Source organism: Artemia franciscana, chromosome 1, assembly GCF_032884065.1.
Source record: "Artemia franciscana chromosome 1, ASM3288406v1, whole genome shotgun sequence".
NCBI classification, from domain to species: domain Eukaryota; kingdom Metazoa; phylum Arthropoda; class Branchiopoda; order Anostraca; family Artemiidae; genus Artemia; species Artemia franciscana.
In genome coordinates, this window is record NC_088863.1 from 57,757,835 (window position 1) to 58,046,192 (window position 288,358).

Consider the following 288,358-nt stretch of genomic DNA (forward strand, 5'->3'; position numbering starts at 1 on the left):
AACTGTGTTTTCCGTAATACTCTATGCCTGTAATGAAAAGAAATAAGAGAGACATCAGCAGACGTATTTAAGTATTTTAAAGCTCCTAAGCACCAAGCAAAGCAATTTTCATTGTATCAACTCTTGTCACTGCTTTTCAAACGAAAATAGTTCGGATATTAGCAAGTGAAGATTTAAAATCTAATCTCCCGCTTTCTCTTTTCTCTTAAGCGAGCAGCACAATTCCAATATAAGCTGCCTTATTAAATATCTAAGTAAGAAAAACGGTTTTTTTAAAACTGAAAGTAAGGAGTGACAATTAAAACTTAAAACGAACAGAAATTATTCCGTATATAAAAGGGGCAGTCCCCTCCTTAGCGCTTCGCTCTTTACTTTACTCGCTCTTACTCGGTTTTTTACTGTTTTAAAAAGTAGACTTGTGAGAAATAGTCAAAATTTAGCGTAAAGAGCGAGGCGCTGGGGAGGGGAAAGCCCCTTTCATATAAAGAATAATTTCTGTTCGTTTTAAGTTTTAATTGTCACTCCTTACTTTCAGTCTAAAAAAAACTGTTTTTTATATTTAATTTCTGAACGTTTTTGAATTAATGCAGGTTTTGAATTTGGCTCATCGTTCACGAATGTTTAAAACGAAATTCACATTTGATTTTACTTTTTTTTGGCTAAATCTCTATCTCAAAATTTTGATCAGACAGTTTTTGAGAAAAGGGGGTGAGGAGGGTGCCAAGTTGCCCTCTTATTTTTAATCACCTAAAAAGGGCTCTGGAACTTTGAATTTTATTTATGAACGTTTTTATTAGTAATTGATGTACGTAACTTACAAATTAACTTACGTAACGAACTTATATATTCGTATATTCTCATTAGGTATATGAGGGGTTTACCCCCCTAGTCAATACCTCGTTCTTAACGCTAAAGTTCAGCTTTTGTTCCAGTTCTTTAAGAATAACACCTGAATCACAATAGGTTTAATTAGAATAAATAGCTCTTATGAAGGTACTAAAAAAAACAACTTTAGCGCAAAGAGTGAGGCATTCACGAGTGGGCAAACCCCTCACCCCGTATATGTAATAATTTCTGTTCCTTTTCAGTTTTAACGTTGCTCCTTACTTTCGGTTGAGAAAACTTGTTTTGCTATTTAATTTCTGATCGTTTTTAAATAATGGTGGGAAATCCGGCGCCTCCTTCATGGAAAATTCCCCATGAAAAATTCCTTCATGGAGAGATCCTCCCACGTAGCCTTCCCCTAACCCCCACCAGAAAAAATCTCCCCTGAAAACTTATCTGTCCTTCCCAATAACCAATACTATAATGTAAACAATGGAAAAAGGTCACACCTTACAGCCCTTTCCCCTGGGACTGTAGGGAAAAAAGTCATCCTCAAAGACATAATAGATTTTTCGACTACGCTCAACAAAATGGCTATCTCAAAATTTTGATCGGGCGACTTATGGAAAGTATCAGTGTAGGAGGGGGTTTAGTTGCCCTCCAATTTTTTAGTCACTTAAAAAAGAGCACTAGAACTTTTAATTTCCATTCAAATGAGCCCTGTCATAATATTTTAGGACCACTGGGTCGATACAATCACCCCTGGGAAGAAAAAAAAAGACAAATAAATACACATCTGTGATCTTTCTTCGGGCAAAAGATACAAAATTCCAAATTTTTGCAGATAGGAGCTTGCAACCTCTGCAGTAGAATCCTCTGATACGCTGAATCTGATGGTGTGATTTTCATTAAGATTCTTTAATTTTAGGGGGGGTTTCCCCTTTTTTTGAAAATAAGGCGAATATTATAAGGCTTGTAACCTTTGATGGATACGACTAAACTCGATTGTAAACTTATATATTTGAAATCAGCATAAAAAATCGATTCTATTGATATATCTATTGGTATATCTATTTGAGGTATTTAAATTCTATTTTATAGAGTTTCGGTTGCTATTGAGCCGGGTAGCTCCTTACTTACAGTTCGTCACCACAAATAGTTTAAAAGAAGTGTAAAAGGTATTTGCCCTGCCGCCAAAAAGAAAAAAAGTGTGTCTTTGAATCGTAATGTTGCTTATTCTAGCTTCATATATTACTGTGAGTGGCATATGGTCCTTTTTATGGTTAGAAATTACGCTAGTTCCTATTGTATGCGCAATATCTAATTTTGTTTAGGCATATTAAGATAATTCTTCTAGAATAATCTGAAATTAGAAAATATAAGCTGCCATTTTTCAAAATCAAAACAAATGAATATTTTATTCCTAATACTAAGGAAATAGATGCTCTTTATATTGTGCCTTGCATCGAATTGTATGTGAAAAGGCAACCAGGAAATGTTTCCAGCTTAAGATACACAGAGGCACTTTTGTGACCCAAAAACTTATGTTTTTGTGATGAGAAAATTGCATATTTTGTCATTGTTTTAGGGTGTTCACATTTAATAGTCTAAAATACACAAGTTATGTCACCCGTTTTAAGTCGAAAACAAAAGAAAATTTGGGCCTACTAAGTTTATTTTACAACAGATAAAATGTTTTGCTTGGAGCACCTCTCGAAGCTGAAAGGAATAAAAAAGATCTGAATCTGTCCATTATATTTTAAACACTTAAGAATAACAATACAAACGAATATTACTGCCTATAAAGGGACTTACTTGTAACCGCTTGGATAACTAAGAATTACCACTCGATGACTTTTCGGCCTACTTTGGGCCAAAATTGCAATTTTATGCCACTAATACCCCTTGGAAAACAACTAAACAAAGCAAATAAATAAATACGCATCCGTGATCTTTCTTCTTCGAAAAAAAAAACACACACAGAAAAAAACTAATGCAAAATTCCAAATGTTTCTAGATATGTGCCTGAAATCTCCGCAATACAGGTTCTCTGATAGGTTACATTTAATGGTACGTTTTTCATCAAAATTACTTATCTTTTTGGGGTGTCTTGCGTCTTTTACTAAAATAGCTGTAAAAGCCCCGAGAGCTGTAGGGGGGGGATGTCATCCTCACAAGCATAAATTCCGAAACCTTAAATTATGATGAATAAAAATGGCATCTCAAAAATTTTGATTGGAGGTGTTAAGGGAAATGATGAACATGGAGGGGGGGATGCTCTCAAATCACTTACGACTCTTAAAGCCGGATTTATAACATCCAGTTTCAAATCAAGTAAACCCCATTTGAATTTTATACGACCGCCCATCCCACCGAAAACCTTATATGCACTCACGGTATATCTTACAACCCTATCCCCACAGTGCTGGGGGGTTTTGTCACCCCTAGAGACGTTATTGCATGTTCTTCGGACTATTTTGAACAAAATCACTATCTGATAATTTCAATCAGATGTGTTTGATGAAAAGAGGGGTTGTCAGAGAGGGGAGAGGTCTAAATGCCCTCTATCGCTTTTGACACTTAAGAAGGAGCCACAACTTCCAATTTTCAATCAAATGAGCCTCTTCTAAAGTTAAAAAAACATACCTTCCATAAAAACTTTCAATACCCCGCGGCATAGCTTACAGCCTTCGTCCCTAGGCTCTAGGGGTTTATTTTAGCCCCAAAAGCATTTTTATATGATCTTTGAAATATTTTAAATAAAATAACTCTCAAAATTTTTTATTCAATGTATTTCGGGAAAACACGAGATGTTGAGGGACGAGGGTAACTGCCTTCTGATCGCTTTGACTCTTAAAACTTGAAATTCAGATTACCAATACAATGAGTCCCCTCCAAGGTATGTACAATCACCCTTATGTAAAAACTTTATATGCCCCCGGGGCATAACTTGCAACCCTTGCCCTGAGAGTTGTGGGAGCGGGGGTGTCTTCCTCAAAGACATAATATCCGAACTCTTCAACTACACTGAACAATACTCCTATCTCCAAATTTTTACTGGATGTCTTTGGGGGAATGATGAGCGGGGGGGGGGGGGGAAAGCCTGGTTGCTCTCAAATCACTTTTGACTCTTATAGAGGGTGCTATAACTTTCAATTTCAAATCAAATGAGCACCATATGAAGTTTATGCGACCACCCATTCCATAAAACCTTATACGACCCAAGACCATGACTTACAACCCTATCCAAAGGGCACTCGAGGATTGTGTCAACCCTAGAGTCACTGTTTTAGTTTTTTGGACTATTTTGAGAAAAAGCACTATTTCACAATTTTAATCAGATTCGTTTGACGAAGAGGGGTTGTCGGGGGGGGGAGGAGAAGGGGGGGTCTATCTACGCTCTATCACTTTAGACCATTAAAAGGGAACTAGAACTTCCAATTTGTAACCAAATTAGCCTCCTCTAAAGTTTATACAACCATCCCTTCCATAAAAACCTTAAAATACGCCCTGGGTATAACTTACAACCCTTGCCCTAGGATCTGGGGTTTGTTTCAGTCACAAAAGCCTTACTATATGATATTTAGACTATTTTGAATACAATGACTATCTCAAAATTTCTATTAGATGCATTTTGGTACATTTTGACATGTGTGCGTCTATATGTGTGTGTGGGGGCAGTGTTTGGAGAAATGAAGATCGTGGGATGGGCATTCGCCCTCCGATCACTTTCGACTATTAATAAGGGCACTAACCCTCTCAATTCCCGATCAAATGAACCCTTTTTAAAAGTTTTTACGACAACGATTTCTGCCAAAAACCTTATAGGCCCGCAGGAGGTAACTTACAACCTTTGCCCTGAGGGCTGTGGTTTTTTTTCATCATCAAAGACATAATTTCCGGACCTTTCAAATACATTGAAAAAAATGGGTATCTCAAAATTTTAATTGGAAGTATTTGGGGAAACGGTGAGCGTGGGAGGGGAGTTAGTTGCCGTCCAATCGCTTCCGACTATTAAAAGGGCACTAGTACTGTCAAATTCCAATCGAATGAGCCCTTTTTGAAGTTTCTACGATAACACTTTCTATAAAAAACCTTATATGTCTCCAGGGCACAACTTGTAATCCTTGCCCTGAGGGCTGTAGGGGGGTTGTCATCCTCAAATGCATAATTTCCGAACCTTTCAACTACGTTGAAAAAAATGGCTATCTCAAAATTTTGATTGAATGTTTTTGGGAAATGGTGGGCGTGGGAAAGGGGTTAGTTGCCCTCCAGTCACTTTTTGACTATTAAAAAGGGCACTAGCCCTATCGATTTCCAATCGAATGAGCCCTTTTTATAGTTTCTACGACAGCTCTTTCGATATGAAGTACCCTAGTCTGAAAAAAACCTTGGCCCACCATCGTTCTTTACTTAGCCCAACATCGTTAGTTACTTGCGCTGCCTATGACAGACTAGATATTCTAAGGTTGGCAAATTTTGCAGAATAGCTTTAGAATTGCTGATTTGATCATGCTAAAACTAACTATATTAAACCAATTCTCTTGGTATATATTTGATATTAAAATTATGTATATTTAGATTTTCTATTGGTATTAGCCGGTGGCTCTCTTTACTTACAGCTTGTTATCAAGAAATGTGTGATATAATTTTGACAGAGTACTGAAACTGTGGATCGACTCTGCACATTGTCGTTAAAAAAAGAAAAAGAAAAAAAGACACGAGCCCAGTAGAGCACTTTACTCTAATGAAGCCGATACTTGGAGGGTGACCTCGAAGCCTGGTTTCCAAAATCTGATTATTTATACAGTTTTCCATTTTTCAAAAGAATTTTAGTGTAATAAAAAAATTTTGTGTGACCTGACATTCTGAAAAAAAATGCCAAGATTTGAAAAGATCTTAAATAAATTTATTTAAATAAGCATAACAAAAATAGGCAAACCTCATGATATGAAAGGTGGAAAATTGCACAAAAATGAGGCACTAAATTACAAGACTACTAAATATTTACAGAATATTAAACAGGCAAGAAATTTAGAAAAATTCTGTACACTGACTAGATCTCATTCCATGGATTATTCATACTAATAAAATCACCAATTTATATTTAGCTCTTAAACAATGAAAAAAAATGTTCTGCCATCCAGGGATCAGCCACCGAAGCGCATAATGGGAATATTCTTAAATAGCCCAATATTTTTTAATAGCAAAACGCTTTCCCCACAGATGAGCGATGATTTTAAAAATATAGAAGAAAAAAATTTAGAAATTTAGCTAATTGTAAAAGTTTCCATCCTTTTAACTGGACTTAACTGCTTTCTTTTACGCTCTGTTTCTTGGTTAGCTTTTTTTTATTTTCGTTGCCTTTGTTCTTCTTTCTCTCAATTTTGTTTCTTCTATCCATTTTAGGTTGCTGATAAAAAAAATTTATTACATATTCGACACAACTGATTGCTTATTTTGTGAGCAGCCAAAGGGAAAGGGAGACAAATAAACAGAATATGAAAAAAAGAAGGGCAATGGCAGTTCTGTTCTCTCTTGCGCCCGGGACAAAATCTTAATTACCCCCCCTCCCATTAATGTCTGCCACAAAATTTCCAGGTCAAATTTTAACAAAATTGTCATTTAATAATTATATAATTTTCAATTAAATAATTAATAATTTATTTTTATTTTTTGTCTAAATTATCGAACTGTTATCAATCGTTTTAATTTAGTTGCTTTAATTTTTATCGTTTACTAATTTATTTTCATTTTAGTAGCTGTACCCTCTACTTTATTAATACATTTCAAAAATTACGAAATAATTGTAACCGTTAGGTAATTTGTTTGCAATTTTGCAAGCCTAAAGTTTCTGCGCTCGGGGCAAGTGCCTCCTCTGTCCCTCCCCTAAAACCATTTCAGAAGAAGAGACCTTGGAATATTTTACCTATAATCCAAAATATAGGTGAAGTACATGGTTTAGAATATTCTATAGTACTTGCATTTATCTTTGTTTTTCGTATTTTTGGGAGACTGAGGTATTACATCAGAGTAAGATATAGTTTAAAGAAAATGATTTGTTTGCTTATATCAAATGAAGAGTTCTGTCCATTTCAAAGTTGCTTGGTGCTAACCTAGAGTTTGCTTCCACGTTACTCAAATTATAAAAAAAGGTCCTTTAAAGGTGCTTCAGAAGAATGTATCTGAGTATATCTCAAGAGTGTGAATAGATGAGGGTATTTTTATTATATTTCTTATAGCTTAAAACAGTATATCTATAGTTTAGAAACAGTGTACACACGGAGAAGTCTTTTTTCACAATAATCTGGCCAAACTTTCGTAAAACAAATAGTTCTACGGATATAAACATAGCAAACCGATTGGGCAGGACTATCCATTTACACTTATATCAAAGCGTGGTAAATCCTTTGTGCAAAATTATCAAGGCTCTGTAAAACTTTGAAAAGCACTGACAGAAGGTTCAGGATTCTGACACGGTTCTGACAGCCATATTGTATACGTATCCAAAGGTATTTCAAAGAAAATTTTATCTTAGAATCTCCAAACCTGTAAAAATAAACATATCCTTTGGTATACTACCTAATTACCAATAATTTATTTGTACCTCAGGTCAGTCATGAAAAAACCAACCATTGTAAACTAACTAGGCATGTGTATGATAGATGGGGAAAGTGCTATAGTTGACTGATATTTCACGTAGTCGTTTATCAGATTAGTTTTAAATAACCTATGGATTATACGTTAAAATACAAAAGAGCGTCGTATTCTTTCAAAAATGATCTCAACTTCTATGTGTACTAACTGTTTTTGAAGAAAAAAAAAAAACTTCTCTGGGCATAAAACACTTAATAAAGAAAATTTGAAACATACTGATAAGTGGCGTAAGTTCACAAAAATATAAAGAGTAGGGAGGGGGGCAACCAATATTTTTCAAATCTAGAGGGTTCAAATTGCAAATTTTTTCAGTTTTTTTTTTTTCAATAAAATACCAAACAGGGATTTTTCAATAAAAAAAACTTCCCCAAAGGTATTTTTTAAAGTCAGGGGAGAAGGGTACTTAACTGGCCCCAACGCTGTCGATAGAACAAAGGGTATACGATATTTAATCCGTCTACCTTGGATGTAAGAATAAAAAACATGTGGCGTCCATAATGTTTTACCCGTCCATTTAAGAATAAGAATCAGTACTTCAGTTTAAATCCCAGCATGTTAACTTCTACTATATGATAATTCCATATCAAATAATGAAGGTTCATTTTAATTAATAACCCAGAAAACTAATTAATTTTGCAAGGTACACACTTGCACGTGAGTAAGGTTGAATATACTTTGAAATGCAAAACTATGTGTTGCAGGTATTTCTAATTATACAGCTAGGTCTAAATATCCTATGATTGAACGATTGAATAAGAAAAAAAAATGGGACGTTTTAGATAGGTGGGTAAAGACATAGCTATGGAGAAATAACAATAAATCCTACCACCACAGATTTTTATGCTGGCTTACATTTTTGTAGTTGCTAATTTTTTAGTTTTGCAACTGATTTTTTTTTCTTTTTTTTTTAAGGAGAGCGTACTGAGACAAAGTACATTGCCTGAGAAAAAAGATTCGCTTGTAGTGACTCATAAGCTGTTAAATAAACTAGAATAAATTTACATAGGCAGGGAGAAAGACTCATAAAAGTGTGAAATTTTTTTCTTTTACCAGGGACCAATTGACAGGGGCGGCGATGGGGCGAGAGGAAAAGGGCTGCTCCCTCCAAATCCAAGTTTGCCCCCCCCCCCTAGCTGAAAATTAGTTTCTGAAAAAAACTTGCCAAAACTAAGACAAGCCTGCATAATTCAAGTATCTAGAAAAACAGGTCGGTTTTCTTTAGTTTATCTTGGCCTTTATGATAATGCATGGATCATTTTCAGTGTCCACTGTCATTTCCACTTGATTTGAGAAAATTGGCTTCAACTTTATTTAATTTCCATATCAAAAATTCAAATAATTTCTGTGAGTGAAAAATGAAAAGACTAAGGAAATGAAATGAAAAATTTAATCAGGAAAAAAATGAAACCACCAATTATCTCAGAAACCGTTTTAGATACGAACACCGATCGTGCTTTCTGATTAGGGGGTGGATATAAATACAAGTTCTACATAAAAAAAATCGTACACAGCAGCTTTTGAATCACCAAGGTCAAATTATTTAACTACTGTTTAAAATACAAGGGGTTGCAAAAATGAGACACATTTTCTTAAAAAAAAGACGAACAAAATTACAGGCAAAAATATGATTTTGATGACACAATTTTTGTGGATCCTGTCTTTCCAAAAGAAAAACTGAACTATGGGGAATAGAAAAAAAAGCTGCATAATTTCTTGTGTTTAATGTAATCGACTTGGATATTGCTAAGTCAGCGAAAGAGGTACTTGACCAGTATTCAAGCTAATTCCAGAAAACACAAAAATAAACTACTAAAGAGACTACAACTGTTCTGATCCATTTAAATCAGAAACACTGTCTTTCCTTTGCACTGAATTTCAAGTTCGTGAGCTTGCAATAATCATGCTAATTGTACTCCACTTTGGCAGATTCACGACCCAAAAGTATTAGTATTTTCGTATCCTGAAATCTTTCTCCGTAAACTTGAAATCCCTTCCTCTGTTATTAGGATGATTACAAGAAAAGGGGAACAAAACGGTATTTCCAGGAGTATTAATTTCACCAGATTTAAACGGAAGTGTCGGAACTCAATCTCAGCACGAACTTATTGGTCTTTGGATCAATAACTTCTTCTGTAATGTTGTAGTGGGGAAGCCGAGAGACGCAGCATAAGAGGGATACTTCATTCTGTCTTAGTTGAAAAACGGTCCCGTCTTCAATTCCTCGGGAAAGAAGAACGTTACAAATTAATGACCAAGTGTGGACAGGAACATATTCCCGATCATTCTAAAAAAAAGAAAAACTTCGGGAAAAATTCTAATTTTATAATATAATTACTGTGTTATATCAACTCAAAATAGATCATATGATATTTGAACTCGAGGCTTCAAGGTATGTATATAGGAACTCATGTTCTATGGAGGAGGCTCAATTTTCGAAAAAAAAAAACAGCACAAAAGGCATTAGAAATTTTTCTATTGAATAGGTGATGGAAGAACTTGCTGTGGTATTTTCTTCTAATTATTTTTCATTAAGAAGTATTCTGCAAACTTAAGAGCCTAGAATTTATTTGTCTGTTTAGTGATAAGTTACCGTATTTTCCAGAATCGACACCTGCGAACATTAAAGTAGATGCTGCACAAATTCCATTTGAAAAGTAGTACAACGGAGGGACGATCGGGAGTTTGATGATTGATAATAAAATGTGCCATGTGACATTTTTCACGCGGGGAAATCGTGATAATCTCAAATTAGGGGAAGGAAGAACAGGCCCAAATGCTTTGGGAGGGTTTCAGTCCCATGACCAGAAATGATGCCCACTTAGAAGGTTATTTCAGGATCTTGATAAGTAGACCTAGGCTTGTTCAGGAAGTTCTTTGTCGAAAAAAATGGGTCTTCGAAATTTTAAGCGTTCTAACTTTTTTCCTTCTTTGCCAGATTTTTTTTTTGGTTTCTGATATGAATCACTATGCTAGCTGGTGGGGAGGAGAGGGGAGAAGGTACACGGAGACTAATCCCTAGTAAAATCAAGAATTTTTAATCATGTATAATTTGAAATACAAACAGTCACAGAAAAAACTAGGAGAATAGCCCCAAATAATACTAAATGTAATATATTTCTTTTGATCTTTTCTTAATCATTAAAATAAGGAACATCTTCTATAAGATTCTAAGCCCCAAAATATACCCCTCCCCCCGACGCACACACAAAAAAAAACCATATGACCAAAGATGCTTACTTAGGTTACTTAATTTCTTCCGTACTGTGAATGCTTCACTAGATCAAATTGGATAATGTTTTGAATCAGAACTGTGGTTTCAAGCTCTTTGATTACTCAAGAAGAGCCGGATGAATTAATTATACGTTTCGGTGCATGAATTATAAAGGACTCTTATAACATACATGAAAGCAATAATCTCTGGGACTATTATTTAAACCCATTTAAAGTAAGGCCTAGGAAGTTTTTTTATTTTTTATTTATTTTTTTTTTATATAGAAAAGGCCCCCGTTTACCATAAGACTCACAGGGCCCTCCCCTTTCTGAAAGCTCTTGCTGAAAGTTATTAGCTTCATTGAAACCAATCACAAGATATGACCCTGCTAGTTTTTTTTTACAGAACAATTTGATTTAGCTCCTGATGAAAGAGAAAAGAAATTAATAAGCTGTTCGTCACAGCAGCTATTATTAACTGCTCATTGATTTCGATTATTATTTGAGCACTTAAAAGCATGAAGAAAAAAAACTTAAAAACATTATCAATAATCTTCAGCAAGTGAAGTCATTTCTGTTAAAAAACAAAATACACTCCTTCGACCTACACGTTTTATCAATAACGTAACTAATGCCAATTCACATACCTATTACAACCTCTTCGTTAAACGTCTTTGCTGTTTTAAAATGTAAGCTGTACATTTTTTAGTCCTGCAATATAAAAACTGAACATGCCTCTTTAATTTCATGTGACGAAAGCCCGTTAAAGTACCAAGGCTGATGGCAATAAAACCAAATATACTTTAAAAATTAGGAAAAGTCGGGAATTCAGAAAAAAAGAGAAAAACAACCTCCAAGTGCAGTAATGCACTTTTTGGTGGTAGCAGGCACTAACTTAAAAAAAAAAGCAAATATGCATGTATAATGATGAAAAACAACCTAAAACCTATGACACCCAAGGTCTTCACAACGTGTAGATTTCCTTTCAAGGCGAAGTCATACTTGGGAATCAACATATTGTAAACGTTTGAATTTTTACGGAAGAAAAACGTCAATTTTCACTAATTAGTTTACTTATTTATCTTAAAGGTTCAAAATGACAGAACTGACGAAAATTTGCTGTTGCTCAAAATACTTCGTAGTTTCGAAAGAAAGAAAGAACATAGAAAGAACAAGAAAGAAAGAACGCGGTTCTAATGCATGAATATACTTAAGACCGGTCAAGCGGACAAAACCGCTTTTTCATTTTGATATCCTTGGTACTTGTCCGGGTTGTCCGGGACAAAAAGCCCCAAAAGCTTTGAATTAGTTAAAAAGATTTGAATAGCAGAAGAACCAACAATTCAATTAGTTATTTGGACCGTCTATATCCGTGATTTCCAACGTGGGGCGCACCGCCTCACCAGAGGGGCATGGCAATATTTTGGTGGTCCGTGGGCAGGACAGGCACCCTTTGGGTGACAATACTTTAGAGCCTTAATCTTGACTAAAAATTCATGTGAATTACGTGACATTCAAGCATTTAAAGAGTAAAAAAAAAATCCATGATATTATTGCAATGATGTCATATATGGCATAAAAGGTGCTGTATTCAGACAATATTTTTCATTCATAAAAATATGCCTACCCCCCCCCCCCCCCAAAAAATATAGCTTCCTGAATTTTGAATGACAAAATTTAAATATTACATCAGGATATTAAAAATCCATAGTTGGGGCATGGTCCAAAATTGGTTGGGAACCACAGGTCTATGCTATTATCTACAAATTCAACTTTCCATTCGCTCATTTGTTTTTATGCTCTTCGAAGTTCACATGAGATATCAGATAGCCAATAGGTAGCGCCAGGACCCATGTACAAGAAATTAGCGGAGGTCTTAAGCCCTCCTCCCTCCTCAGGCAGGGGATTTTCATATTAACTAAAATTCCATTTTGCAAAATAAATCCTCAAAGATCGCAAATTCGATACACAAATACATATTTTCCATTTTTCATGAGTTTAAGAAATAGCCAAGGAACCTACCAAGAAAAATAAAATGCATATACCAACTGGCGAGTACCGATGGGGTAAAAATAATTAAGTCATTAAAAGCCGATTAAAAGTAATGAACACCATATCAGTCAAATGTAGCATGAATGAGTCCGCCTATGTTAAAGTAACGGCAATACATATTGGACTCGGTCGATGTAATTAATCGCAAGATATTCACCCAAAAAAGTTCCAAAAAATAAATTTCTATTTTCAATACAGTAAATAACTACGAAAATTACTCAACTTTTCCGTCATACAGAGAAATTAATATAAAAAAGGACAATGAGAAATGCTAAATCTTATTTCAGAATAACTGTTGGAATTGAAATTTCACTCCCCCAAATAATATTCTGATCCTCCTGCTTCAGAAAAAAACCCCCAGCCCGATCCCAGGTCAGGAATAAAGAAGCTAGATGTCGATCATCCCTGCATATACAGCGGAACAAAAAATAAGCGAAAAGCCGGAGTTATGATGGTGCCATAGCAATCTAAAAGTTGTTCGAGAAATACACACCTGTATACGCAAGAATATTAAATGCAAGGTCTATAAGAACAAAGCTAAGCTGTCAGTTGCTGTTTGTTGCGCCCCTACAAATGAAGCCACTGACCACGAAAAAGACTAGTCATATAGATCACTTCAAGCCGTTGCCAAAAATATACCAAGTCATGACGTTGAGTACTTCCTCTGAGACTTTAACACCAAAGTAGAGAATAATCGATCCTTCTTTTCACATGCTCTTGGCCAGCATGACCTGGGTAAGAAAAAGCCAAAATGGCGAGCTTCTGATTAATTTTGCCCTTACGAACGACCTGGTAATAGCTGTTTCTGTTTCCTCAAAAAAAGATAGCAATCGAGCCAGCAAGATGTTTGAGTCTACACAAGAGCAGACAGACAAATTCATAATGTTATTGCAACATTTTACATAAAGCTGAAAAAGATATGCAACAAAAGGCAGTTCCTAACCCTGTTTGCTACTCTGATAAACTTCAAGATGGTGTGACAAAACCAGTTTTTACAATGGAGCTATACAACAGATTCGAAGCCTTATCCGTACCAGGAAAAGCTGAAAGCGAAACAGTATAGAATATCATTAAGATGCAAAAAACACTTTAGTCAACTATGGGCTTCCCTAGGAGCCCAAAAGACAAGTGGCTGTCAGAACAAATGTGTCATCTAATAGAGAAAATAAGAAAGATGAAAGCGTTTATCCTCCCACAATAGGTTGCTGGTCGTCTTGTTTTCGAAAATCAGCAGTACTGAGCCCTTCATAAAGCTGTCAAGAAAAACGTTCGCGCTGATACACGAAGGTTTTTAGAGTGTAAAGCCCTTCAGGTAGAAGCAGCCACAAAAAAGTCTCTTCGGCAGTGTACACAATCGCAAATAACATCGCAGGAATACAACCGAAAAATAAAGACGGACTGCTTACAAATCAACAGGAGATGATGATAATCGAGAAGATTGATGTCAATGAAGTATGTATAAAACATTTCGAATATTTTTTGAACTGACCACCTCCAAAAGACCAACCTGACATTTCAGACACCCCATCTTCACCGTAAGTATCAGCAGGGATCTACATTCTGCGAGTCACATCCTGGAAGCAGCGAATTGTGCCACAACTTCAAATGGTTCCCAGACCTTAACTAGCTTATTACCTAGCCCCATATTCGTTAAGCTTATCACAATTGAACTATACTGCATATCTACAGAGATTATTAAAGTATAAATATCCTTCTGAATCTCTCTTTTGTAGTTGCTCTTCACTTGGAGCCAGACAACGGCCATAGTACTTTTGGACTGAAAGCACTGCACAGTCACCAGAATGTTCAAGAATGGTGACGCTGCCACCATGCAATGGCAGAGTACAACTCGACTATCAACACCAGGCAAGAAAATCTCTCAATTTTATCCTACTGAGCCTCTTTGGGATCTGAGGGCAGGGGATGTAGAAAGGATCCGAACCCAACTCGACCAATTCCCGTGGGTTGAACAGTAAAACTTCCGACCAAGCCGCTCATGCACAGCCCTTTTTTCAACTTAAAATTCGAACAGAAGAAAGCAGAGAGTGACACTGAAAGATAGGCAACATAGAATCTTTGTCGACGTCAAGAAGGCCTTTGACCCCTTATATCATGAAATTCTGCGACAGATTGATGAAAGATCCTGATCCACTATGGTACTCCTGGGAAAATAGCTACAATTATTATCGCCATGTATGAGGGTTGCGATTGTTACGTCAAGACACCAGAGTGCTAAACTTGTTCCTTCCAGTTCCTCAAGACCCCAAAACTACTGCACCGGAACTACCAGAGCCATTTACACAACATGCACACCTTCATTAATGCAGAATTGGAGGTCATCGTTGCAAAAAAAAATAATTATCTAGGGCTCCTCCTCGATATCCTGGGTGTCTCTGGGGGAATATGTGGTTCTAAGTTCTTATTAAGACTTTTGTCTATGTGTTTTAAAGCTGTAGTTTTTCTTATCGTTTTTCCTTGAAAATGATTTGAGAAAAAAAAGCACATTGGTTACGAACTTTCGCAATGGCTAAGCTTCAGCATATTCAGTCTCGCAGTCTTTTACCCTTTTGGGTTGCATTATTATTGAACTTCCAAAGCAACCACAAATTTATCGAAGCCACAAATGAAATTTACATTGCAAATAAAATGTGTTTGATATATATTTATTGAACTTGAATAAAGATTAAGATTAAATAAATCATTATATTCAGTGTCAGAGTTTTAACTGAAAAGCGTGCACCTGCCAAACTAAACTTTTCTTACCGCTATTTGAAGTCTGACTAAGAGGTTCAGATGATGACATATTATAAGAAAATTCATCTTTTTAATGATGTCCCAAATTACCAGTTTGATTTTTAGTGCATTTTTAATATAAAAACAACTTATAGATAAAATTGCTGCTTACAAACTAAATTACTAGACATGGTTTTAAGAATTCGGAATTTTGAACAAACTCTTACATTCTCCGTCGTTACACTGAGTAGAACTCAAATTATGACCTATCTAATCTTTCATTTTATCGGTTACGAGTTAGATTTCCGTTAAGACTTAATGTAGGTCTATTTTACTTAAAGATACGATGAAACGAATTATTATATTTAACGCTGGATTTTATACAGGAAAGCGTCAACTCCCAAGCTGGATTCGTCTTTTCAGTATTTGAAGTCAAACTGAGAGGTTCAGATGATGACATATCATCTGAAATTTTACCTTGGAAATTATCATCAAAAATTTCCTAGTCGCTTTTAGAACTTGAATTCTGATTAGAATGTCAATTTTTAAAAGTATAGAGGGCGTTTTTTTGGTAGTTTTTTTTTTAAATATTTTTAATGAAGAACCTAAAAAACATTGTTTTCAAAATACAGGGAGGAGGGAAATTTTGTCGTAAAAAATTCATGAAAATACCAAAAACGATATTTTTTAAAATCTAACTAGGGGGAGGAAAAGTCCACCCTAACTCATCACCACCCTGATTATGATCTGTCTAAGTGCTCATTTTATCAGCCCTTCACAATGGAAAATATTAAAATATTCAGCTGTAACCTTTAAATGATATGCATATCACATAAATATCTTGGGTAAGATTTTTATAGCCAGTTACAGCTAGACAATCTTTCACATAATTAACAAACAGAAGCTTCTGATAATAAATCAGCTGAATTATATACGAACAGAATGCGTCACTTTTTATGCTATCCCACCTTCCCAGACAAGTCGGCGACCTTATTTCTTTTATTAAACAAAAAGAATCCCATAAGAGACGTAACATTGTTGTACGTCATCCTAGATGTTGGCATACTTCGATTTCTTTTAAATGACAATATGTCTGATTTTTCAAAGATAGAATCTCAATGAGTAGTATTTTTGCGGAGGAGAAAAAAACTATGCAAAGAGAACAGCTGCTCAGTGATTTGAAATGCAACACAAGATTATTCAAGCTATCATAATTAATATAATAACTTAGCACTATTCCAAGACTGCTCTGTATATAGCAGTAATACATGGTAAATTATAAGCTTATATCTACGGCTGTTTTAAGGAGCTGGATTCTACATTGGATATGCGCTCCCGGCAAAAGCAGATTATTTACACTTTTTATAAAACTTTGTTCTTATTTATTTATTTTTTTGTTAGAAGTTCGTAGAGGAGACAAATATTAGGTACCAAAGGGGGCATTTTTGGGTACTTGCGTATTATACCTAACACAGTCAGGAATATCGCTGAATGTAAGATCTCAGAAAACCGGTTTCATAGCAACAAAGAGAAATGACGGGTGGCAGAATGCAATGAACTTGGGGTAAGGTTAAGTTACTTCACCTCTCCCCCCCTGATGTGCAAATATATAGCCCAAATTATATTATTTTATGAACTAAAGTATTATATTTTCATCATGTTTTGGTACATTTCATTATGGTTAACCTAACTTCAATTCTTGAGTGTGTTTGGTATCAAACAGTTCGTGGTAACGAACTGTAGTAAGGAGCGACCCGGCTCAATAGTAACCAAAACTCTAAAAAATGGAATTTTGATACCAATACCTACATCAAAACAATCGCATTTTAATGCTGATTTTAAATATATAAGTTTCATCAAGTTTAGTCTTACCCATCAAAAGTTACGAGCCTGAGAAAATTTGCGTTATTTTAGAAAATAGGGGGAAACGCCCCCTAGAAGTCATAGAATCCTAACGAAAATCACACCATCAGATTCAGCGTATCAGAGAACCCTACTGTAGAAGTTTCAAGCTCCTATCTACAAATACGTGGAATTTTGTTTTTTTTGCCAGAAGGCAGATCACGGATGCGTGTTTATTTGTTTTTTTTTTTGTTTTTTTTCCCAGGGGTGATCGTATCGACCCAGTTGCCCTAGAATGTTGCAAGAGGGCTCATTATAACGGAAATGAAAAGTTCTAGTGCCCTTTTTAAGTGACCAAAAAAATTGGAGGGCACCTAGGCCCCCTCCCACGCTAATTATTTTACCAAAGTCAACGGATCAAAATTCTGAGATAGCCATTTTATTCAGCGTAGTCGAAAAACCTTATAACTATGTCTTTGGGGACGACTTACTCCCCCACAGTCCCCATGGGAGGGGCAACAAGTTACAAACTTTGACCAATGCTTACATATAGTAATAGTTATTGGGAAGTGTACAGGCGTTTTCAGGGGGATTTTTTTGGTTGGGGGAGGGGTTGAGAAGAGGGGGATAAGCTGGGGGAACGTTTCAGCGATAATTTGTCATGGGGGAAGAAAATCTCCATGAAGGGAGCGCAGGATTTACTAGCATTATTTAAAAACACAATGAAAAAATAAATATGAAAAAGTTCTTTCAGCTGGAAGTAAGGAACAGCATTAAAACTTAAAACAAACAGAGATTATTACCCATTTGAGGGGCTCACCTTCTCCTAATACCTCGCTCTTTACGTTAAAGTATTTTTAGTAATTTCAACTATTTATTCTACGGCTTTTGTGATTCTGGGGTCATTCTTAATGAATTGGGACAAAATTTAAGCTTTAGTGTAAAGAGCGAGGATCTGACAAGGGGGCGAACCCCCTCATATATGTAATAAAAATATGAGAATACAAAAGTTCTTTACGTAAGCTAATTTATAAGTTACGTAAATCTTTTACTAAAAAAAAGATTCGTAAAAAATTAAAAGTTCTAGTTGCCTTTTTAATTAACCAAAAAATCGGAGGGCAACTAGGCTTCCTCCCCCACTCTTTTTTCTCAAAATCATTCAAACAAAATTATAAGAAAGCCATTTAGCCAAAAAAAAAAAAATATGCAAATTTCGTTCTAATTATTCCTCTGCGGAGAGCCAAAATCAAAACATGCATTGATTCAAAACGTTCAGAAATTAAATAAAAAAAACAAGTTTTTTTAACTGAAAGTAAGGAGCGACATTAAAACTTAAAACGAACAGAAATTACTTCGTATATGAAAGAGGCTGCTTCCTCATCAACGCCCCGCTCTTTACGCTAAAGTTTTTTACTGTTTTAAAAAGAAGAATTGAGAGACAGAGTCAAACTTTAGCGTAAAGAGCGGGGCGTTGATGAGGAAGCAGCCTCTTTCATATACGAAGTAATTTCTGTTCGTTTTAAGTTTTAATGTCGCTCCTTACTTTCAGTTAAAAAAACTTGTTTTTTTTATTTAATAATACAAAAGTACCCATTTTTGTTGATTTGTAAATCAAGTGACGAGTTATTAGTAATATTATTATATTAGTAATATTAGTAAATACTTTTTTTTAGGTATCAGCCAGTGGCGGTAAATCACAGCATTTACGGGGGGGGGGGCGGAGGAGAGAAACATTTTTTTGGGTTTTTTCAAAAAATATACAAAATTATGCTTTCTTCAAAATTTGGATGGAGGAGAAGCCTTTTCAATGTATTTTCATAAAGACGCAAAAATTCACGACCCCCCATCTCCGTTGATGTCACTAGTCTCAAGAGTTTTTCAATATAAAGGGAACTTAATCGAGTAGTGATGACCTACTCCTTATTTTTTTTAACTTCACTGTCACCAAAGAAATAATCACCACTGGTAATTTTGCAACTCAATAAAGTAAATAAAGTAATCCCAATTCCATGGTATCCCCTAATTCTGCCAAGTTTTGTGATGCATTATCTATCTCTTAATTTTTCGATCTTACTTTATTTAATGTTTGTATTATGTTATCTTAATGATTTTGCCTTCAGTTAATTAGATTCTTAATTGTTATTATTTCTCTTACCTGAAACCCCTAAAAATGCCATTGGATCGAAATAAAATTCTACCATTATGATCACCTCTGTCAAAAGCCCTCTGCAGAAACTTAAGAGTCCCCGGGCTTGAACAACAAGGAAAATATCTCTTTTGCATGGGTAGCACTAATGTCTCGTCTTTTTTTCTTTTCTTTTTTTTTGCTAACATAGAACAAAGTCTATCACCTAAGTGCGAAAAAAAAAAAAAATGACCTGATTGTTCCCACCGATACGGTGAACTTCTGTAGATTTATCTGTGTGGTTGAGTGTGGTTATCCTGAATAGTCTAAATGAATGATGTCTGTGTGTATCTAAGGTGTTTATTATCTTTGCTAAAATAACTGAAGAAAAAAATCTCGTCTGGTGTTTCTATAAAAAGTTTTTGCACTGTTTCTATAATATCATACCTTCTTTATGTTTTACAACATTTGGTTTCTCCGCTTTTTACAATATCTTTTTTTATTGTTTCCTTTGAAAAATTCAAGAAGGTCCTTAGACAGTTTCGATGGTCCATTAAGTCTCCAGTCACTCCTGCATACAGAGTTAATGGGCCCCAACATAGTCGCGGATTCCCCTCTAAATTTTCACCCTAACACCAAAACTTTCTGCGCAAGCATAGCCATTAACTGGTTTATTCATTAAAAATAGTATGAAATTACTAACATAATCACTAGTTATACCGGCTTATGACCAGAAAAAAATTATAGCTAGATTAGCTAGGTACCTATTATAGTTTGGTAGCCTGACAGTTATTTCCTGAGGATCTTTCACAGACTTTTTGGTTTTGAGAATTGCATACAGGAAAAATGAATATTTTTGACATTTATTTTCATACTAATTTCATAATAAATTATATCTATAATGCTATTTTAACTCCATGAATATTCTTATTTTCTGCTGTGTTTCATTACTTTAAAATAACAAAAAAGCTGGTTTCCCTTACGGTTTTAAAGCATCGAAGAAAATGCAACATTTGCCAAATACCTACTCCTAAGTGAGTAATTTTTGTTGGTTAAGGAGTTGAATGCAACAAAATATTAAAAATTAGTTTCCGATTTACTGGAACTATGTTTTCCTAGGAGGTATCAGGAAACACTCAAATGTGTGATAAAATTAAAAAAAAACAGTATTGTTTCTGAATTCTAGGGAAAATTTATTGATCTTTTTCTTCTTTTTCAGGACTTAATAGCCTGCAAATATAATCTGACCGTTTAGGAGCCACTTTGCTTATAGCAGCCATAAGTATAAATGTGACGGTTCAACTCAAGGGTCATTGCACTAGAAGTCAATTTTTCACCTTTATAAGGAAATGAAGAAATTTCAATTAAAAATTTATTTATTTGTTTATGTCAAACGCGGTGAGCTTCACAAAGCTTGTCACACAAAACATAATACCAATTCGAAACAAAGCTGAAATACACGTTATGACGTACAAGTCATAAGAACAACCAATATAATAAAAAAAAATTCAAAATGGACCTTGATAAGACCTATGGAACGAAAATCTGTAGTAATTTAACATGAGAAGACAGGGATTAAAAACTACAAGGACCTATTACAGAGTTTTGTCTGTTGATTTCATTAAAAAAAAGTAGTAGATTAACTAATAAAATAAAAATAACTAAAAATTATTAAATAATAATAAATATAAAATTAGACAAAATTTAATAGTTAAATAATTTAGATAACAAATCAAAAAATAATTGAAAAATAAATTATTAATTAACTGATAAATTGAAAACAATTCTGTTAATGAATAAAAATTTTGTTAAAATTTGGCCTGCAAATTCTGTGGGGGACGGGGGAGGGCACTAAAAAGATATTGAACCTGGCGCAAAACAGGCAAGAACTGCACGAAGTAGGCATAGGTTAGCTTTGGAAAATATTGGCAGGTTACGTAGGCTAGTTGACTTCAAGCTGATAGTCCTACAGAGGAGAAAAATTAACTTTCTTTACTCTCCGCTGCATTTTAAAAAGCCTGATTACATAAGTATGAGTGTGGCTTTTCTTTTCGATACTAGTGCCAGTATCCACTCCCATAGTCTTTTGTGTAGAACTTCACAGGGGCTAATCTACATTTGGCAGACTGAACCATAATAATCACAACTGTTTCCAACAGAATTCTGGTACAAGTCTGCCACACCCAGCCAGATGAAGAGTTCTGTCCTATTCCGTTTTATTGACATTGTTGGTAAATTCTTGGTCAGTCTTGACGCATACTATTGTGTTTTAAGAAAATGAATGAGTGACATGGAATGGTATTATCAATTTTCTGAACGATATACAATGTCTATATTAAATAAGTTCTATTACATTGGAAGTGAAGACAAGACAAACGTAGTCTTGGTATTATGGGGTGGTACACTAGATGTTTCAGGTTCGGTATGGGTTTGGTGAACAACCGTTGCATTTTCTCGTTTCTTGCTCTATCTGTCTTACCAAGAGGAAATTATGCTAATGAGAAATACTCATGTAGCCTGCTGGCCGAAGAGTAGACACATAAGGTGACATCAGTGGATAAAGTTATGCAGACTTCTTTTAGATAGTTAACATCTACCTGAGCATCACAGTATTTTATTCAAGGATTAATTGACAACATTTTTTTTTCGACAATTCATGCAGACTATGAGAATCAGGATAGATACAGATACAACAAAAAGCATTGAAAATGACTATGAGATGGTTTTTTCCCTTTCATAGCATAAACTAGAATGAAATTGGGATTCAGTCACAGCAGAAAATATAAGAAAAACCTGGAAAAGAAGGGAAAACGGGAATATTTACAGCCAGTGAAAAGAAAAAAGCAATGTAAATTTCTCGACTACCCTTAGTGCAAAAATAAATCCCAGTTTAAAATAAAAAGTTTTTGTTTTAATTTTTTTTTAAACACAAATGTAAAAAACAAAAATAACATAAAAGTAAGACCCCTTCGAAGCAGCGGTGAAAGGGTAAATCAAACTAACTTGGAATACCCTTGAACCGTTGCATAGAAAGGGTCTAACTTTTTTTTGTGGTGTTTTTTTACAGTTCGGTTTTTATTTATTTTAATGGTTGTTTTTTAGATTTTTATTTTTGCACGGAGGAAAGTCGAGTGGAAGTCTTTACCAAAATATTTACGTTGCTTTTCATTTTTGCTGGCTGTAAAAATTTGCTTTTTCTGTTCTTTTCGAGGTTTCTCTTATATTGCCATGCTTAGCCAGTGTGGCCTCAGAAATGAATTACAGTCATAGCAGATACAGAAGGTAGCCGCTGTTTTTTTTTGTGATGGGGGAGGGAGGGATCTGACACAAATCGGTGCTAGTAACTACCTGACATTTAAAAAAAACACTTTACTAGAACTATAAGTCTTTTTAAATAAGGATGCTTCCTAATTCTTTTATTCAAACCGAAAACCGGGACGACGGTCATTGCTGTCACACTTAAAAATCGTCTCTTCTATTCCTGCACTTCTGAAATAATTATCAGGAATCGTTTTCTAAGCTGTCCTCGGGACACGGGACAATTAGCAAAAATCTAACCTTCACTTTCATAAAAACTTAGAAATAGTTTGTGGTAATTATCTCAGGAGTGTTGAATGTTAGATACAGTCTTTGGGCGTCACTGTGATGAAATGTGTTTTCCTGTTGAATCTTTGCCTCAATTGATTTAATTGAAAAGTGAGGTTAGTAGATCAAAGTTGTTTATAAACTTAGTGTCGTTAACTTTAGTGAAATATTAGTTTCTCTTAGTTTAGAATCGTGGTTTTAACAGGTTTTCTATTTAACTAGTAGATAAAAAATCATTTCAAAACTTGAAAACGTAAAAGATAAAGGAAATCAATTTTACTTTACTCATCATCTGTGTGAACCTATCATCAACCATCAATAGGTTATTTGTAAGTAGTTATTTGTTCATATTTTCGTCTTAGGACAAGGACAAACAAAAAATAATAATCAAATTGCTTTACTACTGGGCAGAAAGGACAACACTGCTGGCCCCCATTAAGTATTGTAAGCATTTTAGGGGCATTATTATCGCTCAGTCTAGACCGATTGGTAATTTCAAATAATCAATCACTTTAATAATAATTGGGTTGTGGAACACACTCATTGAAGACTATTGTTTGTCCTATTAGAGTTTTTAGTTCCGAGAATACAACCGTGCTTTAACAAAGATTATTAATAACTAAAGAGGGCAAGACACATCGTTGGTCAGGTGAATATAAATAATTAAAATTGTTCTCAATTAATTTTACCTTTTACTAGGAAGAATATGGTTCCTACCCATTATAGCGTTCAGTTTCGACAACATAAGACATTTTGCTATTTGTCTTGTTACGGTTATTGGAACTGAATACAGATTTTTTTTTTTTTTTTTTTTTTTTTTTTTTTTTTTTTTTTTTTTTTTTTTTACGGTTTTGATTAAGTATAAGGATAATTGATCCACAGTAACTGCTTATGTTACCAGATCTTTTTCAGTTGATTAAATAAAAAAAAAACAAGTTTTTTTAACTGAAAGTAAGGAGCGACATTAAAACTTAAAACGAACAGAAATTGTTTCGTATATGAAAGAGGCTGCTTCCTCATCAACGCCCCGCTCTTTACGCTAAAGTTTGACTCTGTCTCTCAATTCTTCTTTTTAAAACAGTAAAAAAACTTTAGCGTAAAGAGCGGGGCGTTGATGAGGAAGCAGCCTCTTTCATATACGAAGTAATTTCTGTTCGTTTTAAGTTTTAATGTCGCTCCTTACTTTCAGTTAAAAAAACTTGTTATTTTTATTTAATTTTTGAACGTTTTTGAATCAATGCATGTTTTGATTTTGGCTCTCCGCAGAGGAATAATTAAAACGAAATTTGCATTTTTTTTTTGGCTAAATGGCTTTCTCATAATTTTGATCGAATGATTTTGAGAAAAAAAGAACGGGGGAGGAAGCCTAGTTGCCCTCCGATTTTTTGGTTAATTAAAAAGGCAACTAGAACTTTTAATTTTTTACGAATATTTTTATTAGTAAAAGATTTACGTAACTTATAAATTAGCTAACGTAAAGAACTTTTGTATTCTCATATTTTTATTACATATATGAAGGGGGTTCGCCCCCTTGTCAGATCCTCGCTCTTTACACTAAAGCTTAAATTTTGTCCCAATTCATTAAGAATGACCCCAGAATCACAAAAGCCGTAGAATAAATAGTTGAAATTACTAAAAATACTTTAGCGTAAAGAGCGAGGTATTAGGAGGAGGTGAGCCCCTCAAATGGGTAATAATTTCTGTTTGTTTTAAGTTTTAATGCTGTTCCTTACTTCCAGCTGAAAGAACTTTTTCATATTTATTTTTTCATTGTTTTTTTTTAAATAATGCTAGTAAATCCTGCGCTCCCTTCATGGATATTTTCTTCCCCCATGACAAATTATCGATGGAAAGTTCCCCCAGCATATCGCCCTCTTCTCAACCCCTCCCCCAACCAAAAAAATCCTCCTGAAAACGTCTGTACACTTCCCAATAACCATTACTATATGTAAGCATTGGTCAAAGTTTGTAACTTGTTGCCCCTCCCATGGGGACTGTGGGGGAGTAAGTCGTCCCCAAAGACATAGTTATAAGGTTTTTCGACTACGCTGAATAAAATGGCTATCTCAGAATTTTGATCCGTTGACTTTGGTAAAATAATTAGCGTGGGAGGGGGCCTAGGTGCCCTCCAATTTTTTTGGTCACTTAAAAAGAGCACTAGAACTTTTCATTTCCGTTAGAATGAGCCCTCTTGCAACATTCTAGGACAACTGGGTCGATACGATCACCCCTGGGAAAAAAAAACCAAAAAAACAAAAAAAACAAATAAACACGCATCCGTGATCTGCCTTCTGGCAAAAAATACAAAATTCTTGTATTTTCTTGCTTGCTCCAAGACAAAATTCTTGTCTTGCTCCTATGTAGATAGGAGCTTAAAACTTCTACAGTAGGGTTCTCTGATATGCTGAATCTGATGGTGTGATTTTCGTTAAGATTCTATGACTTCTAGGGGGCGTTTCCCCCTATTTTCTAAAATAACGCAAATTTTCTCAGGCTCGTAACTTTTGATGGGTAAGACTAAACTTGATGAAACTTATATATTTAAAATCAGCAATAAAATGCGATTCTTTTGATGTAGGTATTGGTATCAAAACTCCATTTTTTTGAGTTTTGGTTACTATTGAGCCGGGTCGCTCCTTACTACAGTTCGTTACCACGAACTGTTTGAAAACACGAATAAAAAAAAAAGAATTGTGAGAGCAAAACCAAAATTTACCTGTAGAACCGGAGAAGTTTCCACAAATTTTTCTATAAACGCTCGAGCACTTAGGTCATGAGTTAAACAGGTAGCTAAGTGGTGTATAATAGACTCAACTGTATTTCGGGGTTGCTGTCTGGTGATGCGCAAATATTTTTGCAAGGGTCTTGCCAACGACGGAAAAATAGCTTGTGCAGCTTCTAAAGGGTCCATTGTTACTCCCTGGCCTAAAAATGAAATTGACAGAAAAAAATATAAGCCCTGTTAACTAAAAACTTTAGAACTAGTATAAAAACATGTTACGATAAAACCACATAAACTTCGACACTCTCTCCGCATCTACCCATGCACCAAGGTGGAAGGGCATTTCGAAAATTGGAGCGGTGTTCCACTCCTTGATTTGCCACGCCATTCTATTTTTTTCTGGTAACAGACATCACTCATAAAGTGCTTCTAAATTTTGAACCATGACTCTGATAAACTGGCGAAAGAGGGATCTCTGAAGCTTTATACTGAGCTTGACTGGAGCTAAAATAACTAGAGCTACTGATAGTGTAGCAAAATCCTGTAAATCTAGGAAGTTCATAAAATGTTTCCAATTTTGAACTTCATGCATTATGAGCTGGTAAAAGAGGAATCTTTGGAGCTCTACCCTGGTTTTGACTAGAAACGGGTTCAAGGTCTAGTTTTATCTAGTTTCATCCCGCGCTGGCGTGTGAATTCTGTGTCCAAGGTGCACGGGTTCAATCCCAGTTGTGACCAGTTATTTAGTTTTGGACGGGGTCAGTGGCGTGACTCTGTAAGCTCAACCAGAGTTGACCCAGCTCTATATGGGTACCCGGAGAAATCCGGGGAAGGTAAGCAGGAAAGGTGTGTGAAAGAACAGGATGCTTGGCCCCCAGCCCCCCCTTTGCACTTCCTGGCTGAAGGGCCATGAAACGCAGATCAGCACCGCCGGTTTGGACCTTAAGGGTCTAGTGCCGTCTTACTTACTTTTTTTACTTACTAGTTTCATCCGTAAATTTTCTGAAAGTAGTCAAATTCTTCGTGTTGAGTTATTTGGAATGACTATCCGTTAGCTGAGGCTAGGTTAGTACACAGAGTGTAAGAAAATCTAAAAAAGCACAAGAATATACCTATCCTCTAATTGTTTTTTATCCTTTTTTCAAAAAAAGCCAAAAAAAAAAAAATGGATACAAGTAGTTCAAGTGACGCCAACTAGGGGGGGGGGTATTTTTCTTCTCTCAAATGATCCTCCTCTCTCTATATTTTCAATTGTTTTGTATTTTCATTGAAAAACTGAAAAAATTACCTCTCCCTAAGTTTAAAATAATACGATTTATACCCCTCCCATGTTTCCATGAATTGTTACCGCTGAACATCTCGGTGGCTTCCTCCTTAATAATCAGAACGCCAAGCGTATTAACGACAAGTCCTATATAACAAATTTATGCTGTTTGTAAACAAGATTGTAATTAAGAAGTACCCATATTTAACTAGATTAAACAAATATTTCGAAGTTTCAAAAGTAACTCTAAAAACTGAAATCTGATTCTAAAAACTGAAGAACGAAAAATATTGCAAGGAACTGTCTAAAATCTAAAATAAGATTATACCGGGCAGGTTACGTTTCAGCATACAATTTCTTTTCATTAGCAAAAACAAGAAGAGCTGTTTTCTACACCAAAATAAACTGGAGGAGTTTCAAAAGAATATATATATATATATATATATATATATATATATATATATATATATATATATATATATATATATATATATATATATATATATATATATATATACATCATTTTTCAGTGCATCTTTCCTAAAAGAAAATGCTGTCTTTTTCTAGCCTTATTTGTTTTTACCTAGCTTACTACTTCAGACATATATATATATATATATATATATATATATATATATATATATATATATATATATATATATATATATATATATATATATATATATATATATATATATATATATATATATATATACATCATTCTTCAGTGATTTTTCAGCCAATAGGTACAAAGCAGAAAGCAGCGGGTTGTTGGTTTTATTGTTAATTATAGTCCAACGATTAGGTTTTCTATTTATCTTTTTTTTTTTTAGTTGAAAAACAAAAACAAAACATTTTATTGATCCCATTCAGACAACTTCCATTCAGAAAAAAAGAGTTGTCATCCTCACTAAACTCTCAAACCACCTGGATGATGAAAAAGCACCTTTCCTACCGGAAGCAGGGGAATAGGGATTCTCAACGCATCATTAAGCGAAGTACATATTGGGAGTATTGACCAAAAGGGGATTAGGTTAGGCATAAATTACTAGGGAAAATTATAAATCAGGCAATTACGGAGAAACCAGGCTTCCCTGGTTTAAATTTCGCCTTATTAGTTTGGATTTGGAGGTGAATGGAGTTCGTCCAGAATGAGGCAGACTCTGTCTGCTGACCACGTGCCTCTGGATATGGGGTTTCTCCCCTAACTAAACACTCCGATCAGGACGGCCGAAACCTCATGTGGCGGGTGGAGCCCACCCCGGGAATCTCAGTACCTAGGTTTAACCTAGCTCTAATCAGATTCCAGGCCTAGGGTCGGTTGGGCTAGCGACCCTCCACCCGAAAATTAAGTGCTACGAAAAGTGATAATATAGCCTCGGACCCGGATTCCCTTTTAAGATCTCGACCATCGCGCGTCAATGGACATGCTGACGACGTCAGAAAGACTGACAGACTAAACCTTATGGACCGAAGGGGGCTACGAATAGCCACCTGGAATGTCTTGACTTTGAATGAACCTGCGTCAAAATACCTATTCTCTGAAGAACTTCGCAAGAATAAAGTGTCAATTGCAGGTCTTACAGAAACACGTCTTACCGGAAGCGGAGAAGAGCGAATAGGTAACAGTGACTCATTGCTCTGGTCTGGAGGAAGCTCGAGAAGGAATGGTGTTGGCCTTGCACTAAATAGCCTTACAAGAAAGGCCTTATTTTTACACGAAGCTGTATCGGACAGATTAATGAAGGCCCGCTTTGGTGCTATGCCCCGACCAACGATTCTGATGATGCAACTAAGGAGGATTTCTACTCTGCTTTGTCCAGATGCCTTGCAACAGTTCCCCCCATGATATAACTGTTCTCCTTGGCGACTTTAATGCGACAGTGCGCGATGATATGGGTTTATGGCGTGGCACAGTTGGTCCTGTATCCCCCGACCCACTTAACGACAATGGGCTTCGCTTACTTGAACTGTGCCGATCTCACGACCTCTACATTGCAAACACCTACTTCCAACGCAAAACTATTCATCAGTACACGTGGTATAGTAATGACGGTCTTACAAAGAAGATGATTGACTACGTCATTATTTCCAAACGCTGGAGATCATTGGTGAAGAACTGCAGAACTTACAGATCAGCAGAGCTTGGAAACGCAGACCATAGGCTTGTGTGCGCCGATCTTCGGCTTCGCCTCCATGCACAACGATCAAAAAGAAAACCCGTCGCTGCAGATATTGGGAAACTAAAGGAACCAGATACTCGCCAGAAGTACAGTATCGAGATATCGAATCGCTTCGAGGCCCTTAGCTCACTTAATAGCAGCGAAGATCTCTGGAAGCATTTTAAATTGCAGACCAGTGAAGCAGCACAACTAGTGCTTGACAAGAGGAGTTATCCAAAGAAATCGTGGCTAACTAATGAAACACTGCAAGTCATAGAGCAAGGACGGAAGGCAAGACTTCTTGGGGATATGACCACATATCGGAGGCTCAATGGAGTGCGGAACAGACTCATTCACCGGGATAAAACCCAGTTTGTTGCAAGGAAAGCCGATGAAATTGAGCTAGCTGCAAAAAAGAAAGACATGGGCAGCCTATTCAAGCATCTCCGAGACCTCACTGAAAATAAAACTCCCACCTTGGGTCCCGTCTTATCAAGCGATGGTGCACTTCTCTCTGACGAAGGTTCTTGTCTTGAGCGGTGGAAGGACCACTTCTGTTCGCTCCTCAACAATACTGGTCCGTCTGCGCCTCCTAATGATAGTCCCAGCCAACCTTGCAGTCAAAAACCTGGAACAGATGTTCCTCCAGATGAGCCTTTCAGCCCCTCAGAAATTGGACATGCAGTAAAAAGACTCAAGAATAATAAAGCTGCGGGTATCTGTGGCTTAAACTCAGAGCTGCTAAAATATGGAGGTTCTGCAATGCTCCTGTTTCTACACACCCTGTTCTCTACAATCTGGCAAACAGAGATAATTCCTGAGGATTGGCGGAAGGGTGTCATCATCCCCTTATGGAAGAGAAAAGGCTCGAGAAGCGACTGCTCCAACTACCGGGGAATAACCCTTCTGTCAGTCCCTGGCAAACTGTTTTCAATGGTCCTGCTGGATCGATGTCGGAGCGACCGGCTACCGGTCGGCGACCGGAGCAAGTTGGTTTTATGTCGGATCGTTCAACCATCGAGCAGATTTTCACGATTCGACAAATAGTAGAGAAGACCACAGAGTTCCGACAGAAAGCATTTATTGCCTTCGTTGACTTCCGTGCTACATTTGACTCAGTCGATCGAAAAGCTCTTTGGCGGATCCTAGAGTTGACTGGCCTACCCGAGAAATATTGCAGACTTCTCAAAGCGCTGAACCATGGGACGGAGAGCTGTGTACAAGTAAATGGTCGGCGCAGCCCGTTCTTTCAAATCACGACAGGGGTGCGCCAAGGATGTGCAGTGGCCCCAGAGCTCTTCAATGTCATCATAGATTACGTTATGACAAAAACCACTTCACGTCTCAGCTTTGGGCTCAAATTCGGAGATCATACCATCACAGATGTCGATTTTGCCGATGACTTGGCCATTCTGGCGGACTCCATGGAGCAGCTGCTGGAAGCGCTCCAAATTCTGCGAGAAGAGGCTGCCAAAGTAGGACTGCATATAAACTGGAACAAAACTAAAATTATGGCCATAGACCCGTCTTCTCCTGCTGTTAACTCTCCAGTTAGCCTGGACAGCACCACTAGCATCGAGGTTGTCAAAGACTTCACCTACCTGGGCTCCGTAATTTCTTCAAATGGCTCACTTCTCCCCGAGCTGCAGGCAAGATTGTCTAAAGCGTCTTCTGTCATGGGTAGAATGAACCGTCACCTCTGGCGAAAACCAAATATCAGTCGCACAGCGAAACTGCGGATCTTCAACGCTCTAGTCGGTTCCGTGATGCTTTAAGGAGTTGAGACATGGCAAGCATCAGCTGCAACCCTCAAGAAAATAGACGTATTTCATGCAAAGAGCCTGAGGAGGATTGAGGGCCTACGATGGTCTGACTTCGTCAGCAATGAAAAGCTTCTGCAGCTCACAAAGCAGTCTTGGTTTTCGTCTCAAGCAGCCGAGCGAACCTTACGATGGTTCGGGCATCTGCTTCGAATGCCACCACATCTACCCGCAAAGATGATCTATGACTTCGACCCAATCAAAGTTGGTTGGAAGCGACCTCGAGGCCGACCGAAGAAACGTTGGTCCGACAGCCTGTCCGAGTTCTTAGCGATGGCAAACATCAGACAGGGCGAAGAGCAAATACTCGCCATGGACCGAAGTGGGTGGAGGAGGCAGACGTCACTCTCTACGCCGAGCAGTGCCGGGCAGGAGACTTAAGTCAAGCCAAGTTATTAGTTTAGCTGTACAAGCACTGAATTTACTCAGAAAAGGTGAATAATAATACTTTTAACATGATTACAATAAAAATAAAGGAGACAAATTAAGAAAATCATACTGAGAACGACACAATCGTTTCTATGTAGGAGAAGGACAGATCATAATCAAGAGGACAACAGCGAAAGAAGAGAAACCAAGTAAAGAAAAATTAATAAATGAACCTTAATATTAATAGTATTAGAAATCTTGTTTCAAGCACTGGGACAGGGAAAATTTCCGCATTCCCCACATAAAAATCTTTAAATCAAGAGCCTATGGGTTTTAAAGATAAAAAGAAAAACGTTTAAACTTTTTCTCATTGCCATTTACTTCATCAAATCTTTATTATTATCGAAAAAGATTCCTATTTCGAAATTATTATTATTGAAGAACAAGAGGAAAACTATCTAATTTCAATTATCACGATTTTTCCCTTTTTTGATAGTTTCTAATATTTAAAGCAGACAACCAAGCAGCTTAAAAAGGTATCTTTCTAAACAGAATCTGCTTTCTTACTATACTGATCGTAAATGCTGCACAATAACAGGAATGAAAACTTTGATTTTTTCGGAAAATAAAATACATTTTTAATCAACGCGTGTTCTGGTCAGGGAAAATTTCGAGACTAACCTCAAGCTACACGTGTTCAGGTTACTCTCAATCAACATATTTGCAAAACTAAATTCTTCAGCTTGAAAAGAATTGTAGCATCATGTTGGGTATAACTGTTCTGTATTAAGCATAATCATTGTCTAAAACTTTGACTTTGAAGTGCAACATGGCAGTTTTGCTGGATTTATTTTTCTAACATTAGCAGTCATACTAAAAAAAAAAAAAAAAAACAAAACAAAAACAAATATTTGCCTAGAAATATACAAAGCCAAGAACTAACGGCAGTTTTTTTTTACAGTAATTCAGGCTTTGAATATAAAGTACTGTTGTGTTGCTCCAAATTTCAATCGGACCCACATCATACCTACGGGCTCAACTTACTTTAAAGTTTTTTTTCAATCAAAGGAAGGGAAATTTACACCATTTTCTCAGTTTTGAAATATTAACACATAAAAACATATATCCAATAGAACAAACAAGTAAAAGCTTTCTTTTTGTTGGATTAGCTGTAAGGACCATCAAATAGCCACTTGCTGAAGAACGAGGACACTTGAAACATTGAATAAAATTATGGACCAGGCCTTACACATAAACTTTCGCTAGTGTATAAAACCTTGAACCACCGTCCCTTCCATCTATGCTTCCTAGTATCTCTATAGTTTTACGTCCAAGTCGATGATTCAATGTCAGTTAGTTTCGACGACAAAACAAGGTTAAACCTACTCCCTTGGTTCTAGTCTAAGAAAATTTTCATTTCGGTTAAATCACTGAAAGAAACTGAGCAATATTTCGGTATCTTAAAGGTATTCTCCCTTTAGAGGAGGTAGAAACCGCAAATACCCAGATAATGGCTTCTAATTAGAATCATATCTCCCCTAAGGAATTCATACCACGGTATATTCGGTAGGAGGAGTTAAACTTCAGAATTCTGGTAAGTGTTAAAACTTGAAAGTAAATCTTTATTGTTAGTTAATAAAACAGAAATGTCTATTTAAAAAAAATATATGAAATTAAAAATGTGGAAGCATGAATTATCGTCAAATGAGGGAGATTGCTAACGCCTAGGCATTTCGCTGATTTTGCTAAAACCCAACTTATAATATCTTAAAAGATTTGAACGGGTTTGATTTATCACACGCTTTTGAACGGCACCAAAACTGGGGATTAGAGTGGGCAAGATCTGCTAACCCTTGTGACGGCAATGGCCTGGAAACTCTGGCGATTGTGATTCCATTCTGCACGCAACCAAATCTTCTATCTTTGAATACACTCAGGGGGCATTCTCACTCCAAATGTAAAATTTTCCGGAGTTACTTGGCACTTTTTGTTCACCTTATCAATTGAAAAGGGTTTTTCTTAATTGAAAAAAAAACCTGATGGAAGTAAAGAGCGAAGCTGAAACTTAAAACGAACAGAAATTACTGGTTCGCAGTTTATGCAAGAAGAATCTGTGGAGCTGATTCAAATGATCTGACTTGTTACATTTCTCTGTATTTTCATAATTCTGAAGCTAGTACTTTATTGAAAACACAAAAGTAACACACAAAAAACGTAACAAAATATGGTTAGAGCTGAAAAGCCTAGATATTTCCTGCAAAAAAAAAACACGAAAAAAATAAAAAATAGAATACTAATTTATATGCATGCAAAATTTAGCATACAACTTTAATTGTCTAAAATGCGTAAGATCGCTCAATTTTGAGTAAAACACTAGATTGGCCAAGTTCCAAAAATATAGGGAAATATCACGAGCCAATTTATTTGAACCAGTTTTGTACATATATGTTGCATTAACTGTGAAGCAATAATGTTTGTTTGCTTGAAGTTTCAACTTCGCTCTTTACCTCCATCAGAAAAACTTTACCTTATTAAACCATTTGTTTTTATAAATTTTAATCATTCGAAATTAATATTTGCTGGATTTATGTTTAATTTTCAAAGACATGCACAATAAATATCACGAAAAGATTTTTGTCCAACTTAGGGGAAGAAACTAAAGAAGTTAGGATGATTTTTTTTTTTTTTTTAAAATAGAGTATTAGATATAGGTTTTGCTTTGCGAATCTCTTGTACTTTCCCATAAAAATGTGCAATTTTGTCACAAGAAGTGTCCAAGGGGTATACTATCTACGGTATAGAGGAGTTGCAGAAACAATTCAATTACTTATGAGATATTTTCCCTATTAAATAAATAGAAACCTTAAAATTTTGTATAGCATTAAAACTACTTTTGATACAAAATTTATACTAGCTACAGAAATTAGTGTTGTTGTTAGCGCATTTTTTGGTAAAATTCTAGTTGAGTGACTTCTTGCAATCTCAGAAAGGGGTTAGGTTGGGAAAATGAAACTTTCAGGAATGGATCCACAGGCTAAAGTATATCCCGGGAAGGTATTTTAAAGTACCCTCATCTACTCCTTCTCCCTCTAGAGAGCTCCGAAATTCGCCTACACGACAGGTATTGAAATGGAAACCAATGAACCTATTGAAATTTTGACAAAACAACATTTTACCTTAATTTTCAGTTACCAGTTGCTTTTTCTCTGCCTTTAGTTCTGAAAATGCAATTCCTGTTATTTGAGTAGAATTCTGACCCATATCTGAAAATTTAAGTTTTTTTTCAAAATTTTTCAAATTTTTTTTCAAAATTTAGGAAATACATTTGCATATCTTTAAAACCTAAAAATTGGGATTGAGCAAAGTTGTGAAGCTGAAAATAATTTTTTTGTACTTCATTCAAGCAGAAGATCTATGTTGCAACTTTTATAACACACATATTTTTGAAGGTCATCAAAGATCAGGGCCCTCTGGAGGGAGAAGGAGTGGAGGTAGGTACTTGCAAAATACCTTCCCAGGACATACTTTAGCCTGTAGACCCATCCCTGAAAGTTTCCTTTTCCTAACCTAACCCCTTCCTGAGATAACAAGAAGTCAATCAACTAGAATTTTACCCATTTTTTCTGCTGCAATGCTGCAATTAATTTCTTGGACTTCAACATTTTGGGAAAACTAATTGTTAACACCATTTTATTGTGAAGGATACAAGGTTAAAACAAAAACTCTCTAAATTCAGGGGGAGAGGACAGGGGTCAGTCCCAAATTACGGGCCTTTGTGTGACCACAAAACCAAAAATTAAGCAAACAAAGCAACACTTTAATCAAAAAAAAAAAAAAAAAAACACGAATATTTCTGCCCCACGTCCGGAAGCCTATCTTAACGGAAAAAAAACCAAAAGAACGAAAAAAAAGAATAATTTTTAAAACATATTACACACCGTTTTTTTTTTAACCGGAATGTTTCAGCCCCACGTCCGGGTGCCTTTCGCAACGGGAAAAAACAAAAGAACGAAAAAAAAGGTGTATTTTAAACATGATACACACAAAAAACAACAGCTAAACACATGAAAAAAATAAATAAGAACAACTCACATTATAAACAAACTTCCAGCACTGATGTTACAACACAAGAATAAAACCAAAAGCATGGAATTGGAGTATGGAAAAAGTTAATGGAACTTTTAATATTAGAAGAAGATGGTTCAACTCAACAAACAAATTACATAACTTTGCCTTATATCCCTATGTTGTTACTGAAATGAAGAAGAGAACTTAAAAAAAACATAATACAAAAACAGCATTTAAATCAAAACAAACTATAAGGTCTATGGTAAATAATGGAAAAAACAAGGTTCCAAGAAACATACAAAGGGGAGCATACAAAATTCCATGCTCTTGTGGTAAATTTTATGTAGGAGGAACGCAACAGAGTTTAGAAAATAGGGTACAGTACCACAAAAATGTCATAGATTGCTTGCTAAAACATAATGAAAAACCAGAACGTTTGAATCAGCTGTTGCTGAACACATTTTTAACTTTCCTCACACAATATTTATCACAATATTTAATTTGACCAGACAAAAAGTGCAGATACGCCTGTAGGACTTTTGCAAAGTTTCGGAAAAATTACAGAAATAAAAAAAATATCTATGAGGGTATTAGTATTAATAGAGATGAAGGGGGTTTTAGGATAAACTCAATTTGTAATATTTTAATTAAGAAGCAGGTAAAATTCCCAAGCAGTAGTGATTTATATAACTGTCCTGGAACAAGTGATAACTTCGCAAACTAAAGTCAGATTGAGGTCAAAGCTGAACAAAGTCAACGGACTGCAGCTAAACTAGTAATAAAAAAAAATCCTTTTGATTTATAATGGATGAATTTGTTTATTAACCTGTGAAATTTAGTTAGGGGTGATTGACCTGGGTTTTGGTGACCTTTTTTTTTGTTCAAGTAAATATAATCTTCACTTATAATAGATTTTCGTTTATACACTGAATGTTGAGAGGAGAGTAACCCATGGTTTCACTATAGACATTCGCTTTGGTTTTATTCTTATGTTGTAACATGAATGCTGGAAGCTTATTTATAATGTGAGCTGTTCTTATTTATTTTTTTTTCGTGTGTTTAGCGTTTTTAGTGTATTATGTTTTAAAAAACAAATTTTTTTTTTTCGTTCTTTTCATTTTTTTTCAGGCTCCCGGGCGTGGGGCCGAAATATTCGGAATATTTTTTTTTAACCAAAAGTGTTTATTTTTTATTTTTTCACTGCTTTATTGAAATTAAAACCTGTTGTTTTTTTTGCTTAATTTTTGGCATTGTGATCACACAAAGGCCTGTAATTTGGGGACTGACCCCTGTCCTCTTCCCCTGAGTTTAGACAATTTTTGTTTTAATCTTGTATCCTTCATTTTAAAATGGTGTTAACAATCAGTTTTCCCAAAATGTTGAAGTCCAAGAAATTAATTGTAACATTGCAGCAGAAAAAAATTTCACTAAGAACAACACTAAATTCTGTAGCTAGTATTAGTTGCGCATCAAAAGTAATTTTAATGCTTTTATATTTTTAAACTTCCTATTTATTTAATATGGGAAAACATCTCACAAGTAATTGAATTGTTTCTGCAACTCCTCTATATCGATGATACTATACCCCTTGGACACTTCTTGTGACAAAATTGCACTTTATTATAGGAAGTCTAAGAGATTTGCAAAGTAAAACCTATATTTAATGCTCTATTTTCAAAAATAATCATCTTAACCTCTTTAGTTTTTTCCCCTAAGTTAAACTAGATCTTTTCGTAAGATTTGCTTAGGGGAGCTTGGAAGGTAAAACTTTAGTGATTAATGAAACTAGGAGAACGGTAGTGGTGTAAATTGGGGGGAGGGAGAAATTTGTAAATCCGAAGACTTTTTGCCTCATGAAAATTTGAAAAATATCATTTTTAGAATATTTTCACTGAAAAAGGCTGTTTAGCTATGTTCACGAAAAAATACAAGCTACTCCCCCCTGGTTTCTTAATTACATACCCCCCTACATTTTGTGAGTTAAAGCCACTGGGGTTGAGAGAGGGGGGAGGGGTATACAAGTGGGTAGATTTTAAACTACCAGCTAAGGTTTATAGACCATGGATATTAACATTGGTAGCCTTTTTCTACGAAAGAAATGGCATCAGAAGTGCAATCCCCCCGCGTCATAAGATACTCTTAAATGAAATTATTGAGTTTAGTTTGTAAAAAGGACATAAACATGATTAGTTTATTTTAAGTTATCCATTAAACATCTCTCTACAATGTTGCAGTAACCTGATAGCCTTCGTAGAAAAAAGAAAAAAGGAGACACAATTATACTAGCCATAGAGGCTAGTATAATTTTCCTTTTTTTTCTTTTTTTTTATGGCGGGAAACTACAATTCTCCTTTATGGACCTCTTTAAATTAGCAGCTCTTTTTTATTAGGAGCTCTTTATGGAGCCTTTTTCGATGGATTGGAAGTTCTTTTTGGGAATTTGCATTAATTTGTCTTTGTCAGAGACTTTTTGATACTAAGTTTAACCAAAATAGTAGTTACCATTCCCTAATCAGCTTTAAAAGGCAATTTTTTTCACAAAAGATTTTTTTTTTACAAAATGTGATTTTGATCTTTCAGCTATAACGGGACTGTGGTTAAATCTTTGCTAGGATAAAGCAGCCGTTGCAACCATGATTTCTCTCCTTGCACCTGTTCGCTTTGTAGTGGTGCATGTCCTCTTGTGCAGTTATGCGTTCTTAGTAGTAGTAGTAATGTATCCTAGACAGGGCGATGCTCTTCATCTCGTACGCTTTTGGCTATTCAGCAGCCATTGGCACTCTACAATTATATCCAGATTCTAGGATCATCTTGTTGCGAACAAACATAATTAATTAAAACGAAGAATGTAAGAAGGAGGTAGCCCCATGCAATTTCATCATTTTACAATTCTACCACAATTGCCAATAATTCTCAAACTGATTTTCTGTTTCTTGATGTTTTGACAAATCCCCATGCTAGCGAATTCTCGCTTACGTGTACAACCCTTTGTCCATAACACTAGAAAGGTCAGCTAACATTAAGAGGAAACCCATGACAAGTTGCAACAACTTTTTACGTCACTCAAATTAAAAATTGGCTTAATGTTTGCTCGTTTTACCGGACAAATACTTAGAAAAAGAAGAATAAAAAGAAAAAGAACACATGACTTAATGATTTCCATCAAGCGTTACGACATGTTCTCATCATATAATAGGATCTGTCTGTCAAAATCACTGCAGCGTTTCAAAACAGAAAACAAAGACATCAAGAAAGACATGATGATCGGCCAAATTAGAGATCGATCCATCAAAGACGAGTCAACAAAAGGGCGCGTGAAAATTAAAACCTTACAATTTTTAACACGAGAGATAACAATTTAGGAAGTTGTAACAAAGGCTCTTAAATTCAGGAAATAAGGACCCGAAAGTTTATACAAATTTTATCGACATTTCGATTGCCATCAAAACTATGGGACCATAGCCACAGTCTTGCGAATAGGGTAAAACATGGCGAACATCGATTTAAAGGGTTGCACTCTCTCTGTTGTATGTGCGCACGTATTTTTGTCTCCGATTCTGAATTCGGTCCTCCATCCAACCGAGTCCTCAATGCAAAACGTATCGAGAATATTCCTTCGGGGGAAGGAGACAATACTTAGAAAAACACACACAAAATAAGGCGGACGTATAGGAAAACTTAAGAAATTACCGGAAAATCTGGCTTAGAGCATCAGCTCTAAGGGTCACGAAAATTTTTAGAAATTACCGGAAAGATATAGAAAAAAATGGATACTTCAGGGTTAAGAACCTAGAAGCCCTCACTCCGAAGGTGCCTTCTCCTGCGCAATATGCAATTTGTCGTACCACCATTATAACTGAATGAACCAGTGTGAAGAGCCCCTTCATAATCTAAAACATAATCTAAGACATAAGACATAAGGTCATAATCTAAGATAAGGATGTAGATGAATTCTCAGCAGTTTAAAGTGTCTCACAAAAACTTGCTTTATTTTGCCATTTCAAGTCAACCACAAGCAAACTTGAGATCTGTCAATCTGAGAGTTTTTTTTTTAGTTTTTAATTTTTGAGAAAATAAAATTTGAGAGTTTTTCATTTTGACATACAAATCATGCTGCAAGCTTCTAAAGATTAACATAAATAATTTTGGAGAAACATAATTAGCATTTATAATAATGGTACCGTTAATTATATACAGATTCAAATTAACTTTCAAAATTCCCATAAAATAATGACAGCTAAATTTTTAAAGCGTGATAATTAGCAGAAGGCTTGAGAGGACCCTGTTAACAATACGAATAGACAGAAAATCCATTAAAAGAAAAATCCCTTTCTCGCAATGAAATAATGACAATATTTAAAACTGACTTATTGTGAAGGATTAGGATATGGGTTTACGGATCTAATGTCTCAAACATGATAAACGGTACATGCAAAGGAAAAACGGGGAAAACCCAACCCAGAAGAACACCAAACGAAATTTAAACCACACTAAATTCATCATAGCCAAATTCAACTGACGCAATATTCAACCACACAAAACACAGCCCCATCAAAATTCTAGCCCACGACAAATTCAACCCAGCGAAATCAAACTAATGAAAATTTTGCCCGGCGGGAATCGAGCCCTCGTAAAATTATATTTCTGAGTACTGCGTAGGGAGGACTACCTATAGGCGTGAGAGGGAATGCTACGCCCAAAATTCACCAATGCTAAGCTTAACATAACTAAATTGTCCAAGTTTTTAACTTAGAAATTTTGTATAACCCATTTGTGCATGTTATTTAGAGCATAATGGATTCGATGATCTTTTTGTGGAAAAAGACACTTAGTTGGATTGAATATTGAACCCTCAAATATCTAAATTCCATTTCATGAGAGGGAAAAGACTAGCTATTCATTAAATAGTAGTTCCGATCCAAGAACTTGAATTATACCTCACATCTGGACACATATTCTGTGCAAATGTTTGTAAACATCACTAGCCTACAGACTAATCTTCCTCCGAGAAGCATTCCGAGAAAACAAACATACCATGCCGCATTCGGAACGGATAGGACCTTTTTTTAGAGCTCGGAAACGTCAAACGCATCAGAGCCGTTTGAAAACATAAAAAAAAATGAAAGTTCGTGACTCACAGAAGCTAGTTTTCTAAATAGGTATTCAAAGAGGGAGAGTTGAAAATCGGACAAGAAAAATTGGATAATGATTTAAAGGTTTATGCTGGGAAAATTCAGTCCTATCACACTAGAAAAATACTTACTAGTATAATATTGTTTCTAATGCAGCCAACGGTAATCGTAGCAATAGTTAAGTTTGATTCCGCTCGTGAGCTAATGACAAAAAAAAACTCCATAGGCAGTTATAAAGCTTTTGGTAGTAGGGGGCGCTAAATTTAAAAAATAAGGAACATTGATGAAAAATCAGCAAAAAATAAGCTAAAAACAATTTTGGAAGAAAGGAAAAAGGACAAATCCCTTTTTTGAAAAGACCTTTTTTTGCTATTAAAAACAACCGCAAAAGTAACTCAAAGTACAATTTTTGGGTGCCAAATGGCATTTTATGATGTTATCAAGCCGACTCTGAAAAAACAACAACAAAAAGATTGGATATAAAAATCAACTTCTACATGAGTCCTTAAAAACCTTTCTATCATGTCGCCGTAGTCTCCTAGTTCTATTAGTCAGTAGACAATTTAATGAATAATGTTAAGGGGGTTGAAAGGGGGAAATAGAAGAAAGATCAAACAAACACAAAGTAGAAATAATAGGAATTTTTATATATAATAACTTACATTAAATTGTGAGAATTAAAATTAATAATGTTTTTTAAAACTTTTTAAAACAAGCCTAGCATCCTTACTTCAACGAAGTTAAATGCAAGTTTTCACAGCTAATCTTGCTTTTTTGGCAGCTTGCCTCAAGGGTCTTTTTGTAACTGGTTCAATACATATTATAAATTGGTTTAGTAAAATATTTTGTTAGATCATTTTTAGTTAAATTTGAGTATAAAGAATTTAGTGAGTACTCCCCCAAGTACCTGTTCAAAGAAATATTATTTATTTTGAGACTAATTTCGATTGATTCCCGAACCACCTGTTTATACCCAAATCATTACTAATGAGTGAATATTTTTTTAAAAATATAGCGTGGGTGTGATTATTAAATATACGCCAACCTAAAGCAGAATCAAAGGAGTTATTAGAACTATTTGAAATTAATGCCTTGTCTATGTCTTCTTTACGCTGGTGTAGCCATTTTTCTAGATTCTGATGGGTCCTGCCATCACAGTAATTTCCACAGTCGTAAGGTATTTGATAAGCTCCTCTTTGGCCAGTAAATGGGGTTTTATCCTCTCCAGAGTTTAAGAAATTAATGATTTTAAAATTATTAGTGAAAACTACATATAGATTATTTTTTGCACAAACATTTTTTCATTTTGTTGGGATTTTTGGGATATACGGAAGATAGATAATATTTGAGGACTTATCAGTAGCCTCACATTGTGACATATCTTCGATTTTATGGGAATGTCTTTTTAGTCTACGGTTAATTATCTTATTGACAAAAGGAATGGGGTATCCATTACCAAAAAGAATATCTCTGATAAAATTTATTTCTGCATTTATATACGAATCTGAGCAAATGTTCAGGGCACGATCAATGAGAGAAGGTAAAAACTGCTCTTTTAACTTGTGGGGGTGGTTTGAATTAAAGTGAAGTTTATCAGTATTACGAATAATTAACACATCTAAAACCGGTAGTTTATTTTCAATTTCAACTTCTAGGGTAAACTGCAAATTTCTGTCAAGTTTTAAGATGATCTAAGAAATCCCGAAGTTCAGCTTCCCCATAATTCCTAAGTGAAAGTAAGTCATCTATATAGCGACTCAATTAGACGTGTTTTAAAAAGAAGGGGAATTACAAACCTCAGGATTAGGGTTTTTAGCCATCGAGATTATGATAGTACCCTTTTCATTCTTCCCAAGATTTTCCATTCCAGATATGGTGCCCGAAGAACACTTTTTGGGTAAGAAATGATACTTGATGACGATATTATAAAGTCAAATTTGCAAAAAGCAATTTGAAATAAAAATTAGCCTTTAAATGAGCCCTTAGACAGCTCTCCATGATGTTCAACTGCTCCACCCCGCCTTTCCATTCAAGAAATAGCATCTACAACTTTCAAGTTGACTTAAGCTTAAACACCTGATTTCGGACGATAATGTCAGACATTCTGGTTTTCATAAGGTGCAAGTTACGTCAGCTCTACTGTTTTTTGTGGTAGTTCCTCCTCATTTTATGTTTGACTCGATTATTTATTTTAATTTTTGTTATTTGGGTTTCATTCATTTATTAAGTCTTTTATGGTCGTTTTAAGCTTGAAAAGTTATTTGACTTTATTTTTACTCATCCTGGATTTAATATAGTTCTTTACTATTCTGTGAAAACATTTTTTATTGGAAAAAACTTTTCAAAGTTGGTTTCTGTTCTTTTTTAATCGATATCGTCTTTTTCACTAGCTAAGAAAAGACACTTTTAAATCTTGTCGGTTTTTTTCTATGAAAATCCAGATTCCAGCTATGTGTAGGAAAAATTTTGCAAAAAATTCGATAAAAGTCGTGGCGTAATATTTTGGATGGATGAACACGGGGAAAAATGTTCAAATATATGGGTTGAAAATCTGCTTAAGCTTTGGGGTTCTACAAGGCTGGCTGAATCCTAACATCCAAACCGTTATACCTGATTCACTCTTTTGATAACCTGCATGCATATTGCGCCTTATGACTTAGTTTAGCATGTACCCAACATCCTTTGAAAGATTCACCTTAACACACATACTAATTCCAGAAATACTGTAGATACGCCGTTTTAACAACCATATTTAGTTAAACAGCCCCTTAACACGTCATGAAAATTTAAACATAATACCATTTCAACTAACCTGACCTGAACCTGAGACCTGAACCTGACTGAAACCTAACCTGAGATATCGAAAATACACCCTTATGACAAATTTGATTACATACAGCGTATAGCGTCCTTTGATTTAGTTTCACATCCCAGGAAAATACTCCGAAAGTTCTGAAGTAACACTCCTGGCTTATCCTGAGACATTGCACATACATTTTTTTTTTACAATCGGGTACATATAGTACCATTGATTTAGCTTTAACCCTCCCCTTAAACTCTCATTGAAAAACAAAAATTAATACCCTATTTTGTTCCTGAGACATTGTATCCATGACACTTTGAACGAACATAATGCCCCCAAGCCAATCTGATTTAGTTTAATAGTGGTAGAAGCAGAAGTAAGAGTATTAGCATGGGGAATTTCAACTCAATACCCTTAGCCTTTCTTAACACATTGTCAAACATTGCTGATACGTTCTTTAAACAGCCTGCATACAAACAATTGTGTTCTAATTTAGTTAAAAACCCCACTCTACATTTCCTGAAAATTCAGCCTTAATACCCTTAGCCCTAGTAGCAGTAGTAGCAGAATTATGCACAATATGTCGTCTGATTAGTTCAACATTCCCCTCAACATACTTTGAAAGTTTCAAATTATACTCTAAGCTGTTTTTTTTAGAAATTAGTGATACGTTATTTCGACAAACTGCATGCCCATGGTGTTTTTTGCTTTATCCCACTAATATCTCCTGAAGACTTAACCTGAACACCCTTAGCCTCAGTAACAGTAGTCGTAGTCGTAGTAGAAGCAGTAATTGCAGTAGTTGTAGCAGGCCAGTAATGCCTTTTGGTTAGTTTAACATCCCCTGAAAGTTTCAACTTTAAACCACTAAACTGAGTAGTAGCAGAAATAGTCATAGCTATAGTGGTATTCGCAGTAGTAGCGTGCACAACGTAGTATGCTCACACCCCTCAAAATACCCTAAAAGTATTTACTCAATACCCTTAGCTATCCTTAAAAAGTTGCTGATATGTCCTTTCGATAACCTGCATGCAAATAATGTCGCACTTATCTTTTAGCCCGTACACAATCGAGAATTTGGATCTATAGGTACAGGGTTGAAACAACTGAGACGCAATGGAGACAGATAGAAATATATATTATTTGGGCCGTATATTTGCAGATTAGAGAGGGGGGTTAATCATAGCGGGGCTGTATACAAAATGTAACCTAACGTAGCCTACCCAAAATATCATCTAAATATTCGTTAAAATATAGCTATATTGTAGTTTTTCACTGAGTCAAAGCTAATTGTCTTCGTATACAAACAGCAATATACCGGTTAATGTCTGATTTAATAGATCCAAATTCTTGAGCGTGTACTGGCTAACAGATAAGTATCATAATGCCTTTTAACTTGGTTCAACGTCCCCTAGACATTCCTTAATGTCCTTAGCTTCGGTAGTAGTAGTAGTGGTTGCAGTAACAGTAGTGTATACACAGTGCCTTTTGGTTAGTTTAACATTTCCCTCAACATGTCCTGAAATTTTCAACTTAATACTCTAATTCGTTCCTGAGGTATTGCTGATACGGCTTTTTGACAACCTGTATGCATATATTGTGTTTTGACTGGGCATAACATCTTCTAAGCATTTCCTGAAGCTTTCACCTAAATACCTTTAACGTCAGTAGTAGCAGTAGCCATAGATGTAGTAGTAGCAGTAGTAAATAAATATTGCCTTTTGGTCAGTTGAACTTCCTCCTAATCATGCCTTGAAAGTTTCAACTTAATGCCCTAAGCCGTTCCTGAGATATTGCCGATACGGCCTTTCGACAACATGCATTTAGATAATATGTTCGATTCTAGTTCGATTAAATAAAAAAAACAAGTTTTTTTAACTGAAAGTAAGGAGCGACATTAAAACTTAAAACGACCAGAAATTACTTCGTATATGAAAGAGGCTGCTTCCTCATCAACGCCCCGCTCTTTACGCTAAAGTTTGACTCTTTCTCTCAATTCTTCTTTTTAAAACAGTAAAAAACTTTAGCGTAAAGAGCGGGGCGTTGATGAGGAAGCAGCCTCTTTCATATACGAAGTAATTTCTGGTCGTTTTAAGTTTTAATGTCGCTCCTTACTTTCAGTTAAAAAAACTTGTTTTTTTTTATTTAATTTCTGGACGTTTTTGAATCAATGCATGTTTTGATTTTGGCTCTCCGCAGAGGAATAATTAAAACAAAATTTGCATTTTTTTTTTGGCTAAATGGCATTTATCATAATTTTGATTGAATGATTTTGAGAAAAAAAGAGCGGGAGAGGAAGCCTAGTTGCCCTCCGATTTTTTGGTTAATTAAAAAGGCAACTAGAATTTTTAATTTTTTACGAATATTTTTATTAGTAAAAGGTTTACGTAACTTATAAATTAGCTTACGTAAAGAACTTTTGTATTCTCATATTTTTATTACATATATGAGGGGGTTCGCCCCCTTGTCAGATCCTCGCTCTTTACACTAAAGCTAAAATTTTGTCCCAATTCATTAAGAATGACCCCAGAATCACAAAAGCCGTAGAATAAATAGTTGAAATTACTAAAAATACTTTAGCGTAAAGAGCGAGGTATTAGGAGGAGGTGAGCCCCTCAAATGGGTAATAATTTCTGTTTGTTTTAAGTTTTAATGCTGCTCCTTACTTCCAGCTGAAAGAACTTTTTCATATTTATTTTTTCATTTTTTTTTTAAATAATGCTAGTAAATCCTGCGCTCCCTTCATGGAGATTTTCTTCCCCCATGACAAACTATCGATGGAAAGTTCCCCCAGCATATCCCCCTCTTCTCAACCCCTCCCCCAACCAAAAAAATCCTCCTGAAAATGCCTGTACACTTCCCAATAACCATTACTACGTGTAAGCACTGGTCAAAGTTTGTAACTTGTTGCCCCTCCCACGGGGACTGTGGGGGAGTAAGTCGTCCCCAAAGACATAGTTATAAGTTTTTTCGACTACTCTGAATAAAATGGCTATCTCATAATTTTGATCTGTTGACTTTGGTAAAATAATTAGCGTGGGAGGGGGCCTAGGTGCCCTCCAATTTTTTTGGTCACTTAAAAAGGGCACTAAAACTTTTCATTTCCGTTAGAATGAGCCCTCTTGCAACATTCTAGGACAACTGGGTCTATACGATCACCCCTGGGAAAAAGAAAAAAAACAAAAAAACAAAAAAACAAATAAACACGCATCCGTGATCTGCCTTCTGGCAAAAAATACAAAATTCCACATTTTTGTAGATAGGAGCTTGAAACTTCTACAGTAGGGTTCTCTGCTACGCTGAATCTGATGGTGTGATTTTCGTCAAGATTCTATGACTTCTAGGGGGCGTTTCCCCCTATTTTCTAAAATAACGCAAATTTTCTCAGGCTCGTAACTTTTGATGGGTAAGACTAAACTTGATGAAACTTATATATTTAAAATCAGCATTAAAATGCGATTCTTTTGATGTATGTATTGGTATCAAAATTCCATTTTTTAGAGTTTTGGTTACTATTGAGCCGGGTCGCTCCTTACTACAGTTCGTTACCACGAACTGTTTGACATCTCAACACTGGATGAAATTTTCAACTTAGTACCCTTAGTCTTAGTGGCAGTTCTATTAGTAGCATTAGTAATAGTAATGGTAGTAGTAGCATCAGTAGTAGTCGTAGAAGAAGCAATAATAGTAGCAATAAGCACTTTGTGCCTTTTAGTTAGTTGAACATACCCCTTGCCTTTTGGTCGTACCGAAAAAGAGAGTAGGAGAAGGCTGCTTGCCCCTCAGCCAATTTTAACTCTTAAAAAGGGGACTAAAACTTTCACTTTCTAATCGAATCAGCTCCTTCCTAAGTTTCTACGACAACTGCTTCCGCACGAATTGCCTTGGTGAAAAGAAGAAAGGAATAAATAAGATTTAGTGCCCCTTCCCTCTTTACTTAGGCAGCGTGATAGCACTGTCAATGAGGGAGGAGAAACCCTGACAGGTAGTTTTTTTTTTATTATTAAACAAAATCTAGTAGACGTGGATGTATGTTTCATACACACAACATACTAAATCAAAACCAATCTACTGGCAAGTAGAATACCAAGAAAAAGAACAGAAAACATAGAGCTTGGTTTCAAAACTTAGACATTTGGAAAAACCATGCTTGCAAGACGAGGGACCTTCAAATCTTTACCCCCCTCAACCCACTAAAAACTGGATATTTTTAAAACGTTTCCAACATTTTTCTATATAAAAAAAAAAAAAATGCGGTACTTATCTGTTGTAGCGCCAAACACTCAAGTAGAGAAGTTAGGTTAATCCTTTTCAAATACACCAAAGTATGGTAAAAATATAATATTTTAAAGCAATTTTGGGCTATATATTTGCATACTCAGGGGGGGGGGGTAAAGTATAGCTGGTCTGCATGCAAAATTTGTTAGGCGCAATAATTCTGCATATTATGAAGTAAGAACTGTTTTCTAACTCCACACAGTCCAAATACTTTAAACTTCCTCCTCCCCCTGCCCTAATGTGCGAATATATAACCCAAATAATATATTTCCCATCTATTCTGTCACTTGTTTCTGTCTTGTCTCACGCTAAGATGACAGAAACTACCGAAAGAAACCGATTTTACAATGCGTGAATGGATGAATGACTTGAGTGGTCGGCGCTATAACAAACAAGTAACAAAAAACCTTTTATTATTATTATGAACAAAATATACATGTAAGGGGATTCTACAGAAAACTAGTATGCATAAAGAAGTAATGGGACATGACTTTTGCTCAGATCTATAACGTTTCCCACAGAATCTCGGTGTTTTTGAAATGCTTCCAAAATTTTTTTTGTGTTCACCATACACGCCAGCTTAGTTGTTTAATGGATTAACCAGTGAAACCCAATCGATGAAATCCGAATCTATCTATCTTCCTTAAATCAACAATATTCAAAGGGAACAATCTCGAACTTGCTTACGCACCACATAATCTATTTTGACATCTTGGTTTGTTTCAAGGACTATTTTTCGGTACATTTTACCTATATCATTATGACCTCAAGGAAAAGAGTAAAAATCAATTTGACCCCCCTATGATATTGATTATACCCTCAAGAGTAATTTCCTCGATACCGTTCATTTACTAGTCTGTGTAATCTAAATTGTTATACATCTCGCTTATTGCACACATGGAATGGAGCGCATAAAATACCGAGACATACCATGAGCGCAACCAGGAAAGCCTCGGATGGAAAAAATCGTTTTTCCCGACTAAAAGCCCCTATAATAACTCATCAAATAGAGCCATAAATGAAGCATGTTATTATTACAACATCTAGTTTGATAGGGAAATTCAAATATATTTTGAAACAAAGACTTACTGATATTTTTTGTCACTCCCCCCTCTTTCTCTCCACGCAAAAGGCTAAATTGACTAAAAGCAGCTGTTTGAAACGCTTCACCAATGAGTGCATTGACTCTTCCAGGATATTTTTCTAAGCCTTTATCATGAATTGCATTGGCTTCATTTAAAAATTTGTCAGATGCAAATTCCAAGGCGTGGAACATCGTTAGCCATCGGATTGACAAAAATTGGAGTAAGATCCCAAGAAAAGGGCTAATCTTTAACGATAGAATCTTGGCAAAAAAAATTGACACGGAAAAGCACGATGGAATGTCTAAAAGACAAACTACCGAAATTACTTCAATATGAGCATACTTAATCAGAAATTATGACCATAACATAGCCAATTGAAAGCTTCTGGACAACATCACATATTAGTTTAAGTTGTAATAAGTCGATAGATTAAAAAACGACATAGCTTGCCAGCTTTATATAATCAAGCTCGGATGAGGCTACTCATCCGAGCAAATCTGTCAATATTCTAATAACATCAAGTCAAAATCAGTAATTGAAATCAAATCATATCAAATAATAAATCAAGAGAATAGAGTTAAGAGAAACATAATCTCTATCATCTGTTGTACCCAATGGCTGGGAAACATTTATGTATCTAAGAAAACATTTTTTTTTTTGCTTTCATTACATAATAAGCAATTGGAGTGAAAACAGTAAATTCTCCTCTTAATCAACCAAGTTACCTCAAGTTATATAATCAGTGCCAACACTTTCAAATCTTTATGAAAGGTTATTGCTGAAGTGAAAGAGCAGATCTTACAATTATTGTGCAAAATTAACTCCATATATTTTCTTTCTCTTTTCGAGGTATAACAAGGTAGTTCCACTAATATTGTAAGGTGGTTTTCTATTTGATTATTTGTTACCTTAAATAAAAAAGAGCTAAGAGCTCATATGACACTTGTGACGAGGCCGAAAGAGCCAAGAGCCAAGAGTTCATATGGTATGAGCTCTAGCAAAACTCTAAGAATCAATAGACTGATTTAAAACGAAAATCAGAGGCTTAATGCCGGTCGGGATTTAAAATATGAGCTCTGAGTCACGAGGTTCTTCTAAATATAAAAAAGCATTAAGATCCGATCACCCACTCGTAAGTTATAAATACCTCGTTTTTTCTAATTTTTCCTCTCCCTTCAGCCCCCCAGATGGTCAAATAGGGGAAAACGACTTTATCAAGTCAATTTATTCAGCTCCCTGACACGCCTACCAATTTTCATCGTCCTATTACGTCCAGAAGCACCAAACTGGCCAAAGCACTGAACCCCACGCCCTAACTCCCACAAAGAGAGCGGATCCAGTAAAGTTACGTCAATCACGTATCTACAATATTTGCTTATTCTACCCACCAAGTTTCATCCCGATTTCTCCACTCTAAGCATTTCCAAAGATTTCCGGTTTCCTCCTCCAAATCCCCCCAATGTCAACAGACCTGGCCAGAATTTGAAATAAGAGCTCCGAGACACGAATTCTTTCTAAATATCAAATTTCATTAAGACCCGGTCACCCGTTCTTAAGTTAAAAATACCCCAACTTTTCTAATTTTTCAAAATTAACATCCCCCCCCAGAGAACAGATCCGTTCCAATTGTGTCAATCACATATCTATAACTTATGCTTATTCTTCCATCAAGTTTCATCCCGATCTCTCCACTCTAAGAGTTTTCCAAGATTTCCCGTCTCCAAGATTTCTGTTTCCCCCTCCAGCCCCCTGTGTCCCCAGATCCGATTCGAATTGAAAATGAAGCATCTGAGACATAAGATCCTCATATATATCAAGTTTCATTATGATCCAATCACCTATTCGTAAGATAAAGATACCCCAATTTTCACGTTTTCCAAGAATTCCGGTTTCCCCCTCCAACTCCACCCAATGTCACCGGATCTGGTCAGGATTTAAAATAAGAGCTCTAAAGCATAAGATCTCTCTAAATATGAAATTTCATTAAGATCTGATCACCCGTTCGCAAGTTACAAATACCTCATTTTTCCAAATTTTTCTGAATTACCCCCCCCCAACTCCACCAAAGACAGCAGATCCGGTCTAGTTATGTCAGGCATGTATCTCGGACTTGTGCTTATTCTTCCCACCAAGTTTCAATCTGATCTCTCCGCTTTAAGCGTTTTCCAAGATTTCTGGTCCCCCCAACTCCCCCCTCCAATGATGCTGGATCCGGTCGGGATTTAAAATAAGAGATCTGAGTTACGAGGTCCTTCTAAATGTGAAATTTCACTAAGATCCGATCACTCCTTCATAAGTTGAAAATACCAAAATGTTTCTAATTTTTCAGAATCACCCCCCCCCCAAAAAAAAAAAACTCCCCCAAATAGAGCGGATCCGTTCCGGTTATTTCAATCACGTATCTAGGACTTCTGCTTATCTTTCCCACCAAGTTTCATCCCAATCCCTCCACTCTAAGCGTTTTCCAAGATTTTAAGTCCCCCCCCAACTGCCCCATTGTCACCACATCCGGTTGGGATTTGAAATAAGAGCTCTAAGACACGACATCTTTCTAAATATCAAATTTCATTAAGATCCGATCACCCGTTCGTAAGTTAAAAATACCTCTTTTTTCTAATTTTTCCGATTTAACCGTCCCCCAACTCCTCCCAGATGGTTGAATCGGGGAAACAACAATTTCTAATTTAATCTGGTCTGGGTCCTGATACGCCTGCCAAATCTCATCGTCCTAGCTACCCTGGAAGTGCCTAAACTAGCAAAACCGGGACAGACAGACAGACCAACTGACCGACCGACAGAATTTGTGATCGCTATATGCATTTGGTAGATACCAAGTGCCCTAAAAACTATCAGACAAACAATCAAGATGAAATGAGAGTAGCACAAAATAGTAATACAAAACGAATGGGCTGAAACAACAGTAAAAAAGGACTTGAAAGAAAGGAATAAAGCACATTTCCTCTCTTTGTCTCAAGATTAACTGTCTACTGTAGGAATGATAAAAGAGGATACCCATATTGAAATTAGATCAGCCCTAAGTCCAGCAAGCACAGGGAATGTGAATGATTTGAATCTTATCCACAATATGAATATGATAGGCCAGAGCAGGAATATCATATTGAAATTTCATGCAGTATCATCTATGAAACATTTTTAGCTACGCTTGTTCCATGTCAACATTCTGCAAATAAGAAAATCAGATAAAAATCTATCTATTAAACTTTTCCCTCAAGAGTTCATTTACTTTAATGCTTAAGATTAATTTATGAGCAAACTTTCACAAGAAACCCATTTAGGCTAGGCCTAATCTCAGTCCTGGTAATGGTGAACTAAACAGGTATTTGAATGTGTCATAGTCAAGTAGGTTTGACTAAAGCCTAAAGAACCTGAATCAATTATGACAATTTCTCTGTTTAGTGTGTTTAAGACGTCAAAAACAAAATATATGTTATGGTAAAAGCCTAGTATCTTTTGTTCCCTTTCCTTGAGACTGATCAGTTCCTTGAAAAAAAAAAAAAACTAGCCTAGGCTGCTGAATCCGTCCGTGTGGGACAATGCTTACTTTACCTGGGATTTTTTTTTTTGTTTTGTTTCTGAGGCTCAATCCGTTGCTAGCACACATGGGACATGTATTTCAAATTTGTAAATAGAGGGAATGCGATTGCCTTAAGGACAAAGAGAAGCTCAAAATAATACCATTCTTTAGTAATAATGAATAAAAAGAGAAATAAAATATGAAAGTCACTGATGATTTTACCTCAATAACAAGAGCTAAGAGCTCATATGGCACTTGTGACAAGGCGAGAAGAGCTAAGAGCCAAGAGATCATATGGTATGAACTCTAACAAAATTCTATGAATCAATAGATTGATTTAAAAAGGAAATTAAATAAAAAAAAAAGTTTTTTTAACTGACAGTAAGGAGCAAAATTAAAACTTAAAACGAACAGAAATTACTTCGTATATGAAAGGGGCTGCTTCCTCATCAACGGCCCGCTCTTGACGCTAAAGTTTGACTCTTTCTCTCAACTCTTCTTTTTAAAACAGTAAAAAACTTTAGCGCAAAGAGCGGGGCGTTGGTGAGGAAGCAGCCCCTTTCATATACGAAGTAATTTCTGTTCGTTTTAAGTTTTAATTTTACTCCTTACTTTCAGTTAAAACAGACTTGTTTTTTTTTATTTAATTTCTGAACGTTTTTCAATCAATGCATGTTTTGATTTTGGCTCTCCGCAGAGGAATAATTAAAACGAAATTTGCATATTTTTTATTTTTTTGCTAAATGGCTTTCTCATAATTTTGATCGAATGGTTTTGAGAAAAAAGAGCGGGAGAGGAAGCCTAGTTGCCCTCCGATTTTTTGGTTAATTAAGATAAAGGCAACTAGAATTTTTAATTTTTTACGAATCTTTTTTTTAGTAAAAGATATACGTAACTTATAAATTAGCTTACGTGAATAAGTTTTGTATTCTCATGTTTTTATTACATATATGAGGGGGTTCGCCCCCTCGTCAGTACCTCGTCCTTTACACTAAAGCTTAAATTTTGTCCCAATTCATTAAGAATGACCCCTGAATCACCAAAGCCGTAAAATAAATAGTTGAAATTACTAAAAACACTTTAGCGTAAAGAGCGGGGTATTAGGAGGAGGTGAGCCCCTCATATGGGTAATAATTTCTGTTCGTTTTAAGTTTTAATGCTGCTCTTCACTTCCAGCTGAAAAAAACTTTTTCATATTTCTTTTTTTATTTTTTTTTTTAAATAATGCTAGTAAATCCTGCGCTCCCTTCATGGAAATTTTCTTCCACCATGACAAATTCCTCGATGGAAAGCTCCCCCAGCCTATCCCCCTATTCTCAACCCCTCCCCCCAACCAAAAAATCCTACTGAAAACTCCTGCACACTTCCCAATAACCATTACTATATGTAAGCACTGGTCAAAGTTTGTAACTTGTAGCCCCTCCCACGGGGACTGTGGGGGAGTAAGTCGTCCCCAAAGACACAGTTATAAGGTTTTTCGACTACGCTGAATAAAATGACTATCTTAGAATTTTGATCCGTTGACTTTGGGAAAATATTTAGCGTGGGAGGGGGCCTAGAAGCCCTCCAATTTTTTTGGTCACTTAAAGAGGGCACTAGAAATTTTCATTTCCGTTAGAATGAGCGCTCTCGCAACATTCTAGGACAACTAGGTCGATACGATCACCCCTGGGAAAAAAAAAACAAAAAACAAACAAACAAACAAATAAACACGCATCCGTGATCTGCCTTCTGGCAAAAAATACAAAATTCCACATTTTTGTAGATAGGAGCTTGAAACTTCTACAGTAAGGTTCTCTGATACGCTGAATCTGATGGTGTGATTTTCGTTAAGATTCTATGACTTTAAGGGGGTGTTTCCCCCTATTTTCTAAAATAACGCAAATTTTATCAGGCTCGTAACTTTTGATGGTTAAGACTAAACTTGATGAAACTTATATATTTAAAATCAGCATTAAAATGCAATTCTTTTGATGTAGCTATTGGTATGAAAATTCCATTTTTTAGAATTTTGATTACTATTGAGCCGGGTCGCTCCTTACTACAGTTCGTTACCACGAATTGTTTGATAAGAGGCTTAATGCCGGTCAGGATTTAAAATAAGAGCTCTGAGTCACGATGTCCTTCTAAATATCAAAATTCATTAAGATGCGATCACCCACTCGTAAGTTATAAATACTTAATTTTTTCTATTTTTTTTTTCTCCCTTTAGCCCCCAGACGGTCGAATCTGGGAAAACGACTTTATCAAGTCAAATTGTGCAGCTCCCTGACACGCCTACCAATTTTCATCGTCCTTGCACGTCCAGAAGCACCAAACTCGCCAAATCACTGAACCCCTCTCCCCAACTCCCCCAAAGAGAGCGAATCCAGTACGATTCTGTCAGTCACGTATCAAGAACACTTGTTTATTCTATCCACCAAGCTTCATCCCGATTCCACCACTCCAAGTGTTTTTTCCAAAATTTCCCCCTCCAACTCCCCCAAATGTCAAAAGATCAGGTCGGGATTTGCAATAAGAGCTCTGAGACATGAATTCCTTCTAAAAATCAAATTTCATTAAGATCCGATCATCTATTCGTAAGATAAAAATACTCCAATTTTCACATTTTCCAATAATTCCGGTTTCCCCCTCCAACCCCCCTCAATGTCACAGGATCTGGTCGGAATTTAAAATTAGAACTTTAAAGCACAAGATCCTTCTAAATATCAAATTTCATTAAGATCTGGTCACCATTTCGTAAGTTACAAATACCTCAATTTTCAAAATTACCCCCCCCCTCCAATTCCACCAACGAGAGCAGATCCAGTCCGGTTATGTCAGCCACGTATCTTGACAGGTTTCTATTCTTCCCATCCAGTTTCATCCTGATCTCACCGCTTTAAGTATTTTCTAAAATTTCCGGTCCCCCCAACTGCCCCCCCAATTACACTTTATCCGGTTGAGATTTAAAATAAGAGATCTGAGTTACGAGGTCCTTCTAAATATGAAGTTTCATGAGGATCCGATCATTCCTTCGTAAGTTAAAAATACGTCATTTTTTCTTATTTTTCAAAATTAACCCCCCCCCCAATAGAGCGAATCCGTTCCAATTATGTAAATCACGTATGTAAGACTTCTGCTTATTTTTCCCACCAAGTTTCATCCCGATCCCTCCAATCTAAGCGTTTTCCATTATTTTAGGTTCCCCCACCCCAAAGTTCCCCCAATGTCACCAGATCTGGTCAGGATTTAAAATAAGAGCTTTGAGACACGATATCCTTCTAAAGATCAAATTTCATTGAGATCCGATTACCCATTCGTAAGTTAAAAATACCTCATTTTTTCTAATTTTTCAGAATTAACCCCTCCCCCAACTACCCCAAAGAGAGCGGATCCGTTCCGGTTATGCCAATCATGTATCGAGGACTCGTGATTATTTTTCCCACCAAGTTTCATCCCGATCCCTCCACTCTAAGTGTTTTCCAAGTTTTAGGTTTCCCCCTCCCAACTTCCCCTCCCAATGTCACCAGATCCGGTCAGGATTTAAAATAAGAGCTTTGAGACACGATATCCTTCTAAATATAAAATTTCATTGAGATCCGATCACCCGTTCGTAAGTTAAAAATACCTCATTTTTTCTAATTTTTCCGAAATAACCCCCCCCCCCCCCAACTACCCCAAAGAGAGCGGATTTGTTCCGTTTATGTCAATCATCTATCTAGTACTTGTGTTTATTTTTCCCACCAAGTTTCATCCCGATCCCTCCACTCTAAGTGTTTTCCAAGTTTTAGGTTTCCCCTCCCAACTCCCCCCCCCCAATGTCACCAGATACGGTCGGGATTTAAAATAAGAGCTCTAAGACACGATATCCTTCTAAACATCAAATTTCATTTAGATCCGATCACCCGTTCGTAAGTTAAAAATACCTCATTTTTCCTAATTTTTCAGAATTACCCCCCCCCAACTACCCCAAAGAAAGCGGATCCGTTCCAATTATGTCAATCATGTATCTGGGACTTGTGCTTATTTTCCCCATCAAGTTTCATCCCGATCCCTCCACTCTAAGTGTTTTCCAGGATTTTAGGTTTCCCCCCTCCAACTCCCCCCAATGTCATCAGATCCGGTCAGGATTTAAAATAAAAACTCTGAGACACAATATCATTCCAAACATCAAATTTCATTAAGATCCCATCACCCACTCATAAGTTAAAAATACCTCATTTTTTCTATTTTTCCGAATTAACCGGCCCCCCACTCCCCTCCAGATGGTAAAATCGGGAAAACGACTATTTCTAATTTAATCTTATCCGGTCCCTGATAAGCTTGCCAAATTTCATCGTCCTAGCTTACCTGGAAGTGCCTAAAGTAGCAAAACGACAGACAGACAGACAGACAGACCGACAGACAGACCGACAGGATTTGCGATTGCTATATGTCACTTGGTTAATACCAAGTGCCATAAAAAAGCGAAAACAAATCACGCATGGAATGTCAACCGCATTTGAAGAAAATCACCAAAAATCACCCAATTAAAGAAGAAAATCACCAAAAATCAGCAAATTACAGAAAATCGCAAGAAAAATCACCAAGGGAATGAAAAAAATCACCAGATCTAGTGATAAATCACCAGCAGTGGCAAAACTTGGTGTGAATATATTGTCTCTGACCCACAAAATTTTTTGTGGGTCTGCTCCTTTTGTTTTTGTTGCTCCACTATTTTTCTTAGTCCTTTTGTGTTATAAGTTCATTTTTTATTCCTAAACCTGCGGCGCCAGGTTTATTTAATATTTGATTTTCCGCTACTCTTTTACGTTACTCCATCATGAAGTTTTCGATGACTGCTGAATCTTCTTTTGAAGGAGTCAAACTTTTAGGGATACCGTCCCCAGGAAGATCATTCCAGATCAAACAGATCATTCTGTCGGTTGGACAATGGGGGCACAATAACAGAAAGCTTTAGGGAATGAGGTGTATTCCTCATTGAATTAATGTACTAGCAGAAAACAGCCATCGACACTACATCAAACCTTTCACTACCAGACTGGAGAGAGTCAAGGAGAGCTACTAAACCTTCCCTATTCTGGATCTTTTGAAGAGGTGCCAAAAATATTTTCGTAGCATCAGCATACAGCAAGCATCTACGCTCGGGGATGGCTTTGATGCAAGACTTGCAAAGTGGGATGATCGGGCAGGGCGAAGAAGGTTCTCGCCGAATCGAGAGGGTTTTTCCGAAAGATATCTGTAGAGAAGGAAGTCAGCTCCTTTGTTATCATTGCATTGAAATTGACCACCCATTCATTAGGTCACTTTTCAGTTTCTGAAAATAAGTCTGTAGGGCAGGAAGACTTGGGTTGGACATTCGTGTTTTGGAATGGCTATGTGTGCCGTAGAGTCGTTGGCAAAGTGAGTCAGAAGGCTTGCATGGTAGTCTCCAATGTCATTTACGTAGAGAATGAAAAGTGTAGGTCGCAAGATTCTACTCTGGGATACACCTGCTTTGATTGGATAAACGCAGGAAGTGAGCCCATAAAGAACCACCAATAGTAAACGATCAGAAAGAAAGAATCTCGATCACTTTTAACAGACGTCAGCACACAATATGTGCAGAAAGGGTCCAGAGCAAAAATACACACGTAAAAGCCACGGCTAAGATCAAGCTAATTTGGCATTGAAGATTTCATATGGCACTTGTGACGAGGTCGGAAGAGCCAAGAGCTTCTTCCCACCAAGTTTCATCTCGATCTCTCCTCTCTAAGCGTTTTCCAAGATTTCCGGTTTCCAAGTCAGCTGATCCGGTCGGGATTTAAATTAAGAACTCTGTGACACGAGGTCTCCTTCTAAATATCAAATTTCATTAAGATCCGATAACCTGTTCGTAAGTTAAAAATACCTCATTTTTTCTAATTTTTACGAATCACCGAATTAGGCCCACCCCAGCTCCCCAAAAGAGAGCGGATCTGGTCCAATTATGTCAATCACGTATCTAGGACATGTGCTTATTCTGTCCACCAAGTTCAATCCCTGTCTCTCCACTCTAAGTGTTTTCCAAGATTTCCAGTTTACCCCCCCAATCTCCCCAATGACACTGGATTCGTTAGGGATTTGAAATAAGAGGTCTAAGTTACGAAGTCCTTCTAAATATCAAATTTTGTTAAGATCCAATTACTCGTTCGTAAGTTACCTCAGTTTCTCTAATTTTTCCAAATTAACCCCCCCCCCCACCTCCATCAACTCCCCAAAAGAGAGAAGATCCTTTCCGGTTATGTCAATCACGTATCTAGGGCTTGTGCTTATTTTCCCACCAAGTTTCATCCCGATCTCTCCATTCTAAGCATTTTCACGAATTTCGGGTTTCCCCCTCCAACTCCCCCCAATGTCACCGGATCCGGTCGAGATTTAAAATAAGAGCTCAGAGACACGATATTCTTCTCGTGTTTTAGAGCTCTGAGGGAAATGATACAACTGAGTATTTTGAAATGTATTCTTTAGAATTGGGGTAGCATAAAGCCTATGCATAAAGCCGAAATTCATAAGCCATATATATTTTAAGTGATGATATGACAGGCCTATGAGGGGAAAAATGAGGTATTAATGAAATCAAATTTCATTAAGATCTGATCACCCGTTCGTAAGTTAAAAATACTTCATTTTTTCCAATTTTTCATAACTAACTGTCCCCTCACTCCCCTCCTGGATGGTCGAATCTGGGAAACAACTATTTCTAATTTAATCTGGTCTGGTCCCTGATACGCCTGCCAAATTTCATCCTTAGGGCCAGTTTGGTAGTGCCCAAACTAGCAAAATCGAGACCAACAGACCGACAGAAATTGCGATCGCTATATGTCACTTGGTAAATAACAAGTGCCATAGAAAAATAGGTATGCTGTCACGACCCTTGAATTTGGTCACATCAAGGCGCTGCAGAATGCAAAGGACTTTAAGAGTAGAATTAAATAAAGAAAAACTAATTTTTTTAGCTGAAAGTAAGGAGCGACATTAAAACTTAAAACGAACAGAAATTACTCCGTATATAAAATGGGTTGTCCCCTCCGCAATCCCTCGCTCTTTACGCTAAAGCTTTTAATTGTTTTAAAAAGTAGAATTGTGGCAAAGAGTCAAACTTTAGCGTAAAGAGCGAGGGATTGCGGAGGGGACAACCCATTTTATATACGGAGTAATTTCTGTTCGTTTTAAGTTTTAATGTCAATCCTTACTTTCAGCTAAAAAAATAAGTTTTTTTTTTATTTAATTTCTGAACGTTTTTGAATTAATGCATGTTTGGTTTTGGCTCTCCGCACATAAATTATTAAAATGAAATTTGTATATTAATTCTTTTTTTGGCTAAATAGCGTTCTCTTAGTTTTAATCAGACGATTTTGAGAAATAAGGGGTGGAGAAGGAGGCCTAGTTGCCCTCCAATTTTTCGGTTGCTTAAAAAGGCAACTAGAACTTTTAATTTTTAATGGACGTTTTTATTAGTAAAAAATATACGTAACTTATAAATTAGCAACTTACGTAACAAACTTTCATAATCTTATATTTTTATTATGTATACAAGGGGGTTTGTATCCTCGTTAATACCTCGCTCTTTACACTAAATCTTAAGCTTTGTCCTAATTCCTTAAGAATGACCCCTGAATCAGAAAGGCCGTAGAATAAATAGTTGAAATTACTAAAAATACTTTAGCATAAAGAGCGAGGTATTTATCTCCTCCTAAATACCTCGCTCTTTATGCTAAAGTATTTTTAGAACCCGTCATATGCGTAATAATCTCTGTTCGTTTTAAGTTTCAATGCTACTCCTTCCTTTCATTTGAAAAAACGTTTTCATGTTTATTTTTCATTGTTTTCTTATAATAATGCTAGAAAATCATGCGCCCTTTTCCTTGAATTTTTCTTCCCCCATGACAGATTCCTCCAAGGAAAGATCCTCAAACATAGTCCTCTCCCCTCAGCCCCACCCCCCCCCCCCAAACAAAATAAAATCCCCCTGAAAACGTCTGTACACTTCCCAATAACCATTACTATATGTAAACACTGGTCAAAGTTTGTAACTTGCAGCCCCTCCCCCAGGGATTGTTGGGGAGTAAATCATCCCCAAATACATAGTTATTATGGTTTTCGACTATGCTGAACAAAATGGCTATCTCAAAATTTTGATCCGTTGACTTTGGGAAAAAAATGAGCGTGGGAGGGGGCCTAGATGCCCTCCAATTTTTTTGGTCACTTAAAAAGGGCACTAGAACTTTTCATTTCCGTTAGAATGAGCCCTCTTGCGACATTCTAGGACCACTTGGTCGATACGATGACCCCTGGGGAAAAAAAACAAAAAAACAAACAAATAAACACGCACCCGTGATTTGTCTTCTGGCAAAAAATACAAAATTCCACATTTTTGTAGATAGAAGCTTGAAACTTCTACAGTAGGGTTCTCTGATACGCTGAATCTGACAGTGTGATTTTCGTTAAGATTCTATGGTTTTTAGGGGGTGTTTCCCCCTATTTTCATAAATAAGGCAAATTTTCTCAGGCTCGTAACTTTTGATGGGTAAGACTAAACTTGATGAAACTTATATATTTAAACTCAGCATTAAAATGCGATTCTTTTGATGTAGCTATTGATATCAAAATTCAATTATTTAGAGTTTTGGTTACTATTGAGCCGGGTCGCTCCTTACTACAGTTCGTTACCACGAACTGTTTGATAATTCACAACATCAATTGCAGAATCGGTTTGATCAGAGAAATCAGCAACTTCTTTTCCGTCGCAGTCCTGGTTTAAGAATCCGGCAAACACCTTAGCAAGAAAAATCTATTCTTCCAGCTCTATGAGAATTGGCAGTGCTTATGTGAATTTTGTTCTGGTTGGTCAGCCTTTTCATAGTGAGTGTTAAAGCAAGGTTTGCCCAAGCTGAACGCCAGGATCCACTTCGATGGGATATAGCTTGAAATAGAGGTAACAATGGCCTACTGGTGGTATTAATAAATAAATAAACTCTGAATTCTGAAAAAAACACGCTAGAATATACGTACCAAAGCTTGAATTTTTTTGTCTTTGTCTATTTATGCTTTGAATTTGACTTTTACCTTGATCTTGATCCTGGAATCTCTTAACATGAGTGAATGCCTCGTCTGCAGCAGTGAACAAACGAGCACGTCTTTTCTTCAGCCTTCTTTCATATTCATATTCTTCGTAAAAACGCTCATTATGACTTGACTCTTTGCGACGACTTGTGGTAGACATGGTCCGTTGTCCTGACTGAAAAAAGAAAGAAAAAGAACATTAGATACATCAGAATACCTTCATATATGTTGTCCAAAATAAAAAAAGCATTAAACAAAAAAATAGATTAACTAGACAGTACTATCCCCCTTTGGATCCCAATACATACATAGCGTGATGTACTATTGGAATTGCCAGCCCCTCCTATAGGCCCTTTGGATCCAAATACACACACATCCTATTAGTCCGAGCACACACATATACCATTACATTAAGCACCATATACTCCCACCATTCCTATGACTATTTGGGGTTGCTAGTCCCTCTTATCCAGCTAAAACTTTCTAGAAGAGATTTAACATTTTCTGGGAACAATATATGCATATTTTCTTGACTAAATTCTTCAAAGGTTACAAGGGCACACGTTATCGCAATTTCCGGTTGACACCTAATATGTACTTTAAGCACACATATTCCATTACTTTAAGCACACACATATCCCATTACTTCAAGCACACAAATATCGTGTTACTTTAAGGACGCACATATCCCATCATTCCGAGCACACATATGGAATTATTACAGCTTCCGGTTGATAAGAAAATTTCTGAAAACATTATAATCTGAGCTTTTTTTTACCAAATATGTTGTTCAATAGTTGAAGTGACATGATGTCTAATAAACGTAGTTTTGATATGGATTGTAATATTATCGGGTTTGCATATGAGTTTGGGTCCCCACCTTCCCATCCAGGGCCCAATGTTCCAAACCAGGGCCACAATGTTCCCAACCTATAGAGGTTAGTCATAATTTTCACAATTAGAAAAATAATGGCTGTAGTAACCTTTTTTTATTTTTTGACTTAAAATTTTTGAGACTTAGTATTAAGGATTATTGCTTAGTATTTGGGTATGCATAAAGTCGAAATTAATAAAGTCATATTTATTTTAACCGATTATACGACACCACTATGAGAAAAATGATACAATAAGCCTTCTGAAAAGGATTGTTTAGTATTGGGGTATGCATAAAGTCGAACTTAATGAAGTTAAATATATTTTAAGCGATGATACAACAGGCCTATACTGGAAATATACTGGAATTTTGATAAGTATTGTTTAGTACTTTGCTATGCATAAAGTCGAAACCAATAAAGTCATATACATTTTATGCGATGCTACGACAGCCTCATGGGAGAAATAATACGATAAAGCCTTGTGAAAAGTATTGCTTAATATTGGGGTATGCATAAACTTGTATATATTTTAAGCAATGATACAACAGCCCTATGAGGGAAATGATGCAATTAAGCATTTTGAAATGTACTGTTTAGTATTAGGGTATGCACAAAGTCGAAATTCATAGTGATATATATTTTAAGCGCCGATATGACAGGCCTATGAGAGAAATGATACAATAAAGCCTTTTTAAAAGTATTGCTTAGTATTGGGTTATGCATAAATTCGAAAATAACAGTCGTATAAACTTAAAGCCATGTTACAACAACCCTATAAGGGAAATAATACAATAAATCCTTAATTGGTGACTGAGCATCAACAAATTAATAAAAAGAACTTTTGCATACAAAAAACTCAACTAGTAAGTAAATTAAGAGTGGCTTAGTTACTCACTGAGTATCGAAAATTTAATAAAACACCTTTGGCTACAGTACGCCTAGGTAGTTGATAAATTCCGAGTGTTTTACTTGATGACTGAGTACAAAAAAAAGCACTTTTGACTACAACAAAATCAGCTACTTGGTAAATTCCAAGTCCTTTTTTTGGTGACTGAGTATAAAAAATTAATGAAAAAGCATTTTTGCATAGAACAAACTCAGCTACTTGGTAAATTACAAGTCTTTCAATTGGTGACAGAGTATAAAGAATTAATAAAATCACTTTTGCATAGAACAAACTCAGCTACTTGGTAATTTCCAAGTCTTTTTATTGGTGACTAAGTATCAAAAATTTATAGAAAAAGCACTTTTGCGTTGAAATCCTTTAAAACAATGTAGCATAGGTAGACCTAGGGTTGCGGTATTTGTGGTGGTTTCTTCAATGCAAAAATTGCTTTTTTTAATAATTCTTGATGCTCAATCACCAATTATAATACTTGGAATTTACCAAATAGCTGAGTTTGTTTTATGAAAAAGTACTTTTTTTATTAATTCTTAATACTCAGTCACCGATTAAAAGACTTGGAATTTATTAAGTAGCTGAGTTTGTTCTATTCAAAAAGAGATTTTCTTTTATTTTTTTTAACACTAAGTCACCAATTAAAAGACTTGGAAATTACCAAGTATCTGAGTTTGTTCTATGCAAAAGTTTTTGATGCTTAGTCATCAATTTAAATACTTTGAATTTACCAAATAGCTGAGTTTGGTCTATGCACAGGCACTTTTTTATTATTTTTATTTTATACTCAATCACCAATTAAAAGACTTGGAATTTTCCAAATAGCTGAGTTTGTCCTATGCAAAAGTGCCTTTTTATTAATTTCTGTTGCTCAGTCACCTATTAAAAGACTTTGAATTTACCAAGAAACTGAGTTTTTTCTACAAAAAAAAGTGCTTTTTATTAATTTTTGATACTCACTCATTAATTGAAAGCCTTGGAATTATTCAAGTAACTGATTTTGTTCTAAGCAACAGAGCTTTCTTATTAATTTCTGATACCCGGTCACCAATTAAAAGACTTGGACTTTGCCAAGAAACCAAGTTCTTTGTAGTTGAAAACTCTTTTTATTAAAAGATTATTAAAAGACTATTAAAAGAAACCAATTAAAAGACTTGGAATTTGCCAAGAAACTGAGTTTGTTGTACTCGAAAGCTCTTTTTATTAATTTTTTTTGGTACTCAGTCAGCAACAAAACACTCGAAATTCATCAACAACCTGAGTTTATTGTAGTCAAAAGTGTTTCTTATTAAACTTTCGATAATCAGCCAGCAATTAAGACACTCTAAATTTACTTACTAGCTGAGTTTGCTGTATACAAAAGTGCTTTTTAATAATCTTTTGATATTCAGTCACCAATTCAGGTTTTATTGTGTCATTTCCCTCATAGGGTTGCCGTATTATCGCTTAAAATATATACGACTATTATTTTCGACTGTGTACATACCCCAATACTAAACAATACATTTCAAAATGCTTTATTGTATCTTTTCCCTCAGAGGGCTACTGTATTATCACTTAAATATATACGACTTTATGCATACCTCAATACTAAGCACTATTTTTCAGAAAGTTTATTGTATCATTTCCCTCACTGGGCTTTCATATAATCGCTCAAAATATATATGACTTTATTAATTTCGACTTTATGCATAGCCCAATACTAAACAATGCTTTTCAGAAGGCTTTATTGTATCATTTCCCGCATAAGGCTGTCGTATCATCACTTAGAATATATATGACTTTATTAATTTCGACTTTATGCATACCCCAATACTAAACAATACTTTCTAGAGGGCTTTATTGTATCATCTCCTTCCGAAGGATGTCGTGTCATCACTTATATATACAAATTTATTAATTTCGATTTTATGCATACTGAAATACTAAGCAATAATTTTGAACATTCTAAGTCAAACAAAGGGAAAAATGTCGCTACAAACATTATTTTTCATGGGGAAAATCACGACTAACATATGTAGATCATCTTCATTTCGTATTTGAAAATATCACAAGAGAATTTCTTTTGTTTTAAGTATTTTTATGTCATTTTAAGGTATGTGAAAAAAAGTTGAAAAAATTTCTTAAGTAGAAAAAATTAAAACATCTAAAGTTAAAAAAATAGGGCAGAGCAAAAACTCGGGGCGGGGGCATTGAGGCCCTGGAGGGGAACATGGGGCTCCTGTATGGGGGACTCGGGGCCCTGTTAGGGACATTGGGTCCTGGATGAGAAAGTTGGGACCCAAACTAATATGAAACCCGGTAATATTAAGAGTCTATATCAAAAACTTCGTTTATTAGACATCATATTCCTTCAAACTCACTTCAATTATTGAACAACATATCTGGCAAACGAAACTAGGATAACAATGCTGCCAGAAATGTCATTATTAACCAGAAGTTGTCATAGCGCAACATTTGTGCTCGGAGTGATGGGATATGTGGGTGCTTTGAGTAATAGGATATGCGTGGGCTTAAAGTAATGGGATATGTGTGTGCTTAAAATAATGGAATATGTGTGTGATTAAAGTGCATAATGGGTATCGACCGGAATATGTGCGCTTGTAACCATTGAAGGGTTTTGTCGAGAAAATATGCATATATTGTTCCCCGAAAATGTTAAATCTTTCCTGGAAGTTTTTAAGCTGGATACGAGGGACTAGCAACTCCAAATAGTCGTAGGAATGGTTGGAGTAAATGGTGCTTAAAGTAATCGGATATGTGTGTGCTCGGACTAATAGAATATATGTGTTTAGGGATCCAAAGGGCCTATAGCAGGGGTTAGCGAATCCAACAGTACATCGGGTATGTGCGTATTGGGATCCAAAGCGGGTATACTACTCTAGACCTCAATTAGATTAGGCCTTCATATCAACTGATTACATATATAACGAGATATCCTCCTCGGCAGGATATATATAAGATTTGTTAATAATTGATTTTAAATATACAATGAATAAATGGAACTAATCCTACACAGACCCATAGACCTTTAAAGGAGCTGTAAATAAAGGAGGGAGGATACTGCCCCTGTCCCCAAACAGTGGCATCAAATGAACAAATTTTCGGGAGCTGGGACAGTGGTTTTCTTTGAATATCTAAAAGGGGGGCAGCACTTTTTTTCAGTTGTTCGATGAAAACTCAGAAAAAGTTATTTTTTCAAAGAAAATGCTCCGACAAACGCTTTTTTCAAAATCTAAGAGGGGAAAATCATGGGGACAGAGACACCTCCCATAAATTGACCTATCTTCCCAAAATACACAATTAGAACATTATTATCTCTTTCCGTCCCCATTTTTCGTTAAGTTCGAACAACCACTTATCATAAATATCCTGATAACAAGAGCTTAGGGAACCTCTAACTTCAAAAGTTGAATTAGGTACAAAATCAACAAAAGAGCAAAGTATGATATAAAACTGAACGTTTCATTGGGAAAAAAAATTGGAGTTTCGAAAATCAAAAATGACTTTTGCAAAATTATTTACTAGACATCTAAGAGAGATACATGATTTTGGTCTCAGGTTTATAATATATAACGCCATTTTCTGTGCAGATCACACTTTATGTGGCCCCTAAGAGGCTTACTTTCAGAGCCAAGGCCGAATCGATTTTCTCTCCCCCCCCCCCCCACCTATACTATTTAGTCGGTTAAAAAAAATTTCTACCCGTCTCTGGGAAATCACTGCAAACTTACGTTTACTTTTTGGTCTCCTTTTGAGGATCCCCATAATGAGATGTTGTGAGATTTTTCACCTTATTGACCTTATCCCGCAAATTGGTTTAAATTTTAGTCTACTCGAAAGCTATTTTATTTGAATGTCCTAGTTAGCAGCCTCGGATCTCTTTTGTGTTGGCTAAATATATATCCCACTGCACTTAAATTTTAACATTACAGACTCTAAGCAAACCTGTGCCCCAAAGGATCCACAAGCTATCCATAATAGATTATAGTATTTCTCCCCGGCTGGGAATTTTTTGAATAGGTAAACAGTAACGGTGATCTAATGCTCGGCGGAACTTTCTACGTGGAGCATTAGGTATCCATAATGGGATCCTTGATCTCTTAGGATTGTACAAGGAGAAATGATATATATATATATATATATATATATATATATATATATATATATATATATATATATATATATATATATATATATATATATGTATATATATATATATAAAATATAATATAAAAAAAGAAAACGATTAAAAATGGGGTTTTTAAGGCCAAACGAGAATACTGAAAAAACACAAAAAGCGAATATTTCGAGAGGACAACCGCCTCTCTTCTTCAGTGTGAACAAAATAATATAATCAATGAAAATGCCGAAGAAAAAACCAAAAAAACAACCACGGAAAGTCAATGTGAAAAAACAAAACCATTAAAAATATTAAAAGATAAATAATAAAGACCAAAAAATCATAAGAATTGAAACCAAACACAAAACAACCATAAAGCGAATCATTCAGCAATATCCGCAATTTGCACAAAATCCAGAAAATTAGAAAACTAGTATACTTGAATATCTGGATACTAGTACCATATTCATTTCAATCCACCCTTGGCTTTTACACCAAAGTTTAGCTTTCGCATTTACAATGCAAACACAATGAGAGTTTCCAGAACCCCTTTCCCAAAGAAAGGAGATCCAGTGACTGTCCCATCTTTCCTAATCATTGCGTGCAATAATGCAATAACCAATAACCGTCCCTCCATTTTGTGTGGACTACGTAATTTAACGTTACGAGGCCAATGTTGCACAATATGACCTCTAGAACTAGGACGATAATCAAGGTATTCATATAGATTCAGAAGTCCCGAACCAATTAGCTATCTCCTAATTTTCTGCCAAGGTCGGGTCAAAATTGATATTTATCTTTTTGGAATTGCCGAATCTAGGATTTTTTTTCATATAATTCCAGTATTAATTAGCAACGGCTTACTCAGCAGAAAAACTTGGAAAAATTAAAGTTAGCCTGATCGAGTTAATTCTTACAAAATGTTCGATTGATAAATTAATCGGAGCTATTGGGCCATGGACGTAGGTTTAATAATTATGTTCTGTAGAGAGTAATATATTTGGAGTCTCGCGGTGGTGTTTGCTTGTTTGTTTTTTTTTCTTATTTTCACCGTTGTAGTTTTTTATTACTTCTAATGTGTATATAATACTTGTGTTAACTGTTAAGCTTGAAGGTCTTAATGCAGATTTTATACATTTTTGTGTTTGCTGTAGAGCACACAGTTTATTGTTATATGGAATTCTTTAAGAGGTTACATCCTGGCTTTTACCTTGGGTAATTTCTCTGCGTTTTTGTTTTGACATTTTTTATTTACTTCATTGAACAAGAGCCATGAGCTCATATGGCACTTGTGACTAGGTGGGAAGAGCCAAGAGTCAAGAGCTTCTTCCCACCAAGTTTCATTAAGATCTGTCCACTTTAGGCGTTGTCCAAGATTTCCGGTTTTCCCCTCCAACTCCCTCCAATGCCACCGGATCCGGTCGGGATTTAAAATAAGAGCTCTGAGACACAAGGTCCTTCTTAATATCAAATTTCATTTAAGATCAGAAAACCCGTTGGTAAGTTAAAAATACCTCATTTTTTCTAATTTATCCGAATTAACCGTCCTTCCACTTCCCCCAAGATAGTCAAATCTAGGAAACGTCAATTTCTAATCAATCTGGTCGAGTCGAGTGGTGAGTCTCTCGCACCCTAAGGGAGAATCATACCCCTAGACCACAAACCATACTTAAGAAAACAACCATTTGTTTTATCGGCAAATAAAATTCTTCTCAACTATCTTGTTGGCTCGCTCCTCCTCAGATGGTCGAATCGGGGAAGAGAATATTTCTAATTTGATCTAGTCTGGTCCTGATACGCCTGCCAGCTTTCGTCGTCCTAGCTTACCTGGAAGTGCCCAGACTAGCAAATCCCCCCAACTCCCCAAAAGAGATCCAGTCAGGTTATTTCAGTAACATATCTAAAACATGTGCTTATTCTTCCCACTAAGTTTCATCCTGATCTCTACGCTCTAAGCGTTTTCCAAGATTTCCGGTTTCCCCCTCCAAATCCCCCCAATGTCATCAGATCCGGTCAGGATTTGAAATAAGAGCTCTAAAACACGAGGTCTTTCTAAATATTAAATTTCATTAAGATCTGGTCATCCGTTCGTAAGTTAAAAATGCATCATTTTTTCTATTTTTTCTAAATTATCCCTCCCCGCAACTCCCCAAAGAGAGTCAATCTGGTCTGGTTATTTCAGCTACGTATCTAGGACTTGTGCTTATTCTTCCCACCAAGTATCATAACGATCTGTCCCCTCTAAGCGTTTTCCAAGATTTCTGGTTTCATCCTACACCCCCCCCCCCAATGTCACCAGATCCGGTCAGAATTTAAAACAAGAACTCTGAGACACGAGGTCCTTCTAAATATCAAATTTTATTAAGATCCAATCACCCGTTCATAAGTTAGAAATACCTTATGTTTTCTAATTTTTTCGAATTACCGAATTAGGTCCCCCCACCAACTCTCCCAAAGAGAGCGGATCCAGTGCGTTTGTGTCAATCACGTATCTAGGACTTTTGCTTAATCTTCCAATCAAGTTTCAAGCGTTTTCCAATATTTCCGGCTCCCCCCCCAACTCCTCCCAATGACTCTGGATGTGGTCGGGATTTAAAATAACAGGGTTGAGATACGAGGTCCTTGTAAATATCAAATTTCATTAAGATACGACCACTCGTTCTTAAGTTAAGAACACCTTGTTTTTTCTATTTTTTTCGAATAAGCCCCCCCCCCCGGAACTCCTCCAAATGATACTGTATCTGGTCAGGTTTTTAAATTACAGGTCTGAGATACGAGGCCCTTGTAAATATCAAATTTCATTAAGATACGATCACTCGTTCGTAAGTTAAAAACGCTTTTTTTTATTTTTCCGAGTTACCCCCCCCCCAACTCCCCCAATAGAGCGGATCCGTTCCGGTTAGGTCAATCACGTATATAGGACTTGTGCTTATTTTTCCCACCAAGTTTCATCTTGATCTCTCCACTCTAAGCGTTTTCCAATATTTCAGGCTTCCCCCTCCAACTTCCCTCAATGGCACCGGATCCGGTCGAGATTTAAAATAAGAGCTCTGAGACACAATATCCTGCTAAGTGTCATATTTCATTAAGATGTGATCACCCGTTCATAAGTTAAAAATGCCTCATTTCTTCTAATTTCTTCCGAATTAACCGTACCCCCACTCCCTCTAGAGATGGTCGAATCGGGAAAACAACTATTTCTAAATTATTCTGGTCTGGTCCTTGATACGCCTGCCAAATTGCATCGTCCTAGCTTATCTGGAAGTGCCCAAACTAGCAAAATGGGACCCACAGACAGAGAGACCAACAGAAATTACGATCGCTATATATCACTTGGTAAATACCAAGTGCCATAAAAACTTGCTTTTTTATAATCTTTTATAAGGTCTGGTTATAAAATGTGACTGCTAATTTTCGTTGTTGGAAGAAATATAAACTGTACTTGTCTTGAGCTGTTTTTTGAGAGTTCGAGTGTCAACGGACATGCTGACGACGTCAGAAAGACTAACAGACTAAACCTCATGGACCAAAGGGAACTACGAACAGCCACCTCAAATATCTTGACTCTGAATGCACCTACGTCAAAGAATCTACTCTTCGAAGAACTTTGCAAGAATAAAGTGTCGACTGTGGGTCTTACACAAATCCGTCTTACCAGAAGGGGAGAACAGCGAATAGGCAACAGTGGCTTGTTGCTCTGGTCTGGAGGAAGCACGAGAAGGAATGGCGGTGGCCTTGCGCTAAACAGCCTTGCAAAAAGGCCTAACTTTAACACGAAGCAATATCTCACAGATTAATGAAGGCCCACTTTGGACACAAGCATGGGAAGATGACTGTCATTGCATGCTTTGCCCCGACCAACGATTCCGATGATGCAACTAAGGAGGATTTCTACTCTGTTTTGTCCAGATGCCTTGCGACAGCGCCTCACCATGATATGACTGTTCTCCTCGGTGACTTCAATGCGACAGTGCGCGATAATATGGGTGTATGGCGCGGCACAATTGGTCCTAATCTCCCGACCCACTTAATGGCAATGGGCTTCACTTACTTGAACTGTGCCGATCTCACGATCTTTGCATCGCAAACACCTACTTCCAACATAAAACTATCCACCAGTACACGTGGTACAGTAACGGAAACACAGACCACAGGCTTGTGTGCGCCGATTTCCAGCTTCACCTCCATGCGTAACGATGAGAAAGAAAACCCGTCGCTGCAGATATTGGTACTAAAGGAGCCAGATACTCGCCAGAAGTACAGTGTTGAAATATCGAATCGCTTCGAGCTCCTTGGCTCACTTAATAGCAGCGAAGATTTCCGGAAGCATTTTAAATCGCAGAGCAGGGAAGCAGCACAACTAGTGCTTGGCAAGGGGATTTACCCAAAGAAATTGTGGATAACTAATGAAACACAGCAAGTCATAGAGCAAAGACGGAAGGCAAGACTTCTTGGGGACATGAACACATATAGAAGGCTCAATGGAGTGTGGAACAGAGTCATTCACCGGGACAGAACCTAGTTTGTTGCAAGGAAAGCCGATGAAATCGAACCAGCAGCAATAAGAAAGACATGAGTAGCCTATTCAAGCATCTCCGAGACCTCACGGAAAATAAAATTCACACCTTGGGTCCCATCCTGTCCAGGGATGGGAAACTTCTTTCTGAAGAAGGTTCTTGTCTTGAGCGGTGGAGGGACAACTTCTGTTCAATTTTCAACAATACTAGCCCATCTGTGCCTCCTAATGATGGTCCCAGCCAACCTAGCAGTAAAAGACCTGAAACAGATGCTCCTCCAGACGAGCCTTTCAGCCCCTACGAAATCAAATATACAGTAAAAGGCTCAAGAATAATAAAGCTACTGGTATCTGCGGCTTAAACTCAGAAATGCTAAAATATAGAGCTCCTGTAAAGCTCTTGTTTTTCCCCACCCTGTTCTCTACAATCTGGCAAACAGAGATAATTCCTGAGGATTGGCGGAAGGGTGTCATTATCCCCTTATGGAAGAGGAAAGGCTCAAGAAGCGACTGCTCCAACTACCAGGGAATAACCCTACTGTCAGTCCTTGGCAAACTGTTTTCAATGGTCCTGCTGGATCGATGTCAGAATATCATTCGAAAAATCCGGCGACCAGAACAAGCGGGTTTTATGTCGGACTATTCAACTATGGAGCAGATTTTCACGATTCGACAAATAGTAGAGAAGACCACAGAGTTTCTACAGAAAGCATTTATTGCCTTCGTCGAATCCCGTTCTGCATTTGACTCAGTCGATCTAGAAGCTCTTTGTCGAATAAGAAGATTCGCAAGAATCTTCTTATCCATGGGATACCCAACAAGGAAAATGAAAACATTGAAGAAACTGTTAATGATTTTTTTATCAGAAATGTCGATACGGAACTACAGGGATATTAAGTTTACGGCCATCTATAGACTTAGAAGTAAGGCTAAACGTCCCATCAGACAAAACTCGCGCCCGGCATCGGACCCTATTCTTGTATCTGTTTTAAATCTTCGACATAAGGATAATATTATGGCTAGTGTTGGTAATCTAAGAAATACGGGGAAAAGCGTCAGTATTAACCTTCCATTCGAATTGGCTAAACGTCGGAAAGAGCTTCTGAGTACGGCTTATAATTTAAGAAATTGTAAAGTTCCCTCCGATAAAGTGTTTCACACCAAGGTGGTTCAAAAAGGGACTAGATTATGGCTAGAATCCAAAAAGACTCCTAGTTCCAACTGGATCAAGGTTGATGACGCATGCTACGACCCGTTTACCCTAGTTTTCCCCTCGGCCAATACTGATTTTGATTCTGACGCATGATCATTAGCGAGTGCTCGCTTCCACTCTATATATTATATATAAAAAAAATGTGCTGTTCTTTATTGTTGTTTGTCTTATTGTATTTTTCCCTTTTATTTTTCATTCTTTTCCCTCAGTGTTTACACCTTCCTGTGTTATTTTACTTGTCATTTTTTTTTGTTTCAGATCAAAATAATCAAGTTCGTTTCTTAGCCTTTTTACTTGGGAATTTTAAGCAGCTGACGTCACTGGTGTTCACGCGACTACAGCATGACTCTCGATCACCTGTATCGGTAAGTAATTATGGTTAACTTTGATTCTCCGTTGGGGATTAACGCCAGCATAACATTAGGGAGATTAAATGATAAAGAAATTAAGAGAGTCAATTTTAATGAAATTATAAATAATCCGGTTGGTAAAGCCCCCAATACGAGTTTTGATGAAAATTTTGAGAATATTATTGATAGCGTGTTTGTGGAGGAGCTGAGATTTTGGGGCTCCGGAGCTCGGTGGGGTGATGTTTTTCCGGTTGTTCATCTTAACATTCAGGGCCTAAATTCTTCATTCGACGATATTCAATTATTATGTAGGGATTCGTGCCCAGTAATTATCGGTCTCTGTGAAACATTTTTGAATGAGAATAATCAGGTACTTTTGGATATCCCCGGTTATATGTCGATTTTTCTTAACCGTAAGATGGGCAAAAAAGGTGGACTCGGATTTTACATCCAAAATAATTTTCAGGCTGTACTAAGACATGATTTATGCATAAATAATGAAAAAATATTTGAGTCACTTTTTATTGAAATCCCAATTAACGCTAAGGAAAGGGTAATAATTGGCGAAGTATATCGTTCTCCAAGCGTATCTGTGACTGAATTTCTTGAAACATTAGATGACGTTCTTAGGAAAGTTCTTGCTGAAAAATATGAAGTTATATTGATGGGTGACTTTAACCTTGACCTTACGAAATCGTCATCTAGGCAGGCTTCTAGCCTCTTGTCTTTACTAATTTCGTACGGAATGGCTCCTTGTATAAACATACCGACAAGGATTTCAAACCAGTCAGCAACATTAATTGACAATATTTTTTCATCGCTACACTCCATTAGGAATGAAGTACTGCTTTCTGACGTTTCCAACCATTTGCCAGTTTCAGCCCTGCTTCAAGTCCTCCAAAATCCACAAAGAGTAGTCCCCCAGGATAAACCGAGATTTTGCTGCTCACCAGTGGAGCTGGAAAGATTGAAAGAAGATCTTGGTACATATAAATGGCACTTTTCTCTACCAGAAAATATTAGTTTAGGCAATTATAATGACATATTTGGCCGGTTTTATGACACTGTTAAGGAAAAATTCACGTCTTATTGTCTAAAAGCTCCTTTAAAAAATCCTCGATCAAAAAGATCAACACCTGTAGCTCCCTGGTTAACATCTGGAGTCCTAAAATCCATAAAAGGGAAGCAGAACCTTTGGAAGGAGTACAAAAAAAAAGACCAAATAAGGCCAAGTTAGAAGCATTTAAGTTGTACCGTAATTTTCTGAAATCAATTATTCGCAGAGCTAAAACAGTATATTTTACAAAAAGATTTGTTGATTGCGGTAAAAATATAAAAAAAGACGTGGGACGTGATTAAGGAAGTTAGTCGGCCATCCATGAAACCAGAAGGTCTCCCTAAGTCTCTCATTGTAGACGATCAACTTGTAACAGAAAAAGGCCAAATTCGACATCATATGAATAAATTCTTCGCGGAGATAGGGAAAAAACTGCTAATAGCGTTTCTTATTCCTCTGTGTCACAGTCTTGGAAGCAGTTCTTAGGTCCCTCGTGCTTGAAATCAATGGTTCTTGGGGAGGTTACGGTGCAGGAAATTAGAAATATTGTTTTGTCTTCAAAGAATTCTTCAGCAGGTTTCGACCAAATTTCTGCTAAAGCAATTAAACATATTCTTCCATCGATTATCATCCCAATTTACCATTTGATTAATAGGTCATTTGAACTAGGAGTATTTCCCCAACGTCTTAAACTTGCACGTGTTATAGCTTTCTTTAAAGGAGGTGACAGAAAGTATCCTGGGAACTACAGGCCGATCTCTCTTCTGTCAGTGTTCTCTAAGATATTTGAAAGAGCAATGCTCAAACGTCTGGTGAGATTTCTTGAAGCTAAATTTTTTTTCCATCAGCATCAGTTTGGGTTTCGCGCAAAGTATTCTACAGAACATTCTTGTAATAGACTTCTTCAGTTTATACGACGATCGTTAGATTCTAATCTTATTCCTGCAGCCATTTTTCTTGATGTAAAGAAAGCTTTTGACAGCCTAACACATAAGATTCTCATTGGTAAACTTTGTCATTTTGGTGTCCGTGGGGAAGCATCGTCTTGGTTCTCGTCATACCTAACTGACAGATCTATCGCCACAGAAGTTACAGACGAAAAAGTTCCAATTGAATACGGAGTACCCCAAGGTTCTATTCTTTGGCCAACCTCTTCCTCGTATATGTGAACGATCTCTACCGACTTTTTAACACCCCAATTAACAATGTTTCCTGTGGATTGTATCACAAATCTTACTCTCAGAGTACGTTGGTGTTCACACCTGATAGTCAAGAAGAATTAATAGCATTTGCAGATGACACTACTTTAGGTGCTGCAGCTCCGGATGAATCATCCCTTATTCTAAAGCTCCAAGCAATGACTGAGAAAATACTCTTTTGGTTTGACATAAATCAACTAACTTTAAATGTAAAAAAGTCCTACCTTCTTATTTTTTCTCGTAAAGGTTTGAGCTGCCCCACAATTACTGAGCTTCATACACCAAGAGGCTCCATAAGTCGCCCCCCGGATCGATATGTGCGATTCCTGGGATTTCTTTTGGATGAAAATTTATCATTTAAGTAGCATGTTCAAATAATAAGAGTGAAAATTTCCCGTGGACTTGGGATCATCCGAAAATTAAAGCGTTTATTCCCTTTCCCTATCCTCCGTCTTTTATACTTTTCTCTGATTTACCCTTATATATGTTACTGTTCGTCTGTGTGGATGTCCACATTTCCCTCGGTACTTGCTCCTATTCACAATCTCTATGAGAAAGCGGCAAGAATTCTCCAGTCGGCTAAACACACTCCTCTTGACCTCCTCAAAATTGAAGATATTTATGTTTTATCTCTATCTTCGTTGGCATATCAATACTTCCAGGGAGATCTCCCATGTTGTTTTTCGGGACTGCTTAAACTAGTAGGGGAAGTAAATTTGCATATCGTTCGTAACTGGGAGGATGTGATGATTCCAGCTACTCCCTCGGTACGTTCAGACTTCGGCCTGGCTGTGACTGTGGGACGTGCTTGGAACTTGGTTCCCGCTGAGATCCGGCAGTCACGAGCACTTGGCTCCTTTAAGAGACAGATGAAAAGTTTCTTATTAAAGGCTTCTTATTAAATGTTTCTTATGGTTTATTTATTATTTTTTTTCTGTTTTGGGTTGTTGTTTTGTTGGTGTTGTATCCTCGATGACGCGAGAATTTTAATTTGTATTTTATTATCGGGTGATGTGAGGGTCGCTGTTTCGTGGGGACTGCCGGTGAGTTGATTTCTTTTCCTTACATATTTATATTTAGATGTTGGTTAGTATGTTTATGACAAGTTTTATAATTCTTTATTTATTGTATGCCGTTTCCCAAATAACGGGCCATTGAGCCCTTTGGGATATTGTTTTTGTTATTGTTATTTTATGAAAATAAATAGAACTTGAACTTTGAACTTGGATTCTAGAGTTGCCTGGCACATCCGAGAAATATTGCAGACTTCTCAAGGCGCTGCACTATGGGACGGACAGCTGTGTACAAGTAAACAGCTGGCGCAGCTCGTTCTTTCAAATCACGACAGGAGTGCGCCAAGGAAGTGTAGTGGCCCCAAAGCTCTTCAATGTCATCGTAGATTACATTATGACAAAGGCCACTTCAAGTCTCAGCTTTGAGCTCAAATTCGGAGATCGTGCCATCACTGATGCTAATGACTTGGCCATTCTGGCGGAATCCATGGAGCAATTTGCTGGAAGCACTCCAAATCCTACGAGAGGAGGTTGCAAAAGTAGGACTACATATAAACTGGAACAAAACTAAAACTATGGCCATAGACCCGTCTTCTCCTACTGCTAACTCTCCAGTTAGCCTGGACAGCACCATTGGCATCGAAGTTGTTCAAGAGTTCACATACCTGGGCTCCATGATTTCTCCAGATGGCTCGCTTCTCCCCGAGTTGCACACGAGATTATCCAAGGCGTCTTCTACCATAGGCAGACTGAACCGTCACCTCTGGCGAAAACCGAACATTAGTTGTAAAACGAAGCTGCGGATCTTCAACGCCATAGTCGGCTCTGCGAGGCTTTATAGAGCTGACACATAGCAAGCATCAGCTGCAACCCTCAAGGAAATCAATGTATTTCAGTCGAAGAGCCTAAGGAGGATCGAGGGCCTACGATGGTCCAACTTCGTCAGCAATGAGGAGCTTCTGCAGTTCACAAAGCAGTCTCGGCTTTTGACTCAAGCAGTCAAGCAAACCAACCTTACGATGGTTCGGGCACCTGCTTCGAATGCCACCACATCTACCCACAAAGACGATCTTCGACTTCGACCCTATCAAAGCCGGTTGGAAGCGACTTCACGGCCGACCAAAGAAACGTTGGTCCGACAGCCTGTCCAAGTTCCCGACGAAAGCAATCATCAGACCAGGCGAAGCGTAAATAATCGCGATGGACCGAAGCGGATGGAGGAGATAGACGTCACTCTCTACGCCGAACAGCACCCGGCAGGAGACATAAGTCGAAAATTCAAGTCTCAAATTGAGATATTGGTAATTCTTACTTCTTTTAATTAGAGTTCTGAAATTCAAAAAGTTGGTTTAGTGCAATTTCGAGCCATCCCAGCATAGTAGGTTAGCACGCTAGATTTGAGATCCTTTGTCCGTGAGGACAGGGGTCTGAATCCAGTTGTCGCTGGTTATTTGGTTTGGAAAAAGGGTCAGCGGCCTGATTCTGTATGGTTAGCCAGAGTTGACCCAGCTCCAAATGGGTACCTGGAGAAGCCATGGGAATTTAAACAGGAAAGGTGTCTGAGAGCAAAGGATGGCTGGCCCCAACGTGCCATTGCACTTCCTGGCTGAAGGGCCATGAAACGGAGATCAGCACCATCACTAGGAAATGTAAAGCCCGATGCCTTATTTTTGATTGCGATGTCATAGAAGTAAAAACAATGATAAAGTGGACATAAACATGGCTTTTTCTAAGTATTGTGATGAAGGGAAGAGACATCAGGGAATTTCAAAATAGGTATAGGGTAGTCAAAGAAATGGAATACAGGATGCAACACCAAGAAATCAAGACATGGAGTAAGAAGTGCACATCAGATTCCCTTGAGGTTTCTTGCACCAGATATGGTGCTAGCTAATTTATTTTAATTTGAGTTTTGGAGTTTAGTCTGAATCAAACTTTAAATTCCTTATTTTGCCGGATTACTTCAATTTTTTTGGCAGTTTCAGGTCTCACTGTCGATCATTTGGATTTAAAGAATGTGTGGGAAAAGTTAAGATTGTTGTATCGACCGTATTTTGTCCAAAGTTCTGTCATGGTAATGAAGCTGAAAAGGAATCGTAGACTCCATCAACTCTTGTTTAGAAAGAATTCCAAAAACATCCGATGCCAATGTAGTTTTTGGAACTTTAAAAAATAAATACAAAAATTCTAAAAATAGAAGAAACGCCGATCAATTAACGACGCAGCGCCACCAAACATAATTGCGTCCGCCACCATCGAATTTCATTTTGGCACGGCTTCGTGGACTACGCAAAATCCCACTTTAGTTGCATTTCTGTCCAATGTATGGGTGTTGGAGATCGTTCACGCAGGGCTTTATTGTGGTAGGCACCGATTTCATACATGCAGGATTCTGCTCTGAGGAGTTCAATTTTTCCGGAAGAGGTTTATAACTTGAAAATAAATAAGCCATCCCCAGCCCCACTCCCCTTTCGTCCTTGGTTATAGATCTTTTTGAAGATTATCATTAACTTTGAAAAGGATAAACATGTGGTCCATTTGCCGTTTCTCACCCAGCGCTGCCAAATGGAGGAAGGGGGCATTTCCTCCAGTAGATCTAATTTTTTCCAGAATCAGTGAAAAATCTTTTATGTATTGTCATCGAAGAAATCTAACAAAACAAAATTAAACCCTCCTCCCGACTATATTTTTAAAACAATTCCCCCCGCCCCCACCCCCAAAAAAAATGTGAACTAGGGCCACTGTTCTCGCCTTCTGAAGTGACATTTTTACGAAAACTAAGTAATTGGTTAATTGTCAAAACTTATCCATATCAATTAGTCGATAATGCCATAAATACAACTTTAAATAAATACACACAAAAATGGATAAGTAAATTTCTTTCTTTCGTTAGTTGAGTATAGAAGCCCAAAAGGACAACTGAATTAAACACATCTTCATTCGACCTCTTCGTCATTATGTTTTATTATAGAACCTAAAAAGTTATTCAAGATCATGAGTCATCAAAACCCTCTTTGGGGATCAAAGATCCCCAAGATACAAATAGTCACATCATTCAAACACTAATAATAAGAATAAAAACAAGACACTTTCAGATACCTTTATTTGAACCTTGTTCACTCCTATAAATTAACTGAGACCCCCTTCCCACCAAAATATTGTATATGAGCAACCTGTGTCTCTATTATATGCATACCATAGGACCTAATACCAGCGCGACAGGGTAGTGAACGTGGTCCACAAATATCACGGTCATTTTAACAAGAGCTAAGAGCTCATATGGCACTTGTGACGAGGTCGGAAGAGCCGAGAGCTCATATGGTACGAGGTCGGAAGAGCCAAGAGCTCATTTGGACGAGGTCGGAAGAGCCAAGAGCCAAGAGCTCATTTGGCACTTGTGAGAAGGTCAGAACCTAAAGTTAAACTTTATAGCACAAGATCCTTCTAAATATCAAATTTCATTAAGATCTGGTCACCCTTTCGTAAGTTACAAATACCTCAATTTTCAAATTACCTCCCCCCTCCCAATTCCACCAAAGAGAGCAGATCCGGTCCAGTTATGTCAGTCACGTATCTTAGACAGGTTTCTATTCTTCCCATCCAGTTTCATCCTGATCTCACCGCTTTAAGTATTTTCTAAGATTTCCGGTCCCCCCAACTGCCCCACCCCCCAATTACGTTTGATCCGGTTGAGATTTAAAATAAGATATCAGAGTTACGAGGTCCTTCTAAATATGAAGTTTCATGAAGATCCGATCACTCCTTCGTAAGTTAAAAATACGTTATTTTTCTTATTTTTCAGAATTACCCCCCCCCCCCCCCGCAATTGAGCGGATCCGTTCCAATTATGTAAATTACGTATGCAAGACTTTTGCTTATTTTTCCAACCAAGTTTCATCCCAATCCTTCCAATCTAAGGGTTTCCCATCATTTTAGGTCTCCCCATCCCAAACTTCCCCCAATGTCACCAGATCCGGTCAGGATTTAAAATAAGAGCTTTGAGCCACGATATCCTTCTAAAAATCAAATTTCATGGAGATCCAATCACCCATTCGTAAGTTAAAAATACCTCATTTTTTCTAATTTTTCAGAATTAACCCCCCCCCCCCCCCCAACTACCCAAAAGAGAGCGGATCCGTTCCGTTTATGTCAATCATCTATCTAGGACTTGTGTTTATTTTTCCCACCATGTTTCATCCCGATCCCTCCACTCTAAGTGTTTTCCAAGTTTTAGGTTTCCCCCTCCCAACTCCCCGCCCCCATCACCAGATCCGGTCGGGATTTAAAATAAGAGCTCTAAAACACGATATCCTTCTAAACATCAAATTTCATTGAGATCCGATCACCCGTTCGTAAGTTGAAAATACCTCATTTTTCTAATTTTTAAGACTTACTCCCCCCTCCCAACTACCCCAAAGAGAGCAAATAAGTTCCGATTATGTCAATCATGTATCTGGGACTTGCGCTTATTTTTCCCATCAAGTTTCATCCCGATCCCTCTACTCTAAGTGTTTTCCAAGATTTTAGGTTTCCCCCCTCCAACTCCCCCCAATGTCATCAGACCCAGTCGGGATTTAAAATAAGAGCTCTGAGACACAATATCATTCCAAACATCAAATTTCATTAAGATCCAATCACCCGCTCATAAGTTAAAAATACTTCATTTTTTCTATTTTTCCGAATTAACCGGCCCCTTCTCCCCCCCCCCCCCCAGATGGTCAAATCGGGAAAACGACTATTTCTAATTTAATCTGGTCCGGTCCCTGATACGCTTGCCAAATTTCATCGTCCTAGCTTACCTGGAAGTGCCTAAAGTAGCAAAACCGGGACTTTAGGTTTTCCCCGTCCAACTCCCCCCAATGTCATCAGATCCGGTCGGGATTAAAAATAAGAGCTCTAAGACACAATATCATTCCAAACATCAAATTTCATTAAGATCCAAATACCCGCTGATAAGTTAAAAATACTTCATTTTTTCTATTTTTTGCGAATGAACCGGGCCCCCACTCCCCCCCAGATGGTCAAATCGGGAAAACGACTATTTCTAATTTAATCTGGTCCGGTCCCTGATACGCTTGCCAAATTTCATCGTCCTAGCTTACCTGGAAGTGCCTAAAGTAGCAAAACCGGGACCGACAGACCGACAGACAGACCGACAGACAGACCGACAGACCGACAGACAGACCGACAGAATTGGCGACTGCTATATGTCACTTGGTTAATACCAAGTGCCATAAAAATGGAACGAAAGCAATTATTTACTGTGTGCTATCACAATGTCAATACGCATGTGTATCTATGCCTGGTGCGAAGAACTTACCAGAACAAAAGCGCCAAATTTGAACCAAAAGAATCGTGATATTCTGATTTTGTTTTCTAAATACATACTTTTTCTTACTTTTCTCTTCCGGTTCTCTATAATTTCCAAAGTTCCAGGCGTCAGATAGAATTAAAGTGTGGCCTTTTATAAATACACTAACTTTGACTATAGGTTTAGCCCCTAGAGTCTAATTAAGCTTTGAATAAGCAAGCACTTTTCTCTTCGAGTTCTTTATATTTGTTAATACTACCGAGGTTTCAGGCCAAAATCCAGGAGTAGCTTTTCATAGAATTACTAACTTTGACTATAGGTTTGACAATTTGCTTCTTATCAAGCTGGGAATGAACAAGCATGTGCACATATAAGTAGAAGATGGAATATCTAGAAGGAAGTGCTTTATTTGATAGGCTGAATTATCCCAAAGTAGTTATTTATGTCTGTAAAGGTGAGCTCATACGAGAAATAAGTTTGAAAAAATAATAAAAACCTAAGAAACCATCACAGTTTCGTACATAATGCAGAGAAGAGGGATATAAGGAAAGTTGAAGTAACTCTGAAAATCAATCAGATAGAAATTTTCTGTATGTAACAAAGTGGAGATTTTATTTCTATTTCTATAGAACAGTCGACTTTTGATAATTTGAAAATCAAGGGACGAGAGGAAAAGTTCAAAAGCACACTTGTGTGCCTAAATACATATAAAAGTCTCATATTTGACTTCTTAATCAAATATGCACATGGAGCTTGTTAAATACCATGTGAGCGGTGAACGATGACGTTGATGGGTAATCTTGCCTGGCTTAATGTGACTGCAGTATGTGGCTCTTCTTCTTTATTTTCCTCGTCCTCGTCTTGAAAAGTCAACAATTGGGCGTCGGTTAAAGGACCATGGACAACGACATCTTCGTCCATGTGAACATAATCCTCGAAGGTATATTCACAATAGTTTGGTAGAAGTCCCCACTCTGTATCTAGAGGGATGAATTGCGGTAAACCTCGCAACAAATCCCGTTTCCAGATCTGTTAACAATTACCACTGTAGTTGTCGCTCAGGTACAACACCCTAATTGAGCCACATATAGCCTTAGGCTATATGTAAGATATTGCAGTTTTTACGATATTCTTTTTATTTTGTAAGCCTTTTTATTTTGGGTTTTGAAACAACTTTTTGATGACAAATAAGTACAAAAAATAATATATACCCACAAAATAACCAAAGGTTTGTGCACAGATTAAAGTTATACTTGACACTGTTAAAGATATGGTGCTGATACACAGTTGCAATGGTAGCGATTAATATATTTGTAATGAGCATGAAATGAGGAAGTAATTGGCATTAACGGGGAAGCAAATGGTATGCTGTATAAGCGAAATTTACCAGTGATTACTTACCTTACCATACACCCCTATGTAGCCACCTGCAGTTCTGCCCATCCAATATAGCAATTACTTCTGGGAAGTAGCTGGCTAATTGCATATGTGAGTATTAATTGTAGTACTATATATTAGTTAGTTTTTTTAGTTTTATCTTTATATTTTTATCTATATTCTTTTACGTTGTGATTGTAGCTGTTTTTCGTTTAGTCTCTCTCATTTTTTTCTTTATATATATATATATATATATATATATATATATATATATATATATATATATATATATATATATATATATATATATATTGCCTTACCAAAGATTACTTACTTTACCAGTGATTACTTATCTTACCATACACCCCTATGTAGCTACCTGCAGTTCTGCCGATCCAATATAGAAATTACTTCTAGATATTCTCTCTTCTGTCATTATGTTCATATACTGAACAAATACTTACCTATCCGTGCATGCACTTGCCTATTCAGGGCTTAACCAGACATAAATAGCTAAATCTTCAGCCAGATATAATACACCAAAGAAAAACCACACTTTCATTCAATCCAAAACCTGGCCAGTATTGGAAACTATCATAACTTGAAGAGAAAATTATGAAAAATTATATTTTTTACCCCCCCCCCCCCCTCCCAAAAAAAATTGACCCTTCTGGTTCGAATTTGACACTTATTGATACAGTTTCTAATACCCTTCATATATGTACACGTGCATTGACAGTGCGCAAGCGCACAATTCCAAAATAACGATACATATGTGCTACGCAAATGGGAATTGTGGACCGAGTTCACGGCCCTGACATATCCGAAACATTATAATGTTAATCATGTATTTCGTTTCTACCAGATCAAAGCTTCTGTTACATTTTCTAAATGGCTACAAATAGCAAAGATCACGGTTCTACAAATCTCGGCTATGACAACTAGGATAAAATTAATTTCAGCTGGTAAATAATTTGCTTACATGAACTTGTCCATTTCCTGTTGGTGTGTCAACGTCATAAAATTTAAAGGAGGTAGTATTTGACTTGGTCCCTTTGTTTTTCGTTGGTAACCTTGCCAAATAAGGATTATAAATTGGAAAATCAGCGTAGTAGCGATCTAATAGCCATGCGGCTGCACGCTGGATTGACAGTTGTCCTATAAAGAGAGAAATAAAATTAGTAATGAGCAAGTTCGAGTAATTAAAAAGAGCAATACTTAGGACAAGACTTCGAAGCCTGTATAGAAACCCAAGTAGAAATAGAGGGGTGTCATTTAGAAAATAATGGAAATACAGAAGGAAAAAGATTCGAATGAAATGTGACAACCTCTATGTGGGTTTTGAGTACCTGAGGATCCATGATTACTTCCAAAAGGCTTGGAAAAACCAGGTTCAAGTCCTCGAAAAAGCACGTAAATGCTGACCCATATCCATATAAGTAACCAGAAATTTAGCTCAGGGGGGTGTATAAGTTCAAAGATTCACTGGACACAGACACAGAACATAGGGTACAGAAAATATATTGAATTAAACGAAAAATCTGGGCATACCAGCCAAAGACCCTCTTGTTCCTCAAATGCGCTGGTCCATAAAGGTACACACGTTACATAAAAAATGAAACTATAAATGATTCATCCTACCTAAAGGGGCAATTGATGAAAAGCCACAAATGTGCATGTTCAGGACTCAAATTAGGACTGGGCCATGGTTTCGCCTCAATTTTGAACTATTTTGTAAAGTGTCGTCCCGTCATTTGCCCATAAGATATCCCGAAATATCTAATGCACCAAATTATAAAGAATAAAAGATCTAAAGTCAAACTGACCAGTCATGACAAAACAGGGAAATAATTCTGGAAACGAAAAACGAGTCATACCCGGTATGAAGAAAAGGAAGAGAAACAATCAAACGAATATTTCGTCCGCATACAGCAAGGTTCCTTCAGCGTTAAAATAAAAAGATAAAAAAGCTGCATTTGTATGTTCATGGAAGTAGCTGGCTAATTGCATATGTGAGTATTAATTGTAGGCCTATATATTAGTTAGTTTTTTTAGTTTTATATTAATATTTTTATCTATATTCTTCTACGTTCAGATTGGAGCTGTTTTTCGTTTAGTCTCTCTCTCATTTTTTCTGTACACACACACACACACACATATATATATATATATATATATATATATATATATATATATATATATATATATATATATATATATATATATATATATATATATATATATATATATATATATATATATATATATATATATGTATATATATATATTTTATTTTAATGCTGAAGGCACCTTGTTGTATACGGGCGAAATATTACGTTTGATTGTTTCTCTTCTTTTTCTTCATACTGGGCATGCCCCGTTTTTCGTTTGCAGATTTATTTCTTTGTTTTGTATATATATAGAAACCATGAAACCGTGAAAAATATCAGAGAATAATGATAAAGAACACACGTTTTCAGACGCGTGCATGTGATTTAATTTCGGAGTAGGGGAACTTTGAAAAAGTGCAAAAGTTGAAAATTATATAGGAAACAGTGGAAATTGTTGCAAGATTGCAAAAACATCGAGATTCTGGTTGTAGAGCGGAGGGTAAAAAATAGTGAAACGTGAGAGGGGCGCAGGCTAAAACCCCTCCTTCAGACCTGCGTGCCTCTATGTGTAGTTTTTATCATGAAGCCTCAAGTACCCGGGCCGCTTTATAAGCTAAGAGGCGAACTTCTAAAAGCTGGCGATTGCACTAGTAGTCACGTACACAAAAAATTTCCCAACTTCTCAAACAAGGCTGCCACCTATAGCATAAAAAAGTTGTTTTAATACTATTTCATCATGTGTAGCACTGTAGCACATGCTACCTTGCATGACGAAATAGTAGCACCTTCGTGCTATAATTTTTCTTTTTGGCTTGGACGAAATAATGAAGATTTTTAAAACAGGCAGATGAATTAACAAAAAGCACGGAGCGCCATTTCCCCGTATTTGTTTCAAAGGATAGGCACTATGTTTGAAATAACCAGAAAAAAAGATTAAGAGATTTACCCTAAGACTAATCCAAATACATTTAGAAAGACTATGCGCGTGATGCGGCGCAAATCGCGACACGCGGGAAATTTTTCTGGACTGAAGGACCTAAAATTGTTGTGTAGCACGTAAATTTGGGTAATTTTAGCACTTAAAGAGATGACTGTGTGGCAACCCTATTCTCAGATCTCAGTAGCCGACTAGCTGGCATGTGGAAACCCCCGTGTTTTCGTCTGCTTTTAAGGCTAAAGTCGCTAAATGCAGTTAAACTGTGCACTAGCAGATGTGAGTTCATGTGGTTAGTTTACGAGCTAGTTCGCTCAAAAGGCGTCGAATGGTGTATAAAGTCGCCGGCTATTCAACTTCTTCCGGAGCTTTTTTACGAACAGCTACCGGAGCGATTGCACCGTGTACACTGCAGGGTTGCCAACTCCCGGCGTCTGAAATAAAAACAGAAAAATGCGCACTCGATGCGATCATTAAACATATTGCCCTTAATTTTTTTTTAAATGAAGCCAGGAGGGTTCCCTACTTAAATAAACATCTAAATAATAAATTACATACTAATTCTTGTTCTTTTATAGCATAAAGGTAATAATCTTGTAGATATTTGTATGTGTTAATTTTAACCGTTTGGGCCTGTAACTTATCTATAGTTGACTTCATAAAATATTTCGGTACTTGTGCATTATATGGTAAACAATAAAGAATTTCGATCTACAAATCACGCAATAACCGGTTTATACCTGTCAGTATTTGAAGAAAATTAGCTTAGGCTCCGTTGAAATCTACGTTGTAGGTATATTTTTATTAAATATTTTAATATTTAGAGACGGTATTTTGGTTTGGTTAGGTATTTAATATTATGCGTTCTATGTGGCCCCTCTAACATAGATCTTTGTTGTGGTTTTTATAAAAAATATTTTACTAATGTCTTGTATTTTCATCATATTTTTGCATTAGAATTAACCTAACTTCACTTCTCGACTGTGTACCATTCAATACAGAAGCACCAATATTTCGACAAACTTTCGTCTCAAGTTTGTTCAAGTAATTTGAAAGAAATATGAGAAGTCCATGTAGCTAGTCAGCTATAGCTGACTTCACTGTAGTCAAGTACCGTACCGTAGCAGCAAAAAGAAATAATAAACTAATAAATAAAAAAGGTACAAAACAATTCTTCAAAACAAAACAAAAAAAAAAAATCGTAGAAACAATTCTTCTTCTTTCTTTACTGGAAACCAATCACAGCCAACCAATCACAGGCTATCACGGGAAGGGCCATTTATACTTTTAAATGGGGCATAGGTCTAAAGTCTTCGCACAATTTTACCAGTTTGAGAATAGACTTCGAAAAGGTTTGTTTTGATCGTTGCTTCTCTAGCAACTTACTGCAATCTCACTTTTTCATTTCAAAAATGAATGGTCGCGCCAAACAACTTTTAACTTCTTTTATGAAATTTGAATTTCCAGTTGCCACGTTTCCACTTGTTAATTTGACTTAGAACTACCTCTTCTGAAATGGTTTGAAATACAGGAAAGACGACTAGAGGAGTAGGGAAAGGAACAAGTAGAGATAAAAGAGATCTTATCGGCTAGCCGTTTTGCACTCAGACAATTTAACTTGAAGTTCTTTATTTCGCTACAACTTTTTTTTAATCATCATTTCGTATAAGTGCAAAGAAGTGTAGATTTAGCTCAAAATTGGCAAAAAGAGTACAAATCCTGTCCGTCAAGGGAAAAAGTGCAATGCGATAAAAAAGAGTGCAAAAACTACGAAAGTGTGCAAGTTGGCAACCCTGTTACGCTGGACTGGTTTACGAGCTGCTTGTGAGAAAGCAGACTTTTAGCTTGTAAACTCGGCTCGTGTACTTGAGCTTTAATGCAGCAATGTTTGTAACGAAATGCGATTTTGCATAGATACATACGGAATGTGTTTTAGAAAAAATAAATTGGGCAAGTATGAATAAGATGAAGTTATTCAAACCTGCTTCTGCGAAATATTTATGCCTAAAGAAAAAAAATTGTGTTTTCTGTTCTTTTAGAGCATTAATCTTCAAATCACTGATGAAATTCTTTTGCAACGTTCAGAGTCCATAAAGTTTTTCGACGCAAAAATCTCCAAAGGTTCCGGAAGTTGGGCTAATCAATTTCCCTTTCGAGCGACACAATAAAACGCGATTTTTGTTCTGGGGGCTATTTTCTTCGAAGAGGGTACAAAAAACTTGGAAAAAAAAAATCAAGAATCTGTTTATATGGATTTTTGTTACGTTTTAGGAGATGGGTAAAAATTGGAGGGAGGGTTCAAACTCTGTAACCACCCCAAGATATCGCCTTGAATGTTTCCCAGTCCTTTGAAAGACTTTTTCGTTTTTAAAATATGTTTTCATCAGTCAACATCATGTTAGCCAAGTTCCAATTTTTCTTATCAACATAATGGCCTGTCACTACCTTACCCATATCGCCGTTTTGGAGATGAAAAGTAAACTTAGCAGTGAAAAGGACGTCATTAAAAATGTATAACTGAATTGCTGAACACAAATCAATGACACAAACTGATAATATAAAGACAACAGAAACCGGTTTCAAACAGCATACACTGCACTACCATTTGTGCCTCTAAATTAAATGGTGTTGCAACATTGGCAAAAATTCTCGGCAGTAGGAATTTTAAACGATTATTTAATAAATTTTATAAGCTTTCCCTAGGAAGCCTTTAATAGTTGATCAAATTGCTTATGATGATTGTGATTATTTAGACGATAGAAATGACGGTTTTATGGATTTCCATACTAGCTTAGAGGGAAAGGATTTGTGCAAGTGTGAAAGGTTATGTTTAATATAATTAAACGACTTAACATAGGCGAGAGTGACTTCTCCGATCCAAAGATTTAGACATCCATAAAAAACGATGAAAGTGAAAACATTTTTTTTTCAAAAAATGTGCAACAAGAAATGAGCTATCTTCAATATCTCCCCCCCCCCACCCCTGATAAAAACTCTTGGTTCTTGTCCTATAAGGAAATTTTTACGGAAAATACACAGTCAAATCTTGAAAATCTGGGCTTTCTGAAAAGATTTGAACCCATACGAGCCTGCCCCTTCGTACGCATCTAAGGGCCAGTATTTAATTAAAAATATTCATGGATTAAATGTAGTGGTTGTATTCAAGAGATGAAACTCACTAGACTAGGGGAAAACAGGGGAATTATACGAAAACCATAGGAAATTTTGGTAAATATTATGAGCTTTTTGGGATCCAGAGCCTTTGTATTCGTATCTGGGAAAAGAAATTGTGCACGCTTGGCCGCTTGGACCGATTGTCTGTTTTTGGTTATAGCCTTTCTGGCATTCCCACCCCCGAAGCCAATGTTTTCAGTAAATGACATCGTATAATTTTGTGCCCAATGAAAGTACATTTTTTCTGCCAAACTTAAAACATGTCCTTTCGAGCAACTTGAGAAGATCATCGCGAGCGATAATCCCCTTGAGAACTGCCCTTCCTCCTATCTGTTGTGCCTGTCAACGAGACTGTTGTAAAGCAACACACAAAACGTACATGAAATGCGTGTTTTGTCTTGCTTCACAAGAGTCTCATAGACTTTAATTTATTATCAGCGACGTGAAAAGCCAAATGGTCGACTTAGGTACAAAAAAGAGTCTATTTTACGAACTCTTTGGTAAGGGGTTGGGTTTAAGAGTATAGGTTCGAGTTTCTTTAAGATCGAGTGAGGCCCATCGTTTTGAAGGTGATCAGATGCAAAAATATTAAAATTTTAAGTCCACAGATCATGTAGACCTCTTTTAAAATTTCTAGGGGGGGGAGATACCAGCAGCCTAAAGCAATAATGATATCATAATGACATAAATAGCAAAGAAAACGAGAACAATAAACAGTCGGTGAAAAAGTTTAAATATCATGCAAATATTTCGGCCAAGACCTCCGCTTGGCTGTCACCAGTGCAGAATAAAACTAATAAAAATATAAAAAAAAAAACTTAAAACAAAACACAAAACTAAAATATGATGCCGCTTTCTTAATAACAGTGAAAGGGTAACTGAATAAAAAATACCAAGTCTAAATGACATTTCACAATTTCATCCTCTGAAACACCGGTTCTGGGGTCGGCTTGTGGATGATGTTATTTCTGTTTGGGATCATGGAGAGGAGTCACTTAACTCCTTCTTGACTCATCTAAACCCTTTGGACTCTAACCTTTAGTTCACTTTTGAAATAGAAGATAGCCTCAAACTTCCTTTCCTAGATGTATTAATTTTCAATAAGTCTCCTAGCCTTGAATTTCTATTTATAGAATGCCTAAACATAACGAAAGGTATTTGCATTTTTCCTCTAACCACTCTTCCTGCATGAAAAGAGGAGTAGTTATTTCTTTGGTTGACCGAGTTGTAAGGATATGCTCGGAGCCTCACATAGTCTCCGAATTGAACTATACTTTGGAAATTTAGAAATGTAGAAATTTCACTTTGCATTGGGTACCCCATAAAATTGCTTGAAACCATTATAGACAAAAGACGAAAAAAGTCAGAAAAGAAGTCATCAACTCCACAAATCCGAACAGATATCATCCCTTTATGGATGAGAAGAAACTTTTCACTGTTCCACCCTACATTCCAAAACTGAGTGACAAACTGAAAAGAATCCTTAAAAAACATAAACTTAATGTCACCTTTAAACATTCAAATTTAATACAGAGCTTTTTCATCAGTGGCAAAGATAAAACCAGCCCCTTTCTGGGTAGTGGTGTTTATAAAATGCCATGTTCTTGTGGTCATTTTTATATTGGATGAACCCAACAGCACTTGAGGGAGAGGTTATTAGAACACAGATCCTCAATAGACAAGGCAATGGGGCTACGCCAAAGGGCTAAGATTTTTTATTCTGTGTTGGCTCGACATTTGTACGACAACCCACGCCATTTCATCTTATTTGACAATACCTCCATCATTGCCCCCGTTAAAGGTCTCATGCAAGTTTTCAGGGAGGCAGTTGAGATAAAAAAAAAAAAAACATATACCAAAAGGTAGCACTTAAAAGAGACACTGGAAAAACTTCTCTAAGTCCCATTTATGACGATATTATTAATTCTGATCGTTTTCACATACATCCACATATTTATGTTGTGCAATAAAATAAAATCTCTGATGTTAACCTGATAATGATGTTAATCTAATAATAGTGCTGTACGTAAGATATAATTGTGAAATGTGATTTAGACTTGTGTTTTTTATTCAGTTACCGTTTCATCCTTACTATGAAAGGGTCATCATATTTTAGTTTTGTGTTTTGTTTTAGGGTTTGGTTTTTTATATTTTTACTAGCTTTATTCTGCACTGAGGACGGTCAAGTGGAGCTTCTGACCAAAATATTTGCATACTTTTCACTGGCTGTTTATTGTCCTCATTTTCTTCGTGATTTCATGTTTTATCATGATTAGCCAGTGTGGTCTCAGAAATTATTTAAATGATATCTTTCAATGAGGTTCTTGATATCTAGCTCTCAAATGTTTGTGCCAACATTTTTTCTACTCTGGGAGTAAAAGACACAAATAAAAAACTGGTTGAATCTGGAATAAGTTCCAACAAAAATAATTTTTGCACCAAAACGCTCAGTAAAATCAGGAGAAGAAGATACTTAAAATACATAAAAATCATATACCAAAAAATTTACCAAAATCGTAATCAAAGGCCCGAATCAGAGCCCAAAAATAAAAAATAAATAGTTTGGGTTCGAGCGGGTTCATAAGGGTCTTTTACTTCGTATTTGGAACTTAACGAAAATCAGCTTTAAAATTTCTTTTGACCTCCCCTCCCCTTCCTCCGATAGAAAAATGAAAGCCAAATTTTACAGAAAATAAAGAAATATTCTCTTTCAAAAAATATTTCAGTTTTAATTTATCTCACCTGCTGAATTACACAAAATTTAAGCAGGAAAGACCTTACGACCTAAGTAGACGAAGCCAAAACTTCTCGGATAGCCCAGATTTGAGCAGAGTCCGGATTGCGATTTTGGAGTATTTCTCAGTTTCGGAGAAATACTCCAAAACTGAAGAATATTATTCTTCAATTTTTCTGAACATTTTAGTTAAAAAAAAAACAACAAAAAACAAAAACCTTTGTGCTGCAATTTCTTCCCCTTCAAGGAGTAAAATGACTGGCCTATATATGTGGTGAGTGGCTTAGGTTTTAGACTAAAAAGTTCCTTTTTGAGTTCAGAAGCGGTCCATCATTTGTCCTAAGTGGCCCACTTTATTTGTCCTAAGATATAGGCCTATTTTTTCAAATCGGGCGGAGGGGGGAGTTAATATTTTAACAATGAGTGTTAAAATATTAACATAAATGGTGTTCCCTATTTTTCTCATTATAGCGTATTGTGCAGTAAAGCACGATTACCGAAGTAAAATATTTCTATTTCGGGTTTCTATTACGGGTGCGCGATTATTTGTTTGTTTATTTTTCCCCGAGGGAATCTTATCAAAACAACGGTTCTAGAAGGTCGGGAGAGGACTTATTTGAAGAGAAATCAAAAGTTCTAATTTATTTTTTTACTGACCAAAAACATTGGAGGACAGCTAGCAAAGCTTCCACCCCCTTCCCCCAAATACATCCAATCAACGTTTAATATAGTTATTTGTCTTTCAGCATAGCTGAAATATCATCTATACGATTTTCCCTAGGAAAAAAAACAAGAAAAAAAAAACAACAACAAAAAATAAACGCGCATCCGTGATTTTTTTTTCTAGGCAAAATTACAAAATTCTTCATTTTTGTAGATGGGAGCTTGAAACCTCCGCAGTAAGGTTCTCTGATAGGCTCAACCTAATTGTGTGAATTTCATTTAGATTGCTTAACTTTTTAGGTGTGTTTCTCTTCTTTTTTGAAAATCACACAAATTCTCTCGGATTTGCAGCTTTTGATGGGCAACACTAAACTTAAGGTTTTTTTCGTGAAAAGTCAATTCTTTTTATGCATCAATTGTTATCAAAAATTCCGTTTTTTATACTTTTAGTTACTATTGGACCTAGTTGCTCCTTACGAATTGTTTGATATGAGTCTTACAAAGATTTTAAATCTACTTGACTGAAGGCATATTGAACCCTTGTTTCCCATATTTTTACTCATAAATCATTCAGGGGTTCTTTTTTTTTTTTTTTTTATAGAAAATCGTCCTAAATGACACAATCTTTAGTCAACAGAATTTTCAAGATAACAGACGAATTTTTACATCGCTTTTCCAGTCAAAATTCGCAAATACCTAAGAATCACTTTTCTTAATCCGAGAAGGTGACAAACAAACATTAGGTAATATTCCTCCCCACCCTTCAATTAGCGCCTATGTCATATTGATGAAGACATTCAAAATTAATTAATACTAGGGTTTAAAAATCTTATGAAATGTGTTTTGTAGTTTCTTTATATTTTATCCATAATGACAAGCTTTGGGAAATCGGTATCCCAGGGATTCTTTTTATTGGAAAAGTTGCATGCTTAAAAGAATTACTCACTCCTTTATCACCTGCGAATAACAAACAAACAAAATACACGGATGAATCACCCAAGTTCGTGTCAAATATTCATTAGTCTTGATTCACTTGACATGACCCTCTTTGGAAAACACTGGGAAAGTACAATGATTAAGCTTTAGAACAATTTTTTTTTTGAAAAAATTCCCTTGCAAGAACCAGGGTCAATGACAATGCTCAAAAGCCATGTTCTTATTTTGCATCTACGAAAATGGGAAAAAACACTCAGTCAACAGAACGGGGATGAAACGAAGTTTAAATACATTACGAGATCAGTGGTTTTCTCACAAACTCATTTCTTTAATATTTTGATAAGAAAAACTCAAATATATGATAGAATATATGGGAATATATAATTTGGGCTATATATTTCCAAATAAGGAGGGGGGAAGTAAAGTATTTTGACAATTTGAAGTCAGAAAACAATTCTTTGTTCATAATATGCAGAATAATTGTGCCTAACACATTTTACATGCAGACCCGATACACTTCATCCCTCCCCCCTAACGTGCAAATCTATAGCCCAAATTTGTTTCTAAAGTAACGAAGAAACTAACGGAAAACAGAGTTTGTTCTTAAGTTTTACGCAGCGTACACTTGAGTGAGTGGCGTATAAAACACAAGTACCAAAATTCCTTCTACGGAAATTAAGGAAACAAAACTGAAATAAAATTCTCGAATTTAGAAGGCCTTTATTTTCCACTTTTTTGCACCAAAGTCTAGTATTTGGCTTTTCACATCGCTGATGACTATTTCAAGTCTATGAGACTCTTGGGAAGCAAAGCAGAACGCGCACGTTATGTGCCTGTCAGTGTTTTACTTTACAACAATATCATTGACAGGCACAACAAATAGAGGGGGCAATTTCTTCCTAGATCTTTCTACCTTTCCCCCTAGATTTAGAACAATATATGTGTTTGGTGTTTTCATTGAAATATCCCTTGTTTAGGCATTTTCAATGAAAAAATCGATAAAACAACAAGGTTCCCAAACCCTACATTTAAAAATATATCTCCCCCTACATTTTTAGGAATGGACGTCCCTGAGCTTATACTCCACAAATTGTATACAATTCCCATCTAAATTACGATTTACATGATTTAAAAGTCACTAAATATTACTAATAGATTATGTCTGGGCCATGTTATAGTCACCCATGTGAATAAAATCAAAACTAAGCACGACTACAGCAACGATTAGGTATCCTTGTCTTAATCTTTCGAATTGAATCTTATTCAACTTTCAACCGTAGAATTTATGATTGACCAATCACAATAAAGATTTAAGGCATAATTCTTTTGAAATTAAAAAAAAAAAAAACAAGCATGGAATAGTAGTTTCCTATAATAATAATAATAATTTATTTCTTAGCCACTTACAAAAAGGGAAAAAGTGGAGTACAAGGAGAAAAATAAAGAACTACAAATAACACAAAGAACACAAAAAAAAACAAAAAGAAATAACACAAATACAAGAAAAAAAATAACAATTTAGCAAAAGAGGCGGATAAGATGATTGTTAGGACCAAGGCAGATTGGCGCTTCATCAATTAAATTTGAACTTAGTTTTTCCACTGAAAGAACAATATCCGTTGCCTGATATTTACTAATTAACCTTCGGTTCCGAAATGATCGTGGTAAATAAAGTAGGAACTTTAAATACCGATAGTAATCCGTCTTGACCCTCTTTACGTCACCTTTATTCGAAAGCATAAAAAAACCAGCACAAAATAACACAGAATGGTCGCAGAAACTTGAGTACAGCTTTGTAAGTGCTTGTCGCCGGAAATGTCCACGATTTCCAACAATTTTAGATACCCCAGTTTAAGCTTAAATTGAATATCCCGAATCATCTGAAAATGAAAAGAACTTAAAGAATTGCAAACAGAAATCCCAAGCCATCGAAAAGAAGTAACTTGTGGTACGGAAAAAGAAATGCAATCCAAAGGATGTAACGAACTAACCCCATTAAATATAAGAAATTCACATTTATCTACATTTACCACTAATCCAATTCTTGCAAATACATCAGCAACGGATCGTACAGAACGCGCTAAACCGGCCTCGGTTCGGCTAATAAGAAGCAAGTCGTCAGCATAAGCTAAGTATGATACGTCTGTGAATCCTGTAAAACAAGAACCACGTATACCAGTCAAAACATTTTCAATAGAAAAATCAAAGATATGAGGAGAGAGAACTCCTCCCTGTCTCACTCCACACTTAACTGGTATATGTCCGAAAAAATCACCATTTCCTGACTTTAATCTTAAATAAGAATTTGAATATCAAAACTTCAAAACCAGAATCACAGACGCATTCACAACAAGCTGACTAAGAGCATACCAAGCCTGAGCATGGCAAACACTATCGAATGCTCTAGATATATCAAGGGTGCAAAAATAAAGACTATAACTATTCCGAGTGGCTTCCTTAATAAGCTAAGCTAAAACACGATGAGCATGTTGACAGCTCAGACCTGACCGGAAGCCGAACTGGTTAGCCTCATAATTAACAAATTCATCGATATGTGGGAGTAGATCATACTCAAATAATTTACTTAGAGTACAGGCGACGGTAATTGGCCTGTTCGAATTACACGAATTTAGATCTTTTTCTTTCTTTAATATAGTAGTAACACTTCCACATAAAAATGAATCAGGAACAATAGACCTTGAAAGGCACATCTGAAATAATAACTGAAGATGCGACAGAAGTTCAGCTGACCTCGGATCAAGATGAGCGGCACAAATACCATCAAGGTCACAAGACTTTGAATTTAACCGTCGAAGAGATTTCACAATATTAGCTTTATCAACAGGCATAACATGTCTTTGGCTCACACTATTAGGAAGAACCTTCGCCGCTAAAGCAGTAAAACGGCTATGAACATCATAATTAATAGCGGAAAAGATGCGCGTATAATGTTTAATCCACGACAATCTTGGAATAATATCACTAGAAGAAGATTCTTCGAGTTTCGGCACATTCAGAACATTTTGCCACTGTTTCCCTTTCGTCGGAAATTCAGCGCCCGAAAACCGAACTGCACGAAGATGACGCTTATAAACTGATTTTGTTCTCTGCTTGATGCTAAAAACTTGACCACTTGAAGGTCTACCGCAAGCAATCCACATTTTCAACCAAAACTTGGCTTGGTTCTTCACTTTCTTAAGTTCCGGATCACACTTCCAAAAGGTCTTACGGGTGTTAAGTCGCACGCGAATCAACGGAACAGCTATTGCTTCAGCTTGTTTAATTGAAGAAACGATATTTCTGTAGTAAGAGTTTAACTTACCACGAGTATCACTGACAAAATAACCAGCGCCAAGAAGATGATAAGGCACCGAAATAGTGGATAGCAGAATAGCGAGAGTCGAAAAATAGAGTGACCAATTTGCATTATCCCAATCACGTTTGCAAATCCATTTTTTAGGCTTAGGAGGAGCACTGAAGCTGATTGTAGAGCTAATAGATAGATCTAAATTAAGAGGGAGATGGTCATAGTCTCTTTCCTCATAATCGACATGAACATCAAAGGTATGAAGAAGGGGCGAACACACACAATGGTTCAAATCAGAAACTGTTCCACTATTATGGATATATGAGAACCTGCAATCTTTATTTATAGTCCTATGCGCGGCTGGTAGAGCATTTAGTAGGGTCTCAGATCGACTGGATGATATGTGAATGTTGCAATTTAGATCACCGGCGAGAAGCCATGAATACCCAAGAAATTCAATTCCGCTAATTAGACCTTGTAGCTTATCACAAGACTTGGCAAAATTCGAGAACGACTGTACCGACTTTTTATCATGCGGCAGGTAAGCATTAATTAGGACAGAGTCACCAAGTCTTACAGCTAGAAAATGCTCAGATGAGTGGTAGCGCACCGGTGATAAATCTGCAAGATTCCGTCTGATATAACACGTGAGGCCACCAGAAGGCCTACCCCGAGTCCGTCTAGCATTGGTACTAAACACAATGTGATCACGATTCCTTCGTAAAAAGTTCACGCTGCAGGCAGGAAGCAAGTGTTCTTGCAGGAGAAGAACATCAAAACGGCTTAACTTTTCCTCCAGACTTGGCACTTTGTCTTTAGTCCCGTTAATGTTAAACGAGCACACCGAAATTTTGCGACAGTTCATTTATGACGGTGCCCTGTAACGGTCTTAACAAGAGCCTGGAGACGAGGACAGCGAAAACTAAATGCCACGTGATCATCACCGCAATTTGCGCATTTTATCGGATCCGTACATGGGGTGTCTTTGCAATATTCATGAGGACCAGAGCATCTAGCACATTTATAGCAAGTACTAGGACAGTTAGCAATTAGATGTTCAGGAGACTGGCATTTGTTACAGCGTCTCGGGATTTTTTTAAATTCATAGACACGGATCAGTTCATATTCAATTTTCAACCCCAGTCTAAGAGCCGAAATAATCCCTTCTGCGATTCCGTAGAACTTCCTTTCCAGAAACTTCACATCCGATCCACGCAGGACTGATCGGGCTGAATCACAAAAGCCGCTTGCCGCAACGCTGTCAATATTCACAATTATTCTGTCTCCAGAGGCGCAAATATTCTCAACACATTCATGTCCGGCAATTTTATCAATCACAGCTTTTCTTTTCGACGGATTGTCAAGATCACGCGGTGTCTTCGTGATAACGATTGTCGCTTGATTCGTTACAACTGGAATGGAAGCTTCACCGTCCCCTGGTAATCCTGAAAAGTGGAGATCATAAGCAGTCACCTTATCTTTAATTTGCAGCAGGGTCTGATGAAGAGTATTAATTTTTGCCGATAGCCTAGAATAGGCTACTGCAGGCAAACACGGAACCTCTGTGGGGGAACGTATCACGAAAACAGGAATGATAGGAAAAGGCTCAGTTTTCATTTTCTGAAACTGTTCAAGCATGTCCTTCAGGTGATTCATTAGAGCATTTGGTCCCGTGCGTTTAGGACAAGCATCCGTAATCGACAGCTTTTCCCACAGCAGCTTCTTCCCCTTCGTAATATCAGCCAGCTCAAAAAAGTCAACAGCTGATTTCAAAATAACTACATCTTCTACTCCTCTCTCCAAGTTATACTGAAGAAAGTTCAGAACGGGGGAAAAAACTAAACATTCCGAAGGTTCAAGATCGAAGTCCATTTTCCTTGCACATTCGTCAATTCAAACCAGTAATGAAGGAACCTAGGAACAAGGGAAGTGTAAGGACACCCTCAACTATTCCCCGCAATTTACGGGTACAATACGTCGCTTGCGGGAGGTTACTTCCCCTCTTCTGCCTGTTCCCAGTACACTTCTCAATGATATGAAATCAAAAATTATCTATAGTCACTGAAATAATTCGAGTTTAAACCACTGAATTAATGCAATTTAAAATTGAGAAAAAAAATATATTCACTCTGAATCTAGGTCAAGTTGAACCATAGCAAATATTACGATATAACAACTGAATTAGCAACAGTCACTGAAAAGTTCACAGCACTTGATTAATACAAGTCAAAATCAGGTTTTAAAATCCAATAAATCCAAAGAGGTGTTCGCACTTTGAAGACTAAATGAAGACTGATGAAGACTATCTGTAAGATAACCTGGTAAAATTCACAAAGATACAGTATTAATGAGCGACGGGAGCTGGAATCCCCCCCGACAGAAAATAATCCTCCAGAAAAATTTCCCGATAATTCCACATCATGGAAAATTCTCCCACACGAAAAATTGAGCAGTCACATAGAGCACAAAACAGTTTTAGGACAAGGGCTGGCTGGTCTCCAGTCACTTTCGACTTTTAAAAAAGAACTAGAATCCTCAATTTTCGATGGAATGAGCATCCTCCAAAGTTTCTACGACCATGGGGGGAGGGGGTTGGGGATAAGAAAGGGGAAACTTCCCTCTTATATGGAATAAATTCTGCTTATTTTGGGGTTTAATGTTATACTTTCATACTATACTCAATACTATACTCCTGGCACGTACGCAGGGGGGAGGGCCTTCGGCCCCCCTCGCGAAATTTTGTGAAATGTTTAATTTCCCCATGGTTTTTTGGGATTTCTGGCAAAAGTAGGACATTTATTAAGAATCTAGATACATGTGTGAAGCCTTTTCTTTTGGATTTTACAGCATGCAATTATCCAGTCAAGTCACTGCCCAATTATTAACCCATTTTCTGTCTAACTTTTTACCCTCTTTCAAATAATTAGCGATTGTACTTTTATTTATTTTTTTGTAAAGAGAGTTTGCTTTCCACAGCAAAATAGAATTGTCCTTGATATTAGGGCGCTCATCCCCCCTTTTCAGGATAAAGTATAGCTTTTAATGGATCAATTTTTGGAAACTATCATTTTTCATTAAAATCGACGTTTTCACAACAGAAGAACTACCTTCCACAGCACCCATATTGCACTGTTATTTTCCCTTTCAGTGGGATATAATAGATTAATCACTGGTTCTAAGCCGCTATGAACATAACCTGAGCCTAAAACCTACTTTTGAGGCTTCAGTCTCCTCCCCCCCCCATCCACTACAATTCTACAGATTAAAGTTAATCTGTATTTTCAGATACACGTGCTTTTTGCATTTATTTAGTTACTAAATAAAAAGTGTTACTTTATATCTGCTGTTTCGAAAGTTTTGCCCCCCCCGAAAAAAAATTCCTGCGTACATGCCTGCTATACTCATAATATTGCTCTTTACTTTCATAATAACAGCGTAGACCAGAAACATTCCCAGAAATCAAGAGGGGTTAAATATAAATTTCTACCTCCAACCCTCGCCCCTTGCTTACAACTAATTTCGTATTTATCTGAAGAATCAATGTGTAAGTTTCAACTTAATACCGTCAACCGTTCTTTGGATAATTCTGATACGCCCTTTTGATAACTGGCACGCACATAGGTTGTTTTTCTTGTATTCAGCATTCCTCTCCAAAGCTGTAGAGTGTTAGGAAATCCCCAGAGGCATAGTTATTTGACCTTAAGACTATTTTGATCTATGTGGTTATTTCAAAATTTTGATCGAACGCTTTTGGAGAGAAGGTAGCTAGAGTGGGCAGGGGAGGGAAACTGTCAGCCCTCCAGCCACTTTAACACATCTCCTACATGTCTTGAAAGTTCCAACCTAACACCTTCAGTCATTCTTAACATACTACAGATCCATCTTCATAACAAACTGGAAGCATACAGTGCCTCTGATTTAGGTTAAGATACCCCTCAAAATTCTTCAAAGTTTCACCTTAATACCCTTTCATGGCCCAAGAGCTGTGGTAGGGGTTTGGCATTCCTGGAGGCATTACCCTTGACTGGTTTGAACGAAATGACAATTAAATTTTTTTGACCATTTTCAAGGAGAAGGGGAGCATAAAAGAGCAAGGAGGAGGGCTGGTTGACCTCTCATCATACATTCAAAGTTTCAACATAATACCATTAGTCATTGATAACATATTGCTGATATTCCCTTTTCACAGACACTAAGTACAGAGTGCATTTTGATTGGTTTTGGCACCCCTCTCAATATTTTCGTAAAACTTCACCGACCTCTTTAGGAGTTCCAGGATCAAACATGTTCTCTTTTGTTGATAAAAAAAAAAAAACTTTTTATGTGAACAATGAGCAACTTGCATATCTTACAGCCCTTACATAAGGGTTTGTGTGTGTGGGGGGGGGTGTCAACTGCAAAGTCATTGTTATTGGACCTTAGGACTACTTCGAATAAAATGCCTGTATAGAAATTTTTATCCGATGCTTTTGGGGGAAGTGGGTAGGGCGGGGTGAGTGCCCTAGACCACCCTTCCCATAAAACTGTTGTATCTAAACAATGAGCAACTTGCATAACTTACAGCCCTTGCCCCATGACTGAAATAGGGTTTGTCAACCCCAGAAAAATAGCTACTTGACCTCTAGACTATTCTGAACAAAATGGCTATCTTAAAATTTTAATCAGATGCGTTTAGGAAAAACGGCGTGGGGTGGGGCTGTTTGCCCTCTAATCACTTTTGACTCTTAAAAAGGGCTTTAGAAGTTTTAACTTGTTTTCATAGCCATTGATTATTCCCCCTTCGAAGTTTATACGCCCACCCCTTTCATATGAACTGCCTTTGAGAAAAATGAATATATAATTAATAATACATTAAGCCTAACGGCTGTTTACTATAGGCAACACTATAGCATTTCCTCTGACTTAAACAGGTGAGTTGAACTTTTAATTTCCCTTCTAATAAAAATCCGTAACTATCTATAGGGAATGGGGGGGGGGTGCGAATTTTCTTTGGGAACGCCTAGCACCATAGGCGATAGTTTGGGACAATTTGGCGCTGACACAAAGTTTTCAAACCATTCTGTACCATTTCAAGTTTCTGCTTCGGTAACATAAATCTGATGTAAACGCATATCCTTCACAAATCTTGGTCTTTTTATCAACAAGGGTGCCTATGGTATGTCTGGGCATTAAATTGCATCATGGGCGTGTTAAAGCAAAACCAAATATTATTCCTATATGCTTCAAATGAAGTCGTTTGTAGGGTGCCTTTAAGAGCACTCTCCCCATCTTACCAGGAATTCGAAAGTTGCAATAATCACAGAGGTAGAAGGGCGATAAACACCATTCGGTAGGCTCTAGTTTTGCTGGTACACTCCCCAACCTTAATTCTGTATCATTCCTTGGTTGCTTGTGAAACATAAATGCTGCTTGCTGTGATGCTCAAATGAAAATGAGCTTTAGAGAATCTTTCGAATAGGCAGAAGTTATTGCTTCAACCTTTCTTCATGTCCTTGATTTAAAACTATATTGCTGCACTTTTTTTCCTTATCCCAAACTGGAACGCAACTGTTTCATTCGATTATATTGGTTTTCTACATCTAACTTTTCCCAAAATTCCCCTTTTCCGATCGCTCCCTCAAGATAAATTAAGCATGACTCAGAACTCTAGAAAACACAGAAGAATGATGAGTCGTTGTCGTATTCCTTGGATATGAGGGCACGTAATATCCTCTTAGAATTCACTTGGATATTGCATTGTACCTTAATGTCATTATTGATTCCCATTTGTTTCCTAAGATGTGGTGGAGGATTCTCGATTTCTGTTAACGATATGAAAATATGTTGTTTTTTTTTACTTAGAACGGACAAAAAGAAGTTTTTAATCGTGGCTCATTGAGTACACTTTTTCCGGACCAAAATATAATGTATCTTTACATCAACATGTCGAAACAGTATTGTCAAATAATCGAAAATAAATCGATATTGGATAAATATTAAATATCAAAAATGTAAAAATAATCAAAATTTCGACCCAATAAAAAAAAAAATGATAAAGATATGATAGAGAAGGCTGTTTTTTTCATTCAAAATATATAATCAATGGCGACGTTGTATAGTGTCGTCTTAATAAGTTTCTGATCACTTTTTTTGGGGAGGGAGAAAGAGCAAGGGGATTTGTTCTAAGAATTAGCAGCAACTTGAAAAAAATGTGTTTTAGGAAAAGGAGTTTCAGTGTTACTGAATATTTGGACTGGAACCATAGTTCAGAAAGACGGGGTTAAATTAAGCAATATTTAGAAAAAGAAAAATATTTTGCTCAAAAGTATCAATTTAGGGAATTAAATGATAAGAGTTGACATTACAGTTAAGGTGACAAATCATAGGAACTTGAACGGTTAACTTTCTTAAAACTCCTCCATGTATGTATAATAACTAATGAAACTACACCAAATTTTAAGTAATATTTTGTTTTAAAAGACCATGGCAATCATTCTTATCACTCTCAGATATAAGCATGCATGTAGGAACCTATTCTGAGAAGGGAAGGGTGGAATTATTAGGGGAGGGGGTCCCAACCACAGCCAAAAATAGGCAGATTATAAGAAGATATAAGAAATTATTGGGTAAAAAACCTCCTTCCCCCTTCCTGCGCAAGTGCCTTTTCATATACCTTCTTATTTTGAGGAACACATGTGTAGTTATGGTATAAGCGTTGCCAGCGAGCAGGGTGTTCATGGTGTTGCTCGCTGCTCGCGAGCAACACCATGATTTTCGAAACTGTTTCATATAGCCTCCCCCCCCCCCCCTATGAAAAAAAATCATATGACCATGAAATTTGTTGCATACAAATTTCAAGTTGCATATGACCCCTGAAATTAATTCTCATGTTTCAGAAATATAAGGATTAAATGTAGGGCCTTAAGGGATTTGAGGTGAAGAGTAAATTTAATTCTTACAGAAAACACTGGCTATGTAATTGGATTGTCTAAAATTAACAAAGGTAGTTCTGATGCTGCATACACATTTCTTCTTATTATTTAACTAGTTATTGAACGGACTCAAGCATTAAACAAAAAGCTCAGTTATAGTGGGGACTTAAAGCAGGAGTTGAAGATTAGTTCTAAGCAATACAATGTGCCAGGATTCATTACTGCATGTTCACTTGGGGACTAAACTTACTTTTGAAAGTGACTATACAGAAATAAGTAATTTTTAATACGTCAGCTATTAAGTGTGGAGTGGTCAGTAATTAACTAGCGAAAAGCTTTTACTTTACTTTGTCTTAATAGAACTTTTCCTATTTCAGCTGTAAAAAGGACACGTCATTTCCCTGTCTCCTATCAATTAAGAAGGTCGCCAACTGAGAAGAAAAGGAACAAAAATACGCAAGACATGTACAAAATTAGCTCATTAAACTGGCTTTTGACATTTTCCAACATTTGTAGAATACTAAAAAAATAGCACTTTATTGAACAAAAAAAAACTTTTTTCAACTGAAAGAAAGGAAAAACGTTAAACTTAAAACAAACAGAAATTACTAAATATATGAGGGGAGTTGCCCCCTCATCAATACCTCACTTTTTACCCTTGAAATTGACTTTTTGTTCCATCATTTGAGAATGACTCCTGAAACACAACGGCCGTTTGATTAAAATAAAAATGCTTTTTTTTTAAACTCAAAGAAAAACTTTAGCGTAAAGAGCGAGGTATCGAGGAGCCCCCACCCATATAAGTAATGAGCTCCCCTCATATAAGTAATAACTTTTGTTCATTTTAAGTTTTAATGTTGCTCCTAACTTTCAGTTGAAAAAACTTAATTTTTTATAATAAATTTCTAATCTTTTAAAATAATGCCGGGAAATCCAGCTCCCCCTCCATGGGAAATTTCTATCCACCATGAAAATTCCTCCGTGTAAAGAGCATCCAATATAGACCTACCCCCCCCCCAACAAAAAATATCTGTATACTTCCCAATAGCCAATACTATATGTTAACAATGGACAAAGTTCATAGATTGCAGCCCTCCGCCCAGTGGCTTCCCTCCATTAGGAAGAAGTGATTACACCGTTCTTAAAATGTTGTTAAAATGTTCAGGTATGATTCTACTCCTCAAAGTCGGATCCTTAAGCATAATTACACTAAAGGTGAATATGAGTCTTTCCAATATTTCGCTTTGTCATTACATATCATGGAACAGTTGAGGGAAAATAATTACACTGTTACTGAGGTATTTGAGCTGATTCATGAAGCTTTGGTAGTAGGTCGAGACAAGTTTTTTCCGACTATTGTTAATAGGCAGCTCCATAAAAAATAGGCAAAGTTTTCCTTGAGACATCCTACAAACTGTCAGAGAAAAAAAAATGACATGTGGCGTGAGCACAACAAAATAAGAATCACCGAGTCACGGATAAGATATAAAAGAGTAAGAAATAGAGCAACTTGGCTTCTGCGGTCAAATCGTTGCCCAAAAAGGTTTTGGAAATATATAAGAAAAAAACAAACTTCACAGTCTCCATCCTTAACTTCATTCACTGACCCGGAAACACAGACAAATATAGACAATGATAATGAAAAAGCCGAACATTTTAATCAATTTTTTTCATCTTTTTACACGACCCCACTGTGAAACTTCTACTGATCCCCCTTTTTCAACCAATTTTTTAATAGGTTTCGATGATTCTGATTTTAATGATCAACAAGTTTTTGAGGTCTTTAAGCATCTTGACACAACCAAATCACCTGGCATTATTGGATTTTCAAACCATATGATCCGCGAACTTGCAATAGTACTCGCTGAACCATTGACATACTTGTATAATTTGTGTCTGGTGTCTGGTACTTGCCCTTCGGCATGGAAAAAAGCAATAATCTAACCCATGTATAAAAGTGGCACAAAAACACAATTTAAAAATATAGGCCAAATCGAGCGCAACAAATTTTTTGCAGAATGATAGAGAAACTAATTGTCAAGAGAATACAAAACTATTTTGAATCAAATCTTCTTTGGAATCCATCTCAACACGGTTTCTATAAAAAACACTAAAGAAACACACAGCTTTTAAAAGTAGTTACTGACTTCCATAGAATGGCAGATGAAGGTCTTACGTTCGATTGCATTTAAATAAATTTTCTAAGGCATTTGATAAGATTTCTATTTCGCTTTTACTTCCAAAGTGAGATATATCACCTTGGTGCCCGAGCGTTGAATTGGATTGGTTATAATTTAGCAGGCAGGACACAGTAAGTGATTGTAGGCGATGCTTTGTCCTCTGCTGAGATAGTTTTGAGTGGCGTTCCACAAGGTAGTTGTCTTGGTCTGGTGCTTTTTTGCCTTTTCATCAACGTCTTGCCTCTTGTTGTCCACCATTCCACGGTTAAAATGTTTGCAGATGACGTAAAGCATTACCGCTTTGCGGTGACAAATTCAGATGAAGCTTCATTGCTTCAAGAGGAATTGGAAACAGGCACAACTGGTGTACTGTCAACTCCATGTTCATCAACGAAAATAAGTGTAGTGTCGTCCATTCCTTTCGCAAAGTAGCTCAAAGTTACCATTACCATCTTGCTGGCAATTCAATTTTACCCGTTGAAAATGTCCGTGACCTTGGTGTTCATTTGGATTCTAGTCTTAGGTTTGACAGGCATGTCTCTGAAGTAACTCGTTGAATAAAAAAGATACAGCAATGTTTGAAAAAACACAGAGAGGAGCAACTAAGCTTGTACCAAATTTGAATCATTTGCCGTACGAAAATAAACTGCGCAGGTTAAGATTAACAAGTCTTCAATTCCGAAGGGATAGGGCAAACATTATTAACACATTCCGTATAATCAAAGGCATTGATAATATAAGTACATCCCAGTTCTTCACATTCAATGACAACAATAAGACCCGTTATCACCCACATAAATTATACCCTTCACTTTCAAAAAGGAAAATAGGCCAACATTCATTTTACAGCTGGGTCTGGAAGCCATGGAATGACCTTCTATTTGAAACATTTCTAACAGATAATATAAATACATTCAAAACAAAACTAGAAGAAACAGATTTTCCCAGTAAATCATTTTTAAATCCTTTATAGTATTATTTGTTAGTGTTTGCTGTAGTTGTTGATATATTTGTTGCGACAAAATTACAGCTTACCGTATTTTTGGATTAAATTAAAAGTAATTTGGCCTCCGTTATGAGGAGGCCTAATATTGAAGATTCATAAAATTTAGTGCTACCCATCAAAGGTTTACGAGCCTGAGAAAACTTGCCTGATTTTCAGAAAAGGGGAAAACACCCCCTAAAAGTAAAGAAATCTTAATGGAAACCACATCATCAGATCCAGCTTATCAGAGAGTCTTATCGTAGAGGTCTCAAACTCCTACTAGGAAAAATGTGGAACTTTGTATTTTTTGCCAGAAGAATTATCAAGGATGCGTGTTTACTTTTTTGTTTCATGGGTGATCGTATCAAACCGATCACCCATGAACATCGGGAACATCGGGAGTCTAGAACATCGGGAGAGGGCTCATTCGACGGGAAATTAAGAGTTCTAGTGTCCTTTTTCAGTGACCAAAAATATTAGAGGGCAACTAACCCTTCTTCTACACCCCTTTCCCCCAAAAATAGTCCAATTAAAATTTGAGATAGCCTTTTTTTGTTCAGCATAGTTGAAAGGTTCAACAGCAATGCCTTTGGAGATAACATGACCGCCCAAAGCCCCTCGGGAAATGTATTAAGTTATAAAATTTGCCAATTGTTTACATATAGCATTTGTTATTGGGAAGTTTGCATACATTTTTCGGATACAGGTAGTAAATTTTTGCTGGGGAGATTTTTGACAGAAAAAATTTTCAATGGAGAGGGTATCTTCCGGGGGGGGGGTTAAACTTTTCAGGGGAAATTTTACACTGGAGGAATTTGCCAGAACGCATATTCAAAATTCCTTTTCTTTATTTTACTTTCTCTTTGCCGATTCAATTTTATGTGTGGAGATGTAAATGGTAATTGTTCGGGGTAAATTTACACCAAATAGAATAGTCAAGAGAACCTCTCCATTGGGAAGGGGATTTTTCCGCGGAGGTAGAGCCGGATTTTTCGACATTATTTTAAAAAGAGCAGAAATTAAACTAAAAAAGCAAATTTTTCAAATGAAAGTAAGGAGCAACAATAAAACTAAAAACAAAAATTATTACACAAATTAAGAGAGTTACCCCCTCTTCAACACCTCCTTCCTTATGCTAAAGTTTGACTTTTTGTTCCAATTATTAAAGAATGACTCCTGGAACACCAGGGCCGTTTAATTAGTATAACAAGGATTTTTGAAAATTGAAAGAAAAATTTTTAGCACAAAGAGCGAGATGTTGAAGAGGGGGTAACATCCTTCATAAACGTAATAAATTATGTTCGTTTTAAGTTCGAATATTGCTCCTTACTTTCAGTTGAAAGAATTTTTCTTAATTTAACATATAGATTATGATCAAGCAGTTGATTCAGCCGATAGAACAGCTTTAAGGCTTCAGTGAAGATTGCATCCTCGTATACCTGACACATACATTGAAGGGATTAATGCTGTGTACGAGAATAACAGTACTGCGGTTAGTACTGCATTGGATCAGGAACTAAACAGGGTTGCATTCTATCTATCTTCTTTTATATGAATCATTTGGATAGACTTTGCCCATCAAAATTTAACATGGCAAAAACTATGGGGGAGCATGGATTCAAATGGGAAAGTATAACTCTCTTAGACCTAGATTTTACAGATGGTTTAAGTGTCCTATATTAAAATGTTAGCAAAATGATTGATTTCTGGAGGTCTTGAAAGTCAAGGGTGCAAAAATAGCTTTGAAACTAATTCTAAAAAGACTAAATCCATTAGACAGGGGGGGGGGGAAGTAAAGGGGAAGTAGTGATGTTTTATAACTTGAAGATAGATCAAGTGGATGGCTTCACTTGCCTAGGTATATTATTAACAAAGATCGAGAATGCAGTGAAGATGTAAAAAATAGAATATGCGTGGTCCACGGTATTTTTCCACAGTTGAAAAAAAGTTTGGAAGTATAGGAATTCTGCCAAATTTAAAATATTGGAGGCTACAATTATAACAGTGCTGAGGTATGATTTTCAAACATGGGTGTTCCAAAAGACGGAGGAGGATTTGTTGGATATTTTCTAGAGAAATCATCTACTGATTTTTTTGGGTACTCATCTAACTGACCGTATTTTAAGTTGTAAGAAAATGTGGTTCTACCCCATTTTCAGGGGCTATAATAAGAGAAAGATTAAGATGGCTAGGACAAGTTCTGTGGATAAATGATAACAGATTGCCAAAAAACGTCCTTTTTGGCCAACCAAGAATGGCCAATTGAAAAGCAGGTCTTCCCCGAATGGAGTGGGAGGAGGTCGACAGGAAAGATATAAGGGAGATTGGAATTTTTAGGAAGGGTTTAAAGAGGGAAGATTTGAATTTTTTGGGATGGAAAAGGAGCTTGCGTAGCTATATTGGCCTCGGGTGCTGCACACAGCGAGCTGTTAGTAGTAGTAGCACTAGAAGAAGAAATATTTTCCTAGGGCCAGTGTCGTAGCTTTATTATAAGTTTCCTATCGTAAAATACTTTTCAAGGCTAAGGTACTAGGCTATGAGATCGTCAGAAAGAACGTATCAATGTAATTAGAACAAGTTTTATCCTATTGTATTCTCTCGAAATAAAATATGTTATCTGCGTTTATAATAATTTGAACAGTTGACAATACGTCCTAAATTTTAGGCGGTGGATCACAAATCCTACTTTAAACACGTAATATAATATCTTTGGGATTACCACAGCCGACGTATTTCATTACTTATTCTGAACTCATCTACCATAAACCTGCATCTGGTCTCTAGTTTCTTGCAGGCACACCCCCACGGGGGTGCTGAAGGGGCTGTAACCCCCCAGCCCCTCTCAAGAAAAAAATACATTCTGTTTTTTAAATCCTAGTTAATATATTCGGTTTTCTACTTTATTCCTTAGTCCCTACTCAAAACTAGCATTCAAAGAGCTAAAATAAACTTAAAGTAGTGCTTTAAAATGCCATTTTTTCTAAAGAATTTTTAAAGTTTTCCGTTGGTTGGCTCAGGGACTCCCGGTCAGCCCCCCTCCTCCGAATAATTATTTTCTGAGTGCGCCACTGGTTACTTGTATTTGCAAAGACAGTTTTAGCTACATTCTGGCCTTCTTAGGAGAGGCTGTAACTAAGAAGAATCTCGCACTTTCGCTTGGTAGAAATTTAGTGGATTGGGAGATCAAGTTTTTGTTTATAAGAGTTAAGCCATTTTTATATTCAAATTATTTAAAGCAGTAGTGCTCAGATGTCTATCTAATGTAAAAAACCTTCCAAAACCCAAATAAACTTCCTATCCCTGAGACTTCCCCTATGCTATGTAGGACATATCCTCAGATTTGACACCAAAACTCATTCAGTTATCTCGTTGATAAACAATCGAAGTCCTCTAGCTTTTTCTAGCATTCTTACCAATAGGATATCCTTTAGAGACGCCATCTGGACTTCTGACGATGTGTACATAATACTGAGGTTGTAAATGTCTGAGCTCAAGCAAGATGACAGCAAAATAATGAATGAATAGCAATGCATCAACCAGTGACATGGCAAAATACACGATCCCCTGGAAACAGAGAAAGTTAGCCAAAGTCATTTAAAATAAAAGAAGGCATATTCTTCTCCACGAACAGCTAGGAAGCATGAAAAATAACATTTTTACCTTTTTTAAACGCCTTTTAAAATCAAGGGTCCAAAGTTCTTAATTATTTCTTTCACTCAAAAAAATGCGGTGTCTGCTTTCATTATAGAAATAACACAAAATGGGATTCATTTAAACGATACGATCGTATTCTAAATATATGCTTTATCATAGACATATCAAGAGTTTTTAGTAGGAGATAACAGGCAACCCTCTGACCAGTTCCATATCCATACAAACATAGTGAAATATCAGTAGTTGGTTTATTTGCACAAGTTTTGTTGATATATCGTCAGTCAGGTATCAAAGGTCCTATCTCTACAATTGTAAATTTTCAGAAGAGCGAATAAGAAACCTCACAACTTTTTTATTTCCCTTCTGATAACTGTAAACCAAAAACCAATTGATACATATTGATTCTACATGATTTTACAATTATAGAGATACGACCTTTTGATAACCGACTGACGGTATGCTAGATAGACTGTGAAGCAATAATTTTGCTATATATTGAAAGCCAACACAAAACAATAGATATCTTCACTTTAATTCAAATCACCCCCCACAAGTTAAAAGAGCAGTTGTAACTTCCCTCATTGATCGTGCCCTGAATATTTGCTCCAATTCATATATAAATGCAGAAATAAACTTTATCAGAGATATTCTTTTTGGTAATGGATACCCCATTCCTTTTATCAATAAAATAATTAACCGTAGAATAAAAAGACATTCTTGTAAAATCGAAGAAGATACTTCACAATGTGAGGCTACTGATAAGCCCTCAAATATTGTCTATCTTCCTTATATTCCGAAGATCACAACAAAATTAAAAAATATTTGCACAAAAAATAATCTGTACGTAGTTTTTACTAATAATTTTAAAATCATCAATTTCTTAAATTCGAGTAAAGATAAGACCCCAGTTACTCGCCAAAGAGGGGTCTATCAAATACCTTGTGATTGCGGAAAATACTATGTCGGCAGGACCCATCAGAATCTAGACAAACGGTTACAACAGCATAAAAATGACATAGACAAGGCCTTAATTTCAAATAGTTCTAACAACTCCTTTGATTCTGCTTTAGGTTGGCATATATTTAATAATCCGTCCCAAATGATACTTTTTGAAAACTCTTCACTCATCAGTAATGATTTGGGAATAAAACAGGTGGTTCGAGAATCAATCGAAATTAATCTCAAAATAAATAATAATATTTCTTTGAACAGGGACTTTGGGGAATACTCACTAAATTCTTTATACTCAAATTTAATTAAAAATGATCTAACAAAATATTTTACTAAACCGATTTATAATAGTACTGAACCAAGTACGAAAAGGCCTTTGAGACAGGCTGCTAAACAAGCAAGATTAGCTTTAAGAAATTGCATCTAATCATTTTATTCTCTGTAGTTTGAATGAGCTTATATTCTCATTTCATTCTTTTTCGCCAGCCCTGGTTGAACTTCGTCGAAGTAAGGATGCTAGGGCTATTTTTTTTTTTTTTTTTAAGTTTTAAAAAGTGTTTTTAATTATTCAGTTTTAATCCTCACAATTTGATGTAAGTTCATTTATATATATATATATATATATATATATATATATATATATATATATATATATATATATATATATATATATATATATATATATATATATATATATATATATATATATATATATATATATATATAGTTTCTCTCTTATTCTTGTATTGTGCTGAAGACGGCCCTTGGACATAGGGCCGAAATATCTACAGAAATAATTTCCACTGTCTTGAAAAGATTTTCCCTATTATCTCTACTTTGTATTTGTTTGTTATGGAAAGGCAGTGTGGTCTTCGTCGCTATTTTCGTCTAGCTTATGGGAAGCAGATGACCTATGATATCTTTTATTTTATTAGTCTAGGTAAAAAACATGCTAATATTATCAATCAACAAAAATTTTTAGAATCCTGTAGAAATGAAAACCTTATTCCCAAGTATTTAAGATATAAATTACATTTAAATACCCGGAAAGAAGCGCAATTTGCCCATACACTACAGTTAAAAACCTTAGTCCATATTATTAAGGACAAAAAACAGAAACGACATATTATTTCTTCAGAGAGAAAATCGTTGGAAACTTTTTTGCTGGAAAACCTGTCCACCGTTGATTTTGCTCAAGTTGTTAGATTAGAAAGGAATTTGTTTAGCCACGATTTTCGCTTGTCCAAGGAACGCCTCTATAAAAAATTGGAAGGCTTACGAAATGAATCTTCGATGAGAAACCGTATTTATTCTCCAAGATTCCCTCCTGGACCTGCTATCGTTAACCTCTCTTCTAAAACATTGGAACCCCAGGAAATCGAAACACTAGAAACAGGTCCAAAATTTTCTTTTCTACCGAAACAGGTTCCTGTTGCAGATATAGTTTCCTCTCTAGAGTCCGCTTTGCATAAACGCTATCCATCTGTCTCTAACCCGGATGAAGTTAGATCTGGTCTTATAAATATCCTCTATAACAGCCAAAAAAAGTTTGAGCATCCTACCAATTCCACACCGGAAAATTTGCATGACATAAAAATACTATCTAATCTCCGAAAAGATCCTTCTATTATTAAATAAAAAAAATAATAATTTTTTTAGCTGAAGGTAAGGAGCGACATTAAAACTTAAAACGAACAGAAATTACTCCGTATATGAAATGAGTTGTCCTCTCCGCAATCCCTCGCTCTTTACGGTAAAGCTTTTAATTGTTTTAAAAAGTAGAATTGTGGCAGAGTCAAACTTTAGCGTAAAGAGCGAGGGATTGCGGAGGGGACAACTCATTTCATATACGGAGTAATTTCTGTTCGTTTTAAGTTTTAATGTCGCTCCTTACCTTCAGCTAAAAAAATTATTATTTTTTTATTTAATTTCTGAACGTTTTTGAATTAATGCATGTTTGGTTTTGGCTCTCCGCACATAAATTATTAAAATGAAATTTGTATATTAATTCTTTTTTTGGCTAAATGGCTTTCTCTTAGTTTTGATCAGACGATTTTGAGAAATAAGGGGTGGAGAAGGAGGCCTAATTGCCCTCCAATTTTTCGGTTACTTAAAAAGGCAACTAGAACTTTTAATTTTTAACGAACGTTTTTATTAGTAAAAAATATACGTAACTAAGAATTAACTTACGGAACAAACTTTCATAGCCTTATATTTTTATTATGTATACAAGGGGGTTTGTACCCTCGTTAATACCTCGCTCTTTACACTAAATCGTAAGTTTTGTCCCAATTCCTTAAGAATGACCCCTGAATCAGAAAGGCCGTAGAATAAATAGTTGAAATTACTAAAAATACTTTAGCATAAAGAGCAAGGTATTTATCTCCTCCTAAGTACCTCGCTCTTTATGCTAAAGTATTTTTAGAACCCCTCATATGCGTAATAATCTCTGTTCGTTTTAAGTTTCAATGCTACTTCTTCCTTTCATTTGAAAAAACTTTTCATGTTTATTTTTCATTGTTTTCTTATAGTAATGCTAGAGAATCCTGCGCCCTTGTCATTGAATTTTTCTTCCCCCATGACAGATTTCTCCAAGGAAAGATCCTCCAACATAGCCCCCTCTCCTCAGCCCCACCCCCAAACAAAACAAAATCCTCCTGAAAACGTCTGTACACTTCCCAATAACCATTACTATATGTAAACACTGGTCAAAGTTTGTAACTTGCAGCCCCTCCCCCAGGGATTGTGGTGGAGTAAGTCATCCCCAAAGACATAGTTATAATGGTTTTCGACTATGCTGAACAAAATGGCTATCTCAAAATTTTGATCCGTTGACTTTGGGGAAAAAATGAGCGTGGGAGGGGGCCTAGATGCCCTCCAATTTTTTTGGTCATTTAAAAAGGGCACTAGAACTTTTCATTTCCGTTAGAATGAGCCCTCTTGCGACATTCTAGGACCACTTGGTCGATACGATGACCCCTGGGGAAAAGAAAAAAAAACAAAAAAAAACAAACAAATAAACACGCACCCGTGAATTGTCTTCTGGCAAAAAATACAAAATTCCACATTTTTGTAGATAGGAGCTTGAAACTTCTACAGTAGGGTTCTCTGATACGCTGAATCTGATGGTGTCATTTTCGTTAAGATCCTACGACTTTTAGGGGGTGTTTCCCCCTATTTTCCTAAATAAGGCAAATTTTCTCAGGCTCGTAACTTTTGATGGGTAAGACTAAACTTGATGAAACTTATATATTTAAAATCACCATTAAAATGCGATTCTTTTGATGTAGCTATTGATATCAAAATTCAATTTTTTAGAGTTTTGGTTACTATTGAGCCGGGTCGCTCCTTACTACAGTTCGTTATCACGAACTGTTTGATAATAACTAAAGCAGACAAAAGCAATTCACTTGTTGTCATGAATACGACAGACTATGACAACAAAATTCTTTCGCATTTAAATGACACAATTACATATAAGACAATAACTCATGATCCTACTGATCAGTACACTAATAATATTATAAATGAATTAAAGCAGCTAAAAAAAAAAATGGTAAAATCACCCCACAACTATACAATACATTTTTCCCCGTGGTAGTTTCTGTCCTAAACTCTACGGTTTACCAAAAATACATAAACAGGGTATTCCCTTAAGACCTATCGTAGCTTGTACTAAAGCCCCCGCTGCCAATATTGGAAAATGGCTTTGCACAGCTTTCAAACCTTTATTGTATTCTGAAAATTCTTATATTTGTAACTCGGCAGATTTGGTTAAAAAAAACTTAGTAACACAAGTATTTCAGAAAACACAATAGTTAGTAGTTTTGACATTGTTTCCATGTATACAAATATAGATGTAACTATTTCAGAGGAATTATTAAAAAATAAAATAGAAGAAAATTACCACTTGATCGAGACTTCAGCGACAGGAATTGATTGTGAAGTTTTAATGACTCTTGTTAAAATTTGTAATAAGTTTTCTATGTATTTTCAATTTCGCGATTCCTTTTATCAGCAAAAAAATGGGTTACCCATGGGGGCACCTTTATCCGGGCTACTAGCAAATATTTACGTCGAGAATCTTGAGAATTGGGCATTGAACTCTTATTTTTTTAAACACGTCTATTGGGGTCGTTATATGGATGACGTAATTTCACTTTGGAATTATGGAGAAGCTGAGCTTCGGGGCTTCTTAGATCATCTTAAAACTTATGACCGAAATTCGCAGTTCACCCTAGAAGTTGAAATTGATAATAAACTACCGTTTTTAGATGTATTAATTATTCGTAATGCTGATAAACTGGCTTTTACTATATACCGAAAGACAACACAAAACAATAGATATCTTCACTTTAATTCAAAGCACCCCCCACAAGTTAAAAGAGCAGTTGTAACTTCCCTCATTGATCGTGCCCTGAATATTTGCTCCAATTCATATATAAATGCAGAAATAAACTTTATCAGAGATATTCTTTTTGGTAATGGATACCCCATTCCTTTTGTCAATAAAATAATTAACCGTAGAATAAAAAGACATTCTTGTAAAATCGAAGAAGATACTTCACAATGTGAGGCTACTGATAAGCCCTCAAATATTGTCTATCTTCCTTATATCCCAAAGATCACAACAAAATTAAAAAAATATTTGCACAAAAAATAATCTGTACGTAGTTTTTACTAATAATTTTAAAATCATCAATTTCTTAAATTCGGGTAAAGATAAGACCCCAGTTACTCGCCAAAGAGGGGTCTATCAAATACCTTGTGATTGCGGAAAATACTATGTCGGCAGGACCCATCAGAATCTAGACAAACGGTTACAACAGCATAAAAATGACATAGACAAGGCCTTAATTTCAAATAGTTCCAAAAACTCCTTTGATTCTGCTTTAGGTTGGCATATATTTAATAATCCGTCCCACATGATACTTTTTGAGAACTCTTCACTCATCAGTAATGATTTGGGAATAAAACAGGTGGTTCGAGAATCAATCGAAATTAATCTCAAAATAAATAATAATATTTCTTTGAACAGGAACTTACAGCATATTTTATAAAAAAAAAAAAAAAAAAAAAAATTAAAAAAAAAAAAAAAAAAAAAAAAAAAAAAATGTTTTTAAAAAGTTTTAACAAGTGTTTTTAATTATTCAGTTTTAATCCTCACAATTTGATGTAAGTTCATTTACATACATATATATATATATATATATATATATATATATATATATATATATATATATATAGTTTGTCTCTTATTCTTGTATTGTGCTGAAGACGGCCCTTGGACATAGGGCCGAAATATCTACAGAAATAATTTCCACTGTCTTGAAAAGATTTTCCCTATTATCTCTACTTTGTATTTGTTTGTCGCTATTTTCGCTATTTTAGGTTTCCCCCTCCCAACTCCCCCCAAATGTCACCAGATCCGGTCGGGATTTAAAATAAGAGCTCTGAGACACGATATCCTTCTAAATATCAAATTTCATTGAGACCCGATCACACGTTCGTAAGTTAAAAATACCTCATTTTTTCTAATTTTTCAGAATTAACCCCCCCCCCGACTACCCCAAAGAGAGCAGATCCGTTCTGGTTATGTCAATCATGTATCTAGGACTTGTGTTTATTTTTCCCACCAAGTTTCATCCCGATCTCTCCACTTTAAGCGTTTTCCAAGGTTTCCTGTTTCCTACTCCAACTCCCCCCAATGTCACCAGATCCGGTTAGGATTTAAAATGAGATCTCTGAGACACCATGTCCTTCAAAATATCAAATTTCATTAAGATCCAATCAGCCATTCGTAAGTTAAAAATACCTCATTTTTTCTAATACTTCCGAATTACCGAATTAGATACCCCCCCAACTCTCCCAAAGAGAGCGTATCTGGTTCGGCTATGCCAATAACATATCTAGGACATGTGATTGTTTTTCCCACCAAGTTTCATCACGATCTCTACACTCTAAGCGTTTTCCAAGATTTCCGGTCCGCCCCCTACTCCTCCCAATGACTCTGGATCCGGTTGGGATTTTTAATAAGAGGTCTGAGTTACGAGTTCCTTCTATTTATCAAATTTGATTAAGATCCGATCACTCGCTCGCAAGTTAAAAATACCTCGTTTTTTCTGTTTTTTCCGTAATTAACCCCCCCCCCCCCCACAAATCCCCCAAAGAGATCAGATCCGTTCCCATTATATCAATCACGTATCTACGACTTGTGCTGATTTTTGCCTCCGCATCTCAATCCCTTCACTCTAAGCGTTTTCCAAGATTTCAGGTTCCCCCTCCAACTCCCCCCAGTGTCAACGGATTCAGTCGGGATTTAAAATGAAACCTCTGAGACATGATATCCTTCTAAATATAAAATTCCATTGGATCCAATTACTCGTTCGTAAGTTAAGAATACCTCATTTTTTCTAATTTTTCGGAATTAACTGTCCCCCAACCCCCTCCCTCCCCAGATGGTCGAATCAGGGAAACGGCTATTTCTGATTTAATCTGGTTTGGTCCCTGATATGCCTGCCAAATTTCATCGTCCTGGCTTATCTGGAAGTGCCCAAAGACAGACAGACCGACAGAATTTGCGATCGTTATATGTCACTTGGTAAATACCAAGTGCCATAAAAAGGACACATCATTGCTAACCATGCAAAAAGTGATTTTTTTGGTTGTTCAGGGTGGGGAACTCAAGTTAATTCAAAGTTTTTAACCATACTAATTCCAATGGTGCAATCTTTTTTTTGATTTGATGCCATTTTTGAGGGGTTTCAGGCTCTTTTAAGATTAATACGAAATACTTTTAAGATTAACCGAAATAATAGTTGATATCCCTAATCAATGTCATATGGCCATTTTTTCCTGATTATGCATTTTTTTTTCAAAACGTGCTATTCAACTTTTGGCCACTATGGGCTGTGGTTTGCTCTTTACTAGGTTGCAGCTGCTGCTCCAACTATGATAGAAGGCACAGAGGCGCCATTTGGGGGGGGGAGGGGGGCCCAGATTTTCCAGGGGGCCCAAGCTTACACCAAAAAGGGCCCTTTGCCGGCCATAATAATAACACTATTTGCTATTAACCATTATAAACCTTGAAAGCAGGTTAGATACATAATTAAATTCTCAAGTTCTGTCAAATGCCCATTTCCTAGATGATTATATTAATATTATAAATTCCGAGTATTTGCAGTAATTCCTCTAAGTTCATAGACTAAAATAGGTCAGTTCCTGGCCTATCATTCCTTGATGGAATCGTTCCTTGTTATCTTCCAATTGCACTACATAGAAGCAATTATGCGAGCAACGAAATCGCTGTTTCAGCAGCTCCATGCCGTCACCATCGATTTGGTTATTTCTCGATCACGCACCCTTATTCAGGCCACAAGAAGCAAACTCACCAACCTGCGTTCAGATGCTTCATTTGTATCGTTTTTCAAGAAGGCTAAAGAGTTTGCAACAAAACTCAAAATTGAAGTACCTGCTATGAATGGACCCGCGACTAGACCCTCCTCTGTTCGTCAGAAAGGACGAACTTGAAGAACTCAAAAGATCACCAAGCATCGGAAACAATTTGTGACAACTTTGACACTAGGATAGAATTTCATCGAATCTGGAAATTGGACTACTACTTTGGCGGATGAAATGAAGCAAGAATACTTCAAAACTTTTGACCGTCTACTAGCCGAATTTGACAGAAGGTTCACAGATAACTTGCCAGTGCTGAGTACGCTCGAAGCCTTGGATCCAAGCTCAACTAAGTTTATGGACACAGAGCTGCTCAAGCGTTTCTCTTCTCTTTACTGCAAGCTTACTTTACAACAGCATTCTTCTCGAATCTCAAGCTGCTATTGCCAAGCGTTTCTTGCTCAATGAGGAGAAAAAGCCGGAAAACTTCCTAGACATTGTCGACCATCTTCAGGCATTACCAGTGGCTTACTAAGAAGTAATTAAAGTACTTCGTATTGCTGCCACACTTCCTGAGACAACAGCAAGCAATAAGCGTTTGTTTTCTAGCCTAGAAATAGTGAAAAACTACCTGCAGTCCACAACAGGAGATGATTGTCTCAGTCACCTCCTTTTGATATTTGCAGAGAAGGATTTAGTAAAAAATTTGGACTACAACCAGCTTGTTGACAATGTTGCAAAGATGAAAGCTCGGCGGTTCCCCTTGTTACCTTGAATGTTGTTATATTTTTTTTTATCTTGTTATGTTTTTCCTTTTTCCAAATATATTTGATCTGGAAGATTTCTGCTGAAGGAAAACTGAGATTTTGGTTACAACCCTCAGCATAACAATGAAGGTTACTTTCACCGACGTATTGTTTACTTAAATAAGAAAGTTTCTTGCTGAGGAATGCCAGCCTGTAGTCTGGTTGAATTTTCCACTTTCAGTTTAATCACTTAACCTTGTTGATTGTATTCTTTGTTGTTATAATTAATCTTAGAGGTCAGTGTGGCTGAGTTCCACATTTGGTTACAGTACATTTTCAAGCAACACACAGGTGCTGAAAATGCATTTTTAGTTAGAATATTTGATCAATGTGCTGCCAAAACCTGGATTTTTCTTATGCGACACAAAGTGAATTGGGGGGGGGGGGCAGATGGAGTTCATGCCCACCCCAAGATTTGGCCCAAATGGCGCCTCTGAGAAGGCATAAAACCATGACTGAACAAAAAAATTGGATACTGATATGTCTGATATGAATACCGCGATATCAATACGTCAGATACCCATACAAGCGATATTGATTCACCTAGTTCCTATACCCCGTAAAGTCCTTTCTGGGGACCATGAAGGGTCATATCATCAAACCAAAAACATATTTATTGGACATTTGAACTATGTGGAAGAAAATTGCTATTACAAAATTTCGATCAGACGACTTCAAGGGGGGCTTTTGAGGAGGGGACTCGCTGCAATCCAATCTATTTGGTCACTTAAAAAGGGCACTGGCAAATTTCATTTCATTTCCGAATGAGCTATGAAACATATTTCTGTGATGCTCTGATCACTCGCTAGACCTGGTAGAACAAAAAGAATAAAAAAAGACATCAATGCAACCCATGCAAAAAAAAGTGATTTCCTTGGTGTTCAAGGTGGAGGACTGTAGTTATCCTATTCAAGGCTTTCGATCCTGCTGATTCCAATGGTTCACTATTTATTTCGATTCAATGCCATTTTCTAGGGTTTTCATGTTCTTTTTCGAAATCCCCATAAGCTTGTATCCGCAATACACTTTCTTTTAAGATTAACCGAAACAATAGAAAACGTTCCTTTAATCAAAATATCCATTTCACATCTATCATTGAAAACAAGGAAAGACAAACCGCCTCCCTCAAACGAAGCATTCCTAGGCATCGGATCTCTAGCCTAATCCCAAAATTAAAATAAATTGTCAACGACGAAATCACAAAAGAGAAAAGTGTTTCGTTTCTTCAATTAAAATCCGTTTGAAAGTGACTCGCAGTGTAACAAAGAAACCTGCCTGCTGAGAAGTAATTTAATACATAAATAAAAAATGCTGGGAGGCTTTGGTACCTGAGCCGTAGGTAAAATTTTACCTCAGGGTTACATTTTTATGACCAGCAAGGGTACATTGACAGGTTGTCTTCAAACGAGAACCTTTCAGGTACCTTTCAAAGTTTGGAAATCCTCTAGCAGAAGTAGGTGAATGCTAAAGAACGTAGGAAAATTTGAGATGGTGGTGGCAAATTTATTATGAGTCGAAGAAATATCTCTAACATTAAGGACGAGGGATATTGACTCGTTTTTTGTTTTCAAATAAGGTCTACCAAGCGTATTTGGGGAGGGTGTGTGGGTCAGACATTCAACCTGTTTTTCCTAGGGGGAGGAGGTCGTAATCAGGAAACGCGCATTTTTAGGCCAGTAAATAGCTATTTTATCAGGGAAAAGGTTTCCTGAAACTTTACAGGGGAAGCAATCCTATCTTAACGTTTCAATTTAAGCTAAATATGGTTCCCGCAGATCTTTGGACCTGGTCGGATCCAGCATTCGCTCCTGAAATACTCCTCCATACACAAGTTTGAGAAGCCACATAGAATGTACAAAATTTTGAATTTTTTTGAAAAAGATTTTCTGAAAAATACTTTTTTGAAAAAGATGGCTATCTCAAAATTTTGATTGGATACATTTGGGAAAAACGGGGTGGGTGATGGCTTGTTGCCCTTCAATTACTTTTGACTCTTAAAAAGAGCACTACAACTTTTAACTTGCAGTCAAATGAGCCACCTACGAAGTTTATACGGCCATCCCTTCCATAAAAAGAGCCTCTAAGAAAAAATAATAGTACATTGAAACCTTTTGGCTCTTTACTATAGGCGACGCTACAACATTACCTCTGACTTAAACAGGTGATTTTTAAATAAAAAAAACGAGTTTTTTTAACTGAAAGTAAGGAGCGACATTAAAACTTAAAACGCACAGAAATTACTTCGTATATGAAAGAGGCTGCTTCCTCATCAACGCCCCGCTCTTTACGCTAAAGTTTGACTCTTTCTCTCAATTCTTCTTTTTGAAACAGTAAAAAACTTTAGTGTAAAGAGCGGGGCGTTGATGAGGAAGCAGCCTCTTTCATATACGAAGTAATTTCTGTGCGTTTTAAGTTTTAATGTCGCTCCTTACTTTCAGTTAAAAAAACTCGTTTTTTTTATTTAATTTCTGAACGTTTTTGAATCAATGCATGTTTTGATTTTGGCTCTCCGCAGAGGAATAATCAAAACGAAATTTGCATATTTTTTTTGGGGGGGGCTAAATGGCTTTCTCACAATTTTGATCGAATGATTTTGAGAAAAAAAGAGCGGGGGCGAAGCATAGTTGCCCTCCGATTTTTTGGTTAATTAAAAAGGCAACTAGAACTTTTAATTTTTTACAAATCTTTTTATTGGTAAAAGATTTACGTAACTTAAAAATTAGCTTACGTAAAGAACTTTTGTATTCTCATGTTTTTATTACATATATGAGGGGATTCGCCCCATCGTCAGTACCTCGCTCTTTACACTAAAGCTTAAATTTTATCCCAATTCATTAAGAATGACCCCTGAATCACAAAATCCGTAGAATGAATAGTTGAAATTACTAAAAATACTTTAGCGTAAAGAGCTAGGTAACATAAGGAGGTGAGCCCCTTATATGGGTAATAATTTCTGTTTGTTTTAAGTTTTATTGCTGTTCCTTACTTCCAGCTGAAAAAGCTTTTTCACATTTATTTTTTAATTTTTTTTTTTTTAAATAATGCTAGTAAATCCTGCTCTCCCTTCATGGAAGTTTTCTTTTCCCATGACAAAATCTCGATGTAAAGTTCCCCCAGCATATCCCCCTCTTCTCAACCCCTCCCCCCAACCAAAAAAATCCTCCTGAAAAAGCCTGTATACTTCCCAATAGCCATTACTATATGTAAGCACAGGTCAAAGTTTGTAACTTGTTGCCCCTCCCACGGGGACTGTGGGGGAGTAAGTCGTCCCCAAAGACATAGTTATAAGGTTTTTCGACTACGCTAAATAAAATGGCTATCTCAGAATTTTGATCCGTTGACTTTGGGAAAACAATTAGCGTGGGAGGGGGCCTAGGTGCCCTCCAATTTTTTTGGTCACTTAAAAAGGGCACTAGAACTTTTCATTTCCGTTAGAATGAGCCCTCTTGCAACATTCTAGGACAACTGGGTCGATACGATCACCCCTGGGGAAAAAAAAAAAAAAAAACAAAAAAACAAATAAACACGCATCCGTGATCTGCCTTCTGGCAAAAAATGCAAAATTCCACATTTTTGTAGATAGGAGCTCGAAACTTCTGCAAAAGGGTTCTCTGATACGCTGAATCTCATGGTGTGATTTTCGTTAAGATTCTATGACTTTTAGGGGGTGTTTCCCCCTATTTTCTAAAATAACGCAAATTTTCTCAGGCTCGTAACTTTTGATGGGTAAGACTAAACTTGATGAAACTTATATATTTAAAACCAGCATTAAAATGCGATTCTTTTGATATAGCTATTGGTATCAAAATTTCATTTTTTAGAGTTTTGGTTACTATTGAGCCGGGTCGCTCCTTACTACAGTTCGTTACCACGAACTGTTTGATTATAACTTTCAATTTTCCTTCTAATGAACCTCAAAATTATCCAGAGGAGATTTTCCAGGAGGAGGATTTTCACAGACGAACTTCCTGAGGAGGAATTTTTCCCACGGAAGAATTTTCCGGGGACCCAGAAGTTAAATCAAGCAGAAAAAAGAGATTGATCTCCTAAACTCCCATGTTAAAAAGTGAATTTTCTTTCTTTTTTGTTTGTTTTCGCCAAGCCAACTCGTCACCTTCTTAAACACAATCACAGATTTCATAGCGGAAAGCAAGCAAATAAAAGTACTCCTAATTCACTTTGTATCAAAGTGGAGGAGGTATATTTAAGCAAGTTAGCTATATCTATATGACACGACTATCCCTGTATGTAAGAAAGTATCTCAGTACCCCCACCTCCCAAGAGAAAAAATCCTCCGGACCTTCCTGGTCAAGTGTCTTTTCAGAGAACCACAACTCTCCCTCACACAGGAAAAATATAGTGAGAGAACTATATAATTTTATCCCTGTAGCGAACGAACAGTAAATAATTGTAATTTCTTACACCACATCACCTTTCCTTTTTGAATTAAATGAATGGAAATGTAATAAAGGTACATTTGTTTTTAATACTATTACAATTTAGTTAGTATGTTATATTTAACCGTTTTACCGGTTGTTGCATTTTTACTTTAGTGTAGTTAGTATACGAAAAATTTAGAAATTGTGCATGTGTTTTATCAATTTTTAACAAATACTGCAATTTTTTTTTACTTTCATAATTAATATACTAGTTCAAATTATCCCTTCAAGATGCCATAGCCATGACAGCAAGTTTTGAAAGTACTACTTCAAGACCATAAAGGTTTACTTTGGTGACACTTTAACTACTATACCTGAGTACACAAGTAGGGAAGGATCCCCCTCCCTCAAAAAAATTATTTCGATTCGATAACTGTAGGCCCAAAAATTGGCTTTATTTCAGGTACTTCTGAACCCCACCCTAACTCAAAACCTTATATATGTAAGCAATTTTAACTCTATGCACAAAAACAGCAAACAGCGACTCATTTTCTTCCTGGGCATTTTCACAATTGTTGGTCTTGCAATTAAACTTAGTACGATTTGTACTGAGGAAATGCTAGTTAAAATTGGGGATGTCATACGGTTTTAAAAAAGTCAAGTTTTATCAATAATTCTTTATTTTACGCGAATAATTCTTTTATCTTTAACGAAACCTACCAAAGCAATCTTCAACATTATCGTAAATTAATATTCGAAGTCCTAAGCTGCAACTAGTAGTGTACTATTAAAAGCGACACTTTGAATGATAGTCCCCTCTTTAAGTCAGTTATTTGTCTTTGCCAATTATAGTCAATTGCGAAAATGTTTTAATGCTTTTTGTCCTAAAGCGAACTCCTTTAATTTCTGAGTACACGAATTATGAACCATAGGGCCTGACCCTCATTGCATAGCCACCCAATGGTTATTCAAAAGCGATTAGGAGAAGACAAGCAGCATTGGACTGGAAATTATCATTTAGTCGGTTGTAAACGCTTTCCTCGATGAAGTAAAGTCAAAGTGAAATTACAGGTGGTGGTAGGTTTTTCCGAAACAACACAGCCTTTGACTATTTGTTAGCCTAATAACATTTCAAAATAGCCAGGTAAAAAAAATGGGGCTCCAAAAGAGCCCAGATAAATTTTCACATTCTTTTAACTGTAAAAATAGTGAATCGCCGCAGAAAAGTTCCCTTTTTAATTAAAAAATATACACGTTCCGAAAAATTTAACGACACACGAATACACGTTTGTAACAATATTTTTGAATTTCCAAATATGCAGCTTTAGAGTATACATCATTACGCAGTGATTAAATAATAGTTAAAATAAATTAAATCTAATAGTTAAATAAATAAAATACTGTTAAATATTATTTTTAAAATTCTGCTAATGCAATTAAAGCCATAAGCTAGTAGAACTTCAGCTTCAAATCACCTGATCGGTTCTTAGCTGTGTCTGTTCAATTGGAAGTTCCACAAAAATACTGATCTGAACTAGACAGCGACTGGTAACACGGATTTGAACCTTGAAAAATACTTAAACCAGACATTTTTTTAGAATCTAATCTGACTAAATACTACCGCCGATTTGACTTCATACTAACATGTAGAGGATTTAAATGGAGTTAATTCTCATTTTCCTCTTTTGAAACACTTCTTATGTTTTCTTGTTAAATGTCTTCAATCCCTGATTTATTAATGGTGTTGTCTATAACAACTCACATAATTCTGACTATTCACACGGCTAACCCCTATTTGCATAGATGAACCTTAGACCACAAAACTAGCCATAGAAAAGTGGAAAGAATCCCCTTGTGGAACCAGACTTTAGGTCAGAAGTATCAAAAATATAAACCGTATACTAGGATTGGCCAACGGAGAATATAAATGTGGCTTGTGACCTAAAGTAATACCGTTGGAACTAACGAGTTTTTCTTAAAAATGAATTAAAAGTCCTTGTCACTAGGTTCAACATATTAGGTTCGTTTTTTTTTTTGCTTTTTAATCTGCTAAAATCTTCCACCTTTTGTTAATCTTCAGATTTATAAGTGAATATATTGACTCGGATCTTACTTCCCGTGCGGAATTTCTTTCTGGAAATCAAAATTCAATCTGCTCCAATCAGCGGTCTCAGGACTTCAACAGGAATATCATTAATTCCTTTATTCAACAAGTTTGAATTTAATCACCGTTCCACTAAGATCAGAGAATTTTACGGTCTTGGCACTTCGATTAAGCGAGAAACGAAAATCTGAGCGGAAATATTACAGGTCAAAGAAATGAGATCTTAGCACATTGATTATCCAAAAAATGGGCCTATTATTCTACAACTGCAATTCTATAAAATCTGCCTTACAGAGACCGTAAATTGAACACCTTTCTATACAAAGTAACAATTTAAGCTCACAGATACGCTTTAAATTGAAATTGGTCTTCTAAAAGAATGAGTGATACCTCTGTTCTATGCGCTCAGTTTAGCCAATTAAATAAAAAAAACAAGTTTTTTGAAATGAAAGTAAGGAGCGACATTAGAACTTAAAACGAACAGAAATTACTCCTTATATGAAAGGGGCTTTTCCTCTTCAACATCCCGCTCTTTACGCTAATTTTTTTATTGTTTTAAAAAGTAGAGTTGCGAGAAAGAATCAAACTTTAGCGCAAGGAGCGGGGTGTCGAGGAGGAAAAGCCCCTTTCACATAAGGAGTAATTTCTGTTCGTTTTAAGTTCTAATGTCGCTCCTTACTTTCATTTCAAAAAACTTGTTTTTTTTATTTAATTTCTGAAAGTTTTTGAATTAATGCATGTCTGATTTTGACTCTCCGTACATAAATTATTAAAATGAAATTTGCATATTAATTCTTTTTTTGGCTAAATGGCTTTCTCTTAGTTTTGATCAGACGATTTTAAAAAATAAGGGGTGGGGGAGGAGGCCTAGTTGCCCTCCAATTTTTCGGTTACTTATAAACGCAACTAGAACTTTTAATTTTTAACGAACGTTGTTATTAGTAAAAAATATACGTAACTAAAGAAATAACTTACGTAACAAACTTTTGTATTCTTATATTTTTGATTATATATATGAGGGGGTTTGTCCCCTCGTTAATACCTCGCTCTTCACACTAAATCTTAAGTTTTGTCCCAATTCTTTAAGAATGACCCCTGAATCAGAAAGGCCGTAGAATAAATAGTTGAAATTACTAAAAATAATTTAGCATAAAGAGCGAACCTCCTTCTAAATACCTCGCTCTTTATGCTAAAGTATTTTTAGAACCCCTCATATGCGTAATAATCTCTATTCGTTTTAAGTTTTAATGCTTCTCCTTACTTTCAATTGAAAAAACTTTTTCATGTTTATATTTTCATTGTTTTTTTTTAGTAGTAATGCTAGAAAATCCTGCGCCCTTTTCATTGAATTTCTCTTCCCCCATGAAATATTCCTCCAAGGAAAGATCCTCCCATATAGCTCCCTCCCCTGAACCCCACACCCAAACAAAAAAAACCTGAAAACGTCGGTACACTTCCCAATAACCATTACTGTATGTAAACATTGGTCAAAGTTAGTAACTTGCAGCCCCTCCCCCAGGGACTGTGGGTGGTAAGTCATCTCCAAAGACATAGTTGTCATGGTTTTCGGCTATGCGGAACAAAATGGCTATCTCAAAATTTTGATCCGTTGACTTTTGGAAAAAAATGAGCATGGGAGGGGGCCTGGGTGTCCTCCAATTTTTTCGGTCCCTTGAAAAGGGCACTAGAACTTTTCATTTCCGTTAGAATGAGCCCTCTTGCAACACTCTAGGACTACTTGGTCGATACGATGACCCCTGGGAAAAAAAAAAAAAAAAAAAAAAAAAAACAAATAAACACGCACCCGTGATTAGTCTTCTGGCAAAAAATACGAAATCCCACATTTTTTTAGATTGGACCTTGAAATTTTTTCTATAGTGTTTTCTGATACGCTGAATGCGATGGTGTGATTTTCGTTACGATTCGATTACTTTAAGGGGGTGTTTCCCCCTATTTTCTAAAATAAGGCAAATTTTCTCAGGCTCGTAACTTTTGATGACAAAGACTAAATTTGATAAAACTTATATATTTGAAATCAGCATAAAAATTCAATTCTTTTGATATATCTCTTAGCATCGAAATTCCGTTTTTTGGAGTTCGTTACCACGAACTGTTTGATCTATATTGTAAACTCTGATCTTGTTCTGTTGGAGTAAACTTAGCTCTGAGAGACGACAGTAAATTCTGTCAATCAAAAACCATCATAAATAGACAGGACTCGAACTCATAAAACTAAATCGAAAAAGCTATGGCTGCTGTTTCTGTTCGAATGCAAAATTCTTCAACAGCCATCGATGAAAAATGTAAAAAAAAAAAATTCCAACTCATGAATTATTTCCAATTCTTTTCCGAATAAATTAAATATTCACCCATATCTTTTTAGTGAACAACGTAAAATCCTACAGCCGTAACGGCAGTCGACTCCCGTCCAAGGTTGCCACCCGGCGAGAAGACTACATTTTAGTGATTCTTCGGTCAATTTAGTGATTTTCGTCAATAGCCTACGAGATTTACGCGCTGATTTAGTATTTTTTGCTGAGGCAATATATAAAAAAAAAATCACTAGAATTAGTGCTAAATCACTAGGGGCTGCAACCCTGCAACCATCAATGCCTAGCTATATGCTGAATACAAATTGCCATTCCGCAGCATAGGTTACCAAACGTAGGAATGTAAAGTGGTCTATGATCGGTAATCTTAAAATAATCCACAAACCGGAATCGGTTTTATATTTCTATTGACGTTAAGTAAGCCAATGTGAACGGGAAAGGAAATCAATGTGGCACAAAGCTTTGGTTTTCCGTCCAAGGTATTAAACAGTTTTTGGATATGTAAAACAATTATTTTGCTTCGGAATCGTCAGAGGCTTGTAGATTAGGTGAAAACTGACCTATCTAGTTACTTTTATTAATGAGTCAAATTTGTTTTTTCAATTTCTTGTGACTTTTCCTTGTTCTTTAATTATCTTCACTCTAGGAATGTTTTTCTCTATAAATTCAGGATTAGTTTATGATAAAGACACAATACAAAGCATGTGATTAAATCATGTTATCGTGACAGTTGAATTGCTTCCAATAGTTTTATACCTTTGAAATTGTGCCCACGCTCCACACAAAGCTACAAAAGCTAAAATAAGACTGGTTATTAAAAGACAAACATAGATATAAAATTGTATTTCTGAAGAAAGTACTCCATTGACAAAAGGCATTGTCAGGGCAATGTCTTGCATTTGTTGAGTCTCCTAGTAAGAATTGAAGACAAACCAATCAATAAATTTACTGCTATTGTTAAGATAATCTATTTTGTTCGTAACTTTATATCGTAAGCATGAGCTTTAAAACGTATCGAAAGACGGAGGGGTAACATTAATAAAAATATTTATTGGAACTCAATTCTACTAAATCCCACATGCTAGGCAAGTTTCATGTAACTAACCTAAGATGTAAAGGTAGGGGGAACGCTTACGCCGAAAAGGCCGTTTCATTTACAATAGAGGCACAGCACAGGGGCTTAGTTTTTTGCACACCTCCCATCTACAGTAAACCATCTCTGGAATTTAGCAAGAATTAATCCCGTTAGGCTACTTCCGTTGAACGAAAAATAAATTAAATACAAACTGCACAATTAGCCATGATACCATCAATGAGGGATTTCAAAATAGCCATGATACCAGTCTAAAGAATGGATAACTGGAAAATTTCAAGTAATCCCTGGCATTACCATAAACAATACCAATAATAACATCCATCTACGAAACGATCTTCAAGAAGAGATAATCGTTTAATGTTATTGCATCTGACTCAAACCTCTCATAAGGAATTCTATTTTATTGTCCTGTCAATCTGAGCCTACCTAATTTACTATTTTTGCAAAACACGACTTGCTGCAATGAAAAAAATTAGTAATGAAAAATCAATCGTGTCGTAAAATTAACACATACGATTTTTTTACTACTTGGGCATAAGTTTGACCCTTAGGGGAAGGGAGCAAACGAAGAAGTGCATTTCTAACCCAGTAATTTTAATTTACCAAGAGATTATGCTCAAAGGAACACCCCTCCCCTTTTCACCTGAATACAAGTATGCAGAGGGGCATGCGAATTCTTTAGAAAGGATAATTGCTGTTTAGAGGGAATGCACAGGATCTCGAGGCCTGGTTCTGAGAAATAACGTGACTTATATTATCATACAGTTCGTTGTAATTAACTTCAAGTAAGGAGCGACTCGGGCCCAGTAGCAACCGAAACTCTAAAAAACGGCACTTCGATGATGAGAGGATACCTTTAAAAAATAGGTGGTTTATGTTGATTCCAATTATGCAAAATTCAATAAAAAATTTATGTTAACCATGAAAGTCTGCGAAAATTTGCCTGATTTTAAAATAAGGAGGAAAACCCCCCATTAAGTCTAACGATCTTAATGAAAGTCACACCGTCATATTTTAACATATTTGAGAATCCTACTGTGGAGGTTTCAAGCCCCTATCTACAAAAATGTGGAATCTTGTATTTTTTGGCAGGAGAAAGATCACAGATGCATTTTTTGATGTTTTTTTCAGGGGTGATCGTACTAAATCAATGGTTCTATAGGATTGAGAGACCACATTCGAATGGAAATCAAAAGTTCTAGTGTCTTTTTTCAGTGACCATAAATATTAGAGGGCAAATAAACTCTTCCCATACCCCCAAAGACATTAGATCAAAATTTTGATATAGCAGTTTGATTCAGAACAGCTGAGAAGTCCATAGTCACTGAGGAATGGGTAGTAAGTTAAGCAATATGCCCATTGTTAACATTTAGTATTTGTTATTAGGAAATACGCGGAATTTTTTGGGGGGCGGAGGGGAGATTCTCAGCACAGAGGGAGATTTTTCACACGGAGAATTTACCGGGGGGAGGAAAGTCTCTTAAATAGATTTTCCAGGGAAAATATTAAAAGGAGAGAGGGATTAAGCTATCCTGGCATGTTTTCAAACTGTTAGAAATTAAACAGCAAAAACAAGTTTTATTCCATATACGAGGAGGCAGTCCCTTCTCCAACGCTTAAGCAAAGGTCTGACCTTTTGTCAAAATTTTTTAAGAAAGACTAATTAAACACAAGGGCAGTTGAATTTGAATGAGAAGTATTTATTAGCCTGTTTCCAAGAGCTGAGTCAGGTTTGAAGTTGAACATACCTTTTTTTAGTGCAGTTTACCCACGGTATTGCACAATTCACGCCCATTCTTTTCAAGTTGCGTTGAGTCAGGTTATATGCTCATACATTACTTAACAACCATGACATAAGAAGAACCGAACCCAAAATAAGTGTATCCTACAGAAACTCTTAGGGTCCAAATGACCATCAACAAATTCTTGTCAACAACTATTACGCTTCAACCGTCTTTTACACAATCCTGCCATTCAAATTTGAATGGTGCCAAAAATTTCAAATAGCGACATTTCGCAAATAAGATCCAACTTTAACTGAAGCAGATTCAACAAAAGCAATTAGTAACAAAGCTTGAAACACTGCCTCAGAGAAATTCAAAAGAAAAACTTCCCACGTCGGCAGCAAATTCTCATGAAATTGAGCAAGGGAACCATTACTCTGCGGTCTTATTGGTTTTAGTAATAGCACTTCAAAATTATTTCTGGTTATTTTGTTAGAGAGAAATTACTCAGCAAGGGCTGCTATTATTCATGGAGCATAACTTATTGTTTTAAGGTGACGGCCAACCCGTATTTAACAAAAAGTACATTTCAATCCTGTGACCCATCAAAAATAAAATAAATCAAAGAAAAGAAATAGAGTAAAGACAAGTGAGTGGATACCCCTAGACAATATATTTTTTTCCACTGGACTTTATTTCCTTCAAGTTCGAAGAGGGAATGAGAGAATTAAAAAAAATCATAGGAATTAATATAAGGGAGAATGGGAAAATATATTATTTGAACATTTAAGAGATTATATTACAACCAAAAACTCATCACAGTTAAATGCCACCTGAGGCTAAAAAGACATTAAGCCACATAAATATTTCAGTTTTATTTTACTCAAGTGTCACCCCTGCTCGAGGTGTGACCCTCTCCTCAAAGAGTGATAATAAGAGAATAACGCAAAAAAAAATAATAAGAAAAATAATACTGAAAATCTAACTGCAAAAAAAGCTGGAATCACCAATCAATGCAAGACAAAGAAAAGAATGTAAGATTTGACATAATTTATAGAATGTGATTTTGCTGTTTTCTAATATAAGACAGGCCGTTTCCTTATAATAAAGAGTTCAAAATTAAAAAGAAAAGTGAAGATTTGGTAAGTTAATACATTGATAATTAAAGTGTTTAAGAAGGAAAGCTAAGATTAATAACAAGATTTACCAAAGAATAAAAACAGCAAAGTAGAAAAGTGTTAAAAGAATGTCGTAAAACGTTTTTATCCTTTAATACTCAACAGCTGAAAAATAAAAATCCCCAAAAACTCGAAAAAAGCTAAAAAATGTACAGGCTAAAAATGAAAGCGTGGAAGGGTCACGACATAAAAACTCGTTAGTATTTCCTCATAATCTTACGAAGTGATCTCTATAGTCAGATTGATGAATACAGCGTCCTAGGATCTTCAGATAGCCATAGAATATGGCAGGCAAGGCCAGACTGTTCTTTTGAGTCTTTTAAATGTTGATTTTTTGGCGTAGCGGTAAATTTTTTTTTAATAAACTAGATTCAGTTAATAATAACTCAATAGTCGCGAGTCGAAATAGGTAAAATATATCTAAGCGAGCGGATTTAGGTTGGGGAGGAGTCTAGGCCAAAAAAAAATTAAAAATCATTTTGTGCCCTTAAATCATACTGATTTGAAAGCGATCTATTAATTAAGGGTCAAAAAGGTGGGCCATCCAAAAGTAAAACACGTTATATACATGAAAAGTTGTTTTCCGAGTTAGATATTCCACTGAATAAAACAGTTCGTGGTAACGAACTGTAGTAAGGAGCGACCCGGCTCAATAGTAACCAAAACTCTAAAAAATGGAATTTTGATACCAATAGCTACATCAAAAGAATCGCATTTTAATGCTGGTTTTAAATAATCAGCGTATCAGAGAACCCTACTGTAGAAGTTTCGAGCTCCTATCTACAAAAATGTGGAATTTTGCATTTTTTGCCAGAAGGCAGATCACGGATGCGTGTTTATTTGTTTTTTTGTTGTTTTTTTTTTTTTCTTTTTCCCAGGGGTGATCATATCGACCCAGTTGTCCTAGAATGTTGCAAGAGGGCTCATTCTAATGGAAATGAAAAGTTCTAGTGCCCTTTTTAAGTGACCAAAAAAATTGGAGGGCACCTAGGCCCCCTCCCACGCTAATTATTTTCCCAAAGTCAACGGATCAAAATTCTGAGATAGCCATTTTATTCAGCGTAGTCGAAAAACCTTATAACTATGTCTTTGGGGACGACTTACTCCCCCACAGTCCCCGTGGGAGGGGCAACAAGTTACAAACTTTGACCTGTGCTTACATATAGTAATGGTTATTGGGAAGTATACAGGCGTTTTCAGGAGGATTTTTTTGGTTTGGGGGAGGGGTTGAGAAGAGGGGGATATGCTGGGGGAACTTTCCTTCGAGAATTTGTAATGGGAGAAGAAAATTTCCATGAAGGGAGAGCAGGATTTACTAGCATTATTTAAAAAAAACAATTAAAAAATAAAAGTGAAAAAGCTTGTTCAGCTGGAAGTAAGGAACAGCAATAAAACTTAGAACAAACAGAAATTATTACCCATATGAGGGGGCTCACCTCCTTCTAATACATCGCTCTTTACGCTAAAGTATTTTCAGTAATTTCAACTACTTATTCTACGGCTTTTGTGATTCAGGGGGTCATTCTTAATGAATTGGGATAAAATTTAAGCTTTAGTGTAAAGAGCGAGGTACTGACGACGGGGCGAATCCCCTCATATATGTAATAAAAACATGAGAATACAAAAGTTCTTATAGGGACGTGTGGCCGTACCTTATTTTGTAAATAACTCTACTCTAGATAAACTATGGTGGTCATGTCAGTGAACGTGTGGTAAACAGCGATGCAAAAATTTTGAAAATAAGAGCTGGGATTTTTATGGAAACTCCAAATATATACGTTGTCTAGACTGGAGAAACCTGAGAAAAGTTATTCGCACAAAATTCGAAACAAAGCTAATTTATAAGTTACGTAAATCTTTTACCAATAAAAAGATTCGTAAAAAATTAAAAGTTCTAGTTGCCTTTTTAATTAACCAAAAAATCGGGGGGCAACTAGGCTTCGTCCCCCGCTCTTTTTTTCTCAAAATCATTCGATCAAAATTATGAGAAAGCCATTGAGCCAAAAAAAAAATATGCAAATTTCGTTTTGATTATTCCTCTGCGGAGAGCCAAAATCAAAACATGCATTGATTCAAAAACGTTCAGAAATTAAATAAAAAAAACAAGTTTTTTTAACTGAAAGTAAGGAGCGACATTAAAACTTAAAACGCACAGAAATTACTTCGTATATGAAAGAGGCTGCTTCCTCATCAACGCCCCGCTCTTTACGCTAAAGTTTTTTACTGTTTTAAAAAGAAGAATTGAGAGAAAGAGTCAAACTTTAGCGTAAAGAGCGGGGCGTTGATGAGGAAGCAGCCTCTTTCATATACGAAGTAATTTCTGTGCGTTTTAAGTTTTAATGTCGCTCCTTACTTTCAGTTAAAAAAACTTGTTTTTTTTATTTAATTCAACACAAAGAGGCAAATCGATCGGTATAAGCAAGAACGTCCTCATAAAATCCCATGCAAAGATTTTTCTGTCTAAACTGCAGCATTTTGCCCTGTTTGCCAAAGTTGAAATATCGATATTTAGCAGTGTCAGCGAACTTGGGCATGTATTTTAATTGCATAATTGAAAACAATACTGTTTAAATCCAATTTTAAACACTTTTCCCTTCAGTCCTGTGCCTAGTGGGGCGCAATGTGTGGGAAAAGTGCCGCAAAACTTGAGAAAGTTTGAGGACGATTTTCTCGGAATAATGAAAAGTGCATAAACATGTTTTAACATTTGGACGGCTGAGGTGTAACCGTTTTTTTTTTTTTTAAATTCATCTATGAAATCCTTTTTAAATAGGCTATTTTCATAATTTGAAACCCCTTGACCCTGTTGAAGTTTTTCATGTTGCCTCGGAAGGCACGCCGTTTGGGCCTTTTGGTCGTTTTGACTCAGATGAAACTTTAGTCCATCCAATGTCAATTGGGGGTGCGAAGGCACCTGGGGGCACATGGTATGTTGAAAGACCTTCCATCATTATTGGTTTATAAAAGAGTATTAAGAGCTCGACCTCAAGTTCTACGAATATCAGTACTATATGATGCGGTCTTAGGACAAAACATGAGTGGAATTAAAACATGGGAGACACAAACGCTCTTTACCAAAGTTCCTTTCAAACATAGGCCTATCATATGATAGTCAGACTAACACGCATGACCTGCGGCGTAGCATTTTTGTCCGTCAGTATTACAGTACAGAGTGTGCAAATGCGTTAAGTTAACTCTATTACGTGAGCTAACGTTAATGCTAATTTACGTTAAGTTAACGCTGTAAAATTGTGAAAGATATTTATTTATTTAATTGGGATGTCGTTCGTTCCGGTAAAGATTTATGCAATTACAATCAAAGCAAAGAGCTGAAGGCAAGTAATCGATCAATAGCGCCAAAACAAGAGAAATGTTATAGTAGACATATATTTAATGATTAGAGCATGTCTTAATCTACATACTTACCATTAGGTGCCAAACTGATGAGTAAAGAAACTATTATGAATGTGAATGACCTCAAAAAGCAGATACAGGTTGATTATACTGGTACAGTTGATTTTGGTTGGTTCGTAAACCTGCTACTAATAAGATCACAAATTCAAAATTGAAATTACTTCTTTCCTTTTATCAATTGGACGATGAAAATGGTTACAAAAATTTCCAAGTCATCTTAACCAAGATAAACCTTAGAGTACAACTGGATGTTCAAGAAGAGACCATAAAATGGATCTATTTATGAAAAAAAACTGAAAAGCCTATTCAAAAAAAAAAAATTCAAAGAAAAGTAGACAGCTACGTCAAACCACATTCAAGACGTGCAGAAATAAACTAAAATAGCAATTCAAACTTAAAACGAACAAAAATTACCACCAAAGAAACAATGAGAAATAAAGTGACAGAAATCGTACTAGTTGATCAAGTCAACGTTATAACCAACAAAAATTGCCATAGACAGGAGTACGGTTAATGACCCTTGAAACTTCTATTGGCCTGAGTGTCATTTGCATTAAACTGAGAAAAATTTGTATTCTGATCAGTATTGTCGTAAAATCAACAACAGCACAACAGAAAAATTAGTCTTAACAAAGGCTCATAAATAAGGGTGCTGCTGCCTGTCCCCTTCCCTCCGTCCATTAAACCTCTAAGAGACTTGAAAATCATTAGCCTTCCATTGAAAACAATATGTATTTTGGACAGTGTGGTTTTTACTTGTCTGAACGGAAGAACAGAAACAAAAACAAAAGCTAAGAGCTCATATGGCACTTGTGACGAGGTCAAAAGAGCCAAGAGCTCATATGGCATGAACTTTATCAAAATTCTAAGAATCAATAGATTGATTTAAAAGGAAAATCAGAGGCTTAATACCGGCCAGGACTTAAAATAAGTGCTCTGAGACATGAGGTCCTTCTAAATATAAAAATTCATTAAGATCCGGTCACCCATTCGTACGTTAAAAATATCCTCATTTTTTATAATTTTTCCTCTCCCTTCAGCCCCCCTCCGGATGGTCGAATCGGAGAAAACAAATTTATCAAGTCAATTTGAGCAGTTCCCTGACCCGCCTACCAATTTTTATCATCCTAGCACGTACAGAAGAACCGAATTCGCCAAAGCACTGGACCCCCCCCCTAACTCCCCCAAAGAGAACGGATCCAGCCCGGTTATGTCAATCACGTATCTAGGACTTGTACTTATTCAACCCACCAAGTTTCATCCCGACCTATCCACTCTCAGCGTTTTCTAAGATTTTCAGTCCCCCCTAATTCATCCCGATCTCTCCCCTCTACCAAGTTTCATCCCGATCTCTCCACCCTAAGCGTTTTCCAAGATTTCTCGTTTCCCCCTCTAACTCCCCCATGTCACCGGATACGGTCGGGATTTAAAATGAGAGCTCTGAGACACGAGGTCCTTTTAAATATCAAATTTCATTAAGATCCGATCACCCGTTCGTAAGTTAAAAATACCTGATTTTTTCTAATTTTTTTGAATTACCGAATTAGGTTCCCCCCCCCAGCTCCCCCAAGGAGAGTGGATCCGGTCCGGTTATGTCAATCACGTATCTAGGACTTGTACTTATTCAACCCACCAAGTTTCATCCTGATCTTTGCAAAAAGCACCCTTGTTAACAACCTAGATGCACCTAGTGTCTTTTAATTAAGTTCAAAATGCCCCTCAAAATTCCCTGAATGTTTCAATTTAACACCCTTAGCCGTCCCCAGAGATAGTGCAGTTACGCCCTATTACGGCGGCTTGAAAGAATATAGGTGGTTGTCCGTAGGTGACAACAAACGGGTTTAGGAGGCGGTCCAAGAAGTGACCCTGCAGAAGTTGAATGAAGATTCGGTAGCAGGGTTTTCATTAGTCACCTTATTTTTAAGGACAAAATCCCCAAAAAGCTAAAAAGTAGACTCATATGAAGGATACATAAAAATGAACTGGAGCGATGAGTGAATTCTAAAAAAAAAGAGTCAATTAAAGAAAAAGATGGGGATAAAAGTCCCCATTTCCTTCTGTAAATTCTTCCAGAATTACAAAAAAAGAACTTGGAAAGGCACTGAAGTATTGTAAAAACATGAAAAATTTCCTATCTAAATAATTTGAAATCACTCTCTAACGAAATGTCATAATTCTGGCTTAGAGAATGGGTCTATATGGAACTATTGAATCCAGTAATATCTTGTCCTTCTGGTGTAGGGTGCAGCTGTAGTATTATTGCATAAGCACATGATTAACAGGGAACATAAATCTTAAAACCTACCTGATATGTCAAGTTTTCAGGCTGTTCAACCACACGGACTCCAAAGAATAGCCAATAGGAAAATGTGAACACAAAGACAAGTACAAGCACAACACATCGAAAGAGGAAAATTCGCGGCATTGTCGCTCGTGGAGTTCGAATGAAAGCCGCCCATGTTCCGACAACAAGAAGAAAAAGTTTAAAACTAAATGAAATAAGAAGACCGTCGCACTCTGCACCACAAACTGCTTTATCCGGTCGTAAACGTATCACCTAGAAATAAATTAAGCCATTCTAAAACTCCACATAGATTTTGTTTATCAAATGTTAGGGTGATTAGTAAAACAATTGCTTAGGAAGAGGTGCTAGGCATGCATAAGGTATTCATTCTTTTATATACATGAATCCTCTTGAAAAACTAAGAAAGCAGCTTTATTATTCCAACAATAACAATCCTTTACGACACTGTACTGAATAGCCTAAAGATACGATCCCCCACCCTCATCCCTTCCTTGAAAAAAACTCGGATATACTAATGGTAACTTTTGGTTCTTTGTGCCTCTATGAATATATAGATTAACATAATCAACGATCAAATTCGACATATCTCAAAAGATCTTTACATGAACTTGATGTCACTGGAAGTGTTAACAAAACGTCAAATTTTTTATTCGGCCTATTCCAAATCTAAAGGTCCTATTCCCAACAGTTGTAGAATAAAAAAAACACAAAAACGATATTTATATTACCATCACCACGATGCTTTTAAATGTGTATTGACTCTTTTGTACACTCACTGTTTTTGCTTCTTTTTTTCTCTCTCAATATTCTCACGTTTTGTGTACTCAGCTTGAACATTGTTAAGAGGCCATATGGTCCGTGGTTTGATTGTATTTCATTAAAAATGATCAAACTACATGCACAAAAAGTAAGAAAACGGCGAAAGAAACTGCAAATTTACAAGAGGCCGTAAACTCTTTTAACAGTTCTTCCCTTTCAGTAGCTAAAACCACAAACTGACAACAATGATCTTGCAAAAGATGTCTTGCGCTACTATAACTGCTCTTCAATCAGTCAGTAGCAGGGTCAGGCGATTTTTTTGGCAAAGTTTAAACTGAGTATCATCCTTATCTAAGAGAGAAAATATGTATTGGAGAAATAATGTTCTCTTTTTGAACTAACTAGACCAGTGGTTCCCAACCGATTTTGGGTCATGCCCCGCCTAGGCATTTCTAAAATCCTGATACTCCCCTCGTGATATTCAAATTATGTTATCCAAAATTGTACGCGTATTTTTTCGAGTTATCCTCTCGGTATATTTTATGCGAATGAAAACTTTTGTCTGTATGCACACCTCATACAATGCATGACGTCGTTGCAATACTATCATGTATCTCTTTTGCTCTTTAAATGTATGTGAATTTGATGTCCTTTTTAAATTAAAGCTTTAGAGCATTGACAGTCAAGGGTGTATGTCCTGTCCATGACCCAACAAAATATTCCCATGCCCCACCGATGGGGCGTGTGACCCACGTTGGGGATCATGGAACTAGACCTTTACGCACAAAGCCATCGATTTTTAGACGAATTAGTAATACACCAAAATTTTGACACTCGCCTAATAAGATACTTTGTTTTAAAATCAACTATCACAATCATATATAAACCACATTCGCATTTCGAAGACACGAAAAAAAAAATAAACAGGACAATATCATCTAAACATTTCAGCTTAAAAGCAAAATTTGCAAGAAACTGGCTGGACGTTGCATAAAATAGAAAGAATGAAATTGACTCATTGACTATTACTTTCTCGTGTTCAGCCCTGCAATTTCGGATACTAATTTAATTTATTGATCTGTTTGTCCTGACGATAAAGTCCACATTCTGTAATAGTTTCGTAGAGGCTGTTTAGGTCTAAGGATAAAATCTTCCATTTATAAGAACGACAATGCAACCATGCCCAGGCACTGAAATTTTTTGAGGGGCTCTTATAAATTTAGGATGGGAATGGGAATCTTAGAGATTTTTTATGTGATGAGGAGATTCAGAGGATTTCTCGAGGGGAGGGGATAATGGAATCCTAGGAAGGATCCTGTCCCCCCATTCCACCTATAACAAAGTAAAAAAAAAATGTTAATATCATGATTAAACTAAAAGGAAATCATGAATTTTACTATTCCCGAAAAGGGGGACTGGTTTGACTTTACGCAAATCTGTCAAGAGAAAAGAAAAAAGTTATTTACAGTAAGTATTTAAATACGCAGTTTAAAGCAGCAAATTGGCAATTTTTAAAAATTATACTGCCAAAAAATTCAACAAACAAATAAAATTGTTAAAATACCTAGTTTTCTGTAACATTTGGAAAATATTTTTTCAACATGAGATCTCTAGCTCCTAAACCCTTGTCCCCAAAAATGACAAATGAAATTATGGAATTCCGAAAAACATTATAATGACATTTAAAACGTAAAAAAGAAGAGTAGTGAGAGGACTTGAACAGATAACGATCAGAGGAAAACTTGAGAAGCTTTACTATCTTTTTTTCTCAATAATATAGGGGGCAAAAGTTTTTTCCATATCTTGAAAAAAAACAGTGAAGGAAGAACACGGTAGGTGCAGGCTGAGGTGCAGGCAGCTTTTTTTGTTAGTTATTTAGGTACTTACGTGTATTATTCAGAACACACTCAATAAGCGAAGTTAGGTTCTTTCGTGAAACAAACTACGATGCAGGTACATTCTAATTAAATATTTTATATATAGAGGAGGTTAGGTTAGGTTAAGTTAGGTATTTGATATAATACACCCCATCCCCCCCCCCTTTAATGTGCAAATATATAGCCCAAACTTTTGATAAAACTAATGAAATAAAACAAAATATGATGAAAATATAATACTTTATTAGGAAAATCCTAAAATTACAACTTAGAATCCTAACCTAACCTTCTGTCTTTGAGTTTTGTCTATGTGGCTATGAAACCGAGTTTTCTCATAAAATGTACCTGCATCGTAGTTCGTTTCACGAAAGAACCGAACTTCATTTATTGAGTGTGTTCTGAATTATGTTATTTTTTGGTGTGTTTAGAAAATGTAATATTTACAACTGCACGTCAACAAAAACGTATGTTTCTCCATCAGTGCAGTAGATATATAAAGTAAATAGTTATAATTGTGTTTATTAATAAAGTATCATATCGTATCGATCAGGCGGAATCCGGACGGGGAGATGGGGAGCGTCTTTTTGGGGAAAATTTTTTTCGTGTAAGCATTTCCTGCAATTAAGCGTGTCCAACCAATAGCTTTTTTTTAAGTGAGTAGAAAGCATGAGATGGCTAGAACACGTTCTGCGGATGAAAAATTGCCGAAGATAGTCCTTGTCAGCCAGCCGTTAGGGGCCAAACGAAAAGCGGGTATGTAAGGGAAATGGGATGTTTCTGGGTGGGTGTAACGAGAGAGACTTTGAATAAATTTGGATGGAAGAGGAGCGTGCGTATCTGTGTTGGCCTCAATGAGCTTGGTGCTACAGTGGGTTGTTAGTTGTAGTAGTAATAGTATGGACTTTTGAAAACTATTCGCATGGCTTTCTTTGGACAGACTTTATCAGATTCGTCAACGTATACGAATCCCTTTAGGAACTTTTAAGTTGAGGCAGAAAATTCTTTAAGGTATGAAAGAACAAGTAAAGCGAACAAAAATTATTCCGTATATGAGGGGGGCTGCCCCTACTTCAACACTCGCACTTAATGCTAAATTCTTAAAAACTCATATACGCACTAATTTCTGTTCCTTCTAAGTTTTGATGTTGCTCCTTACTTTCTGTTGAAAAAACCTGTTTTTTCTAACCTTTTTCAAATCATGCTGGAAGAAATCTTCTTCTCCCTTCGCGTACAAAATTTCCCTAGTGAAAATTCCCCAGGAATCTTTCCTCCCCACGAGAGATCTTCCCGTGGCAAATCCCATATTGCAGACCCCCCCCCCATCCCCAAAAAGCATCAGCAATGTTTTCCAATAAGAAAAACTGCATGTAAACAATGGGCGAGTTGTACAACTTACAGTCCTTTCCTCAGGGGCTGTAGGGGTCATGTGATCCCAAAGGCATATTTATCGGAACTTTCAACTAAGCCGAATCGAATAGCTACCTCAAAATATTGATCAAATGTCTTTAAGTAAAAGAAGGAATGGGATGGGGCTAGTTGCCCTCCAATCTTTTTGGTCAGTAAGAAAACTTGATCATTAACAAGTTGACGATCAGCTACTTGACAAGACGCAGCATAACTTTTTGTAAAGAATTGTATTTCAAAGAGTTGTGAGTGATCAAAAAAAGCCTCCAGCCGTAAATTGTTTTTTCCTGTGATTTTGAATACTGAATTGCAGAACCATCTTGTTCTTTTTGTGCCGTGTTTACATTAATTTAAGCCTTTTTCTGATTAGTGACTATGAGTTTTTTTAAAGAAGAAATTCAACAGATGGTAAAAGGGCTACTCTATTGAAAAACCGTGAATTCAAGCCATGCGTTTTCTTGATACAATTCAGACATTGTTATCCATGTGCCGTTAAACTTTATAACAGGAAACAGTCACTGCGTTATAACTTGCTTCTTTATTGGCTGTTGATAATTATCAATTTAGATATTGAACAATTTAGGTGGGGAGGTACTGGTTTAAAAAGCGTGTAGTAAGCCTCAATTCTTTCCAAGTAGTTTCATAATTTCTTTACATAAATTGTCCAGGCTCTTCATAAAAACGGGAAAAATACCCTTCCAAGAGTGCATCTTCGCTGTGATTGGCCCACACATGTAAGCCCAAGGAGGGGAGAGGTGCATGTACCCGTCCGGACAAAAAATACTCAATTTTTGTCAAACATTTTGGCGTTTCTTGGACGGTCAGCGACTTCTATGTACATTTTCTTTTAACAAACTGTGTGTGATGTACCATTTTTTACTGCCCCCTCCTAAGACAATTTTCGAATGTGCCTGGATTGAATAGTGATGATAATTAGGCCTAGGCCTACTTTCGAAAGTTAAGCATAGCTGACCTCACTAAATTAAGTACTGAGTATGCTGTTGGTGCTGCAGTTATGCGTAGTAGTTTTTTATTGACAAGTGTGGTAATTGAGGCGTAAGGGGGGAGGCTAGGCGTGAACAGGAAACAAAGATTAGTAAGACACTATTTACAATTATTTTCACATAGCTCATTTCATTTCCTTAACTATGGCACTTTGTTTTCTATTCTACCGATTTAGCAGGGAAGAGTAACTCTATATGATAGCTCATCTTTGTTACTATTTCAATTTACAATCTTGTCGCATAAAACATTTAATGCAGAGTTTAACATTATTATAAGAAAAATCTTATTATTTAAACAAAATGTGCAACAACGATTGCTATTTCAGTTTCCAAGGGAAAACCACGACTGCATAAAATTTAAGGGCATACCCCTATTAAAAACAAAAACATTCCGATTCTTGACATATTTTATGAATGTTTAGCCTAGGATGGGGGGGGAGGCTTACTGGTCATGAGCAGCCACATCAATTTTTCAAAGATAGGATGATCCCACACAATTCTTTCGGAGAGGGAAGAGGGTGAAAGGTTTAAAAAACTTTAATTTTTCAAAATATCATCTTTTTGCATATTTCCGTCTTCCCGGCCAGGTAGAAAAAGACCTACCCCGCCAGAAAAAAACCTCCATTCCTAGTCCTCCTCCTCCCTTCCCTGTGGGCGTTTTAGTAAATTCAATGCAAAAAATATAAATTAGATACAAAATATATTGTGGGAAATACGTTTTTAGTTTAGACAGCTGGATTGTATGATACCCCTTCTCTAAAAAGCACCCATACATATGGTGGAGATACATAAAGAGAAAGTTAAGGAAATAGGAAGCAAGAACCAAACGTCCTGCAAAACTTACACCAAATCTTGGCAGAAGTATCATCACAATAGGGCTAAAAAACGCAAACAAGGACATAAAAACGACAATGATTGTGCCAAGATACTTCTGAAGTCTAAATGAACAACTGGAGCTCAAATCTTGAGACAGGTACATTTGACCGTAAGGATCTACGTTAGCTCCGGTTCCATACTTGGAAAGATCCTCAAGCGATCCAGACGCCACCGAAGTAGCCCCTGTAATTGCAGTCGTGTTGTCCGGCCAATGGTCATCCTAAAATAGTTAAATTAAAATTGAAAATAATATATTATTCGGTGGACGCGAAGGCGCTTCATGTTTCACATAAAGCTTGCCAAATTTTCTTTTATAAAAGCCATAGGATTGCTAGCCTATAATTTAACATAGAATCTATCTATTCTGCCTCATGACAAGAAACAAAAGCTTTTTTTTAGCGTAACGATGGCATAAAAACAAGCCCAAAATTATCTATTTCAGGGTGAAGTGTCTAGCAGATATGTATGACCCAAGCTTATTTGTGTATTTATTTTTGGCACAGCTTACATTTCAAATTATAGTTCATGATTATGCTTGCACACGAACTGGAGATTAGGCAAAACATTGCTCCCCTACTGCTCATTTAAGACACCCCCATCCCTAGTAAATTTTCAGAGAATAGACTAAATTATCCCAAATTCCAAATATTCAGTTTTATTTCCTACCGTTTGTCCAAATCTCTTAAAAAGTACTTGGTCTTCGTAAAGTTATTAGGAATTGCATCTGTAAGTACGCCTTTTACGGTGAGCTAACTTTTAAATAATATTTTTGTTGCACTCAAATAACATACCAACCTGTGAAATTTCGATGATTGCAAATAATAAAATAGGTGTTTCAACCCACTATTGGCTATAAATTGTCAGGCAACTCTTAATCATCAAACAGTAATTTAGAGTTTTCGGCCATCAGAAATTAATGAAATTATTGTTTGGTGATCTGAAATCGATCATAATATCATACAGTTCGTGGTAACGAACTGTAGTAAGGAGCGACCCGGCTCAATAGTAACCGAAACTCTAAAAAATGGAATTTTGATACCAATAGTTGCATCAAAAGAATCGGATTTTAATGCCGATTTTAAATATATAAGTTTCATCAAGTTTAGTCTTACCCATCAAAAGTGACGAGCCTGAGAAAATTTGTCTTATTTTAGAAAATAGGGAGAAACACCCCCTAAAAGTCATAGAATCTTAACGAAAATCACACCATCAGATTCAGCGTATCAGAGAACCTCTTTGTAGAAGTTTCAAGCCCCTATCTACAAAAATGTGGAATTTCGCATTTTTTGCCAGAAGACAAATCACGGATGCGTGTTTATTTGTTTTTTTTTTTGTTGTTGTTTTTTCCCAGGGGTGATCGTATCGACTCAGATGTCCTAGAATGTCACAAAAGGGGTCAATCTAACTGAAATTAAAAGTTCTAGAGCCCTTTTTAAGTGACAAAAAATTGGAGGGCACCTAGGCCCCCTCCCACGCTCATTTTTTCCCAATGTCACCGGATCAAAATTCTGAGATAGCCATTTTATTCACCATAGTCGAAAAACCTAATAACTATGTCTTTGGGGACGACTTACTCCCCCGCAGTTCCCGTGGGAGGGGCTGCAAGTTACAGCCTTTAACCTCTGTTTACATATAGTAATGGTTACTGGTAAGTGTACAGACGTTTTCAGGGGGATTTTTTTTGGTTTGGGGGGGAGGGAGAGTTGAGGGGAGGGTTTACCTGGGAGGATCTTTCCATGGAGGAACTTCTCATGGGGGAAGAGACTTTCAATGGAGGGGGCGCAGGATTTTCTAGCATTATTTTAAAAAAAACAATAAAAAAATAAATATGAAAAGTTTTTTTCTACTGAAAGTGAGGAGCAGCATTAAAACTGAAAACGAACAGACATTATAAAGCATATGAGGGGTTTACCTCCTCGTAATACTTCACTCTTTACGCTAAAGTATTTTTAGTAATTACAACTACTTATTCTACGGCCTTTGTGAGTCAGTGGTCAATCTTAAGGAATTTGGACAAAATTTAAGCTTTTGTGTAAAGAGCGAGGTTTCGATGAGGGGTGAGCCCCCTCATATACGCAATAAAAACATACGAATACAGAAGTTCGCTACGTAAGTTAGTTCGTAAGTTACGTATATTTTTTACTTATGAAAAAGTTCGTAAAAAATTAAATGTTATAGTTGCCTTTTTAAGTAATCAAAAAATTGGAGGGCAACTAGGCCTCCTCCCTCGCTCCTTTTTTCTCAAAATCTTCCGATTAAAACTATGAAAAAGCCATTTAGCCAACAAAAATTAATATACAAATTTGGTTTTAATTATTTATGTGCGGAGAGTCAAGATCAAAACATGCCTTAATTCAAAAACGTCCAGAAATTAAACAAAAAAAAAACAAGTTTTTTTTTAAATGAAAGTAAGGAGCGGTAGCGGAAAGTAAGGAGTACATGAATGGGGCTTTTCCTCCTCAACGCCCCGCTCTTTACGCTAAAGTTTTTTACTGTTTTAAAAAGTAGAGTTAATTGAAAGAGTCAAACTTTAGCGTAAAGAGCGGGGCGTTGAGGAGGAAAAGCCCCTTTCATATACGGAGTAATTTCTGTTCCTTTCAAGTTTTAATGTCACTCCTTACTTTCATTTAAAAAAAAATCTTTTTTTTTTAATACATAAACAAAATCAAACAAATCGTGGTAATAAACTGTATGTAAGTAGCGATACGGTTCAATAGTAACCGTAACTCCAAGAGTCTTACAACAATAGATACATCAAAAAAATAAAATTTTGATGCTTATCCAAAGTATCTTTAATTGACCAAATTTAATGGCACACATCAAAATTTACGAGCCTAAGAAAACTTGCCCAATTTTTGAAAAACGGGGAAACACCCCCAGAAAAACCAAGTGATTTGAACGAAAATCACTCTTCCAGATTCAGCATACCAAAGAACCCTACTGTAGAGGTTTCACGCTCCTATATACAAACATGTGAAATTTTGCATTTTTGACAGGAGAAAGATCATGGATGCGTTTTTTTTTTTTTTTTTTTTTTTTTTCAGAGGTGATCAAATCAAACCAGTCATCGTAGAATATTGAAATAGAGCTAAGTGGGAAAATCTTTCCAAGGAGGTACTTTTCATGGGGGAAGGGGATTTTCAATGGAAGGAAGCTGGATTTTTACAGCATTATTTAAAAAACGAACAGAAATTAAATTTAAAAGACAAGTTTTTTCAACTGAAAGTAATGAGCAACAATAGCTTAAAAGGAACAGAAATTATTATGTATATGAGGGGGGTTGCACCCTCGTCAATACCTTGCTCTTTACACTATTTTTTTTTAGTTACTTTGTGATTCAGGAGTCATTCGTAAAGAATTGGGACACAATTCGAACTTTAGAGTAAAGAGCAAGGTATTGACGAGGGGGCGATCCCCCTCATATACATAATAATTTCTGTTCGTTTTAAGTTTTAACTTTACTCCCTACTTTCAGTTTAAAAATTTAGTTTTTTTTTTTACTTAATTAAGCTCAAACACCAGTCTCAGTGCATGCTATAAAAGCCAATTATTGCAAATGAAAATAATTAAAAATAAACGACCTTATATGACGAACAAAATAAAACTCAAAGCTCAACGCTCAAAGCCCAACAAAAAGTAACATGCCTTTTTAGAAATTGACTTTAAAAAAACTATTTTTTCAACTGAAAGTGACAAGCAGAATTAAAACTTAAGAACAGCAGAACTTATTACGTATATGAAGGGGTTTCCTCCTCCTCAACACCTTGCTCTTTACGCTAAAGATTCTTAGTACTTTTGAAAAAAGCGTCTTATTGTTCCAATTAAATGACCCTTGTGTTTCAGGAAAGAATTGGGACAAAATTCAAACTTTAGCGTGAAGAGCGAGGTGTTGAGGAGGAGGTAACTCACTTCATATGCGTAATTATTTTTGTTCGTCTTAAATTTTAATGTTGCTCCTTACTTTCGTTTGAAAAACTTTTTTTTATTTAATTTCTGATCGTTTTTTTTATTAATCTAAGTAAATCTTGCCCCACCTCCACGGACAAATACCCTCCAAACGGATATAACCTCTAGACAATTCAATCCCATGAAAATTTACCCAGGATAATACCCTTAACAACTCCATGCGTAAGATTGATAGGGAAAACAGAAAGCAAGAAATATAAAAAGAACTTTGTTTGGAAGTCTGAAAAATTCCCCAGTGTATACTTTCCTCTAACAAGTTCAACCCAGGAAACTTCCCTCCCCATGGAAAGTTCCACCGCGAAAAAACAAAACAGCAGAAAATTCGTCTTCCTACTCTAAAATGTATGCATGCTTCCTAATAACAAATATTATGCGTAAACAATGGGCAATTTATGTAACTTAGACCTTTCCCCTGGGGCTATGAAGGGGGAAGGGTCATGTTATATCCAAAGGAACAGCTACTGTGCTTTTTAACTATGATGAACAAAATGGCTATTTCAAAATTTTAATCAGACGATTTTTCGGGGGGGAAGAGGTGGGGAGGGGGCCTAGGTTCCCTCCAATGTTTTGGTCACTTAAAACGGGCACTAGAACTTTTGATTTCCGTTCGAAGACGTCATCTCACGATATTCTAGAACCACTGGATCAATGGATCACCCTTGAAAAAAAAACAAAAAAAAAAACACACATCCGTGATCTTTCGTCTGGTAAAAAAAGACACAGAATTCCAGATTTTTGCAAATAAAAGCTTGAAACCTCACCAATAACGTTCTCTGAAACGCTAAACCTGATGGTGTGATTTTCATTAAGATTCTATGACTCTTAGGGGATGTTTCCCCCTTTATTCGAAAATAAGGCAAATTTTATCAGGCTTGTAACCTTAAATGGGTAAGACTAAACTTAATGAAACTTTTATGTTTCAAATCAGCATAAAAATCCGATTCTTTTGATATATCAGTTGGTATCAACATTCCGTTTTTTAGAGCTTCGGTTACTATTGAGCTGGGTCGCTCCTTACTTACAGTTCATTACCATGAATTGTTTGAAAAGATTTTAGAAAAAAATGCAAGACAATCCCCAAAAAACAGATGATTTCTATGGAAATTATGCCATCAAATTCAGCATATCAGAGAAACTTGTGACGAAAATGTTCACGGAATAGAAAACACTATTGCAAAAATAACGATCAAGGATGTATGTTACCTTGAATTACCCTTAATCAACAGTTACCAGCTAGATAAGGTGCTGATGACCTCTTATGCTGAATTTGTTTCCCCGGGGAACGTTGGTTTTCATTCCCGAGAAACTAGTTTTTTTTTCTCACGTTGAACTAAGATTTCGTCAATTGCTCCCTCCCTCCTGCGTTGTATATTTTCCGGTTTTGAAACTTTAGGTTTGATTTTCAAAAGAAAATTTTAACATTCTAAAAATAGAAGATTTCCTATTGCCTTTAAAAACCATAAAAACGCAAGAATTTAACTATTAAGAAGTGTTTAGCTTTGTTTTGAACCAATTACAAAAGTTAATTTGTTCCAACAGCACTTTTGCTCTGTCATCCAGCTAATCTGTGTAACAGTTTATTCGGTTATTGAAATTTACCTAGACAATTTTCGCCACTGTCATCGGCCCTGCCACGATAGTTACAACAAACCAATGACAAGCAATATTCTGATCTGCAGAATTGTCAAAAGCAGTCATCTGAACATGTGTTTGCTTTGGGATTTTCTTTAAATAACGGGTGTCAACCAGAATTACTACCCAATTCTTATCCCTCCCTTACTTAAGTAGGATTGAAAATTACCTGGCATATTTACTAAAATGGTCGCTGAAGATTGTCAAAATGTCAAAATAGATCAATAGAGTACATAATTTGGGTAACGGTTTTCCATTCTTATTTATGTAGCTGGATGCTTGGGAAACAGTTTTTAATTGTTATGCATGTTTTGTTGAGTATCTGAACTTTAGATTAAGAAAGTCAAAACTATAGAGCAACAGAGCTTTCTTTGAATTTCAAGTGATGTTTTCTTTGCACAGAAAGGCACACAATTTAATCAATTGAATTTCAGGTAAGCCGTTCGGCTACTCAATTATATCGAACAACTTCTTGGATACAAGAAAGAAAAAATTGAAAAAAGGAAAATTAAACGGAGACAAAGACAAAGAACTTCCCAAGTACGAACAATTAAGTTGTGAAGCCTTATAGAAGTTAGACACTAAATGATTTTCACGCCCCTGTAAACAGCGGAAGCGGAAAAGCGGAAGTGGGATTTTCCGTGTTTCTGTCAAATATTCATATTCTGGTTAAACTATTAATATTTCAAATTCTAAGTAAATTGATTATTTAGGGATGTCAGTTTCCTGTACCATGTTCCGTGTTTTATAAAATATAAGTTAGAGTTGCAAATTAGCCGAGTCAGTCGAGATTCGGATTCTGTCCTCAACGTTGTATTATATGTATAAATAAACATTTTTATTACACTTTATGAGAGTTAGAGATACTAGATATCCTCCACCGGTCGAACCCTATACTGTAGGCCAGCGCTACCGTAATGTTCTAAAGAAGAGAACGCAGAGAGAAGATGAGAAGAAGAGCCTTTACAAAGTGGTGGCAGCGGTTTTCGCCGGAGAGGATTAGAGTTATTATCATCCTCTAGATTCCCATCGCAAGTTTCTTTACCTTCCAATTTTGGTAAAATTCATCTTTATCAGCTGTGATTGTGCTGAATTGTGGCGTAGAGACTATCCGCTGAAAGCTGTTTTGGTTCGTGCACAATTGTGTTATTGATATATGCTAAGAAACTTTTCATCATTTGACTTCGATCCGCTGAAAGCTGTTTTGGTTCGTGCACAATTGTGTTATTGATATATGCTAAGAAACTTTTCATCATTTGACTTCGGAAGTAAAGAATTGTTGCTGTTTGCATCGTCAAAGATTCCAGTTTCAAGTTCCAGGTTCCCGCTCCAGATTCCAGTTTTAGAAAAAGAAGTGAAGGACGTGAAGAGCAATTTACGATTGTAAGTCATGCATTTTAAGTTCGCACGCGAGTAGGAAATCTGTTAGGAGTGTTTAGTAACGATTTTGCCTTGTTTTTGCAGCTTTGACTTAATTTCTTTTAATTACTTTTCTTTTAAAATGAGCGCAATTCCAATTTTAGATCCTTCAGACCCTGAATTTGATAGAGATATTGCTTCATCCTTTTTGAACGAAATAAAAAGTAAAGGTTTAAAACCCCCTTTGAATTTGGATTCTTCAAGTCGGGATTATAATCCCACTTCAGTCATAAAATTTTTGACAACTTTGGGTAATTTAATGGCCAAAGAAAGTGCCAGTGTAATTATGGGAGATATTTCGGGGAATAATATAACTGATACACCTATCGAGAGTAACGGCAACAAGGATAATATGAATCCAAGAATAATTGGGTCAGTAATGGATCCCCTGGGAAATATTCCAGTTCTAGATAATGCAAAATTTATAAAACCTTTTTTTAGCCAATTGAGAAGGGTTAAAACGCTGCTTGGCTGGTCCGACTCGCAAGTAATAGATGCAGTACCGCTTAGAGTAACAGGGCCACTACTTATTTTTTTTGAAGATAGAGATTCCTCAAATATTAGAAATTTAGAGGAACTTGAAAAAGAAATGACACAGGCGTACCTACCAGGAAAGACAGCTGGAAAGAAATTTAAAGATTTAGCTGAATTGAGGCAATCATCCAGGGAAACAGTATATCAGTTTTATAAGCGGTGCAGATTGCCACAAAATCGTATCGATCAGGATATGTCCGTTTAGTAGGCTTTTCCAATAGTGTAGGCCTGGATTGTTTTATTGAAGGTTCGAGAATAAATATTAAGAGATATCTATTAGAACACCAGGATGATTATGATTCTCTTTCTGAAGCGTATAAAGTAGCGCAGCGTTTTGAAGCAATTGAGAATGCACTTGGTGAAGAGCAGGAATTTTTATCAGCAGCCGTAGATACTAAATTTGGTTGGACAGGACAGAATGAAGGACTCCGTCAGAACTGGGCTGACGAAAAACGTGACCAGGGGAGGGGGGAATCTTTTAGTTCAAGGGGGAGAGGTCAGAATAGGAATATAGGTAGAAATTTTAGTGAAACAAATTATAATAGGAACTCAGATTTCAGTAAGACCTATGGTGATGTGCCCTTTCGAGAGAGAGGTGAGGGTCCTACCAATAGGAGATGCTACAAGTGTCAGAGCTTCAGTCATTTAGTGGCTGAATGCCCAAACAGAGTATGTTACAGTTGTGGAAACAAGGGCCATTCTGCCAATTTTTGTTATAAGCGGAACAATAACTATCAGAGGGGTGCCTGTTTTGTGTGTGGGAGTTGGGATCATAAAAAGCCAATTCTTGTATGAATCGTTTTCAAGCGCAATCGTCTGGAGACTCTGGGAAGCCGGAAACGTTACAGGAAAACTAGAAGGCCAGATTGAACAGAAGGGGGTGATATCTGGCAAAGTTGAATACCCCCCTCATTGTGAATATTTTTGTTATATGGGATTAGGAGAAACGGATTACCCTATTATGAAAAAAGTTATTTTGAATGGCATTGAGTGTCAAGCATTTGTAGACCCCGGTTGTCATAAATCTTTGTTAAATGAACGAATTTTTGAAGCACTTGACAAACGAAAGGTGAAAACTAAGCCATCCTTGGCTAAAATAAAACCCATTGGTAGAGATTCAAAGGTAATCCCTACTTCAGTAAAAGTAGTTTCAGATGTTACAATTTTTGAAGGAAACAATTCTCGGAAAGTTTCTTGGGAATTTTTGGTGGTTCCTGGCTTAGGATTTGATATTATTCTTGGATGGGATATACTCCGAGAAATAGGCTCAAATCTTGATTTCCAGACCAATACATTGACCTTTTCGAGTGGTGAGGAAAATAAGGCACAAAAAGTCATCAAGTACCTTGAATCTATGACTGATAATTTATTAGGCACTGACGTAGTGAGGCGTTGTGTCGAGAGAGATGAGGCTGGTGAAGGGGCGGACTGCGGTCGACCGAGGGACCAGGAGTTAGCGGCTGACATGGCGGAAAGGAGTTCCGTACATGGGATATTAACAGCCGATAGGGCGGAAAAGAGTTCCGTACCTGAGGAGTTAGTGGCTGACATGGCGGAAAGGAGTTCCGTACATGGGATATTAACAGCCGATAGGGCGGAAAAGAGTTCCGTACCTGAGGAGTTAGCGGCTGACATGGCGGAAAGGAGTTCCGTACATGGGATATTAACAGCCGATAGGGCGGAAAAGAGTTCCGTACCTGAGGAGTTAGCGGCTGACATGGCGGAAAGGAGTTCCGTACATGGGATATTAACAGCCGATAGGGCGGAAAAGAGTTCCGTACCTGAGGAGTTAGCGGCTGACATGGCGGAAAGGAGTTCCGTACATGGGATATTAACAGCCGATAGGGCGGAAAAGAGTTCCGTGCCTGGGAAAATAATAGATATGATCAAAAACCCTAATAGTGTCGCTAGTAGATTAAAATCTAAAGACAAAGAACAAAGTAGCAATGGTTATAGCTTACGTCAACGTCCGGTTCAGAAACTTTTGGTAGTTCAAAATTGTCTTGACCAACCAATAATAACAAGTACATTAATGTCAGAGGAATCAAAAATGGTAGAATTAGAGTTAGAGAATCGTGGACTTAGTAGAGTTGATTCAAGATCATCTGTATACCAGCGTCCAGTGGAGACTCCAGCAGTAACTTCAGGGATAAGGGAGGATAGCTCCATTTCTAGTGAACAACAGGAGATTCAAATAGAGCATAGTCAGGCTAGTTTAGAGTTAGATAAAGGGGAGATAGAGGTTGAAGTAGGATCGAGTGGAGAGTCAAGTAGTTTTAGGAGAAGTAACAGGAAAAGAAGCAATAAGCCTCCAGGCTATTATAGAGAGTACTAAGAGATAAATAGAGTAGGGCTAATATAGAGACTAGTAAGGGATTGATATAGACAGGTAGATAGAGGGAAGGATGTAGATAGAATTCGTGATGATTAATAAGACAGAAGAAACACTTCCTTTCAAATAGGAATAATAGAAAAATAAGTGTGGTGAAGGAAAGCATTGTAGCGACTTTTCTCAAACGGCGTATTAACTTCATTTTGATATATTATGAATAGTAAAAGAACTGAATAATTTTTGAAAAAATAAATTAAGGCTTTGGTAAAAATCTTCAAGTTAATCTTCAGGAAGACAAACACAAGGTTTTTTTTTGTTACGTTCAAATGTTTTTCTACAAATTTTTTCTACTAGGTGTAGATATGCGAATTTAATGCGAACTTAGCGTGACAATATAAAGTGCGATGAAAGTTAAAAGTGTCAATTGGAACAATATTTTCTTGCGTCTTATTGTTCAGTTTTAGTATCAGTAGTTTAATTTGTGTGTGTTCTTATTAAGTGTACCTTTATTTGAGGATCGAAAATCATTTTTGTTTTTTTTGAAAAAAAAAAAAATGATTTTGAAAACCCGGGGGAAAATCTGTAAACAGCGGAAGCGGAAAAGCGGAAGTGGGATTTTCCGTGTTTCTGTCAAATATTCATATTCTGGTTAAACTATTAATATTTCAAATTCTAAGTAAATTGATTATTTAGGGATGTCAGTTTCCTGTACCATGTTCCGTGTTTTATAAAATATAAGTTAGAGTTGCAAATTAGCCGAGTCAGTCGAGATTCGGATTCTGTCCTCAACGTTGTATTATATGTATAAATAAACATTTTTATTACACTTTATGAGAGTTAGAGATACTAGATATCCTCCACCGGTCGAACCCTATACTGTAGGCCAGCGCTACCGTAATCAAACAGTTCGTGGTAACGAACTGTAGTAAGGAGCGACCCGGCTCAATAGTAACCAAAACTCTAAAAAATTGAATTTTGATATCAATAGCTACATCAAAAGAATCGCATTTTAATGCTGATTTTAAATATATAAGTTTCATCAAGTTTAGTCTTACCCATCAAAAGTTACGAGCCTGAGAAAATTTGCCTTATTTAAGAAAATAGGGAGAAACACCCCCTAAAAGTCGTAGGATCTTAACGAAAATGACACCATCAGATTCAGCGTATCAGAGAACCCTACTATAGAAGTTTCAAGCTCCTATCTACAAAAATGTGGAATTTTGTATATTTTGCCAGAAGACAAATCACGTGGTGCGTGTTTATTTGTTTGTTTTTTTTTTTTTTTTTGTTTTTTTTTTTCTTTTCCCCAGGGGTCATCGTATCGACCAAGTGGTCCTAGAATGTCGCAAGAGGGCTCATTCTAACGGAAATGAAAAGTTCTACTGCCCTTTTTAAGTGACCAAAAAAATTGGAGGGCATCTAGGCCCCCTCCCACGCTCATTTTTTTTCCAAAGTCAACGGATCAAAATTTTGAGATAGCCATTTTGTTCATCATAGTTGAAAACCATATTAACTATGTCTTTGGGGATTACTTACTCCCCCACAATCCCTGGGGGAGGGGCTGTAAGTTACAAACTTTGACCAGTGTTTACATATAGTAATGGTTATTGGGAAGTGTACAGACGTTTTCAGGGGGATTTTATTTTGTTTGGGGGTGGGGATGAGGAGAGGGGGCTATTTTGGAGGATCTTTCCTTGGAGGAATCTGTCATGGGAGAAGAAAAATTCAATGAAAAGGGCGCAGGGTTCTCTAGCATTACTATAAGAAAACAACGAAAAATAAACATGAAAACGTTTTTTCAAATGAAAGGAAGAAGTAGAGTTGAAACTTAAAACGAACAGAGATAATTACGCATATGAGGGGTTCTAAAAATACTTTAGCATAAAGAGCGAGGTATTTAGGAGGAGATAAATACCTTGCTCTTTATGCTAAAGTATTTTTAGTAATTTCAACTATTTATTCTACGGCCTTTCTGATTCAGGGGTCATTCTTAAAGAATTGGGACAAAACTTACGATTTAGTGTAAAGAGCGAGGTATTAACGAGGGTACAAACCCCCTCGTATACATAATAAAAATATAAGGTTATGAAAGTTTGTTACGTAAGTTAATTCTTAAGTTACGTGTATTTTTTACTAATAAAAACGTTCATTAAAAATTAAAAGTTCTAGTTGCCTTTTTAAGTAACCGAAAAACTGGAGGGCAACTAGGCCTCCTTCTCCACCCCTTATTTCTCAAAATCGTCTGATCAAAACTAAGAGAAAGCCATTTAGCCAAAAAAAGAATTAATATACAAGTTTCATTTTAATAATTTATGTGCGGAGAGCCAAAACCAAACATGCATTAATTCAAAAACGTTCAGAAATTAAATAAAAAAAAAACTAATTTTTTTAGCTGAAAGTAAGGAGCGACATTAAAACTTAAAACGAACAGAAATTACTCCGTATATGAAGGCCGTAGCCAGGATTTTGTGTAAGAGCGGGGGGGGGGGACACAAAAATAATTTTCATTCGGATATGGGTTAGTAAAAGAATGCTGAGGAAGCGGTTTACCTCCCGTAGATTTTGTCTAACAGCCCCAAATAAGCCTTTTTTTGCCTGTCTTTTTAAGACAAACGTAGGAACTCGGATAATTTTTTTTACTTTTTTTAAGATAATTTATTTGCTCTATTTTTATTGCCAGTCCATGAATCGTAGAAATATTTCGGGATGGGCTTAAACCTAAGTAGCCCCCCTCCGGGATATGGCCTTGTTTCTACCTTCAAGTTTTAAGGGCTATGCTTACTAGCAACTGTTACTGTTTCTTACCGCAAAACATAGAACAAAGTTGAAAAAAATCCATACATGCTTTTTCCCAAACCTGGATACTTAAATTTCCCTTGCTAATGACTGGATTTCTTAAGTAGGTTGTTTTGGCCGTGATTTTTATTTTTCTGCTTTATTTTTTTCATTTTATACTTTATTTAACTTCTTTTGGTAAAGGGGACACACGAGACTGTAATGGAGAAAATAAAACATTTATAGAAAAGACACGGCGGTGGAGAGTCCCTTGCTGTGTACTTTTAAGGAACTTAAATCATTTCACTCTGCATGCTTTTTTCCTACTGCTACTGGTATAAATTTTACTCGCAAAATGTCAAATATCAGAAAAAAAATGATAGCCTAGCGAACTCCAAAGTAGCACCTAAAGGAAGTGCGATTTCAGGGTAGAGGGTACGTTACCCATAACCAATCGCTATATTGAAAATCTGGCTGTTACAAATTGCATTGTTCATTAGCAGGAGCCAATAAACAATACAAAAGAAGAGTGCTTAAACCTTTTGAGGATGGATATGTTTTTAGATAGGCAAGCCGGCATTATATCATCTGGGATAATTATTCTAATCAGAGATTTATTGCTTATAATTACAAGTACAGCCCAACAAGAGATTTTAATAAGATCATCTGGGCATCCGTCTTTCCAATATGCCGAAACTTTAAGCTAAACTTCGAATTAGAATTTTCGAACCGAGAGTCGGTAGATTTTCAGATGGCAGCAATTCAGAATATGAAATACTATTTATTAGTAGAACCTCGATGGAAAGGATATCATGATATATCAAAATATATTAGCCCGCCAATAAATAAAAAAAAAAAAAAAAAAAATTTGCTCAAAAGAAAAATGCAACAAGAAAAAAAAACAGATAGCTTACAACAATAACACAATAGGTAATTAATTTAATTGAATCTCAATTTTATTACTTAAACCGGAATTATGGAAAGAATTAAACCAAAATTTTGTAATTACGATTGCGTTCCTTACCTGGTTTGTTCCCAAACTTGGTTCTTGACCCCTTCCATCAATACTTGAAACGCTAACAACCGATGACAGCAAGCTTGTGTCCCTTCCCTGTCGAGCCCTGAAAAGTCCCAAAGCTTTTAATTTATGATAGAAAACTGACAAATTTGCAATTCGACAGTGAAAACAACTCGACCATTTCGTCGCAGTGTCTAATCCCCACTGAGTTCATAACAAAATTGTCCATGGGCTTATCGATTCTATTATAGTCTCCCATTGAGCCGGAATAATAAGGAGAACAGTCCTCTTTGGTGTACTCAACAAAACTGTGATGGGCTGCAAGTTTTACAGGTTATGCCGCCGTTTCTATCTGATAGTGTTTTGACAGAGATCAATAGTACATATAGATTTCATCACTCCAACACAGACAACAAGATGGATATTTCATTCTACCAATTCTGTATAATATGACGCAAATCGAAGATAAGGGGGAGGATGTGTGTGTATGATAAATAAAACTAATTTTAGATCCAAAGCTACCGGTACTAATTTGGCAAACACAAATTGTATGATGAAGCTTTTTAGCAAACTTGGCAACACTATCCTTGATGGGCAGTTCATGGTATAATTTGGAAGGGGAACCCTGTTGGGAATGGCCAACAATATTTACTTGCCCCCTTATTTGGCAAAATACTTAAATTCGTTTTTATTTCAGAGGAAAAAAGTGCCTGATTGCCTATGAAAAACAACGGAAGATAGAAGTAATTTTGTTTGTTAGTATTTATGATATATAGCCTTATCATTATTCCATAACTACAGGGTACATGTACAATTCAAGAATGATCAATCTTCAGATTTCATGGTGAAAATTAGCACTGAACTAAGGCAATTATCCCTGACAGGTAAGCAGAGACATTCATCACACAGATACACATTATACCAATGAATTAATTTTCCCTTTAAAATGGTTCTTTTTCATTTTAAGATAATGATTCGAACAAAAAAATGTCAAAACACGTGATACAAACAAGGTAAGATTAGTTGGTACAAAAAAAAAGCTTTGTTTCCTTATTCGAGAGGGTCGTTTTCCTAGATAAATCAGCTATTGCCAAGATTAAACGGGATAGAAGACATCAGTTAGTCCTCAGAACACAAATTCACAAAAATGTAGGGGGGAGTGAAATATAATTTTAAATGTCCAGAGGAGGAACATATATGTCGTCTTTCTTCTAATTTTGTTAATGGAAATACCCAGAAAAAGGCAGTTTTAAATGAAAATACTCAAAAAGGTATTTATGAAAATCAAGGGAGGTGGGAGAGGAGAGGAAAATACGCTAGGGGGAACAGGCCCACTCACTTAAAGCCACTGCCTTAGGTCTTTATTTTAAAATTATAAAAAAGAAACAAGTTTTTCAACTATAAAAGAAGGAGCAGCATTAAAACTTAAAACGTACATATATTATTTTGTATATAAATGGGCTGCCCCCTCCACAACCCCTTGATCTTAACGCTGAAGTTTTTCAGTGAAAAAAATCAAACAGTAGCGTAAAGAGAAAGGAGTTGTGGAGAAAGCAGACCCTGTCATACACGGAATAATTTTTATTCATTGTAAGTTTTAATGTTGCTCCTTACTTTCATTTGAGAAAAATTGCTTTATTATTTAATTTCTTATTGTTTTTTAAATCATACCTAGGCCTGAGAACGATATGGTATGGGCTCTTGGTCCCAGAAGCCGCTAATGTCGGGCTGTTGAATTATACGTATCAATAACCGTAAATAGATAGGTAGTGTCCGCTTTTTCAGTTTTTCTGCTCTGGAATTAGATTCTTAGATTAGCTTATAATTAAAATTTTGGATAAAATCTAAATATTTAGTCAGAAATTTGGAGGAACAGAGGTTTTGTTGGATAAGTTCTTAATAATAGTTTTACTCCATAATTTTGGCTAGACAGAAAGAGGTATAATTGCTCATTTGGATGAATATTCTGCTTGACTATTTATCTTCTACGCGGCTGAGGCTCACTCGACTTCTGCAGTCGGATTCTCAGATGTCTTAATATACTGCATATTTAAATGCATTGTAACATCGTATACAAATAGAAACGAGAAATTTCTTTTTTCCTGTTTATGTACAATTTTTCAATGTATTGAAGCACCATATTGAAACAAATCTCTGAAAACAACACTCCTGGTAGTACTAACCATAATAAAAGTAAACCTGTATCCGCAATCTTTCTTCTGCCATCTATGCTTATAAACTAGGCACCCATCTCGTGGGATATTCAGACTTAGCCCCAAGGTATCACTGTTTTTAGGTTTTCTATAATTTCTTATGATTTCCTCATAGCTTCCCTTAGGATCCATGTCGTTTACCTTTTTTCGGTTTTATGAAGAACTTGGCCCGCTCGAAATAAACCATCACGTATTTTCCTATTATCACTGAACGCTCAAAATAGTCCCCTTTAAATCGATTCCTTTCTATCTTTTATTCTGTCACTATCTCTTTTAATATTGTCCCCTCTCTTTTCCCCAAAAAAATTCTAGATTATATGTCTTGTGGAATACGTCAACGATGTCATACCAAACCGACCCAAGATCCAAATGGAAGTTTTAGCTTGAGTCTTCAAATCTTTTAATTTTATTGACAGTAAATTAAGCCTTCTTACTTGATAACACACGTGATCATAATTGAGGAAACTAAATTATTACTATGCTCCTGTCAATGGAATAGAAATTTTGAGCGCATTTCCGAGCGCAGAAACCAGATACCCCAATCTTCAATGTTTGGAGTTTCTGGCCTTTAGTTGCAACACTATTGAAACAAACTCAATCGACACAAATGCAGTCTCTAAAAGCGACGCATTTTACATAGGGATTCCACAGGGAAGACCCCAGACCCAAGTTTCCCAAAATCATATTTTTTTTCCAAACTTGTAGACACTTCTAATTCAAATCGTCAATTTTTACTACCCACCCCTCCCCTAAAAATGGTCTTACTATTGCAAAAGTATGGCGACCACTTCAAACCAGAAAATTCTTAGAAAAAAAAAATCTAGGACGGTGAATACACATATGCCTGGGTCTAAAACTAAGGGGCAGCCACTTTCCACAACCTAGAGTACATCTCGGAACGTCATGTGTGCCAAGTGTGGAGGAAACGAAGTTCCTCCACACTTGACACAGTTTCCACCACACTTGACACAGTTTCTGCCATCCTTGGCTAACTTCCACCACACTTGGCAGCCACAAATTGTTGTATATGATTTCTGACAGTGGAACCCCCCCCCCTAGTTTAACATCGTTGCATTTTCATTAAAATAGTCCTTCCCAATATTCTCTTGCCATCATTGATGAACAAGAAGGGCAGCCCCCAACCCCGACACCTGAAGATAGTCCCTGTTGAAAACCTCTTCGAGCTTGAACTTACGGAATATTTTTTAGATAGGAACCTACCTAGGAAAGACTTCACGAAAATGCATCTTTTTTGGGACTTTCTTTTTCCGAGAATTTCAAACATTTTGTGAAAGAGGTTGATAAAACCTAAATCCTTGATTATGTTGAAGATAGAGGAGATTAAACTAAATTAAACAGGATTTGGTCAAGCATTTTGCTTCAAAAGGGAATAGAGGTCATCCAGTTCATGATTTGCGACGACATTTCTGTAATCCTACAATCACAGAGAAATATAATCAGTTGATTTGTTTGCATTAGTTTTATTCATATATGTTAGATAGGCTGTGAAGTAATAACTTTTGTTCGTTTCAAGTTTCAACTTCGCTCTTTACTTCCGTCGAAAAAACTTTTACATTAATTTTCAGAAGTACTAAAGCAGTAAATGAAAGCCTACAATGGCGGTGATCAACGAGACTGTTATGAATGTGACTAAATATGACCCTGGAACGCAAGAAAACTAAAAAAAAAAAAAAAAAAAAAAAAAAAAAAAGAGAGAAGGAAATGCCAGATATTGCGAAGGATCTAGTCGGGCACAACATTTTAAAATAAGATCAGTTCCAGGGGCGTGAAAACATCACTCCTCACGAGTGATGTACTTCGAACCCAGTAAGCGCGTGTCCTATCACGACAAAGCGGATTAGATGCTAGACATATAAGAGACAAGACGGTATCACTAAAATAAATTTGCAAAACAGCTAAAGAGGGAATAGGAAAGGCTCAGAAAGTAGGGGTGGCAATTTGGGGGGGAGGGGGAGAATACCCCCTCCCTAGATTTTTAAAGATACCTTTTTTATACTTTTATTAAATAAAATTGAAAAGAAAACGAAGATAGACCTTCTCATATTTTTAAAACAACTTTTTTCGGTGTCATCATTAAAAATTCGAAAAAATCTAGCCCCTCCCCTTTATCTTCGTAGATTGCCGCCACTGGGACAAGCCTCAACATTATTGGGATAATGTTCGAAATAAATTTTTTTTCTCATCAAACAAAGGTAGTTTTTTTCTCATTAAACAATCGATAAGAAAAGTGTCATCTCTCAAGTTGTTGTCTCACAAACTTTTATCTGGGGCTTTATTTAAGCTATGCTACCTACAACTGTCTTTTCTATGTTTAATCTATCTTAATAGGCTTTTCTATCTTAAGAGGCTTTTTTTAATGCTCGAAATATAAAAGTGGCAAAGTGGAGCCGAAACTTCCAAAAAACTTACAGAAACTAAAACTAACTTCGAGATTACCACAATGGGCATAATTAAGGAGACCAATAATTGTTTTTAAATCAATATTGCAATTGTTTTTAGGAATTTATTTGCAACCATAAAGCCATTCTGCCAAATTAAAAAGTAGGGATGGTTGCCGTGTGCTTGTAATAGAAGATGCAGCTGCGTGATCCTCTTATTATCAATTCTGTGACTTCTGCGATTCCAAGCAAAAACCTAATTGCCAATTCAATTCCAAGCCAATAACTGTAAGACTATATGCTTTTATATATTAATTTGTAAGCGCAGAAAAAAAATCTTGTTCATTGAACGACAAAAAGAGGGCCCAAAAATAAGCATTTAATAGCGAAGACAACAGCAGTTTTGGAGTATATTAGAAGATATGGTACTTGTATGATATTAAATTAAAAAAAACTAATTTTTTTAGCTGAAAGTAAGGAGCGGCATTAAAACTTAAAACGAACAGAAATTACTCCGTATATAAAATGGGTTGTCCCCTCCGCAATCCCTCGCTCTTTACGCTAAAGCTTTTAATTGTTTTAAAAAGTAGAATTGTGGCAAAGAGTCAAACTTTAGCGTAAAGAGCGAGGGATTGCGGAGGGGACAACCCATTTTATATACGGAGTAATTTCTGTTCGTTTTAAGTTTTAATGCCGCTCCTTACTTTCAGATAAAAAAATTAGTTTTTTTTTAATTTAATTTCTGAACGTTTTTGAATTAATGCATGTTTGGTTTTGGCTCTCCGCACATAAATTATTAAAATGAAATTTGTATATTAATTCTTTTTTTGGCTAAATGGCTTTCTCTTAGTTTTGATCAGACGATTTTGAGAAATAAGGGGTGGAGAAGGAGGCCTAGTTGCCCTCCAATTTTTCGGTTGCTTAAAAAGGCAACTAGAACTTTTAATTTTTAACGAACGTTTTTATTAGTAAAAAATATACGTAACTTATAAATTAGCAACTTATGTAACAAACTTTCATAATCTTATATTTTTATTATGTATACAAGGGGGTTTGTATCCTCGTTAATACCTCGCTTTTTACACTAAATCTTAAGTTTTGTCCCAATTCTTTAAGAATGACCCCTGAATCAGAAAGGCCGTAGAATAAATAGTTGAAATTACTAAAAATACTTTAGCATAAAGAGCGAGGTATTTATCTCCTCCTAAATACCTCGCTCTTTATGCTAAAGTATTTTTGGAACCCCTCATATGCGTAATAATCTCTGTTCGTTTTAAGTTTCAATGCTACATCTTCCTTTCATTTGAAAAAACGTTTTCATGTTTATTTTTCATTGTTTTCTTATAGTAATGCTAGGAAATCATGCGCCCTTTTCCTTGAATTTTTCTTCCCCCATGACAGATTCCTCCAAGGAAAGATCCTCCAAAACGTCTGTACACTTCCCAATAACCATTACTATATGTAAACACTGGTCAAAGTTTGTAACTTGCAGCCACTCCCCCAGGGATTGTGGGGGAGTAAATCATCCCCAAATACATAGTTATTATGGTTTTCGACTATGTTGAACAAAATGGATATCTCAAAATTTTGATCCGTTGACTTTGGGAAAAATGAGCGTGGGAGGGGGCCTATATGCCCTCCAATTTTTTTGGTCACTTAAAAAGGGCACTAGAACTTTTCATTTCCGTTAGAATGAGCCCTCTTGCGACATTCTAGGACCACTTGGTCGATACGATGACCCCTGGGAAAAAAAAAAAAAAAAAAAACAAACAAACAAATAAACACGCACCCGTGATTTGTCTTCTGGCAAAAAATACAAAATTCCACATTTTTGTAGATAGTAGCTTGAAACTTCTACAGTAGGGTTCTCTGATACGCTGAATCTGATGGTGTGATTTTCGTTAAGATTCTATGACTTTTAGGGGGTGTTTCCCCCTATTTTCTTAAATAAGGCAGATTTTCTCAGGCTCGTAACTTTTGATGGGTAAGACTAAACTTGATGAAACTTATATATTTAAAATCAGCATTAAAATGCGATTCTTTTGGTGTAGCTATTGATATCAAAATTCAATTTTTTAGAGTTTTGGTTACTATTGAGCCGGGTCGCTCCTTACTACAGTTCGTTACCACGAACTGTTTGATAGACGCTATCTTACTGCAGACTTAATGTCCATTTTTGCTGCAATGGAAGTATTATAGATTAATCCCTAATTAACGTTCCGTAATTGCGTCAATGCACGTGCATCCTCAAAGAAAACTGGCGGAAATGCATTAAAATACATAAATCAGTAGGCACGAAAAGGCCTAGTCAACGGGGTGATATCTAATGTGTTTTTTTTTTATTTACTCTATTTTCTTATATTTCTTATAGCCTATAGTTCCCTTATAGGAATGGAGGAATTCGCGCAAACGTAGATTCCTAAGCGAAAAAGAATTATACTTATATGTCAACCCCGTCCCCAAAAATGTCTTTGGTACTTGTATGATATACCCACAACCGCTCAAATTGTTCATGCATTGACGCACTGTAAACCGGTTTCTTTCGCTAGTTTCGTTCACCTTAGCGTGAGAAAAGACAAAGAGAAGTAACAGAATAGATGGAGAATATACGGTTTGGGCTATATTTCCCTAATAGGGGGTAAAGTATTTGCACAGTGTGAGGTCAAAAAACAATTCTTACTTCATACTATACAGAATAATTGAAGCTAACAAATTTGCATCTAGACCCGCTGTAGTTTACCCCCTTCCCCCAAAAGTGCTAATATATACCCCAAATTTGTTTCTAAGGTATTATATTCTTATCATGCTTAGGTATATTTTATTAGGATTAGCCTAACTTTACTTCTTGAGTGGTAGGAGCATATTCGCCATTAAAAGCATCCGGAGATATTTGATCTTGGAATCTTTTTCTCAACACGCCAAATAAAAATGCACGCAGTTCCATGCACTAGAAAAAAAATACAACTTTTTTTTAGTACCAGTTCCACCTTTATGATTCGGGGTTCTGTTAAGCCCTTATGTTTCACCATGTAAACCTACGAGACATAAACTTAGTGATAAAACCAAAATTGCCTGAAAACGGAGGGCTTTTCTCCTCTGGACAAATCTTGGTTTTTAACTCCCTAGTACAAAGAAAAACTAGAATGTTGTTCTTAGTTGAATTATTTTTGAACAATGATAAATGTTCTGCTACATCAACTACCTTTTTCAAAATTTCGAAATTTGACATAAATTCAAATTAACTTAACTCATTTGTAGTTCTCTTAGAAAATCTTCCAGTGGCATACTTTAGCGGAACAAATTCGTCAACCAAATGCGAGTCAAACATACTTTTGGCAAATTGATTGCCAGAAATATAAATGGATACGATTTTGAACAGTGGCATACCTCAACCGTCACAGAAGACTGGTCAAGAGGCGGTACAAATTCTTACAGGTCGTGGCTAGCATGTAGGCTACTATAATAAAGGAATTTCTTAGAAACTATCTAAGAAATTCCTTTCCAAATTTCTTAGATAGGTTCTAAGAAATTCGGAAAGGAATTCATATATACGTGGTTCGAACAATTTTCAATTGAGTAACTCATTTAAAAGGCGTTATTTTTGTTTTCCCTTAATATGATTCCTAGCCCATCCATGTGATTTCCCTTAATATGATCCGTAGCCATTCAGGATTTTCAACATTTAACTGACAGGTTCTAAGAAATTCGGAAAGTAATTTACAAATACGTGGTTAGAACAATTTTTCAATTGAGTAACCTATTTGAGTAACCTATTTGAAATGCGTTATATTTGTTTTCCCTTAATATAATTTGTTAAAAAGTAGCGAAATAAAGGTTTGATTTTCATTCTGAAGGTATTTGGTATTGATAAGCAAGATTTGGGATAGGTGCTTACCGTCAGTCGGGTATCAAAAGGACATATCCCCATAATTGTAAATTTTTAGAAGAGTAGAAATAAACCTCATGACCTTTTTATTTCCCCTCCGGTAACCGTGAAACAAAAACAGATCAATGTGTAAATCAGCATACATCAATTCTATTTTTTTTTACGGATATTGGAGGGGAAACAAAAAAGTTATGAGGTTTTTTTGCTCTCCTGAAAGTTTACAACTTGGAGATACGTCCTTCTTGCTTATATGCCCTCTTTAGGACTTGTTTCACAAGTTAATAGCTTAACAACGGCTGAAATTACGATCTGACCTAGGCACTACAGCATTACTTAATTACATTGAAGTGTTTATTTACCGACTTTTTTCATAATCTTTGCTGGCAGCATTTGTTGTAAAACGTACCACCTAATTGTGACGATGAGAATTGCAAACTAAAAGAATCTGGCACATACGGACCAATTCGGAATATTTTATTATAACGGTGAGCTCTCTATGGCAGTTGCTTTATCCCAACGTTAGACTATTATAATCATAATCATTTAATTGCTAAACTTGGCGAAGATAACCTTATGACATAGAGTGAACTATCAACGATTTGTGAATAACTTATTTAGTTCAGATCATCCATTAGCCTTAAATGGAATAAACGATTGGAAATAATAGGTTATAAGCAAAGCCGTATCTTCGGGGGGGGGGAGGGTTCAGGGTTTTAATCCTAATAGCTCCTAAATTTTTGTCCGACTGGTATAAACATGGAAAATGCATATAAACACATTTTGGATGAGCTATAATTTTTTTGTAGCCCCCCCCCCCCCCCCGAATAAAATATGGATACACCCTTGGCCATAGGTAAAAAGTGCCCCTTTTCAAAAGCAACGAAGAATCTAGAAAACAAATGACCATAATCTGCTTTTTGGGCCGACTAAGTTCCAAATTACACATCAGAAGATATCAGCCTACAAACATTTGCGTAATTTCAGAAAGTGGGAAAAAAGAGGCAACCTTGTTGGAAATCAACACAACCAAATTTAACGTCCAAGAATACTAGATCAGAGGTTTCAACCAGAGGTTTTAGCCGAAGATAGCGAACTAGAATACGACATTTCGCATTTCCAGTTAATAAAGCATTGAAGCTTCCACTCAAGAATTCTAGCACATGCTGATTTCTTTTATGCCTTTCATTTTATGCGCATTGGTTTATGTGTACTGAAACGTTTTCATTTTTTTTTATGTGCACGAGATCATTTTAACTGATTTTGAAAAATCTTTCAAACAGTTCGTGGTAACGAACTGTAGTAAGGAGCGACCCGGCTCAATAGTAAACGAAACTCTAAAAAACGGAATTTTGATGCTAAAATATACATCAAAAGAATCGGATTTTCATGCTGATTCGAAATATATAAGTTTCATCAAATTTAGTCTTTGTCACCAAAAGTTACGAGCCTGAGATAAGTTGCCTTATTTTGGAAAATAGGGGGAAACACACCCTAAAAGTCATAGAATCTTAACGAAAATCACACCATCGTATTCGGCGTATCAGAGAACCCTATAGCAAAAATTTCAAGCTCCTATCTACAAAAATGTGGAATTTCGTATTTTTTGCCAGAAGACAAATCACGGGGGCGTGTTTATTTGTTTGTTTGTTTTTTTTTTTGTTTTTTTTTCTTTTCCCCTGGGGTCATCGTATCGAACAAGTGGTCCTAGGATGTCGCAAGAGGGCTCATTCTAACGGAAATGAAAAGTTCTAGTGCCCTTTTTAAGTGACCAAAAAATTTGGAGGGTACCTAGGCCCCCTCCCACGCTCAGTTTTTCTCCTAAGTCAACGGATCAAAATTTTGAGATAGCCATTCTGTTTCGCATAGTCAAAACCATAATAACTATGTCTTTGGGAATGACTTAGTCCCCCACAGTCCCTGGGGGAGGGGCTGCAAGTTACAAACTTCGACCAGTGTTTACATATAATAATGGTTATTGGGAAGTGTAGAGACGTTTTCAGGGGATTTTTTTGGTTTTGGGGGTGGGGTTGAGGGGAGGGGGCTATGTGGGAGGATCTTTCCTTGGAGAAATATGTCATGGGGGAACAGAAATTCAATGAAAAGGGCGCAGGATTTTCTAAAATTACTATAAAAAAACAATGAAAAAATAAACATGGAAAAGTTTTTTCAATTGAAAGTAAGGAGTAGCATTAAAACTTAAAACGAACAGAGATTAATACGCATATAAGGGGTGCTAAAAATACTTTAGCATAAAGAGCGAGGTATTTAGGAGGAGATAAATACCTCGCTCTTTATGCTATAGTATTTTTAGTAATTTTAACTATTTATTCTTCGGCCTTTCTGATTCAGGGGTCATTCTTAAAGAATTGCGACAAAACTTACGATTTAGTGTAAAGAGTGAGGTATTAACGAGGGTACAAACCCCCTCATATACATAACAAAAATTTAAGAATATAAAAGTTTGTTACGCAAGTTAATTCTTAAGTTACGTATATTTTTTACTGATAAAAACATTCGCTAAAAATTAGAATTTATAGTTGCCTTTTCATGTAACCGAAAAATTGCAGGGCAACTAAGCCTCCTTCCCCACCCCTTATTTCTCAAAATCGTCTGATCAAAACTAAGAGAAAGCCATTTAGCCAAAAAAGGAATTAATATACAAATTTCATTTTAATAATTTATGTGTGGAGAGCCAAAATTGAACATGCATTAATTCAAAAACGTTCAGAAATTAAATAAAAAAAACTAGTTTTTTAACTGAAAGTAAGGAGCGACATTAAAACTTAAAACGAACAGAAATTACTCCGTATATGAAATGGGTTGTCCCCTCCGCAATCCCTCGCTCTTTACGCTAAAGTTTGACTCTTTGGCACAATTTTGCTTTTTAAAACAATTAAAAGCTTTAGCGTAAAGAGCGAGGGATTGCGGAGGGGACAACCCATTTCATATACGGAGTAATTTCTGTTCGTTTTAAGTTTTAATGTCGCTCCTTACTTTAAGTTAAAAAACTAGTTTTTTTATTTAATACGGTAAAGCTCTAGAATGATGACATTTTTACTTTACACAATTTTTACTTTATAATATGTATCAAACATCGATGAATCACATTTACTTGCCCCCCTTCCATTTTTTTATTAATTTTTTTTAATACGCTGTTTTTTCTGCATAACCAAAGTTTATATATGAAACCATTGGAGGGGACATAAAATTAGTAACCTAAATATGTGCCTCTTTCTGTTCTAGCAAGTTTACTTCCTAAGAGGCCCAATTCTAGACCTTCAAACTTTTCCCATTACTCGGCTGCCTTTTCGTTTTGTATTGTAGCTCAAATCCACAATCAACTGGGTGCAATTTCGGCGAAAGAAATCCATTAAATGGACGTAACTAGGAATTACCTTCCTAAATCGGACACGGGCTCTTCATTTTTATCTATTTGTTTTGCCTAAAATCAATCCAAATAGTTATGCAAAAATTACATTCCGCATCACAGGTTTTTTCAAGAAGTGCCAACATGACAGTAAAGGTAATATACTAGCAAAAAGTATTATAGTCTCCATTGGAAATTTTTGAAACACATGTAAAACCACGCAAGCAAAATAATTCTTCATGACCCCGCCTTCGCGCACGCGCAACGACAAATATTTCCGATGGAATTAAATAAAAAAAAAGTTTTTTTAACTGCAAGTAGGGAGCAACATTAAACCTTAAAACGAACAGAAATTATTCTGTGGATGAAAGGGGTTCTCCCCTCCGCAATTACCCACTCTTTACGCTAAAGTTTGACTCTTTGTCACAACTCTACTTTTTAAAACAATGAAAAAAAATTTGCAGTTAAAATGAGCAAGTCCTCCTGACTTGAGACGAGCTGCATCAAACAGTTCGTGGTATCGAACTGTAAGTAAGGAGCAACCCGGCTCAATAGTAACCGAAACTGTAAAAAACAGAATTTTGAAGCCAATAGATACATCAAAAGATTTGGATTTTCATGCTTATTTCAAATATGTAAGTTTCATCGAGTTTAGTCTAAGGCTACTCATCAAACGTTATAAGCCTGAAAAAATTTGCCTTATTTTCGAAAAAAAGGGAAATACCCCCTAAAAGGGATAGAATTTGATGAAAATCACACCATCAGATTCAGCCTGTCAGAAAACGCTGCTATAGAGGTTTCAAGCTCCTCTATACAAAAATGTGGAATTTTTTGTTTTTTTGCCAGAAGAAAGATAACGGATGCGTGTTTGTTTGTTTTTTTCTGTTTCCTTTCCTCAGGGGTGATCGTATCAATCAAGTGGTCCTAGAATATCATGAGAGGGCTCAGTTGAGCGTAAATTAAATTTCTAGTGCTCTTTTAAGTGACCAAAAGAATGGAGGGCAACTAGGCCCCCTTCCACGGTCATTTTTCCCCAGAGTCACCCAAAAAATTTTTGAGACAGCCCTTTTGTTCAGCATAGTTGAAAATCTAACAACTATGTCTTTGAGGACGACTTATCCCCTACAGTCCCCAGGGGAAAGGGCTGCAATTTATAAACTTTCCCATTATTTACGAGAGAGGATCTTTTCATCGAAGATATACTCATGGGGAAAGGGACATTTCTATGAAGGGAGCACCAGATTCCTCAGCATTATTTAAAAAACGATCAGAAATCATAGGCAGCGCAATAGCACTGGCTAAGTAAAGGTATGTGGGCAAAATGGATTTTTTTTGGCACTTCCTATCGAAAGAGTTGTCGTAGAAACTTCGAAAATGGCTCATTTGATTGGAAATTGGTAGGGCTTGTGTCCTTTTAAATAGCCAAAAGTGATTCGAGGACAACTAACACCCCTTCCACGCCCACCATTTCCCCACACACATCCGATCAAAATTTCAAGATAGCCATTTTGTTCAACGTAGTTGGAAGGTTGGGAAATTATATCTTTGAGGATGACACCTCCCCCCCCCCCAAGGGTCCAGAGCTCATTGGATTGATAATCAGAAGTTTTAGTGCACTTTTTGAGACTCACAGTAATTTGAGGATGGATACCCCCCTCCGCACCCTTATTTTCCAAAATACATCTGATATAAATTTTGAGATAACTAGTTGTCGTAGAAATTTCGAAAAAGGCTCCTTCAATTGGAAATTGAAAGGGTTAATGCCCTTTTTAATAGTCCAAAGTGATTGAAGAAGCAACTAGCCCCCTCCCATGCCAGGTCTGGAAATTATATCTTTGAGGATGAACCCCCCTCCCAGAGCCCTCAGGGCAAGGGTTCCCGACATAAATCTGATAGAAATTCTGAGATGGCTATTTGTTGTCGTAAAAACTTCGAAAAAGTTAGTGCCCTTTTTATTAGTCTAAAGCGATTGGAGAAGCAACTAACCCCCCTCCCACGCCCATAGTTTCCCCAAATACATCCAATCAAAATTTGAGGTATCTATTTTTCAGCGTGGTTCAAAGGTCCAAAAAATATGTCTTTGAGGATGACAAAAACCACAGCATTCAGGGCAAGGGTTGTAAGTAATACCCTGGGGAAATATAAGGTTTTTACAGAAAGGGTGGTTGTAGAAACTTTAGAACAGGCTCATTGGATTGGAAATCTGATGTTCTAGTGCCTTTTTGAAGATTCAAAGTGATCAGAGAGTGGATAATCCCCCACACCTCGTATTTTCCCGAAATGTATCTGATAGAAATTCTGAGATGGCAATTTGTTGTCGTTGAAACTTCGAAAAGAACTCATTCCATTGGAAATTTAAAGGGATAGTCCTTTTTTAATAGTCGAAGGTTATTAGAGGGTAAATAATCCCCTTCTCTCCCCCATCATTTCCTCAAACACATCCAATCAAAATTTCGAGATAAATATTTTGTTCAACGTAGTTGAAAAGACTGAAAATTATGTCTTTGAGAATGACAACACCCCTACAGCCCTCAGAACAAGGGTTAAAAGTCATGCCCTGGGGTCACATAAGGTATATATATATATATATATATATATATATATATATATATATATATATATATATATATATATATATATATATATATATATATATATATATATATATATATATATATATATATATATATATATATAGAAAGGATGATCGTATAAACCTCGGAGGGGGATCATTGGACTGGTAATCAGAAGTTCTAGTTCTTTTTTTAAGATTCAGAGTGATCAGAGGTTGGTTACCCCCCTTACACCTCATGTTTTCCCAAAATGCATCTAATAGAAATTTTGACATAGCCATTTGTTGTCTTAGAAGCTTCAAAAAGAGCTTATTCGGTTAAAAATTGAAAGAGCGAATACCCTTTTTAATAGTCAAAAGTGATTGGAGGGCAACTAACCTCCCTCCCACGCCCACCATTTCCCCAAACCCATCCAATCCAAATTTTGAGATAGCCATTTTGTTCAACGTCATAGAAAGGTCAAGATATTATGTCTTTGAGGATGACAAATATGCTCCAGAGCATTCAGGGCAAGGGTTGTAAGTTATGCCATGGGGCATGTAAGGTATATATTGAAAGGGTGAATGTATAAACTTCGGAGGGGGCTCTTTGTATTCGCAATCAGAAGTTCTAGTGCCCTTTTTAAGATTCAAAGTGACCAAAGGGTGGATACCCCAACCCCCCCCCCCCCCAAAAAAAAAAAAAAACTCGTATTTTCCCACAATGCATATAGTATAAATTTTGAGATGGTCATTTGTTGTCGAAGAAACTTCGAAAACAGCTCATTCGATTGGAAACTGAAAGACCCAGAGCCCTTTTTAATGGTGAAAAGTGATTGGAGGGCAACTAGTCCCCTCCCAAGCCCACCATTTCCCCAGACACATCCCATAAAAAATTTGAGATAGCCATTTTGTTCAACGTAATTGAAAGCTGCGGAAATTATGCCTTTGAGGATGAAAGCTCCCTACAGCCCTCAAGGCAAGGCTTGTAGCTTATGCCCAGAAGGCATATAAGGTATATCGTATAATCTTTGGAGAGGGCACATTGGATTACTAATCAGAATTTCTAGTGCTCTTTTTAAGATTCAGAGTGATTGGAGGGTGGATATCCCCCATATCTCGTATTTTCCCGAGGTGCATCTGATTTTAATTTTGAGATGGCCATTTGTTGTCGTAGAAAGTTCGAAAACAGCTCATTCGATTGGAAATTGAGAGGGCCAGTGTCCGTTTTTTAGAGCGCTATTTGTTTTTAAATAGCCATTTTGTTGCAAATTTTTAGATACCCATTTCGTTTTGAAAGCTGGATACCCCCCACCCACACTTCATATTTTACCGAAATGCATATGGTAGAAATTTTGGCCTGGGCATTTGTTGTCGTAGAAACTTCTAAAACAGCTCATTCGATTAGATATTGAAAGGATCAGTGCCTTTTTTGATAGTCGAAAGTGATTAGAGGGCAACTAACCCCCCTCCCTCGCCTACCATTTTCCCAAACACATCCAATCAAAATTTTGAGATAGCTATTTTGTTGAAAGTAATTGAAAGAACCGGAAATTATGTCTTTGAGGATGACAAACCCCCCTCCTACAGCCCTCAGAGCAAGAGTTGTAAATTATACCTCCACAGCCCTCAGGGCAAGGTAAATTATGCCCTGGGGGCATATAAGGTATATATAGAAAGGGTGATTGTATAAACTTCGGAAGGGGCTCGTTGGATTGGTACTCAGCAGTTCTAGTGACCGTTATAAGATTCAGAGTGATCGGAGGGTGGATAACCCCCACCCCTCCAAACCTCGTATTTTCTCGTAATGCATCTAATAGAAATTTTGAGATGGTCATTTGCTGTCGTAGAAACTTCGAAAAAGGCTTATTCGATTGGAAATTGAAAGGGCTAGTGCCCTTTATATAAGTCAAAAGTGGTTGAAGGGCAACAAGTCCCCCCCCCTAAGCCCATCAATTCCCAAAATACATCTAATAAAAATTTTGAGATAGCCATTTCGTTCAGTGTAGTTGATAGGTCTGGAAATTATGTATTTGATAACCCCCATACTTTCTCAAGACCAGAGCATAATTTGCACTTTACTAAAAAAATGGTAGGACTTTCAGTTGAGACATATATTCCTTAAGGTTTTAATAAATTTTAATTTAGTAAAGTTAAAAAGTTAAAACATGTTAAACGTATTTTGTTTATTTATATCATACAATAAATAACCGAGTCAAATTCAAAACTAGTAAAAATTAACATGAGTAGGGATGACAACCCCCATGCCTTTTCAAGACCAGAACATAATTTGCACTTTACTGAAAATAAAATATATTTAAAATGTTTTCACTTTGTTTTTACTTGTTTAAAATATTTTTACTAGATATATCAACGGGGAAGTCCTCCCTCTTGCACTCCAATTACAGCGAGAGCGTCTGGTGCCCTTTTTAAGAGTAACAAGTAGATGGAGGGCAAGCAGCCCTTCTCTCAATCCCAGTCATTTTCTAAACGCATCCAGTCAAAATTTTGAGACAGCCATTTTGTTCAGCATAATAGAACGGTCCAGCAGCTATGTTTTTAGGGATATCAGGCATGTAAACCCCCACGATTATGCAACTGGTCCATTATATTTTAAAGCCAAATGTTGCTCTAAAATAAATCAAAAGGCATTGTGTTAAATGGTTGCCAATAAGACACCTCAGCAATATATCGAGAATGACTGGGGGTATTAAGTTGAAACTTTTGGGAATACTATTATTAATGCTTCTGTTCTTACAATTTAAATAAATAAAAAGGGTGTAAGTGCATCCAGGTTGTCAAAGAACATAGAATCTTTTGGGAATGCTATTAATTTTTTTTCTTTTAGTTCAACTTCAGAAGCTATAAAACTAAATTTAAAAAATGCTGTTTGTATCAGGATTAAAAATCGCTGAAAAAAGTTTCTCCAACATACAAATACCATCTCATATTATGGATTCTTATAGAAGAATACTGAAAAGATATACAATATTATTTTTCCATGAAAAAGGCTATGTCAATAAAAAACGAACATAAATTAATTTAAAAGACTTTTTCCACAAGATAAGTTTGCGATTTACTTAAAACAAAATAGGCTTGAAATGTTTTCACCTTTCTTACTTTCATAAATGAAAAATTATCAAAACCTAAACGAAGAAATGTCAGTATATGTCAATTTAACGGACAATACACGGTAATTTTTTTGTTTGTTTGTTTTGTTTTGTTTTTTCAGTAAAGCGCAGATTGTGTTCTGGTCTTGAGAAGGCACAGGGGTTATCAGCCCTACTCTTGTTAATATTTGCCCGTTTTGAGTTTGACCTGGCTATTTATAATGATTTCTGTTCGTTTTGAGTTGTATTTATTTGTTGATAGTGACTTATGGTAGTTTTACGCCTGGAAGATTATTTGACTCTATTTTTGCTCATTCTTGGCTTAATGAAGATCTTTACTTTTCTTTGAAAAACTTGTCTTGTGGAAAAAGTTTTTAAATTAATTAGATAAAAAACCAGTTTTTTTCAACTGAAAGTAAGGAGCAACATTAAAAATTAAAACTAACAGAAATTATTATATGTATGAAGGGATTCGCCCCCTAGTCAATACCTTTCTCTTTACGCTAATTTTTTTTTCTTTATACTTTTCAAAAGAGCTCATTCTAATTAAACGGCATTTGTGATTCAGGGGTCATTCTTAAAAAAAAATGGAGCAAATTTGAACTTTAGCGTAAAGAGCAAGGTAATGACAAGGGGCGAAGCCCCTCATATCCGTAATAATTTCTGTTCGTTTTAAGTTTTAATGTTGCTCCTTACTTTCAGTTGAAAAAACTTGTTTTTTATTTAATTATAACAAAAAAGGAGAAAAAGCTATCTTAATTCGCAACTAGAAACGAGTTTACTCCTTATTTAAGAAATAAAATTCCATCCCATGGTAACAGAAAAAATGCAGAAGAAAATAATGTTCTTATATTGGCTAATATTAGCTGTAGCATTACTAGGGACACTCAGTGGGAGGAGGGAGACAGTAAATATATGCAAGAACAGGCAGAGAACATACAGAACATAAGGAAAATCAGAAAAATGTCGAGATTTCAGAGAGGACGGACTTAAAGCCTTTTCCACCAATGCAAATGCGCCTACGGACAAAATATTGAAAAGGGGGTATCGAAACTAAAAACACATTTTAGGCCCGAAACAATTCCTTTCCTGCTTCATGTAGGACAATACCTACAGCCTTTTATATAAAGTTCGAATATCCGTAATTTGCATATTTGGAAATATTTCTTATTTTCTATTTTTTCCATTTGGTAGTTTTTTCCAAACGTGTTTTATGATTTCTACTTACCAGGGGGGTTGGGAGTATAAGTATACAAGAGGGGGGACGCTAAACCCCCGCTTAAGCGTTTTTGACCTGGATATTGTAAGGATACTCTTCTTTGGATTTAAACTTTTTAGTAAGCCTATATCAACTTTCCGGATAAGATACAATGAACATTATAAATATGGTAGGCCTATTTCAGAAATTGTTTAATTAAAATAATATTAAATAAAACCAGATTCCGCAAGCACTAGTATCCATGTTTAATTTAATTTGCCCTTAACAGCATTTCAAATTCCCAGTAATTCTGGTAATGTCCCCAGTATGCAAAGCAGGTAAACACGTTGAAAAAAAAAAACATAAAGAGCCAATCATAGCCTAAGAAATCAAAATTAACTGACTTACCTTTCTGACCGATGACGGGATCTATTACTCATGTGACTATTCTGATTTCTGATTCTTCTTGGTCGCTCTCCATGAGAAGGCTGGACTTCACTTTCTAAGTTTAAAGATTGATTGTTAACACCGTATCCAATGGGACTTGTCACACTAGAAGGTGGCTTTAAGGACACACTTTGATTCAACACAGGAGTATTCCTTCCCATTGTCGGAGTTCCTCTACCCCCAATCCCAATCATCGTTTTCATCAACTCTTGTGAATCTTGCTCTATGGAATAGCTTGGCATATTTGAACGATTCTGTAAATTCCTCTGCAACGTCGACAGCGTAGTAAGCGATGGAGATTGTCTTTCTTGGATTGACTGCTGGGATTGTCGAAGATTTTGCAGTTGTAGAGTTTGAGAGGCTAGTAAGGGAGATTGTAAGATAGGTGAGTTATTTACTTGAGTTTGCCTCATATGCCCATTAGGGGAGCCAATGTAGTTATTTTCACGCCTCAAGGCGAAAAGAGGTAGTTCAGAGGCCATTTGAACTTCTAGCCATTTACTTTATTACTAAACAAATCCAAAAACCGAAAGACAGAAAAAACTTTCAGCTTTTTAAAACTATAAACAATTCCGGTTGCCTAGAAAAAAAAATAATTAAAACGTGCAAGTATAATTTTAACCTAAAAAACAAAAGAAAAACAAAAATAAAAAAAACAATACAGCATTACCGGACACACAGTCGAAGGAAAATATCGATTTTAGGATATTTTTACATAATGCAATGTCTCAACAGTATTTGCCAGAAACCATAGGCCCAGATCAGGAGTGCAAATGAACTCAAACTAAACTGCAAACAATACACTTATAACTTCTGTACAAAAAACTCTGTTTGAAATTAATTTTGCTCTTTTTTTAAACACACACCTTGCAAAACAATTCGTTCAATTTAGGCGATGAAACTAAAAAAATCAACATGATTTTTATTTAAAATAGAATATTAATAATAAGTTTTAATTCAGAACTAAACAAAACGAATAAAGCGTCATATTCTTCGCTGACAATTCCTCATTGCGTGAAATTAAAATCTTTAACGACAAAATAACTTTCGAAATAAAGGTTACCCTGAAAAATGCACCATTGAACATGTTCTGTTTTTAGTAATACAGCTTCAGTTCGACTGTGACAGCTTCAGTTAAATTTAGATAGAATGGTGTAGATACTGATATTGTGATAAGAAAACAATGAAAATGTCTTAAACCATAAATAAATAAATGGATTTTACAGAAAGGAAACTTAGTTCAAACAATTCCCAACGACATGTTTATATTTTAGTAGTGAAATGGAAATCATTTTCAGGTTATTCTAAACTTTACGCCGAAATTTCTGAACTACCAAGAATATGACTCTTAGAATACAAATCCACCGTTTAAAGCTCTAATTATTTGATTGGGACATTTGCTCGGATTTGTTTCATTGGGCAACATCTTTCATCATTATTAGAAAAATACAGACAACCCAAGAAGGTGGGGGGCAGCCGCTTAGCCCTATTTAAAAATTAAGTAGATGCTCGAATTTAATCACGGCTTTCCGTACAGTATTCTGTGAAAACTTAAATTTCTATGTGCCTTATTCCAGCTAAAGAAAGAAGAGATGTCCCTTCCTCTACTAAAACTTGAAATGTTAAAACTTTTCCCATAGTTCCCTACTTTTTTCATATATCTCATCTTTACTTACAGGATAAAACCCTTTTCTATGCAAAAATCAAGCGAATGTACAAGAAGATACAAGTTTTAAGCCTCCCCCCTCCGAAAAAAATATTTTTTCTGTCTTATCAAAACAGAAAAAAAATGCATATAAATATTTCTCTATGCGTTTTTTGCAACCCCCCTCCCCAACCAAACAAAAACCTGGATACAACCTTCCGCACGTGCCTTCTTACTACTACACCCAACTTAATCTTAAAAATATTTTTTTTTTTTTATTAAAACTAAGATATGGAGAAAAGAGAGATTGAAGAAGCTCTTCCAAAACTCACATTCTAACAAAAAAAACTTATTAGAGCGGAAACTCCCAAGCAAAAATAAATGGTTCGGAGAAGACATGTCTATCATTTTTATGAGCCTTGATAAAACAATTTATAGAATATTTCAATGATACTGGCTAACGGAAGCACCTTGAAAAATCCGGAAATGACTCCAAAAAATGAGGAATACGTAATTTTGCATAATTACAATTTCTTAATAATGGAATGTAAATATTTCTCCATGCCACTTCTGATTAGTTAATGATAGGGTGAGCAGTTGTCATTTTTTGCCTTATAATTGAATACTAAACTTGAGAGTTTAAAATTTGACAATGTGGAAGATGAATGGAATAATTTCAGAAAAACAATTTGTGAAGTTGCTAATGGTGTCTTAGGGAAGAGTGCTAAGACTGCAACTAGGAATATTAGTGAAAAAGCTTTAGGTTTAATAGAGAGTAGAAGGGGTTTGCATAAGAATTATCTGAGTGATAGGTCGTGTGAAAACAAAAGGAATGTAAAGAAAGTGGAGAAAGCATTATAATATGAACTAAGGAGATGTGAAGTGGAGGCCATGGATAAAATTGCTGAGGATCTGGAAGACGCGGCTAGACGGCATAATAGTAAAATATAACACTGGCATGTTAATAAATTGAAAGGGAGTAGCCAATCCGGACTAGTCCCAGTTAAAGATAGAAATGGGGCCACAATTAGTGATAAGGAAAAAGTTAAAGAAAGATGGGTGGAACATTTTGAGAATGTGCTAAACCGAGATACATTTGCAGGAAAAGATATAGATGAAAATGAAAAAGTTTGTGATACCTTGGATGTGAAGGAAGATTTGTTTAGTGAGGAAGAATTAGCGACAGTACTAAAAGGATTAAAAAATAATAAGGCTCCAGGTGCTGATAGTATAATTAATGAGTTTCTTAAATATGGTGGCTCTGAGGTTAGGAATAAGCTACTGAAGATTATGAACATGATTTTTGAAAAAGGGGAAGTACCAATGATTTTAGGAAAACCTTAATTAAACAAAGGTGACAAGAAAGGTATAAGAAAGGTATGACAAAGGTATAAGAAAGGTGACAAGAGTGAGTGTCGTAATTATTGAGGCATTAGTCTGGTCTCTGTAGGTAGCAAACTACTGAGTAATATGGTACTTTTTAGACTGAGAGATGCTGCAGACAAAGTTTTAAGGGAAGAACAATGCGGTTTTAGAAAAGGTAGAGGATGTGTAGACCATGTTTTCACTCTTAGGTTAATAATTGAGAAGTCCCTTCGTTGTCAAACACCTTTGGTCCTCAGCTTTATCGATTATGAGCAAGCTTTCGATTCTGTTGATAGAAGAGCGTTAACAAAGGTCTTATCGTTATATGGTATACCAGAAAAATACATTAAAGTGATTTGTGCTATGTACGAGAATAATACTGCTGCGGTTGAGATAGGAAATGAGGTTAGCAACTGGTTTTGTATTAAATCAGGAGTTAAGCAGGTTGTGTTCTATCCCCCTTTATATGGATCATTTTGATGGACTTCGTCTTAAGGAGAACAGGAAAGGTAATTGGAGACCAAAGGAATCAAATGGGGAGGAAAAACGCTCCTGGACTTAGATTATGCTGATGATTTAAGCATATTAGATGAAAGTTTGAGCAAAATGAATGAATTTTTAGAAATTTTGCGAGTTCAGGGTGCTAAAATAAGCTGGAAAATTAATGTCAAGAAAACTAAGTCACTAAGGATAGGAATAAGTGAAGATGAACAGGTGACATTAGGTAACGAAAAGATTGATCAGGTTGGGAGGTTCAGTTACCTTGGTAGTATTGTTAGTAAAGATGGTGGGAGCAGTGAAGATGTTAAAAGTAGATAACAGTGGTCAAATATGGCTCTGAAGCATGGGCGCTCCGAAAAGCAGATGCAAATTTACTAGATGTTTTCCAGAGAAATTGCCTACGGATTGTTCTGGGTACCCGGCTGACTGACCGTATTTCAAACAGTGGGTTGTACGAAAAATGTGGTTCAATCCCGCCTTCTAGGGCTATAATGAAAGAAAGGTTGAGATGGCTAGGCCATGTTCTACGGATGAAGGATGATAGATTACCGAAGATTGTCCTTTTTGGCCAACCGTCTGCGGCTACACGGAAAGCAGGTCGTCCTTGTCTGGGTTGGGAGGATGTCATAAATAAAGATTTAAAGGAAACGGGAACTTCCTGGGAGAGTGTAAAGAGGGAGCCTTTAAATAGATTAGGTTGGAGGAGGGGCGTGCGTAGCTATGTTTGCCTCAGGCGGCTTAGTGCTGCAGTGAGTTATTAGTAGTATTAGTGGTAATTGTATGCGAAAACTATACCATGGCTATGACAAAAAGCAATAAAGTAATTTATTTAAATTTTTTCTTTCTAATGCGGAATAAAGAGGTAAGAAAAGTCGTTAAAAGAGGTAAGAAATTGCAAAATAGAAATGGGAGAGGTCCTCAACGATACCTTCCAAATTAGACTATTTGGTACGTTTTCTTGGACTTGTGCTTATTTTTCCCACCAAGTTTCATCCCGATCCCTCCACTCTAAGCGTTTTCAAAGATTTCAGGTTTCCCCTCCAACTCCCAAATGTCATCGGATCCGGTCAGGATGTAAAGTAAGAGCTCTGAGACACTATATCCTTCTAAATTTCAAATTTCAGTAAGAGCCAATCACCCGTTCGGAAGTTGAAAATACCTCATTTTTTCTAAATTTTCCGAATTAACTGTCCCCCCCCTCAGATGGTAGAATCGGAGAAATGACTATTTCTAATTTAACCTGATCTGGTTCCTGATACGCCTGCCAAATTTCATCGTTCTAGCTTATCTGGAAGTGCCTAAACCAGCAAAACCAGGACCGACAAAATCTGCGATCGCTATATGTCACTTGGTAAATAGCTCAAAAGTGTCTTTAAATGGCATTTTTCTGTCCAATCTCTCTCCAAGGGTCGGAATACCATTGGACGGTGGTTACTATAGTACCTATAGTACCATTATATGGTTTTTACTGAGTACCATGTCAAAATAATTAATCTGGCAAAAAAAAAAATTTAAAAAGGTAAACTTTTCAAATAATCAATTAAAAAGGTAACAAAGAAACGCGATCCATTCAATCAGTATAGCATTAATATCCATTAATACTGCACCACAAATAAGTTCCAGTCAAAAAAAGAAAATATTAGTAGACAAAAAAGTTTTAAGCAATAATTTAAGTAGATAATATTATCTACTTTGTTTTTTCTAACTTTCCCTGAAGGTTCTGGCCTCTTATCGTCAAAAATATAAAACTACCAACAGATTACTCGAAATTTGTTTCGATTTGAAACCTCCGTTGTTTTGTTAAAGCATAAAGCACGTTTCTGTTTTTGCAATACCTCAGGCTGTCATACATAAATAATTGTAAAAAAAACGACTAAACTAGTTTGTCAATTTGCCAAAAAAGACAACACAAACTCGTTCATTAATTCATCGAATTGTTGGAAAAAAATCATTCTTTCTTATTCTTACGGAACTTAAATTTACATTAGGAAACCCTCTGTATTTCAAAAGCAAATATCGGTATAAAATTTGACGAATGACCAAAGAAAAAAAAAATCAACAAAAAAACAACAACAAAATGTTCACTGAGTTTCACGGTAAAATGCAATATCCCATCAAGTCATTTTCCAGTAGAGCGATCTTGGGGCAAAAATCTCATTGTTTAGACTCATCCATGCAGACAAAAGACTATTCTCAAGGCGATACTATTGTGGCTTTTTATCTTCATTCGTCCATGCTACTGGAGCTTTAATTATATTCTTCCCCAATTTCCCTAACATAAGGACATCTCAGCTCCGCTTTGTTCTATACTGGATTAAATAAAAAAAATAATAATTTTTTTAGCTGAAGGTAAGGAGCGACATTAAAACTTAAAACGAACAGAAATTACTCCGTATATGAAATGAGTTGTCCTCTCCGCAATCCCTCGCTCTTTACGGTAAAGCTTTTAATTGTTTTAAAAAGTAGAATTGTGGCAGAGTCAAACTTTAGCGTAAAGAGCGAGGGATTGCGGAGGGGACAACTCATTTCATATACGGAGTAATTTCTGTTCGTTTTAAGTTTTAATGTCGCTCCTTACCTTCAGCTAAAAAAATTCTTATTTTTTTTATTTAATTTCTGAACGTTTTTGAATTAATGCATGTTTGGTTTTGGCTCTCCGCACATAAATTATTAAAATGAAATTTGTATATTAATTCTTTTTTTGGCTAAATGGCTTTCTCTTAGTTTTGATCAGACGATTTTGAGAAATAAGGGGTGGAGAAGGAGGCCTAATTGCCCTCCAATTTTTCGGTTACTTAAAAAGGCAACTAGAACTTTTAATTTTTAACGAACGTTTTTATTAGTAAAAAATATACGTAACTAAGAATTAACTTACGGAACAAACTTTCATAGCCTTATATTTTTATTATGTATACAAGGGGGTTTGTACCCTCGTTAATACCTCGCTCTTTACACTAAATCGTAAATTTTGTCCCAATTCTTTAAGAATGACCCCTGAATCAGAAAGGCCGTAGAATAAATAGTTGAAATTACTAAAAATACTTTAGCATAAAGAGCAAGGTATTTATCTCCTCCTAAGTACCTCGCTCTTTATGCTAAAGTATTTTTAGAACCCCTCATATGCGTAATAATCTCTGTTCGTTTTAAGTTTCAATGCTACTTCTTCCTTTCATTTGAAAAAACTTTTCATGTTTATTTTTCATTGTTTTCTTATAGTAATGCTAGAGAATCCTGCGCCCTTGTCATTGAATTTTTCTTCCCCCATGACAGATTCCTCCAAGGAAAGATCCTCCAACATAGCCCCCTCTCCTCAGCCCCACTCCAAAACAAAACAAAATCCCCCTGAAAATGTCTGTACACTTCCCAATAACCATTACTATATGTAAACACTGGTCAAAGTTTGTAACTTGCAGCCCCTCCCCCAGGGATTGTGGTGGAGTAAGTCATCCCCAAAGGCATAGTTATTATGGTTTTCGACTATGCTGAACAAAATGGCTATCTCAAAATTTTGATCCGTTGACCTTGGGAAAAAAATGAGCGTGGGAGGGGGCCTAGATGCCCTCCAATTTTTTTGGTCATTTAAAAAGGGCACTAGAACTTTTCATTTCCGTTAGAATGAGCCCTCTTGCGACATTCTAGGACCACTTGGTCGATACGATGACCCCTGGGGAAAAGAAAAAAAAAACAAACAAATAAACAAACAAATAAACACGCACCCGTGAATTGTCTTCTGGCAAAAAATACAAAATTCCACATTTTTGTAGATAGGAGCTTGAAACTTCTACGTAGGGTTCTCTGATACGCTGAATCTGATGGTGTGATTTTCGTCAAGATTCTATGACTTCTAGGGGGCGTTTCCCCCTATTTTCCTAAATAAGGCAAATTTTCTCAGGCTCGTAACTTTTGATGGGTAAGACTAAACTTGATGAAACTTATATATTTAAAATCACCATTAAAATGCGATTCTTTTGATGTAGCTATTGATATCAAAATTCAATTTTTTAGAGTTTTGGTTACTATTGAGCCGGGTCGCTCCTTACTACAGTTCGTTACCACGAACTGTTTGATAATATAGCACATCTTCGCCTTGCGTATTCAAAGAAAGTATTTTAAGTAGAAGAATAGAATCTTCCAAAAATCCTGAATTTTAATTCGTTTATACAGTTTAGCCGATGTCTCAAAGCAAGACGAGTTCTTATTGACATCTTCTGCTTATCCTAGGCAGAGGCGCAAAAGGGGCATAGCCAGAATTTCGCTACAAAAAAGACTTTGACCCATTTCGGAGGCAGGAGGGAGGGCTGTGTCACAGTAAATATATTTTTAGCAGCTACATACCTAAAATCTAGACATATTTCATAATTCTTCAAACTAGATTTTAAGGATAAAGCAAACACCACAATTGCTCTGACTACGGCTTGTCTAGCCTCTACTAGATAATTTAAAACTATATTATCCCAAAAACTCTTGTTTTCTTGCTCGAATTTTCAAATAAAAACTGTTTGAAGATGTTGGCGTATTCATACTCGAAACATGTCAGATTTTTCCAGTGAATCATCGAGCAAAATCTGAAGAAACATGGACGAGAAAAAAAAACACTTACAATTACCCCTACCCCTCAGTTTGCAAGTATGGTGAATGAGCATAATCACACGCTAATAACATCCATTATGTGTGAGGGTTTATCCCTTTTTATATTTATACAAACATGCAACGACAACAAGACTTCTGGACAAGAGTTTTCGATCATGGCGAATCCAATGATATAACTTTCAAATTTATTGGGCGTTGCTTTTCAAGGGTTTTACACACTTTTCTTAATTTCCAAATTTGTTTACATAGCTGGCACGTACGCAGGGGGGGGGGCCTTAGGCCCCCCCCGAAATTATGTGAAATGTTTAATTTTCCCATGGCTTCTTGGGATTTCTGGCAAAAGTAGGACATTTATTAGGAATCTAGATACACGTGTGAAGCCTTTTTTGGGGATTTTACAGCATGAAATAGGTCAAGTCACTGCCCAATTATTAAACCATTTTCTGTCTAACTTTTTACCCTCTTTGAAGTAATTAGCGATTGTACTGTTTTTGTTTTTTGTTTTTTTTCGTAAAGAGAGTTTGCTTTCCACAGCAAAATAGAATTATCCTTGATATTAGGGCGTTTATCCCCCCTTTTCAGGATAAAGTACAGCTTTTAATGGATCAATTTTGAAAACTATCATTTTTCATTAAAATCGATGTTTTCACAATAGAAGAACTACCCCCGACAGCACCCATATTGCACTGTTAACCCTTAAAATTTCCCTTTCAGTGAAAGTTTTTCGGAAAAGACGTTCTTAAATTTGATTAAATAAAAAACAATTTTTTTAACTGAAAGTAAGCAGCAGCATTTAAACTTGACGAAAACAGAAAATATTCTATATATAAGAAGGGTTGTCCCTTCCTCAAATCTTGCTCTTTACGCTAAAGTTTTAAAGCTCTTTAATGATAATTCTCATTCAAAACCAAGGGTGTTTGCGGTGTTTTTCCGGAGGAATCAGGACAAAAAATCAAACTTTTGCGCAAAGAGCGAGGGTTGAAAAAGGGGCAGCCCCCCTGATATACAGAATAATTTCTGTTTGTTTAAGTTTTAATGTCGCTCCTTAGTTTCAGTTGATTTTTTTTTAATTTTTGACTGTTTTCACATCATGTCAGAGCCCCCCCCCCCCGTGTGACATTTCTCCTGGAAAATTCTACCTGAAACTTTCCTCCTAAAAAAAATTCTTACCATGAAAAATGTCACTTTCCCACAGAATTTTGCCCCGATAATTTTTTTGTATATTTCCCAATAACAAATGTTATATGTGAACAATATGGGCAAATGTCGTAAACCACAGCTCTTTCCCCAGAGACTATGAAGGGTCATGTCGTATCCAATAGCATAGTTACTGAACCATTCGACTATGCTGAATTAAATGGCTATCTTAAATCTTAATTGGATGTCTTTGGGGAGGAAATGGGCGTGGGAGACGATAACTCCTGGAAAAAAACAAAAAACTAAAACAAAAGAATCTTTTGTTTTGCCAAACAAAAGATCAAATTCTTTTGTAGATAGGAGCTTGAAACCTCTGCAAGGGGTTCTCTGATATGCTGGATCTGGTGGTTTGACTTTCGTTGAGGTCGCTTGACTTTTTGGGGTTGTTTCCTCCCTTTCGAAATTAAATTAAAATTATTGAAATTATGAGATAGCTATTTTATTGAACGTAATTGAAAGAACCGGAAATTATGTCTTTGAGGATGACAAACCCCCCTGCTACAGCCCTCAGAGCAAGGGTTGTAAATTATGCCTCCACAGCCCTCAGGGCAAGGTAAATTATGCCCTGGGGGCATATAAGGTATATATAGAATAATTTGAAATTTAATAATTTAAATTTCATTTAATAATTTTTTTAATTTTTTCATAATTTGAAATTTTCGTCCGTTTTTATTACAATCAAAATCTTTTAATTTTGATCAAGATATCACCTGAGGTTTCCGGGGGAAAAAGGACTGTTGTGCGTCTACACGCACAACAGTTTCGACAATTTATTTTCGACAATTAATTTGAGCTATACTTCAAAAATGCACTTTTTTCTTTTAACTGACTTTGTTTGGTATTACGAACCAGCTGTCGATGAGAAAACACCAAAAAAGTAAATGTGAATCTGCCAAGTTGGCTAAAGTTTGTTTATTGCCTAGGGCCAAACGTTTTTAGAAATATCCTTGAACTCGCTGAATCATTTATCACTAGATCATACACTTTATTTTCAAACATCAAACGAGGAATTTTCGGAAAATGATTGGCTACCCTATGTAGGCTTGTTAGGGAACTGATTGTTTACTTTACTATATAATTATCTGCAAGTATTTTGAAAGAAATTATCTCTAAAGACATAAATAACACCTCTAAAGCAATTCAACTTATTCAATACAGCAGATTCCACCTTCTCCTTGCATGTGCATATACTAACGCATTATAAGTTTGATAACACACAGAGGCCAAAAGCTATTTTTAAAATTATTAAATAAAAAAAACAAGTTTTTTTAACTGAAAGTAAGGAGCGACATTAAAACTTAAAACGACCAGAAATTACTTCGTATATGAAAGAGGCTGCTTCCTCATCAACGCCCCGCTCTTTACGCTAAAGTTTGACTCTTTCTCTCAATTCTTCTTTTTAAAACAGTAAAAAACTTTAGCGTAAAGAGCGGGGCGTTGATGAGGAAGCAGCCTCTTTCATATACGAAGTAATTTCTGGTCGTTTTAAGTTTTAATGTCGCTCCTTACTTTCAGTTAAAAAAAACTTGTTTTTTTATTTGATTTCTGGACGTTTTTGAATCAATGCATGTTTTGATTTTGGCTCTCCGCAGAGGAATAATTAAAACAAAATTTGCATTTTTTTTTGGCTAAATGGCATTTATCATAATTTTGATTGAATGATTTTGAGAAAAAAAGAGCGGGGGAGGAAGCCTAGTTGCCCTCCGATTTTTTGGTTAATTAAAAAGGCAACTAGAATTTTTAATTTTTTTACGAATATTTTTATTAGTAAAAGGTTTACGTAACTTATAAATTAGCTTACGTAAAGAACTTTTGTATTCTCATATTTTTATTACATATATGAGGGGGTTCGCCCCCTTGTCAGATCCTCGCTCTTTACACTAAAGCTAAAATTTTGTCCCAATTCATTAAGAATGACCCCAGAATCACAAAAGCCGTAGAATAAATAGTTGAAATTACTAAAAATACTTTAGCGTAAAGAGCGAGGTATTAGGAGGAGGTGAGCCCCTCAAATGGGTAATAATTTCTGTTTGTTTTAAGTTTTAATGCTGCTCCTTACTTCCAGCTGAAAGAACTTTTTCATATTTATTTTTTCATTTTTTTTTTTAAATAATGCTAGTAAATCCTGCGCTCCCTTCATGGAGATTTTCTTCCCCCATGACAAACTATCGATGGAAAGTTCCCCCAGCATATCCCCCTCTTCTCAACCCCTCCCCCAACCAAAAAAATCCTCCTGAAAATGCCTGTACACTTCCCAATAACCATTACTACATGTAAGCACTGGTCAAAGTTTGTAACTTGTTGCCCCTCCGACGGGGACTGTGGGGGAGTAAGTCGTCCCCAAAGACATAGTTATAAGGTTTTTCGACTACTCTGAATAAAATGGCTACCTCAGAATTTTGATCTGTTGACTTTGGTAAAATAATTGGCGTGGGAGGGGGCCTAGGTGCCCTCCAATTTTTTTGGTCACTTAAAAAGGGCACTAGAACTTTTCATTTCCGTTAGAATGAGCCCTCTTGCAACATTCTAGGACAACTGGGTCGATACGATCACCCCTGGGAAAAAGAAAAAAAAAACAAAAAAACAAAAAAACAAAAAAACAAATAAACACGCATCCGTGATCTGCCTTCTGGCAAAAAATACAAAATTCCACATTTTTGTAGATAGGAGCTTGAAACTTCTACGTAGGGTTCTCTGATACGCTGAATCTGATGGTGTGATTTTCGTCAAGATTCTATGACTTCTAGGGGGCGTTTCCCCCTATTTTCTAAAATAACGCAAATTTTCTCAGGCTCGTAACTTTTGATGGGTAAGACTAAACTTGATGAAACTTATATATTTAAAATCAGCATTAAAATGCGATTCTTTTGATGTATGTATTGGTATCAAAATTCCATTTTTTAGAGTTTTGGTTACTATTGAGCCGGGTCGCTCCTTACTACAGTTCGTTACCACGAACTGTTTGAAAATACCTATGAAATGTCTATGAATTCTGTATAAAATTGGATATACATATTTTAGATTGTAAAGAACTTGAAGGGAAGAGTAAGAAAAAGTACGTTTGTTTACCTTACATGTACATAGCCTATACTTGTTTATTCAAAGATTAGTACTGTACAGATAGCAACATCTATGGTCAAAACTCGGATGTTTATGAAAGCCATGCGTTTATTCGATCTGAAACCCGACATTCATTTAAGATTATGGTAGCAGTGTCTTAACGCCACCGCGGTTTTAGGCCACCATATGTTTTCTGTCACTTTTTAATTCAGGTAGGTCAGAATAGACATAGACATAAGAACAGACATAGACACACATATAGACATAGATATAAACAGAGACTAACATAACCTGTCTATTCTGACCCAACTAATCCTCTTAATGGTGCAAGATTTCCTGGGTGGCGGAAAACCGCGGTGGCGTTAAAACGCCCAATTCAAGTTTATGAAGAACTTGACGACAAAATTTGTATCCAAGAGGGGAGACTGCAAACCTCTAGTTAAGGGTTTTCAAATAAGTATATTTTATTGTTATGTATACTTCCTAGCCTTTCCACTCTGGAAACAATTACAAGAAGTCCCATTTTCGGTACCATAGGGTATTGCACGGTGGCGTGACCAAGAAAGGCTCACAAAAATCTTGTAGTTATGAGCAAAAGGTGAGCATCGGCTTTCAAACGAGCGCTTAAAACAGTTGTCTGAAACGTTTGAGCGAGGCAACAGCGGTAAAGAAAATGGGACACACCAGTGATATACAGGCAAAATATGATTTTTAAAGGTTTTTAAAATGGGAGGGTGAAAGCTCCTACCAACGGGATTTCGACCGTGATTCCAATTTGTACTTTCATTTTAATCCAGCGCCGTTTTTGAGGGATTCTAAGTTCATTTTCGGAATTCCCATAAATTTATTAACCACAATAAATATTTATTACTAAGATGAACCTAAATAATAGTTACATTTCCTGAATCAGCATGGAAAACATTTCTCACAAGACAGTTTTTTTAACGTATTTTTGTAATTTTTGGTTACTATGGGCCGTGGTTTACTCTATACTAGGTTGCAGCTATTGGTGCAACCAAGGCCACATCCAGGGAGCGGGGGGAGGGAGTTCATTGCGGGGTTTGAAACCCATCCCTAAAATTTTTGAGCATTATTTTGTAAACCCTCCCCACCAAAAAAGGTTATCCTTCCCTTCCAAAAGAGAATCTTGGATAGGCCCTTTGGTGCAATGATGAAATTCTAGTATGTTCGGCATGAAAAGTTCTGCCAATTATAAATACACAAAACAGAAGGATAGGCTACATTACTTTTTTTCGAAGTTTGTATGGGGGAGGGGTTTGTATTGCATTGAGGCTGCATGAAATTAAAAAGGAACCCTTAAACAACAATTGACAAATGAATAAAGAGCATTTCATTCTAGTCATTTTTTATTACTTTCAACAAAATGGACTTGAACAAAATGTGTTGAGCTGCATGTTGGATTAAACTACATGGATGTTGAGATACAAAAGGGTTGAGTTGCATGGGGATGGAGTTAAACGGGGACTAAATTACATGAGGGCTGAAATGTAAGAGGGTTGTGTTAAATGGGCTTGATTTGTATGGGAGGCCTTTTCAGCTCTTTCATTGCATTCAATTATGAGAGACTTCATTTAATTTTACAGCTACAATTTATTTACTGAATGAAGGCATTTCAAGTGGAATTTCAGATACACATCTCATCTTAATCACTCGGAAAAACATTCGTTAACGTAATATTTTAGCCGCTTATGTTGGATCCTCCCTGGTAATTATGAAAACCAAAATTTTCCCAGCAACTATTGACCTCAGCGTGTTATAACGGCAATTAAATAAAAAAAAGTTTTTTAACTGAAAGTAGGGAGCCCAATTAAAACTAAATCCAAACAGAAGTTGTTTAGTATGAGGGGGGTGACCCCTTCCTCACCCTTTATACTAACGTCTTAAAGTTCTTCAATAACAGTTCTCATTCAAATTCAACGTCCTTTGTGTTTTAGGAGTCGTTCTTAAAGAAAGGGGGGGTAAATTCTAGTTAATTGACTTCTTGCTATCTCAGAAAGGGTTAAGGTTAGAAAATGAAACTTTCAGGGATGAATCTACAGACTAAAGTATGTCCTGGGAAGGTTTTTTCAAGCAACTACCTCCACTCCTTCTCCCTCTAGAGGGTCCTGACCTTTGATGAGCTTAAAAATATGTGTGTTGTAAAAGTGAAACCTTGAAAAATAGATCTTCTGCTTAATTGAAGTACAACAAAATTGTTTTTAGCTTCATAACTTTGCTCGGTAAAATTCTAGTTAATTGACTTCTTGCTATCTCAGAAGGGGTTTAGGTTAGGAAAATGAAACTTTCAGGGATGAATCTACAGACTAAAGTATGTCCCGGGAGGGGATTTTGAAGCAACTACCTCCACTCTTTCTCCCTCTAGAGGGCCCTGACCTTTGATGACCTTTAAAAATGTGTGTCTTATGAAAGTGAAACCTTGCAAAATATATCTTCTGCTTAATTGAAGTACAACAAAATTGTTTTCAGCTTCATAACCTTGCTCAATTCCATTTTATAAGGTTTTAAAGATATGCAAATACATTTCCTAAATTTTGAAAAAACCATTGATATGGCTCAAAATTCTACTCAAATAACGGGAATTGCATTTTCAGAACTAAAGGCAGAGAAAAAGCAACTAGTAAGTGAAATTTAAGGCCAAATGTTGTTTTGTCGAAATTTTAGTAGGTATAGACCTGTCATCTAGGCAAATTTCAGGGCCCTCTAGAGGGAGAAGGAGTAGAGGTGGGTGCTTTAAAATACCTTCCCGGGACACACTTTAGTCTGTAGACTCCTCCCCGAAAGTATTTTCCTAACCTAAACCCTCTCTGAGATAGCAAAAAGTCAATTAACTAGAATTTTACCCTTTAGATTTACTCTGAACATTGAGCTAGGCGAATCAGATTTTCGGGGACAAAGCTACACACCAATTTAGGGCTTAGGAATTGTTTCCAAATATCAACATTCATCCCTTCCCCCTAAAGGGTCTTGACTTTTCAGAAACTTGTAATTGCATGCTAGGGACATAAAATTTTGGTATAATTTAATTGACTTCTTGCTATCAAGGAGGCACACTCGTGCCTCTATAAAGAGGCGAACCACGACAATGTTAAGCGATCTTCGGTTCCAGTAGTCGCAGAGGGATGGGGAGAAGGGATGCATTTCGTAGCCCGAGCTCCAACTAAGAAACCTGCCAAATTTCATCCCCCTCCGACTTTTCCTTCACGGGGAAAATCTGGCCGAAAGTTTCGACTCACCAACCCCAGCCCCCCCTTTAACGTTGTCTGATCGGGCTGAAATTCACAAGTTAAGGTCCCCTAGGGCCCAGGAGCTTATCCGCGAAATTTCAGCTCGATCCGATAACTCCTTCCCTGTTTTCTAGAAACCACGCATAGCCACTTAATTTTCATATTCTTTTTTTTCTGCTACGCCTACAGGTCACAGCCGACATCGGATCTGGGTGTACGAAGACTCATTCGATGCGGAATTCTCCGAGTAAGTTTCCTTGAAAGTTTCATAGGAAAATCTTAACCCCCCGAAAGTTTCGACCCCCCAACCCCACCCCAACCCCTTAACGTTGTCCGATCGGGCTGAAATTCACAAGTTAAGGTCCCCTACGGCCCAGGATCTTATCCGCGAAATTTCAGCTCGATCCGATAACTCCTTCCCTGTTTTCCAGAAACCACGCATTAGCCACTTAATTAATCCATTTCTCCATAAGAGCCCATGTTAATTCGAAATTTTTAAAAGTTATTTAAAAGTTATATTTACACACATGCAGGTGGTTAGCTCAGTCAGTAGAGCGTGGGACTTTTAATCCTCGGGTCAAGGGTTCAAGCCCCCTATCGGGCGGTTTTTTTTTCACAAAATATGAAAAAAACTTCCGTTTTCTTAAAGAGTTAAAGAGGCTGCGTCCCAAAGTCGAACCTTAAAAATGTTTCCTATATGAGAAGGCATTTTTAGAATACATTCTTTATTATAGGCTTTTGGACGTAGCGATCAAAATAAAAGTGTATAATTTTGATAACACCTGGACTGCTTATCATTTGAGAGATAACAGAATATTAGCTTCTTATGAGCAAAAGAAATATTTCGGTCATTCTATCTATTTTTTTTCTATTTTATACAATGATTTAAAAGCGGGGGGTTGGGGGGCGGCAGCCACCCAACTTCCTCTCCTAATTCCTGTACGAGGAGTACAGGAATTATTAAATTACATCCACCATGGATTGTAGAAAAACGTACAGAAATAATATGAAAAAAACTTCGTTTTCTTAAAGAGTTAAAGAGGCTGCGTCCCAAAGTCGAAACTTAAAACGTACAGGAATGAGGAGAGGCAGTTGGGGGGCTGTCGCCCCCAAACCCCCCGCTTTTAAAGACTCTTTTGTACAGGTTTTTTGTTGTGGGGGGCTGCCGCCCCCCTAACCCCCCGCTCTTGGCTTTGGAAAGGCCCTCTTTTAATTAACAAAAAATTGAAATGAATGAATAATGGAATAACTTCGAAAAATGTTAAACACAAGCGGACAGGAGAACCATTGCGCCGAAACTAGTAATTAGTAACAATGTAGTCCCCCCCCACCACAAAAAACCTGTACAAAAGAGTCTTTAAAAGCGGGGGGTTTGGGGGGCGGCAGCCCCCCCCCCCCCCCCCCCAACTGCCTCTCCTAATTCCTGTACGTTTTAAGGTTCGACTTTGGGACGCAGCCTCTTTAACTCTTTAAGAAAACGAAGTTTTTTTCATATTATCTCGGAAAGGGTTTAGGTTAGGAAAATTAAACTTTCAGGGATGGGTCTACAGGCTAAAGTATGGATAAAACTCTAGTTAATTGACTTCTTGCTATCCCACAAAGGGTTTAGGTTAGGAAAATGAACTTTCAGGGATGAATCTACAGACTAAAGTATGTCCCGGGAAGGTATTTTGAAGCAACTAACTCCACTCCTTCCCCCTCTAGATGGCCCTGAAATTTGCCTACATGACAGGTCTATACCTATTGTACCTATTGAAATTTTGACAAAACAACATTTTACCTTGATTTTCTGTTACTAGCTGCTTTTTCTCTGCCTTTAGTTCTCAAATGCAATTCCTGTTATTTGAGTAGAATTTTGAGCTATATGGTTTTTTTTTTTTTTTAAATGGTTTCATGAAACCATATGGTTTCACTTGTATAACAAACATATTTTTAGAGGTCATCAAAGGTCAGGGCCCTGTAGAGGGAGAAGGAGTGGAGGTAGTTGCTTCAAAATACTTTCCTGGGACATACTTTAGTCTATAGATTCACCCCTGAAAGTTTCATTTTCCTAACCTAAACCCTTTCTGAGATAGCAAGAAGTCAATTAACTAGAATTTTACCCTTTGCTCAATTCCATTTTATAAGGTTTCAAAGATATACAAATACATTACCTAAATTTTGAAGAAAAAAAAACATTGGTATGGCTCAAAAGTCTACTCAAATAACAGGAATTGCATTTTCAGAACTAAAGGCAGAGAAAAAGCAACTAGTAACTGAAAATTAAGGTAAAATGTTGTTTTGTCAAAATTTCGATAGGTAATAGATCTGTCATGTAGGCAAATTTCAGGGCCCTCTAGAGGGAGGAGTGGAGGTGGGTACTTTAAAATACCTTTCAGGGACATACTTTAGCCTGTAGACCCATCCCTGAAAGGTTCATTTTCCTAACTTAAACCCTTTCCGAGATAGCAAGAAGTCAATTAACTAAAATTTTACCAAAGTAACCAGTAACTAAAAATTAAGGTAAAATATTGCTTTGTCAAGATTTAAAAAGGTATACACCTGTCATGTAGGCAAATTTCAGGGCCCTCTAGAGGGAGAAGGAGTGGAGGTGGGTACTTTAAAATACTTCCCGGGACATACTTTAGCCTGTAGACCCATCCCTGAAAGTTTCATTTTCCTAACCTAAACCTTTTCTGAGATCCGGTCTAATTTATGCCTAAATGACCCCTTCCGGCATGCCACAACAATCTTTTCTATAGCCTATAATGTGGTTAGAGTAAAAATCAAACGGTGCTGGATTGTTTTTAACGTAGGGAACTGTTTCGAACAACGCAAAAGGGGTGACTTTGATACCCCTCATAACCTCAGAGGCACCATTTGGGGGGGTCAGGGGTGGGCAAATGCCCACCCCAGATTTTCCAGGGGGCCCAAGCTTCCACTACAAAGGGCCCTTTGCCGGCCATAATAATCCATTATGTCCAACATAATACATTCTGTCCAATTGATTTGAAATTACTGCACGCCTATTAACCAAAGAGCTTATTTACTTGACGACCCTTGGGGTAATTACGCTATTTGCTATTAATCATTGTAAACTTTGAAAGTAGGTAAGATACATAATAAAATTCTCGAGTTCTGTCAAATGCCCATTTCCTAGATGATTACGCGACACGAAGTGAGTCGGGGGGGCCAAGGTGGAGTTCATGCCCACCCCAAGATTTGGTCCAAATGGCGCCTGTGCATAACCTTACTTCAAGCAGGATATTTTAACCTTAGCTTCCGTAAAATTTCTGTGCTCTAGTGAATCCAAGATCAAGTAGCCTACCTAGTGATAATAGATATAATCCTGATTCCAATGTTTAAATCTCGTTTACACTGTAGTCATATACATCCAATAATTAACACTGAGCGTTCAAACCAAAAACCTGACTGCTTCCTTGTTTCTCCAGAAGTTCTGTCAAGATTCGAGATGCCCAAAGGGAATAGTAAGCACCGCGCATATTCAAACTCGTGCATTCCCATGCCGTGCATGTCTGTTGGAGCTGTCCTTTGACGATAAACGGCAAACGTAAGTTGCTTCCAAGAGGCATAAGTCAGCCTAAAGTAAAAAAAAAGAAAATAATTTACGCCAAAATTCAACTAATGGTCTTGCATTGTTTTTCCCAAAAACAGTTTCCATAGTTTATCCCCCCAACTTCTGAAAAGATTTGATCCACACTCTTTATATAAATGTATAAGTGGCCCCTCTCTCAAGATTTACCCACCTTTCTTATGGAAAAAGACAAAAGCCAAATGACAAGTAAATAGGCTACCCACTACTTACTTGTCATTTGCCTTAAAATCTGAGTCCACGGAAAATCACCTGTTTCAATTCATGATTATCTAGATTTTACGTATATTTCGTAACAGGTGGTCAATTTCGGTAATTTTCTTCATCCTTATTATTTTCCCGTCTTCCCCACCCATTTTTGTCTTCTGTAATGCATTCATCTTCTGTCTTCCCTTTTTTTTCTTTTTTTTTGTTCATGTGTTTGTGCTGTTGCATTGGTGATTTCTCTTTTCATTATAAAAGCCTGATAATTTTTTTTAATTCTCATTTTTACGCTCTACTCTTTTTGTCTTTTCTTCGTTTGTTTTCTAGGTCTTTCCACAATGGCATTTTTAGTGTTCTTATATCTTTAATAGTAATTCCATACAAGGGCACCAGCAGAAAATTTTCAAGGAGAGGGGGTGAGACGCCGAAATAGCAGTGGTGATTGGGTGACAGTGAATATATTTTAGGATAGTTTTCGTAGGAATAAGTTCATTTTTAACTACTTTTAGGGAAAAATCTAAAATTAAAAAGAGTAATTAAATTTCTTGCAAAATGGAACAAAATACAGTAAATTTTGAACGACAGGGATTAGTAGCATGACCATAGGCAATCTCGTGCTTACATCATTAGCATAACCGTATTGTACAAAATTTGCAAAACTGGTTACAATCCCTGTAACAATTGGGGTGAATGACATGCTTATTCCTGTCAGGCCATGATTAACAAATATTCGACCTTCACTGAATAAGAGGAATGATGAGCTATTATAATACTTAAAATTCAGCAATCTCATGACAATTATAGGAATAGTTGCGCTTGTCATGTCTTATAACATGCGCTTGGGTAAAGTAAACTGGACGAATTTTATAATTCGAATCGAATGTTAATGAATCAAAAAACGAGAAAGCTGATATTCCTTTTTTCATATGACACGCGCTTTGGTAGAGTAAACCGGTGAATCTTTGTCCCCAATGAATTAATTGCTATGGCATTTTTTAAGAGGCAACATATGATCATCCATGTCCCACCTCCAAGGGGCCCCCCAATTACTTTTTGTGCTTATAATTTTCTGGACGTAGTATTTTTGGACCTAGATTTTTTGGAATAGGAACTTTTGGGATTTGGAATTTTGGGGGGGGGGGGCTTAGATGTTTTTGGAATTAAAATTTTTTGGAATAAAAATGTTTCTGTCTGTGTGTTTCTATTTGTCTGAATAGCTGTTTGTATGTCTCTCTTTATGCCTATGTGCCTGGGAGGGTGTTTGCTTGTCCCGGTGTCTGTCTTTGCATTTCTGAATATGTGTGTTTGTTTCTCTAACTCTCTGCCTTTGTGTCTGAGAACGTGTTTGCTTGTTTCTCTTTATGTGTTTGTGTGTCTAACTTGATGTATTTGTAAGTATTTTTGCCTCTATCTGTCTCTCTTCCTCTCTGTCTCTGTGCGCCTTAGCAGATGTTTACTTGTTCCCGTGTCTGTCTTCGTGTGTTTGTGTGTCTGAATCTGTGAGTTTGTCTCTCTCAAACTCTGTGACTGTGTATCTGAGTACGTGTTTGTTTACTCTTCTTTGTGTGTCTGACTTTGTGTGTCTGTATGTCTCTCTCTCTCTCTCTCTCTCTCTCTCTCTCTCTCTCTCTCTCTCTCTCTCTCTCTCTCTCTCTCTCTCTCTCTCTCTCTCTCTCTCTCTCTCTCTGTCCCCCCTCTCTCTCTCTCTCAATCGACTCAAAATTTCATCATTTGCATTATTGGGTTTATTGACTATATCTGTTGATATGCGATCGATGGTAGTAATAACATAGTAAGTAGTAAGTTCCCTTGCTTTTATTTGAATGCTAATACCAGAATGGTGTTCAAAGGATTTATCACCAGGTGATGTGTTACCGGAACCATAAGCAGGAAGTTGACCTTCGTCATCAACTAATAGTTTCACGTTTGCATTCTGTTTAAGTGCTATAATCTCTGGAATTACTACTCGTCGCATATCCCCCATCACTAATGGTGAATTTTTTCAGTAGTTCAAAGGAATCTAATCTCTCACTGTCATGACAACGCACGCATACATTTCTAATAGGGTTATTACTAGTGCCTATTTGATAGTTCAAATATTTTTTGTCAGTATTCAGCGCTATTGCAACTTTATCATGTGCATACACTTCCTTGAAATATTTCATCTTCACTTTTTAATGTATGTTGTAAGTGTTTATCCTTCCAATGTACAAATAATACGGATTTAAAACATACAATAAACTACGTACCGCCAATGACCAGCCACGAAGTACCAAGGGGGCAGCCGCATGGAAAAAATCCCAAAAAAAACATATTCACCCGTCCAAAAAACTCGAAACCAAAATTAGAGGTCCTTGCTGCTGGGACATTGATGACCATCAGTTTGCTTTAGAAAAAATGTCATCGCCTTTGATTCATTGGAAACAAAGTTTCAGAAGTTTACTTTACCAAAGCGCACGTCATAAGAGACTGAGGGGTAGCAGATTTCTCTTTTTTTTTTTATTCATTAACATTCGGCTCGTATTATAAAATGTGTCCCGTTTAATTTACACAAGCTCGTGTCATAAGACCAGTTTCCTTCAATACAAATAAAAAAATTATTTGTATAATTGTCATGGGACAACTGAATATTAAGTATTATAATAACTGGTCATTCCTCTTATTCAGTGAAGGTCGAATATTTGTTAATTATGTCTCGGTCATTAATTCAAATTTTTACAGGGATAGTAACCGGTTATGAAAATTTTGTGCTAATATGGTTATGCTAATGATGTAAGCACGGGAGTGTCTATTGCCATACTATTAGGATTCCTGGTTACAGGATCAATTTATTAAATGAATAATATATTTCATTATTATGCATTTAATCCTAAACAATAAATCACACTCAAACCAAAATTGCAGAGAGATTTATTGCTTTGGTAGATTACAATAGATACTGGTTTCTTACAACTTTTCGATTTTATAACGTCTATGCAAAATGTACCTATTTCACAACCAGGACAATCTCCCCCTCGAACTTAAATCCCTTATATCTTCAGATATTTCAAAAAAATAGAATAGCGAAAGAAAACAAAATTTAAATTTAACTATCCAGCTGTCAAATTGACCCTTTTCTTTTTATTTTCCTAATCAATTAAATAAAATGAATAGGTCAAAAAAATTTCGTCACAGGAGAGTCTTATCAAATAGTTAGTGATAAAAAAAATGGAAGCAAAAAGTGACTTAGGCCATCTGGTGATTTTATCTAAAATCATTTATCAATTTATTATATAGATCACGCTTCGTGTCAAGAGACTAAAAAGGCAGATGTACGGGAGTGGTGAATTGTGCTCCGTGACTCGTGTTCTGTATACGGATTACGACATAAGTGGTGTCAGAAGTGAGATACTCAGCTCAATAAAGTGAAACTTGGATTTTTTTACTAATTCAATTGTAGCGTAAATTAAAATAAAGCCCCCAACATTTTTTGTAGCATTTAGTGCTGTTAAAAAGACATTTTTTGGCTTTTTGTTATCATTATCTCCATCCATATGTCTCTAAATTGCGGATAGTGTTAAACGTTAGTAACGAAGAATTTGCGGCTACTTGGACTTTTCCCCAATTTTGTGTCAAGTTTTCCACTATCTATAAGCTGAAAATATTCAACTCACGATCTGTTTGTGCTTCAGTTTTGATAGCTAGTTATTATGATCCATAAAAAAAACTTTTACCGTTATTACCAATTGTGAAAATTATCTCCCGCGTTAAACTGTTTTCGATAGGGGAGATAGTTGCTGTATTAGCAGTGCGCTGATTTTAAGACGATTATTGGTTTCCGTCGGTACCTAGGTCTACATTTACCGCGTGTTCTTGGTGAACAAGGTGAGCCCCTCCCTCCCTAGTTGTGTCAGGGTACCAGCTGTGCAACCGTGCTTCATAGAACATTTGTGCGTGCTTTCATTGCACATTGTGGGTGCTTCATAGCACATTTGTACGTGCTTTAATGGCACATTCTGAGTGCTTCATAACATATTTGTGCGTGCTTTTATAGCACATTGCGAGTGCTTCACAGCATATTTGTGCGTGATCCCATAGCATATTGTAGGTGCTTCATAACATATCTCTGCGTGCTTTTATAGCACACTACTGTGCTTCCTAGCACTTTAGGAAACGCCTGTATATCACCGACAGCCAAGTTCGCAGCAGTATGAGCATGAAGGAGCAGGATAAGGGTAACGTGCGAACGAGGTCACAGATACAGATGGAACAGCGCTTAGCTAAATACAAGGCCGAGGAAATAGACAAAGAACGCCTGATGGCCATGTTTCGTGCTTCCATGAAGGTGAGTATGGGAAAAACTCAGGCAGAACTAGAGCGAGAAAGGAAGACTAGCCGACGGCAAAAACAACAACATCTGGAATCGTTGATTTCACGTTTTACCCCTCTGGTTCAAGCTGCACAGACAAATCAGTCCGCTATTCAAAATGCGCCATGTACAGCTCAGAATACTACGATCCAGACTGTCAAGTTTACGGATGGTATGGATATCGATGCATACCTCACAACCTTCGAGTGAACTGCCACCCAAAATAACTGGAGTCGTGCTACATGGACAGCTAGACTCCAGGCCTTGCTGACAGGTAAAGCCGCAGAGGCTGCTGCGATTGTTCCGACAACCGATAGCTCTGACAACGACCTTATGAAAGAAACTATTTTGAGAAGATTCCGAGTGACATCTGAAACCAATCACCATTTATTCCGTACGACACAGAAGGAAGCAGACCATAATTTACTGAAAATGGTATGAAGCTAGAGCAGCTGCTGACCAAATCATTGGACGTCCCTGACTACAGATCAATCGCGACCCGCAGATGGGCTGCGAACGAAGATAGCCGATATCCTTAGAAAACTGGTAGTTGAACAATATATCACTTCCATTAAGAATGATAACTACGCATTTGTTTGAGGGAACTTGAGGAACCAACTCTCGTTGCCGTCTGCAATGTGGCTGAAAACTTCTTTCTAGCCCGCAAAGATGACAGAAGCGAAGGATTGAAAGGAAGCTGATATCAGCCTTCAAGGAAAGAAATGACTCCAATGGAAGCACAACTAGTTAAACCCGCGAACAAACAGGTGAATGCAGAATCTTAAACAACAGGATCCAGCAGTCGAGACGTTCCGCAGAAAACCAAGAAGACGAGAAATTTTGTTGGCTCGCAGTCCAAGCCTGGAAGAAAGAATCAAGGCGAGATTTCGTGTCAGGGGTATAATAGATGGGAAGCCAACATAACTCTTTACTGAAGGCGAAGCATCCATCACTATCGTCCATGGAAGGTACATTGGAAGCCTGGGTGAACAGACATCGTCAACCACGGAGGCCTGTTGTGTCCACGGTAATTGTAAGCAATACCCTCTACATGAGGGCTATGTAGAGATAGGATGTGGCAATTATACCTTCCAAGGCAACGTAAAAGTTGCAGTTTGTAAGGATCTACCCGTAAACACTATCATCAGAAGATCGTTGCCAGGATTTCTAGAACTTTGTAGGATAAAAGGATAAGGGTAAAGATCCTCCAGAGCCATTGCTGGAGCATAGGGCGTCGAATCGACGTTTCAGTTGCTGGGTGTTTTTACAGAAACAAGTAGCAAGCTTGTCGCCCAAAAACACAAAAAACTTTGTAGCCAAAGTTCAAATGTAGACAGGCCTGCTGTCTCTATTCTTCTATCGATTACAGCGAAAGACTACACTGGACTGGAAGCTGAGACACAAGCTCCCGCAATAAATCTTCCAGAAAATGATGTTTCCCAGATTATGGTAGAGTCGGAGAACGGGAAGGGCAACAAGAGAGACAGAAAGAATCAGCGATGCTGACGAAAGGAGAAAGCAGAGTGGAGACGAACAAACTTTGAAGAAAAACCTTCAGAAGTCGATCCAGAATAGCTAACCTCCAAGGAATTAGCTGACCTTCAACAATAAGATTTTACACTGACAAAGTGTTCACTCTGGCTAGTTCAGGCCAGGGTTTCGAGCTCATCAATGGTCTGCTCTACAGATAGATCAAGACCAGGTTGAATAATGAAGAGATTACACAGCTGGTAGTTTCCAAGCCTTGTAGGTCGTTCGTGATGAGAGTCACCCATGAATCCCAAACGAGCGGCCACACCGGAGTTGCAAGCACTCTGGATCGTATCATCCATAGGTTCTTCTGGCCCGGGGTACGTCAAGATGTCAAACGGTTTGCATGTACTTGTGAGCCCTGTCAGCTAGTGGCACCGCTTAAGCCAAAAGAACGGGTCCCCATGTTACGATTGCCGGTCATTGAAGAGCCTTTCAGGAGGATTGCAGCAGATACTGTGGGACCATTGGTACCATCTCAGAACGGCCATCCATTCCTCTTGGTGATATCAGATTGCTGCACTCATTATCCCGAGACAATACCCTTGAGACCTATGAATTCCAAGAAAATTGCAGAAAAATTTGAGCTGTACTTCTGTCGGGTTAGTGTTTCGGAAGAAATCCTTATAGACCAGGGTTCGAATTGTGTTGCTAAGAGCTTACTCGAGGTATAAAAAATTCACGGAATAAAACCGATACGGATGTTGAAAACTTAAACGGGACCCTTTTTCGGCTTTTGAAGAAGTTCATTGTGGATAACCCGAGAGACTGGTTACCCACAAACAGATGACCTGGTTGAAAACTTAAACGGGGCCCTTGTTCGGCTTTTGAAGAAGTTCGTTGTGGATAACCAGAAAGACTGGGATCGCTTTGACTCATGCGTCTTGTTCGCTTATCGAGAAACACCTAAAGCCTCGACCAAGTTTAGTCCTTTTGATATTCTTTATGGACGGAGGCCAAGGGGTCCATTGGACGTCATCAAGAAGCAATGAGAAGACGCTGGAAACTCTACCATCATACCCGCACATGAGCTCTTGTCCGTGCGAGAACAAATTCCGTAGATCCTAGAAGAAGCTCATAAAAATCTTCTGGAGGGGTCTGAAAGGCAGAAACCCAATACAAAAAAAAATGCGAAGCCACGAAATCTGCAGGTGGACGACAGTGTTCACATCCTTCTGCCGACTGGAACTCATAAATTGGAAACCAGATGGCAAGGACCCTTCAGGATATCTCGGAAAGTCGGGGCTATAAACTACGAAGTCCTGTTCTCCGAAGGAAGAAAGAAGAAAAGATTCTACACGTCAATCTTCTTCGGAAGTTTCAGCGTAGGCCAACGGATTTCCTCCTCTTTGCCCATGAAGCTCCAAGTATTCCTACGTTTCACCAGGCAGATAATTCTGGTAACCAGGAGGAAATCCAGACTGTGATAGATTCGCTAAGTCACCTTACGGAAAAGAGGAAGAAATGATTTTTTGGGATACTAATGGGATTTAGAAAGTCCTTCTCAAAAATGCCTGGAGCGACATCAGTGGTCAGACACCACATTGATACAGGTAATGCCCATCCTGTGCATCAGAAACCCTACAGGGTACCGCAAAGTCGACAACAAGCCATTCAAGAAGAACTCAAGCGAATGCTGCATTTGGGGATTATGCAACCTTCTTCAAGTCCCTGGTGTTCTCCGGTAGTCGTAGTTGCCAAGCTGGATGAAACCATTCGTTTCTGTTTGAACTTCCAAGGTTTAAATCGGGTATCTAAGTTTGATGCCTACCCCCTTTCCCAGATAGATGAATTGCTGGAGCAAGTACGTAACAAAATGGTCTTTAGTGTTTTAGATCTTACCAAAGGCTACTGGCAAGTAGAATTTACACCAGAGAGCATGGAAAAGACGGCCTTCCAAACGAAGTTCGGATTCTAAGAGATCAGAGTACTTCCTTTTGGGGTTCATGTGGTACCAGCAACCTTCCAGCGTGCCATGGATAAGATTTTGACTGGATGTCGTTTCTTTGCAAGGGCGTGCCTTGACGACCTTATAATATTCTCTGACAGTTGGGAAGATCACGAGCAAGATTTAAAGGAGATTTTAGGGAGGATAGCGGCCGCTGGTCTTCATATTCTTGCAAGTTCGGACTAGACGAAGTTCAGTATTTGAGCCACAAAGTAGGAAATGGTAAAATCACACCGCTGGAAAGCAAGGTTAAGGCTGTGAAGAATTTTCCAGAGCCCATCACAATAAAGAAAGTGAGGTCATTCCTTGGCATATATATATATATATATATATATATATATATATATATATATATATATATATATATATATATATATATATATATATATATATATATATATATATATATATATATATGCCAAATTTTTTTGTATTACCAAGATTTTGTCCGCAATTTCTCTTCGGTTGTGTCGCCGCTGACAGATCTTCTTCAGAAACGAAATACAAGCCACTTTACGCTGTCTCAGAAGCAGAGAGTAACCATCAAGGCCCTGAAGACTGCACTTACTACTACAACTATTCTGAGCAGTGCAGACTCTGCCAAAGAGCTTGTGGTTCAAACGGATACTTCAAATACGTTAACTGGAGCAGTCCTGACTCAACGCAATGGAGAGGAGCATCCCATCGCATATATATGTAGGAAGCTATCGCCCGTAAAGCAGTACTATTCGACAGAGGAGCGTGAAGCTTTGGCATTAAAATTGGGGGTGGAAAATTTACAGGTATTACCTAGAAGGTCGGAAGCTCACTGTCGAAACTGATCAGAACCTGCTTCACCGGTTGAAAGTGGCTCGAAGCAACAACGCTGGTCCCTGGCGCTCCAAAAGTACCAATATGATATTCATAGTCAGAGTGGGCTAGAAAACGGGAATTCTTATGCATTGTCACTCCTGTTGTAAATGAAAAAAAATAATAATAATAATGTTTCTTAATATCTTTGTAGATTAGTATCAAGTCCCTGCCCGTATTCCTGAAGAAGGTCTTCGAAGAGAAAGGAACGACCAATCCGTTCCAAAACTTCAAGGATAGTCAGCAGAAGGACATCAAACTCACCCTTTTTTTAACTTACAAGTCACTAACCAAGCCGATGAAAGAATAGCCTATTTCGAGCTAAGGGACGGTCTTTTATATCGGCGTACCAAAAGAAAAGATAGTTCGAATCATTCCAAACTATTGGTACCAGAGGACTACCGTAGTCAGCTAATCCTGTAATCTCACTGTTCGCCTCGAACTCCCGAAAGCTGGTTCATCGAGGCCGTAACGCAACAGCGAAGATTTTGCTTACTTACTTCTTCTGGCCCTACATCTACCGTCAAATCAAGAGCGAGCTGGATTCGTGTTCATGCCGAGGAAGCAAAGCGTTTGAAGGATATGCGGTGAAAGTAAAAAAAAAAGTGTTACCTTACCTAAGTGTCTAAAGGGAGGGGAATGTGGTGATTTGATCTAGAATCATTTACCAATTTATTAAATAGATCACGCTTCGTGTCGAGAGACTAAAAAGTCAGATGTAGAGGAGTGGTGAATTGCGCTTCGTTGAATGAAATACGTTAGGTAGCTACCGGAATTAAAAGTTAATAGATAGATTGAATTGTTATATGTTGTATAGCAGAGTGAATAAAACTTGTGTCCTCTATACGGATTACAACAGACCAATGTTCACCAAAACTAAAAATGGAATTCTCATGACAATTGCTACACTGGTAGAATTGACTTTTTTATACTGATTCTAAATATATAAAATTCAACATCTAAGATGAACACGGTGGCAGTACTGGATTCAACCAAGTTGATTCGCTTTATTTGCGATGAAATCAGGCTAGGTTTAAGGATCAGTATTTGCACATTCCAACCAAATCATATGGAAGCAATGCTTGTGGTAAACTGGAAAGGAGTCACTCAGTCACAAATTAGAACTTATATTTTTCCTTATTCAAAATAGGAAAATATATTGACCTTATTCAAAAGGTCAAAATATATTGGCAGGCAGCCAACAATGGGGCAACACAAATTTTTCCATGGTTTTTCCCTATTCTGCTCTCTTTCCTTTGGTTTCCTTATAATTACTTTGTAGTCCCAAATTTCCGCGGGGGCCATGGCCCCCTGCTGTCTCCAGTGATTCCATACCACCAATCTGATCATCAGCACGCAATCCTATGAAAAACTGCTAACATTTTTATTTCCTTAAAACTAATCGGTATAAACCGTTTTGAAAACAATTTTTGGTACAAGACGTCTAACAAGCTTGCGTCGGGTCAATAATGGCCACCAGTTCCCAAAAAGTGGCCCTCGATCTGTCAATTTAGATTTGGATCTTCAGATGGCTTAATGTCTTTTTCATTTGTTTGAATGTTTGCCATATAAAGCAAAGTTCATAGGATTCAAACTTGTAACTGAGTTCATAGCTATTGGATTCGTTAAATTATCGAGTAATTTGGAATAAACATATTTTTTAAACTTGGATTGACAGACTACCTGCTCAAACCCAACTAAGTCTGTCAAACTAATCCAATCCACTTCCTTCTATCTCATTTGGTTTTTATAATATTTAGAGACTTTAATTTTTTCCAAGGTCTGTTATATAATCTAACATGTTATAAAAAAATAGAGAGCTTTTGAACATCAAAATTACTTGTTCTCATTTCAGAAAACAAAGCCAAAAACAACTTGTGCCTAACGAATTGATCTTAAATAAGATAATAACAAAACTACCAAAATAATACCAGAATAATTTTGGCTAAAATAACTGCACCTTTGAGTAAAGCACTTTCATTAGAATTACTAACACTGTCCAGGATTTACCAATAGGTCTGGGTTCAGTCCCCGGATTTTTTTGTTTCTTAACAAAAGCTGGACTGATGTGATCTATCGTCAAAGCGCCAAGTTCACTCACGTACCTCGCCACCTATTCACGGAAAATCGATCTTGGAACAGCACAGGAATTCCCCGAATTTTTTTGGGTTTTCCCCTAAAATCTCACAAAATGGAGCGGCAAAAACGCTTGGGCCTAGGAGTGTCAAAACCTTAAATCCGACCCTGGTCTTAGACCCTTGCTTTTTCTCATTTTGAACTGGATCAAGCTCACTTTCTAAATCCAGATGACCATTAAGTATCCCTCCTGTGTCTTCTATGTAGTTTTTTTGGTAAAGTTAGATTATGAGTGATTTACGTTATGTAGTTTAAAATGAGATAAATTGGTTTTTTAACTGATTTTGGATAACTAGCACACAAATTATGCAAGAAATTAGAGGTCTAAGTTTATGTAGCATACATCTACAATGCTGGTTTGTAGAATTGTGTAGAAGCTAGTGCTTTACTAAAAACTGACCTTGCTTGGTTTCTAAGATCTTCCAGCTAATTTCCGACTTTTCTGCTTCTAAACCGTTTATTGCGTTGGTTCTGTCTCCGGTAGTTTTCGCAGAATTCAACAAACATTTGAGAATATTACGGCAAAGTTTATTTTGTTAAAAATGGCCACTCAGTTTTATTTCTCTATCACGAGTTAATTACATAACTATGAGGGTGTTCATTTCATGATCTTGTTCATTTCAATTTATTTTCAATTTTATTTTCATTTTATGATCTGGTTCATTTCAAGTGCCATCTTCGCTATTTACTCCCATTCGAGGAACGTTATTTTTCAAGCATAAAACGGAAATAGTTATAATACTCGCTCTCACATGGGTCCTTAAACAGCTCTCTTCGATTTTCCATTACCATTCTAGCAGCAGGAAAAAAGTATCGACGATTTCCTTAGGTTTCCACGATGAGGGAAGGAAAGTTTCAGTTTTAAATGTTTTGACTATTCCAATAACGCATTTTTGACCATTCTGACGTGCGAGCAATTTCGAGCGGTTTCAAGCTCTTGTCAAAATTTATGTAGATTTGTTTTTGCATAAACATTCGCAAATAATGAAAACCAAAAGAAAAACTATCTTTCCTGAATCACTAGTGAAAGGTTTTTTTAGGCGCTTCTGAACTTTCGATTACTATGGGCAGGGAACCACTCCTTACTAGGTTGCAGCTGATAATTCAGGCCTAATAAAGCTCTTCCAGAGCCATTGCTAACGCATAGGTTTTGTACTACACAAACAGAAAAACTATTTTTAGAAATTACAAACATTTTTAATTCTGGCAATATTAGACACAATGGGCATTGAATCTACGTGTAGCCATGACCAGGACCGCCACAACGGTAATCAATAATAGCAGAATAACTACAGTTAAATAGTTATCCCTTAAATCAAAGCACTTTATAAGAATTACCGAGACTGTCCAGGATGTTGAATTCTTCCAAAACATCCACTAAGTTAATAATTATTCTTCATTATGTCGTTTAAAATGAGACACTTCTTTAGCCATTCGTGCTGAGTTACTAACACTAATACTTTTTATTACCATTAGAGGTCTAAGCCTATTTGTTGCTGAATTTATTTTTTCTATCAAAAGCCGTTTTGCATCGTTTGGTTTAAAGCAGGATTCTGGTGTTTGTCTTCTGAGATTATATAATAAGGTCGAGGTAGAATTACTTTGAAACTTGAATAGTCTCAGGAGCACGACAATAAGTTGCAAGTGCCAAGAAACTCTGTTTTTACTTGTCCATCGTTTTTTTCCTGTTTCCCATACACGATGTGTGCAGTGCAGTTGAGTATTTCGTCTTTTCTTTCGTTTGCATAATTCTTCTCATGTTCTGCAAGGGACGGGATTGTTGAGCACTCAAAGTCTCAATGGACAATAAAAATGAAATCTATTTTTTCAATTGGTGGAAACTTACTCTACCATATACGTCTTAAAACATTAGGGAAGAACAAGAATTCAATTTTTCATGAAAAAATCTCCAATTTCTAATACCATTTTCTAATCTCGGCATCTCGGGGGTGACAAGTTTAAAATAAAGAACGCGTGGGAAGACTCATGGAGGTACTCTACCAAAGAAAAGGCTCAAAAGGAATCTCAGAACAAAAAAAACAAAAAAAAAAAAAAAAAATCCTAGATTTGTTTTTACTTATTTCTACAAATATGCCCTTTTTGACTCGAATGGAGTTTTTGAATGCGCCAACACAATTCGTTTACAGCCCTGTATTCCATATGTGTGCCTTCTTTACCTGTCTAATTTAAAGTCTAATATTTGCAATTTGAAGGGGAAAGTTCAATTTGGAGCTTCCCAAAAGACATCGTCCCTTTCCATCAATTAAAGCAATACTTAAACACACGGAAAGTGAACTTATCAGTACTAAGGCCGGTATATCGTATTTCTAATTAAACTTATTACAGCATAAAAGATAAATTTTGCGTATTTTACAAACATCGTGCACAGTCAAATTGTTTATCAATATTTTCATTCTCTATATGATCAATATTTTACAACTTAACGCCTATTGAGCACAAGCCACCTGATCCAAACTAGGGCTGTACCCAAAATTGAGGGGAAAACTTGCATCACAGCTAATTGAATATTACAGGAAACTAAGGCACTAGTTTTTCTAACTGAAAGTAAGGAGCGACATTAAAACTTAAAACGAACAGAAATTACTCCGTATATGAAACGGGTTGTCCCCTCCGCAATCCCTCGCTCTTTATGCTAAAGCTTTTAATTGTTTTAAAAAGCAGAATTGTGGTAAAGAGTCAAACTTTAGCGTAAAGAGCGAAGGATTGCGGAGGGGACAACCCATTTCATATACGGAGTAATTTCTGTTCGTTTTAAGTTTTAATGTCGCTCCTTACTTTCAGTTAGAAAAACTAGTTTTTTTTTATGTAATTTCTGAACGTTTTTGAATTAATGCATGTTTGATTTTGGCTCTCCATACATAAATTATTAAAATGAAATTTACATTTTAATTCCTTTTTTGCTAAATGGCTTTCTCTTAGTTCTGATCAGACGATTTTGAGAAATAAGGGATGGGGAAGGAGGCCTACACAAAATTTTTCGGTAACACAAAAAGGCAACTATAAATTTTAATTTTTAACGAATTTTTTAATTAGTAAAAAATATGCGTAACTTAACAATTAACATACGTAACAAACTTTTATATTCTTAAATTTTTTTATGTAATATGAGGGGGTTTGTACCCTCGTTAATACCTCGCTCTTTACACTAAATGGCAAGTTTTGTGCCGATTCTTTAAGAATGACCCCTGAATCAGAAAGGCCGTAGAATAAATAGTTGAAATTACTAAAAATACTATAGCATAAAGAGCGAGGTATTTATCTCCTCCTAAATACCTCGCTCTTTATCCTAAAGTACTTTTAGAACCCCTCATATGCGTAATAATCTCTGTTCGTTTTAAGTTTCAATGCTACTCCTTACTTTCAATTGAAAAAAACTTTTCCATGTTTATTTTTTCATTGTTCTTTTATAGTAATTTTAGAAAATCCTGCGCCCTTTTCATTGAATTTCTGTTCCCCCATGACATATTTCTCCAAGGAAAGATCCTCCCATAGAGCCCCCTCCCCTCAACCCCACCCCCAAAACCAAAAAAAAATCCCCTGAAAACGACTGTACACTTCCCAATAACCATTACTATATGTAAACAATGGTCGAAGTTTGTAACTTGCAGCCCCTCCCCCAGGGACTGTGGGGGAGTAAGTCATTCCAAAAGACATAGTTATTATGGTTTTTGACTATGCGGAATAAAATGGCTATCTCAAAATTTGATCTGTTGACTTTGGAGAAAAAATGAGCGTGGGAGGGGGCCTAGGTGCCCTCCAATTTTTTTGGTCACTTAAAAAGGGCACTAGAACTTTTCATTTTCGTTAGAATGAGCTCTCTTGCAACATTCTAGGACCACTTGGTCGATACGATGACCCCTGAAAAAAACAAAACAAAAAAAACAAAAAAAAAAACAAATAAATAAACACGCACCCGTGATTTGTCTTCTGGCAAAAAATACGAAAATTCCACATTTTTGTAGATAGGAGCTTGAAAATTTTGCAGTAGGGTTCTCTGATACGCTGAATGCGATGGTGTGATTTTCGTTAAGATTCTGTGACTTGTAGGGGGATGTTTTCCCCTATTTTCTAAAATAAGACAAATTTTCTCAGGCTCGTAACTTTTGATGACAAAGACCGAATTTGATGAAACTTATATATTTAAAATCAGCATTAAAATCCGATTCTTTTGATGCATATTTTAGCATCAAAATTCCGTTATTTAGAGTTTCGTTTACTATTGACCCGGGTCGCTCCTTACTACAGTTCGTTACCACGAACTGTTTGACTAGTTTTTCAGAGTAGGCTAGCCCAGAACAAAATTCCGTATATTATTCTTCAACAAATTATCTTATGAAAAAAACTTTTAATACAAACGTAACATAAATGGTACTACCGCATACAAATTTTAAAGCAGTTTTTCAGATTTCTTTTTCTTTTTATTCTATGACTCTAGCTTAGCTAAAAGGTCATTTTCTTTAAACAAAAAATATTCTTTGTCTTCAACTTCTACTTTGGTTCCACCATATTCTGGAAGCAGGACTTTATCACCTACTTTAACCGTCACTGGTGTATGTTGACCTTGCTGAAAAAGAAAAATAATGAATAAATACTCGAATCCTATATTTACGATGCAGTGTCTGAAAGAAACAAAAGTACATGATAGATTAATGAGTACAAAGGATATTTCAATGGAACTTGACACAATCTAACAGATAGATTCACGACATCTGATTTACTTCATTATTTTTTACATTTGAAAATCGGGATACTGAGTGGAGATAGAGGGGTGGAGACAAAGAAGGGGGGATCAGGTTCTTTTCGCCAATTGTTATGTCAGAGACGATATTTATGTATTTGTATATACAAAAAGCCTGTGTTTATCTGACTATTATCTATGGAAGTTCTTAATGTTCTCATTGAGAACGTCTTAATGCTTTGATGTTCTCATTGAAGCAACTCTAATAGCTTCTTTTCCCAACGTGAGTCAGTAGCGACAATTGTATTTGATTATTGGTGGTGGTTTTATTTGTTTTTAGTTTACGGTTTTTTTTTTCTTTTTATCTTGTGCTGAGGACACCTAGTTTAGACACAGGCTAAATATGCGCGTTATTATAGTCTTCCATCTCTTTTTTCTCTCTACTGGCCACAATTTTGTTTGAGGCTTTTTTTGTGCAGTTTTATCTCTCTTTGTTGTTCACTATTATCTATCCACCTAGACTTCAAAGCTAAACAGTTCAAGCTAAAAACTTGATCTTCCTGCAGGATAATCTTCCGTAACAAAGTTTTCCGCAAAAGAAATAATGTCCTTTTTTGTGCTTAAACCAGTGAATTAAAAGATATCTGCTGAAAACTCATGTAACTTTTGAATACACACACACACACACACAAAAAAAAAAAAAAAAATGAAACAAGTCATCAGTTAACAGAGTTGGCATTAAAAGTAGAAGTTTTCGCAGAAACGACCGTAGAAACTCTGCAAACTTATTTCATAGCTACAGCATATTTGAGAAAGACATTGAATTTATTAATAGCTAAAACCACAAAAGAAGAATAATTGCACAATAGTAGGCAATTTAACCAACCCTGTAATAACTACAAACAAACCAAAACTTGGTCAAGATTACAACGAAGTATATGGTACTTCTTTATGAACGTACGGAAATACTAACTGAAGTCTTCTATGTGTGCACTTCCACTAAAATAACTGCTTAAGAGGCAAAGGATGTATGAATTAAAACCAAACCGGTGGAAGTGATCAAAAACTTAAGAGCCTTGGCTAATTAGACTAGAGCTGGCATTAATTTTTCAGAATAGTATAAAAATGATTCATTCAACTTTTTGATCGATAGCCGATGGTTCCATTGCAACTAAACCCCAGGCAACTGAACTACCGTGAAACTGAACCCTTGCATCACTGAACTTTCATGCAAATCAACCGCCGTGCATACATTGGGTAAAACACAAGTTAGAATTGTTTGCTTTTTAAAGTCATAATATAAATGACTGTCAAGATGATTAATAGAAAAACTCTGCTATGTTGTCACAAAAGAAAAGAAATTCGGACGTCACGAACTCTTAAAACCAGACTTATTTCTCCCCTTTTTTGATGCCTGTTAATAAGGGTTCCATTCGCCCTAACACTGTCTACGGGTCTAGGCGTTTATCCCCTCTCCCATGGAAAACCATCCCCTGAAAAATACCAACTTGTGGAAAATATAGTTTTCCAAATTTGATTTTTTTTTAGTTCTGTTATTTTTTAGTTTAGTAGAGAAGTGCCAGGGAGAGTGGAAAAGAGAATTTATATGTAAGTTTTACCCCCCCCCCCTCCCCCTTAAAAATGCGCTGATGGTAAATCCTCCAGACCCCTCCCCCACCAGAAAACACCCACACGTAAAATGTCTGTAGGTTTCCCAATAACAAACACTATCCAAAGTAATCAGAGGACTATCAGCCTCTCCCACTTAACTACCATTCTCCCCCCAAATTCACCCAATCAAAATGGGAGGGGGGTGGTCATTCGATAGAAGTTCAGAAGATCTAGCGCATGTTTTAAGAGTTGAAAGTGATTGAAGTACTTCCACTCACATCCTCTTTTTTCTTCAAATACATTCCATGGATAATTTTGAGACGACCAAGTTATTTAAATAACTATGCCTTCAGGTTGGCCCCTGGAGCAATTGCTGAAAGTCATGCAAGTTGCCTATAGTTAACATACAAGGAGTTTTTTTTATCAAGAAAACAGGACATGTTTGATCCTATAAAAAAAAAAAAGAAAAAAAAAAAAAAAAAAAGATAGAGCATTCAGGTCAAACCTTGAGAAAATGTCAAGAAGAATGCCTAACACAATCAAAAAACATTTTTTCTTTATTGGTTGTGAAAAGGGAATACCAGCAGTATTTACAACGGCTAATGGTATCAGCCGCCACATCGTCCGGAAAACATCCAGGAGCATCTGAAACTAAATCAAAAGGTATTATGTACATTCAGTTTTACAAGACGATGTATCTGCAATGCGTCAAGAACAGCTGAGAGTATACACCTGAGGATATGAAGTTTAAACTCTAAGGGCATGTTGAAGGAATGTTGAAAAAAATTGGAGCGCAACCAGTCCCCCTCCTATATCTTGCTTAACTGCAATCTCCTCAAAGACACTTGTTCAAAATTTGTTACTCAGATTCACAAAGGTCAAATACTTTGAACACATGTTTATTACTTAACGTTCAGGAAGGTCTGATTCATCTAAAGATTAAATAAAAAAAACTAGTTTTTTTTAACTGAAAGTAAGGAGCGACATTAAAACTTAAAACGAACAGAAATTACTCCGTATATGAAATGGGTTGTCCCCTCCGCAGTCCCTCGCTCTTTACGCTAAAGTTTGACTCTTTGCCACAATTCTACTTTTTAAAACAATTAAAAACTTTAGCGTAAAGAGCGTGGGACTGCGGAGGGGACAACCCATTTCATATACGGAGTAATTTCTGTTCGTTTTAAGCTTTAATGTCGCTCCTTACTTTCAGTTAAAACAACTAGTTTTTTTTTATTTAATTTCTGAACGTTTTTGAATTAATACATGTTTGATTTTGGATCTCCGCACATAAATTATTGAAATGAAATTAGTATATTAATTTTTTTTTGGCTAAATGGCTTCCTCTTAGTTTTGATCAGACGATTTTGAGAAATAAGGGGTGGGGAAGGAGGCCTAGCTGCCCTTCAATTTTTCGGTTACTTAAAAAGGCTACTAGAACTTTTAATATTCAACGAACGTTTTTATTAGTAAAAAATATACGTAACTTAAGAATTAACTTACGTAACAAACTTTTATATTCTTATATTTTTATTATGTGTACGAGGGGGTTTGTACCCTCGTTAATACCTCGCTCTTTACACTAAATCGTAAGTTTTGTCCCAATTCTTTAAGAATGACCCCTGAATCAAAAAGGCCGTAGAATAAATAGTTGAAATCACTAAAAATATTTTAGCATAAAGAGCGAGGTATTTATCTCCTCCTAAATACCTCGCTCTTTATGCTAAAGTATTTTTAGAACCCCTCATATGCGTAATAATCTCTGTTCGTTTTAAATTTCAATGCTATTCCTTACTTTCATTTGAAAAAACGTTTTCATGTTAATTTTTTCATTGCTTTTTTATAGTAATGCTAGAAAATCCTGCGCCCTTTTCATTGAATTTTTCTTCCCCCATGACATATTTCTCAAAGGAAAGATCCTCCCACAAAGCCCTCTCCCATCAACCCCACCCCGCAAACCAAAAAATCTCCATGAAAACGTCTGTACACTTCCCAATAACCATTACTATATGTAAACACTGGTCAAAGTTTGTAACTTGCAGCCCCTCCCTCAGAGATTGTGGGGGAGTAAGTCATTCCCAAAGACATAGTTATTATGGTTTTCGACTATGCTGAACAAAATAGTTATCTTAAAATTTTAATCTGTTGACTTTTGGAAAAAAATGAGCATGGGAGGGGGCCTATTTTCCCTCCAATTTTTTTGGTCACTTAAAAAGAGCACTAGAACTTTTCATTTCCGTTAGAATGAGCCCTCTCGCGACATTCTAGGACCACTTGGTCGATAAGATGACCCCTGGAAAAAACAAAACAAAAAACAAACAAACAAACAAATAAACACGCACCCGTGATTTGTCTTCTGGCAAAAAATACAAAATTCCACATTTTTTAGATAGGAGCTTGAAATTTTTGCTATAGAGTTCTCTGATATACCGAATGCGATAGTGTGATTTTCGTTAAGATTCTATGACTTTTAGGGGATGTTTCCCCCTTTTTTCCAAAATAGGGCAAATTTTCTCAGGCTCGTAACTTTTGATGACAAAGACTAAATTAATTGAAACTTATATATTTAGAATCAGCGTAAAAATTCGATTCTGTTGATGTATCTTTTAGCATCAAAATTCCGTTTTTTAGAGTTTCGTTTACTATTGAGCCGGGTCGCCCCTTACTACAGTTCCTTACCACGAACTGTTTGAAAAGAAAATAATTCGGTATTTCGGGGCTTCTGACATTATTACTCCTTTGCGGAAGTTGGGCTCAAAATTGAAAAAGGATTATATTTTTTCTCTGGGCCCCTTCCACCTCTTAGTCCGTTTATTTTCCCGTTAGTTTTCACCTGTTTTCGCTTTATAGTTGTGTTATCTCTTAGCAGTTCTTTCGTTAGTTGAGTTATGGTTGTGGTATATATGTTTTATCGCTCGTATAGTTGTGTTATTTTCAAATTATACTCCATAATAGAGAGGCTCCGAACACCCAGCATTGTATATTAAGCTCTTAATTTGACGTTTTTTTCTAACGTGACCAGATTCGTCCTGCGCCCTTTTCATTAAATTTTTTTCCCCCATGGCATATTTCTCCAAGGAAAGATCCTCCCACATAGCCCCCTCCCTAAACCTTACCCCCAAAACCAAAAAAAATCCCCCTGAAAACGTCTGTATACTTCCCAATAACCATTATTATATGTAAACACTGGTTGAAGTTCGTAACTTGCAACCCCTCCCCCAGGGACTGTGGGGGAGTAAGTCATCCCCAAAAACATAGTTATTATGATTTTCGACTATGCTAAACAAAATGGCTATCTCAAAATTTTGATCCGTTGACTTTGGGAAAAAAATGAGCGTGGGAGGGGGCCTAGATGCCCTCCAATTTTTTTGGTCACTTAAAAAGGGCACTAGAACTTTTCATTTCCGTTAGAATGAGCCCTCTTGCGACATTCTAGGACCACTTGGTCGATACGATGAACCCTGGGAAAAAAACAATAAAAAAAAAAAAAACAAATAAACACGCACCCGTGATTTGTCTTCTGGCAAAAAATGCATAATTCCACATTTTTGTAGATAGGAGCTTGAAACTTCTACAATAGGGTTTTCTAATACGCTGAATCTGATGGTGTCATTTTCGTTAAGATCCTACGACTTTTAGGGGGTGTTTCCCCCTATTTTCCTAAATAAGGCAAATTTTCTCAGGCTCGTAACTTTTGATGGCTAAGACTAAACTTGATGAAACTTATATATTTAAAATCGGCATTAAAATGCATTCTTTTGATGTAGCTATTGATATCAAAATTCAATTTTTTAGAGTTTTGGTTACTGTTGAGCCGGATCGCTCCTTACTACAGTTCGTTACCACGAACTGTTTGAAAAAAGAGAAATGAATCACCTGTAATGGTTTGTGACATCGGATGTTTTTTTGGAAAATTAAAATAGCTTTATTATGAATGATCTTGACAGGCGTTTATATCATGACTTTAAGAAACCCACAATTCCAAAAAGCTTGGAAATGAAAAAAAATCTAACTTGTGTTTTACCCAATAATATTGCCTCACATTTTCAGAATATTGAAACAATGAGTTCAGTGGTTCAGTTAAACGAAGTTGAGTTGCACGCGGGTTCGGTTATACAAGAGTTCAGTTGCACAATGACTCGGTTACATGGGTTCAATGGCTTGTGGTTCAGTTACACGCACACCATAGCCTACTGTCCATCCTAAGGCAGAACTATGGTAAATAGGCATAGAGTAAGTGTGAGACTTTCCATGAAACATTTCACCAGAAAATCTTCCGAGAAAATTAGCAGGCACGTACGCATGATTTTTTTTTTTTCGGGGGGGGGGGGCAAAACCTTCGAAACAGCAGAAATAAAGTAGTAATTTTTTATTTAGTAGCTAAATAAATGCAAAAGGCACCTACATCAGAAAATACAGATTAACTTTAATCTGTAGTATTGTAGCGGATGGGGGGGGGGGGGAAGAAGACTGAAGCCTCAAAAGTACGTTTTAGGCTGAGGTTATGTTCATAGCGATTTAGAAGCAGTGATTAATCTATTATATCCCACTGAAATGGAAATTTTAGGGTTAACAGTGCAATATGGGTGTTGTGGGGGGGGGGGTAGTTCTTCTATTGCAAAAACGTCGATTTTAATGAAAAATGTTAGTTTCCAAAATTGATTAATTGAAAGCTGTACTTTATCCTGAAAAGGGGGATAAACACCCTAATATCAAGGATAATTATAATTTGCTGAGGAAAGCAAACTCTCTTTACGAAAAAAAAAAATAACAGTACAATCGCTAATTACTTCAAGGAGGGTAATAAGTTGGACAGAAAATGAGCTAATAATTGGGCAATGACTTGACCGGATAATTGCATGCTGTAAAATCCAAAAAAGGCTTCACACCTGTATCTAGATTCTTAATAAATGTCCTGCTTTTGCCAGAAATCCCAAGAAACCATGGGGAAATTAAACATTTCACAAAATTACGGGGGGGGGCCCAGGCTCGAAGCCCCCCCCCCTTACGTACATGCCAGAAAATTAGCCTATTTCTATGGTGGATTCATCTTGCATTTTTCATTAATATTCCCTTTCTGTAAAGTTTCACGACTTTACTCACTTCTAATGTTCTCAGCAACAAATTATACCATTGTTATTCTCCATTTTATTAATTCTCTTATCTAGCATTTCATGCAAGCAAAAAATCATCTTTTTTCACCCTCAATAAATCAAAAGAATGGCTTATTTTTAACTGGATTGATAACAAGCAGTTTTTATAAATAATGATTGAACATTATTCCTGAAAACAAGAAAAGGTTACATTTTTTCTTTTCTCTTTATGATCTAACAAACAAAAATAAAGGCAGATTACAACAATTTTTTCATTGTTCTACATAAAAAAATTTTTAAGTCATAAGTGAATTTATGACGATTCTTCATTTAAACAGAGAAGTTCAAGTTAATTGAAGTTGAAACGACTAAAAAAATGTACACCTACGTTGTTTCTTGCACCTGGGCCAACTGCTACTACTGTGGCTTGTAGAACCTTTTGCTGTGCCTTCTCAGGAATCACAATACCACCCCTGGTCTTGGTAATAGCTTCTGTTTTTTCGACCAAAACACGGTCAAAGAGGGGAACAAGACGCTTCAACGCTCCAGACTGAATAAATATGTCATCAGAATTAATAAAACAAACCTAAATTGTAACTACTATACTGCCAGTGGATTATGAAGACCTTAAATTCATAATTTTTCTTTTAAAAAAAAACCTCTCAATGTATTGGTTTACAAACACAAAATTGGCATCATAAATCTGAAATTTTTGGCTCTTAAATACCATATAGCACATTTAGATAAGTACCACTAAAGAATAAAGACCAGTAACCCTTCATCGACGATAATAAGGTAATTGTGTGTAGTTCTTATTATATTGGCTGTGTTTCACATTCTTATCAGTCTTTTATCGAATTGTAACGCGATCTACAATACATTTATTCATTCATATATCCTGTACGTTTACATTCAGCTTGAAATTATTTATTCTTCTTGATGACTTCTTGATTATAACTAGCTTTTTAGACTCCTCGACATTTTTCCAATAAATAACCCATGGAACACAGTCACAGGATACACGAGTTTTTGCTAATTATTGTAATATAAAGTGGTCTGAGTTTTCAAATAACCTATAAAAATTATCATTTTTCTTAAGTTTTGGTAGTAATATATGATAATTTGGAGTTAATAGGAGAAAAGTTTCCACCTTCTGCCCCTGGAACTACAAATCTAATAATTTATAATAATTGACAGCATATTCGTGATAATTTGATAGGAGAGACCAGCTATTAAACTATGAATGTGACTAATGAAGAAAACCCCAGAGGAGCAAGTTCAGTGTATTGTTTTCACAAGTCTGCTTTGAGCGACCAAACGGGATTCACTAAAAACATTTCTACAGCCAAGAATTTCCAAAGCAAGTATTTTTATTTACATAGAGGGTGTATTTGTATAAACCTATGTGGATATGCTAGAGCATATGACAAAGAAAATCTATCTTTGAACTGTCAAACAGTTCGGAGTAACCAACTGTGTATAAAGAGTGACACACTCAATAGTAACAGACACCCTAAAAAACAAATTTTCGAAGATATCAGTATATCAAACAGTTCGTAGTAACGAACTGTTACTGTTACTAAGGAGCAACCCGGCTCAATAGTAACCGAAACTCTAAAAAATGGAATTTTCATACCAAAAGTTACATCAAAAGAATCGCATTTTAATGCTGATTTTAAATATACAAATTTCATTTGTATATATTGAAAATAGGGGGAAACACCCCCTAAAAGTCATACAATCTTAACGAAAATCACACCATCAGATTCAGCGTATCAGAGAACCTTATTGTAGAAGTTTCAAGCTCCTATCTACAAAAATGTGGAATTTCGCATTTTTTGCCAGAAGACAGATCACGGATGCGTGTTTATTTGTTTGTTTTTTCCCCAGGGGTGATCGTATCGACTGAGTGGTCCTAGAATCTTGCGAGAAGGCTCATTCTAACGGAAATTGAAAGTTCTAGTGCCCTTTTTAAGCGAACAAAAAATTGGAGGGCACCTAGGCCCCCTCCCACGCTCATTTTTTCCCCAAAGTCACCAGATCAAAATTCTGAGATAGCCATTTTATTCATCATAGCCGAAAAACCGAATAACTGTCTTTAGGGACGACTTACTCCTCCGCAGTCCCCATGGGAGGGGCTGCAAGTTACAAACTTTGACCTGTGTTTACATACAGTAGTGGTTACTGGGAAGTGTACAGACGTTTTCAGGGGGATTTTTTGGTTTAGAGGGGAGAGTTGAGGGGGGGGGGGGGTTTACGTAGGAGGATATTTCCATGGAGAGACTTCTCATGGGGGAAGAGAGTTTCAATGAAGGGGGCGCAGGATTTTCTAGCTTTATTTGAAAAAAATAATAAAAAAATAAATATGAAAAGTTTTTTCTACTGAAAGTAAGCAGCAGCATTAAAACTTAAAACGAACAAAAATTATTACGCATATGAGGGGTTTAACTCCTTGTTATACCTCACTCTTTACGCTAAAGTATCTTTAGTAATGTCAACTATTTATTCTATGGCCTTTGTGATTCAGAGGTCATTCTTAAGGAATTGGGACAAAATCTAAGCTTTAGTGTAAAGAGCGAGGTATCGACAAGGGTTGAACCCCCTCATATACACAATAAAAACATACGAATATAGAAGTTCGTTACGTAAATTACGTATATTTTTTACCAATGAAAACGTTTGTAAAAAATTAAAAGTTCTAGTTGCTTTTTAAGTAATCAAAAACTTGGAGGGCAACTAGGTCTCCTCCCTCGCTTCTTTTTTAACAAAATCTTCCGATTAATTGCAATTAATCAATGTGCAAATTTCGTTTTAATTATTTATGTGCGGAGAGCCAAGATCAAAACATGCATTAATTCAAACACGTCCAGAAATTAAATAAAAAAAAAAACAAGTTTTTTTAACGGAAAGTAAGGAGCGGCATTAAAACTTAAAACGAACAGAAATTACTCCGTATATAAAAGGGGCTTTTCCTCCTCAACGCCCCGCTCTTTACGCTAAAGTTTCTTACTGTTTTAAAAAGTAGAGTTAAGAGAAAGGGTCAAACTTTAGAATAAAGAGCGAGGCGTTGAGGAGGAAAAGCCTCTTTCATATACAGAGTAATTTCTGTTCGTTTTAAGTTTTAATGTCGCTCCTTACTTTCCGTTAAAAAAACTTGTTTTTTTATTTATATATTTAAAGGATCCGCTTGTTATGATGATTCCAAATATATAACATTCATTAAGTTTAGTGTCACCCATTTTAAGCTACTAGCCAGAAAAAAATTTTTGAAGAAGAGAAACACCCATAAGAAAATTACATCACTAGATTCAGCATATCCAAGAACCCTATTGTAGAAGTTTCAAGCTCCCATCCGCAAACATTTCGAATTGTGTATTTTGCCAGAAGAAAGATCATGGATGTGTGTTCATTTATTTGAGGATATCGGGAAAGGTCTGATTTGAACATATTTAAAGTTCTAATGACCCTTTCAAGTGACCAAAAAGATTGGAGGGCAACTAGCCTCCTTTCCACTCCTTTTTCCTAAAATTCACTCAATCAAAATTTTGAAATAGCCATTTTGTTCAGCATAGTTGAAAGGCCAAACAATAAGGGCTGATAAAGCAAAGGGCTTTGGCATTAAATTCACAATGAGTGAAAAACAATAACCTGGATCATCAAATGAGACAAGACCCCCCCCCCCCCAAAAAAAAAACGAAAACTTGTAAGTATTAAAAATGATAATTTGTTGGAAGAAAAGAATTTTTTGTTCCACCACCTCAACAGTTAACAAATCTACAACCCAGACCATCATGTAAGAATAGACCAATAAGGGCAGCTAAAGCAAGGGGCATTGGCAAATTGTCTTAAATACCGAAAATCCGAAGTAAAGAAGAAGATGGTTTGCTTGAAGAAAAAGAAGTTTTTGTCCCACCACCTGAACAGCTAACAAATCAACAACCTGGACCATCATGTAAGACTAGACCAATAAAGGCAGCTCAAGCAAAGGGCATCGACAAATTGTATGAAGTGATAAAATCCAAAATGAAGAAGAAAGAAAAATGGGGTTAGAAGATACGCAACAGCGAGAATCAAAACATGTCAAAATTGAAAATGATAGTGATGAAAATATAAATGATAGTTCTTTGGAACCACCTGAACTATCAAATGTGGTAAGACCAGGAGAACAGCCCAAACAAATTAAATTCATGATGTGTGAAAATCAACACCCTGGACTATAAAATGGGACAATATAGAAAAAGAGAAAATTTATTGATATTATAAATGATAATTCATTGGAAGAAAAAGAAAATTTAGACCTACCACCTGAATAATTGACAAATCTACAACCAGGACCATCATGTAAAACTAGATCAATAATGGCAGCTAAAGCAAAGGGCATTGGCAAATTGTCTGAGGTAATGAAAATCTAAAATGAAGAAGAAAGAAAAATGGGGTTAGAAGATAAGCAACAGCAAGAATAAAAACATGTCAAGATTGAAAATGATAGGTATGATGATTGGGTTTGGTATTTTGACATGGATAAGGTCATCAATGCTCACCCTGCTTTTGTATATATATATATATATATATATATATATATATATATATATATATATATATATATATATATATATATATATAAAACTCGGGAATATGCGTTTCATAATTATAAAAGGCAAGCGAGGGGAAATGTCTATGTTCAACATTTCATAAAAGCTCCAAACAAGGAAATAGCTAGAACTGAAAACACTAGAACTTATAAGGACGTTAGCCAAGAGCCTGATACTGCATGAGCCTGTAAAAAAAAGAAAAAGAAAAAGAAAAAGAAAAAGAAAAAAAAAAAAAAGTTTGGCGTTACGTTTCTCATAGTGACAAAGAAGGAGAAGCCGAGGCAAAAGTTAAAGGTTGAATAACAAAAAGAAGCAATTTTACAAAGATGCTAACTCTAATTTAAGGCAATTTAAAATGTTTCAGGGATTGATTGGTGAAACTGAAGCACAGATAAATGTGATTAGAAAACTAGTGGAAGTGAGAATCACAACAGCTAAAGAAAAGGGCACGAAACAAACAATAGCAAGAATCGAATTGTACTGTAAATTGAATTGTAAACGGAATTTTGAACAGTGATCCGTGGTTAGAAACTGGGAAAGATGCATTTGTAATCAATAAGGTCTCAATAAATTAAATGAGATGATGTATGAATCTAAACTTCTAAAGCACAAGGTGTGGAAAAAACTTTCTGAGATAAAGATGAACAAAAATGGACAATGAAATCTACAGTTGAAATACAAGGAACAACAATGACTGGGCACAAAAACGATCTAAATAGGTCAGGACTGTAAGGAAGAATTTGTATTTTATCACGATGGTTTTAATAAACCTGTGGTGATGCCATAGCATCAAGAAGAGGCTCACGTCTACAGTTAGAAGAGGAACAACAATGAGACTCTATATATATAGAAGCCTGCCTTGTGCCTAGTACTGAGCTGGTTTGCCAAAAGACCATTTTTATTTCTTGAGTTCATAAATGACTTCTATTGAGCTTTCAAGGATATTTCTCAGCCTAAGCATTCCGTTATATGTAAAAATGTGTTCAGTTAGTCTAGTGAATCTTGATCTCAATCTGACTTTGAGGTGATAACACATTCAACACTGATTTGATGGCATCCAGGTGATAATTTGTTTGGTAGACCTGATGCTTATCAATTATGTGATGGATTAGACTGGTTATTGTCTGGAAGCAGGTGGTTTAGCCTCAAATGTTCATAAACCTAATCTTTTGGCATTTACTGGAACAAATGTCCCATTCTGAAGCATTCAGCATACAAAGAGCTGTATCAGTCTAATAGCTGTGCGCGTTTACCAGGATATTAGATTCATATAATGTTTTATGTTAGATTCATCAGGGTAGATTCATATAATGTTAGATTTGTAAGGGTTCTAACAAAACAGAACTTTTATTTTGGAATTCCATCAACTTTATAAAGTAGAAAACTTGTCCTCCAAGCGCTTGATGTCCCTAAGTTACTGATAGTCTGAAGGACACGATTATGTTGATACATTAAAAAAAAGAAAAAATGTTGCATGCATTTTTTATTTTAGGTCAATTGTTCCACGGGTACTAGGCAGGGGAGTAGCATCAACATTTTTATTGGCAGGAGGGAAAGGGGAGCAAGAGGGGTCCATATCTGGATAGTCAAGGGGCATGGGCTATATAATAGTTATTTTCTTCGAATTATGGAGGGGCAAATGCCCCTTTGCAACCCCCCCCCCCCCACCCAAAAAAAAACAAAGCCACTAGCACTAGGAAAACTATGAAATTTCTATAAGCAACACCCATCAAGTGTTCAATATTTTCATTTTACACAGAAAAGCAAGCATGCTTTCCATTAAATAATTTTGGAAGTCCCATTAAATGTTTCAAGCAACAGTAAACCTGCCATAAACTGCAGTAAATACAAAATTAACAGGATAGAAACTGGGTAGCATATTGATTACAATAAAAATTGTTACAAACTAATTTTTACACAGGAAAACTACCTATTTACTTACATACAGTAGGAAGGGGGACCTTGATCCCTATTACAAACATAGGGACCAAGTATTTCCTTCCAAATTTCTTTATAGAGATGCTACAGGGAAATGTCATTTTATAGCTAATATGTCATTCCTAATCATCTTTGTGTATGTATTTAGTTTTGACCAAAGCAAAAAGACACATCATAGGTTTTTTTGGAACTTTGGAAAAATATTATCAAGGCATATATCAATTCAATTAGATCTATTCAGATGCAATCTTAGCACAAACTTAACAGTGAACTGACTCCTTCATTTGAACTTTGTAGCCCCCCCCCCACCCATCAATGTGAAATAGTGCCAGGATAAAGTTTTAAACAACAAAAATTTCCGCACTGAATTTTCTATCCCCCCACGAATATTCTATCCCAAGCAAGAACTATCATTAAATTCAAACAGCTGGAACTGTTGTCTAAAGCATGTTGTTACTTTTGGTGTTCTGTATTCTCTTGCCATTCCTTTTGACAGACATTTGTGTTAAAACTTACTGCTTTAGTCCATAGGAAAGTTGGTGCCCAAATCAACTTGGAATGCCACTAAGTAGTTTTTCCCTATGACAGATTCATATCTGTGGAAAAAGTTTTATCTTTTTTTGTGTTACAATTATATCATACCACTATAAGTTACGATTACATAAAAACAATAACAAAATTAGTTACAAGCAGGAAATTCAACAACAATGATTACTAGTGTCAATTAAATTCATCATACACATATTATATACAATCCTGAAAAATTTTGATTGTATGGGGTGGGCCAAAAGTCACTAACCCTTTTTATTTCTCAGAATCTTTTTTATTTCTTGATATTTTTATTTTTTTCAGATCCTGGAAATTAATTATGGAGAAATTCAGTACAATACTATGTACACAAATTGTAAAATTTTACTATCAAAATCAAGGCTCAGTAATTCAAACCCAAAAAGCTTATCAAAGGCATTTCAAAGTGAGAGATGCTCCTAATAGGACTACAATTAAGAGCATAGTTAAAAGATTTGAAGATCAAGGAGTTGTAAGTGATCTGCAACAATCTGGAAGACCTAAAGCTGTTTGTGCAGATGAAAACAAAGAAAGGATACATGCAAATCTTGAAGAAAATCCAACAACTTCTACCCAAAGACAATCATGGGAACTTGGAATTTCTCAAACATCTTTAAGAAGGGTTATGAAGTCTAAATTTTTATCCAAACAAAGTGCAACTCGTCCAAGCATTAAAGCCACAGGACTTTCAGACTAGACTACAGTATGCCATATGATTTTAAGAACTTGCTGAAAATGAACCAAATTTTTAGGATAAACTAATCATGTCTGATGAAGCCAACTTCCACCTAAATAGGTTTGTCAATAAACAAAACTATCGCTTTTGGGCAACAGAAAACCCAAAGCATTAGAGAGAACTTCACACTGTAAAGTGCACTGTATGGTGCACAATAACTTCAAATGAAATTATTGGGCCACACTTTTTTGAATATGATGATGGAAATCCTAAGAATTTGACAGGAGGGAGGTACAGAGCAATGCTTCAAAATTTCTTATGCCAGGAATTGAAAATCGAGTTGGAACGAGGTTCCAGCAGGATGGAAAAACAGCTCATACTGCAAGAGAAAGCATGCAATTGCTCCAGCAATTTTGTTCTCCTGATCTCACTAGCCCATACTTTTTCTTGTGGGGCTATCTAAAGAAAAAAGTTTATATCAACCGATTGCAATCTTTAATGGAGCTAAAGGAAAACATCACTAGAGAAATAAGCCCAGAAACTTAGGAAAAGGTTATGACAGAGGTAGTCAAAAGAGCAGCAATTTTTGAAGCAGAAAATGGAAGGCATATGCAGGATGTTATTTTTCACAGCTAACAATTTTTACTCAACAAATTCAATTCAATTTAACCCATATTGACACACAATCCCATTCAAAACAAACCACATTGACTCAAACCATATAACTGGAAAAACATAAAATATACCTAAGTATGATAAAAATATAATACTTTAGAAAAAAATTTGGGCTATATATTTGCACATTAGGGGGGGGGGACTAGAGCAGGTCTGCATGCAGAATGTTTTAGCTGTAATTATTCTTATATTATGAAGTAAGAATTGTTTTCTGACTTCACACAGTCCAAATACTTTACCCAGACCCCCCTTAAGTGCAAATATATAGGCTAGCCCGAATTATATGTTTTCCATCTATTCTGTCACTTCTCCATGTCTTTTTGGTACTTGTTGGTTATATAATAGACATTATACAATTTTGATTGCAAAAGATGCGAGCATGACACAAGAAACCAGCAACTTCTTTATGCCACACAATTAGCTTTGGTTTGGTTGTGAAATAAATTGTAGCTATATTATATTTAAGTATTTTGGTTTATGCAAACAAATCTGGGCTATATATTTACACATTAAGGGGGATGGGGTAAAGCATAGCATCTATTAAATACAGCAATGGTTAGTTTAAATATTTAATATATGCTATGCTTTACCCCCCCCCCTAATATGCTAATATATAGCCCAAATTTGTTTCTAAACTATTATATATTCATCATATTTTGTTTCATTAGCATTAATCTAACTTCACTTCCCAAGTCTTTATCATATAACTGATAGGCTAAGTACCATCTTCTCTCATGGTAAGTTGAAAGAAACTAGCAAAAGAAATCAGCTTACAGTGCATCAATACATGAACAACTTGAGTGGTAGGGGGCAGTGCTGTCACTTACTTGAAGTACTACTTAAGTAAAATTTTCCATTACTTGTACTTAGAGTAAAAGTACCTAAGTACCTTTTGTACCTAGAGTAAAACCTCTAGGGTGTACTTATTACTTGATACTTAAGTAAGATTACGAAATACTTATTACTTAAGATACTTTCAATGTACTTGTTTTTCAAATACTTTACCTTTGACACGAAAATTTTGTATGTGTGTTCCTTGGGAATGTACAAGAAAACATCACCTTTAGATTTAGAGCAAACTCAGATATAGCTTTTGTGTGTCTGTGCTTTGGCAATGTACAAGAAAACATCACCCTTTAGATTTAGAGTAAACTCAGATATAGCTTCATGCCCTATTTTAGGATATGAAATAAGGTATTTATTTTTGACGAAAAAAATTATAGTATGATTAAAACTTGGTTTAATTTTTGTTTAAAAGTTATATGACAAAGAAAATTGAAATCATTTCACAGTTCACTGGTCGACAGTGAGCTAAAATCCCTTGTTTTGTGCTAAATGTTGCATACTGTAGTACATTTGGGCTTATATTTCTGGTATTAGTGCTTAAGTTTTGTCATCTTGTCAACTGAACCAGATTTCTACCCATTTCATCATCTTCAGGACCATATTATTGGTACAACTACTGAAGCTATGAATCTTTGCCCATCTAAATGTTGTCTGCAATAAACAAGTCTAGGGAATTCTAGCTGGATCCAATGTAGTGGTATTTTGTCAAATTCGTTCCAGCAAATTCAGGTATTCAGACGAATCTGACTTCAGATTTGTCACTCCGTTCATAAGTTAAAGGCTAGTAAATTAAAGGAAAACTCAACTTTCTTAAGACTTGAAACCCTCTCCCCCTCGCCCTATTTGAGATAGGGTTTGTGATACCAGAACTTGATATGAGTCCTGATCTTAGGCATCTTTGGTCTAGTTTTCATTCGGATCCGTTACTCCATTTGCAAGTTATACTAAATTAAACAGAAAACTAAAATTTTTCAGGAATTAAAACCCACTCCCCTTGTTAAATTTGAGCTAGGGTCTTTATCTCAAAACTTGATGTGTCATGGTCTTAGGCCTCTTTGGTTCAATTTTTATTCAGATCCATCACTCCGGTCGCAAGTTACTCTGAATTAAACGAAAAACTGTTTTTAGCAGGTAAAGCCCTTTCCCCCCTGTTTTATTTGGGCTAGGGTCTTCATCTTTCAACTTGATGTGTCTCATGATCCTTGGCACCAAATCTGGCCATCAAAATTTTCATTCAAATCCAACTAGCGTTTCTCCCCCTATACGTGATTACACAGACGGACGGACAGACAGACAGACGGACGTACGAATTTTGCAACGTCTTAGGTAGCCATGTTGGCTAATTGGATCCAAAAAAAGGAAAAAATGGCATATCATCATCCAGGTATCATCATCTATTTGGATAGTGGAAAATATCCATTAAGATAGGTTTTTGAGATTTGTCTGTCTGTCCGCCCGTCTGTGCAATCGAGTATAGCAGGAGAACTGCCAGTCAGATTGGTATTGAAATTGAATTATTTGGATTAAAATTTAGCTTATTTAGGGTTATGGGGCTTTAAGCGTTAAAAGAATTCGAGTTTTCATTTAATTGACTGTAACTTGCATATGATGAATTTCGATGAAAATTGAATAAAGATACCTAAGAGTATGATATACATTGAGTTCTTGGATGGAGACCCAAGCTTAATTAAAAGTTGAGTTTTTCATTTAATTCAGTGTAGCTTGCGAGAGATTGATGGATCTCAGTGAAGATTGAATCAAAGGTGCCTAAGACCGTGACAGGCATCGAGTTTTGAGATGAAAACCCTAGCTCAAATAGAACGAAAGGGAGTGGGTTTTAAGTGCTGAAAAAAGTCAAGTTTTTGGTTTGATTTAGTATAACTTGCGAATGGAGCAATGAATGCTAGAATGCTAGACCAAAGATGAATAGGATCAGGGCTCATGTCGAGCTCTGATATCACAAGCCCTATCTAAAATAGGGCGAGGGGGAGGGAATTTCAAGTTATAAGAAAGTCGAGTTTTCCTTCAGTTTAGTAGGGCCTATAACTACTTCCACCCATGGCTTGCCCAAAGCCTGGAAATAAACCTTTTCCAAAATAAGTCATACTGAAGCCAATCTTCGACCAAATATTCCATCCCCAGAGAAAAATTACTTTGTATGGCACTTGGTATTTACAGTGATCGCAAATTCTATAGGTCTGTCGGTCTGTCAGTCCTAGTCTAGCTAGTTTAGGCACTTCCAGATAAGCTAGGACGATGAAATTTAGCAGGCGTATCAGGGACCAGACGAGATTAAATTTGAAATTGGTGTTTCCCCGATTCGACCATCTGGGGGGGGGGGAGTGGGAGGACGGTTAATTTGGAAAAGTTAGATCGGATCTTAATTAAATTTGATATTTGGAAGGATACCATGTCTCAGAGCTCTTACTTTAAATTTCGACCGGATCAGGTGACATTGGAGGGGGAAACCTAAATTATTAGAGGGGGAAACCTAAAATATGCTTAGAGTGGAGGGATCGGGATGAAAATTAGTGGGAAAAATAAGCACAAGCCCTAGATACGTGATTGACATAAACAGAACGAATTCACTCTCTTTTGGGGAGTTGGGGGCAGGGTTAATTCTGAAAAATTGGAAAAAATGAGGTATTTTTAACTTACGAAGAAGTGATCGGATCTTGAATTTCATCGGATGAAATTTCATATTAGAAGGACCTTGTAACTCAGATCACATGTTTTAAATACCGACCGGATCCAGTGTCATTGAGGGGATTTGGGGGGGGGAATGGGAAACGCTTAGATTGGAGTGATCAGGATGAAACTCGGTGGGAAGAATAAGCACAAGTCCTAGATACGTGATTGACATAACCGAAATGGATTCGCTCTCTTTGGGGGAGTTGGAGGGGGTGTTAATTCGGAAAAATTACAAAAATTGAGGCATTTTTAACTTAAGAGTGGGTGACCGTTCGTGAGGAATTTTTGAATTTGATATTAGGAAGGAACCCATATCTCAGATCTCTTATTTTAAACCCCGAACAGTTCTGGTGACATTGGGGGAGAGTTGGAGGGGGAAATCGGAAATCTTGGAAAACGCTTAGAGTGGAGATATCGGGATGAAACTTGGTGAGTAGAATAAGCAAATGTCGTGGATACGTGATTGACGAAACCGGACTGGATCCATTTTCTTTGGGGTAGTTAGGGGGGTCCAGTGCTTTGGCGAGTTCGGTACTTCTGGACGTGCTAGGACAATGAAAATTGGTAGGCGTGTCAGGGACCTGTACAAATTGACTTGATAAAGTTCATTTCCCCGATTCAACGATCTGGGAGGGCTGAAGAGAGAGGAAAAATTGGAAAAATGAGGTATTTTTAACTTGCGAGTAGGTGATCTGATCTTAATGAATTTTGATATTTAAAAGGACCTTGTGTCACAGAGCTCTTATTTTAAATGCCGACCAGCATTAAGCCTCTGATTTTTCTTTTAAATTAATCTATTGATTCTTATAATTTTTCTAGAGCTCATGCCATATGAGCTTTTGGCTCTTCCGACCTCGTCACAAGTGCCAAATGAGCTCTTAGCTCTTGTTTAATTCCTTTTTTCTCAGAAGATTTTCGACTTAGTCTCATGGTTTTTGCCACTTCATGGTGTGAAAACTGCTGCTAGAAATAGATAGGTTGCAACTTCTACCGTATTGTCTTCTAGTATATTTAAATGTGTGCTTGCATCGTGCCTGCGTCCCTTTAAAAGTTCTATTTCTTACGGTAATATTGGTTTGTCTTCTGTTTCATATGCAGACGACGTTCTTCTTGTTGCCCGGACTCGCCGTTGATTGCTTTCTAATTTCACTATATTAACCAATGAACTATCTTAGATTGGACTGTCAGTTAATGCGTCTTAATGCGAGTTTATTTGTTTTAATAGCCCTTATGCGGTCGCTCCATTCGTTGCTGGGACTGCAATTCTGCCATGTTCTTCTTTAGTTAGTTGGCTTGGTCTGTGTTTCGGTTCAACACTTTCTACTACCTTTTCATGCCTAGTGAATCAAGCCGTGAAAAACCTATGCGTTGCAAACCGCAACGGTTTGTGCATGATTTATAACGCTTATTACGCCCCTGTGCTTTTGTTTTTATCAGGCATGGCTCATCTGTTTCGTAAGAAAAATCCCCATACTCTACGAGCGGCTTATTTCAGATATTGCAAATTCCTCCTCCGGCTTCTTAGATGGCACCAAAACAGAAAAATAATTGCTCGATTCGGTTTAATACATATGCCTTCTTGGATTCGATCTTCCAGTGATGATTTATGTAAAAAGACTATCTACTTTATTCACGTTAACGACCTTCTGCAGCCTTTTTTTCCATATTGATACTGGTTAATTAGTCCATGTTGTCTTTTGTTAGTTTTTTTTTTCTTGCTGTTTATCGTTTTGTTTTTTCCGTACTTAGTGTTTTTTTTATACTTTTACTGATAAAGTTCATTCATTGATTCATTCTGCAGTTTGACCAGCCGTATGGAATGCGTCTGAATCAGCAGGCTTGCTGCAGGCCCGTGATTTTATAATATATGTTTGTAGGGAGTTTTACCGACCATCTGAATTGACTACAAAGCATGCGGCTTGCTTGAGTGAAAACCAGCCAAAGGATATAGATGCCATACATTTTCATAGCGTGTCTGAAATTTAACTTGAAAACTTGAGGCAGTTTCCTTGAAAAGGTGCCGAAGACGAGACATGTCATCAATTGATTTTTGATTATTGTGCTTTGATTTCTCTTATTAAAAAAGTCTACAACTGACTCACTTGGCTCCTTACTTTTAAATTTGAGTTTTTTTGTTGTTAAGGTTTTTACTTATTGAATCAGATACTGAACTACTTTATTACCTTTTATCTGTTTTAAAGCAAATCCAAAGTTTATTTTTCCATTTTCAATATTTTTTCCACCATTCCGATATTTTTCTGAATAACCCTGTATTTTTTCAAACGTTCTAGATTTGACTGAACACTAATCGCCGAAGTTCAATTTTATGTGCACTGTATTAATCCTGTCATGTGATCTGTCTGATCCAATCAGAAGTGTTTTGTCTGCACTTAATTGTTTTGATAGTCTTTTTCTTTCAAGCCATTGTGTTGAAAATTGGTTCAGATTATATTCTGGACGTCGTTGGGTGTCTACCACCCAAACAAGGGAAAAAAATATTTTCAATATTTTTTTTTTATCATTTCCACATGTTTCAGAATAACCCTGTATTTTTTCAAACGTTCCAGATTTGATTGAACACTAATCACCAGAAGTTCAACTCTACGTGGACTGTGTGATATGTCTGATCCAATCAAGAGTTTTTTTTTGACGGCGCTTAATTATTTTGATAGTCTTTTCCTTTCAAGCCGTTGTGTTGAAAATTGGTTAAGATTATTTTCTTGGACTTCATTGGGTGTGTACCAGCCGAACAAGGGAAACGGTTAAAAACGGTTAAAAACGGAAATTCTGGTTCTTGATTAAGAATTCCAAGAGAGGAATGACGGGGGACATCTTATAGGCAAGGGAAGGGGCTAAGAAATTAAAAAAAAGGTAGCATGGGCTTTATATCAGAAATATATATATATATATATATATATATATATATATATATATATATATATATATATATATATATGTGTATTATATGTATATATATTATATGTATATATATATATTATATATATATATATATATATATATATATATATATATATATATATATATATATATAAATATATATAAATATATATATATATATATATAATATACATATAATATATATATATATATATATATATATATATACATATATATATATATATATATACATGTATATATATATATATATATATATATATATATATATATATATATATATATATATATATATATATATATATATATTATATGTATATATTATATATATATATATATATATATATATATATATATGTATATATATATGTATATATATATGTATATCATATGTATATATTATATATATATATAATAAATGTATATTATATATATACTTTTATTATCAGACTTCATATTTAAGTTATAAAACTAAAAAAGGTAAAAACTACAAAAAAAAACTAAAAAAAAAGGTAAAAACTACAAAACTAAAAAAATGAAAAAAAGGTAAAAACTACAAAAAAAAACTAAAAAGAAAGAAAAACTAAAAAAAGGAAAAAAACTGAAAAATAAAGGAGAAAAAGAAAACTAAAAAAAAAAAACTAAAAAGAAAAAAGAAAAAATAAAAAAATTATTTCATTATATACCAATTTAAAAACGAATGTATATACAGAACGGGACATAGGGAATATAAATGACGACCGGGGACACTCAAAGAGAAATTACAGACTGGGACACATGGACACAAATGACAACTGGGACGTGTGTGTCGACTGACGTCATGTTTGTCGATTATAAATGACGACTGGGACACAACTACAACGTGGACGCCGTGGGCACAGGGGAGGGATATATAAATGACGATGGGGACACAGGGAATGTTTGATTAGCAATCACCATCAACAAAGCTCAAGGGCAATCATTTGAACTTGATGATTCAAATGATATATATATACATATATATGGCGCGTAACGACTTACGCGCGCGGGGGGCTTGGAGGGGGGGGCGAAGCTCCCCCACAAACTAGGTGTTGGGGTGGTATATATATATATATATATATATATATATATATATATATATATATATATATATATATATATATATATATATATATATATATATAGAATAAATATTTGAAGTAGTAATTGAAGTAATACTTAAGTACAACTTTGGCAAGTACTTGATATTTGATACTTAAGTAAGAATCTGGAAAGTACTTATTACTTGATATTTAAGTAAAAAAAACAATGAGTACTTAATACTTGTTACAAGTAAAAATTTGGAGTACTTGTTGCAGCACTGGTAGGGGGTATATCATACAGGTACCACAGTTGCTTTAATTCTTCAGTTATTTCTTATTATTGAGGAAAAAAGATATATACATATATATATATATATATACATATATATATATATATATATACATATATATATATATATATATATATATATATATATATATATATATATATATATATATATATATATATATATATATATGTATATATATATGTATATATATATGTATATATATATATATATATATAATATATATATATATAAAAAAACTAAAAAGAAAATACTATAAAAACTAAAAAAAGCTAAAAAAAAAAGAAAAAAAAACTAAAAAAAGATAAAAACTACAAAACTAAAATCTAAAAAAATAAAATAAAAAAAAAGTAAAAACTACAAAAAAAACAAAAAAGAAAGAAAAACTAAAAAAAGGAAAAAAACTGAAAAATAAAGGAGAAAAAGAAAACTAAAAAAAAAATAAAAACAAAAATAAAACTAAAAAGAAAAAAAGAAAAAATAAAAAAATTATTTCATTATATACCAATTTAAAAACGAATGTATATACAGAACGGGACACAGGGAATATAAATGACGACCGGGGACACTCAAAGAGAAATTACAGACTGGGACACACGGACACAAATGACAACTGGGACGTGTGTGTCGACTGACGTCATGTTTGTCGACTATAAATGACGACTGGGACACAACTACAACGGGGACGCCGGGGGGATATATAAATGACGATGGGGACACAGGGAATGTTTGATTAGCAATCACCATCAACAAAGCTCAAGGGCAATCATTAGAATAATGAGGTATAGATCTGAATACGGGTTGTTTTTCCCATGGGCAATTATATGTTGCACGTTCAAGAGTCGGTAAACCTGACAATCTATTTATATGTACAGACAATGGGACAGCGAAGAATGTATATATATATATATATATATATATATATATATATATATATATATATATATATATATGGCGCGTAACGACTTACGCGCGCGGGGGGCTTGGAGGGGGGGGGGCGAAGCACCCCCACCAACTAGGTGTTGGGGTGGCGCGAAGCGCCACCCCAACAGCTAGTATATATATATATATATATATATATATATATATATATATATATATATATATATATATATATATATATATATATATATATATATATATATATATATATATATAGAATAAATATTTGAAGTAGTACTTGAAGTAATACTTAAGTACAACTTTGGCAAGTACTTGATATTTGATACTTAAGTAAGAATCTGGAAAGTACTTATTACTTGATATTTAAGTAAAAAAAACAATGAGTACTTAATACTTGTTACAAGTAAAAATTTGGAGTACTTGTTGCAGCACTGGTAGGGGGTATATCATACAGGTACCACAGCTGCTTTAATTCTTCAGTTATTTCTTATTATTGGTCTAGTTTAGTCCAAGTTAGAGATGTAGGAATTTATCAATCATGCATAAAAAAATGGGTGAATATTTACAGTTCATATAATTGACTTACCAATTAATAATTTTAATAATAAATAATTTTGGCACTGAGAAAACACAGCATTATTTTGTTGAAAATGACCAAGAAAACAGAACTGAGAAAACAAGGTATATTGTCAAAAACAACTAATAACTTGCTTTCACTGAAAATTTGTCATTTTTAAGAACTCATAAAATACTTAAATTTGAATTTGTAATAGAAGCAATTATTATATTTGTAAAGAACATGAAAAAGGCATTGAGTAGTATATTCACTTTATTGGTAATTCAATTATATGAACTGCAAAATATTCACCAAAATATGATATTTTATGAATTTTTAAATTATTTGAAAGATTGTTGGACAGAATGTTTGTTTTTGAGCTAGTAGGCTAAATTAATTAAATAGGCCTACAAGTTTTCTTAATTGAAAATAATTAGCAACATTCAAACTTCAATAAACAGGAATTATTCTGTAGCCTATATGAAAGGGGCTTCCCCCTCCTCAACACCTTACTCTTTATGCTGAGGTTTGAATCTTTGTCAGAACTCTACTTTTCAAAGTAGCCTAGGCCTAATAAAAACTTCAGCTTTTGCAGGAACTTTAAAACTTTAGAAAACAAAACTTTAGCAGGGTGTTACAAAGGGGACAGCCATTGTCATATATGGAGCAGACCTAGTTTTAGTTTCACTCATTTAACATTTCTCTAGGCTATAATTTTAAAGTTGCCTGGATTCTGACCATGGTGAACCCTGCACTCCCCTTTTCATTCTGTTCCACAGGGGTTAAATAAAGAGATGTACTTAAAGGAATGATAGAGCAATAGGAGTAGGCTAATTCAGCATTAATAATGCTATTTGAATAGCTTAGCCTACAACTATTCAATCACACAAAAACTCATGCAATGAACATGCCCTAAAGGCTAGGCGTAAAATAAATAATAGGGCCAATACCAGTAAAATTCTAGTTGACTTCTTGCTAACTCGGAAAGGGTTTAGGTTAGGTAAATGAAACTTTCAGGGATGGGTCTACAGGCTAAAGTATGTCCTGGTAAGGTATTTTGAAGTACCCACCTCCACTTCTTCTCCCTCTAGAGGGCCCTGAAATTTGCCTACATGACAGGTCTATACCTATTAAAATTTTGACAAAACAACATTTTACCTTAATTTTCAGTTACTAGTTGCTTTATCTCTGCCTTTAGTTCTGAAAATGCAATTCCTGTTATTTGAGTAGAATTTTTTCAAAATTTAGTAAATTTTTTTCAAAATTTAGGAAATGTATTTGCATATCTTTAAAACCTCATAAAATGGAATGAGTAAAGTTATAAAGCTGAAAACAATTTTGTTGTACTTCAATTAAGCAGAAAATCTATTTTGCAAGGTTTCACTTTTATAACACACATATTTTTAAAGGTCATCAAAGGTCAGGGCCCTCCCGAGGGAGAAGGAGTGGAGGTAGTTGCTTCAATATACCTTCCCAGGACATACTTTAGTCTGTAGATTCATCCCTGGATGACGTTCTACACTCATGAGCTGTGCCATCAAGTTTCATTTCCTAACCTAAACTCTTTCTGGGTAAAATTCTAGTTAATTGACTTCTTGCTATCTCAGAAAGGGTTTAGGTTAGGAAAATGAATATTTCAGGGATGAAACTATACCTTAATTACATTAATTCGCACTTCAGAGCGAATTAGTTGCGAGAACTGTGATGCTCCGTAGTTGATGATGGCGATAGATCTGGTCGCTGTGCCAAGGTCAAGCAACAAACCATAGGGACTAGAGAGTGCTGGAGGGATGCAATTTAAGCCCACTCGGTAACGGCGATCACATGGTAGGTATGGTTCAAGGACCATTCTCCAGTAATTTAGAGTTGGCACCACCACACAACAGCAACTTTGGATAGAGTGTGTGAGATGGTTGTGTATGATAATCCGCATCATCCTCCAAGCTAACCCTCTATTGTCTTCCACAACTGTTATGGTAGTGAGGGCTGGGAGGGGTTTTCCCACTGGAATCTCCATGGTTTGGCCTCCCATTCCTTTTCAAGCCTCTTTTTGAATTCCTTGGGTGAGGTTGCAGAGACTGTCTCTTGGCTTAGTTGGTTCCAATCATTCACCACTTGCTGGCAGAAAAACTCTAGTCGGACTTTGGCGTTAACATTGGATTTGAACAGCTTTTTGGAAAGTCCTCGTATTTGCTTTTGGTGGGGAGAGAAAGTGAACAGCTTCTGATCTGCTTGCTGGAGGTACCTGTAGGTGAGGAGCATGTTGCCACGCCTACGCTGAAAAACGAGTGTTGGGAGGTTAACAGATTGTAATCTTCTGCAGTAGGGCTGACTGTGTAAACCATTGATGCATTTGGTGGATCTCCTCTGGACACCTTCAACAAGCTGGATGTCTCTCTTGTAAAAAGGACCAGCAAGACATGTTCCAAAATCTAGGATTGGCCTGACCAGAGCTTTATATAGTTTCAGAAAAACTGTGGAGGATTGACTACTGACGGTTCTTTTCAAGAGTCCCAAATTTGCTTTCGAAACTGCTTGGGCGGTGTGCTTGTGGAATTTTAAGCTGTCATCCAACAGGACACCTAGGTCTCTACCACTACTAGAAGTAGGAATCAAGACTGTCGATGACGTTTTGCCATTGTACATAGTGTACTGGTGCTGCAGATTACCACAGCCAAAATGAAGAGTGATGCACTTTGAGATGTTGAAGGACAGAAGCCATTTATCTGCCCATGCTTGAATTTGGTTTGTAGGCTAATGTTGTCTGCAGTACCAAATAGCTTGGAGTTGTCAGCATAAAGAGTCAAATGGTTTTTTGTTTCAGCTACCAGGTCATTGATATAGATGAGGAATAAGGTGGGTCCAAGGACAGTTCCTTGAGGGACACTGCTCAGAACTTGGCAAGGTGTTGAATAGATCTTTTCTCTGTCTGTGGTAAAGAGCTGAACCTTTTGTGTTCTGCCACCAAGGAAGTCCATTAGCCAGTCAACTAGTTTTTTATTAATGCCCACAGCTGTAAGTTTGGAGTGCAAATGACTATGGGGGACTTTGTTGAAGGCTTTGGCAATGTCTAGTAGAATTAGGTTGACAGGAAATTATCAAGAAGCTGAGTAATTAGCTCATAAGTTTTGAGTAGGTTGGTTTTAACTGACTTCCTGGGAAGAAAACCATGTTGTTTGTCTGAGATAATGCTGTTGGAAACTAGGTGCTTGAGAAGTGCGTTGTTGACAATTCTCTCTAAATCCTTAGTGACAGCAGACATAAGGCTTATAGGCCTGTAGTTTTCAGCTTTAGACCAGTCACCCTTTTTATATATGGGTGTAACATAAGCAGTCTTCCATTGTGAGGGAACAACTCTGCAATTGAGAGAAAACTGAAATAGATGACACAAAGCAGGGGAAATCTTGGTGGCTGTTTCTTTGAGCAACCTCGGGTGGATTCCGTCAGGGCTGGCTAATTTGTTGGCATCAAGGTTTTTTAGCCTCTTTTCCACCATAGGTACAGCGATAACAACCGTACTCATGGGAGATGGTATGTCATATTTAGGAGGGAGTGGAGGCTCACTATCTGGTTCTGTTGTGAAGACAGAAGCGAACTGGTTGTTCAGTAAGTTTGCTAGTTTCTGGGTGTCAGTCACTTCTCCTCCATCATCAGTAGTGAGGCATTTAACACAGCGCCTAGCATGGTCTCTACTAGAGACATAATTCCAAAACTTTTTTGGGTTACTCTTGCATTCATTGGCAAGTCCAAGCTCAAAATTTTGGTACAGTTGTTTAATTAAGTTTTGTAGTCTGTTCCAAGCTTGAACGTACTTTTCATAGTGTCCAGGCTTATCTCTTTTTTTCCAGTGGTGCAATTTCTTTGTCTTTTAATGCTAGGGGTCATATACAGTAATGTCTTCAGTATGGGAACCAGCCTTTCTGTCATGTTTCTACTCTGAATCTTGGCAACAGCTATAGATTGAAGTATGTCCTGGGAAGGTATTTTGAAGCATCTACCTCCACTCCTTCTCCCTCTAGAGGGCCCTGACCTTTAAAAATATGTGTGATATAAAAGTAAAAACCTGCAAAATAGGATCTTCTGCTTAATTGAAGTACAACAAAATTGTTTTCAGCTTCATAACCTGGCTCAATTCCATTTTCTGAGGTTTTAAAGATATGTAAATACATTTCCTAAATTTTGAAAAAAAAAAAAACATTTATATGGCTCAAAATTCTACTCAAATAACAGGAATTGTTTTTTCAGAACTGTTGGCAGAGAAAAGCAACTAGTAACTGAAAATTAAGGTAAAATGTTGTTTTGTCAAAATTTCAATAGGTATAGACCTGTCATGTAGGCAAATTTCTTTCAAGGCAAATTTCAAAGAAGGAGTGGAGGTGGGTACTTTAAAATACCTTCCCAGGACACACTTTAGCCTATAGACCCATACCTGAAAGTTTCATTTTCCTAACCTAAACCCTTTCCAATATAGCAAGAAGTCAATTAACTAGAATTTTACCCTCTTTCTGAGATAGCAAAAAGTCAATTAACTAGAATTTTACCCCAATACCTATTCATTGATGAAATTATTGATAGACTAGTTTTCATAGGCTAATTAGTCTAACTTAAATGGCATCGTTTAGCAACTAAGATTAGCCTACTGGAAAAAATTGAAAATAGTCTGAATCAATATTCATGAATAAATCGAAGTAGTCTACATAGGTCTAGACTATTGTTTCGAGAACTCACCATTTTTTAGTTGCTAAATTTTTTTAACAGATTGAGTTCAATACCAAACTGGATCTGGATGCTGACTATCTATTGATTGATGCAACACAACTACAATCAGAAGAAAGAAAAATCAGCTGAGAATCTGCTTTTCAGTCCGCGTGGATTTCTTCTAGAAATTTCCAGCACCAATAAGTTATGTAAAAATATTCTTTCTATTCAGTTACATCATTTTCTTTTACCAGTTCTCATATTGGTTCTGTGCTTATAAGTTACCAGCTTAGGTTTGTAATTTTACACGTAGCCTAGGATATTAGTCGTATTTAAAATAATAGGCTATGGCAAATAAGCTGGGCTTGAGGTGAAGTTTGCTGGCTTACTTTTCAGAAAGTAATTTCTTAATCTGAATACTACAGGTAGCCTAGACTTGATCTCATGAGATTTTAGAATAATATTTTTCAGGGTCCTGTTCTCTTAATGAGCATGTAGGTTTGGCAAAGCTAGTGGAAGTCCACCCATTCCAAATCAGGGGCAGATGTAGAGCAAAATCTTGGGGGGGGGGGATGTAACAAGGGCGCCAATAGGTAAAATTTCGGTGGAGGGGGGTAATGTGATAAAGGTGCCAATAATTAACAAACTTATCCTAAAATAAGATAAAAACAAGGAATGAGGGTGCTGGATCCTCACCTGTCCCAAATCTGTTGCCCTTGCAGCCTGTGGCTGTACCTGATCTCATTAATAGAGGAGCTGGGTGCAACTGTCACTGCCAATTTTGCTAACAAATCACTGCAACATCTAGCTTTCTAAGGCCAGCATATGATAAAATTCTAGTTTAGTGACTTTTGGCTATCTTGGAAAGGGGTTTGGCTTGGAAAATGAAATTTTGGGTTTGGGTCTACAGGCTAAAGTATATCTTGGGAAGGTAATTTAAATTACCCACCTCCACTCCTTCTCCCTCTAGAGGGTCCTGAAATTTGCCTATATGACATCTAGCCTATATAGAATTCTTGCAGTGAAAATTCCCTAGCCTATAGACTAGGTGTAAAATAAGCAATAGGGCCAATACCTATTCATTGATGAAATTAATGATAGACTAGTTTTCATAGGCTATTTAGTCTAACTTGCCTTAGGCTATATGACATTGTTAATTGCTTCAGTCTTGGAATAAATGGAATTTGTCTAAGATGGTTTAAGAGCTAACTTTATGGTTGGTCCCTTAAAGTTGTTTTAAATGATGTATTCTTTTCATCTTTTCCTGCAAAGTGTGGTGTAGCCTACCTCAGGGCTCTGTGCTGGGCTCTTCACTTATTGAAATTTTGACAAAACAACATTTTATCTTAGTTCTGAGCCATATCAATGTTTTTTTTTTCTTCAGAATTTAGGAAATATATTTGCATATTTTTAAAACCTTATAAATTGGGATTGAGCAAAGTTGTGAAGCTGAAAACAATTTATTGTACTTCATTCAAGCAGAAGACCTATTTTGAAGGTTTCACTTTTATAACACATATACTTTTAAAGGTCAGGACCCTCTAGAGGGAGAGGGAGTAGAGGTAGGTACTTCAAAATACCTTCCTGGGACATACTTTAGCCTGTAGACCCATCCCTGAAAGTTTCATTTTCCTAACCTAAACCCTTTCCAAGATTCCAAGAAGTCACTAAACATGAATTTTACTTGTTCCCATTTCCCTTAAATCTCTCCTTAAAACATCCTCCTGCATGATTTTGGGATGACCTGCTTTTTGTTTTGCCCTAGAAGGTTGGCTGTTGAGGACAATCTGGCAATCTGTCATTCTCTATTTAAAGAACATTTTCTAACCCTTTCATCCCTCTCTCATAGCCTTAGAAAGATAGATTAAACCACACTAGGCTACTTGGTGCAATTTGAGATACAGTCAGTCAGTTGGGTATCCAAATTAATCCATAGGCTAGGCAACTTTCTAGAAACATCTAGTAATTCCCCTGCCTTTCAGAGCACTTATGCGTGACCTCTGCCATCCCTGTAAATTTCAATATTATTCTGATTTTGGTTTGCAGATAGGCTATCTTTCTATTCTTCCAAGATTTTCAACTGTGAAAAACACCCTCTGCTTTCACTAGACCTGCATCTTAACTGCATTCACCATCTCTTCTATTAATAGGCCTACTACCATGGTAAATGAAGCTGTCCACTTGAAACTTCTTGTTTCTTAACATTGCTTCTTCACCCTCACTCTTTACTAGTCTTAGTCTCTTTGGCATTTATTTTCAAACCTACTCTTGCAGTTGTAAACCACTTTGTTCATTTTTCTTGCATTTCCATCTAGGATGCTTAAATTATCAATATAATCTATGCCCAGGAGAGTTTTAACCACTTGCCAGCACTAAGGACAAATCTTGTGAATGCTGGTCACTGATCTTAATAGCTCAACTTTTTTGGTGCATCCATTTCATTCTATGTTCTCCCATTGCCTTTGTTGTGCTCTTTAGGATGAAGTCCATCAGTTTAGATTTTTTTTTTTTATAGATTCAATTTAGATTGCTTAGATTTTTTGGAAATAAGGAGAAATTTGCTCTTGCCAGTGTTATATTATAAGCCCCATAATTAAGCTAAAGAGATAGATCAGATGAGTCACCTTGAATAAAATTTAACTTTTTATTTTTATGTAGATCTATCAACTTTTCATTGTCTGCATGTAAAATAACAGTTCCACGTTGGTGGAACTCTGTTTCAACATAAAAACATCCACAAATACTCATGGAACTTGCTGGATGGTTGAATCCATAATCAGATAGACCATATTTTGATAAACAAAAAGTGGAAGTCAAGTCTCCAGGATTTTAGGGACCATGGAGGATTCAATTTTGCCTCAGGCCATGCCTTGATGATTGCAAAACTGTCCTTCAAGCTGAAATCCACACAGAAGTCAGAATCCAAAGAAAAGCCCACCTATGATTCAGAAAAACTCTCAAATGCAACAGTTTGTCATAACTTCAACATCCAGCTTACAAACAGGTTTGAGAGCTTGGCCCTAGATTTCAACAATGAGGGCACTGTAGAGTCATTCTGGAACACCCTAAAAGAAGCCTATAACCAGAGAGCACCAGAAATGCTTGGACACAAAAAAAAGACCCAAAGATACATGGTTATCCAATCAGACATGGATCCTTATTGAAGAGCATCAGAAATTAAAACAATGTCTTTTAAACAGTGGAGATAACTGTGACAAAGTCTTGAGAAATCATTTATGCTGACATCAAGACAAGCTAATGAAGAAGAGTGCAAGGGGAGATAAACAGGACTTCCTTGAAAAGAAGACAGCTACAGCAGAAGAAGCAGCCAAACTAGAAATCTAGAGCTGTTTACAAAATTACCAATGAAATCATCAGGAAACAACGTAACCTAAATGGCCCAGTTAAAGGTGAAAATGGCAAAATGGCTGCAGCCCCTGATGAAATCTCTGATGTTTGGGATGTACATTTTGAGAAAGTCCTCAACAGACCTAGCCCTCTGAACACAGCAGACATCCCTACAACCTCTTTCCTAGACCTTAAAACCAATACAGAAGAGCCATCAACCAAAGAAATAATCCAAGCTTCCCATAAGATGAAGAACAGTAGAGCACCAGGAATCAACAAGATATCAGCAGAATTGATTAAAACCTCTTTAGGTGCCTCTTTGCATTCACCTGGTATTCATGAATAGTCCCCGAGAATAGAGAAAAAGCAAACTCATCAAGCTTTTCTAGGAAGGAGGTGCATCAAACTGTGATAACTGGAGGGGAATCAGCCTCCTTTCTAGCCTGGGGAAACTATTCTCACAACAGTGCTAGATAAGCACTTGAGAGATGAACAGCATGGCTATCACCCATCTTGCTCATGCTCAGACCTTATACATGTCCTGTGCGTTTTGATTGAGGAAGCAACAAATGAAGGCAAAAGATTTATCTTGTCTTTGTGGATTTTGAAATAGTCTTTGACTCAATACACCAAGAGTTGCTGTGGAAAATCCTCCAACACTATAGTATTCCAGATAAACTGGTATCCCAGATCATTGCACTCTACAAAAACACAGAGTGCTGCATTCAGACCCATAAAGAAAATGCAAGGTATTTCAGCATCATTTCTGGGGTCAAGCAGGGATGTGTCCTCTCCCCTCTTCTTTTTGTCCTTGTTATTGATTATGTGCTCCAAGATTGCACAGGGCTTGGGATCCAAATATGCTATAATAAACGACTAGCAGATCTTGATTTTGCTGACAACATCACCCTGATTAAGGCAAACAAGGAAAGGCTCCAAGAGCTTCTTGATGTCATACAAGAGAAAGAAAGTCTTTTGGGACTGAAGATTAGTTTGGACAAGACAAAAAACATGGCAATGAGTGACTCACCACTTGGCATAAAGCACAGGGACAGTTTAATAGAGCAGGTAGTGGAATTCAGATAGGCCTACCTCAGAAGCACAGTTGAACAAATGGGATCAAGCAAAAAGGAGGTACAGTCTAAGATTGGACAAGCTAGTGGAGCTTTTAATTGACTAAAGCAGGCTGGGCAATCAGAAAAGTACTCCCTGAAACTGAAATTGAGGCTGTTCAACAGTAATGTCCTCTCTGCCCTCCTTTAGCTGTGAATGCTGGAAACTGAAACAACAGCAAGAAAAGAGGATTCTTGCTTTCAAGAACAACAGTCTTTGCAGAATACTGAATATTAACTGGAGGGACCATATACTAACAAGAAAGTTTGTTCTATCACAGATCAGGCCCTGGTATGTTGAGCACCTATTTAAAATGGGTATTGTTTATCAGGAAAGATCACTTTGAAAGATAGAAAACTTAAATTTATCCAGTCACAGAAAAACAGTCCTCATAGATTTTTAATCTAAGCATGGTCTTACGATCGTTTTGGAGTGGGGTTGGAGGGAAAATCTTCATTCAAAATTGAAATTAAATTTTAAGAAAAAATTATTACTACAGGCAGTATTATGACATCAATAGCAGGAACTAATAAATGATGCCATTTAAATATTCATTATGTCCTTTTTGTCCAGAGCCCCACGAAGATTATAATTAGCTTTTGCTAGTAGTAATACCATATATATATTTTTTAACTGGAGACCTCACCAATTATTCTGAAAAAATTGATGTATTTTGGACTTGAAGCTTATTGAGCATAAATGGTTCAGTAGAAGCTTAATATGCTGAGGCTCTCATAAATAATAAACACCAAGTGGTGCTTGCCATGCGTGGCGGAACTGTGCCAAGGATTTTGGAGACTGTCCTGCCAACAGTGGCGAAACTATGCAGCACACATGGCGTTCCAAGATATATACCAGGTGATGGGAAGTCAGAGTCTTACACACTTTTTCATAATTTTAAGTGCATTGCTCTATAGTTATTTGATGACACAGTTTTCACCAGATACCCAAAGTTTTACCACTTATTGATCCCCATTTGAATTACCATGGCAATGTTAAAACAATGAATGGATTTGAATAGATCTTGGTTTTAATTAGACAGTTGTGGTAATTATACAAGTTGTCTGTTTAAAATTTGTTTAAAATTCTTGATGTTCATTTTTCAAAAATCATTCAACAAAACAAAAAATTTCTGGTAAATAGTTATTAAGAAGCTTTGTCTCTATGTAAAGTACTTTCAATTTTTCAGATTTTAAATAAGATGCATTGTTTGTCTAGTATTCTTCGCCAAACTGTTTCAAAGTCCTCCCATTCAATATCTAGATACTATGCCAAAGATGTCAGGTTTGGTGGAGAGGTCAGAGCTGCTATGCTTCAAGGTGTTGATGTTCTAGCTGATGCAGTAGCAGTAACCATGGGGCCGAAGGTAAGGCCAGAAACAAATAACTGTTGTCATTTATTTTTGCAATGGCTTATTTGTATGAGTTTCTTTTCTTTTTTTTTCTTTTTTTTAACGACTTCAAATTAAAAGAATCAATGGAATTATTTTCAAATTGAAATTTAAAGGGAGCATTAGATTAAAAAAATCGTGAATTACTGGGATTTGCTTTTGTACACAATATACCACACCCAAGGTGTATAAGTCTTCCCCAAAACTCAAGTGACATCCAAATTCTACAAGGAAATCTTGGAGAACACTTACAGCAGAGAGATTAGGATGAAAATTGGTGGGAGGAATGAAAACATGTTTAAGATACGTGACTGACATGACTGACACGTGACTGGATCCGCTCTCTTTGGTGGAGTTGGGGGGGGGGCTATTCGGAAAAATTAGAAAAAATGAGGTATTTTTAATTTACGAATGGGTAATCAGATCCTAGTGAAAATTAATATTTAGAAGGATCTTGTGCTTTAGAGCTCTTATTTTAAATCCCGACTAGATCTGGTGATATTGGAGGGGAAACCGGAATTCTTGGAAAACGTGAAAATTGAAGTATCCTTATCTTACGAATGGGTGATTGGATCTTAATGAAACTTGATATATAGAAGGATTTTATGTCTCAGATGCTCCATTTTCAATTCGAATTTCATCCAGGGACATAAGAGGTCGGAGGGGGAAAACAGAAATCTTGGGAAACACTTAGAGTGGTAAGATCAGGATGAAACTTGATGTGAAGAATAAGCATAAGTTATAGATACGTGATTGACATAATTGGAACGGATCTTTTCACCTTGGAGGAGCTGGGGGGTGTTGATTTGGAAAAATTAAAAAATTGAGGAATTTTTAACTTAAGAACAGGCGACCGGATCTTAATGAAATTTGATAATTAGAAGGAACTCATGTCTCAGAGCTCTTTTTTCAAATCCAGACCAGAACTGTTGACATTGGGGGGAGTTGGAGGGGGAAACCGGAAATCTTGGAAAACGTTTAGAGTAGAGAAATCGGGATGAAACTTGGTGGGTAGAATAAGCAAATGTCTTAGATACGTGATTGACGTTTCTGTACTGGATCTGCTCTCTTTGGGGGAGTTAGGGGGTGGGGTTCAGTGCTTTGGCGAGTTTGGTGCTTCTGGACGTGCTAGGACGATGGAGATTGGTAGACGTGTCTGGGTGCTGCACAAAATGACTTGATAAAGTCATTTTCTTCGATTAGACCATCTGGGGGACAGAAGGGAGAGGAAAAAGTAGAAAAAACTAGGTATTTATAACTTACGAGTGGGTGATCAGATCTTAATGAATTTTGGTATTTAGAAGGACCTCGTGACTCAGGGCTCTTATTTTAAATCCTGACCGGCATTAAGCCTCTGATTTTCCTTTTAAAGCAATCTATTGATTCTTAGAATTTTGCTAGAGCTCTTACCATATGAGCTCTTGGCTTGTCCAGCCTCGTCAAAAGTGCCATATGAGCTCTTAGCTATTGTTAAGATAGCTTCCTTTAAGTCTTTGAGGTTACTTTAACAAGGGCTCTCAACCTTTAATATACAATTAAAACGGTTATTTCTTTTAAGGGACGTAATGTTATCATCGAACAGTCTTGGGGTAGTCCTAAAATCACAAAAGATGGCGTAACAGTAGCCAAAGCTATTGAATTAAAGGACAAATTTCAAAACATTGGTGCTAAATTAGTCCAAGACGTTGCCAACAACACTAATGAAGAGGCTGGTGATGGAACCACTGCAGCTACAGTTTTAGCCAGGGCAATTGCCAAGGAAGGCTTTGAAAAAATTAGCAAGGGTGCCAATCCTGTTGAGATTAGGAAAGGTAAGAAATTCTTTTTTTTATATAATTTGGGTTGCAAGTGGACGATTTTGCGAAAGTAATCATTTTGTTACTGAATACTAAAACAAAGACTGAAACAAATTTCACTGAAACCTTTTAGACACAAAAATCATCAGATGATTGCTGCATTATGATAAAATTGCTGAATCTCAAAGAAATGCCTTGTGGTTTGAAAATTATTTCGCAAAATTCCACGTTTTCAGCTGTAATTACCTAATTGTTTCTTCAGTTTATAGAAACGGGGAACCTTAAAAAAGGCTTTATATGTTTGTATACTGATGACGAATCTTTAAATAGAGAATTTTTATAGAAGAATAATTGACCTTAGAAAATCAAAGTTATCTTATTTATCTAGTGAGAAGTATGGTTGATTTATATTATTGATAGCTCATACCAAGTACATATGTTTTCAGTTCATTAAATCCTATTGTTAATTTAGCACCCTGTCATGCCAAGAAAACTTCAATTTCACTGCTTCCCTGAAGAAAGTTCATCACTAAATGTATATTTGTACAATGGCTGACGTAAAAATCTGTTCTAGTAAGCAAAAAAATTTTTTACTTATTGGCGAAACTTTGAAAATATAGGGTTTCAGGGGAATAGCTAAGTCTGTGGTAGATCCCTTTTCCCTCTTTAGTGATTACCAAAGAAGAGGGAAAGCCCAGAATCTATATTTAATTGACATTGACATGGTGCTCTCTAGTATTGTACTTATTTCTATTTGTCATGTTTAAAGTCTTCGTGAATGCTGCTCAATTTTCCGAAAATTTATCGGGCATGTAGGACGGATGAGCGTGCAAAGGCCTTTCAATTAATTTTTTCCTAGCACAAGTTCTTCTAAATGATGAGTCTGATCTATGCCTAACTTATTACCTTAAAAATGTTGGTGAATATTAAGAAAGAGGAACTTTAGTAAAGTTAATATTTCTAATCTCATAACTAAGTTGTCTGGAATCGATTGGAATTATATTCTGGAATTGAAGTGCCTTAAAGCGTCTACAGTGATGTCCTCGAAAAATTTCCAAAATATTTTAAATGAAGAATGTCCATTCATGTCCCAGAAGTATAATACGCTGGAAGTAAAAACGAGCAAAACTCCCATTTTTATTCGATTTGTATTTCGTCTATAATTGTTACATCTGTAGATGTAACGTTGTCACTTGCTGCCATTAGATCTCGGCTCTGAACGTTGCTCATGCAATGCTTCGGCAACTAAAAAATTATTTTTTTATGAAAGATGTGTATGGATGTGTATTGGCGGTAGTTTGGAGTGACATGTCAATGTTGTTTCTTTTTAATGTACTTTAGGCATGAGCAATTCTTTTTTCAGTGATAAGGTGAATTGTTTTTTTTTTTTTTTTTTTTTTTTTTTGTTCTTGCTCAGTATTATACGAGCTCTGCTCCTTGCCAACGAAAAAATGTAAAATTTCTTGGCTTATTGTTATTCCTGATAAAAAACCATGAACCTTGAACGGAGGAAAGAAAACATGCAATATTCTCAAACTTTCAAGGATACTCTGTAATCATTTTTTTATCCCCAGCGCAGCAATACATTAATGCAATACGGAAGTTGCAAACAGTTTTCTAATAAGAATAAAATACTGCCTTGCCCATAACTTTAAACTCAATATTTTTTTTTGGGAGGGGGGGGGTTGATATCCATCAAAAGGGATGGTGTTCGCTTCAAAATTAAAACTAAAATTTTAAGAATCTGGATTAACATGCTTTGTTTTATGGTAATTTGTCTCACCATTGTTAGCTTTTGCACAAAATATTATGTATTTAATTTACTGATGCAAAGCCAGGGACCAACTGGTTTTCTCACTATGAGATTTTTCTTATAATAATAAAATATAATTATGGACGAAATGCAGATATATCCATGGCTGAAACTGGAAATAGTTGCCAAAGTAAAAAAAAACTAATTGTACATGCGATTTAACAGAAATGAGTTTTATTTGGAGAGCTTTTTTTCCCCAAAATTTTCTTATCAACCTCTATCAAATAATATAAAAATAATACGCCTTACTTGTAATGACACATCAACCAGTCCCTTAAAAAAACAATGGTCTTTCATTGGTTTTTGCATATCCAGCTACATTAGCAAGTCAATTGGATTATGAATTATAATTTAGTTTATAATCTTACATGATACACCTGCAAAAAAGAGGAATAATACTGCTGAAAACAATTCATAGTGGCCCAAAGTTGCACCGGGCCAACATGCGGAAGCTGAAAATCGATTTTTTGTTGTTGGTATATTTACATCAAAGGTCGATATGAAAGGCCTACCCTGTCCATACGAAAGGCCTTGCGGCTGACAGTTTTGAACCCCAGTCAACATAATTTTCTCGTGTGGTAACCTGGAGTGCTGGGATCCCTTCTCTGAAAAATTAACTCGAAGAATCACCTTTTGCTTTGGAATATATAGTGTGAAATTATTCTTATGCACCTCCCCTTCAATTCTTCCATATTAAAGTTTTCCCAGTCGCTCTAAGAAATGGAAGGGATTGTAAATAAAAATAATCCTTCTAACACCTTTCCTGGGTTGTTTTATGCTTTTCTAATGCTTCAGTTCGAATTTGGTTAATCAACTCTTAGCAAGCATTTCTTTCTAACTCCTTATCTCTTTTATATGTATATAAAAGGCCAGTTCATGCGTTTGGAATAGCTCTCTTCACTTTGGCTCATTTTATGGCCTTTTTTGCTGAACTTTTTGTTAGCTAAAGCCAGGTAAAAGCCGTTCCTTATTCTGACATCTAACTGAAATGTATAAATGACTAGTTTAGAACATAACAGCTCTGGTAGAAGTGCAATAAGTTATTAATTCGTTTTTCTCTTCATAGGAGTTATGATGGCAGTAGAAACAGTTGTGAACCACTTAAAAACGATGTCAAGGACAGTATCAACTCCCGAAGAAATTGCTCAGGTCGCAACTATATCCGCTAATGGTGATACTAGTGTTGGCCAACTGATCTCTGATGCAATGAAAAAAGTAGGAAAAGATGGTGTTATCACAGTTAAAGATGGCAAGACCCTAGTTGACGAATTAGAAGTCATCGAGGGAATGAAATTTGATCGAGGATATATTTCACCATACTTTATCAACACAACCAAAGGCATGTATTGTTGCTTTTATTTTCCTTCTTTTTTATTCTTCTGTTTTTTTTTCTTTTTTTGCTCGCAACAAGGTTTTTAACAGTACATCAGCTGCTTTCTATTTCTATGAAAACTGTAGCTTTTATTCTTGCTGTAATCGAAATTCTTTTGTTAAATGCAAAATGTAATGATGTGCCTGTTCGTTTTTTGTCAGTTTTTTTATTATTAATATTATTATTCTAATGTACAAGATAAACACCTTACAATTTTTTATTGAATGCTTATTTCTGATCCAACTAATGAGAATTAGCCTGGATGGGTTTGCTTTGCAAAATTTTCGCCTAAGTGAAACTCAATTTCGTTTAAAATGATTAAAAATTTATATATGTACCTTCATACAATTTTTGAGGACTAGGTTAGTGTAATATTTTATCGATTAAGGTCAAGGCATTTATATATATATATATATATATATATATATATATATATATATATATATATATATATATATATATATATATATATATATGTATGTATATATATATATATATATATATATATATATATATATATATATATATATATATATATATATATATATATATATATATATATATATGTATATATATATATATATATATATATATATATATATATATATATATATATATATATCAAAATGTATATTTATGTAAAATATCTCGATTTAGGGTGATCTAAAGTCTCCTCTTATAAACATCCAACGCCTCTTCGACTCCCTTTTATAACCATTACGAGATCCAATGTTTAGTATCCATTGCTGACTCCCTAAAAGAAATAATCTTTTCAGGAGCTAAGGTTGAATATCAAGACGCCCTAATTTTATTCAGTGAGAAAAAGATCTCATCTATCCAGTCAATTATCCCAGCTTTGGAATTGGCCAATTCTCATAGGAAACCTCTTGTAATCATTGCAGAAGATGTGGACGGAGAAGCCCTTACAACGCTTGTTGTTAATAGGTAAATAATGATTTGAAACGTTTTTGAATTCGCATGTGGATCTAAATGTTAAAAGCTATGGATTTTTGAATGGACTTGGGCGAAAATTCAAGCGCTCTAATGCGGACTTGATGAGGTGTAAAATCTTCTCTTATTACAGTTTTGCTGAACAAAACTAGAAAAATTCAACAAGTTTATCTCAATTGATTAAAATTCGTGTTTGCAATAAAATCCAGAAGATTATTCTGTCCTAAAAAAAAATGTATTTTAAAACAGTCTGAAAAGGGCTGGATAGTTAATTATATTGCTCGGAAAAATGGAATTTATGTTTTATACTTTGTGTTAATGATTTAACTAGGTAAGATCAATGATTTTTTTTGGTCTGAAACGAACTTGGAGTTCAATCTCTTGTCAGTTTCTAATTTGGCTCAAAAATATACTTATAATTCTGTTTGATCTCCTATCTTTTGAAAGACGTAAATTTTTTTTACTTATCCTTAGGATAAAACTCTGCTCGTTAGATCTTTTTCACGACTGTTTTCTAATGACATACTAGTGTAATGACTTTGTCATTTACTGTCATGAAAGAGATAATTTTTGTTAGTTTTCTGAGCATCTTTATCATCCAAGGGTAAGCTAGAATTGTAAGCAATTTAATGTTTTTAGAGACCTTTGCTTCCATTTTTCGTTTCAGAAACCTCCTTGTCTAATAAATTCTTTTTTGGTGTGTGTTTAGTCAGTTTTGTCAGATCTTCTTACTTTAATATGCAGAGATATCAAATTTTCGCAAACTTCCTTTAGTGGTAACGTTGATAGTGTATTTTGAATTTGAAAGATTTGCTTTTTTTTTTCTTTGCTTCTCTGTGAATTGGGCTTGCTTTGGTTCGATTAACTTTCTGTCCAGTTCGGTACTATAGTATTGTGGTGCTTGCTGACATTATTTCTAGTTAAGTTTTTCGGCTTTTTGTTCATGCAGGTTTATGTAGAGTGGGAATTGTCAGATTTTTTATGGCACTTGGTATCTACCAAGTGACATATAGCGATCGCAAATTCTGTCGGTCTGTCTGTCCCGGTTTTGCTATTAAGCTAGGACGATGAAATTTGGCAGGCCTACCAGGAACCAGACCAGATGTCTCAGACCAGTCTCAGAGCTCTTATTTTAAGTCCCGGCCGGCTCTTATTTTAAATCCCAACCGGATTCGGTGACATTGCGGGGAGTTGGGGGGGGGGGGGGGCTAAAATTTTTGGAAAACGCTTAGAGTGGAGGGATCGGGATGAAACTTGGTGGGAAAAATCATTACAAGTCTTAGATACGTGACTGACATAACCGGAACGGATCCACTCTCTGTGGGGGAGTTGGAGGGGGGAGGGGTAAATCTGAAAAATTAGAAAAAATGAGGTATTTTTAACTTATGAAGGAGTGATCGGATCTTAATGAAATGTGATGTTTGGAAGGATATCGTGTCTCAGAGCTCTTTTTGAAAATCCCGACCGGATCCGGTGACATTGGAGGGAGCTGGGGGGGGGGCGGAACCTAAAATTAAAAAAAAACGCTTAGAGTAGAGGGATCGGGATGAAACTTGGCGGGAAAAATCAGTACAAGTCCTAGATACGTGATTGACATAACCGGAACAGATCCGCTCTCTACGGGGGAGTTGCGGGGGGGGGGGGAATGGTTAATTCTTAAAAAATTAGAAAAAATGAGGTATTTTTAACTTACGAAGGAGTAATCGGATCTTAAGGAAATTTCATATTTAGAAGGACCTCGTAACTCAAATCTCTTGTTTTAAGTTCCTGGCCGGATCCAGTGTCATTGGGGGGGGGGGGGGACCGGAAATCTTGGAAAACGCTTAAAGCGGAGAGATCAGGATGAAACTTGGCGGGAAGAATAAGCACAAGTCCGAGATATGTGACGGAAATAACCGGACTGGATCCGCTCTCTTTGGTGGAGTTGGGGGGGGAGTAACTCGGAAAAATGAGGTATTTGTAACTTACGAACGGGTGATCAGATCTTAATGAAATTTGGTCTTTAGAAGGATCTTGTGCTTTAGAACTCTCACTTTAAATCCTGACCAGATCTGGTGACATTGGGGGGAGCTGGAGGGGGAAACCGGAAATCTTGGAAAACGCCTAGAATGGAGAGATCAGGATGAAACTTAATGGGAAGAATAAGCACAAGTTATAGATACGTGATTGACACAATTGGAACGGATCCGTTTTCTATGGGGGAGCTGTGGGTTGTTAATTTGGAAAAATTAGAAAAATTGAGGTATTTTAACTTAAGAATGGGTGACCGGATCTTAATGAAATTTGATATTTAGAAGGAACTCATGTCTCAGAGCTCTTATTTCAAATCCTGACCAGATCCGTTGACATTGGAGAGAGTTGGGGGGGGGGACGGAAATCTTGGAAAACGCCTATAAATGTCGTAGATACGTGATTGACGTAACTGGACTGGATCCACTCTCTTTGGGGGATTTAGGGGGTGGGTTTCAGTGCTTTTGCGAGTTTGGTGCTTCTGGACGTGCTATGACGATGAAAATTCGTAGGTGCGTCAGGGAGTTGTACAAAATGACTTGGCAAAGTCGTTTTCCCCGATTTGACCAACTGTGGGGCTGAAGGGAGAGGAAAAATTAAAAAAAATTGTGGTATTTTTAACTTACGAGTGGGTGATCGGATCTTAATGAATTTTGATATTTAGAAGGACATCGTGACTCAGAGTTCTTATTTTAGATCCCGACCGGCATTTAGCATCTGATTTTCCTTTTAAAGTAATCTATTGATTCTTAGAATTTTGCCAGAGCTCATACCATATGAGCTCTTGGCTCTTCCGACGTCGTCACAAGTGCTCTACCTCTTAGCTCTTGTTTTTTACTGGAACACCAGAAAATCAAATTGTTTCCTGACTTCAAGTGGTAACGCTGATGTTTCAGTAAATTTATGCTGCTGTTTTTCCTTTGATCTTACTGTGAATTGGTAACATTCCGGTTCCGTTCATCGGGCGTTCTATAATCGGTATGAGGCTTTGCTACCTAAGAAGTTTGGTGCCTGTTGAATTGTTACTTTGTAGTTAGGCTAACTTATTTGGTTTATGTTTTATTTGGAACCACGGATTTTTGACTTACTAAACAATTATTTTAGGCACTATACAGTTCAGTTTAACCGACATATAGAAATGGGTCAGTTTTTAGTAAAATGAAGCTTCGGAAATGCTTAACGTGTGTGGTTTGACAGTAGTAAAAGCCGTGCATTTGTCTACTATTCAGAAACGGTTTGATCAGTTATTCTAATTTTCTAAATACAGTCCTCCACTTAAAATCTCCTGTATGGAAGAAATTGCTGATTTCTACTGTCGTTTTTTTCTTGTTTAAACGAGTTTAGGTTTGTTTAATTTATCATTTAGACTCAAAATTGGTCTTCAAGTTGTTGCAGTTAAAGCTCCTGGATTTGGTGATAATCGCAAAGCAACATTGCAAGATATGGCCATGGCTACGGGTGGCATTGTATTTGGTGATGAAGCTAATATGCTCAAGCTTGAAGATGTTCAGATCCAAGATCTCGGAGAAGTTGGCGAAGTCACTATCACAAAAGATGACAGCATGCTGCTAAAAGTTAGAATTCTTAAGTTTACACCATCAAAAATTGCTAATAGTGGAGTAAAAATACGGTTTGACCTCGTGGAAATTGCAACAAAATTGTTTTTTCTACAACAAAATGTTCACAAAAATCAGCTGAATTACACAAAAAAAAAATCATCAAAATACCTCTTGCACAAGTGTCCCTTGAAGGAAAAAATTGATTTTTGTGTTTATCAATGTTTTGGAGCTAAAATTCTCGTTTCCTATCCAATTAAGCATAACCAATCCTAATACAACGCAAGACATAGTCTTCTATATCAGAGTTACAGTTTTCAGTGGAATGGGGGGAGGGGTTGGTTAAAGTATGCAGATCATTATTTGACGTATTCCTGCGACCAAAATATCATTTTATATTAAATAAAGTAGTGTATTGCCAAATATGAAGTCAAAAAGAACTTTTTTTTTACTATTTACCTGATTTCCACCTCTGAGGGGTTGATAAGCATAACTTCTTGATAAACAAATCTTTAATCGAGATCAAAACTTCAGATCAATCAGTTAAAAAAAAGGAACGTTTAGAACTCAGATAAATTAATCACAAAAACATATTGATTTTAAAGCAAAACCTAAAGCTAATTAATTTCCTTACACGTATCGTCCTCATCCTGTCTTGCTGCAGGGTTAGCACATAACGTTTCTGTACACTCCCTTCAGGGTAAACCGTTCTGACGACAGCTGCATCTGTGAGATTCGTGCCCGCTGGTGCAATGACACCGCACTATCTTCAGCAGAGTTGTGCTGGTGAAGCGCCTGTAATAATGTCAGACCGTCACTCGTTTTTATATTTCTTATTAACGTTTTTTCGATCACCAAATCAGGAGAAAATGTCGTCCAGTAGTTGTCAGTTCTCTAGATTAGCAGGTATTCCTGTAACATTGTGTACTGTTGTGGGTTGTCCTTGTTTAACTGAAAAATCAACTGCAGGAACAGCCAAGTAGACTTTGAATTGACTTTTCTAAAGTCCTGATTCAGCCCTAAGGAAGCTAATGGCTCCTAGCAAACTGATGCGGGTGTGAAATCCGCTTAGGAGAACAATAGCATTTATTGACGCACTTCTGGCTTGCTCTGTATCAACGATACATTTTGCCTTCCAATAAAGTACAAAATTCTAGTAAAAACAAAAACTTTCCAAAAAGGAAAAACTCTAGTCAAAGGGAATGACTAGAGTTTTTCCAGCTCGATTAGCGCGCTCGTTAGCATGCATATGTGTAGAATAAACACAGGAAATATAGGTGGGTTGTGGCTCATCATTGGTCAAAAATGAATATTCGACTTTCCCGGATGAGGTAGCTTTTGGTGTATTGATCACAGAAAGGTCGAACAGCTCTTGTATGAGCTTTTCAAAAATCCAGAGGTGCGCCGGAGTGTTTCAACCTTCCATTCATTGTCATGAGTGTCACTACTGCTTGTCAAACAAACAAAAGTCCTTGGTTGCGACGCGGCGGTTTTTTCGTAAGTGTAGAATGGCACGGTGCCGATTGACTTTAACTCATCTTACTTCTTTTCTTGGTACTAAAAGCTCCGTTGTCGGCAACTCAGGTGTAGACACGTCAATAATTCCCATTCCATGAAAAGTATTCAGGCCGTCGATAGGAGTAATATCACGATCGACGTTGTCTCTTAAATATCTTTCAAATTTTTTGCTTCAAAGTGCGAAAAGCAGAAGCCAAGATTGTGGCAGTGTGTCAATTCAAAACCGGGATGAAGAATGGTGATGCAGCTGCGGAGTCAGTCCTATTTGTATAGGAGACATTAAACACCGTGTTCTGTATTCCTGCATTATAGCCTGTCCAGTGGAAGATATTAGAAGAGGTGAGCCGACCCCTATTGATGAAAGCAGTAGACAAAGAGATGGACACACAAAGTTCAAACACTTCTTTCCGGAGGTACTTGATTACGTAGAATCAAGTTTTTTACTTTTGTTTCGGATTCGCAACCATTCATTTCATAGGAAACGATCAAAAATGCGACAACCTCTTAATTTCAAGTTTTAACTCCTCTCCCCCTCCTTTTAGGGTGGAAATGGGCATAAAAGTGAGGAAAAATGGAAACCCGAATTCAAATCTGGAGTCAACCTGCTTTATTTGATAGGAAACGACTATTTGAACTCTTAAATATTTATAGGAAAAAAAATCGATTTTCTCTCTTATTTCCCCCTTCAAGGGCAAATTCGGGACTCTAGTGCAAGGGGGGGTCTTGTTGGATTTTTTTGGTGTAATTCAGCTGTTTCATTTTTTTCTGCTTGACGAATCATAATTTATTGCTAGACTTACTTTCGGGTGTAATGAAAAATTTGTTTTAAGAATAACTTCCATATTACAGTAAGAAAGAATCAAAATGCTACTAAACGGATACCAACGGTAGTATAAAAAAGGCAGCATATGATTGAAGGTTGGAATTCTCTATTGTCAGGATTAGGTCATTATCTCCCTTAACCAAGCTTCACGTTCAGTTAATTTAGGTTATTCAAGATTGGAAAGTATAGGTGTGCCTTATCTTGCAATTTAAACATGGGAATGAGAATGAGTTTTATACTCTTAACCTACCTGTACACATTTATCTTCATTTTTTTTTTTTTTTTTTTTTTTTTTTTTTTTTTTTTTTTTTTTTTTTTTTTTTTTTTTTGTAAGATGGTAAAAATAGAAATGAATTTTCAGCAAAAAAGTGGTTCTGAGACCCAAGGAAAAAAACAAAATGGATTTCCAAGACTAGTGAAAACACGAGGAAAGGATGAAGCAATCGAAACTTTTACCTGTTTAAAACAGTTTCAGTGAGCGCAGTTAAAATAAGAAAGAGGCTAGTCGAGAAGTTGCAAAAGAGAATACGAAAAATAATCGTAGAATGCAAAATAAAATCAAACCAATTGCTCTGTTGCTGTGCCCGAAAACCCCATCTAGTTGCAAAATAAATAATTCCAACTACTTCTGTCGCATCCAGAAGACAAGTAAAGCTAAAAAAAAAAGAAGAAATTAATTCTTTTGATAAATAATCATATTGCTTGAATCTGAAGCAGATTTTTTCTTAGATATTGAATTTGAGTGCCTTTATTTCTAGTATCTGTTTATTCCCTTTTTTTTATGAATTTCCCCTTTGTATGAAACTACTGTTGTAGAATTAAATAAAGAGTCCTCAATCTGCACAAAATAATTGAAGGGATTAAATATGTGCTCGCAAACCAAGCTTCATTATTGTATTTCAACAGTTTTTTTTTTTTTTTTTTTTTTTTTTTTTTTTTTTTTTTTTTTTTTTTTTTTTTTTTTTTTTTTTTTTAGCTTTTCATTAACACATGGGATATACGGTTTTGCAGTTACCACACCTCGATGAGTTTAACCTATTCTGTGGGATATTTTTACTGCCACATCTTTTAGGGTATAAGATGAGGGTAAAGACAGGATCCAATATTTAAAGAGTGATAGAAACCTAATTGCTATGGTCGGGTGATTCTGGGTTTCAAAAGGGCAGAAGTTTAGCTGTTTCTGTGATGCACTTCGCGAAGTCACAAATCACTCGTGTAATTGTAATTTTAAACACATTTGGCCCAGTTAAGGCAGAGCCCCAGTAGACATGGTGTCCGGGACTGTTAACCCAAAAGGTCAGCAAAAGTCTTGGCTGTGTCTTGGTGTTTTTTGAAATATTATCGCTAATGGATCTTTGGGAAAGCTCACCTTATGACGCCCCTCCCGTCGCTCAAGATCAAAATCATAATTCTCGGAACCAACGAGTGTATATAATTGGTTGTTCTACATGTTAGCATAAAAAAATTGTGATAAATATTAATTTTTCTGAAATTAGACTAAACGTTAGATCCAAGGAGTATTTTACTGTTTTAATGTTAAGCAGTTACGACTGGTAGTTTTTTTTAGAAGAAGTGGCACCAGACGCCAATTAAGGGGATTTCTCTTCTATATGCTGTTGCTTCTAAACCCATAATTTGTAAATGACTAGTATGTTAAAGTTGTCAAGCATATAAATGCTGATCCTCATCAGTGATTAACTTTTTCAACCAATGTGAATCGGCTGGTCTTTTTTGATGTTAATTTTGCAAAATTTCAGGGCAAAGGCAGGAAAGAAGATATTGACCGTCGAGTAGACCAATTGCGTGACCAAATTGACTCGACCACGTCGGAATACGAAAAAGAAAAGTTGCAAGAACGTTTAGCAAGGCTTGCATCTGGTGTGGCTGTTTTGAAAGTGGGTGGTTCCAGTGAGGTTGAAGTAGGAGAAAAGAAAGACCGGGTTAATGATGCACTCTGTGCCACGCGTGCTGCTGTTGAGGAAGGCATTGTTCCAGGTGGTGGCACTGCTCTTCTTCGATGTCTTCCTGCCTTAGATAAAATTAACCCTGCTAATGAAGATCAAAAAGTTGGTATGTGCTAATTTCTTTAAGTTTAGCTTCTTTAGAATTGGGTGTCTTATTTTTCTGTATTCTCCGCAATTCATTGTCATGCAATACTGTCTATCCTTTTTTATCTTTTCTTCTACAGATGAATGGGTCAAGCGCATCAGGGATTTAAAGGTTACTAAAACTAAACTTATGATTATTTGTTTTTATAAATTTGCCAAACCAGCGATAAGTTTTTGTTAGTAATTTCCCCGTAATAGTTGTCTTTGTGCAAAGTCATAGTGATAAATAATCTGAAGGCACAATTTGGTCACGAAAAGTAAAGAACTAATTCAAAACTTAAAACGGAACAGAAATTGATTTTTAGACGTCAAACTTTAAACGAATATTGCAGTTAATATTGTGTCCAACTTAAATATAATTCGCACGAATAATGATGATAATACCCCCTCCCCCACTCGAACATATCAAATAGAGTATCATTTGAGTTATAATGGAAAGTAAATAGATTGCTTTAATTAAAAGTTTTCTGTAGCTAGTTGATTTTCTATAAATTGAAAGTAGATTTAAAGAAAGAAAACACAATAAAATTAGTTGCATGTTAGACTGATCAACCTGTAATAAGTAGAGTTTTTTTTAACGGCTTATAAAATTAATATTCATTTTTTTTTTTCAATGCCAATGATTAATTGTAGAAACGTGTGGCAGTAGTTGTGGCTGGGGTAGCCCTCATAGGTGTTATTGTGCTTGGAAAAGTGGTAACAAGAACAGTAATTATAGCACTTGGTATTAACCAAGTGACATATAGCGATCGCAAATTCTGTCGGTCTGTCTGTCCCGGTTTTGCTACTTTAGGCGCTTCCAGGTAAGCTAGGACGATGAAATTTGGCAGGCGTATCAGGAACCAAATTAGATTAAATTAGAGATTGTCGTTTCCCAGATTCGACCATCTGGGGGGAGTAGGGGGACGGTTAAATGGGAAAAATTAGAAAAATGAGGTATTTTTAACTTACGAACGGGTGATCAGATCTTAATGAAATTTGATGTTGGGAAGGATATCGTGTCTCGGAGCTCTTATTTTAAATCCCGACCGGATCAGGTGACATTGGGGGGAGGTGTGGTGGAGAACCTAAAATCGTGGAAAACGCTTATAGTGGAAGGATCGGGATGAAACTTGGTGGGAAAAATAAGCACAAGTCCTAGATACGTGATTGACAAAACCGGAACGGATCCGCTCTATTTGGGGGAGTTGGGGGGAGGGTTAATTCTGAAAAATAAGATATTTTTAACTTATGAAGGAGCGATCGGATCTTATTGAAATTTAATGTTTCGAAGGATATAGTGTCTCAGAGCCTTATTTTAAATCCCGACCGTACCCGGTGACATTGGGGGGAGTTAGGGGTGGGGGGCTAAAATCTTGGAAAACACTTAGAGCCGAGGGATCGCGATGAAACTTGGTGGGGAAAATAATCACAAGTCCTCGAGACGTGGTTTACATAACCGGAACCGATCCGCTTTCTTTGGGGGGGGGGGGTAAATTCTGAAAATGAGAAAAATGAGGTATTTGTAACTTACGGACGGGTGATCAGATCTTAATGAAATTTGATGTTTGGAAGGAAATCTTGTCTCAGAGCTCTTATTTTAAATCTCGATTGGATCCGGTGAAATTGGGGGGAGTTGGGGTGAAGGAACCTAAAATTTTGGAAAACGCTTAGAGTGGAGGGATCGAGATGAAACTTTATGGGAAAAATAAGCACAAGTCCTAGATACGTGATTGACATAACCGAAACGGATCCGCTCTCTTTGGGGGAGTTGGGGGAAGGGTTAATTGTAAAACATAAAAAAATGAGGTATTTTTAACTTACGAAGAAATGATCAGATCTTTGTGAAATTTTATATTTAGAAGGACCTCGTAACTCAGATCTCTTATTTTAAATCCCGACCCGATCCAGTGTCATTGTGGGGGGGGAGGGATCTTGGAAAACTAGATCAGGATGAAACTTGGTGGGAAGAATAAGCACAAGTCAAGATAGTGACTGACATCACCGGACCGTATCAGCTCTCTTTGGTGGAGTTGGGGGGGGGGAATAATTCGGAAAAATTAGAAAAAATGAGGTATTTGTAACTTACCAACGGGTGATCAGATCTTAATGAAATTTGAATTTTAGAAGGATCTTGTGCTTTAGAACTCTCATTTTAAATCCCGATCAGATCCAGGGACATTGGGGGGGGGAGTTGGAGGGGGAAACCGGAAATCTTGGAAAACGCCTAAAGTGGAGAGATCGGGATGAAACTTGATGGGAAGAATAAGCACAAGCTATAGATACGTCATTTACATAATTGGAAGGATCCGTTCTCTATGGGGGGGGGGCTGCGGGTTGTTAATTTGGAAAAATTGAAGAGTTTTTAACTAGAGAACGTGTGATCGGATCTTAATGGAATTTGATATTTAGAAGTAACTCATGTCTCAGAGCTCCTATTTCAAATACCGACCAGATCTGTTGAGATTTGGGGAAGTTGGAGGGGGAAACCGGGAATCTTGGAAAACGCTTATAAATGTCGTAGGTTTGTGATTGACGTAACCGGACTGGATCCAAGCTCTTAGCTCCTGTTATGGTCGTATTTGTAGGAATAGCTGTAAAAAAGAAAGGTTGTAGTAATCCTGGTCAGGATGATAGCTGTAGAGAAGTTTTAGGGGAAGTGGTGGTAGAAGTTTCGCTGTAGATGCTTACATGGTTAGAGGGCTGGATGCTTTCTGCAGAGTAAATACTGTATTTTTGTTGTGAATATTTTATCTGTAGTGCTGAATTTCGTCGAATTTAATATTTTTATTTAATTTATTGATGGAGGCACTTTAGTTAGTACGGCCATCTAAGGGAACTCCCATCCGTATAGTCACTAAGAAAATAGTAAAAGATCTCACCATATGCAACCAAATGCCTTCGTTTGGGCTATATCTTGAAAAATTTATAAAGGGTGTTCTTAAGGAACCCTTCATGCTAGCTTTCGACGGAAATAAACCTCGGTTTGTGATATGTGCTCTTGATGTGTTTTGGTCTCACGCAGTTATCTGTTCACTTAGAATTTGCAGTTTAATACTCCCTGAACAACCATGAGTACAAATGTAAGCAATAGGTCTGTGCTTATGAGATCTTTTATTTGAGAGGGGGGCTTGAATGTCAAGATCGTGCTTTGAGCTCTCCAATTGTAAAAACTAAGGAATATTTCCGTACTAATGGCAATGCAAATTGGAGATAATACTAAATTTGTAGGCTGTATGCGGTTCTTTGGTCCATATTACTATTTTAACCCCATACTTTTAATTCATAACATCGTGAACTGTTTTCGATCTACCATGTCTTAAATAGGTCATTGCTGTGTTTTGTTTTAAGGACGGCTCTTTGATCATTTCAGACAGTTCCCTAAATGATTCTTTTACGATCATGAGTCGAGATAAGTCCCCTGTGATATGCCTATAATGGTTTGAGTGAGGCTCTGGCCCTACTTCAGGCATTTCTGTTATTTAGACGAAAGAATATTTCAACTCAGGGAAAGTCGAGGTGGAGTTAGTTTTTCCACCATTATGTTTGAGTAATTCTTGAAGGATCCTGATTCTAAAAAGTTACGGCGCGCTCATCATTCTTCTAGATACCGAAAAAATACATTCCGTGTTAACTTGCGAAATGATCCCTGAATAATGACAAGTCAAGAAATATGTTTTAGGTCTGTATGAAGTTCGGCGGAGGAGGGGCTCTCTGCTTCAGAATTCAGCGAGTGCGTAGGTCAAAATATTTACATGACCCTGATTACAACGCGCAACAGAACGCTAATATTTTAACTGAAATATATTTCAGATATAAAATGTCTTCCTGTTTTTTATGGCACTTGGTATTGACCAAGTGACATATAGCAATCGCCAATTCTGTCGGTCTGTCTGTCGGTCCCGGTTTTGCTACTTTAGGCACTTCCAAGTAAGCTAGGACGATGAAATTTGGCAGGCGTATCAGGGACGGGACCAGCTTAAATTAGAAATAGTCGTTTTCCCAATTTGACCATCTGGGGGGCAGTGGGGGGCCAGTTAATTCGGAAAAAATAGAAAAATTGAAGTATTTTTAACTTACGAACTGTTGATCAGATCTTAATGAAATTTGGTGTTTGGAAGGATATCGTGTCTCAGAGCTGTTATTTTAAATCCCGACCGGACCTGGTGACATTGGGGGGGGGATATGGGAGGGGGAAATTTAAAATCTTGGAAAACACTTAGAGTGGAGGGATCGGGATGAAACTTGGTGGGAAAAATAAGCACAAGTCCTAGATACATGATTGACATAACCGGGACGGATCCGCTCTCTTTGGGGTGGTTGGGAGGGGGGGGGGGGGTAATTCTGAAAAATTAAAAAAATGAGGTATTTTTAACTTACGAACGGGTGATCGGATCTCAATGAAATTTGATATTTAGAAGGATATGGTGTCTTAGAGCTCTTGTTTTAAATCCCGACCAGATCTGGTGACATTGGGGGGGGGGAGTTGGAAGGGGGAAACCTAAAACTTGGAAAAAACTTAGAGTGGAGGGATCGGGATGAAACTTGGTGGGAATATTAAGCACAAGTCCTAGATACATGATTGACATAACCGGAACGGATCCGCTCTCTTTGGGGCAGTGGGGGGGGGGGGGTAATTCTGAAAAATTAGAAAAAAGAGGTATTTTTAAATTACGAACGGGTGATCGGATCTCAATGAAATTTGATATTTAGAAGGTTATCGTGTCTCAAAGCTCTTATTTTAAATCCTGACCGGATCTGGTGACATTGGGGGAAGTTTAGGGTGGGGAACCTAAAATCATGGAAAACGCTTAGATTGGAGGGATCGGGATGAAACATAGTGGAAAAAATAAGAGCAGAAGTCTTACATACGTGATTTACATAATTGGAACGGATCTGCTCTATTGGGGGGGGGGGGCTAATTCTGAAAAATAAGAAAAAATTACGTATTTTTAACTTACGAAGGAGTGATCGGATCTTCATGAAACTTCATATTTAGAAGGACCTCGTAACTCAGATCTCTTATTTTATATCTCAACCGGATCAAGCGTAATTTGGTGGGGGGCAGTTGGGGGGACCGGAAATCTTAGAAAATACTTGAAGCGGTGAGATCAGGATAAAACTGGATGGGAAGGATAGAAACCTGTCTAAGATGCGTGACTGACATAACCGGACCGGATATGCTCTCTTTGGAATTGGGGGGGGGATAATTTTGAAAATTGAGGTATTTGTAACTTACGAATGGGTGACCAGATCTTAATGAAATTTGATATTTAGAAGGATATTGTGCTTTAAAGTTCTAATTTTAAATTCCTACCAGATCCTGTGACATTGGGGGGAGTTGGAGGGGGAAACCAGAATTCTTGGAAAACGTGAAAATTGGGGTATTTTTATCTTACGAATAGATGATCGGATCTTGATGAAACTTGATTTTTACAAGGAATTCATGTCTCAGAGCTTGGGAGTTGGAGGGGGAAATCTTGGAAAAACACTTGGAGTGGAGGAATCGGGATGAAGCTTGGTGGATAGAATTAACAAATGTCCTTGATACGTGATTGATAGAATCGTACTGGATTCGCTCTCTTTGGGGGAGTTGGGGGGAGGGGTTCAGTGATTTGGCGAGTTTGGTGCTTCTGGACGTGCTAGGACGATTAAAATTGGTAGGCGTGTCAGGGACCTGAACAGTTTGACTTGGTAAGTCATTTTCCCAGATTCGACCATCTGGGGCTAAAGGGAGAGGAAAAATTAGAAAAAATTAGGTATTTATAACTTACGAGTGGGTGATCGGATCTTAATGAATTTTGATATCTAGAAGGACATCGTGACTCAGAGCTCTTATTTTAAATCCTGACCGGCATTAAGCCTTTTATTTTCCTTTTTAAATCAATCTATCGATTCATAGAATTTTGTTAGAGCTCGTACCATATGATCTCTTGGCTCTTAGCTCTTCTCGCCTCGTCACAATTGCCATATGAGCTCTTAGCTTTTTTTTTTTTTTTTTTTTTTTTTTTTTTACAGTTTACTACGAGCACGGCTCGTAAAATTCTTGTTCTGTTTCCGACCAGGTGCTTGAGCCATTGGTTCGAATCTTCTGTTTAGTAATTTTCTGTAGCTATTACTCTATGAATTATGCGAAATCTATGTAAAAGCTGTTCATATTTTTGAAAATTAGGCGTTATAAAAATGTCCTCCCTTACAGAGCACATTGCGCTTTTTAGATTTTGCATAGCTTTATTCGTAAGGATAGCATAATTTTAAAGTTTGTATATTTGGACATGAAAACAAAATAAACAGTTCTTCCATGTTTTCATGGTCTTATTTATTTTACTTCAAGCATATGTAATTACATTATGATTGTTCAAGAATCAAACAGTATATACAGTAGAAGTGTATTTGATTTTTTTTTTTTGGGGGGGGGGGTGGGGGTGGAATTGCCAGATAAAATAAAATATCTATACTTGGTGTGTTTGCAATCAGGACAAATTTACAACAACTAAATTTTGTTTTCAGTACTTATTTGAATTAATTCGTAGTCTTTATTCGTCTTGTTTTATCCTCAGAATCTGGTTATTTGAATTAAATAAAAAAAACAAGTTTTTTTAACTGAAAGTAAGGAGCGACATTAAAACTTAAAACGAACAGAAATTACTTCGTATATGAAAGAGGCTGCTTCCTCATCAACGCCCCGCTCTTTACGCTAAAGTTTGACTCTTTCTCTCAATTCTTCTTTTTAAAACAGTAAAAAACTTTAGCGTAAAGAGCGGGGCGTTGATGAGGAAGCAGCCTCTTTCATATACGAAGTAATTTCTGTTCGTTTTAAGTTTTAATGTCGCTCCTTACTTTCAGTTAAAAAAACTTGTTTTTTTTATTTAATTTCTGAACGTTTTTGAATCAATGCATGTTTTGATTTTGGCTCTCCGCAGAGGAATAATCAAAACGAAATTTGCATATTTTTTTTTGGCTCAATGGCTTTCTCATAATTTTGATCAAATGATTTTGATAAAAAAAGAGCGGGGGACGAAGCCTAGTTGCCCCCCGATTTTTTGGTTAATTAAAAAGGCAACTAGAACTTTTAATTTTTTACGAATCTTTTTATTGGTAAAAGATTTACGTAACTTATAAATTAGCTTACGTAAAGAACTTTTGTATTCTCATGTTTTTATTACATATATGAGGGGATTCGCCCCATCGTCAGTACCTCGCTCTTTACACTAAAGCTTAAATTTTATCCCAATTCATTAAGAATGACCCCCTGAATCACAAAAGCCGTAGAATAAGTAGTTGAAATTACTGAAAATACTTTAGCGTAAAGAGCGAGGTATTAGAAGGAGGTGAGCCCCTCATATGGGTAATAATTTCTGTTTGTTTTAAGTTTTATTGCTGTTCCTTACTTCCAGCTGAAAAAGCTTTTTCACTTTTATTTTTAATTATTTTTTTTTAAATAATGCTAGTAAATCCTGCTCTCCATGGAAATTTTCTTCTCCCATTACAAATTCTCGAAGGAAAGTTCCCCCAGCATATCCCCCTCTTCTCAACCCCTCCCCCAAACCAAAAAAAATCCTCCTGAAAACGCCTGTATACTTCCCAATAACCATTACTATATGCAAGCACAGGTCAAAGTTTGTAACTTGTTGCCCCTCCCACGGGGACTGTGGGGGAGTAAGTCGTCCCCAAAGACATAGTTATAAGGTTTTTCGACTACGCTGAATAAAATGGCTATCTCAGAATTTTGATCCGTTGACCTTGGGAAAATAATTAGCGTGGGAGGGGGCCTAGGTGCCCTCCAATTTTTTTGGTCACTTAAAAAGGGCACTTGAACTTTTCTTTCCGTTAGGATGAGCCCTCTTGCAACATTCTAGGACAACTGGGTCGACACGATCACCCCTGGGAAAAAAAAAAAAAAAAAAAAAAAAAAACAAATAAACACGCATCCGTGATCTGCCTTCTGGCAAAAAATGCAAAATTCCACATTTTTGTAGATAGGAGCTCGAAACTTCTACAGTAGGGTTCTCTGATACGCTGAATCTGATGGTGTGATTTTCGTTAAGATTCTATGACTTTTAGGGGGCGTTTCCCCCTATTTTCTAAAATAACGCAAATGTTCTCAGGCTCGTAACTTTTGATGGGTAAGACTAAACTTGATGAAACTTATATATTTAAAACCAGCATTAAAATGCGATTCTTTTGATGTAGCTATTGGTATCAAAATTCCATTTTTTAGAGTTTTGGTTACTATTGAGCCGGGTCGCTCCTTACTACAGTTCGTTACCACGAACTGTTTGATTAATTCGTAGTCTTTATTCGTCTTGTTTTATCCTCAGAATCTGGTTTGTGACTCTTGCTCGTATTCAACATGATAAGGACAATTTCTCATTTTGGGTTCCTTACAATCCTTACAAAATTGTTGAGTTCTGAATCCGACTTCATCGGGGGAGTTTTTTTTTTGTTTTTGTTTCAACCTCTGTTTGAATTGCGCTTTCAAAAAATAACAAACTTTTACATTCTGAAGATTATTTACTAAGGAAAACAAAGTTGGAAAAAGTATTTCGTATCGATGCAATGACATTTAGGATATCCATAATTGTTTGGTTCTGATTGACCAAATAGGTAAAGAAAACATATGTCAAAAGTTCGAAGGACTTGTGTACAATAAGTCATCAGACTGAACAAGTTTTGTCTGAAAACATCGGCTATGATCTCTTCTGCAACAAGAATATCTTTTTAGCTGTGAATATGTATTTAGGTTAACATCTATTTTTTTTATATAGGCATTGAAATTATTCGACGATCTCTGAAAATGCCCTGTATGACCATCGCCAAGAATGCAGGAGTTGATGCTTCTGTCGTTGTCTCCAAAATTCTAGAATCACCCGAAGAAGTTGGCTATGATGCTATGCTTGGTGAATATGTTAACATGATTGAAAGAGGGATAATTGACCCCACTAAGGTAAACTCTTAATTAAATTTCTATTTCAAGCTGTACCTGCAATATATTCCCTTCGTGCCTTAATTAGGATGCGGTGGTTCAAATCGCGTTATGTGACACTTTTCTTATTGTTGGCAAAATTATGCTACATGTCCCCTCAAGACAAGTCAGTTTTTTCTAATGAAGCATGCTGCTTTCTCCTATCTTCTTTGATCATCGATCTAGGAGTTTGCGTTGTCATTCACCTTGCTTTACGCATAGTCTGGTGTTGATAGAAAAAAGAAAATTTTGTCCAACTTCGTGTGCATGCAGTAGCCAAAACTCGTTTTTCGGTTTTTCCACTCGCCTGTAAAATGGGATCTGTAATGTAGCACCTATTTAGTTACGGCCACATTATTCCTGAATAGAAAATACTAGGTATTATGGGCCTGAGCAGATGTCTGTTAGTTGCACTGCCAGGGGTGGCGATATGTCTTTTACTGTATTTTTTTTTTGAGGGGACAGTTGGTTGTTTTCGATCTTATTGCCACTCGGAATTCTACTTGTAAAAGAAAAAGTAAAGTAGTTTGGCAAGTATTTTATATTATTTGTTCGATTTATTTATCAAATGTTTACCGGTAATCAATTGCACAAATTCTGTCTTGTGCGATTTCTTAGCTTAAAGTGCTTGCAAGTTGGTGTTTTGGATAACAAAAAGTCCCATGCCAAAAAGAACTCAGATACGGCTTTACTGAAGTGTACTCTTGACAGTGAAATTCAAATCAGGAAAGATGTCCCCCATATGATCACCCCGTTTGTTGCGCGAACTGCAATTCGAAATAAGTCTCTTTGTTCTACTGATTCATTGGTCCTTCTCTAAATAATTTAAATGAATATAATGAACGGCTTCTTATTGTATTGTATCAGATTAACGACGCTTCTTGACTACTAAGGTCCCTGCGTCGGCCCTGCAGTGCATTGCTGCAGCATGATTCGATCTCTGGGTCCCGTATTACCAAGCTAAGGTCAAACCCACTGCGCCACCACAGGACTGAGCGGCTTGTCTCTTCTTCAAATTAAGTTATTAGCAAAATTGCAGTGATGTGTGAGTTTCTGAAAAAATTTAAATGCTATGTTCGCAATTAGATCGCTTGCTCGCCTATTCTTCAGTATAGTTTCCTTACAAGTTTACATGATATATTTATCATTCCTGCGAGCTCCTCCAGTGGGGTGTATGTGAACTTTTTGTATGTATTTTGCTCATTTAGTTTATGCCTACAGATTGTATTGAATTAAGTCTTTTAAATTAAAGGGTTACGTTCGCCAGTCATAGAAAGACTGCGATTTTGGTATCGTAAATGAAAGTAGTCCAATCTACTATTTATTTTTTTATTCTTGGGGAGGTTCCCAGAATAATAATATTTAGCTAATGGCTCTTCTTTTAAAGTTGACGAGAATGAAAAGAAACTTTGGAGAGCTCTAAAATCATATATTTGGCCTTTATTTGGGCCCGGGAATCCTATAAAAATAGGACAGAACCTATAATTGAATGAAATAAAATAAATCAAGTTTTTTTAACTGCAAGTAAGGAGCGACATTAAACTTCAAACGAACAGAAATTATTCCGTATATGAAAGGGGTTGTTTTCTCCTCAACGCCTCGCTCTTTACGCTAAAGTTTGACTCTTTGTCACAACTCTACTTATTAAAACAATAAAAAACGGTAGCTTTGGTTTGAGGAATTTTTTTGATAAGGAATGTGAGGAAGGAAGAAGGGAGTTTAGAAGCCTTTAGATTGTTCGGTTGATCTTGAAAAAAAGTTGCACGTTTTTAGGGACAAGCGAAGAAGATATAAAAGGCTACTAAAGCTGAAGAAGAGATGTTTAGAAGAGGAAGAGAGCCAAAAAAATGCGAAAAAATTTAGCGTGAATGATGCAACAGAGTTCTGGAAGTTAGTGAGGAAATCAACCTAAAATAGACGGTTGACTGATTCGGTCCCTCACGCTGATACCTGACCAGAATACTTAGAACAAAAGTACGAAGAAATATGCACCAAAGTGGACGAAGAGAGGTTTGGTCCGATCACTGAAACTACTGTTTAAACTGTCAGTCAATATTCCACAGATTTTGGACTCCTAATTATGTTATGTTTTAAGATCTAAAAAAGAGCCATATTTCCCCAGGGGTGATCATGTCGAACCAGTAATCGTAGAAGATTGGGAGAGGGTCCATTTAATCGAAAACCAAATCTCTTATAAGGAGCCATATAAGCCGTATGCATTACAGTGAAGCATTTGAACAGCATGAAGTTAGAAAACAATTTATAATTTCATACTATCTAGAATAACTGCAGCTAATACACTTTGCATGCCGACCCGCTTTACTTAACGTAACCTTTTTTTTTCATGGTTTTTGGAATTTGTGAATGTTACTCAGTTTGTGTTGTTTGTTATTTTAATTGTTATAATTCTTATCCTTAAACTTTGGCGTAACACTGGATTAGTACCGAGATTTTAAATTAATGAACTGTCAGAAATAGCTGGGGTTTACACCGATTGTTTTTACCATCAGTCTGAAAGTTCCTTAACCTGTTTTTCAGAATGATCTGAATTTTTCGTAAATTATTCCCTTGTTTGAGTATTCCTGTAACTTTACTTACTAGTCTTTCATACCCCTTAATTTTGAAAAAAAAAAAAAAACAAACTGGAACTACGTTACTGTCAGGAGAATTTGTTGACTTAATATTGATAAGTATAATACTATTACGTACTGGGAAACAATAAGGCATCAAAAATAAGTATGTAAAATAAAAAAAATAAGTGTGGGAAAAAATTGTCATCTAAGGTTTGGTAAAGACGCAGTTCCTGGTAGCACTTGCCCTCCTGGTAATATCCCGATGGCAATCAGTCCCTCTCACAATATTATCGACAAATTATTGCATAAAAGAACGAAAGGCAAATCTTTTTTTTTTGTGATTCGGTTTCTGCAGCTTTCTGTAAGACTAAAAAATTTTATTTACATCAAAGGTACAGCAAAAACAATTCTGATTCAATAAATTATGATTTATTAACTTGTTCTAAAAGTGAGAAATGTATTTAACGCATTGAGATAAAACAATATTTGGAAATTGCTGAATATTTCTAGAATTAGAAACAGAACAATTCGTTTTAGAAAGGTAGTTAATGGCGAATCCAGGATCTTAGTTTAGAGTGGAATTTGCCCTGTATGTCCTTTTTTGTTTACGGAACCCTTATCCCTTATGGAATGTCTTTCTCAGGAACCTTTAAACTAATGCTGTGGACCTAGTTTCTGAATATTCTGGAACTTAAGGTAAAAATAATGTCTCCTTAAGGTTAAAACAAATATTTGAAAGTGAAGAATTATGTAACATGGCCGAGATATGTCTCTTAAAAGAATAGTGATGCTTGAACATGACTGTAGCGATTTGATTTAGAATTTTGTCCATGCAAACTTTTTTTTCTGTATTTTTTTTCTATCAGGGATACTAATTTTTAATAAACGTAAAAGACAAAAGGTATATTTTTAAATCTAGATCTTAGCTTCTCTTTTCTTTAATTCTAGTATTGTTAAACGCGGTTTCATTTCATTTCAGGTTGTTCGCACTGCATTGACAGATGCATCTGGCGTTGCATCACTGTTAACAACGGCAGAAGCCGTTATTACAGAAGTTCCGAAAGAAGAAAAGGCCGATATGGGTGGAATGGGGGGCATGGGAGGTATGGGTGGAATGATGTAATCTCAGAATTGCCCCTTAGACTTATTTCAATTGTATGAATGACAAGTGCGAGTGTAGTCAATCAGCAAACTCCTTTTTTGTATTTTCATATGAAGTTATCTCTTTATAAACGGATCTTGAAACCATGAGTGATTTATTCATGTTCTATGGTCTATTATTTTGTTCTGTTCCCAAAATGATGAATGAATCGCTAGTTTTGTTGTAATTTTTTAACGAATACAGGTCTCGTTTTGTTATATTTTCTTAGTGCCTTTACTTAGAGCTTACTGAGACGAAATGAGAATCATATATTTTCCTAGAAAGGAATAGCCTTTCTAGGCTATCCCACCATCCAACTAATCACATATATTGGTGCCATACATACTTTGCAACACTTTGCATTGCCCTCTTTGATGAAATACTTAGCTAGATTATATTCTTTTGATCAGTAATCGGTTTAAGAATACAATTGTCTTAACTAATGATGGGCCTATAATTACCTAAGAATATGGGCAAGTAATAATTAGTTGGGAGTTTCTCGTATTGGACGAACATTCAAAGGGAGAGTCAAATGAAACCCTCCAAATTAGGAAGGTTTGTAAATAATTGTGGGACATGCAAACTGTCTCTAATCTCTATGGTTAAAAACGGCCTACTCACATAATGGCAATTAACTTCGTAGGATTTTTTTTTTTGTTTGCTATGGTTTCGACCTTTATGAAATAATCCTTCATCTTTACAAAGGAAGGATTCAATTAAAGAAAGTAGAAAAGGTTTCTGTTAGACAAAGTAAAAATCTGTTAGACAACTTTCAGTGATACTGAAGCAGGATCGCATCTAATTTTTTTCTTGGGGAGGGGAGGATAAAGCTCTATTTTGATGAATCATGGAGTTTTCTCTGTTGAATTTCTATCTCAGTTAGTCTTCGTTCTTTTACACTCTACTTATTTTAAGGTATGAATATTGTTTTCACTTACATGGTCTTTTAAATTAATGCTGTTTCGCTATTTTTTCAGCTTTATCCGAACAAACGGAACGCTTAAAAAATAATAATAATAATACGCCAATTTTTGTTGTTGAGAAAGTTCTGCAACAAAAGTGAGTGTGTAGAATTGGAAAATGCATTCCGGTGTTTGTTTCGTAGCTTTTGTATAAGGATTTTATTGGTTTTTATGGCACTTGGTATTAACCAAGTGACATATAGCAATCGCCAATTCTGTCGGTCCCGGTTTTGCTACTTTAGGCACTTCCAGGTAAGCTAGGACGATGAAATTTGGCAGGCGTATCAGGGACGGGACCAGCTTAAATTAGAAATAGTCGTTTTCCCAATTTGACCATCTGGGGGGAGTGGGGGCCGGTTAATTCGGAAAAAATAGAAAAATTGAAGTATTTTTAACTTACGAACTGTTGATCAGATCTTAATGAAATTTGATGTTTGGAAGGATATCGTGTCTCAGAGCTGTTATTTTAAATCCCGACCGGATCTGGTGACAGTGGGGGGGATATGGGAGGGGGAAACCTAAAATCTTGGGAAACACTTAGAGTGGAGGGATCAGGATGAAACTTGGTGGGAAAAATAAGCGCAAGTCCTAGATACATGATTGACATAACCGGAAGGGATCCGCTCTCTTGGGGGGGGGGGGGGGGGTAATTCTGAAAAATTAAAAAAATGAGGTATTTTTAACTTATGAACGGGTGATTGGATCTCAATGAAATTTGATATTTAGAAGGATATGGTGTCTTAGAGGTCTTATTTTAAATCCCGACAAGATCTGGTGACATTGGGGGGGGGGGGTTGGGAGGGGGAAACCTAAAACTTGGAAAAAACTTAGAGTGGAGGGATCGGGATGAAACTTGGTGGGAATATTAAGCACAAGTCCTAGATACATGACTGACATAACCGGAACAGATCCGCTCTCTTTGGGGTAGTTGGGGGGGAGGGGGTAATTCTGAAAAATGAGGTATTTTTAACTTACGAACGGGTGATCGGATCTCAATGAAATTTGATATTTAGAAGGATACCGTGTCTCAGAGCTCTTATTTTAAACCCGACCGGATCTGATGACATTGGGGGGGGGGGTTGGGAGGGGGAAACCTAAAACTTAGAAAACACTTAGAGTGGAGGGATAGGGATGAAACTTGGTGGGAAAAATAAACACAAGTCCTAGATACATGATTGACATAACCGGAACGGATCCGCTCTCTTTGGGGTAGTTGGAGGAGGGCTTAATTCTGAAATTAGAAAAAAGGTATTTTTAACTTACGAACGGGTGATCGGATCTCAATGAAATTTGATATTTAGAAGGATATCGTGTCTCAAAGCTCTTATTTTAAATCCTGACCGGATCTGGTGACATTGGGGGAAGTTTGGGGTGGGGAACCTAAAATCATGGAAAACGCTTAGATTGGAGGGATCGGGATGAAACTTGGTGGGAAAAATAAGAGCAGAAGTCTTACATACGTGATTTGCATAATTGGAACGGATCCGCTCTATTGGGGGGGGGGGGCTAATTCTGAAAAATAAGAAAAAAATTACGTATTTTTAACTTACGAAGGGGTGATCGGATCTTCATGAAACTTCATATTTAGAATGACCTCGTAACTCAGATCTCTTATTTTAAATCTCAACCGAATCAAGCGTAATTGGGTGGGAGGGGCAGTTGGGGGGACCGGAAATCTTAGAAAATACTTAAAGCGGTGAGATCAAGTTAAAACTGGATGGGAAGAATAGAAACCTGTCTAAGATACGTGACTGACACAACCGGACCGGATCTGCTCTCTTTGGTGGAATGGGGGGGGGGTAATTTTGAAAATTGAGGTATTTTTAACTTACGAAAGGGTGACCAGATCTTAATGAAATTTGATATTTAGAAGGATCGTGTGCTTTAAAGTTCTAGTTTTAAATTCCTACCAGATCCTGTGACATTGGGGGGGAGGTGGAGGGGGAAACCGGAATTCTTGGAAAACGTGAAAATTCGGGTATTTTTATCTTACGAATAGATGATCGGATCTTAATGAAATTTGATTTTTAGAAGGAATTCATGTCTCAGAGTTCTTATTTCAAATCCCAACCAGATCTTTTGACATTGGCGGGAGTTGAAGGGGGAAATCTTGGAAAAACACTTGGAGTGGAGGAATCAGGATGAAGCTTGGTGGATAGAATAAACAAATGTCCTTGATACGTGATTGACAGAATCGTACTGGATTCGCTCTCTTTGGGGGAGTTGGGGGGAGGGGTTCAGTGATTTGGCGAGTTTGGTGCTTCTGGACGTGCTAGGACTATTAATATTGGTAGGCGTGTCAGGGAACTGAACAATTTGACTTGATAAAGTCGTTTTCCCAGATTCGACCATCTGGGGCTAAAGGGAGAGGAAAAATTAGGTATTTATAACTTACGAGTGGGTGATCGGATCTTAATGAATTTTGATATTTAGAAGGACATCGTGACTCAGAGCTCTTATTTTAAATCCTGACCGGCATTAAGCCTCTTATTTTCCTTTTTAAATCAATCTATTGATTCATAGAATTTTGTTAGAGCTCATACCATATGATCTCTTGGCTCTTAGCTCTTCTTGCCTCGTCACAAGTGCCATATGAGCTCTTAGCTCTTGTTTATTATGTATATTGCACATCCAAATATTATGAAAAGCTTAAAAAATAAAAAAATTCCTATTGGATTTTTGCGATTTAACGTAAATAAGCGAAAAAACATGAAAAAAAGAAAAACGTTCTTTCGTGGAGTTACAACATGCTATTTGAAAAAAAAGTTTAATTTTTTAGGGAATGTTTGTAATGCAGTGTTGTACTCTACATCTAAAAATAAAGTCTTTATAATTCGTAATCTTTGCGTAAGGATTTTCGTAAATCTATCTCGATGAATGGTTGTTTTTTACACTGAAATTTAAAAACTTATCCTGGAGATTACCCAGTTGCAGAAAAACTTATGAAAAGACTTTCTTGCTCGGAACTGTGAATTACGACGAGGATTTCGTTTTCTGAAATCAGTGTAACTAGTTATATTTGAAGTAGAGTTTTAATTCTAGGACCAAAAAGAGCTCATTTCAGTTTCTCAATTTAATCCTGTTGCTACTGCAACTAACATCTCACTGCTGCACCAAGCCGCCTGAGGCCAACATAGCTACGCAAGATCCTCTGTCCCAATCTATTCGAAGCCCCCCTCTTTACACCTTACTAAGAAGTTCCCATTTCCTCTTAAATCTTTCCTAACGATATATTCCCACCTCATTCGGGGACTACTTGATTTTCATTTGGCCCTAGATGGTTGGCCGATAAGAACAATCGTTGGCAATGTGCCATCTTCCATCCAATGTATTAGGCATATCAAACAGTTCGTGGTAACGAACTGTAGTAAGGAGCGACCCGGCTCAATAGTAAACGAAACTCTAAAAAACGGAATTTTGATGCTAAAATATACATCAAAAGAATCAGATTTTCATGCTGATTTTAAATATATAAGTTTCATCAAATTTAGTCTTTGTCATCAAAAGCTACGAGCCTGAAAAAATTTGCCTTATTTTAGAAAATAGGGAAAAACACTCCCTAAAAGTCACAGAATCTTAACGATCCATCGCAGAAAAGAAATCACACCATCGCATTCGGCGTATCAGAGAACCCTACAGTAAAATTTTCAAGCTCCTAACTACAAAAATGTGGAATTTCATATTTTTTGCCAGAAGACAAATCACGGGTGCGTGTTTATTTGTTCGTTTGTTTTTTTTTTCCAGGGGTCATCGTATCGACCAAGTGGTCCTAGAATGTCGCAAGAGCGCTCATTCTAACGGAAATGAAAAGTTCTAGTGCCCTTTTTAAGTGACCAGAAAAATTGGAGGGCACCTACGCCCCCTCCCACGCTCATTTTTTCTCCAAAGTCAACAGATCAAAATTTTGAGATAGCCATTTTGTTCCGCATAGTCAAAAACCATAATAACTATGTCTTTGGGAATGACTTACTCCCCCACAGTCCCTGGGGGAGGGGCTGCAAGTTACAAACTTCGACCAGTGTTTACATATAATAATGATTATTGGCAAGTGTACAGTCGTTTTCAGGGGATTTTTTTTTGGTTTCGGGGGTGGGGTTGAGGGGAGGGGGCTATGTGGGAGGATCTTTCCTTGGAGAAATATGTCATGAAGGAACAGAAATTCAATGAAAAGGGCGCAGAATTTTCAAAAATTACTATAAAAAAAACAATGAAAAAATAAACATGGAAAAGTTTTTTCAATTGAAAGTAAAGAGTAGCATTGAAACTTAAAACGAACAGAGATTATTACGCATATGAGGGGTTCTAAAAATACTTTAGCATAAAGAGTGAGGTATTTAGGAGGAGATAAATACCTCGCTCTTTATGCTATAGTATTTTTAGTAATTTCAACTATTTATTCTACGACCTTTCTGATTCAGGGGTCATTCTTAAAGAATTGGGACAAAACTTACGATTTAGTGTAAAGAACGAGGTATTAACGAGGGTACAAACCCCCTCATGTACATAATAAAAATTAAAGAATATAAAAGTTTGTTACGTAAGTTAATTCTTAAGTTACGTATATTTTTCACTAATAAAAAAATTCGTTAGAAATTAAAATTTATAGTTGCCTTTTTATGTAACCGAAAAAAATTACATGGCAACTAGGCCTCCTTCCCCATCCCTTATTTCTCAAAATCGTCTGATCAAAACTAAGAGAAAGCCATTTAGCCAAAAAAGGAATTAATATACAAATTTCATTTTAATAATTTATGTGTGGAGAGCCAAAATCAAACATGTATTAATTCAAAAACGTTCAGAAATTACATAAAAAAAACTAGTTTTTTTTTACTGAAAGTAAGGAGCGACATTAAAACTTAAAACGAACAGAAATTACTCCGTATATGAAATGGGTTGTCCCCTCCGCAATCCCTCGCTCTTTACGCTAAAGTTTGACTCTTTGCCACAATTCTGCCTTTTAAAACAATTAAAAGCTTTAGCGTACAGAGTGAGGGATTGCGGAGGGGATAACCCATTTCATATACGGAGTAATTTCTGTTCGTTTTAAGTTTTAATATCCCTCCTTACTTTCAGTTAAAAAAACTAGTTTTTTTTATGTAATCTTATAAAGATTAACTGAATAAAGTTTCTGTTTTCATTAAAAAGTGCCTTTAAAAAGCTTCTGAATTAAAACATCTTTGTTTTAGGTTGCTGCAGTGTCTCTAACAGCCTATGCGGCTAGCGTGTTTGCACTTGTCGGCTCCGCGCTTCTTGTTTAGACGCAATGTTTGGAAAGACAAAATAGATCGATAACTTGGTTGCAGTAATTCATAAGACCTTCAGTGACAGGGTACATGCAGCACCAAAAAAAAAAAAAAAAAAAAAAAAAAAAAAAAAAAAAAAAAAAAAAAAAAAAAAAAAAAAAAAAAAAAAAAAAAAAAAAAAAAAAAAAAAAAAAAAAAAAAAAAAAACGAATAAGTCAAGTGTAGTCCAATTGTAACACAAAAGTCGTATTTTGTAACTTTCCTAACAAGAAAAGGGAGAATAATGGGCAGCATACACAAAAGGACCAATATCTCAAAACATTCTGTGAAACAAAAGTATACTGGAATGCGGACATGACCGATGTATTAAACAAATTTTTGAGAGACGTGAGAAACATATATTTAAGATATAATAAGTCATCACTTAAAGAGTTTTCAGATATAATTGGTTGAAAAATTTATAAAATTAAATCACGTAACGCCTTCGAATTACCACAGCCAAAAAGGTAAAAATAAGCAGGAAGTAGGCGTAAAGAAACTTTATTTCAAAAGTTACCACACCAAAAATTGATAGAAACTCATTGGAGATTTTTGTACTTGTCACATGTATCAGTTTCGCTTCTATAGAATCTGACTTTGCTGAAATATAAGTATTAAACGACCAAACACCATTCAACACAAATTGCTCTGGTATCCCTATTTTTCAAAGGAGGTATGAATGAAAGATTGCATATACTTTCACTTCAAAATATTAACACTTCTAAACCATGAAACGAGAACATATTACAAGCTCTAGCTTAATCATGCCCGCACACTATATTATGTTCATTAGTTCCTGTTAAGGCCTATTAAACGAGACAAATATGCCCCAAGCTCTGTCAAAACTAACTTCATTGGCCGGAGTGAAAATTTTAGGCAGAACAAGAAAATACCAAAAATAGCAACTGCGGGCGAAAAACAGTAACCGTTCAAAAATATCTGGATGCAACTATTTTTTTGAATGAGTAAGGAAAGCACCCAAGTCCATAATTTTTATTTGGGCCTAAAACAACAACAACTACCCTTGCATGACATTAAGCTATTAACTTCGCGAGATACCTTTGTATCTGAGCTTCAAATTTATCATATAAATGCAATATCAGTAGTCGACTGTTTACATCGACTGGCCCAATATTTAGGGTGGAGGCACCTGAATCAACACGGTGTATTTAAAGTTTCGTCATGTTTTTGTTTTTTTAACAGGAATAGAATCTTGCGGTTCATTTGACGTACTACTCCTGCTGGTGATTACGCGTAGAGATGCGACTTTGTAACTGCTTCTTGTAGGTCAAAACCGATTATGGAGTTGTTCGGTATGGTTGTCCCCACACCAGAACCAGTATCTTCTACCGGGGCGTTTTCAGCCATACATAAGGCAGGGATCAAAATTAAATAGCGCGCTGGCGCGCCAACTAAATGGCAGAACCACCATAAGGTTCAGGCGTGGTCCCCTCGTTTTGTCCAGAACAAATACTTTGTGATTTACCAATACATTATGGAGGCGTGAACAATGGATTTCTTGTTTAAAACATAGTATTTATCTTTTTTTGTAAAATCCTTACGATTCAGTCGTAATAACGACAAATATTTGAAACGTTTTTAAACCTCAGAATTTTTTTCCTAAAAGTAATAGAGTAACCCTTAAATTTGAATAGGCTAAGCCTAAAGCCAGCGTTTCTTGTGGAATAAATAAACAAGACAAGTTTAAAATTTTAGTACAAAATTATTGTACAAAAACAAAGATTGACCAGTGAGTAGAAATGCAGTTCCAAGCTTCGGAATCTACATCATTGATTTTGGGCAGTTCTTCAATAGCTGAAAAGAATTTAAGTCCATACAAAACATTTAGTCCACACGAAAATAGAAACCAAGGATGTGGAAAAACATATTTAACAATAAAAGTCAACAATTGTTCTTATGTTCCCATTTTTCTATTTGGCCAATCTATGTTTAAGTTCTGCTTTGACGTAGATGGAGTGTTTTATAGTCGACGAGAAATTTGCAATGTCTGCGAAAAATCAAGAAGACGAAGATGTCATATATATTTATGTATAAAAAAGACGATTGTTGTAGAAATAACGACAAACATATGTAGACTTAAATATGTAAACGCGAATAATATGCCACGTCATACTGATCTTGCTAAGGTATCTTGTTAATAGCCACCGGAGTATTCTTGTCGACTGTAGCCGCCCGAGCTGTAGCTTCTTTCATAACCTCCGCCAGAGGAGCCATAGCGACTAAATAAAAGTAAAAAAGATGTTTGTGATGGCACAGAAGTATTAAGAAATTCAGCAAATAAACTGACGAAAGCATGAATTGGTAAAAAATCTGAACTTTGTTTGGCTTCAAATGTTATAAGGATCAAACAAGAAGCATACGGCTGAAGACAGTTTGTCTTCATGAAGTCGTAAGTGATCATAGTACGTAAGTCATAAAGCGATCATAAAGTCAGTTTATTCGGGCAAAATATTTAGGACTGTGTATTTTACAAAAGACGGGAGAACAAGCAATAATATCATGTAAATTAAATAGTAAAAGTGCTGACTATTTTTCTGAAAAAGGTTCAAAGGATCATACTATTATTTGATAGAAAAAAATTCCCGAAGAACAGTACTAACCCCAATTTATCACTAAGATGAATAATTTAATTCTCAGATTTCAACCGTAAAATATGTGTGACTGTTGCTGACGAATTTTGGAACGATCTAGATTGCTAAGCAATTAATGAAGACACCATTAGGAAAATAAGAGGGAAGTATTTTTTTTTAATTAACGAGTATTTAGTATCCATTGATAGTAGTTGCGTCACAAACTGTAAAGCCTCTCCTGTAACACGTACAGGAGAGGGAATGACCTAACCTCAATCCCCCTACAAATATATTTCAAATTAGCTTTAGATGCAAATAAAAGCTACAAATATTAAAAAAGAACAATATAGGTAAACCGACTCACTGCAGAAAATAATCATGATTAATTTTGGTAGAGACAAACAGAAATGTAAGTTACCAATAAGAACTTCCACATTTTAACGCTATAAGGGCGGTGGGATTAAAAACGATGTACAAAAGGGAAAAGTAGTTGAGAATATGTACCAAACCTGAAATTTGCTTTCGAAAGGAAAAATTTCAATGTACCAAGGAGCATTTACTATTGAGCAAAAAAGGACTAAGAATTGTTTGACACATTTATTGGACAGAAGACCACTTGTCACTTATTGGTATATTACTTTACAGGAAAACTTACAATGCGCTATATATGAATACTGAGTACCGATTTTGCCTTTTTCGCAGAAAAAACGAGATTGAACTTGTACGCTGAAGACTATAAATAAATTATTGGCTGTAAGAAAGTAAGGGTAGAGGAGGTTCTTCCTGCTGCAGAAATAATGGACAAGCTCTAAATGTATGAATTTTATGCACAAGAGCTCCATGTTAAAGAAAAAAATATTTTAAATAGCGCTGGATCAGACTTTTCTTGAACGGCGCTGCATATACGCCTTCTGTGGTTGGTAAGAAATTATATTAGCTTAGGGAATAGTATCAAAAGCAGAAATATGGTCCATTACAAAGCTGGAAGTAGGCACTCTTACTTAAAAGTCTGATAGCAAAGTTCGTCTTGAAAGTGTTCACGAAGCAAATAGAACAAGGTACTGATTTTAACAACAAAAAATAAGGTAGATAATCGAAAGTAGTACCTTCCTCCTCCATACGAGCCTGGCGATCGACTCCTGTATCGGTCTCTGTCTCCTCCATATCCACCACCCCCACGGCCTCCTCTGAAACCACGACCTCCACCTCCACGATCTCCACCTCTACCCCGATAACCACCACGGTCACCACCTCGTCCTCCTCTAAAACCCCCATCTCTATCTCCATAACCTCCACCACCTCCCCTTCGCCCACCACTACGTCTTGGAACTGACATTTCTACTTTAACTGTTGAGCCCAGGAGTTCAGCACCGTTTAAGGAGTCGATAGCACTGTTGGCATCCTGTGGATCTTCAAATTCGACGAAAGCAAAACCAGGTGGGTTTTGGGCAACCCAAACGTTTTTCAATTCACCAAATTTGCTAAATTCATCCTCAAGGTCCTCACGACGGACCGTCTCTAGAAGGTTTCCAACGTAGACTCGAGCACCACTATCTCTGTCTCTATCTCCATAAGGTGGCATTGTCGATATTATTATTGATGAGGAATCTAGAAGAATTTAGCATTATAACTGATTCACTTGGTATTGTTGCATAGCAAAAAGGCACATTCATCCACAAAGTAAAAGACCAGAAAAAAAGAGGGAAAATAAAGCCAGATAGAGAACTGTATAAGTTTCATCGTTTTATCATGTGTTAAATCAGCGTACAAACAACGAGAACAGAGAGTCTGTAATTATGTTCACCTTGATTATGCAATAATAAAAGTCTTTTTGGACATTTAGAATATACATAACAAGAGTCTTTGTGACTCAGAATGGCTGTCCAACAGTTCAGTGACATTTTCTTTTCCATTGTCATTGAATTAAGGCTTGTCTAATAGTTTCTCCGTGAAAAAAAAAAACAAACTATTTTTTTGTCATGAAGTTGTTAGATGTCTCCTTCTTTATTCAGTCTTTGTAATTATACATAATATTTACAACTATTTATCACACAGCACAATTACTTCAAACTGCACGATCTATTTGTTACAGGAAATATGTTTTAATTTTGGATAAGAAGGAATTTGTCCATGGGCTCAGACATTTGAGGTTGAAAACTGGAGAACACTCCTGCTCATGTTACACTCTCTAAAAAAAAACTCCGTCTCTTACTATTTTAAGAAATCCCCAAAGATTTAAATCATTTTTCATCCTATCCCAGACCAGGTTGTAGCAGTTACTCTTATCCATTTGTAGACCTCCTAATTAAACTACTTAAATGATATTTTTTATCTCTCCAGGTCACGTCTAAGCATTTATTCTCTGTACAACACACTGAGTAGACGCAACCATTTGAGGCTGAATCATTGAATCAGGCTGTTCCTTGAGGAACAGCCTGATGATGGTAGCTCTATTTTGCTTCTAAAAGAAAATGTGAAACATAAGTTTGACTTTCGCTTCCCAAGGGATGATCTAGTGCTGACAGCTGTACTTTTGGACTTCGAAATATTCAAAAATGAGATTGATGAGCGTCTAAACCTTCTTGATGGTTGACTGACAAGAAGGGAATTCTTGTTCAAAATGGTTAAGCCTCTAGTGCTGGCGGCTGACATAAGGTAATTTATTACATCTCTTGTGAACCGAACTTGTCCAATCAGCATTCCAGGTCCCTCCACTTCAACTTGTGATAGTGCAATAGAAATTCTTTTGGAGAAAGAGGAGTGGGCCCTTGAAAAGCCGGAGTGGGCCACTCCTCTTGAAAAGAAGAGCGGGCCTTGATCATTAGGGTTAAAAGAATGTTTGTGAGAAGTTAATATTGATGTCTTGTCCTTTTTTTTCGATCATGGCAATGAAGCTAAAGGGAATTGTGGACTGAATTCTGATCAAAACTGACACCAAGTTAATTTTCAAACTTTTTAATATAGCCAAAAATTGAAAAATGCCAATAAAAGACAGCGCACCGCTGTTAATTTTTCGGCAGCACGCCACCAGACGATTTTCAGCACCGCCACTGGCATGTTTGTGTTCGCCACCGCTGAATTTTATTTCGGCACGGCTTCGGGGTCTAAAATATGGAACTTTGAAGCCACAATTAGCTTAAAATATGCCTAAAATACTCCCTGTCTGCTGTCCATATAATATAGCATAAAGTATATCCTAACGTGGAAGGAAGTGTCATTATATTCCTTAATATAGATTGCATCATTTATTGTGTTTGATACTATCTTTTAGTATAAAATTATTTTTTTTATTATGTTATTTTCTTCTTTGCTACTTTTCTGTTACTGATGACCAGACTGGTCCAAAATTATAGAGCTTTCTTTTTCCATTAGCTATTTACAGATTTATCAACTGCTGTTGTGCCAAAACCTGAATTTTGGCCCATTGAAACAGGAATTGATATAAGCAAAATAAAATTTGCCTTCACTAAAATCCAGAATACTGAAAGTTGACCTGGCTAGATAAAGTGTACCTTAATCAAGAAGAGCCTACTTAGCAAATTGAATCCCATTTCTAAATTGCATTTACATTTATTTAGATTTTTATGGACAAGCAAAAGATACTGACTTCAATTATAACGTCTTCAGCCACCAAAGACCTGCATGACTGATATTAATTGAAAAATTAACTGAACAATCAATTATTGAAAAATTTTGCAAAAAAAAAATATGCAACTATAATAAATGGGGGAGTATATTACTTTCTATATTATATACATTGACATCAAACAATTAGATTTTTTCGGTAAAATTCATATTCTCAGTGAAAAATGTTGTTTTTGATATGCCTAGAGCTGTAACTCAAACCAAAAGCACAGGGTACTTGTATCAGTTGGCAAGCAATTTTCAAAAATCATATTTAAAAAATGGCACAGCTGAAATCAAGCTAGAAAATGACAGAAAAACTGATGTCTTACACTGAAAGATTAAAAACCATGAATACAGAAAACAAAACATTAAAAATACTTGCAGCCCCCCCCCCCCAAAAAAAAGAGGCATTTGTAACTTACAAACGGTGATCAGATCTTAATGAAATTTGACATTTAGAAAGATCTTGTGCTTTAGAACTTCCATTTTAAATCTCGACCAGATTTGGTGACATTGGAGGGGAGTTAGAGGGGGAAACCGGAATTCGTGGGAAAACATTTTCCTTGCAAAGAATCAATACACATCCCATAAAGCGGCAAAATCATTTTAAATAGAATGAGAAAACTGAATAAAACCTGCATATTTTGCCTAAATTACACCTAAATTTTTCCAACACAACATGCATCTATGGAATTAGAATGAACTAGGATGAATGGAAATAAATCACCAAGTCTGACAATTTCTAACTCACTTGATGCTTAGTTAGTAATTGAAAGTTCCTATCTAAACCATGCAAAAATTTTCATGTTGAATATACTCACAAGAAAAAAAAGTGATTGAAGTTGGAAAAACTTTTGTGTGGATGTGAAGTTTCAATGACTGAGATAGATATCACAGATAGCAGTACTACAAGTTTTCCATTTTATGAGAACTAAGCATTAGGCTATTGGAGGCCTAACTCAAATAGTTTGTTTATTTTTTAGCCTACTCGAAATGGCTACATACTTCTCTTTTTGTATACTTTAAAAAGTGGTAGACAGTAAATGATGCTAAACTCTGTCATGAGCGGGTCTATCACTCAAAGTGCCTCTTAACCTACCAAGGTTTGTCTGCCCATAACGTAATCTTAATTTGTTTTAATAATGAACTATTCTTTCAAAACCTGATAAAGTATCATTTACAGGGAAAGGTGCTCTTGGTTTTCACCCTTTTCTCCTTTTTTTGCTAAACTCAAAAGTATGTTTTATTTGAATTTTCTGGTCAAGATTAGTAGATCAATATTACAATACGTTATAAAGTTGGAAATTTGTTGCTAGCAGTAGCCTACAGTTTGTTCTGTTCTCTTCAGAGTTGATTTAATTGACCTTCCCTCACCCTAGTGCCAGGAAACAGCCAAAGGCTAATACTAATTTTGTGGCATGCAGACTTTTGCTACTTTTCTATATCAAAGGCCCTGGACTCACTCAGAAAATCATTTATCTAACTCAATAACCTCCCAAGATAGGAGAGTGTCTCATTTTAAACTTTACTCTGGTTTAACATATAGCCTAATTTCAACAGTTGTAAAGCTCTTTCATACAGAACTTGGTGCTATTTTATTTGTTAAGACTCCAAGCGAACCCTAAAAAATTCAGTAAACACTTATATGATTCCTAAAAGCACTTCACTGTAATTTACTTCTCTCCCCCCTACCTGATGCACAAATATTTAACCAAAACTATGCATATTCCATGAATCTTTCTCTTAAAATTAACAAAAAGCACTTGGTAAACCTGATTGAAATAACAAGAATCAGCTTTTCAAAAACTGAAGTCAACAAAAAGAAGATTAAAACACCAAAATTTAGGTAGTCTAAAATATTTTTGTCAGCACAAGAGTAAACCTAGTAACTGACAAATACCTTACTATGGTGTTTTTGGCCCTAGAGTTATCCCTGAAAGTTTTATTCACCTAACTTGACTAGTTTTCAAGGTAGCAAGCCCCTAAACTTGGACTTTAGGTGAAATTCTAGTTTAGGGACTTCTTGCTATCTTAAAAACAAGTTGAGTTAGGCTAACTAAAATAAAACTAAACCAGGATTTTGCCCTAGAGGTAAAA

At 36.3% G+C, this 288,358-nt stretch overlaps 4 protein-coding genes across 8 annotated transcripts in view; 1 reads left to right on the forward strand and 3 right to left on the reverse strand.

The window, feature by feature from the left end:
• Positions 1 to 8,392: 8,392 nt before the first annotated feature.
• On the reverse strand, positions 8,393 to 196,359 carry LOC136031845 (vang-like protein 2). Of its 2 annotated transcripts, none has more exons than XM_065711693.1 (10): positions 196,217 to 196,359; positions 177,268 to 177,886; positions 158,142 to 158,238; positions 144,428 to 144,679; positions 138,540 to 138,791; positions 110,614 to 110,764; positions 84,248 to 84,423; positions 61,337 to 61,508; positions 25,746 to 25,954; positions 8,393 to 9,766 (listed from the first exon to the last, which is right to left on the reverse strand). In XM_065711693.1, exons 2-10 carry the CDS (start codon positions 177,786 to 177,788, stop codon positions 9,548 to 9,550), a joined length of 2,049 nt encoding a protein of 682 aa, XP_065567765.1. In that variant the 5' UTR covers positions 177,789 to 177,886; positions 196,217 to 196,359; the 3' UTR covers positions 8,393 to 9,547. The 2 variants fall into 2 exon arrangements, with proteins under 2 accessions (XP_065567765.1, XP_065567775.1); XM_065711703.1 differs by lacking the exon at positions 8,393 to 9,766 and adding an exon at positions 34,543 to 34,629 and having other exon boundaries at positions 25,838 to 25,954.
• A 15,503-nt stretch (positions 196,360 to 211,862) lies between these two features.
• Positions 211,863 to 241,524, reverse strand: LOC136031857 (10 kDa heat shock protein, mitochondrial-like). The gene is made up of 3 exons (XM_065711731.1): positions 241,374 to 241,524; positions 219,305 to 219,466; positions 211,863 to 212,101 (listed from the first exon to the last, which is right to left on the reverse strand). Exons 1-3 carry the CDS (start codon positions 241,374 to 241,376, stop codon positions 211,961 to 211,963), a joined length of 306 nt encoding a protein of 101 aa, XP_065567803.1. The 5' UTR covers positions 241,377 to 241,524; the 3' UTR covers positions 211,863 to 211,960.
• Positions 241,525 to 241,533: 9 nt separating this feature from the next.
• On the forward strand, positions 241,534 to 274,017 carry LOC136031851 (heat shock protein 60A-like). Its single transcript, XM_065711716.1, is given in 10 exon segments — positions 241,534 to 241,552; positions 246,994 to 247,170; positions 248,753 to 249,005; positions 251,870 to 252,142; positions 252,952 to 253,120; positions 256,503 to 256,710; positions 260,791 to 261,103; positions 269,889 to 270,067; positions 273,638 to 273,749; positions 273,752 to 274,017. Coding segments are annotated over 9 exon segments (1,740 nt in total). The 5' UTR covers positions 241,534 to 241,552; positions 246,994 to 247,005; the 3' UTR covers positions 273,820 to 274,017.
• A 7,725-nt stretch (positions 274,018 to 281,742) lies between these two features.
• The window catches only part of LOC136031860 (RNA-binding protein Rsf1-like), an 11,135-nt gene continuing 4,519 nt past the window's right edge, over positions 281,743 to 288,358 (reverse strand). For 3 of the 4 annotated variants that reach the window (XM_065711793.1, XM_065711774.1, XM_065711784.1), the window contains exons 2-3: positions 283,741 to 284,242; positions 281,743 to 282,283 (exon numbers count right to left, since the gene is read on the reverse strand). In XM_065711793.1, the coding sequence (XP_065567865.1) occupies positions 282,199 to 282,283; positions 283,741 to 284,216 (561 nt within the window). In that variant the 5' untranslated portion in view covers positions 284,217 to 284,242 and the 3' untranslated portion in view covers positions 281,743 to 282,198. The remainder of the gene's footprint in view (positions 282,284 to 283,740; positions 284,243 to 288,358) is intronic. The other variant, XM_065711802.1, reaches the window with a different exon arrangement.

Bases quoted from the DNA above. Each gene is read 5' to 3' on its own strand.
- LOC136031857 (XM_065711731.1), bottom strand. The intron at 212,102-219,304 runs GTAGGTGTACAT...TTTCTTTTTCAG, and splicing joins GCCCAGGTGCAAGAAACAAC to CAAGGTCAACATACACCAGT.
- LOC136031845 (XM_065711693.1), bottom strand. From the start codon at position 177,788: ATGGCCTCTGAACTACCTCTTTTCGCCTTGAGGCGTGAAAATAACTAC. The intron at 158,239-177,267 runs GTAAGTCAGTTA...GGGACTTTTCAG, and splicing joins TCCCGTCATCGGTCAGAAAG to GGCTCGACAGGGAAGGGACA. The intron at 138,792-144,427 runs GTAAGTTTTGCA...ATTTATTTCTAG, and splicing joins TACTTCTGCCAAGATTTGGT to GTGATACGTTTACGACCGGA.